At 57.3% G+C, this 268,922-nt stretch overlaps 19 protein-coding genes and 1 long non-coding RNA gene across 55 annotated transcripts; 9 read left to right on the top strand and 11 right to left on the bottom strand.

Annotated features, from left to right (window-relative positions):
• The first annotated feature begins 17,014 nt into the window (after window positions 1-17,014).
• Window positions 17,015-19,769, top strand: LOC127480851 (uncharacterized). Its single transcript, XR_007908028.1, has 5 exons — window positions 17,015-17,221; window positions 17,306-17,401; window positions 17,495-17,591; window positions 18,621-18,697; window positions 19,392-19,769. It is a non-coding gene; the product is annotated as an uncharacterized LOC127480851 (long non-coding RNA).
• A 14,111-nt stretch (window positions 19,770-33,880) lies between these two features.
• On the bottom strand, window positions 33,881-41,917 carry LOC127480770 (steroid 21-hydroxylase-like). 2 transcript variants are annotated; one of them, XM_051809276.1, is made up of 10 exons: window positions 41,717-41,917; window positions 41,088-41,177; window positions 40,441-40,592; window positions 39,894-39,989; window positions 39,518-39,625; window positions 38,708-38,794; window positions 38,195-38,380; window positions 37,382-37,542; window positions 36,173-36,276; window positions 33,881-35,724 (listed from the first exon to the last, which is right to left on the bottom strand). In XM_051809276.1, exons 1-10 carry the CDS (start codon window positions 41,895-41,897, stop codon window positions 35,477-35,479), a joined length of 1,413 nt encoding a protein of 470 aa, XP_051665236.1. In that variant the 5' UTR covers window positions 41,898-41,917; the 3' UTR covers window positions 33,881-35,476. The 2 variants fall into 2 exon arrangements, with proteins under 2 accessions (XP_051665236.1, XP_051665228.1); XM_051809268.1 differs by lacking the exons at window positions 33,881-35,724; window positions 36,173-36,276 and having other exon boundaries at window positions 37,470-38,380.
• An 18,741-nt stretch (window positions 41,918-60,658) lies between these two features.
• Window positions 60,659-64,512, top strand: LOC127480798 (uncharacterized). Of its 4 annotated transcripts, XM_051809331.1 has the most exons (6): window positions 60,659-60,828; window positions 60,935-60,972; window positions 61,728-61,832; window positions 63,149-63,241; window positions 63,760-64,093; window positions 64,396-64,512. In XM_051809331.1, the coding sequence occupies exons 2-6, from the start codon at window positions 60,963-60,965 to the stop codon at window positions 64,478-64,480; spliced, it is 627 nt and encodes a 208-aa protein (XP_051665291.1). In that variant the 5' UTR covers window positions 60,659-60,828; window positions 60,935-60,962; the 3' UTR covers window positions 64,481-64,512. The 4 variants fall into 4 exon arrangements, with proteins under 4 accessions (XP_051665291.1, XP_051665300.1, XP_051665274.1 ...); XM_051809340.1 differs by lacking the exons at window positions 60,659-60,828; window positions 60,935-60,972 and adding an exon at window positions 61,297-61,634 and having other exon boundaries at window positions 63,999-64,093; XM_051809314.1 differs by lacking the exons at window positions 60,659-60,828; window positions 60,935-60,972 and adding an exon at window positions 61,297-61,634.
• Window positions 64,513-73,287: 8,775 nt separating this feature from the next.
• PPIA (peptidylprolyl isomerase A) lies at window positions 73,288-75,412 on the bottom strand. Its single transcript, XM_051809353.1, has 5 exons — window positions 75,258-75,412; window positions 74,257-74,287; window positions 74,062-74,150; window positions 73,703-73,875; window positions 73,288-73,603 (listed from the first exon to the last, which is right to left on the bottom strand). The coding sequence occupies exons 1-5, from the start codon at window positions 75,324-75,326 to the stop codon at window positions 73,468-73,470; spliced, it is 498 nt and encodes a 165-aa protein (XP_051665313.1). The 5' UTR covers window positions 75,327-75,412; the 3' UTR covers window positions 73,288-73,467.
• A 58-nt stretch (window positions 75,413-75,470) lies between these two features.
• On the bottom strand, window positions 75,471-82,656 carry ZMIZ2 (zinc finger MIZ-type containing 2). Of its 5 annotated transcripts, none has more exons than XM_051809219.1 (18): window positions 82,550-82,656; window positions 81,716-81,837; window positions 81,447-81,561; window positions 81,156-81,358; window positions 80,545-81,070; window positions 80,295-80,468; window positions 80,138-80,203; window positions 79,892-80,063; window positions 79,166-79,310; window positions 78,478-78,688; window positions 78,297-78,402; window positions 77,965-78,122; window positions 77,810-77,877; window positions 77,582-77,650; window positions 77,214-77,458; window positions 76,956-77,131; window positions 76,625-76,837; window positions 75,473-76,511 (listed from the first exon to the last, which is right to left on the bottom strand). In XM_051809219.1, the coding sequence occupies exons 2-18, from the start codon at window positions 81,763-81,765 to the stop codon at window positions 76,404-76,406; spliced, it is 2,805 nt and encodes a 934-aa protein (XP_051665179.1). In that variant the 5' UTR covers window positions 81,766-81,837; window positions 82,550-82,656; the 3' UTR covers window positions 75,473-76,403. The 5 variants fall into 5 exon arrangements, with proteins under 5 accessions (XP_051665198.1, XP_051665216.1, XP_051665179.1 ...); XM_051809228.1 differs by lacking the exon at window positions 82,550-82,656 and having other exon boundaries at window positions 75,477-76,511; window positions 80,545-80,796; window positions 80,878-81,070; window positions 81,716-82,477; XM_051809238.1 differs by lacking the exon at window positions 82,550-82,656 and having other exon boundaries at window positions 75,471-76,511; window positions 79,892-79,958; window positions 81,716-82,480.
• A 924-nt stretch (window positions 82,657-83,580) lies between these two features.
• Window positions 83,581-116,194, bottom strand: OGDH (oxoglutarate dehydrogenase). 3 transcript variants are annotated; one of them, XM_051809189.1, is made up of 24 exons: window positions 116,076-116,194; window positions 112,442-112,690; window positions 105,959-106,147; window positions 102,284-102,374; window positions 97,193-97,237; window positions 94,645-94,760; window positions 93,409-93,563; window positions 92,844-92,990; window positions 92,283-92,373; window positions 91,175-91,354; window positions 90,018-90,146; window positions 89,293-89,472; window positions 88,966-89,118; window positions 88,183-88,285; window positions 87,837-87,965; window positions 86,802-86,952; window positions 86,579-86,706; window positions 86,173-86,351; window positions 85,957-86,028; window positions 85,392-85,514; window positions 84,733-84,805; window positions 84,140-84,303; window positions 83,883-84,037; window positions 83,581-83,800 (listed from the first exon to the last, which is right to left on the bottom strand). In XM_051809189.1, exons 2-24 carry the CDS (start codon window positions 112,661-112,663, stop codon window positions 83,680-83,682), a joined length of 3,096 nt encoding a protein of 1,031 aa, XP_051665149.1. In that variant the 5' UTR covers window positions 112,664-112,690; window positions 116,076-116,194; the 3' UTR covers window positions 83,581-83,679. The 3 variants fall into 3 exon arrangements, with proteins under 3 accessions (XP_051665149.1, XP_051665168.1, XP_051665158.1); XM_051809208.1 differs by lacking the exon at window positions 97,193-97,237; XM_051809198.1 differs by lacking the exons at window positions 97,193-97,237; window positions 102,284-102,374 and adding an exon at window positions 102,063-102,165.
• Window positions 116,195-117,013: 819 nt separating this feature from the next.
• Window positions 117,014-119,628, top strand: LOC127480793 (interleukin-1 beta-like). The gene is made up of 6 exons (XM_051809300.1): window positions 117,014-117,485; window positions 117,571-117,619; window positions 117,697-117,886; window positions 117,993-118,163; window positions 118,273-118,418; window positions 118,505-119,628. Exons 1-6 carry the CDS (start codon window positions 117,445-117,447, stop codon window positions 118,715-118,717), a joined length of 810 nt encoding a protein of 269 aa, XP_051665260.1. The 5' UTR covers window positions 117,014-117,444; the 3' UTR covers window positions 118,718-119,628.
• A 108-nt stretch (window positions 119,629-119,736) lies between these two features.
• On the top strand, window positions 119,737-128,595 carry CKAP2L (cytoskeleton associated protein 2 like). Of its 3 annotated transcripts, XM_051809013.1 has the most exons (10): window positions 120,262-120,625; window positions 120,711-120,750; window positions 120,849-120,915; window positions 122,217-122,283; window positions 123,509-124,617; window positions 125,048-125,240; window positions 126,462-126,617; window positions 126,915-126,975; window positions 127,281-127,428; window positions 127,520-128,595. In XM_051809013.1, the coding sequence occupies exons 1-10, from the start codon at window positions 120,383-120,385 to the stop codon at window positions 127,761-127,763; spliced, it is 2,328 nt and encodes a 775-aa protein (XP_051664973.1). In that variant the 5' UTR covers window positions 120,262-120,382; the 3' UTR covers window positions 127,764-128,595. The 3 variants fall into 3 exon arrangements, with proteins under 3 accessions (XP_051664984.1, XP_051664973.1, XP_051664978.1); XM_051809024.1 differs by lacking the exons at window positions 120,262-120,625; window positions 120,711-120,750 and adding an exon at window positions 119,737-119,857; XM_051809018.1 differs by having other exon boundaries at window positions 120,508-120,750.
• On the bottom strand, window positions 124,557-133,264 carry LOC127480679 (cytosolic purine 5'-nucleotidase-like). Of its 7 annotated transcripts, none has more exons than XM_051809037.1 (18): window positions 133,114-133,263; window positions 132,551-132,624; window positions 132,345-132,462; window positions 132,180-132,275; window positions 132,003-132,094; window positions 131,857-131,914; window positions 131,644-131,737; window positions 131,482-131,535; window positions 131,298-131,381; window positions 131,119-131,160; window positions 130,923-131,030; window positions 130,696-130,762; window positions 130,453-130,623; window positions 130,225-130,276; window positions 130,076-130,136; window positions 129,780-129,956; window positions 129,531-129,632; window positions 128,820-129,433 (listed from the first exon to the last, which is right to left on the bottom strand). In XM_051809037.1, exons 1-18 carry the CDS (start codon window positions 133,200-133,202, stop codon window positions 129,386-129,388), a joined length of 1,587 nt encoding a protein of 528 aa, XP_051664997.1. In that variant the 5' UTR covers window positions 133,203-133,263; the 3' UTR covers window positions 128,820-129,385. The 7 variants fall into 7 exon arrangements, with proteins under 7 accessions (XP_051665017.1, XP_051664997.1, XP_051665006.1 ...); XM_051809046.1 differs by having other exon boundaries at window positions 131,677-131,737; XM_051809057.1 differs by lacking the exons at window positions 128,820-129,433; window positions 129,531-129,632 and adding an exon at window positions 124,557-124,754 and having other exon boundaries at window positions 133,114-133,264.
• Window positions 133,265-134,218: 954 nt separating this feature from the next.
• Window positions 134,219-143,040, bottom strand: SLC20A1 (solute carrier family 20 member 1). Of its 2 annotated transcripts, none has more exons than XM_051808905.1 (11): window positions 142,863-143,040; window positions 142,194-142,661; window positions 141,961-142,101; window positions 141,798-141,883; window positions 140,254-140,350; window positions 138,552-138,671; window positions 136,792-137,040; window positions 136,151-136,700; window positions 135,711-135,896; window positions 135,365-135,449; window positions 134,219-134,899 (listed from the first exon to the last, which is right to left on the bottom strand). In XM_051808905.1, exons 2-11 carry the CDS (start codon window positions 142,507-142,509, stop codon window positions 134,732-134,734), a joined length of 1,998 nt encoding a protein of 665 aa, XP_051664865.1. In that variant the 5' UTR covers window positions 142,510-142,661; window positions 142,863-143,040; the 3' UTR covers window positions 134,219-134,731. The 2 variants fall into 2 exon arrangements, with proteins under 2 accessions (XP_051664865.1, XP_051664854.1); XM_051808894.1 differs by having other exon boundaries at window positions 142,873-143,040.
• A 3,933-nt stretch (window positions 143,041-146,973) lies between these two features.
• LOC127480728 (uncharacterized) lies at window positions 146,974-157,074 on the bottom strand. Of its 3 annotated transcripts, none has more exons than XM_051809160.1 (4): window positions 156,908-157,074; window positions 155,960-156,052; window positions 148,297-148,630; window positions 146,974-147,994 (listed from the first exon to the last, which is right to left on the bottom strand). In XM_051809160.1, exons 1-4 carry the CDS (start codon window positions 157,002-157,004, stop codon window positions 147,910-147,912), a joined length of 609 nt encoding a protein of 202 aa, XP_051665120.1. In that variant the 5' UTR covers window positions 157,005-157,074; the 3' UTR covers window positions 146,974-147,909. The 3 variants fall into 3 exon arrangements, 2 of the variants coding, with proteins under 2 accessions (XP_051665120.1, XP_051665130.1); XM_051809170.1 differs by having other exon boundaries at window positions 156,944-157,074; XR_007908012.1 differs by lacking the exon at window positions 148,297-148,630 and having other exon boundaries at window positions 156,944-157,074.
• A 4,556-nt stretch (window positions 157,075-161,630) lies between these two features.
• On the top strand, window positions 161,631-191,937 carry NUDCD3 (NudC domain containing 3). The gene is made up of 6 exons (XM_051808880.1): window positions 161,631-161,881; window positions 163,961-164,253; window positions 179,679-179,811; window positions 184,067-184,210; window positions 190,086-190,274; window positions 190,843-191,937. The coding sequence occupies exons 1-6, from the start codon at window positions 161,690-161,692 to the stop codon at window positions 190,951-190,953; spliced, it is 1,062 nt and encodes a 353-aa protein (XP_051664840.1). The 5' UTR covers window positions 161,631-161,689; the 3' UTR covers window positions 190,954-191,937.
• Window positions 191,938-193,317: 1,380 nt separating this feature from the next.
• CAMK2B (calcium/calmodulin dependent protein kinase II beta) lies at window positions 193,318-214,106 on the top strand. 7 transcript variants are annotated; one of them, XM_051809549.1, is made up of 21 exons: window positions 193,318-193,438; window positions 196,081-196,175; window positions 198,711-198,770; window positions 199,136-199,190; window positions 199,293-199,358; window positions 201,495-201,567; window positions 202,232-202,334; window positions 202,778-202,861; window positions 203,276-203,370; window positions 203,596-203,718; window positions 203,805-203,888; window positions 204,553-204,595; window positions 205,041-205,115; window positions 207,014-207,054; window positions 207,130-207,201; window positions 208,731-208,775; window positions 209,045-209,093; window positions 211,736-211,811; window positions 211,914-212,008; window positions 212,384-212,618; window positions 212,686-214,106. In XM_051809549.1, exons 1-20 carry the CDS (start codon window positions 193,374-193,376, stop codon window positions 212,614-212,616), a joined length of 1,632 nt encoding a protein of 543 aa, XP_051665509.1. In that variant the 5' UTR covers window positions 193,318-193,373; the 3' UTR covers window positions 212,617-212,618; window positions 212,686-214,106. The 7 variants fall into 7 exon arrangements, with proteins under 7 accessions (XP_051665509.1, XP_051665520.1, XP_051665558.1 ...); XM_051809560.1 differs by having other exon boundaries at window positions 193,321-193,438; window positions 207,017-207,054; XM_051809598.1 differs by lacking the exon at window positions 205,041-205,115 and having other exon boundaries at window positions 193,321-193,438; window positions 207,017-207,054.
• A 102-nt stretch (window positions 214,107-214,208) lies between these two features.
• Window positions 214,209-222,191, bottom strand: YKT6 (YKT6 v-SNARE homolog). 2 transcript variants are annotated; one of them, XM_051809753.1, is made up of 8 exons: window positions 222,084-222,191; window positions 221,373-221,493; window positions 218,507-218,589; window positions 217,687-217,787; window positions 216,288-216,392; window positions 216,038-216,103; window positions 215,441-215,542; window positions 214,209-214,966 (listed from the first exon to the last, which is right to left on the bottom strand). In XM_051809753.1, the coding sequence occupies exons 2-8, from the start codon at window positions 221,474-221,476 to the stop codon at window positions 214,931-214,933; spliced, it is 597 nt and encodes a 198-aa protein (XP_051665713.1). In that variant the 5' UTR covers window positions 221,477-221,493; window positions 222,084-222,191; the 3' UTR covers window positions 214,209-214,930. The 2 variants fall into 2 exon arrangements, with proteins under 2 accessions (XP_051665713.1, XP_051665703.1); XM_051809743.1 differs by having other exon boundaries at window positions 222,088-222,150.
• A 372-nt stretch (window positions 222,192-222,563) lies between these two features.
• Window positions 222,564-230,406, top strand: GCK (glucokinase). Of its 2 annotated transcripts, XM_051809655.1 has the most exons (10): window positions 222,564-223,636; window positions 225,908-226,070; window positions 226,189-226,343; window positions 226,564-226,683; window positions 226,774-226,869; window positions 227,139-227,238; window positions 228,906-229,089; window positions 229,306-229,461; window positions 229,829-230,062; window positions 230,148-230,406. In XM_051809655.1, exons 1-10 carry the CDS (start codon window positions 223,592-223,594, stop codon window positions 230,290-230,292), a joined length of 1,398 nt encoding a protein of 465 aa, XP_051665615.1. In that variant the 5' UTR covers window positions 222,564-223,591; the 3' UTR covers window positions 230,293-230,406. The 2 variants fall into 2 exon arrangements, with proteins under 2 accessions (XP_051665615.1, XP_051665625.1); XM_051809665.1 differs by lacking the exons at window positions 222,564-223,636; window positions 225,908-226,070; window positions 226,189-226,343; ... (1 more) ...; window positions 226,774-226,869; window positions 227,139-227,238 and having other exon boundaries at window positions 228,959-229,079.
• Window positions 230,407-232,234: 1,828 nt separating this feature from the next.
• Window positions 232,235-234,318, bottom strand: LOC127480974 (saposin-C-like). The gene is made up of 5 exons (XM_051809767.1): window positions 233,773-234,318; window positions 233,313-233,437; window positions 233,126-233,236; window positions 232,875-233,047; window positions 232,235-232,333 (listed from the first exon to the last, which is right to left on the bottom strand). The coding sequence occupies exons 1-4, from the start codon at window positions 233,819-233,821 to the stop codon at window positions 232,880-232,882; spliced, it is 453 nt and encodes a 150-aa protein (XP_051665727.1). The 5' UTR covers window positions 233,822-234,318; the 3' UTR covers window positions 232,235-232,333; window positions 232,875-232,879.
• Window positions 234,319-234,356: 38 nt separating this feature from the next.
• On the top strand, window positions 234,357-240,947 carry POLD2 (DNA polymerase delta 2, accessory subunit). Its single transcript, XM_051809641.1, has 11 exons — window positions 234,357-234,476; window positions 235,080-235,332; window positions 237,853-237,974; window positions 238,831-238,954; window positions 239,032-239,146; window positions 239,290-239,488; window positions 239,596-239,676; window positions 239,997-240,154; window positions 240,271-240,398; window positions 240,471-240,572; window positions 240,649-240,947. Exons 2-11 carry the CDS (start codon window positions 235,113-235,115, stop codon window positions 240,804-240,806), a joined length of 1,407 nt encoding a protein of 468 aa, XP_051665601.1. The 5' UTR covers window positions 234,357-234,476; window positions 235,080-235,112; the 3' UTR covers window positions 240,807-240,947.
• Window positions 240,916-248,172, bottom strand: AEBP1 (AE binding protein 1). Its single transcript, XM_051809463.1, has 21 exons — window positions 247,900-248,172; window positions 247,320-247,766; window positions 247,021-247,092; window positions 246,556-246,627; window positions 246,350-246,436; window positions 245,588-245,707; window positions 245,395-245,484; window positions 245,076-245,159; window positions 244,929-245,000; window positions 244,734-244,843; window positions 244,519-244,658; window positions 244,347-244,431; window positions 244,123-244,267; window positions 243,943-244,031; window positions 243,527-243,650; window positions 243,251-243,447; window positions 242,711-242,890; window positions 242,282-242,621; window positions 242,050-242,189; window positions 241,878-241,977; window positions 240,916-241,796 (listed from the first exon to the last, which is right to left on the bottom strand). Exons 1-21 carry the CDS (start codon window positions 248,123-248,125, stop codon window positions 241,246-241,248), a joined length of 3,471 nt encoding a protein of 1,156 aa, XP_051665423.1. The 5' UTR covers window positions 248,126-248,172; the 3' UTR covers window positions 240,916-241,245.
• Window positions 248,173-250,907: 2,735 nt separating this feature from the next.
• On the top strand, window positions 250,908-255,642 carry CAPG (capping actin protein, gelsolin like). 5 transcript variants are annotated; one of them, XM_051809729.1, is made up of 10 exons: window positions 250,908-251,001; window positions 251,763-251,817; window positions 251,884-252,056; window positions 252,125-252,270; window positions 252,647-252,814; window positions 253,331-253,480; window positions 253,561-253,653; window positions 254,083-254,215; window positions 254,291-254,379; window positions 254,477-254,675. In XM_051809729.1, the coding sequence occupies exons 2-10, from the start codon at window positions 251,795-251,797 to the stop codon at window positions 254,540-254,542; spliced, it is 1,041 nt and encodes a 346-aa protein (XP_051665689.1). In that variant the 5' UTR covers window positions 250,908-251,001; window positions 251,763-251,794; the 3' UTR covers window positions 254,543-254,675. The 5 variants fall into 5 exon arrangements, with proteins under 5 accessions (XP_051665689.1, XP_051665679.1, XP_051665672.1 ...); XM_051809719.1 differs by having other exon boundaries at window positions 252,644-252,814; XM_051809712.1 differs by having other exon boundaries at window positions 254,291-255,642.
• A 242-nt stretch (window positions 255,643-255,884) lies between these two features.
• On the bottom strand, window positions 255,885-267,877 carry DBNL (drebrin like). 3 transcript variants are annotated; one of them, XM_051809619.1, is made up of 14 exons: window positions 267,767-267,877; window positions 266,981-267,036; window positions 265,022-265,134; window positions 264,711-264,785; window positions 264,282-264,428; window positions 263,590-263,667; window positions 262,959-263,110; window positions 262,267-262,321; window positions 261,655-261,729; window positions 261,451-261,553; window positions 259,922-260,152; window positions 258,499-258,605; window positions 257,381-257,486; window positions 255,885-257,069 (listed from the first exon to the last, which is right to left on the bottom strand). In XM_051809619.1, exons 1-14 carry the CDS (start codon window positions 267,847-267,849, stop codon window positions 256,930-256,932), a joined length of 1,521 nt encoding a protein of 506 aa, XP_051665579.1. In that variant the 5' UTR covers window positions 267,850-267,877; the 3' UTR covers window positions 255,885-256,929. The 3 variants fall into 3 exon arrangements, with proteins under 3 accessions (XP_051665579.1, XP_051665587.1, XP_051665592.1); XM_051809627.1 differs by having other exon boundaries at window positions 255,887-257,069; window positions 259,922-260,032; XM_051809632.1 differs by lacking the exon at window positions 259,922-260,152 and having other exon boundaries at window positions 255,887-257,069.
• Between the last annotated feature and the right edge of the window lie 1,045 nt (window positions 267,878-268,922).

The following is a 268,922-nucleotide window of genomic DNA, read 5'->3' as shown; positions in this document are numbered from 1 at the left end:
AAAGCCCTTATCCCCAGGAAAGAACAACTAGAAGCTATGGCTTTTTGTTGCAATTGGGTTTTTCATCCTGGAGACTCCATGGGCAGCAAGAGCTTTCTGTGCTGGCACCTTTGGTGTGGGAGGAATCTTTGTTTTTATGTAATTTTGGGATTCGGGCTGGGAGTTGGGAGGCAGGGCTGAAAACAGGGAACATCAGCCTTTATCTCCAGGAAAGAAAGCCTGGAAGCTATGGCTTTTTGTTTTAGTTGGGTTGTCAGCCTGGGCATTCCATGGGCAGTAAGAGCTTTCTGTGCCGGCACATTTGAGTGGGAGGAATCTTTGTTTGTATGGAATTTTGGGAGTTGGGCTGGCATTTGGAGGTAGGTCTGAAAATAGGAAACAACAACCCTTCTCCCCAGGAAAGAAAGCCTGGAAGCTTTGGCTTTGTGGTGCACTTGGTTGGCAAGGCTGGGCACTGCATGAGCAGCAAGAGCTTTCTGTGCTGGAAACTTTAGTCTGTGAGATATCTTCATTTGTATTCAATTCTGGAAGTCAGGCTGTCATTTTGAAGGCACAGCAAAAAGAGTAAACAAGGCTCCTTATCTGCAGGAAAGAAAGACTGGAAGCTTTGGCTTTTTGGTACACTTGGTGGGACAGCATGGGGACACTATGGGCAGCAAGAGTTTTCTGTGCTGGCACCTTTAGTGTAGGAGAAATCTTTGTATGCATTTTTGGGAGTTGGGCTGGCAGTTGGGAGGCAGATCTGAAAAATAAAAAACAGTCATTACGTCACAGAAGAAAGACTGGAAGCTTTGGCTTTCTAGTGTACTTGGTGGGTCAGTCTGGGCACTCTATGGGCAGCAAGAGCTTTCTGTGCTGGCACCTTTGTTCTGGGAGGAATCTCCATCTGTATGCAAGTTTGAGAATAGGGCTGGCAGCTAGGAGGTAGGTCTGAAAGCAGGAAACAAGAACCCATATCCCCAGGAAAGAAAGCCTGGAAGCTTTGGCTTGGTGGTTCAGTTGTTTTGTCAGCCTGGAAACTCCATTGGCAGCAAGAGTTTTCTGTCCTGGCACTTTTGGTGTGGGAGGAATCTTTGTTTGTATACAGTTTTCAGAGTCGGGCTGTCAGTTGAGAGGCAGGGCTGAAAACAGAAAACAACAGCCCTTATTGCTAGGAAAGAAAGCCTGGAAGCTTTGGCTTTTTGGGGCAGTATGTGTATGATCCTGGGGACTCCATTGGCAGCAAGAGCTTTCTCTTCTGGCACCTTTGTTCTGGGAGGAATCTTCATTCGAATGCAATTTTGAGAGTCGGGCTGGCATTTGGGACGTAGGTCTGAAAACAGCCTTTGCCCCCAGGAAAGAAAGCCTGGAAGCTTCGGCTTCCTGGTACACTTGGTGAACCTGGCTTGGCACTCCATAGGCAGCAAGAGCTTTCTGTGCTGGCACCTTTGGTCTGGGAGGAATCTTTGTATGCAATTTTGGGAGTCAGGCTGGCAGTTGGGAGGCAGGGCTGAAAACAGGGCAGAACCCTGATTCTAAGTCTTAGGAGAGAAAGAAACCAGGAGACTCTGAAGTTCAACTGATGTTTCTACAGTCTCCCAGCTTTCCTCGCATTAATGAAAATTGGCTCATGAGTATAACGAGGATGCAATTTCTGCTATGGAGAATTCTAAGCATTCTGAGGTCGGTAAGACAACCTGGTAAGTAACACTTGAGTCAGTGTGGGGTTGTCTTGGGGGTTTGTTTCCTTTCTCTTTTCTATCTCTCGGTTTCTCATTTTGTTTGCTACTTTCTTTGGAATAAATGTTGTTTTGTTCAGCTTTCAACTGTGTACTGGTTTCAGTTTTGGCAATCTCCTGCTAGACGCAGACATAACAAACAAATGACAGCATCAGCAGATGCCTTTCCATTCCTCTTTCCCTTCCCATTCCCCGTTCCTCTTCCCTTCCCATTCCCACAGCCAACACACTATTTCATGTCTCACTTTAACAAAGCTCTTTTCTCCTTCAAACCCCTCAAAGGCGCCAAGGCCACATAGGAGGCCACACACAAACAGTACTCCTCTTCCCACTTGACACCACCTTCCCCCTCACTGTTCTACAGGGAACACCAGGAATCTGCTCGCAGAGGCCTCTCGTTTCCCATCAGCAGCTCAGCACAAGGAGCTAAAGGAGCTCAAGCCTTAGGCCACAAGAGCTGACAGCGAGGAAACTTTGGGAGCAAACTAATGCTGCTAACACGGACCCAGCTGAATCCAGCACACGATCACAGAATCCAAGAGTCCTTCAGCTTGGAAAAGACCTCCAAGCTCACTGAGTCTTGTGCAACCCCTCCCTGACCGCCTGCAGGGACTGGATGATGCTTTGCACAAGCACCAAAAGGAATGTTGTGAAAGCCATGGCCTGCAGGAGGACACAGAGAAGGGCTTGGTTGGGGCTGGGAAGGAGGGAGCTGGCGCTGGGGGAGTGGGGATGGAGCCTCGGGGATGTGGCACAGCAAGGACAGGGGCCCAGGCAGCTGGCAGGCGGCAAGGCCTCACCCCCTGCCCCAGCAGCAGCACCGGGCCCTGCCCAAGGCGCTCCTGCCAGGGGTTGGGCCCTGCAGGCAGGGGTAGAACCCACTCCCTGGGGCGGCCTTGCTGCCCCGACCCTCGTCCGGCCCAACCTCTCCCTGTGTGCGTGCTCCCCACAGCACAGGCTGCACTGGGCAGCATCCCCTGATGGGCCCTGCAGAGCTGCCCCACGGGGACACTTCCCTTTTATGTCACAAGTGCCACAGCCTGTCCCAGCCAGCCCTGCCCATTGTCCCCACCCCGGCTCAGTGACTCACAGTGGCCCCTGGCAACCAAAGAACCAAAGCCCCACACCCCCAGAGTGCAGCCCTACCCATCTGCAAGGGGTCCCCGAGGCTTCCCTGCACAAAGCAGCCCCTCCAAACCCTTGTCAGATAGAAAACTGGGGGACATGACCCTTGGATGCTTTTAGTACAGAGATACAAGCTTTTCTTGAATAATGGAGGGGCTCACTTTTTTATTATTCATATTTACAGTTATCCATTTGGGGACAGGATGTCCTACAGACTAATGTGGTGTCACATTTGGAGTAAAAAGTACTTTTCAAAGAAACCCAGGGTGCATGGGTGATGCAGAGCAAGCTGTCAAGTCACCCAGTGTGAAGCTCAACACTGCTTTGCACCAGCACTGCCCTTTCACACACATCTTTGGCAAAGGCAAAGATGTCAGGGTTTAGTTTCTAAATCAGTAACACTTGACAAGACCTCTTTATGGACTGACAGCAAGAGAACTTAGGAGCAGTTTAGGGTTGGCAAGTGTAGGAGCCCAGAAGAGAAGGGGCTGATGGGTATGTCATGAACACTGACAGCTGGATGGTCGTGGAGCCGACCAAGGACTGCTGGTAAAATAGAAAGAACAACATGTGACTGGGGAAGGGGCCATGTTTGGGAGCAGGGCAGCATCGTAGGGCAGCACTTTTCCTGGACAAACATCCTTGTTCCAGTTCTGACAGACACAAAAACAAGTGACAGCATCAGCATCAGCATCAGCTCCTCTTTGCCTTGCCTTGCCAGACATGAAAGACATCACCTGCTGGACTCTGCCCAAACACCAGCCCCCTCCTTACCCTTCTCAACCACAACCTGCACACACCCACACCTGCCAGGGCCAACTGGCTGTTTCTCTTCTCTTTTCTGCCTGGGGGTGAAGGAAGAAGGACAGGGAGGGCATTTGCCTTCAGGCCAGAGGGAAGGGGAAGGAGATCCTCCCAAATCCATCCCTGGCAGGATGGGGGCTGGGGGGGACATTGGGGGGCCCCCAAGAGTATTTTCAAGGGGGGGGAAGGATGGGGGCACCCACAGGGGGTTGGGGGGAGGGACCCAGGAATCTCGTGGTGGGACACTGGGGGGTTCCCAGTAGTTTCTTGGGGAGGTTGACCCTCAGCAGTCTGGGGGGGAAAAATGGACGGAGGAATCCACCGTAAAGGCTTGGGGAGACCCAAAAGATTCTAGGACGGGGTCGGGAGGGACCCAGGAGTCCTGAAGAGGCTTTGGGGGTCCCAGGGAGGGAGTTTGGGGGTCTGAGGTGGTCCTAGGAGATTTTGAAGGGTTAAGGGGATGCACAGGAGATTTGGGGGGTAGGGGGAAAGGTGCAGGGGCCGACCCCCAGGAGGGGGGAAAGGCGGAGGGTCCCCAGGATTCTTGGGGGGATCTGGGCAGTTCCCGAGAGTCTTGGGGGAGATTCGGAGGGGTCACCAGGAGCCCCCGCACCCCCTGAACTCACCCCACACCACCATGGCCTCGTTGGGGCCGCACATGAAAAATATCGCAGCGGGGGGAGACCCTGGGGCCGGGATCGATCGGGACCGATCGGGGTCAACCGCGATCCTCCCCTCCCCCGCCCCCCCCCGCCCCGCTCCCGGCAGCCCCCGCGGAAGTTTCGACGTTCTATTGGGTGACTCACCGGCGCGAGGAGAGGGGCCCAGCAGAATTTGGCAATGACGTCATTCCAGCAGAGCCGTTCTATTGGCTGCGACCCACGAGGGAGCCCCAAAACCTGTTCATGGCTTGGGGGGGAAGGACAGCCGGCACGGCCGGGAACGGGGGTGCAGAGGGTGTTCAAGTGCCCAGGAAAGGGGCAAAAAACTTTCCCCTCTCTCTCCCAGTGCCCCCTCAGTCCATCCCAGTGTCTCTCCCAGTGCCCCCTCAGCCCATCCTGGTCTCTCCCCTGCTCTCCCAGTGCCCCCTCAGCCCATCCTGATCTCTCCCCTGCTCTCCCAGTGCCCCCTCAGCCCATCCTGATCTCTCCCCTGCTCTCCCAGTGCCCCCTCAGCCCATCCCGGTCTCTCCCCTGCTCTCCCAGTGCCCCCTCAGCCCATCCCAGTGTCTCCCCTGCTCTCCCAGTGCCCCCTCAGCCCATCCCGGTCCCTCTCCTGCTCTCCCAGTGCCCCCTCAGCCCATCCCGGTCCCTCTCCTGCTCTCCCAGTGCCCCCGTCCATCGAGGTCCCAGCCCGGCCCTGCCCCCTGCTCTGCTCCGGCCTGGATTTCTCCCCTGCAGGGGCAGCTGAGGTGGCTCCAGGGCGGGCGGGAGCTTTCGGGGCAGGGGTGGCTCCTGACATGCTGCTGGAACCGCCCCTGTCTGGGCGGGCCCGTCAGCCTGGGACACCTCCTCACCCGAACCTGGGGGACGGGCCGGCAACTGGGAGGGGCTTTGGGAAGGAATGGGGAGGCTGAGAAGGGGTTGGAGGTCGTGGGGGTAAGTGGGAAGGGGTTTGGGGGAGCTTGGAGGGTTGGGAGGGAGGTTGGGAGGATTGGGGCGACTGTGAGGGGTTTTGGGGAATCGTCGGGGGTCTGGGAAGGGACTGAGAGAGAGTTTGGGGGCGTCCTTGAGGGGAAAGGGGCCACTAGGAGAGGGTTTGGGTCCTGAGAGGGCTGGAGGTAACTGGGAGGGGTTTGGGACCATCTTGTTGGCTTTTGTGGGTCTGGGAGGCAGTCTGGGGGCCTCGGAGGGTTTGAGGGCAAGTTGGGAGTGTCCTGTGGGACCGGGATGGGATTTGAGGGCTCCTGGAGGGGTTGGGAGGGCTTTATGCCTTTATACTGCAGGCATTGTCTAGTATTGATGGGGGTAATCGGTGAACTGACTGTTTCATAATCATCCAAATTTTAACAAGACTTTTAAGGTGGTCAACCTCAGTTTGAAGCAGCTCATTTTTAGCAACAAGTTTATCTGATTTTTCTCCTGTTTCCCACTCAAAGGCTAATGATGACTTCAACACCACATTTTCTGATTTCAAAACAGTAGACTCAACATCAGAAATCCATTCAGAAGCAGGTGAATTTTTAGCTTCTTATTGTGCACAAGACAAACAGGCTTATAACACTACACGAATTGTACCTTTACCATTTCCTTCCTTACATTTCTGCTTAGCCTGACATTGTTTCATGCATACCACATTTTTCTCCTTAACTTTCTGAAACCTTTGAACCAAGTCTTTCCCAGCCTGGGAAGGCAGAGATTTGTATTTTTGCAGCAGATTATCCTTGACAACCCTACTTTGCTGCAGCAATTTAATGCCACCCGAAAGGAGGGAGTTTAGATTTTTGCCTGTCAGTGCCCCCAGGAAAGTCGAGACTGTTATAAGTAAATGAAACTTATGCTGAAATATAGCAGCAAAAAGTTATTAAAGATTTATATAAAATGCAAATAAACAAAACCCACTGGGCTACCGGGGAGACCCCTGCTCCACACACGGCCAGCAAAGTAGTGGGCAAAACCAGTATTCTTTATACCATTGTCAATTCCCTTCCCATAGTCAATTGTTATCCTTCTATTGGATCCGAGTTTGCAAGTCTGGTTCTGGTTGGGTCTTTTGCAAGCTCGCTTTCACTTGCCAGGTACCTCCCTTTCCATAGTTTTAGGTAATTTTTCGTCCTTGAGGCCTACTGTGTGAGTGTCTCCAGATGTCCATCTTGGATACTTTTTATCGTCTTCGTACTTGACCCTTTGATCCTTGTCCTTCCCTTCGTTACTTTAGGCGTACACATTTAGACAATATACAAAGACTTATTCAGTAAGGCATAATAACTTGTTTTGTCAGCTTAAGAACTGCAGCTGCAGGACTATCAACCTATAGTACTGACAGGTTAATTACCCATTTTGCAACTTACAGTCTTTTGGCCTTAACAGAACATTGATTACAATAATATATATAGAAATATAACACTCAATACGATTGAATGAGTAAATTACTTTACTACTACTAATTTGATGAGTAAATTACGTTACTACTACTAATCTATTACAAGACCCTTGTGTCCAACCAGTCCGTGGCATCTTGTAATGAGATCCTTCATGTAAAGATTCACAAGATCAGAGGGTGATTTGAGTGCCCTTGTCAGGGGGATCTCAGCCAACAACGTGAAGACCCCTCAGCAGACCCTGCTGAAGTGTTTCCCGCCACTGGCAACTGAAAGAACTCACTCCAACAGTTCAGGGAATAAAACTCTTTATTAATACAAGTTGTGACAGGTTAATAAGGTTTGTCATGGATGGTGATAAGGTCTGGCTGCAAAAATATGTTTTAAAGCAATCTTCTGACATCTATGAAGCAAGCACAAGCTCTGGTCCTAAAAGCAATAGTTAACATGCCTTGCCAATGCCCGTGGCCATCTCCAGCACAACTTGTCCTGTGCTGTCCTACAGCTGCTTCTGTTTCCCTGCAGGCTGCAGACACCCATCCGGCTTCCCCCCCGGCTCTCACCCCTGCCGTTTGCAACCCTTCCTTGACCACTTCCCACCCTCACACTCTGTTACTTCAAATACACAAATGGAGTGATCTCCTCCTCCTTCTGGATGCTTCTCCTCCCACAGCAATGCCCTTGCAGGGACATTTCTTTCTCCTCGTCCCCTCTCTCCACCATTCCAACTGCAGTGTGGGGCACTGTCTCTGTCTCGGGCAGTTTCCTTCCTCCTAGGAAAGCTCCAGCAGGTGGGATACAGCCTTTCCAGAAGCATGCCAACCCCTCAGCCTTCCTGGGGCCTTTTCCCTGCCCTGACAGCAGCAGCTTCCGAGTGCTGTCCCCAGGCTGCTCCTTTCAGCTGCTGGCACAGACAGGGCCCAGCTGTGCCAGCTGCTGTCCCATCCTGCACTCAGCACGAGGGATGGGGCAGCCCGAAGAGAAGCCCCATTGCTGGAGTGAGCCCAGGCCCTCAGGCAGAGGGGATCTCCCTGTCCCTGTGACAGCCTGTTGGTCACAGCCTTGTGCTGGGCTGTCAGAGACCCTGCTCTGCCCCTCTCTGAGATGCCCCACGGCCTGAGGGACAGACACAGGGAGCTCTGTTCACAGAAGCACATCCCAGGGCTGCATTCAGGTGGTTTCCAAGGGGATGTGACTCTCAAAATGAAGTGATCTCAAGACACTGTCCTTCCTGGTCTCTCTAGAAGTAGTGGATGGCGTTTGTGCTCACTCTGATTCCTCTCTCCACACACACACACACACACACACAGTGTGAATGCTTAACTCTCTTCTTTACAGTGCAAATATGCTCATTTGATGTTCCTCCATGGGGGACAAACAATCCTTATGAGGTGGAGAGATAGACCAGTGCTGGGAACAGTGATTGCAAGGGACTGGTCTGTGATGAGTGCACCGGGGCCCCTTGAGCAGGGGGCCCAGAAAATAGGGTCACAGACCAGACTATTTTGGTCACTGTTGATCCTTCAAGAGTATTCATGGAGGCCTGGCTGTGGAAGGGACAGGGTTGTGTGCCCCCATCCTGTACAGTCACCAACTTCAGCTCTTCGGTGGTGCTTTATGCAGCAGGAAACTTCCTGGAGGTTGTTCTTGGCAGCAACTTTGAAAGAACACTTGAGCCTTCAGGCACTGCCCTGAGGAGATCCCCTTTCCTTTTGGAGCTCGGTTCTGTCCCAGCAGTGCCCGTGGCCTGTCCCTGCCTGCATTGCAGGAGTGACACTCAGCAGAACTGTGACCAAGCTGGCAGAGCACTCAGGCTTTACATCAGCAATCAGAGGTGGATCAGATCAGAGGGTGGAAGTTAAAGAGACCAGCTCTGGAAGACCAAGTATGGCGCTTCCTGGAAGATCTACCATGCCAGGAGTCTTTTCCTATCCATCCCTGCACACAGAACTGTCCCTGAAATTCAAAGAAAGGTCTGGGGTAAAGGATCTCAGGAAAAGAAAAAAAGACCCAAGGGCCCTTTGTATTTTTAAACACACAGACTGATTCAAAGAAATCCTTAAACAATATGTAAAGCACACTTTTATTATGGCCAGGGGATACAGGGGGTTTCGCCCGCCCGTGCATTCTGCTGAGCAAAGAAACACAACAGAGTTTTATACATTTGGAAGAAGTGAGCTTCTGCCGGATTCTGTCCCTGGGATGGGGGAACCCCGGATGTACGGACAGACTGGGAATGACATGCTGTGTAACAGTGCTGGAAAATGGTCCCTGGGGTCCTGGTGGATGGCCAGTTGGCCAAGAGTCAGTGGTGCCCTGACAGGGGCTCACCGCTCGGTCACACAAGGGTTTTCAGACACACGAGTCCTTCGCTTGCACACAGACACAGACAGTTCATGGCAGCAGGGGCAGTATCCTGGGGGTCCTGCTACCACGCCCGGAGCCTGGATGCACCTCAGCCCTGTGGGGTGCCACCTGCTCTGCCACTATCTGAGATGCCCCATGGCCTGAGAGATGGACATGGGGAGCTCTGGCCACAGAAGCACACCCCAGAGCTGCATCCAGGGCTTTGCCAGCGTTTAGGACTGTAAATGCAAAGTGACACAGAGACACTCCTTGTCCCACGTAACTTCAAGGCTCCCCCAGGAGGCTGATGGCAATTGTTCTTGCTCAGGGTCATCTCCCCACACCAATAGCAGGTGTGTGCTGAAGACTTGTCTGTGCAATGCAAACAGAGACACCCTGTTTAGTCCTTCCGTGTCTCTCCAGGGAAGGCTAAAGAACCTCTGTGGGCTGGGTGAGAAACCAGTGCTGGAAGTAGTGTTTCTACTATGATTGCCAAACAAGAGTGGTTGGCAGGTCTGTGATGAATGCCCTGCGGAGTTGACCTGGGTTTTCCAGTGCACATGGCAATAGATCACACCCTGCCCTGGTGTGATCTATTCCATGTCTCTCCCAGGAGCCTGGAAGTGCACAGAAACTGCTGAATTCTTTCACCTAACACAGTGCCACTCTTGAGAGGTTCACTGGTGTTTTTTCTCCTCAATATATTCTTGAGAGAGGACTTACAAGAAGACCTAAACTTCAGGCACTACCCCGAGGAGATCCCTTGGTAGGATGGAAATACTGTTGCGAAGGGCAGCTGTGCCACAGAAGTGCTAATTGCCTGTCCCTGCCTGCAGGCCAGAGGGCTGACACACTACAACCCTTAGACTTAAACTTCCAGGGCGCTCGGATCTTACACTGACAGCTCTGGAAAAACCAAAGGCTGATGCTCCCTGGCAGTGCTGCTGTGAGTAGCATGACAGAAATGATCCAAAATACAGGCGGAGAACTGCAAGGGTAAGTTAACCAATTGTGAGAAACAGGGAACATAGTCCTAGACATTGGTGGGGAATCCCTTTGGCCAAAAAACCCCTTGATAAGGGGCAGGCTTTTGAGACATGGAAGGGAAGGTTAGAGAAAGGGGTGTCTGGAGCACTCAGCGTGTTAAACGTAGGAAGAAGACCTCAAATAAGACAAAAATGTCCAGATCCTTGATCTGGTGCTTTTCTGAAGACTTGCCTATCACTGTGTGGTGGTTTCACTCTAGGCCTTCCTGGAGACCAACTTGTAACCAGGAAGGAACTAGAAAAGTGATCACGGAAGTATTCCATGCTATTCCTTTACGTAACTTGAGGTATAAATAAAGCCAGCGGGAGGCATCTCGCTCTCTTCCTTTCCGGCGAGGTTCGAGAACGGCGGGTCCCTGTTTTGGTCTGGTTTATCTGGAGCCGAGGCCTACAGTGACTACCGTTATCTGCCACGCGTGAGGGGAGAGCCTTGGGCCGTGTCTAGCCATCCTACCTGTTCGAAGGGAAGTGGTGAGATTTTTTGCTAGTTTGCCTTCGGTCAGCTGGTTGGCTTGTTCGGTCCTTGCCCCTTTTTGTCCTTCTCCCTTTCCCCCCCCCCCCTTCTGTGTGTGGTATTCTCCTTTTGTGTATCTGTCTCATATGTAATATATATATATATATATTTGCTATAGCTTTGGCTGCTTGGTTGTTTTTTTTTTCTTTTCCCTCTCTGGGAGGCGGGTCCTTGTTGTCGAGTTTCGGGGACTTGGCGGGAAGCCAGCTCGAAACTTGCACACACTGTGAGTCCCCCACAAATCTGGGGGGACTCCCAAATCTCCCAATACTCTCCTAATGCTCTTCCAGCACCCAACAGTCCTCTATTTCCCTCCTTCTCTCTCAAAATGAAATTCCACCTCTTTTACTGCAGCATGACTCTGTCTCGACCAGTGTCCCCAGTGATGTCATCAATGTCCCTGTGATGTCACTGATGTCCCCAGGGGTGGCACCCGTGTCCTCAAAGTTGTCACCAATGTCTTTGTGATGTCACTTTTGTCCCCAAGGGTGGAACCCTTGTCCTCAGTGATGTCACCGATGTCCCTGTGCCTTTGCTGGCATCTTTGATCTGAGAGGAATGTTCGTCTATATGGGATTTTGGGACTCAGGCAGGCAGAATAAGTGAAGGGTTGAAAAAAGCAAACAACAGCCCTTGTCCCCAGCGAAGAAAGTCTGGAAGCTTTGGCTTTGTGGGCCAGCCTAGGTGCTCCAGGGGTAGCAAAAGTTTTCTATCCTGGCATATTTGTTATGGGAGGAATCTTCCTCCATATGCAATTTTTGGAGTCAGGCTGACAGTTTCAGCACAGAGCTGAAAAAAGCAAACAACAGCCCATCTCCCCAGGAAAGGAAGACTGGTAGCTTTGGCTTCGTGGTGCAGTTGGTGGGCCAGCCTAGGCACTACATGAGTGGCAAGAGCTTTCTGTACTGGCACTTTCGGTCTGGGAGGAATCTTTGTTTGTATGCAATTTTGGGAGTGCAGCAGGCAGTTGGGAGGCAGGGATCAAAAAAGCAAACAATAGCCCTTCTCCCCAGGAAAGAAAGCCTGGAAGCTTTGGCTTTGTGGTGCAGCTGGTGTGTCAACCCGGAGGCAGCAAGAGCTTTCTGTGTTGGCATCGTTGCCGTGGGAGGAATCTTCATCCGTATGCAATTTTGAGTGTCAGGCTGGCAGTTGTCAGACACAGTTGAAAACAGGAAACAACAACCCTTATCACCAAGAAAGAAAGCCTGGAAGCTTTGGTTTTGTGTTTCAGTTGTTGGGCAAGGCTGGGCACCCCATTAGCAGCAAGAGCTTTCTGTGCTGGCACCTTTGCTGTGGGAGAAATATTCGTCCATATGCAATTTTGGGAGTTGGGCTGGCAGTTGGTAGGCATGTCTGAAAACTCAAAAAACAGCCCTTATCCCAGGAAAGAAAGCCTGGAATCTTTGGCTTTGCAGTCCAATTGGTGGGCCAGCCTTGACACTACATGAGCAGCAAGAGCCTTCTGTGCTGGCACCTTTGGTGTGGGAGGAATCTTTTTTAGTATGCAATTTTGGGAGTCGGGCTGAGAGTTGGGAGGCAGGACTGAAAACAGGAAAAAACAGCCTTTATTCCCAGGAAAGAAAGCCTGGATGCTTTGGCTTTTTGTGGTGCAGTTGGTGTGTCAACCTGGGCATTCCATGGGCAGCAAGAGCTTTCTGTGCTGGGACCTTTGCTCTGGGAGGAATCTTTGTTTGTGTGCAATTATGGGAGTCGGGTTGGCATTTGGGAAGTAGGTCTGAAAACACGAAACAACAGCCCATATCACCAGGAAAGAAAGACTGGAAGCAATTGCTTTTTGTTGCAGCTGGGTTTGTCAACCTAGAGACTCCTTGGGCAGCAAGAGCTTTCTGTGCTGGTACCTTTGGTGTGGGAGGAATCTTTTTTAGTATGCAATTTTGGGAGTTGGGCTGACAGTTGGGAGGCAGGGTTGAAAACAGGAAAAAACAGTCTTTATTCCCAGGAAAGAAAGCCTGGAAGCTTTTGCTTTTTGTGGTGCAATTGGTGTGTCAGCCTGCGGACTCCATGGGCCAGAAGAGCTTTCTGTGCTGGCACCTTTGGTCTGAGTAGAATACTTGTTTCTATGCAATTATGGGAGTCCGGCTTGCAGTTGGGAGGTAGGACTGAAAACAGGAAACAACAGCCATTATCGCTAGGAGAGAAAGCCTGGAAGATTTGGCTGTGTGGTGCAGCTGGTAGGCCACGCTGGACACTCCATGAACAGCAAGAGCTTTCTGTGCTGGAAACTTTGTTTTGGGAGGAATCTTCGTCCGTATGCAATTTTGGGAGTTGGGCTGGCAGTTGGGAGGCAGGGTTTAAAAGAGGAAACAACAACCCTTATCCCAGGAAAGAAAGACTGGAAGCTTTGTCTTTGTGGTTCAGTTGGTTTGTCAGCCTGGGCACTCCATGGGCAGCAAGAGCTTTCTGTGCTGGCACCTTTGGTCTGAGAGGAATCTTTGTTTGTATGCAATTTTGGGAGTCGGGCTAGTAGTTGGGAGGCAGGGCTGAATAAAGGAAACAACAGTCTTTATCCCCAGGAAAGAAAGTCTGGAAGCTTTGGCTTTCTGGTGCAGTTGGTGGGCCAGCCTGGACACTCTATGGGCAGCAAGAACTTTCTGTGCTGGCACCTTTGGAGGTGGCACCTTTGTGGGAGGAATCTTCATCTGTATGAAATTTGGGAGTCGGGCTGGCATTTGGGAGGCAGGGTTGAAAAACAAAACAAAACAACAGCCCATATCGCCAGGAAAGAAAAACTGGAAGCAATGGTTTTTTGTTGCAGCTGGGTTTGTCAACCTGGAGACTCCTTGGGCAGCAAGAGCTTTCTGTGCTGGCACCTTTGGTGTGGGAGGAATCTTTGTTTGTATGCAATTTTGGGAGTCGGGCTGGCAGTTGGGAAGCAGGGCTGAAAACAGGAAAGAACAGCCCATACGACCAGAAAAGAATGTCTGGAAGCTTTTGCTTTTTGTTGCAGTTGGTGGACCAAGCTGGGCACTCCATGAGCAGCAAGAGCTTTCTGTGCTGGAAAATTTAGTCTGTGAGGTATCTTTGTTTGTATGCAATTCTGGGACTTGGGTTGCCATTTTGAAGGCATGGTAAAAAACAGGAAACAACGACCCTTATCCCCAGGAAAGAAAGCCTGGATGCTTTGGCTTTGTGTTGCAGTTGGTGGGTCAGGCTGGGCACTCTATAGGCAGCAAGAGCTTTCTGTGCTGGCACCTTTGTTCTGGGAGGAATCTTTTTTTGTATGCAATTTTGGGAGTAGGGCTGGCAGTTGGGAGGTAGGGCTGAAAACAGGAAACAACAGTCTTTATCCCCAGGAAAGGAAGACTGGAAGCTTTGGCTCTGTGGTGCAGTTTTTGTGTCACCCGAGGGACTCCATGGGCAGCAAGAGCTTTCTGTAATGGCTTCTTTGCTGTGGGAGGAATCTTTGTATGCAATTTTGGGAGTCGGGCTGGTAGTTGGGAGGCAGGGTTGAAAACAGTAAACAAAAGCCCTTATCCCCAGGAAAGAAAAACTAGAAGCTTTTGCTTTGTGTTGCAGTTAGTGGGTCAGGCTGGGCACTCTATGGGCAGTAACAGCGTTCTGTGCTGGCACCTTTGGAGTGGGAATGGGACCAGAAATGGTGGTGGGAGTAGGATGGAAAGAGAATGGGATCAGGAATGGGAATGGGATCAGGAATGGGATCGGGAGTGGGAGTGAGATGTGGAACGGGAATGGGAGCGGGAGTGGGAATTGGATGGGGACCAGAATCAGGATCAGGGACTGGGAATGGGAACGGGGGCAGGAGTGGGATCAGGATTGGGAGTGGGAATGGGATAGGGATTGGGAATGGGGTCAGGGCCATTTATGGCTGGGGGTACCCCATCTATAGGGATCTATAGGAACCCCTGCTCTATAGAGACCCCCCCAATCCATAGAAGCCCCTCTTCAATCCATAGGGGACCTCCAATCTATAGGTGACCCCCACACACACTTATAGGGGTCTATAGTGGCCCCCCACTCTCCAGCCCCCATTTACAGGTCTCTATAGCCCCTCCCAGTCTGTAGGAGCCCCCCCAATCCATAGGAGACCCCCATTTTTGGGGGTCTATAGGGACCCCCCCAGTCTATAGGGGACCCCCACTCTCCAGCCCCCCATTTACAGGTGTCTATAGGGCCCCCAGTCTGAAGGAGCCCCCCTGATCCATAGAAGCCCCCCCTAATCCAGAGGGGACCCCCCCGCCCCTCCCTCTGCTCGCCCTTTAGGACCCGTACACGTGACCGAGCCGAAGCCATGCCTACTCCCCGCCCCCTCAACCCACGTGACAGGCCTTGGCCCCGCCCCCCAAGGCTCCAGCACCTGTTTGGCGCCATTTCCTGTTTGGCGTGAAGCGAGGCCGGTGCTGAGGGGAGGTCACATGACCTCGGATTGGGGGTGTTTTGAGGCGGTTTGGGGGATTTTTGGGGGAGTGTTTGGCCTCCCTAAAGGTGAGGAGGGGATTTCAAAATCCCCCTGAGGGTGAGCTGGGGGCGGTTAAGGAGATTTGGGAGGGTCTGAGAGGCCCCAATAGGCTTCACCCCCCAGAGGGGTTTTGGGAGGTTTTTGGGGGTGTTTTGGGGGGTTTGATCCCCCTAAATGTGAGGAGGGGATTTCAAAATCTCCCTGAGGGTGAGTTGGGGGGGTTTGGGAGGGTCTGAGAGGCCCCAATGGGCTTCACCCCCCGGGGGGGTTTTGGGGAGGTTTTGGGGGTATTTTGAGGAGTTTTTGTGGGGTTTGACCCCTCAAAATTTGAGGGCGGGGCCGGGGGGGGGCTTTAAACACCCTCTGAGGGGGAGTTGAGGGGGGGCTTGAGGGGTCTAAGCCCCCAGTTGTCTCCTGGGGGGTTGGTTGGGGGGTCCCAACCCTCCCAATTATCCCAGGGAGGCAAATTTGGGTGTCCCAGCCCTCAGTTTTTCCAAGGGGGAAAATTTAGGGGGTGTCTCAACCCTTCCCCCCCATTTTCCACAGAGGAACAAATTTAGGGGGTCTCAGGGATCCCCCCAAACTTCACACACACCCCTTCTCATTTTTCCAGCCCCAGTCATGGCCCCCCAACGTTCCCCCCAATCCAAAGCTCCGGAACCTCCAGATCCTCCCGAACCTCCAGATCCTCCTCCGGATCCTCCGTCCCCACTCAGGGATCAAGGACCCAGAGCAGCTCCCCCCCATCCCTCCATACCCCGTGAGTGCTTTTAGGGGCGTCCCAAACCCCCCCAAAACTCCCCCTGGACCCTTTTTTTTTTCCTACCTGTCGTGGTTTGGATTTTGTTTTCCCCCAGAGGCTAGAAAAAGTGGTAGACCCCAAGGGGTGGAAACCCCTGGAAGTTTTGAAATTCTGCCCAATGGGCGCTCCTGCAAAAATGTCAACATTCCACAAGCTCACTGGAAGAGAGGAGTTGTAGTTTGGTTGTTGTGGAGAGGTGGCCATGTTGTAGAGCCACGAGGAAGGGGCTCTGAGCCCCACAGGGGGGCTTTGGCCCCCAGCGGGGGCCTGCGGGGACCTGGAACAGCATAAAGCTGGGCTAGGTACCTGTAGTTATGCCGGGAGATGTTTTCTCCATGGGCGCAGAGCAGCAGCCGGCAAGCACCAGAGAAACGGTGGCAGAGAGCCAGAGCAGATAACACCTGAACTAAGGAGCAGCAGAAGCAACATGCAGCACCAGAGAAAGGACTCCTGGAAGGAGAGCCGGGAAAAAGAGAACCAGCAGCCTGAGAGACAGAGTTCTGGGGGTAAGACTGTACCAGCCCCCAAAACTGCTTTGAGATCCCTCTGAGAAAAGAGGGAGATGGACTCCTATTAAGGAGAAGAGTTTTAGACATGCAGCACCGGAGAGAGAGGAGCTGAGAAGCTCAGAGCGTCCTGGAGTTGGACCGGGACGGCCAGGTGGAATGCGGGGGGAGTTGACCTTGGCTCCCCCCCCCCTTGCACTGCTGCCACGGTGGCAGCCTGAAGGCAGGGCACAGAGACCCTGCAAGGAACTGAGTCTCCTGGAGATACCAGACCGTCACGAAGACCCCCCTGTGTCTTCGTGATATGACGTGGTGATACGACCTTGTCTGGGGTTACGAAGCCCACGGAAGACCCCTCGGTTGTGAGGCGATGGGGCCGAGAGAGGTTTGGATACCTCCCTCGTGAGTGCTGGCAGAAAGCCAGCTATCAGCTGCTGCATGCATGTGAAGAAGACAGACTGCTGCCTCAGAAGATGCTGCTGTTCAGAGACTGGAAGGGATCTGTCCTTCTTTCCCTCCTGGACTTTTATTTGGAGGGGAGAAGAGATCTGACCCATTGTAAATACATATGTCATGGTAGAGATAGTTGTGATCATGTGTATAATGTGATATAGTATTTATTTGTACAGTCATTGTAATATATTCCCTTTCCCCCACTTTGAGTCTGGTGTGTTTTGTCTGGAAAAACCCATCTCACATTAGGTTGAGATGTGGGGGGGGGGATGGAGCTAGGGAATTGGATTTTGGGGCTATCTCAAACCATGACACCACCCTCATTCCCACAGAGAATTCCTGTCGGATCCCGACTCCGGCAGCAACTTCAAGACCACTTTGCCCACCCAGAAAAAACGTGGACGCCCCCGGACGTCCAACCAAGGGCCGGTAATTCCCGTTTTTTCCCCCTTAAATCCTGAGTTTTTCAGGAATTACAACCCCCTTCCCCAATTTATCCCAGTTTTCTGGCAGACCCTGAAGCACTCCTGGCGTTCCAATGGGATTGAGACGAACCCGGAGGAGAATTCCCTTTTCCAGGCTGTTTTGTAGGGAAAAGCAGTGGTGGAGGTGCCCTAAAATTAAGAGGGGGATCCCTAAAATTAGAGGGGCGGGTCCCTAAAATTAAGGAGGGGGGTCTCAACGATTCCGAATTCCTGGCAGACGTTGGTGGATGAGTGGCTGGAATTGTACAAACGGGATCGGGAATCAGGATTGTTGGAGCTGCTCAACTTCATCATCAGGGCTTGCGGGTGCAGAGGTGGGTTTTTGGGGGGGTCCTTCCCAAACTTTGGGTTGGGGAGACCCCTAAAATGGGCGGGATGGGAGGAAAATGGGGAGTTGGGAAAAAGGGAGGGAAATGGGGGAAAAGGGGATTGGGATGGGGGGAAATGGGGTGGGATGGGGGGAAAAAAGAGGATTTGGGGTGTGGGATGAGGGAAAAGAGGGTTGGGATGTGGGAAAATTAAGGATTCTGGGGTGGGATGGGGAAGAAGGGGGGAAATGGGGTGGGATGGAGGGAAAAAAGAGGATTTGGGGTGTGGGATGAGGGAAAAGAGGGTTGGGATGGAGGAAAATTAAGGATTTTGGTGTTGGGATGGGGAAGAAGGGGAGAAAAATGAGGTGGGATGGGGGGAAATGTGGGATTTTGGGGTGTGGGATGAGGGAAAAGAGGGTTGGGATGGAGGAAAGTCAAGGATTCTGGGTTTGAGATGGGAAAGAAGGGGAGAAATGGGGTGGGATGGAGGGAAAAAAGAGGATTTGAGATGTAGGATGAGGGAAAAGAGGGTTGGCATGTGGGAAAATTAAGGATTCTGGGGTTGGGATGGGGGAAAAGGGGGGAAATGGAGTGGGATGGAGGAAAAAAAGGGATTTGGGGTGTGGGATGAGGGAAAAGAGGGTTGGGATTTGGGAAAATTAAGGATTTGGGGGTTGGGATGGGGGAAAAGGGGGGAAATGGAGTGGGATGGAGGAAAAAAGGGATTTGGGGTGTGGGGTGAGGGAAAAGAGGGTTGGGATGTGGGAAAATTAGGGATTTTGGGGTTGGGATGGGGGAAAAGGGGGAAAAAATGGGATGGAATGGAGGGAACAAAGAGGATTTGTGGTGTGGGATGAGGGAAAAGAGGGTTGGGATGTGGGAAAATTAAGGATTTTAGGGTTGGGATGAAGGAAAAGGGGACGGGATGAGGAAAATGGGAGAAAACCAAGGTGGATTTGGAGGAACTGGAGGATTCTGGGTTTGGGATGGAAGGAAAACAGCTGGAAAACAGGGATTGGGAATCCCCCACAGGTGTGGTGACCCCGGAGATGTTCCGGGAGCTGCAGAATTCCCAGATCATCCAACAGCTCACAGAGAAGTTCAAGGAGGTGCCTCCGGGGGGCTTCCAAAGGCCAGGAATGGGATTTTTAAGGGATTTTTGGGGGATTTTTAAGGGATTTTGAGGGGATTTTTTAAGGGATGTTCGGGGCATTTTGGAGGATTTTGAGGGGATTTTTTGGGGATTTGATTCTTCCAGCCCCTCACGATTCCTTGGAATACCTGTTATCCACGAACTCCCAGTTGGGAATGGGATTTTTAAGGGATTTTTAGTGGATTTTTAAGGATTTTTTAGTGGATTCTTAAGGGATTCTTAGTGGGTTTTTAAGGGATTTTTAGTGGATTCTTAAGGGATTTTTAGTGGGTTTTCAAGAGATTTTTAGTGGATTTTTAAGGGATTTTTAGTAGATTTTTAAGGAATTTTTTAGTGGGTTTTTAAGGAGTTTTTAGTGGATTTTTAAGGGATTTTTAGTGGATTTTTAAGGGATTTTTGGGGTATTTTGGAGGATTTTGAAGGGATTTTTTGGGGATTTGACTCCTCCAACCCCCCAGGATTCACTGGAATACCTGTTATCCATCAGCTCCTGACTGGGAATGGGATTTTTAAGGGATTTTTAGTGGATTTTTAAGGGATTTTTAGTGGATTCTTAAGGGATTTTTAGTGGGTTTTTAAGTGATTTTTGGTGCATTTTGGAGGATTTTTAAGGGATTTTTTTTGGGATTTGCCTCCTCCAACCCCCCCAGGATTCCCCGGAATACCCGTTATCCATGAGCTCCCAGCCCTGGTGCCAATTCCAGGCGGGATTCTCGGAGCTGGTGGCCACAGTGGTGCGGAGGTGCCAGTACGTCATTTATGACGGATTCCTCATGGATTCCTGGATTTCCTTCCTCACCAGGCTCTCGGATTCCCAAATCTGGGCGTTCCGCCACACCAGCACCTTGGCAGGTAGGGATGGATCCCTAGGGATGATCCCGGGGATTCCAGAGGGGGGATAGGAACCTCAGGGACCCCTTTTTCCCTCATCCCAGTCCTCTTTTTGCCCATTTTCTGCCAGTTTTCCCTCAGAATCTTCCATTTTTTTCCACCCAGATCCTGTTTTGCCACCATTTTCTTTCATCCTAGTCCACTTTTTACCCATTTTCTGCCAATTTTCCCTAAGAATCATCCATTTTCTCCAACCCAAATCCCATTTTCCCCCATCCCACCCCTTTTTACAGCCATTTTCCCCCAGTTTTCCCTCAGAATCCTCCATTTTGTCCATCCCAATTCTGTTTGCCTGCATTTTCCCTTATCCTGAATCTATATTCCCATATTTTTTCCCGATTGACGCCTAATTTTCTCTCAGAACCCTCCATTTTCTCCCACCCAAATCCCCTTTTCTCCCCATTTTCCATCATCCCAGACCTGGTTTTTCCTATTTCTCCCCAGTTTTCCCTCAGAATCCTCCATTTTCTCCCACCCAAATCCTGTTTTCCTACCATTTTCCCCCACTTTTCCCTCAGAATGTTCCATTCTCTCCTACTCAAATCCCCTTTTCTCTCCATTTGCCCTCATCCAAGACCTGTTTTCCTACCATTTTCCCCCAGTTTTCCCTCAGAACCCTTCATTTTCTCCCGCCCAAATCGCGTTTTCCCCCCATTTTCCCCCACTTTTCCCTCAGAACTCTCCATTTTCTTCCACCCAAATCCTGTTTTCCCACCATTTCCCCCCAGTCTTCCCTCAGAATCCTCTGTTTTCTCCCACCCAAATCCCCTTTGCTCCCCATTTTCCCTTATCCCAGACCTGTTTTTTCCGATTTCCCCACAGTTTTCCTTCGGAATCCTCCATTTTCTCCCACCGAAATCCCTTTTCCCCCATTTTCCCCCACTTTTCCCTCAGAATCCTCCATTTTCTCCCACCCAAATCCCCTTTTCTCTCCCATTTTCTCTCATCCCAGACCTGTTTTCCTGCCATTTTCCCGCCATTTTCCCCCAGAACCCTCCATTTTCTCTCACCCAAATCCTGTTTTTCCCCTGTTTTCCCTCAGTTTTTGTTCAGAATCCTTCATTTTGTCCGACCTAAATCCCCTTTCCCCCAGTTTTCCCTCACTTTTCCCTAAGAATCCTCCATTTTTTCCACCCAAATCCCGTTTTCCCACCATTTTCCCCCACTTTTCCCTCAGAACTCTCCATTTTCTTTCACCCAAATACTGTTTTTCCACCATTTTCCCCCAGTTTCCCCTCAGAACCCTCCATTTTCTCCTGCCTAAATCCCTTTTCCCCCAGTTTTCCTTCAGTTTTGCCTCAGAATCCTCCATTTTCTCCCACCCAAATCCCGTTTCCTCCCCATTTCTCCCCAGTTTTCCCACAGAATCCTCCATTTTCTCTCACCCAAATCCTGTTTACCCGCCATTTTCCCCGTTTTCCCTCAGAATCCTCCATTTTCTCCCACCCAAATCCCCTTTTCTCCCCATTTTCCCTTATCCCAGACCTGTTTTCCCGCCATTTCCCCCCACTTTTCCCTCAGAACTGTCCATTTTCTCCCACCCAAATCCCATTTTCCTGCCATTTCCCCCCACTTTTCCCTCAGAATCCTCCGTTTTCTCCCACCCAAATCCCACTTTCCCGCCATTTCCCCCTCATCCCACCCCATTTCCCCCCCATTTTTCCCTCTTTTCGCCCCTTTCCACATCCAGCAGGAGAACAACCAGACGCACCTGGAGACAGAAAGGGCCAAGGAATTGGGAAGGAGGGACACAGAAAAACTGGAAGCACTGATTTAATGAGTCATTCGTAGTTTCACTGTACCACCCATGTGTACTTAGACATGCATGGCTTAAGCTTTGAGACAAGCATATGCTACTGGCAGGATCAACCAAGTAGCCGCCACCCGAGCGGCACTGCCCGCCACCGCCCAGACAGCGGTGGCCTGCCAGCCCCGCCAACCCTCCTAGCGCCCCGCTGGCCGGCTTCTCGCTCCCTCTCTCTGGACTTCGCGACGGACACCTGCGGGGCGTGGCGTGGCAGGTACGGGTGCCGGCAGCCCCTGCCGAGCCCCGCGGCCCGGTGGACAGGGTGGCGCCTGGGGGGGGAAGGCGCCGCGCACGCACGGGGAGAACCACCTGCGGCCAACCTCGGCGGCTGGCCCTTCCTGTGCCACTGCAGGCAAGGAACTGGGACCGCTGCGCAGCTTCCATCAGGCGGCCTCCCGCGGGCTCGCCTTCGCTTCCCTCGCACAGCCACGCACGCTGCCGGCCGCGGCTCTGCTGGGGCTGACCCGCCCCCAAGGCCGGCCCAGCCGGCCAACCAGTGCTCAGCCACACGGCAGACATGCTAGAGGAGACAGCAACCCAACGAGGCGGGCACGGCCCAGTCACCAAGGCCCCTTGGCCGGGGCGGCTCGCTCGGCAGCGGGCGGCGGCGCGGCGACCCGCTGCACTCTCCGGCGCTGCCTGCAGGTGGGGGGGTTCGCGGTACCCCCGAGCCTTCCCTTTCTTTTCTCTCTCTGGCTTGCCATCGGCTCCAGCCGCACTGCCGCCCAGCGCTGCTCACAACCGGCACCCGGGCGCAACCCGGACCGAGGCCAACACTGGCACCTCGCCTGTTCCCAAGGACACCTGAAAGGCTCGCGGGGCCACGCGGCCGTCACACAGCCTGGTATGGTGAAGAAGCCCTCCCCGGCAAGAGGGGTGACACCTCGCCTGCCATGGGAAGCCCACGGGCAGAGGAGACCGCCCGGCCTGAATGCTGGCCTCTGCCACACCTTGGTCACCCATGGAGGAGCACCGGCCTGCCGGGGACCCTCTCCCACGCCTCCCGAAAAGCCTCATCCATCAAGACTCAGGAACGGCCCCATGACCACTCTCACTCAGCCTGCCACAACACGGAGGAGGACACGCCTGAGGCTGCCAACGCCGGTGACCTGCACACTCCAGCGCGCTCCCGGCCCAACAGGAGGCGGGTGCCGCTGGACGCCCGGCTCTGGACAACCCACGCTTCCAGCCCACAGCCACCTCCGCAGAGCGGCGTCTCCGGCTTGGAGGCGTGGGCCGAAGACGGCCCAACTCGCCCCGGCGGTGCCTCCAGCAGGCGAAAGCGCCACTGACCTTGCCACAGGCCACCAGCTTTCGCCCGCCTTGCAGACATTGGTTTCCCCCAGAAAGGCCGGGGGACGGCGACGGGGAAAAAAAGAAAAAAGCCCCGAAAAGCACGTGCACCTCTCGCTCGCCGTCCTAGCCCCAGCTGCCAGGGGCTCGGGGTGGGGCCCGCGCCCCTCGCTCCCCGATTCCCTTTCACTGCCCACAGGCTTGCGCCTCAGCGGCTGCCAGCCACCACCAGGCCACTCTCGCCCTTTGTCTTCCCCGGCACACTCGGCGTGCTGCGGCTTAAGGCCGCCAAAGGAAAAAAAAAGACAAACCAGCCGGAAGGGCACCCCCACTTCGCCTGCAACCCGGCCTCCAGCCAGTAGACCTTCGCAGAACCCAGTCCTCTGGTAACCACACTGGCGGGGCAGGCCCGACCGCACAGGCCGCCCGGGCACCGCGGCTCTGGCGCCGGCCGAAGAGGAGGGAGGGGGGGCGCCGCTGCCTCGCCCGCCACCAGCCATCGTGTCCCCAGGGCTCCCAGCAACTCTGTTGGGTTCTCGGTCTGTGGGCGTGGCCGCCGGCCACACCCTGGCCAGCTGGCGGCACCGCCGCCTTTGGCCCGCTGGGCGGGTACCCGGCTTAGGGCCAAGGAAGGGGGAACAAACAAAAGAGCCGAGGCGCGCCAAGGGCACCGCTTCACCTGACAACAGGCAGTCCCATCACCGAGCCCCTCTGGAAACCAGCCGGGCCCAGGTAAGGCTGCACGCCCACTGCCAGTCCCCAGCACGCCGCTGGCACTGCTGCCACCGTCAGCGGAGGACAGGGTGCCGCCATCCGGGTCATCTTCGGGGCTCTCAGGAGGCGGCTGGGCAAAGCCCGTGCGGGCTCAGCCACCGGAGCTCCGGCCGCCAACTGCCCACAACAATGCCTGCCATCGGACGACGGGCGACGGCTTAAGGCCGGCCACCAGAAGGACAAGACGATGCCACCTCGCTGCCCTCACAGCCGCCTCGGGGAACCGGCAGCCGCCACCGGTTTGGGCTGGATGCTGCTGGGCCCCCACGTGCCCCTCGGCTGTCCCAGTCCCACACTCCCTTGCTGCCCTTCGGCTTGGCTCTCGTCTTCCTCCCGTCATCGGGCCGCCTGAGGAAGCCAGCCGAGAGCCCCGCAGCTTTCTCGCTGGCCTTCCTGCCGCTCGTGGGGTGCTGGCCCGTGGCACGCGCCAAAGGTCGCGCTTTGCAGCAGACGCGGAAGAAAAGGGGCCCTCAGAACCCGCACTACTCTGCAACCCCTGCCCATAGTACAGACAGACGCGTCCTGGCCCCGCCGCACCTCTAAAGCAGCTCATCTCCTCAGTGGGGAGGCGCGCGAGAGCAGGCCGCCTCTCACCAGGACCTAACCAGAGGCAGCGCCCAACAGCGACCCCTTGCCCAACTTCCAGGGCCAGCTGCGAGAACAGGTCTTTCCACCGGGTTCAGACACCAGGTCTGCCTGCCTGGTTCAGACACCAGGTCTATCCGCCGGGCTCTGACACCAGGTCTACCCGCTGTGATCGGATACCAGGTCTACCCACTGGGCTCGGACACCAGGTCTTTCCGCCGGGCTCGGACACCAGGTCTTTCCGCCGGGCTTGGACAGCAGGTCTACCCACTGTGATCGGACACCAGGTCTACCCAGTGACTACAGACTGCGGCTCTACCTGCTGAGCTCCAAAACCAGGTCTACCCGCCAGGCTCGGAGAGCAGCTCTACCCGCCGGCACCCCCGCAGCCGAGCCCAGTCAGGGCTCCAAGAGAGTCTGAGCTACTCCCCCTCTTTACCCGCACTGCAGACAATGCCATTTCTTTCCCACTCGGAGCCCTGGGCAGAAACGGCAGCGCTTCGGCCCCCACCAAGGGCCTCGGCTAAGCCCTTAGAAGCTGCTCTAGCCACCCGACTCAGAGAGCGGTTCTACGATCCCAGGGAGCAGGTCTATCCGCTGCGCTGGGACACCAGGTCTTCCCGCTGTGCACGGACACCAGGTCTACCCACTGAGAACAGACAGCGGCTCTACCCGCTGAGCTCCAAAACCAGGTCTACCTGCTGGGCTCAAACAGCAGCTCTACACACCGGCACCCCCGCGGCGGAGCCCAGTTGGCCACCGCCGTGCCATTAAACGAACACACACAAAGTGTATGTACCTTTTCCGTGTTAGGGGTGGCCCGTCCACCATCGTCATGTCCAGTGAGCGCTAGAAGTAATCATTACGAGATTCACCACTTTTGGGGGATAGGGTCACAATAAAAGACACAACTTTAATAACAACTAATAAAATACAAGGGAAACTAATACAACTATTACTAAAACTAAGAAAAAGAGTAAAAGACAATAAAAGACAGTAAAAAGACATTAAAAGCAATGCAAGGATAAAACCAGAAAAATTAAAACTTAGTAACAACATAAAGACTTAACTACTTACAAAGCTGTGTGGAACTTTTACTTGCAAATATATGTATGATGTCAACAGAGGTGAGGAGAGCTCTGGATGCTAAAGCTCGGGCTGTCCTTTCCCGCTTTGAGGCTTGATAGACCCAGAGTCTGCAAAAGATCAAAATTTTTATTGTACCACTTACCCCTTGCTCCAAGGGGAAAGCCCATGAAAATGACTTTATCAGTATTAGTTAATTCCTTGATCTCCTTCTCCAAATGTCTGTATTTTCTCACTTTCTCTTTTGCTGCTTTTTCAAGCATGGTGTTGTCCGCTTCATACCTTATTGTCACATCCACGATGAGTGCCTGTTTCTCTTTCACAAAAATGAGGTCGGGTTTAAACAGCTCCCCATCTGTATCTCTTATATTAGTTTCCTGATAGACCATCCAATCTTTCTTTTTCACTTCCTCAGCGAGCATATTGCAGATGTAATTATGACATTTGATCCTAGCGTCTTTGACGATTGGGCATTGTCCGATGATACGGGCACAGGATTCATTCCCGGCTTGACAATGTCTACAGGACCCGATGTAACCATCTTTCTTCCCTGTAGCCAAATACTCTCTAGTGGGATAAACATTCACCCTCAACTGTAGAGCTGTCAGGAGTTTCCGATGGGGTATACCACGATAGTTCTTAATCCAGTTGTTACTAATCGTGTCTCCTTCAAAATTAGTAATCCCAATACCTTGGGACTGTAATTGAGTCCATTTCTGGAATTCCCTTTTCTTCCAATTACAAGGCCATGGGTAACTGTTCTTCAGTATGTTACTCTCCCATTCTGATGTCTCTTCCTCACCCAGAGTTGATGTTTCCACCATTAGTTTGGGTGCCCAGATATCCGGTATTTTATCTTTATCTCCTCCAGCTGTTATCCACAGTTTCTCATATATCTGCGTGATGTTTTCTTCCAGCAAAACTGCCCTTAAGGTGTCATCAGAACATTGTGCCAGCCTAGGTAACCTTCTGGCTTGTACACTTGGGATCAAGGCTTGTAATTTTGTAATACCTAACCCACCATCCTTTATGCTGGAATATAGGATGGCATCACAAGTGCTGACCGGTAGATGTAACCATTTCTTAACCGTCGCCCTAATCTTTAAATCTAGGGTTTCCAAAAATCCAGCTTTTATCTCTGTATGATCTGCTAAATATATTATTCGAGGGATCACATATGTTTTTAACATGTCCACTCTTTGTAATGGTTTGAGTGGTGCTTCACTAATGCGGCTTAACCATGTTTCTATTTTCGATGACAAATCCAGTTTAGCTATTTGTACCCAAGGATCAATCTGAACGCCAAGATATTTCTCAGAGCTACCCGGACAAACCATATTGAGGAGTGTACCACCTATAATCCATGAGGGACAATCATTGATTGTATATGCATCTCTAATAGGCTTTATGAGAAAACCATGGCATTTTTCCCCTTGCGTCTTAAGACCGGTTAGATCACAAAATGTCTCAAGAATCTTGATGTTCTTTTTCATGCCTTCCCAGGATCCACTAAGTAAGACCAAATCATCGGCAAAAGCCATTGCAGTAATCGATTTATTTCTATACTGGAACCCTTCTCCATACTGTTCCAATTCACATAATAAAGGATCCATAGCCAGATTAAATAGCAATGGAGACATAGGGTCCCCTTGTTTAACACCCACTCTAATTTGAATTGGATCTGATTGTTTAGGAGAGTCTGAGCTACTCCCCCTCTTTACCCGCACTGCAGGCAATGCCATTTCTTTCCCACTCGGAGCCCCAGGCATAGAGCACAGTGCCTCGGCGCACGCACGCCGAGGGCCTCGGCTAAGCGCTTGGAACCCACTCTAGCCGCCCAACTCGGAGAGCGGGTCTAGCCAATGAGCCCGGAGAGCAGGTCTACCCGCTGCCCTGGGAAACCAGGTCTACCCGCTGGGTTTGAACAAGAGGTCTACCCGCTGGGCACAGACGACAACTCTACCCGCTGCGCACCTCTGCAGCCGAGCCGAGGCGGCCACAGCCATGCCACCTTAGGCAGAGTTCAAGTTACTCCCCCTGTTTCCCCGCCCCACAGGAAACGTCTCTTCTTTCACCCTCAGGGCAGGGGGAAGCCTTAACACCGGAGAGGAAGTCTGCCACAAAGGGCCATGGGAGATGGAGTCTCCACAGCAAGCCCCTCGAGAAAGTACTCAACGGAGCATGCCTGCTGGAAGGACTCGCTAAGAACTGGGGGAAATCAGGGAGGTCAGGGCAGGTCCGGAAGAGCACGCCGGCGCGCCAATCGACGGATTTAGCGCTTGCACGCCGTCTGCTCGCTCTGTGAATTCGGTGCCACGCTCAGAGCACCGGCCGGAAATGGCAGCGCTTCGGCACCCGCCGAGGGCCCTCGCCGAGCCTTCGGACCAGCTCTAGCTGCCGGACCTGGACAAGAGCTCTACCCACAGGGCTCAGAGACCACGTCTGCTTGCCGCCGGGCCAAGGCGCGGCGCTCACGCTCGAAGGCTCCCCGCCGGCAACAGGTCTACCCGCCGCCGGGCCGAGCCGCGGTGCCCTGGCTCTAAGGCTCCCCGCCGGCAACAGGTCTACCCGCCGCTAAGGCCAGCCCAGGCTCTCCGGCTCTAAGTCCCCTCGCCGGGAACAGGTCTACCCGCCTCACCTAGGAACGGGGAGAACCGACCCCCAGCGCCACACCTGCACGCACGGCGGTGTGGACGGCACCGCCCAGGCGTGCCCGGGGGCGCCGAGGCTCATCCGCTTCCCGTTGCGCCCGGGGGGTCACCAGGTCTACCTCCCGGCGGGGAGAGGACGGCGGCAGGGCCCCTGCGCCCCGCGGCAAGGGACCCCTTTTGCCGCCGCCGCCCCTCGGCACCGGAGCGCCCCCGAGCCCCACCCCCCCCGCGTATCGGTCCCGGGACCCACACGGAGGGAAGACCGGGCGCGTGCCCGGCGCCAAACGGCGCCAGGCGGGAAGGACGGCGGGCTCCGTCGCGCCGTGGCCTCGCCCCCCTGCCCCGCGTACCGGGCCTGGGACCCGCGCGGAGGGAAGGACGGGCCGCTGCCGGCAGCCCGCGCGCGCCCCCCCTTTCTCGCTCTCGCTCTCGGGCCCGGCCCCCGGGACCCCGTGTCTCGGGTCCTGAACCCGCGCGGAGGGAGACCGGGCCCAGCACGGCGCGCACGCGGAGCCGGAGCCCCCTGTCGGCACCCGGCCCGCCGGCCACCGGACGGACGGACGGACGGCGAGGGATGGAGCGCGTGGACGGACAGTTTTCATCCCCTGAGGAAGCACTCGCCACTGGAACCTGCGGTGAGGTTCACAAACATTAATCACTGGGACAGAAAATGCAAACTTAGCCGAATCTCTCGAATTAAGAAAAATGTGAAAGAAACAGTCGATATCAACAACAACCATGGGCCATTCAGCAGGTAGCATAGATGGGGATGGCATACCTTGCTGTAGGGCTCCCCTGAGTTCCAGGACTTCGTTTACCTTGCGCAGGTCCTGGAGAAGCCTCCAGGATCCTGAGGATTTTTGGATGACAAACGCTGGAGTGTTCCAGGGACTGGTGGAAGGCTCCAGGTGTCCTTTTGCCAATTCCCGATCAACCAATTCGTTTAAAATTTGTAGCTTTTGGTTAGGCAAGGGCCACTGATTTACCCAGACCAGAAACTCCGTTTTCCAAGTCAGTTTGGGTAGCTGCAAGCACTCAGTGACCCTCCCTAAAAATTTGTTTGCAGTCCGATATGCCACTGCTCCATGGCATCTCGTCCCCATAACGTTACCGGCACGTTCAGTATGAATGGTCGGAGAATTGCACATCTGCCCTCCGGCCCGTGGATGGTAACTACTTCCAAGCTTTGGACTGGCTGTTGTGAGCCACCCACACCAGTAACTTTGATGTTAGTACTGTGGGCTGGCCAGTTGGGAGGCCAGTCCCAGGAAGCGATTATCGTAATATCAGCCCCTGTGTCCAAAAGGCCTGTAACAGTAGTTTTCTGTGGACTACGAGACCCTGAAAGGTAAACAGAGCATGTTAGAAATGGCCTCTCTGTTTGCACAACTGTTGTCCAATTGACTTGTAGTTCATCGCTGACTCTGAGCTCCTCATCTCGTGACATGAGATTCACCAGAGCAGTTATTGAAATCATCTTTGCCACTGGAAAACAGTCGACTTCTATAGGTGGGAGAGAGGCAAAAATACAAATAAAAATGTTATGTTTGTTAAGTCCAGTTAGTAATGTTGGTAATATTGTAATTCTTTTTCGCATGCTGCCAGGTGTGAGATGACCAAATATGTTTCATTTGGGTCTAATTCAGGGTCAGGGTAACATGGGAAGGGCACCACTGGCATAATCTGCTCATCATATTTAAATCGGACTGTAGGGAATGGTAGGCCTAATATAATCCACTCTAATTGTTGTGGTTCACTGGCACTTGCTGAAAGGACGGGCTGTGAAGGATGGAGCACAGCTGTGGGGGTGTTGGTGTCATAGCGCCACCCCGAGCGCTGGTCTCCCCGTTTCCCGACAGCTCACAGTCGCACTGTCTAAGATCTGGCATTGAATTAAAAGTCACTTTTCTCCTTAAGTCAGGTGACTTTTTCGGGGGCAGCAGTTCTCCATAGATGTTAATAAGAGACCTGCAATCTTTTGTCCAGTGTCTGCCTTTTCCGCACCGTTTGCACGGCGTCTTTGGAAGCTCCATCTTTGTAATTAATTGTGGGCAGTTCTTTTTTATATGTCCTGTCTCACCACAGTGAAAACAGGTTTGTGGCCCGGCTAGGGCATCGGCTATTAACCTTGCTTTGTGAGAATCAGACCCCACATTCTTACACGCTTCTATCATCTCCAGAAGTGTGGGATCTTTCAGCATTTTTACGGCTTGTTGGCAATCCTTGTTAGCTTTTTCAATCACAAGTTTATTAAACAGGATGTCTTGGCTTTACTTTTGCTGGACTTGCCATGCTATAGCTTCCCTTAGCCGGGTTATAAAGTCCACAAAAGGTTCTGTTGAGCCCTGATGAATTAGGGTGAAGGAGGGTGTTTGGACATATGCATCAGCAACCTTTTTAAAGGCCTCCTGTGGGGGGAGATAGCAGGCCCATGGAACCCCTGAGCCCCCTGAAAGCGGAAGAGCTGGAGGCATTGAGGGGAGTAAGACCGTTCCCCTGAGAAAAGTGGAGGTGGCTGCATATTCCCATGGAGGCGGCCCTGAGAGTTGGACGGCACAATGTGGGGGGAAGTCATAGCCCCACAGCTGAAGTCTGAGGACTTTGGAATATTGTGGAGTGTTAGGCCATTTTTCATGGGAGCAGTGAAGCCAACCACATAATCCCCATGGACACAGCCTTGAGCTGTGTGCAGGTGCACATTCCTTAGTATTTTTGTAGAAAGATGTTTGTGTTACGTGTGTGAGAAAGTAGAGGTAGGAAAACCTAATAAAAGGCTGCCTGCTGCTCTGAGCAGGCAGACATCTCTTTGTCTCACCATCCTTGTGTGTGTCGTCTGTCCTTCTTCCCCCTTTGAAGCCAAGACCTTTCGACAGATACCCAGCGACAGCCTCCATTGCCAGTTCTTTTGTAATGTCCAGGTATTTTAAATCCACAAGAGACTGGTCTTGTCGACTCGCATAGTTGCCCTCTCCATACAGCATATCAATAGCGTTGCTCACAGGAATACCACACCTTTCCATCTTTTCATTGACATATTTAACTATAAGCCGTTTCCATTCCACCTCAAAAACGGACGCTTGCACAGTCGATAACAGTCCATTAATTACTGCTTTGATATCATACGGTATTAAACGGCAGGCAAGGAAAAACAATTCAAAAAGCCCAACATTATAAGGTGAACCTAGACCGTACTCTACAATTGCTTTTTTGATGTCTTTCAACATAGGGTATGACACCGGACACCATTCTGGAGCTTGACCCTCCTCTAGATAAATTGGAAAGGCTTTTAAAAACTCGGCGTCGTTAGCCTGTGCGGCTTCTGTCCGGAAAGTCTTCCAAATATCATTGCATGGAAGAGAGGCATTTGCCATCCTGCAACTGCCGAGAGCCTCGGTAACAAAAGCTTCATGGGCGCGGTCATCTTTCCAGATGTTATTTTCAGAAGAGGTCCTGGCCCTCCCCCTTAGTTTCTGTCTACCCCGGGAGGGTGATGACGTGGGGGTAGAGGCGGTGCTGAAGGGAGAGGGTGTTCTGGTGGGAGGGCCCGTAGGCGTGCCAGGGGTGTAGGGGGGTGGGCGCAGAGGCGGGCTGGGGGCTGGTGCCAACGGAGCGCGTGCAAAAAGTTTGCGCGTCGTTCTGCCACTCGGCATGTGCTCCCACGATCTTCCCCCCATCTTCCCCCCCACCGTCGCCATGTTGCCAAAACCGCGTGTTCCCCGCACCGCTTCTCTCCCTCCTGCCATGCTCGTTTTCCCGGGGCCTGTCCTTTGTCGGGGATTTTGAGTTGGATTTTTTATATTTTCATGGTGATTCTTGGAGATTTTCATTGGAACTCATCAACTGATGCTGTAGCATCATCAGAATCAGTCTCCAGGCGATTAATGCCTCAGTAGCAGTTTTGTCTCCTCTCTCTTTTGCTCTCCAGATATTATATCCAATTTTTTCCCAGTCTTTTAGAGACATGCTGTTGGAGACTGTTTCCCCTCCATTTTCAAGCCATTTAGCAAGGGCTTTTGCATATTTTTTGTATAAGGGGTGTCCGTTTTCCAAAATAAAGTCTTTAAGCTTGTGGTATACAAACTTTTGAGGGGTTGATAGTGAGAGGCCCACATTTTTGGATTTACTTAGGCTTCTATTAGTCTGCAGCTGGTTCTTTTTTTTTTTTTGGGGGGGAGGGTGGGAGATGGGATTAGAGGTTTTTCCCGGTGCTCACCTTTCTCGGTGTGGTGGCCGTCTTGTCATGATCTGGGGTTCAGCCAGGAAGGACCAGTGGGACGAAAAGGCTTCTCTCCGCGTTACCTGAGCCCTTGTGGCGTGTGGGAGGTTTTTTAAGATAATGACCTCTACCTTTGCCATATGTTGGGAGCCATATGCCGCGGTCCGAAAAGGGGGGGAGGACCGTGGCATTACACGAGTCCGGGACACGAGGGTGGGATGCAGGTAGAATACTTTATTCAGGTGTGCACCCGGTCTTTTATCAGCTCAGGAGGGGAAAGGGCCAGAACATAGGGCAGAGCATGAGACAGACAAGCGAGGGGACCAACCAAGGTAGGGACACGGGCAAAAAGGGGAGGAGCGCAGGAGGAACCAGGGGAGGAAAGGGCGAATGGGGGCTGTCTCCTGTCTACAGCTTTTCCAGCCAATCGGCAGAGAAACAGAGGAGCAGGGAGGTGAACAGGCCTGGATGTGCCCGGAAGATACAAATTCTGGGAGAACATATGATGTGTGTATACATAATAACTATAAAGCCTGCATCATAAAGTCCGTTCAATCGCTATACATATTTTTCCATTTCTGGAATCGTTCCCATTCTGGTTCTTGGTCCTCAACAAGGTGCCCTGCTGGAAGTGTGCCATTTTGCCTCCCTCTGGGAAGTCGTCAGCATCTGCCCCTGCGGACTCAGCCCCCACTGCCCCACCCATCCCCCTCCCATTTTTCGCCGGAAGGCAACTACAGGACATGGTGCTGAAAGGACAGCGGCGAAATGCAAATCGACATGTGTTGAATGGCAGCTTTTGTGGGGTTTGTTTGTCATCGGTTTTTGTTATTTCAGGCAGAAGGGTGACAAATGCTAATGGCCATCTTGCCATCTTGCCTTTGTTCTCATCGACCACATGGGCAACACCCTGTATGGCCTTTATCTGGGGAAGCCACATGGACACGACCTACAGGGAGCGTCTACCGTCTTGGGTTTTTTTGGGTGGTGAACATCTCTTTTTGGGTAAAACCCCTTCTCTTCTCATATACTTTTGCTATTAATTCTGCTGCTGTTATTGTGTATGTCTTATTTCATTCCTTTGTGCTTTCAGTAAATTATCATCTCAACCTGTAGTCTCAGCTTTTGTCCCTCCCTTACCAGAAGGGGCAGGGGAAGGGGCGTGGCTTATTTGGAGTTTAATTTCCGGCTGGTGTTAAAACAAACACCCTCTCTCACCTTCCCTTGCCTTGCCCCCTCCCTTGCCTTGCTTTGCCTGCCCATCACTTGCCGCTGTGTCCAATCAGGCATGTGGCTCGGCAGGGGAAGGGGCAGGCAGGCGTGGGGGTCTGCCTCCTCACCTCTCTGTCCCTTGGGTGTCTGCATCGGGGTGTAACAGTTTGTTTGGATACATGTCCAGAATAAAGACAAGTGCCAGAAATATTCAAACACACAAAATATCTTTTATTACAGTGAGAATAATAATAATAGTAATAAACTTAGCAAAAGGAATTAAAAACTAAAAAAGGATACAAAATAACTACCTTATCGGGTGGCATTAAAACAAATACTACGAACAGCATTTAATACAGTATTAACTAGTGAAAAGGGATACCAAAAAAGGATCTTAACACAATATTATGGATAACACGATATTGGTTAGTAAAAAGGGAAACTAAAGGAAACTAAACATAAAAGGGGAATTAAAGGAACACTAAAAGGATATTAAAAAGTTTGTTCTCTCAGTTACTTCCTATCAAAAAACTGTGCTTACCCACACAGACAGGCCAGGACTGTCAGGATCTGCAGCAGCTGGTCAGTACCCATGCTTAGCGGGCGTCCCCGTGGAGCAACACAGTCTCGGTGGTAGGATGAGGATCGCTCGACTCAGCAGCTCCGACACCCCATTTTTATCAGCTCTACGTTACACCTACGTAGGGCTAGTACGCAGTATAAGGTGATGCCTGAGTGGCAGCCAAACACCGCCTGATCATTGCCTAATGGCAGCAGTCTGCGTATGCCCTACTTGTAGGGCAAGGGGCGAGTGACCCCTGCCCACATAATCTTCCTCCCATCATCATCTTTCTCACCCCTATGGATGACCTCTACCATTGTGTTTCAAGGGTAGATGTATCTATCTTGCAATATGTAGCAAAACCAAGGAAGAACTCAGCTCTGATAATAGGGGATATCAAGCTGACTTGCTAAAAAGCACAATGGACCTTACAATTAGCTTGTGCCATGAAGTTACATTGTACCATACTCTAGCTGGTTTCACATCCTAATATGATTTCGTTCTCACGCCTCTATGCTCCATTGATCATCTAATTCAAAAGTACCCCCCTTACACGGGGCCAGCGCTCTGCTCTCCTCCCCTCCCCACCACTCCTTCCTCGGGATAGTGGCTCGGGGTGGGGCACTCTCCCCTCCAACTCACCAGCTCCCCTCTCCTCAAGTTCCTCTACCTCGGAATGTTGCTCTGGGGAGGGCGGTCTGCTCTCCTTTCCTCCCACCCTCAACACATTCAAGCCAATCAGAGCGCTCTTTGCTTATGACTCATCAGTTGCCAGGCAGACCAGCAGAACCCAGCCCCCATACTAAACCAATTAAAATGCATTTCGCTCATGACTCCTCAGTTACTAGGCGGAGCAGTGCCCAGTACACCCATGCATCTTGGCCAATCAGAGCGCGCCCTGATGACGTATCCTCAGTTGCCGGCCCGCCCAGCAGCACGGACGAGCGCCTCGCGGGGCTGCGACCCCAGCCTTGAGCCCAGCCGCCCCCCGGAAAGGGCTTTGTGGAGGGGGGAAGTGGAGATCGCCCAGGCCAGGATCCCCCAATGCTGTCCCGAGGGTCGCGGCTGTGGCAAGTGCCGAGTGTTGCCAGTCAGAGTCGGGGCGGGGCTGTAGCTTCCCGGAGTTCCGGAGGTTTTGTGGGCGGGGTCCCAGGAAGAGCCGGGACTTGCGGGGTGGGGTCAAAAGTATGACTTTTATTGGAAGGAGGTAAATGCTGCCAGTGACACCCCCCCCCCCACTGCAGTGACCCTGGCATAGGGTGAGGGGGACCCAAGCGTCTGGGGTGTTGAATAGGGGGGACCCAGGGGTCAGGAGGGGACGGGGGGATCAGGTGGAGTCAGGTGTAATTAGTAACCGTCAAGTGGGTAGGGATGGGGTCACGCAGGGTTCAGACTGGGTCAGAAGGGGTTGGGTAGAGTCACAGCCGGGGTCATGGCTGGTGTCAAGGTGAGGCCAAGGGCTGGCAGGGGTCAGACCAGGCTCACAGCCAGGCCAGGGAGGGATCAGGGTCAGGCCGGGGTCAGGTGGGGTCAGTCAAGGGGCCGAGGTCAGCCAGTTCAGGCGGTGTCACATACGGGTCAGGTATGTTCCGAAAGGGTCAGAAAGGGTTGGGTGAATCACAGAGTGTTCAGGAAGTCACGCAGGGGCCAGGCCAGGGTTATGGTGAGCCCGGGGGCTGGCAAGGCACCATGCGCAGACGAAATGGGGGGCAGCGCAGCACGGTTCCTGGTGATACCCCAAGTCCCGGCAGTCCCTCCGGGCCCGGCTCCAGCCGGAACTCTCGCAGGATCAGCCCCAGGAACACGAAGAGCTCGGCCCGCGCCAGCGCCTCTCCCGGGCACGATCGTGCCCCGCAGCCAAACGGCAGCAGCGACCGCCACGGAGCGCCCGGGGACAGGAACCGCTCTGGGGGGGGGGAGCAGAGGACAGGTTTGGGGGGCCTCCATGGGGTTGAGGGAGACACACAGGTTTGGGGGGGAGTCCGGGAGGATGGGAGGATCCAGGAGTTTGGGGTGGACCCACAGATCTGGAAGGAACCCCAGGGTTCAGGACAAGGGCACAGGGGTTTGGAGGATGACCCAAGGGGGTCAGGGGAAACCCACATGTTTGGGGAGGGGTCAGACACCTGAGGGAAGTCCCGGGGGCTCGGGGGGAACCAGGAGGACCCACAGGTTTTGGAGAGTACCCAGATGTGTGGGGAGAACCCAGGGGGATGGAGGACCCACATGTTTGCAGGAGGCCCTAGGTTTTTGGACTGGACCCAGGGGATAAGGGGACTGGGAGGGGATAGCGGTTCAGGTGGAGAACCCCAGGGTTTTGGAAGGGCCCCGGGGGTGCAGGGGTACCCACGTACCAGGCAGGAAGGCCTCGGGTTGCTGCCAGATGACAGGGTCCTGCTGGGCTGCCAGCAGGTTGGGGACCAGGATGGTGCCAGCCACTATGGGGAGCCCTCCGAGGCTGGGGGGGACAGGGGGTCACTGAGATGGACTGAGATCTGCTGGGGGCTTTGCTGAGGGCTACTGAGAGCTACTGGGGCCATACTGGGACCTGCTGGTGCCATAGTGGAACCTACTGAGGCCACACAGGGACCTGCTGGGGCTATGCTGGGGCTATACTGGGGCTCTCTGGGATCTACTGGATGTCTACAGGGTCCATACTGGAATCTGCTAGGGGCTACTGGGAGCTCTTGAGTGTCTATTGGGGTCTACTGGGGTCATACAGAGACCTGCTGGGGCTATACTGGGGTTCTCTGGGGTCTACTGGTACTCTTTGGGGGTTACTGGATGCTTATTGAGGTCTAATGGGGCCACATTCAGACTTACTGGGGCCTTACTGGGACCTTCTGCTGGAATCTTCTGGGCTCTGATGGGGACTACTGGGATCTACTGGGTGTCTCTTAGGGTCTACTGCAGTCTGCTGGGACCAATTGGGGCCTACTGGGACGTACTGGGGTCATACTGGGGCCTACTGGGGCCGTACTGAGACCTGATGGGTCTTACTAGAATTTATTGGGGTCTACTGGGCGGTACTGGGATCTACTGGGATTTACTAGGTTCTGCTGGGGTCTGCTAGGTTCTACTGGGATTTACTGGGTTCTCCTGGACTCTACTGGTGACGCTGAGTAGTCCCTATTGGTATGTAGTGATTCCTCCCAGTTCCCCCTCATCCATACTGGTCCTGACTGGATTCCCCTGGGCCCTACTGGGACTTACTGGGACCTACTGGGCCCTAAAAGGACTTACTGAGCCATACTGGTCTATTGGCATCTACTGGGGTTTACTGGGGCCCTGCTGGGGTCTACTGGGCCCTTCTGGGCCCTGCTGAGAGTAACAGGGACCTGATGGATCTGTTTGGGTCTACTGGGGCCATACTGGGACCTAATGGGTCTTACTGGGCTCTGCTGTGGTCTAGTGGGTCCTACTGGGACTTACTGGGGTCTACTGGGCCCTACTGGGTTCTCCTGGACCCTATTGATGATGTCAAGTGGTCCCTACTTGTCTGTAGTGGTTCCTCCCAGCCCCCCTCCTTACACTGGCCATTCTCATCCTGTACTGGTCTGTACCTGGTGTGGCGCAGGGCACAGTGAGGCAGCCCCAGGGGTGCAGGAGGCCGCAGCCGCAGGGTCTCACTGACGGTGGCCTGAAGGAGGGGCAGGCGTCCCGTGTCCCCTGGCCCGGGGGGACCCTGTAGCCCCCTGAGCTCCGCCCGCAGCCGCGCCTGCAGCTGCACAGGTGAGACACAGGTGTGCACAGGTGTGTCATGTCTGTCACAGGGTGTTGAGGGAGGGGGCACCCAGGGGGCACACAGTGGCAATGGGGTGACAGAGGGACCCTCCTGAACCCCAGACCCTCTCAAACTTGTCCCTGGGACTCCAAGTCCTCCAAAGCCTCCCCCTGCTTCGGGGACCCCCATGAACCCCCAGACCCCCCAAACCTGCTCCTGTGACCCCAAAATGTTCCCAAACCTGCCCCTCTCTCAGTCTTGGGGACCCCACAAGCCCCCAGGCCCTGCCCAAGCCCCCAAACCTGCCCTGGAACCTCCAGACCCCACCTCCAAACCTGCCTCTCCCTCTGCCTTGGAGATGCCCCCACCAAACATCAGAGACCCCTGAACCCCCAGACCTGCCCCTTGGGACTCTCCCTCCCCAGATCCTAAGCCGCCCCTCCATGGAAACCCCAAACCAAGGAACCACATAGGGACACAGACACAGCTGTGACACGGCTGTGATATGTGTGTGGCATCTCAGGCCTAGAGGACAGTGGTGGCCACAAGGTACACATGGGACACATGTGACCCACCCAGGGACATGCATTGGGGCTTGGACATGGTTGTGACATGTGTCACATGGCTGTGACATGTGTGACATGTGTGTCACCTCAGGGCGGTGCAGCAGGAAGGCCACAGCCCAGCCCAGTGCAGCCGCTGTCGTCTCGGTGCCCCCGATGAACAGGTCGACCAGCGCCATGTGCAGCCGGAGGGGGCTCAGGGGAGCCCCCTGCACTCCGGGATCACGCCCCAGCAGCACCCCCAAAACTGTGTCTGAGGGGGGGGAGGGACACTCCTGGGGAAGGGGGGACACGTGTTGTGGGTGTTCCCCTGACCCCTTGTTGCCCCCAAACATGGGGGTCCCTCCCAAAGCTCTGGCTCCCCCCAAAGCTCTGGCTCCCCCCGAACCCCTGGTGTTCCTCCAAGACCCTCTAGGTCCCCCTAATCCCTTGGGTCACCCCAAAAATGCAGGTCCTCCCAAAACCCTGGGAATCCCCAGACCCACAGGTATCCCCAAAACCCCTGGGATCCCCAAACCCCTGGTTTCTGCTCCACAACCCCTCATTCTCCCCCCAACACCTTATTCCCACGAAACCCCTCCTGATCCCTGGTTGCCCCCCACCTGGTGCCGCCGGATCTGGGCCTCCACAAAGGCGTCACGGCGCTGGACAAGCCGCAGCAGCTCCCGCAGCCCCGGGTTGGGTAGGGCCTGGGCAAAGGGACCCCATAGAGACCCCCTGACCTCCGAGAGACACTCCCTCCCCCAGAGATGCCCCATAACTCCCCTCAGCCCCAGAAAAACCCTATGCATGGTCCCCTGGGCCATACAGACCCTATAGGTGCCCCTCCAACCATATAAACTCACCTGAGTTCCTATAGGCACCCCCAGCTCCACAGAGACCTTTACCCCACACACATCCTCCATATAGACCACCCCAGTCCTATAGAGCCCCCATAACTGCCCCTCCCAGCCTCGCAGTGCTCCCCAACAAACACCATATAGACCCTGTAACACCCTCCCCAGCTCCATATAGACACTATAACACCCCTCCCAGCCCCACGTTCCTTCACACAGATCCACATCCCCCTCAGCCCCACAGAGACCCTATTATACGCCTCCCAGGGCCATACAGCCTCTCCCCAGCGCCATAAAGACCACCCAAGCCCCATATGGATCCTGTATGCCCCCTGCCAGCCCCACATACCCTCCCCCAGCCCCATATAGAACCTGTGACACCTCCCAGCCCCATAGCCCACCCTGGGCCCTATAGACACCCCCCCCTTCCCCAGGACCCTATGGCCCCCCAGGGGCCCCCACAGAGCCCCATAGTCCCCGCACTGCTCCCATAGGGCTCTGTAGCCTCCCCTAGGCCCCAAAGATGCTCATAGTGTCCCCATAGTGCCCCATAGCCCCCTCCCCCCTCCAGCTCACCCGCAGCGGGGGCAGCAGATCAAGAGCCCGCACAGTGCTGCGCCCCCAAACCTGCAGCAGCTCCCCCAGACAGCAGGAGAAGGCCCGGAGTTCCCCTGGGGGGGGCACCTGGGAGAGGACACACCTGGGTACTCCTCACTACCCCTGGCTTCACCCTGGATCCCCCCAGAACACCCCAAACATAGCTCCAGACACTTGGGTCCCCTCAAACTTCTGGTGCCCCCAAACTCCTGCCAGCCCCCCCCCCAAACACCTGGGTGTCCCCTTCACAAACTTCTGGACCTCCCCAAACCCCTTGGCCCCCCTGAACCTCTGGGCCCCTCAAACACCTGGGCCCCCAAACCCTGCCCCCATCCCAGAGACCCACAGTCCCCACCAGGTCCCCGAAGAGGAGGCGTGCGATGGTGCTGCAGGTGTGGAACGTGAACACCTCAAAAGGGTCCAGGGGGGCTCCCCCATGGGAACGCAGCTCCTGAGGGAAAGCGGGGGTCAGGGGAGGTCCTTGGGGGAATTGCGGGTGCTCCAGGAGGGTTACTGGGGAGCTATAACAGGGATTTGAGGTGTCCCAGGAGGGTATTGGTGGGCTCTAAGGGTGGCTTGGGGGGTTCCAGGGGAGGAGTGGGGGGCTCTCGGGGGAATTGGGGCACAGAGCATGGAGGTTGGGTGCAGGCAGCTGAGTTTGGGGTCAGTTTTCAGGTGCAGGAGGCATGGTTACCATGCATGGGTGGGGTTTGGGTGCAGCGAGTGGGGTTTAAGGTATCAGTTTTGGGCGGGGTTTTGCTGGTCAGTTTTGCATGGGGATCTGGTTTTGGATGCATGGGAGTATCACTTTCGGGGAGGCTCAGCTTTTCGGGGGGCTCAGATTCAGGGGGGTTACTTCTGGGGCAGGGTCAGTTTTAGGGGTGTCAGTTTTGGGGTCCCACCTCACACAACTCCTGGCCCTGCAGCCAAAGGAGGGGCCCGAGCTGTGTCCCAGCCCGTGCCAGCGCCCCCCGGGCTGCTCCCCGCTGCTGCCGCCAGCCAGGGCATGGGCCCCCCAACGCCAGGTCCTGGCCTCCATGCGACACCAGCGACCCTGGAGTAGGCAGAGGGGTCAGGGACCCCCACAGACACCCCAGCCCCCCAAGGCACCCCCCTCCATTGAACCAAGGGTACCCTGCAGGGCCACCCTATCCCACAGAACCTCCTTCAAGCCCATAGCCCCACCCATAGGTCCCCCTCATTCCCACCAGCGACCCTAGGAGGAAAGAAGGGGGTGTCTGGGAGGGGCAGGGACCCCCAGAGACCCCTCCAGTCCTCCAATGGAGGCACTCCGCTTGGATCAGGGGTATCCCAGGACCCCCAGAACTGCCAGCACTTACATCCCCAACCTCATAGGGACCCTCCCAAATCCCATAGTGACCCCTCCAATGCCACAGGAACCCCCCCAAACCTTATAGGGCCCCTCCACCCCATAGGAGTCCCCCAAACCCCATAGTGATACTCTTCAGTTCCCATAGAAACTCCCCAACTCCCCTAGGAACCCCTCCAAACCCCCCATAGCACACCCAGCTCTCCCCGCCCCCCATACCCAGGTAACTGGGGGGGCGCCCCAGCCAGTCCCCACAGTGCCGGACCAGTGCCTCCCGTATGATCCCCGCCGAACTCAGCACCAGTACGTCTGGGGGGAAGAGGAGGGGCTGGGGGGAACCTCAAAACTGGAGGGGGATCCCAAACCAGGGAGGGAAGCCCTGGGGTGGGATTTGGGGGGGGGGGGGGCGGTCCCAGGGAAGGGTTGGGGATTGGGGGATCCCCAAGGGCATTAGGAAGGAGCAGGTTTGAGGGGGGACTGGGGTCCCAGGGCAGGTTTTAGAGGTTGGGGGGACCCTCGCGGAGGGGTGGAGGGGCTGGTTTGGGGGTGCATTGGGGTGCCAGAGCCGGTTTGGGGGTTTAGGAGGGAATCTAGGGTGTCGGGGGGTCCCCAAAGAGGGGGGAGAGGCAGGTTTGGGGTGTTGGGGCGTCCCCAAGGGAGGGTGAGGGGGAGATTTGGGGGTTAGGGGGTCCAAGACAGGGTTTGGGGTTCGGAGTGGTCCCCAAGACGGAGGCAGGGGCAGGTTTGGGGAGTCCCTGAGGGCGGGGGAAAGAAGAAGGTAGGATGTGGAAGGTCTGGGAGAGGTCGGGGCGGGGGAGGAGTGTTGGGGTTGTCCCCTCTCCACTCACCGCGCCCCCCCAAGCGCATGCGCAGCAGCGGCCCGCGCCGCCGCGCCAGGCGGCTTAGGTGCAGCGCCCCCTGCGGGTGCAGCAGGTGCAGCGCCCCCCGGCGCCCCGCGCCTCGCCTCAGCAGCGCCGCCAGCGGCGGCAGCAGGAGCAGCAGGAGCAGCAGCAGCGCCGCGGCCGCCATCGCCCTTGCGGGGCGCCCGGGCAGGCTCCTTACCGGGGGGCAACGGAAACCTCGCAGGCGGCCGCCGCCACTATAAAGGTGGGCCCAAAGCCCCGCCCCATAAAGGGGCCCCCTGAATCCCTGCCCCCCCGAGGCTCCGCCCTCCGTAGGGGACCTCTGAAGTCCCCTCGCTCGTTAAGCTCCGCCCCGCACCGGCAGCTCCGCCGTGAGGCCGGGGAACCCTATGCCCTGAACAGCGTCCCCTGGGGGTGCTTGCCCCCAGTTCCCCCCCACTCCGGCAGCAACGCTTGAGGGTCACAGACGTGTATTGGGGTGTGGTAGCGCTGGAGACGGTCCCCCAACAGAGTGAGGGTCCTAGGAGGATCCCCTTGGGGGTGGTGTCCCCATGAAGGGGTACTGGGGTGTCATGGATGGGGGTCTCTATCAAACTGAGGGGTGCCGGGGTCAGGAAGGGAACCCCCACCCTGGATAGAGGTCTCTTTGGGGAAGACCTCGTGGGGGGGTATTGGGGAAGAGGGTGAGGGGATGGGGGGAACGCATCTCAGTGTGGAGGTCCCGTAGGGGTCCCCCATAAGATTAGGAGTGTGAAGGTGTCAGGATGGGGGCCCCAGGGTGGGGTCTTGATGGAATGGTCCTGGGGGCTGGATCCAGGTGTGGGGATCCCGGGGCTGTCCCACTCAGACATCACCCCCCAGATGCCCCACAGGTGCCAGGCCAGCGGCAGGTCCTTGAGGAACAAGGTGATGCAACAGGTGTGCGGCAAGCACAGGTACATGTCCTCCAGCAGCACACTGTCACCCGCACCCCAAAACCCCTCAGCACCCCCAACCACCCCACAGCCTCCTCCAGGGGCAGCAACCCTGCAAAATACACTTCCAGGGGACAGTGTCCCTCCAAACCCAACCACAGTGAACTCAACACCCTACTCCCCTAAAAGTGGAGAGGGGGCTCCAACACCCAGCAACGCTCTTCCCACACCTTGACAGCCCCCCCTGGGAAAAAGTGACCCCTCAGCACCCTCAGGTCTCTCAGAGACTCCCCCAACACCCATGGGACCCCCCTCTCCCAGCACCCATAGTACTGCCCTTAGCCCCCCCTGGAACACCACCCCATCCATATACATCCTCCTAGACTCCCCCCTTCAGGTCCCAGAAGACCCCCAAAATCCTCAGTCCCCATAGCCCCCCCTCAGCCCCAATAGCCCCACCCTTAGCAACCATGGAGACCCTCCTAAATGTCCCCAGCCCCACAGAGACACCCCCAGCACCCATAGGACCCCTCCCCAGCATTTATGAGATCCCCCTCAGCACCCCTGGGACCTTTCCCACCCCCTAAGCCCCCTGGATTCCCCCACAGTACCCATAGAATCCCCCACAGCCCCTCTGGGACACAGCCCCCCCAGCATCCACAGCTCCCTGCCAAACACCCATCCGAGGTGGGGGGACACAAGGACATCAGGAGGGACACAGGGCCATCGAGCGATACACAAGGACATCGGGGGAGGACAAGGCCACCACGTCATAGGGAGGGAGTGAGGGGACAACAAGGACATGTGGTAGCTGGAACAGCATGGAGGGGGAGACCTCTGGGGAGGGGGGTGGTCCCCAGGGTTTCCATGGAGTGTTTGAGGGGTCCCAGGGTGGATTTGGGATGTCCCAGGGGCTTCCCAGCAGCTGTTTGGGGGTCCCAGGCTGGATTTAGGGGATCTGGAGGGCAAGCGTGGAATCCCAGGAGGGTCCTGGAGGGTGTTTGGGGGATCTCAGGGTGGATTTAGAGGAATCTGAAGAGGGATGGAGGGTCCCACAGGGGTTCCCAGGGACTTTGAGGTGTTCTAGGGTGGATTTAGGGGGTCTGGAGGGGGTTGGAGAGCCCCAGCAGGTGTTTGGCGGGGGTGAGAGGGTCCTAGATCAGATTTGAGGGGTGCCAGAGATGTCTGAGGGGGTAGGGGGCATTATGGGGGGTCTTGTGGTGGATTTGGGGGTCAGGTTGTCTTGAGGTGGATTTGGAGGGTCCCAGGTGGTGTTTGGGGGGGGGGGGGGGCTGGAGGGTCCCAGAGTAGATCTGGGGGGTCTGGGGGAGGTTGGGAGGATCCCAGGGGTTGGGATATGAGGGGTGCAGAGTGGATTTGGGTAGTCTGAGGGGCTGCAGTGTCCCAGGGGATGTTTGACAGGTGGTCCTGTGGGGAGGGGGGGTTTCCAGGGTTGATTGGGGCCTGGTTGGATTTGGGAGACCAAGGGGGTACCAGGGGGGTGTGGAGGGTCCTGGGGGGTGTGGGGATCCTGGGGTGGATTTGAGAGAGTCCCACAGGGGCTGTTGGTGTGCATCCCTGGCGGGTCTGGGGAACACTGGGAGTCCTGAGTTGGATTTGGAGGAGTTCCAGGGGGTGTTTGGGAGGGTCCGAGGGGGGTTTGGGGGATCCCAGGGTGGATTTTGGGGGTCCCAAGGGGGGGTTGGGGGATCCCAGAGTGGATTTGGAGGGGTACTGAGAGGATTTGTGGGGTCCCAGGGGAATTTGGGAGTCCTTGGGGGATACTGGGGGGTCCTGGGGAGGCAGGTGTCACAATCCACTAGTCAGGAGCACAATGTTCATTGTAAATTCTTGTCATGCTGAACAAAGACCCCAGACAGGTGACAGGGAACTTCTGTGTACAGTCATTTTCACTCTGGCAAGGAACCACTGTTTAGACTCAAAAGATGTTGGCCAACAAGCCCTTAAATTTTACAAAACACTTCAACAAGTGTGAGCTAACAAGCCCTGAATTTTTGCAGTACACTTCAATAAGCTCTGAATAAGCAACACTACTTCTCAAAGTTGCTGGCCACCAAGCCACTACACACTTCCACAAGCTCCCCACTCCCACAGCAAATTTCTGTATGGAGTATGGGGTAGAATATGATAGTTGCTCTTTACCCAGACAAAGCAAGGGGGGAGACAAATAAAGGCAGAAGAGAGGGAGAGAACAAAGATCCCACGTTTATCCCGCCGCATGGATGGTCCAGAGTTGAGGTGGTGAGACAAAGAAAAAGAGAGGGAAAAGAGAAGAGAGGGGACTGATCCACTTCCTTTCATAGTTAACCTGTTGCGGCCTCTCATGTAAACTAGATTTTTCACGTTGTTTTGGTTCGTGCATGAACAGCCAGCCCTCTGAGCCCTCCAAGACATGACTCAGGGGGGACTGAGCATGACTCTCAAGGTGGAGCAGGAAGCTGGCTCAACAGAGATGGGGAAGTTGCCTCACCTCTGCAGGACCCTCTCTTCCAATCACGAGTTTCCTGTCGCGACAGTCAGAATGTTTGAGACAAAACATGCATATGCCTGGTCCTCCACTCCAATCCATAGCTCAAACATTCCTTACTGTTGATTGGGCATAGGGCTCATCTTCAGCTGCAGTGATCTTTACGTAGCAGAGAGAGGGAGAGAACTGGGAGGAAGCAGAAGACAGTAAGCAGCCAATCATACAGCAAATAAGGGCCATACCCGTCGTTTAAAACAGAAATCCAACCGATGTTGTGCTCCCAATTTGTGATAACCCCTTTCTCCACCCTATGAGCCCCAAAAATTTTAAAAGAGAAGAAATCTGCAGTCCAAGGTACAATTCATTGCATCAGTCCTTTGGTTGCATTGATAAGAATAGTTCAGCTGTCTGGCCTTCATCTTTGCTTGGGCCTCTTTGAAACTGTAGCATTGTGGATGGTGACGCAGCACTCCCTGTTGATGAGGCTGAGTATCCCATGTACCCCTTAATAATCGGGTGTGCTGCAGCACATCAATCTCTCAGAGGTTGTTAAATTGAACACTCTGATATGACACAGGGAAGGAATTCCAATACTGCATTTCAGTCCAGCATGGTATTCCAGTGTTAGATAGGAATAAAATTTTCCACCTGAACACCTCCAAGCCAGCCCCAAATGGACTGTATATTTTACCATTTTACAATTATAGGTGTTAGTAAGACTCAGGATATTTATTTGTAGTTCTGTATACAGGCCAATTTCTTTTATGGGGCACCACACTGAGAAATGGATGAGGTGTTGATGCCATTACAATTACAAGTACGCATATTTCTACTCAAAGTTCCAGTGCTAGATATAAACCATGTTCCAGATGGGGTGTTCCCAGGTCAAGTGTTACAAGTAATAAACATCACAGCAAACAAATTCATAGGCAACAGAATCTTAGTCCTTCCTGTGTAAACCAGGAGATGGCAAGGCAAAGCCCTTGGATGTGAGACCCCCATATTCTTACAAGTTGTTGCATTAGCTTCCAAGCTAAGTTTGGCATCTTATTACAGTAGTTTACATTTAACAGGAACAAGGCACAAAGGACACATTGCCAAAAGATTCTGGTCAATAGCAATAGGTACAAATTATAAAACCACCAGGAAAACAACAATACAAGGTCAAAATTCCTGACATTAACATCAATCTATAGTACAAGGTTAATTGCTCCATTGTAGTTCTTGTAGGAAAGGAGAAAGGGAAAATCCCCAGTCCTAAACTGGTGGTTAAAAAGAAGGCGCTATCCATTTTATGTAGATACAATACTCTTTATCATGGACATAAACATCTACCCACGAATAACTGCCCAATTGTGTTTTAAGTCACTGTTCCAATAGTGGATGAGTCCACTAAAACTGGCTGTCTTGGGTGGTGCTTCAGTTTACCTGGATCTTTACTTTCCCTTTTGTGAAAGATTCAATTATTCCTGTCTCCCTTGGCCCACTCCTGTACCATATCAACAGTGCAGTGGTTGCTGGATTAGAATCCATTGGAACTGGATGGAACTGGACTTGGGTAAATAACTGAACAACCATTTTAAAACTCTTTGTGTGCTTTCATCTGTGGCTTAACTAACATAGTCTGCTTGGGTTAGTCCAGATACAATCTCCACATTTGAGGTGGGAATACTTACAGGGCCTCCCTTCTCATTTAACTGATCCTGCAATAACTTTGATATCTATCGATGGGGAGGCATGAACATAATGCTCACAGGCCATTATGGTCGGCAATATGTCAATTTATTATTTAAATCAGTTAACTTTTATACAGTTTAGTTTGTTTGGGGCACATGCTTAGAACAAGGTGATTGGATAGCTCAGTCTGTGCACGCGTCTCATGTCCCCAGTTCATTGGACCTGATGTTCTGTCCACGTGATCTGAAATCATCCTTGGCATAGAAACCTCTTTCTAATTAATCTTCTCTTAGAGTTTTACTAAATTTGCAGGTGTTTCATTATCTTCAGTTTCTCAAGGTTTTCTTTCTATAAACATATTATGTTCTCAAACCTTACAATTAGACACACAGCTAACAAGTATAAGCATCACATATTTTCACACAGTCTATAAGTATAAACAATACATGCTTGTCACTTCCATGGCAAGCAAGGCCTACAGAGTGCAGGAAAAACTGTTCACAGAAATCTCTATGTCCGGCGACAGATATCTCAGTCACGCTTTAAGTCACTGTTTTGGTAGCAATTTGCTGACCCTGACCATTGTTTCTGGTTTCAGTTTTAATTGGGAGTCCAGATTCTACATCCTGCAATTCCTCTCTCTCTCATACACATCCCAAATCTCCCCCTGAAGCCTCCTAATATGATTGCATTTGGCAGCAAGCAGCCCTTCTGCCTGCAGCCTCTTTTCCTGATTACGCTCAACAACAACCATCACCTTTTCCTGAAGCCTGCTCCCCCTCTCCAGGGGATCTAAACCCCCTGACCAATAGGCAGCCCTTTGGGTTAGGCACCAGAGTTCACAGGAATCATTTACACTTGGGAAAATCCCCGGTTCCCAGTATCCCTGGGCCTCCTCTTTTCATCTTCTTTATGCTCCACAGCAGCTGCTGCCTGCACTTTTTCAGTGTCTCTCTTCTCCATAGTTGGCTCCTTTTCTGTTGCTTCAGCTGCCTGCACTTGTGGTTCTCCCTTCTCTTCCACAGCTACTTCTCCAACCTCTTTTGCTTCCTCATCCAACACTCCTGTCTCTCTCTCTTTCTCCTCATCCTCCTCAACCACTCTTACTTTCAATTCCCCCCGGGTTAGTCACTCTCATTGTTTCTAAGAGTTTTGCAGGCTGATCAAGCCTCTCACCGATTCTTTATCTGAGCAGTTAAGTCTTTGTACTCCCCCCTGCCAGCTTCTCATTCCTGCCAATGTATGCCTCTCTCCAATGCCTCTTTCAATGTATTCTGCCTCTTGACAGCCTTACAAAGTTTGATGTGCATTTGTCTGGTATGGTCCCTTTCCACATGCCACAGAGATTCCAGTTTCCCTCTCTCATTTTGCTCTCTGTCTGAATGTTTTTGTATAAATTTGTCTGTCTTGTTTTGCTCTCTATCCAAATGTTTTAGCGAGGAGTCATGAATCCTTTTATCCTTACCATCAGCACAACACAATATGCCACATATGAAGATGAGGGTGGGGCAAGCATTGTCTCGAGCTGGTTCCTCACCAGGGGATCCCGAATAAAGAAATCCCTGGGCAAGGACACCCCAACAAGCTCCACTTCCCCTCCCTCACCCCAGACCAAGAGCATTATCAGGGCCTGGAGGCTTCTCGCTCTCCGTTGCTTTGCTGTTTGTTCCCAAGGGGCTGCCACGTGCTCAGCTTCACCCCCTCTGAGGGGAGTTTTGGGGGGTCATTGGACTGCAGTCCATGGTGGAACATGGTGGTTACAGCTCATGCCCCGCCATCCATGGGCTGGAAGCTGCAGCTTTGTGTATTCCAAAGACTGGGCATGTTCCAACCAGCAGCTCCAGCTTTCCCTTGGATCCATCTCTGCCTGACACAACACAGAGAAAGTTCATCCCGCGGCCTCACAACTCCAGTTCTTTATGTCAAGCAAGCACTGAGATGCTTTCCAATGGAAAATGTTCCACATAGAAGGCCTGGAAGCTGAGTGGGTTGGTTCCAATCACATGCCTTGCACCCCCCTCCTCAAATGTCTGGCCTGAGTCCACTGACCCTCCCCAGACTGCTGGGCAGCTGGTGCTGGAGGCTTAGAAGATCGTTCACTCCTCAAATGGTGGAGTGAATCCTGAAGAGACCCTTGGAAGCTAAAAGAGGGTTTAGGCCCAAAAATGAGCCTTTGGACTTGCTAAAGAAGACTTTGGACTCTACAAATGAGGCTCAACTGGGCAATTACAGTCAGTTTAGGTCTTTGCCAAACCTGAAAACAAACCTAACCTGCTCTGTTCTTCCTTGCATGGTCTCACTGCTGACAGCAGTCAGAAGCAGCACTTGGGATGAGGTTTGGTTTCAGTCAGGAATCTCACACTGTGTGAGACTTCCTGCTCCAGGAGAGAGTCCTGGGCATTCCCTCCAGCCTCCTCTGGATGGCTTCAGGTCAGGATGCTGAGGGGAGGACAACTGTTTCTCTCTCTCTACTTGCCCCTTCTCTGCAGCCTCTCCGGCAGCAGCACTTTGCTCCCAAGCTTTGACAGAACCACTTAGAGAGCCTTTCCCTTCCCATCAGGGATCTAAAGGACAAAGGAGCTGAGAGGAAACAGCCCTTGTGCTGAGTTAGGCCTTCCTAGCATGTCCAGAGAACATGGCCAGGGTGTGTCCTGAGGCTCCTGAAAAGAGGACACTGCTGGAAAAGGAGTCCCATGGCCCTGGAGATGGATGAGCCCATAGTGGCACTTTGGCCATGACATCCACCAGAACTGAGGGATCTTTGAAGCGCACCTCCTCTAACTGCACTCCTAGGAGGAAGCGGCCCCCAGAATGGCACTGATTCCAATGATGTCCCTGTTTTGCCCTGATCACTCCATCCATAGCCACAGCACCCTGCTACCACATCTCTTTTCAGTGTGGGGCACCACAGAGCTGCAGAGCCCTTTGGTTGCAGGGGAGGGGCACCAAAAGGAAGGGCTCAAACCTGGATCCTACTGAAATGGTCTTCTAGGGCTCTTTCAGCACTGAGCAGAGCACCTCAGGCCTTGTTCTTAGTCCCTGTGCTGCTTTGGGTCTTGGTGGCTGCCAGATGAAGACCTTGGAAGCAGAGTCCTCAGGCACCCTGGCCTGGGCACTCCTTGATGGTGATGTGCTTCGGAAAGGAACATTCTTTTCTCCTTCTCTTCCAAGATGAACTTTATTTTGTCCTTCTCTTCCTCCTCTGCCCCTCTGAGGTGTTGCTGCCTATATGTGGCTCAGCTTTGACACTTGGCCCTTAGGTGCAGGTTTGCCCTTGGCTTGGTCAGTCACAGGCTGCTTTTTCCAATGGTGGTCCCAGGATAGCTGGTGGCTCCCTGGAAAAACACAACAGGAGGGTTCTGCCTGAGGGCAGGAGGGGTCTGGGGCCACATTCTGCCCACCAGAGCCATGTGCTGCTCGGCCCATGGCTGTACTCATCTCAGGAGAGGAAACCCCTTGAGCTGGGACCCTCGGCTGGCACATGGCTGTCCCCACGCACAGCTCAGGTCACCACACTGGGGCTCTTCTGAAGGGCTGGAGAGGAACCAGTCCTGTTACATGGGGGGCTCTCAGAAGCCCCAGGCTCTCTGGATGCTGCCCTCACTGCTCCTGGGCAGTGGTGGATGACATGTTTGGTGCTGGGAATGGCTCTGGCTGGAGCAGGAAAAGGCCTCACACAGACACCAGCTCTGAGCCTCATGGCTCACCCGACCCAAGAAATGCCCCTCATCTCCATCGCCTCCTCATCCCAGGGCTGCTTCCCTGCCTTAGTAGTGGAGCTCAAATGAGCAGGTGCAGGCAGTCCAAGAAGCCTCCCAGGAACCAGGAACAAGAGACCTTGTCAGAACAGCAAGGCTATGATGCTACCAGCCAGCCACAGTGACGCCTAGCAATGCTGAGGCCTCTTCCCAACGTATCCAAGAGGGACTTCCCGCTCCCCTTGCACCACTGTTTCCAGAGGCCTGGCACCCTCCCCAGTGCCAGCGCTTGCTGACCTCCTCTGCAAGCACATCCATAGTACCAGATTTGGGACGGGGAAGCTGGATGATGCCCCTGAGGTGACGGAGTCTCTTTCAAAAGTAGAGGCAATTTCCCAGAGTGAGGATAGGCCCTCGGATCGCCGCCCTTCTGCTGTACCCAGGGTTGGGGGTCTTGGTCACCTCCCACCTCAGGGCTCAGCTCTTGTGGAGCCAGCCTGAGGAGAAATGGCTGTGCTGAGCTGGCACCAAGCTTTGTCACAAGCCAGATCCTTATGACAATCATCACTAGGAATTCTTCCATCAGATCACAGAAACCAGTTGCCGATGCTATGGAAATGAGATGGGAGCTGCTTTACCTTCCATGCCTCACCTGACAGGTGGCAAGTCCTCTTTTTTCTTCTACTTGTCCCCACCAGGGACATGTCTCAAGGCCCTGAGAGAATCCCTGTGTGGTGATGTGGGCAGAAACTCCAAATCGGACATGGAGACAGAGACAGCACAAGCCCGATCCACACCACCAGCCCTTGCCACTTGCCATGGTCATCTGCTCACAGGCAAGTTTTGGCACTGGTTGTAAAGGCTACTGTTTTCCCAAGTCATCTGTGCCCCATCCCCAAGGACTATCCTGGGAGATGACATCACCCAGTAAAGGATTCCTGACCTTGATGGGGAAGCAAGTGTCACCTAAAATCCTTCCTCTGTTCCCTCAGGTCTCCTCACAGGAATGACCACCAGCCAGACACAAATGAGAGTTGCTGCTCTTCCAGTCATGGAAACCATGGGCACCCCACGGGATACTGTAGAAGACACAAAGTCCTTATATAATAAGGAAAGACACCTCTTCGTGTGATGGTGAACAAAGAGACTTTATTTTAAAATCCGTGCTGTTTTATCCTTTAACACCATGTGACTTCTTTAGCCAATAAGGTTACCTATGTCGGTGCATGCTTCTCTGGGCTTCACTGCCCCAGCACATACCCTGTGCCTTGGACACGCCTCCCACATCACCCCTCTCTTAATTATCTAAAGAATTCACGAAAACAGTGCAAAACAACAGTGCAAACAGTCAGAACAGTACATTGTAAAGTAGCAAGGCTCGTAATGACCCAGCACATCGCTTGCTTGGCCTCTTATACTTCTACTGTAAACTTTTTAAAACTTTCTTATATTCCTATAGGGTAGTGCAACTTGGGGAAATTACTTTATTAACTTAGGGGCCTTAGGCCAACCGTGTATAAAGCTATAACTTTTATTAATCTGAGGGTTTCTAAATAACTGGGGATTTCAACTTTATTTAGGAAACAGGCTAAACTTAACAAAACTAAATTCTTTTAAAGTGACCTTGTGGTGGAGGTAGCGTTATTTTGTGAGGTGTTTTGTGTTTTGATTTTGTCCAGTCAAACAACTCTTTTATTCATTCACTCTTCTCATTCACTGATGGCTGTCATTCACTCACACACACACACACGGATACTTTACAGACTGCTTTTTACCACATTGGTCGTTTCTTAATGTAAACCTGAAACATAAACATAACTCTTTTTAAACTTCTGTGTTACTCTGGTTCCTGCTGCTGTGGCTGTGTACCTAAATAGGGTTTCACACACCTGGAAGGAATCCATTTCAGTTCTTTTCCTGTAGCCACGCAGGCATAACCTCTCCCTCAAGTCATAAGATCTAGGGGTCCTGTCCATTGTCCTGAAACCAAATCCTTTACCATGACTAGTGGCTTTGGAGAGACAAAGCCTGAGATTTGTGCTGCTTCTCATACCTACTTCTTTCAGCACTGTCACAATTTAAAAAATTGATAACATATGTGGCTTTCCACAAATGTTCTTGCCGACTATACAGATTCTCCCCCTTTTTTTGTCTAGCTAACATTTCCTTCAGTATGCGGTGTGCCCTTTCTACAATTGCTTGTCCGGTTGGTGACTGTGGGATACCTGTGACATATGAAATTCCCCACTCTGATAGGAAATTTCTTACCTTTTCAGAGATGTATGCTGGTCCATTATTGGTCTTTATTTGTTTTGGGGTACCAAGGGTAGCAAAACAACTGAGCCAGTGTCTCATTACATCCTTGGCTTTCTCACCTGTGTGTGCTGTGGCAGCTATGTATTGTGAATGTGTGTCTGCAGTTACATGTACATATTTTAATGTGCCAAATTCGGAGATGTGTGTGACATCTGTTTGCCAGATCTCATTTGCCATTAACCCTCTGGGGTTAACACCTTCCTGAGATGGCATGGAGGTGATTTTCTGACAGTCTGGACATGTCATGATAATGTTTCAAGCCTGATTAATTGTTATTTTGAATTGTCTCTTTAGAGAGCGTGCATTCTGATGAAAAAATGAATGGGACAATTTTGCTTGCTCAAGGGTCCTGGGTACTGTGTTAAACATTGCTGCTTTGTCAGCCTCCCGGTTCCCTTCAGCTATTGGTCCTGGCATGTCAGTGTGAGATCTGGTGTGCATTATGTAGAAATCAAAACTTCTGTGATTGACAAGGACCCAAATAGAACGCATTTCAAACAACAAATGAGGGTTAGAAACATCCCGAAGAAATGAACATTCCAGACGTGAGACTAACCCTGCAGCATAACAAGAATCAGTAACAATATTAGCAGGTTGTTCAGAAAACTTTCCCAAGGCAATACGAATGGCAGCCAGTTCCAGAGCCTGCACAGAGCACTGGTCTGTACCTCTCATTCCCATTGTCCTGTATCAGGGTTTACCCAAGTCACTGCAGCCTTTTGTGTTCGCCCAGATGCATCTGTAAAGACTGTGAGGCCTTTTACTGGCTCAGTTTTGCATCTGGCCGTGGCTTTTAAAGGTAAATTACTGATTTCTGCCCACAATCTGTGCTTAGGGAGATTGACTGAAATGTCACCATCAAAACCTGCCAAGGCAGCTTGGAATCCTGCATCCTCAGCCAGCATCCAATCTAAATTGTCCTTCGTGACCGGGATGTAGATGATGGCAGGATCCCTTCCATCCAGTTCCTGTAATCGTCCTCTACCTTTAATGACAAGCTTAGCAAACATTTCATTAATTATCCATACAGTTTTTGGTGGTGTGGGGGGCAGAAACATCCACTCCAGAACTAACAGCGGGTCTTTCTCAGTTTGATCCCACTGAAACAAGACTGCAAATGGCTGGTACCTGCTGGGAACTAAGGCCAGGCAGATTTGCAGTTCAGGATTTCTCCTCCTGCCCTACCTATTTCCTATCGCCTTGGCACAAATGTCTAATGCCTGCTTTGCCTCTGCTGTCAGAGACCTGTTAGATGTTAGGTCAGAGTCCCCCTTTAGCAGCAGAAATAGAGGGTATAGCTCTTCTGTGGTTAAGCCTAGGATAGGCCTTAACCAATTAATAGCTCCCAGGAGTTTTTGCAACTCATGTAAGGTTAAAGTGTCTTTTACCTCGAGCTGCAGTGGCTGTGGGGAAATTTCTTGCTGTGTAATCCTCCATCCAAAACAGGTCCAGGGCTGCAATCGCTGGATTTGCTCTGGCACAACCTGCAACCCTGCTTCTTGGACAGCATCAGTCAGAGCAGTAACAACAATTTGCATTTCATGTTCTGTGGTCATACTAATTAAAATATCATCCATGTATTGGTAGATTATTGCAGAGGGAAAACGCTTTCTGATGGGGTGAATAGCGTTTGCCACTACTGTTTGACATATTGTAGGGCTATTTTTCATCCCCTGAGGAAGGACAACCCAGTGATACCTTTGCATGGGCTGTGCATTGTTCAATGCCGGGATGGAAAATGCAAACCTTGGTGCATCCTCGGGGTGCAGAAAGATGGTAAAAAAACAGTCCTTTAAATCAATTATTATTAGCGGCCGGTGAAGGCAGTCCTGGCTGCAATGCTCCCATTGACTCTATGACTGCGTTTACTTCCCTGAGGTCTTGTAGCATCCTCATTTTGCCACTCTTTTGGGGGATGCAAAACACAGGAGTATTCCAGGGACTGTTTGTTGGCACAATATGTCCTACTTCTAATTGTTCTCTTACAAGCTTTTTTAAATGCTCAAGCCGTTCCCTTTTCATAGGCCATTGATCTACCCAGACCGGCTGGTAAGTCACTTTTCCAGACTGGCTGGTAGTCACTTTTCCAGACTAGCTTAATGGCCCCTATTGAAAAACCTGGCTGCTTGCAGGAGGAATTTGCATGACTGTGCCAAACTGAGTACCCCACAGTGAACAAGGAATTGGAGCAACAAAAGGAGTTACCTTGGCTATTTGTCCCTCTGGTCCCAAGACAGTGAGTACTTGGGCACTCTGTCTGGGTCTTTGTGTGCCTCCCACCCCCTGAATGGTTGCAGCTGGGCAAACAGTGGGTCAGTCAAGTGGCCATTTGGAGTCCTTTATGATGGAAACATCGGCTCCATCAGTCCACAAGGCCTGTAAATCTGTGCTCCCCCCCCCCCAGCCCCCCCACAGGCGACACACTGTAGAAGGGGATTAGTTGAGCGATTTTCTGTCCCTTTGGAATGAAAGGGGGGTGAAGGAGTCCAGGCCATTATTTGAATCTGAGTCTATCACTCCAGGCAGCACAAATAAACCCATTCTGGTGGTGGAGGACCTTCCAATCAGTAGTGCGTATACCGCTGGGCTAAGGGGACCCCAACGCCCAGTCAGGATTAGCACTACCTCTGTGGAAGTTATGAAGACTGTGTCACGGTTGGATAAGTCCAGCCCAGTGCTGGTTGAGGTGAAGGGGCACAAAGCGCTGGCTGAGGTGGGGGGGCACAAATTGCCAGCCTTAAGCTGCTTCCTCTCTTGCTCGGGAAAACGGGTGGCAGAGAGGAGCATTACAAGCAGCACGGCAGCAAGCAGTACAATGCTTATGGCATAGCTTTTACCTTGGTATAATTCAGTCCCTTGGTATAATTCAGTCCATCCCCTGCTGCTTAGATGAGGATGTTGCTACCAAGGGTCTCCAAGGACAATCTCTCTGAGAGTGGTTACTGTTACCACATGTAACACTGCTGGCTCTGTGTCTGGCTTCATCCTTTACTTCTAACTGGGCTTTTAGGGTTATAGCAAAGGGGTTAGATTGGTGTCTCACAGAGATAACTCTTTGGTAGGGTTGAATTAGCTCAGCAATTCTGTAGCTCTCCCATTTAGGAAGGGTCTGCAAAGCTCTTTCACAGCTTGTGTTCGCCTTTTCAAAAGCCAATTGCTTATACAGCATCTCTCTGGCTTCATTGTATTCAACTTGCTTGTTTAAAGCAGACTGCAGCCAATTTAAATATTGTGGATTTGGTTCAGCACAACTTTGTAACACTTTTGTGCTGGGCAGATTGCTGTATTGGTCTGTAGTGTGAAGGTTTTTCATAGCTTTTAGGGCTTGTTTAGCTATTACACTGCATATCTCTCTATGGTATTTATATTGTGTATCTGTTGAACTATAATTTGCATCCCTGGTCAAATCGTTGTCCTCCAATCGTGTGGCATACCTATTAACCGATACTTCCCCGTTTGCTACTTCACTCCCTCCCGGTGAAACTATCCCGGTTCCCTCCTCCCCACCCCCCCATTCCTCCCTTCCTGTGGCTCCAGTGAATTCGGTTCCCTGTGGGGGGATGCCGGTGGGTGGTGGGGGCGGCGCAGGGGCGGGGTTACGTCCCTCATTGTGCCTGTGGGTGGGATGGGGTAGCGCTGGAGAGGGAAGGGACAGATCGGTCCCCGGTCCGTGTGGTGGGCGAGATGGCGGCGCCCATTCCTGGGCGCGTGGTCGGCGGTCATCCGCGGTATGGGGTGGCAAATATGCTGGGTTAGCCCCCCCATCGCCATTACGGGGCCCCCTGCGGTGGTCCCACGGGCTGGGATCTCGCATCACAGGCCCCGTCCCTTCCCACCGACCTGCGTCCCTTTGGCTCCCGGTTCCCGACCCAGTACTTAAATCACGAACGGCTCCGCTCCCTCCCCCCTGCATGTCCCGTGAGTTTCTGTTCCTATGTTGCAAGTTTGGTAATTGCTTGTGTGTGCGCCTTGGTTCAGAATATGGTAAGATTTTAGCAGTAAAGTTAATGTTTCAATGTTTCATGAGGTCTCTATGGAAACAAAGTGTTTTATGTTACCTTAGCTCCAGGCAGCTGCTGGCGCACATGGCTGGGAGTTCCTTTGTGTAGCAGTTTCTGTTTCTCCGGCAGTCGCTTCTCTGAGGCTTTTCTTCTCGGCGTCTCTGGGGGGTCCACTCGGGTCCCTGGGGCTCCGGTGTGGCTGCGAGTCGTCCCTCAGTGCAGCACAGGGTGCAGGGGTCGCTCCGGTGGCGGCGTAGGGCTGCTCTCGGCATGGTCCCGGCGGCAGCGACAGGCATGCTCGGCGGCGCGGCAGCGGGTTCCCTCTGGGTTTGTGGCGGCTTTCGGTGGTTTTTCCTCAACGTGGAGGCTTCACGCAGTGGCTACAGGCATGCGCGGGTCCGGCAGGGGCAGCAGGCGAACGCGGGCAATGTTAAAGCGGCGCTAGGCTCCGTTAGACGGGCACTCCTGGAGCGGGTCCCTGCGGCGGGGCTTTTAAGCCTGGCACGGAGCCGGCAGGGGCAGCAGGCGGGCGGGGAGCCGTTTTTGCTATGTAGAAACCGTGCAGGCTTCACGGGGTCTCGTGGTTACTGAGGATGTTAGAGGCGGCAGCGGCGAAGCCATGTTTTAGGCGCACGGCCGAGCCGCGGCAAGCAGCGGGGCTTCCCCTGGCGGTTTCAAGGTGCTTCGCCACCCGGGTCTCCGAGCTGCGGCGCACCGCACCGGTTAGGGAGAAGTCCTTGTGCGTGCGGTGTGCCACTGCCTTTCAGCTTGACTCACCACTCTGGCATAAGTCGGAGTCCGATCCGCCCTCTCCGGCCGCTTCGATCTGTTGGCTTTTTCTTATCTTCGTTCTTCTTCTCGTATCGTGCACTTTTTCTAATATTTTGGAGCTCCTAAACTAACTTTCTGTTTCTCAGACGCCACTGAGACAACGATTACAGACGTCTTGGTTTTTTTCGGTGAAAATTCCCGCCTCCACAAAATTGAGTAGATAACGGAATTACCGAGTGTTTTGCCTGATTCAGGATAATCTAAACTGACTTAATATACGTTTAAAAAGTCCCAAGTTCGGGTGTGCCATATGTAGGAGACGCAAAATCCTTATATAATAAGGAAAGACACCTCTTCATGTGATGGTGAGCAAAGAGACTTTATTTTAAAATCTGCGCTGTTTTATCCTTTAACACCATGTGACTTCTTTAGCCAATAAGGTTACCTATGTCGGTGCAAGCTCCCCTGGGCTCCTCTGCCCCGGCAAGTACCCTGTGCCTTGGACACGCCTCCCCCAGGATACCATCACGTCTAGCTGCTGGAGAACCTGCAGCAGAAAAATGTGAAGATGCCAGGACATCCTCAATGTGGCCAAGGTGCCCAAGAGTGGAGGAGTTCAGAGCAGCAAGAACTGGTGGAACTGTGCTCCCACCTGACTGGAGCTGCTGACCATGTCCTGGTGGACCACTTGCCAGCAGTGGTGGGGAACTGCTGTGGGTCTGCCCAAGCACAGGAAAAAACAAAAGGCTCACCCTTTCCTGGAGCCTCTCCCCAGTCATCCTCTCCAGGACACCAGAGTAGAATCTCATTTGCCGTCTCCCACCTTCGCTGAGGAGCCCCTCTACATCCCTCAGGACAAAGGCCATCCTCTCCCCCTTCCCCAGGCAGTGGGACAGGAGGGATGTAGTGCTGAGGATGCAGCCTTCCACTTTTCTCTGGAACACAAAGGCCTCCACAGCCACTTTGGCATAATTCAGAGGCTCCAGCTGCTTATTTCCTGGAAAACCACGCGAGAGGGACAGAGGCACTCCCCTAGGGCCTGGCCACGGGCATTTCCCAGGAACTGCATATTACAACCATCACCCAGCACGTGGGGCCTTCCTGGGTTCGGACCTGTGCTGCAGGGGGGAGCTGTTTGCTTTTAGAAAAGGGATGCAATATCCTCCTTCACCACAGCCCTGCAGCCAGCCAGGGTTTAACCTGCTGTCTGACCGGCCAAGTTGTCCTTATTATCCAGGAGACTGTGGGCTAATGGAAGACAGAGCACGGGCTTCTGGAGGATCACAATCTTGTTCTCCATTTGGGTCTCTGTGTGGACCACACTGAAAAAGCTGAGAGTGTGAATTTGGATTCCCTGGAGCAGAAGGGAAGAGCCTAAGGAGGTGAGCCAAGCTTGCCCAAAAAGGTCTGGTAGTGAAGCCCCCAGCAGCCGGACTGTTGGAGCTGACGTGTGACAGAGGGGACACATGCACCAGCATAGAGAGAGCAGGACAAGCACTCTCACCAGAGTAGCTTAGGACCTACCCTACTTATAAGGACATGAGGAAATAGGTCTTTGGATAAAAGAAAGCTTTGAGCCCTCCAAATCGCAGCCCAAATCCCAAAAAGGGACCTTTAATCCCCAACAGGGCAGCTGTGGAAGTTAAAAAGAAAGGAATGGGGCCCAAAAGGAGCATTTGAATTCTCAAAAGAAGGATTTTGACTCTACAAATGAGGCTTTGGACCTTCCAGATCAGACCTTGGGCCTTAAAAATTATGGTCTTGGCCCTCTCAATGAGGCTTTGAACTTTAAAGCATAAATCTGGGAACTTTTAGGTCTGGTTTTATAGTCCAAAATTGTGAGTTTGGACCTTTAATTGACCCTGGTCTCCCAAATGTGGGTTTTGGGTATTTAAAAGGGATGCTGCTCTCCCTACTTTGAGGCTTCATCATATAAATAGGGGTTTGTGCTTGGAAAACTTGAGGTTTGATCTGCAAAATAATAAAAAATAATTCTTTGGGATTGAAATTGAACTTTGGGCTTGAACTTTTTTATTTTGAGTTTTCACTTTTTTTTTTTTTTAATAATACTGCAATAGATGGTTGATATTCCAGGGAACATGCTGGGGTGGGTATTGCAATACAGGGAATGCTTGGAGGAAGGGGTTATCACAGTGGTGGGAGGGAATTGCAGTAGATGTTGTGACATGGAAGAAGGAGATGCCAATGTGTGGGGCTGGAGTGAAAGTTTACCTTGATGAACACACACAAGGTGTGTGGTGATGTCATCATTCCTGGGGGGCTGGGAGGGGACCCAGGTGGGGGTTCTCTGATGGCAGATACAGAGATGAGCAATGTAGGGGGCCTGACAGGCCTGGTGGAGGTGGGGGGAGGGCAGGGTGCAAGGCAAAGCGTGTACAGTAGAGCAATGGATGTGGGTGCAGGTGTGATATGGAGGGGTGCAGGTGTGATGTGGATGTGGGTACAGGTGTGATGTGGGTGGGTACAGGTGTGATATGGAGGGGCTGCAGGTGTGATGTGGATATGGGTATAGGTGTGATATGGATGTGGGTGCAGGTGTGATGTGGGTGGGTACAGGTGTGATGTGGCTGGATACAGGTGTGATGTGGATGTGGGTACAGGTGTGATGTGGATGTGGGTACAGGTGTGATGTGGCTGGGTACAGGTGTGATGTGGATGTGGGTACAGGTGTGATGTGGATGTGGGTGCAGGTGTGATGTGGATATGGGTACAGGTGTGATATGGATGTGGGTGCAGGTGTGCATGGAGTGGGGTGCAGGTGTGCAAGGCACAGGGGATGTGTGTGCAAGGCACGGGACATGCAATAGAGCGGTGCCTGGGCAGCCCCGTTCCCGACAGCCCCGACCTCCCACCCCAGCCCCCAGTTGCTCACATCCTCATACCTCAGCAGTGCCAGTGCCAGGATCACCAGGCATGACACGTGCTGGCTGCCCCTCGTGCAAAAGCATCAGCTCAGCCACAGGCCAGAATTGTGATTTCACAGCTTTGATGACAGTGTCAGCAGAGAGGATTCTGTGCATCACGTCAGGGAAAGAGCCCCAGAGCTTGGGATAGGGAGGGAGCAGCTGGGGGGAAGGGAATGGGACCGGCTTTATTCTGGAACACGTTTGCATTGCTGCTGTGGTTTCTGTGCTCAGCACCAGGAACTGGATGTGTTTTGTCCATCCTTGAACAGCCAGCACCACTGTGAGCAGCCCCAGACCCCTCCAAGGTTGCAAGCCAAAGTGTTTTGCCCATGTTGGAGGCAGGTCCTTTCCTGGAGGCTCCCTGGGACTCTGTCCAGGCATCTCCAAGAGTGTTGTGGTTTCGTCTGGCAGCAACTGAAGCCGTGAGCAGTACCCGCAGATGCCCCCAGGTAGGTCATGTACCTGTTGTGTCCGTGTTAGAGGCCAGTCCATGTCTGGCAACCTCCCAGGATTCCTCCTGGGCACCACCAAGAGTGTACTCACTTCCTCTGGAGGTGGCTGAAGGCTTGGGCAGGAGACCAAGACTCCTCCTGGGTGTTTTGTTGAAGAGTTTGATTCCTGCTGAAGGCAGGTGTGTGTCAGGCAGGTCTCTGTGACTTGGGAGTCCTCCCCAGCAGCTTGAAATGTTGTGCTTCTCATGGAGATGGTGGAATGTTGACGGTAGGAGCCTCCCATGCAGTAGCAAAGCCCCACCGTGAGATGACAAAGCCAGACCATGAAGTCACAAGGCCAGGCATTCATGTGCAGTGTGGGGCAGGTGCCACAGGCATCACTCCAGCAGCTGCAGGAGCAGCAGCAGTGTCAGCAGAGCCTGCACTGACAGTGCCAGCAGTGCCAGTGCCTGCAGTACCTGTAGTGCCTGCAGTGACAGTGATGGTGACAACAGTGAGCAGTGACAGTGCCAGCAGTGGCAGTTCCAGCAGTACCAGCTGTGCCAGCAGCAGCAGTGACAGCATGGTGCAGGCGCGGTGGGCCCTGGCCCTCATCCTCCTCCTGGTGGCCCTGCCAGCCAGGGGTGTCGGGGCTGCTCCGTGGCGACCATGGGCAGTGGGTAGGTGGGCAGGCCAGGGCCAGGCCCCAGCTCTGGCAGATCCCCATGGGGAATGGGGACTTGCAATTCAGCTGACACACTTTCTCTCTAAAGCTCTGGAGCGTGAGCCTGTGGATAAGAAGGCACCTCAGGAAGACCATCAGGCAGTGCCAGTCCCCGGGGAAAACACCGGGGCCGTTCAGCCAACAGGAGTGTCAGGTAATCGCTGTCCTTCGGCCACCCGGCAGCATCCGCCGAGATCCCGAGTGTCTGCAGGCCCTGCCCCGCTGCTGCTGCTGCTGCTGCTGCTCCTCGTGTCAGCAGCTCCTCTCTGTCAGCAGAGAGCCAGAGCTCTGCCAGCAGCCAGGAGCGACTGGGGTCCCTGTCACCTCGGGACAGGGGAGGTTGTGGCCGTCACTGTGCCAGGAACACGCACTCAGACCCTCTGTGGATGTGGGGAGAGGCTCACTGCCCCCCACATCCTGTTCTCAGGGATTTCACAACTTTGCCCTTTTGGGAACTAGGTCACCTGGACCCCACTCAGCAGATCACAGGAAATGCGACTGGATTGAATGTCCTTCCTGCGGCATCTGCATCCCAGAGCTTGCCAGGAGGCCCTGGAGGCCCTGGCTCAACAGAGGGGATCCCTCCTGGGAACTGGGGTCCAAAGGGCTGCACTGTTGAGTCCAGCATGGCTTGGGGGGACCCTGCACCGTCCTCCTGCAGCCTCTGTGCCTGACCCATGCTGAGGCTTTACCTTTCCCTGATCCTTGGCAGTGCTGGCCAGTCCTGGGGAAGGCCCCCACTCTGGGCTAAAGGAATGTTTTCCACATTATCCAGGCACTGGGCAGTCCTGCCAGGGGCCATACATGGGAGACAAGACCTGAAAACTGGGAGCAGGCAAGCGCTGCCCATGCTGGAGAAAGGGCAGCGAGAGAGAGCGAGGTTCAGGTGTCTCCTGAGGGCCCGAGTGTGTCCCCTCAGAGTGTGGGTGCTGGGCTGTGGAGGGAGAGCTGGGGGTGGCCCTCCCTGACACAAGGAGGGGTTTTGTCCACCTCATTCCAAGGGGATGGGTTTTGTCCATCTCACTCCAAGGGACAATTGGTCCCTCCTTGCTCTCCATCTGGCCCCCTGAGTCCTGTCTGGGGGACAATGTGTCCCCCACGGTCAGAGAGAGTGTCCATCAAGGCAGCACCCACCAAGCCTGGAAAGGGAAGGTGAGCGCCTGCAAGAGAAATTGTGGACAGATGTGAAGGATCCACAGGAATGGGGAGCAAAGCCCGGGTGTACCATGTTGTTCCATGATCCCCTCTCCTGTTCTGCTATTCAGTCAGGACAGAGGGTGCCCCAAGGTGTGACAGGAGCTCCTCATGGGGGGTCTGGTTGCAGCTGTGGGCACAGGAAGGGCTTTTCCTGCTTCTTGGCTGGACCCTGCGCTGGAGAGGGTCACGAGTCAGTCCTAACTGACTGCACAGCCTGAGTGCTGCTTCCAGGGTCTGCTGGGGCAGAAATGTAACTTTATTCTTTCCATTAAGGTCCAGAGTATCAAGATGGAAGGGGACAATCTTCCCAGGACACATCCAAAGTGCTACATGAAATCCTTGGACAGCTGAAGACAATAGCACGAGGTGGGTACAGGTCACTCCTAACCGGCACAGTGGGGCAGCAGAGGTTTTGGATAAATGTAGGGACATGCCATAGCCTCCCCAGCCCACACCTCAGAGCCTCACTGCAGGGACCCTGCAGGTGTTGGCGAGCTGCAAGGATGGTCCAGAATCTCTGCTGCCAGTTGTGGCTCCAGCTGAGTCCCAGGGACTATGGCTGCCCCAGTCAGACCATCCCTGGCCAGAGTGCAAAAAAATTGTGGGCAAATGTGAAGGATCCTCAGGAATGGGGAGCAAAGCCAGACACTGGGAGAACTGGACTGCAGCCACTCCAGACTGCAAGCGAAGCTGAGAGGAGAGAGAGAGAGAGAGGCTCTGGAGAGCATGGACTTGCAAGGCCTTTGGGAGTTTCCTTGGCTTCTACTGAAGCCACAGAAATGTTGCCACCCAGGATATTCCCTCATTCAGACATGCCAACAAAGTGGGAAAGAACATTTTCTGGCAATGTCAGGGCACATTGATGTGCACAATTGTTCCTCCAGGTGTGAACAGCCTCAGCCTCAACAGCGCCGTGGATGGCAGAAGATTCACCAGCGCTGTGGTGGGCAGGGCAGACCCAAACCTTGTGGATGGCAGGACAGACCCAATTGCTGTGGTGGGCAGGGCAGATCCAAATGCTGTTGATGGCAGGACAGACCCAAACACTGTGGATGGCAGGACAGACCCAAACGCTGTGGTGGGCAGGGCAGACCCAAACTCTGTGGGTGCTGATACCTTCCAGACGTACTGCATAGAAGGCATCGTGGCTGTCCTGGGCTCAATGCTGCTGGGGATGGTGCTGTGTTGTGTATTCCACTTGTGGAGGAAGAGGAGAAAGTGAGTTGGTGGGCCTGGGGGGAGTTGCCAAACTGGTATTGGATGGCTGCTATCAGCCAGAGCAGCCATGGGGTTTTCTGAGCTAAGGTGCTCTGGGTGCCCAGTTTGCCACTGCCCAAACTCAGCAGAGATTTGTGCTGTGAGCTGGTGCCCCGTTTTCTGCCCAGAGCTCTCTGTGCCCACAGCTCCCCTGTGCAGCCGGGTGCCCACACCCCTCGGGGCACCCAGTGCTGTTCCACACCCTCACACCCACCCTGCACCCCCGGCCGTGGCGGGGCCTCAGCAGCTTCCTCTCTCCGCAGGCGCCTCGCAGCTTCGAGAGCCGGCTCTGAGCGCCCCAACAGCCGGGCAGAAGCCAGCAGAATATTTGCAGGAGCGTTTAAATAAAGATCAGCAGCACAATCGACTGGATTGTACTGGCAGCAAACCCAGGATGGGGCCCACCCCCAGCACCCCTCAGTCCCCACGCTTGGCCCCCCCAGGGACACAAACCCAGGCCCACTGTGGAGTCATAAAGCCATCCCCAAACCTGGCATCCCCAGGGACATCCCCTCCAGACCTAGCATGGTCTGAGAACATGAGTTCCACCCCCAGTCCCACCATGGGATCCCATTCCAGGTACCATGGGGGTCCCCATAGCCTCCAGGGCCATCAGCCTCATCCCTGTCCCAAACACCTCTGAGAACATCAATCCCAGCCCCATCCCAGGTCCCAAACACCCCCAGGGCTGTCAGCCCCCCCTCAGCTCCCCATTCCGAGTTCCTGATTCCCTTTGGGGACATCAGTCCCAGACCCAGTGACATCAGAGGGGCCCATTCCCACCCCTGGTCCCACTGTCCCCAGACACAGCAGCCCCCCATTCCTGGGCACCAGCTGCAGCCCCCTCTGGAGACACCAATCCCAGCCCTGTTACGGGGTCCTGTTCCCACCCCAGGTCCCCAACCCCCCTAGGGACATGAACCCTCCTGTCTCTCATCTCCAGTCTCATCCCAGGTCCACCATCATTCCTGTGGAGAGACCCATCACTGGCCAAGGCTGAGCCCAGCAGTGATGGCAGCAACACCTCAGGGATGTAGAGTTAAGAGGGAGTTAAAAGTGTTGCTGCTCTCCCTACTTTGAGACTGCATTGTATTGTGCTGGTTTAAAAGTTAACCAGCAGGGGAAATGAACTCAACTCAAAAGAGAGATTATAAGTCAGAATAACAATTTAATAAAATAATACAATAAGTACAATTATACAAACAAACAATTGGTCTTAACCCACAAAACCCAAATGTATAACCCAGCATCCTGGGGCATGAACAAAGTGGTGTTCCTTGGGTCCCCCCTGAGTCCAAAGTAAAGGGAGAGGGGAAAAACCTGCTGGTGGGAGAGCTGCTGCAGTCTGGTCAAAAGTGGTGATTGCAGTCCAGTTGAGTGTGGTGGTCTCAGGCTGGTTGAGAGCGGTGAGCTGCAGTCCAGTTGAGAGCAATGAGCTGCAGTCTTCCTCTGGATCCCACAAGTGGTAAAAAGGTTCCAAAACTCCAAGTTTATATATTCTCCAGTTCAGGCAGGAATGCTCAGTCCTTCCCTCAGAGCGGGGAATTCCATAAAAGGGTGTGAGGACAGGAACATCTTCCTATCTCACAGGCCTCTTAACGCCTAGTTTATAGCCTGAGGAGTCAGGCTGCTCTGGGCAGAGGGTGTAAATGCTCTGTTGATAACAGTTTCTGGGAAATGGCATGGAAGGCTATAGAATACACAGTTTTGGGTTACACCCATCCAGTGATGAATTGGTCCCAGCTGTTCTAACTAGGACATGTATAAACAAGAGTTTGCGATGCAGCTCGGGGTTGGATCTGAAAAATAATCAAAAATAATGTTTTGGCCTTTGAAATTAAGCTTTGGGCTCAAAATTTTACTGTTGGTGGCTTTTTAATAGTGTTGCAGCAGAGGGTTGATATTCCAGGGAACAGGCTACAGGGATATTGTGATACGGGGAGTGTCCAGAGGAAGTGGCTGTCACAGAGGTGGGAGGGGAAAGGAATTGCAGTAGATGGCATGACATGGAAGAAGGAGATGCTGATGCAGTGGAGAGGTAGGTCAGGGGAGCCGTGGTTGTGTGCTCTTGGGAGCAAAGGGTTTATCCTAAAGAGCACACACATACAAGCCATATATCATGACAGAGCCAAACAATAACCTGGGAGGGGACTGGGGACCAGCCTCAGCACCTCTGGTGTGTGCCCACCAAATCCACCACACAATGCAAAGTCAGAACTAAGCACATAGCTGCTGCTAACCATGACAGAGACCCTTTGTTCTGGTTTAGTCAGGGAGGGACTGAATTTTCCTCCTAGTGGCCCATATGGTGCTGAGTTTTAGATGGGAAGGGATTCTCCCTCTCTATTCCATTCTCTGGAGATCCCACCTGGAGCCCACATCCAGCTCTGGGGGCCCCAGTGCAAATAAGACCTGGACCTGTCAGAGCAGGTCCAGAGGAGGCCTTGAAAATGATCCCAGGGCTGGAGCCTCTCTCCTATGCAGGAACCCAAAGAAATCTAAGGGTGTCCAGTTCGGAGTAGAGAAGGCTCTGAGAGACCTTGTTGTGACCTTTCAGTGTACAAAGGGGCTTATGGGAAAGGCACAGAGAGACTTTTTACCAGGGTCGGCAGTGCCAAGACTATGGGTGAGGGCTGTACACTGCCAGAGAGCAGGGTAAGATCGGACATAAGGAAGAAATGTTTTATGGTGAGGGTGGTGAGGCCCTGGCACAGGTTGCCCAAAGAAGCTGTGGCTGCCACATTCCTGAAAGTGTTCAAGGCCAGGTTGGACAGGGCTTGGAGCAACCTGGGATAGTGGAAGGTGTACTACCTGGTGGCAGGTGGAAGGGTAGACCAGACAATCTTCGAAAGTCCCTTCAAACCCAAACCTTTCTCTGTTTATTTCTCTCTTTCAGCCTTTTTGGTTCCTTCTGAGAAAGGACAAAAGACTTCCTCCAGAGATGGCTAGGAGTCTCAGGGAGATATCAGGCACTGACCTGTCTCCAGGAGATGCAAAGCTGCTCAGAGAGCTGACTGGAGGAGTTTGGGGCTGCAAAGTCTTTTTCCCCTCTTGCAACAGTTTTCTTGCCCAAGTTCCTCTGGGAGGGGAAGGCAGGGCAGGTGAGTAGGGGGAGGTGGTGTATGGATTAGAGGGGTTGGGATGTCCTGGGTAAGGATTAAGGGACAAACAAATAATGCAGGTGTCACTGTGGGAGTCTACTATAGACCACCCAGTGATGAGACCATTGAATGACACCTCCAAATCAACTGCCTTTGTCCTTATGGGAGACTTCACCTTTCCAGATGTTAAACTGGGAACACCACACAGCTGGCACAAATAGGTCCAGAGGATTCCTAAACTCCCTGGACAATGACCTTGTTGTACAGGTACTCATGGAGCTGACTTGCAGAGTCAGGATTTGTTCCTGACTTGCCCTCCAGGATTTGTTCCTTGTTACCAGAGAGGGTCTCATGGGTGAAGTGGCACTTAGAAGCCATTGTGGCCACAGCAATCATGAAGCCACCAAGTTTAAAATCTCTGGTGACACCAGGAAAAGTGCCACAAAATTTCAACCCTGGATATGAGGAGAGCAGACTTCAGGCTGCTCAGGGAACTGGGAAAACGTTTCTGAGGGTGCTGGGGTCCATCAGTGCTGGCCACTTTTTTTTTAGTCACCACCTTCTAAGGACACAGGAGCAGCAATTCCCAAATGTCAGAAGTCAAGCAGGTGCAGCAGAAATCTTGGCTGAGCAGGACCTCCTGAGCAGGGATCTTCTTCTGGAAGAAGGCAAACCTATCACGACTTCTGGAGCAAAGGCAAAGAAAGGAAGCTGTATGCCCAAGGGGAGCGAGGTCAGGTGATGTGGGATGACAACAGAGAAACTGCTCACCGCTGTGGGGAGAAAATTCGTGTGGCCAAAGCTCAGCTGGAGCTGAAGTTGCCAATACTGTGCAGGATGACAAAAAGGGCTTTTTTAAATACATCAGTAGCAAAAGCCAGCACAGAAATTACATATTCCTGTTCCAGGATGAGTCTGGTCACCCCATAAACAGGGACAGAGGCAAGGCAGGGATGTTTAATTTTTTCTTTGCCTCTGTCTTCAACACGGATGGCAGACTAAGAGGGTCCCAGTGCCCTGAGCTGTGAGAATGATCAGCTTCCAGTCGACCCTGAACTTGTGCGGAATCTGCTCCAGATGGATCCCTGTCAGTCCACGAAGCCTGATGGGTCCTGATGGCTCCCCCCGAGCCCCGAAACAGCTACAGCGGCGGCGGAGCTCCGGCGCCACCCGGAGGTTCGGAGTGGGAACTGCAGCCCCCCCCCTCCCCCGGGGGGCAGAATCGGGAACGGGGGCAGGACGGAGCCGGGACACGGGGATGGGGAGGATGGGGGAAGACAGGGTACATGGGGAGAGTGGGAGGAAGGGGGAAGGGGTGGCTGGGGACAAAGGGGACATGGGGGTGATGGGGCACATGGGGAGGGGGAGGCCAGGGATGTGGGGGACATAGGGGAAGGGGATGAGGATGGAGCGGAAGTAGAGAGCGGGGCCGTGGAACATTAGTGACAGTGCCGGGGTGGGGAGCCCAAGCCAGGGGAGCTGCCCAGCAGCGAGGGCCTGAAGCACTCCATCACCCCCCCAGGTCTGGGAGAGGAGGGAAATTGGATGCCTGTCACCCCCCCGAGGCACCCTCCCACTCTTAGGGGGCAGGACCTGCGCACCACAGAGGTCATGGAGGCCTGTCCCACCAGGCTGCGTGTGGAGCTGGGGGTCCCTCCCCAGGGTGATGGTAGGGTGGCCATGGACCCAAACCTGCTGCTGCAGCTCGCCCAGCAGATGGGCTGGGGGGGTGCTGTGCCTCACAGGGACAAGGTGCTGAGACAACCCAGGGCCAGGTCCAGAAGTGTCCCCACCACTGCCTGCAGTGGCGCTGCAGGTGCCAGGGAAATGCCTCAGTGGGGTAAGGGTCCCACTGCCACTCTTGGGGGGCTGGGGGTCCCTAGGGTACTGCAGCACAGCCAGGGGGGCCACTGATGCCGCTGGGGTCTGGGGATCCCGTGGGAATTGAAGCAGGGGGGACACACTGATGCCATTGGAGGGTTGGGGATCCCACTGCTACTTTGGGGACCTAGGGATCCCCTAGGTACTGGAGGGGAATAGGGGGCTGTTAAGTTAAAGGATCTGAGTTGGTTTGTCCCTTTGGCAATGACACCTAGAGAGCACAAGTCCCTGCTGGTGCTGGACGTGCCCAGAGAGAGGCCATCCCGCAGCTCCTCGGCTCTCCTACAACTCCTGAAGATGGTGCTGGCTCAGCTGATCTGCGATGGAGAAAAACTCTGCTACCTCTGGAGCAGTTCGAGTCACTAGAACAGTGACTCTTGTCCTGCTCTCACTGTGGGCGAACACACTGTCTTCGTTTGCCCTCCCCAAGGGACACAGGCAGGTGGTCTAGAAAAATGTAGCTCCTTTCCAGCAGGCACAGCATCTCCCTGATAATGAGACACACACAGACACAGAGCCAAAACCTCCCTTTCATCTGTGAACTCTGGAAGCATGAGAATTTTCCTTATCCAAGTGAATTTGCAGGCAGCAAGTCCTGGGCAGGGCTGCCCAAGAGCTTCATCTTCCAGGCAGATGCTGGTGGGTCTCCACTCCTGATACAGCAGGATTTGGTGTCAGGGGAATGAGCGAGCTCCCACAATGGCCCAGACGTCACTGCTGTCCCTGGGGCAGAGAAGCAGCTGCGCAAAGTGCTGGGATGAGACTGTCCCAGGATGCTGAGACACCTTCCACTGGAACAGGTTGCTCCAAGCCCCATCCAACCTGGCCTTGAATACTTCTAAGGATGGGGGCAGCCACAGCTTCTCTGGGCAACCTGTATGTTTCTCCACCCTCAGTGTAAAAAATTTCTTCCTTGTATCTAGTCTGAATCTCCCTTCTTTCAGTTTAAAACCATCACCTTTTGTCCTATCATGACAGGACCTGCTAAAAAGTTTGTCCCCATCTTCCTTATAAGCCCCTTTAAGTACTGAAAAGCTGCAGTAAGGTCTCCCCAGAGCAGAGGGTCAGAATCCCCTCCCTGCCCTGCTGCCTATGCTGGGGATGAGCCTGGACAAGCCCTGTGGCTGCTCCAGCCCACGCAACAGACCCTGCAGCTGAACCAGAGCCCCAGCCAATGCTGGGACAAGTCACCCCCAGACACAAGAAGAAATGGGCATGCATGTCAGCTCATTTAGGAAAGGAGGACAAGGAGTCCAAAGCAGGGTTACCACAGGAACAGGAGGAAGAGGCAGACCAAGAGATAACCACTCAATCCCTGTTCCTGTATGAGCTGTGGGATATGTGAAAATATTTCAGCTGTCATCCAGGTGGGTTCATTATCACCTGGCTGCTCCAATGCTGGAATAACTGGGTTAGTATCATGGAATTAGAAACTAGGGAAGCCAGGCAGCTGGAATTGCTTTCTAGGGAAGGGGGTATTAACAAGGCAATTGGAAGAGGGACACAGGCCCTCATCCTCTGAAGGCGACTCCTGCCAAGAGTGAAGAAAAGGTATTCCTACAGGGGAGATGTTGTTATGTTGCCCAGGCAAGTGGACCACGATGGAGAGAGGTATCCAGTACCTGAAGGAACTGGCCATGCTCAACACGGTTTCTGATGACACGAACAACACACAGTTACCCACAGAGCCAGACAAAGCTCAGTGCACGTGACCCACGTGGAAGAACTTCGTACGGAGCCACCACTCTCATTTCCCAGCTCATTGGCAGTGATGGCCTGGAGAGACAAAGTGGCAACCATGGTGGATGAAGTGGCTCATCAGCTCCAGGAGCATGAAGACAATCTCTCTTCCTCCTTCATCTTCCCTGCGGAGAAAATGCCCTGGGAGTTCCAGCATTTCAGGGAGGAATGTCCTACTCCCACCCATATGGACCAGCCTCTCAGCTACAAACAGCAGGCACCCTTTCGCTCAAGGGAGGATAGGGGATTTGGGGCAGGCAGCCCAGCTGTTCTGGTGGTTTGCACCTTCTCTAAGAGGGGGACCACAAATCAGTAGTTGTTACTTGTGCCTGGAAAACCAGTCCATCCCCCCCGAGCACTTGGGAACTGACCCTACCCAGCTTAGGCAGGCACCCCTCTCATTCGCCTCTACCCCCTGGGTTCTGCAGGACCAGTCCAGCACCCTGCAGACCCTGTAGGAACAGAACCCACTCATGGACAGCTCCAGGGGTCAATCAGTGGTTTCAGACTAATGGCAGAATGACAAACACAGAGCAGCAGCACAATTATCTGGGTTGAAATGGCAGCAAACCCAGGAACTCACCAGTTCTTGTGTGAGGTGTGGGATGCAGATACTGGACAGTGCATGGAGTGGTGCAATGCTGTTGCTGGGGACACTAGTACAAGGTTGAGATTGAGGACTGGGGCAGGCAGAAGGAAGGTGAGCTGCAGGCTGAGGAGGAAACAGTGCTCTGTGTTCACCTCCATTTATGCTGAAGGCCATACTACGGTCTCGGCCAAACAACTTCAATTTCTGGGCATATTTGGCACACTGCAGTGCTTTGTCCTGGTCTCAGGTCATTGGTCAGGGCTGGAAACCCTCAGCTGATGGCCTGAGCAGTGTTCTGGTTTAGCTTGGTGTAACTTGTCTTTCTACCTGTGTCGGCATTTGCTAGTCACCTGTGTCTTCCTCTTTGGAGGAATGATCTTTAGGAAGTTCTGCAGCACAAATCTTCTCCCTTCATCAACCCATCACAGCATGCTTGCATTTAATGCTGCTGCTCAACATTCTTTCCTCTCAGAGCTGTGAGTAGACTCTCCACCTGGAGGAGAGCTGTTCACCTCGTGAAGAAAATGCCAGGAGCAGACGAACTGCGGCTAAATGTGGACCCAATGGCCATGACTAGTTGCCACAGGCCAGAGGTCACTTTTGGTCTTGTTGCTGGGGAGGTTGAGCTCCATGAAGTTCACATTCCTCTTCCCAGGGAGCACCAGTGTGGTCATGCCAGGAGCCTGTCCTAGGTGTGGGGAAGCATAGTGGGGGCAAGAGACGGGTGTCCTCCCCTGTGGGACTTGACACTGGTGTGGAGCAGGAGCTGCAGGGAGCCTTCAACCGGGCTGGAGTGTCCCCAAGGGGGTGCCGGGGACCATGGGGGAGACCAAGGGCCCAGAGCCTCACAGGGCTGGGGCTGGAGGGAAGCACAGGGCGCTAGCCATGGAGTCATGGCAGAGCCCATGTCCCGTCATGTCCCCCCCCCCCGGCCTGCTACAGCACCCCCGGAGCTCCCACCCCCTTCGTGCTGCATGCGCCCGCTGCGCCCTGGCCTGTCTGCAACCCCAGGCCCCTCTGAAGCCGCCCAACCCCAGTGGCTGCCAACCAGAGGGTAAGGGGGCAGAAGCTGCTGCCAGCTTCACCTTCCCCTTGCACTGTGCGCTGCATTGCCAGCACTGGGGTCATCTCATACACATCAAGGCCTCACTCCAAGGCAGACCCCACGGGGGTTGCTGTGGTGTAGTTCCATGTGCAGGAAGGGGTGGGGGGAGCAGCAGTGCCCTTCAGGTACTGTGGGTGAAAGTGGGACAAAGGGGAAGACCTCCCCTTGTTGGGCCCACAGGATACTAGTCTACTCCCATCCATGCATCCTTTAAACTGGAAGCTCCAGGATCACTCAGGAGCTGGGCACCCACGCATGAATCAGGAGCACTTATCACCCCACTGCAAACTGAGACTATGCCAAACATGGGATCTTATCAGAGCTGGGCACCCCCAAACTGGGATCACTACGACCCCAACAGGGACCACTGGGGATCTCAGAGAGCCACCCCCTAACTGGATTGCTGTAGTAGGGAGCACTGGGATCCTCCCGGCCTGAAACTCTTCTTACTGGAGCCATTGGGAGTCCCATCTTCACAGCATAGCAAACACCAGCTGTGCCCAAGGTCACCGGCTGACAGAGACCCACAAGGAACCCAAAGGTGGGGGTCACCACCTGTCCCCATACTTATTGCAGTCCCACAGCAGTGGGTAGAGGAGGGAAGGGGGGCCCTTTCCTAGATGCAGCACTGAGGACCCCCACAGATCAGCTCAGTGCCAGGACCAGCTGGTACCCCCTCCTTCCTTTCCCACCAGCCCCACCCCCTGCCTGCTCCAGCTGGAGGACGGAAGGGAGTTACTGTGGGTTAACTCGTTTTATTTAGACTCAAAGGTAACTGCGGCCCAGTGGGACCGTGTATGTGGGGCCAAGACCCAGTAGAAACGCAGCAGTACGTCGGGAACGGGGCAGGAGCGGGTGAGCTGCAGCGGGGCACAGCGCCCAGGCTGCCCGAGGAATGGTCAGTTGGTGAGAAGAGGGTCTACGACAGCTGCCCACAGTCGGTGATGGTGATCTTCTTGCTCGTTTTGCCATCCTTGGAGCCACAGCGCTCCATGGCCTCCACCACATTCATCCCCTCCTTGACACGGCCGAAGACAACGTGCTTTCCATCCAACCTGCGGAGAAACACCAGTCACAGCTGGTCCCCGATGTCCCCACAGGACACTTCCCAGCTGGGGACTCCCAAGCCTGTCCTCCCACAGTCCCCGACTCACCACTCAGTCTTGGCAGTGCAGATGAAAAACTGGGAACCGTTTGTGTTGGGGCCAGCGTTGGCCATTGACAGGATGCCAGGGCCTGTGTGCTTCAGGATGAAGTTCTCATCAGGGAACTTCTCCCCGTAGATGGATTTGCCTCCAGTGCCATTGTGGCGTGTGAAGTCGCCACCCTGCGAAGAGACTAGCATTTCAGGTCACAGGTGCAGGAGAGCACCCTGGAATCGGGAGCAGTGTCCCCTCCGCACGCTGCAGGCAGGAGGCAGAGCTGCCCTCCCACCCCAAATCTTCCAGAATCCAACTCTAAAACCCACATGAGTGACATACCACCTCCCCACTGCGGTGGGAATGCCACGCACCTGGCACATGAACCCAGGAATGATCCTGTGGAAGCAGGACCCCTTGTAGCCAAATCCCTTCTCACCAGTACTCAGGGCACGGAAGTTTTCTGCAAAGGAAGAAAAAAATCACCATGAATAGCCTGTTTTGTTCAGAATTCAGAACACCACTTGGTTTTGGTGCAGCTGCAGTGTGGTCAGAGCTGCTTTACCTACCTGCTGTCTTGGGGACCTTGTCTGCGAACAGCTGCAAAGAAAGGAAAGACATCTATCAGGCTAGGGTGGTGACTGACCACTGTGCCCCGCTCCCCAGGGCCACCCCCAGACTGCGGGGACCCGCTGCCGGGAGGTGGATCCTAGCCGTGCCCGCAGCTGCAGAGCCCTCCCTGCCTGACGCTGATGTGTGGGAGCTCCAACTCAAAACCATCGCACTTCACATGTCACCAACGAACTGGTGGATTAAATTAATATGCCTGGAGCCTTCCCGGGCGGGGCGCGCGTCGCCTCCCAGGGCTCCGGGGGGATTTTGGGCAGGATGCGCCACCCGTGCGGGCACACAGCCCCGGCTCTGCAGCAGCCACGGCGCCCGAAGCCGGCCCGGCCGTGCCACGGATGCTCCGCGCCCCGGGCGGGGCGACAAATGCTTCGCCCTCCAGCGACAGTCCCGTGGCGATCGGGTTGCCGCCGCTCTCCGCCAGCATCCTCAGACCCGAGAAGCATCGCCCAGGGGTTCGACGCGGCTCATCCCGGTGCTCCGGGAGCCCCGTGATAAAATGGCGGCGCGGCAGCCACGGCCCCGACCCGCAGTGGGGGGAGCGGCCGCGCCCCCCCGGCCCCGGGGCGGGGCGGAGCGGAGCCGCGGCGGCGCGGCGGGAAGGCGGCCGGCGGCGAGGCCAGCGGGGCCCGGCGGGAAGGGGGAAACGGCGGTACCGAGCGCGGCGGTGACGAAGGGGGCAGAGGGGTTCCCCCAGGCGACGGTGCGCCCTGCGCTGGCACCGCAGCACCGCCGTTCCCCGGGCGAGTCGGGCCGCGTCTCGCGGCGCTGTGAGCCCGCGGTGGGCCCGGTGGGGCCCTTTGTTCGCCTCTCCGGGCCGGGGCCGCGCAGCCCCGCGGCCAGAGGGACGCGCCCCCGCCGCGCACGCGCACCCACCGCCCGCCGGCACCACGCGTCCCGGCGAGGAAATGGCGGCGGTACCCCCCGCCCCCCCCGCGCCTACCTCGAAGGTGACGCGGCCCAGGGGCTCGCCGTTGGCGGCGATGTCGAAGAAGACGACGGGGTTGGCCATAGCGAGGCAGGAGCGAGGCAGGAGCGAGGCACGAGAGACTAGTCCGTGCGGCGAGCGCGGCGCAGCAGAAGGAGCTTGGCGCCCCGCCGCCCCTTATATAGGGCCGAGGAGGGCCCGCCTCTCCCGCGGCGCCGGCCAACGGGCGCTGGCGGAGTGGCGGAGTGGCAGCGCAGCTGGCCAATCAGCGGCACCGCGTTTGAAAAGGGGGGGAAAGGAGGGAAAAAGCGCGGGTGGGGCGGGGGCCGCGGGCCGGCGCTGGGCAGGGCGCGGCGCGCATGCGCGGTGCGGAGAACTGGGGGGCGAGGTGCGGGGTCGGGCCGCCGTACGCGGCAGGACCGGGGGCGGCGGGGATGCGGCAGCACCAGCCCTGCAGTACGGGCAGCCCCTCGCCCGCCCTGAGAAAACCCCCGATTTTCCCCCTCCGCCGCGGGACTGCAGCATCGCCCGCCCGGCCCCGGTTAATGATTGACGCCACAGGCCCGGTTCACGGCCCGCCTGGGCTGCCGCTGCCCGAGGAGGGGGCGGAATTCCCCTGCCACCGAGGGACCCCCCCCACCTCCCTGCCCGGGGAGGGGGCATGATCCCACCACCACCCGGGACACCCCTCACCCTCTCTGCCCGGAAAGGGGTAGGGATCCCCCTTCCCTGCTCGAGGAGGGGTCCTGGGGCCAGACCCACAGCGAGATGACAAAGGACGGGGCACATATGACCCTGCAGGATTCTTTAATAGCCATCGGGGATGTACAGGGCAACTGGGCTTGGGGGCAGCAGGGGCTGAGCCCCTCAACCCACACCAGGCCCATGCAGTACAAGGGGCAGCAGCATTTGCACATTGATATGGGGGCACGGGCAGCCCCGCAGTGACGCACTTGCCTTTAAATACGGGGAGGTATCGAGGGCAGGGGGGGGAGCAGTAGTGTTTCTACACTATGTACAGCCTTGTGCTTCTGGGGGGGGGCTCAGCCCATCTGTTCCATCGCAGGCCTTTGAGAAAGCCCCCATAGTGGGGCGTCCCAGCTCTGCGGTGGGCAGGGGCACGCAGTGCTGCCCCCCAGCCCCGGCGGGGGCAAGGATGGCTCAGTTATTCTCGAAGAGGGAGAGGAGGTCATCATTGCTGCTGCTGGGGAGGTCGGGGGGCCCCAGGTAGGAGAGCAGCTCATCGGGATTCGTCAGCTCAGGCAGAAGCTGGGGGCAGCAGTGTGTGATGATTGGCCCCCCACAGCTTCTGCCCACCTCCCCACAGCAGCTGGGGTCCCAAGCCAGCAGTGGGACCCCTGGCCGCTCCCCCCGGTACTCACGTCGAGGGCAGGCTCCGAGCCATCACCTGCCGTGGCCATGCTGGGCGCAGGGGGGAAGGCGAGATCAGCAGCATGGGCTGGGGGACCCAGAGGAGGCCGTGCCACTGCGCTCCGAGGGTGCAGCATGGGGGCTGGCTGGATGCCTGAAGGGGTGCTGTGCAGCCCTGGCTGCACCGGGGGGTGGGATGGCTCCATCCGTCCCGATGGGGGAAGCTGCGGAGGGGGGGGAAGAGAGCACGGCCATAAGACCCTCCCTTCACTGGGACCCCCAGTGCTCCCAGTGAGATGTAGGGGCCTTGGGCATAGCTGCCCCGCTCGCAGCCCAGCTGACCTGTGTGGGCAGAGGGGGCACAGAGGGTTTCTCAGGGGCCAGGAGGCCGCCAGGGATGTTGGGCTGGTAGGAGATGGAGGGGGGGCCTGGTGTGAAGTCACTCAGCGTTGGGGTGCCAGGGGCGCCAGGGGGAGGGAAAGGCTCTGGGAAGCCCCCAGGTCCTGGAAAGCTGGAACCTATGAGAGGAAATGGGGCAATTGGGACACACACACACACAGGGGCAGGGTCCAGTCCTGTCCCCCATGGGTCTCCCCATACCCGGGGTGCTGTAGTCAGCAGCAGCCCCTGCCGGAGGCTGTGACAGTGCCGGGAAGGGCACAGAGCTGGGCCCCAAGGCTGCAATCATCTCCATGATGTTGGGTAGCACCATGTGAGTAGGACTGAGTGTCCGGCACCGCTTCAGCACCGGTCCCTCCGGTTCCTCCTTGACGTGGATGTCAGGTTTGATTGGGACGGGTTTCCAGCTGCAGGTCGGGTCAATGGTGATCTCTTCATGTTCCGAACTGAGGGCAGCAGGAGGGCAGGGGAGGTGAGGTTGGGACATCTGCTGCACAGCCCCCCCAGTGATGGTATAGGGCCAGGCATGGATGGATGGATGGATGGACAGTCAGAGCAAGGGCACTTACTTCTGGATGTATATCAGGATGCCCAGCATGTACTGGTCCACCTCCAGGCCCTCCAGCAGGGCCGTCTTACTGCAGGCAGGATGCAGGCAGAGTGAGGGCAGAGAACCCTGGCAGGAACTTCCCCCTGCAAGGCAGGAACCACCCTCCCCCCACCAGGACAGGAAACATACCCCCTCTCCCCTGCAGGCAGGGACACCAGGGCATGGCCCCACTGCAGCCCCCACTCACTTGCAGACAGGACACCGCCATGTCCCTCTCTCACAGTTGAGCTGCAGATACGACTCAAGGTCGAAGCACTGTGGGGGAGACCAGCAGCTGAGCCAGACGAGGGCAGGATATTGGGTGAGGAACACCTCCCAGCACCCTGCCACCACCAGCCCTACCTGTATGTGCCGGCAATCATGACCCCTGGCTGGGAGCTGGATCCTCCGGAAGGTGATGGGGCACTTGAGGGACACCTTGATGGCCGTCTGCTCCACACCGTCCTCACCGTTGGGCCCTGGGGTCCCTGGGATGGTCCCACTGCTGAAGTTGCGTTTGACTGGGGAGGTGGGGACAAGGGGCACCAAGGGTCAGAACCGGGACAATGGGATGGGGTGGCACTTTGGTGGCACCTGGGCAATAGTGCCCCATCACCCTCATCCTGCTGTGGCCCGTGACCAGGGTGTTCCCCTGCCATGCTGCAGCCCCCGGCCCCCAGGACCTGGGTGCTCACTTTTGGTGATGCAGTGCTCAGCGGGAAGTAGGCGCTTCTTGATGAGCCCCTGCAGCACCGAGCGTACGGAGGGCCGGTGCACCAGCTGCAGGACGAACAGGTGGGACTGCGGAGAGATGGGGAGGCTGAGTTGCAGCCCCAGCTGTCACCCTCCCAGTCCCAGGACCCGGCCGTGACTCACACAGCAGCAGGCGGTGACAGTGATCTGGATGGTGTTCCGGCCGGGCTGGCAGACGTGCTTCAGGTAGAGCGGCTTGTGGGAGGTCTTGTTGTCACCGCGCTCGATGGTGAGCGGTGTGGCATTGACACTCACCTGCACAGAGGCCGGCCAGTTGGTGTTCATCTGCCGATCCTCGTGGTGGTAGCACTTGAACTGCAGTTCCAGGTCAGGCCTGGGAGCAGGCAGAGTGTGTGAGGGCAGAGGGCGTGCTCGCACGCGAGCCACCACACTGGGTGTCACCCGCACTGGGTGCTGCATTGCACCATGCAGAACCTTGCTGTGCCAAGCCACACCATGCGCCACCATATCATACAGCACTGTGACAAACCCCACAGCACCATAGCACTGGACTGTGCCAAGCCACACAATGTCCCACCATGCCATGCCAAGCCACACCCCAAGCCACTATGCGCTGCAGCGACACGCTGAGCCACCATGGCACTACCTTAAACCATGGCAAATACCACTGAACCAAACCACACATCACACCATGATGCAGCACAACGCTGTGCCAAGCCACACCAGGCCACACACTGTCATGCCACATGGCACCATGCAGCGCCCAGCCGTGCTGCCCAGCGCTGCCTCACATGGTGCCGCACAGCACCACCTGAGCAGCGCTGTGTGACACCACACCTGCAGCCCGCACCTCATCATGAGGGTCTTGTAGACAGAGTCACGCAGCTGGAAGACATGGTTGCTGACGGCCAGATTGTGCTGCAGGCGGAAGGGCTCCAGCACCACGCCGTCCCGTACCGGGAAGGTCAGCCGCAGCTCCTCACCAGGGGCTGGCCCTGCGGGGTGCCGTCAGCAGGAACCCCTGTGCCCCAGCCACACCCCAGCCACTCCCCGCACCCTGCACGGGGATCCAGTTCGCAAGAAGCCCCCACACCTCAGCAGCCTCATCCACCCAGGACAGACAGCCCTACGCAGGAAGCTCCTCCTACCCAAAGTGGCTCCACCCCCACAGCAGAGGCCCCTCCCACCCCATGCAGGAGCCCATCCCATTGAAGGCCCCTCCCACTCCAGGACACCCCACCCTATTCAAGCCCCTCCCATTCCAGGAGGTCCCACCCACAGAACAGGAACCCCTCCCACCAAAGCCACCACTCCCGATAAAGCCAACCCTCCCCCCCCCCACCCCGGGGCCACACCCTTTTAATAAGTCCCTCACCCCACTCAGTCCCACCCTCACAGCAAGCCTCTACCACCCGCCTCCACTGGCCCCAAACCCTGGCAATGGCCACACCCCCTGTGCTGACACCCCTCCCCTCCCACCCTGACTTTAAAGGGCGGGCATACTGCCAGAAATGGGCCCCACACTGTGAAGTCCCCCCTTCCCACCCTGGTAGTCCCCCTGACCAGGGACACCTACCCGAAGGGGATGGGTGCAGGGGGGTGATGTTGGGCTTCATGTCTGGCAGGAAGGGTGACTTGACATCCTGACCAGGGGATGTGTAGGTGGGGATGCCGCTGCCCGGCGTCATGGGTGGTGTGGGGTTCCCGGCCAGCGGCGAGCTGGGGTACCCCGGCAGCAACCGGCCCGGCTGCGGAGGCACCGCGCACCCTCAGCTCCCGGCCGGGCCGGCACAGCCCCCACCCCACCTGCTGCCGGACTCACCCCGTTGACGGCTGCTTGGCTGTAGGTGCTGAAGCTGGTGCTCTGCCCGTTGAACTGGTCAGCAGACTGTGGGAGGAGGAGGGTCCCCAGAGGCTGGCACCGGGGGACCACAGACACCTGGACCCCCACCTCGTGCCCACCGTGCCCTCTGCAGTACCTTGTAATAGGGTCCAGCACTGCCTGAAGCGGAGAGGTACTGGCCCATGCCCTGCTGCAGCCTGTGGCCGGGGTAGGAGGGGGACGGAGCGGAGGACTGGGGGGCGCTGGGGGCATACTGGGCACCAGCCACAGCATACTGCCCGCCCTGGAGGTACTGCTGCGCTGGGTACCCCTGCAGGGCCAGGGGGTCAGCACCAGTGGGAAATGGGGTCCCGGTACGCCACAGCCTTCATCGATGCAGTGCTCACCTCGTTGGAGTATGCCCGCTTGAGGCTCTGGCGGGGTAGCTGCTGGCTTGAGGGGGGACCAGGGTAGGCGTGCTGGGGCACTCGTTGCCCACCATACAGGGAGCTGGTGCCAGGTGCCCGCACTGGACTCATGCTCACAGGGGAAATGCCAGAGGGGGCCATGACACCTGCCATGCCAGCTGGGCTCATGCTGGTGCCACGGGGCCCAGCATGGGGCAGGAACTGGTTGCTAAAGGACTGCCCTGTGCCCATCTGCAGTGGGGAAGAGAAGGAGGTCAGGGCAGGGCCAGGGCAGCTGTCAGCTCCCCGTTTCTGCCACAGCCAGGCTCTTACTGTGCTGTACTGGCTCAGCTCCTGGCTCTGCTTCTCTTGCAGCGCTGCCACTGTCGCTGTGGCCGTGGCCGTGGCTGTGGCAGCAGCAGCGGCCACGGCAGCAGCAGCCGCTGCCTGGGTGAAGTCAGCGGGGGCCCGGCCAGCATGTGAGGAGAGCCCAATCCCACCAGGGCCGCTGGGGCCGCTGGTGTAGCTGGAGAGCAGAAAGGCAGGAAGGGGCATGCGGTGGCCCTGCGACGGGGCACGTGCCAGGCCAGGGGGCACAGGGCTGGCCTTACCTGGCAGCAAAGCCTGGCCCGCTGGGGTAGGCGTTGCGGCCGTAGACACCCGGCTGCATGTACCCCTTCCCTGGTGCCCCCTCAGCGAAGGGCTGCTGCGGCAGGAATGGTGGCGAGCTCATGCCCGAGCCGGTGCCTGCCATGCCAGGCAGCAGCGGGGTATTGGAGCTGCTCCCCCCAGGGCCCATGGGGCTGCCAAAAACCTGGGGGATGGGGTGGGAGGCAGTGGGTCAAGCACGGGCAGTGGCGCCCAAGTGCTGGGGGTCCCTGGGGTGGGAGTGCTGCAGGTACCTGACTCTGGGAGGGGTTGCTGACACCCCAGACGGTGGTTACCACGGAGAGGGATCCCGGCGGCTGATTGGTGCTTGGTTGCCAAGGAACAGCCTCGTATGCAAATGAACCATCACTAGAAAGAAAAACAAATTAATGAAGATGAAGGACAGAGGGATGGAGGGACAGAGGGAACCGGGGGATGGAGGGAACAGAGGGATGAAGAACAGAGAGGATGGAGGAACGGATGGATGCATGGGGGGACGGAGGGACGCTGCCCCGGCGCCCACCCGTGGGGCGCAGGCGGCAGCGAGGGTTTCATGGGGTTCATGGAGCTCATCGGTGGGTGCGGGCTGGGTCTTCCGAGGCCGCGGCAGGCGCTGCGGAACGGCGGCACCGTCTGTCACTGGGGCTGCGGGAGGCAGTGGAGCGGCGGGTGAGGGGCGGCCGCCTCCAGAGGGGCCGGGGCCGGGGGGGTGCAGCCCGGAGCCTGCGCGACCCCCCCAGCCTCCGCGGCCGGGACTTGGCGTCCGGCCCAGTCTGGCCCGGGGCGCCGGCCGGCACGCGCCGCCCCCGCTCCAGGCCGCCCCCCCGCGCCGGCCACCACGGCGCCAGACCCCCCCCGGGGCGGCGGGCACCGGGCTTCCCCTGCGCCTGCGGGCGGGAGGAACCGCGGGGACTTCCCGGGGCAGGGACGCAGTCCCCCCGCGGCACTGCCCCCCGCCGCCCGGGGTATTTCCATCCGGGCCCGGCAGCGAGGCGGGGGGGCTGCGGGGTCACCAGCGCTTTCGGTTCCTCCCGGCCCCGCGGGAGGGCGGCTGAGATGGGATGGCCGCGAGGGAAGGGACGACGCGGAAACAGGGGACACCCGCGCCGGGCCTGCCCCAGCTCCCGGCAGCCGCCACCGCGGAGCCACCGGCCCCGGGTGCCCCTCGCCGGCAGTGACAGTCCCCCACCCCCCGCTCCTTCCCCGGCAGCACCGCAGCGCAGGCCCCGAGGCCGGGCCCCCTCCCATTGCCATGGCAACCGCCCCCGCCACCCCCGGCACGGCGGGGCGGCCCGCGGGGGCCTGGCCAGTCCCGCCCGTCCCCCCCCGTCCTCCCGCCCGGCGCTCCCGCTCTCACCGCGGCGGCGGCCCAAGATGGCCCTGGCGGCGCGGGGCGCGCGCGGAGGCTGCGCGGGATCTTCGGCCGCGCGCGGACGCGGCTCCGCGGCGGGGGCGGGGCCCGGGGACGGAGCCGGGCCGCGCACAATGGGGCCGCGCGCTCATCAGCATGCGGGCCCCGCCCCCGCCCCGCCAGGCGCGGGCAGCCGAGCGCCGAGGGCGGGGCTGGGGTGGGGGGGCCCGGGCTGCGCAGGGGTCGCGCGTGGCCGCGTGTGATGCGGTGCGCGGCCCCGCGTGCGGGGCGCCGGGGGCGACACGCGTGTGGCAGCGGGACGGGCGCCGTGATCGCGGCGGCGAGACCGCGGGGAGCGCGTGCTTGCGGCGCCGTGCGCGTGCGTGAGCGGGAGTGCGCGCGGAGACGCGGAGCCGCGCGTGCCGGGGAACAGTGCGGTGACACGATGTGCGACCCGGTGTGTGACAGCACAGTCACCCCACGTGGCCACGCAGCCCACGTGAGGTCGCATTCGCGTCTGCCGGAACCCTCGAGTGTGCGGGGGTTTGAGGCGCGCATAACCCTCGGCCGCCGCCCTGCAGCTGAGGGACCCGCCAGGCACCGAGGGGCCGGTTCTAGGGCCGCCGACAGCGACTCCTAGCTGAGGTCAGCCCCCCTTGCCCCCACCCCCCAGGGCCTCCCACGGGAGGACACAGCACCCAACACCAGCCCTGTGGGTGCAGGGGCTCAGAGCCAGGGGTTGGTGCTCAACCAACACCCCCACACCTGCGTGGGCCCTTAGGTCAGGCAGCCACCCCAAATCGCTCCTCCAAGAGGCAGCAGCTGCAGGGGCAAGTGTGACACCAGACTGGGAGGAACTGGACTCATTGCACTGGACCCACCCAGAGAAGAGCCTCAGGGATTAGTTCTTCCTAAGGTCCCAGGGGGGTGTGGGCCTCACCCACTGTGGCGGGACAGCCCCAAGCCCCTTTCACTCCCAGGGTGACTGCACCGGTGTCACCCTGGCACGAGGCAGACAAGGAGTCCAGGCACCAGCATGGGGTTGACAAGGTCTGTAGTTCCAGGGGTGGGGGAGGCGAGCAAGGGACAGACAAACAGATAGAGAGATGGAGGAGCATGCTGTGCCACGCCAGGGCTCAGGCCAGGTCTTTGAAGGCATCGAGGTTGAAGGCCGTGTCAAGGAGCCGCTGCAGCTCCGTCAGGTGGGTTTTTTTATTGCCGGTGGCAGGGGCTGCCGCTGGCTCCCGCCCTGCATACCTGCCAGGGAGAAGGTGAGGGTGAGAGGGATCTGCACCCCCCGAACTCCTCCCAGCCTCACAACCACCCACTGCATGCCTACCAGACGGGCTTGGCACGGTTGATGGTGGTGCGGAGCCGGGGTTTGACATAGTCGTAGTAGCCCTGGTTCTTGTGCTCCTCCTGGCACCACACCAGTTCAGCAGATGGGTATTTCTGGGCTTCCTTCTGGAGGAGGTCAAAGGGGAACGGGGAGAGCTGCAGGGGACACAGAGTGGCATCATGAGGGACATGGAGCAGCATCACAGGGGCTGCAGCAGCCCCAGCCTACGGGCACAGAGATGGCAGGACCCTGCTTACCTGCTCCACCCTGGTGATGGCCACGTCGGCCTCCATCTGCCGGGCCTTGCGCTCCCGGGTCAGGTCATAGTACACCTTGCCAGTGCAGAAGAGCACCCGCTTCACCTGCTCAGGATTCTGGGCCGCGGGGCCACTATCAGGGATGACACGGAGGAAGTGGGTGCCTGCCAAGGAAGAGAAGGGCGCTGTAAGCCACAGTGGCCAATGGCACAGTGGCAGCAGCTGCTGCACCTGAATCCCATGCCAGCCTCTCCTGGGACCCCAAGAGGCAGAGTCCAGCAGCTGGTACTCGGCCAGCTCCCAGCACAAACCATTATGGTTCTGTGCCACTTGGAGCTGCCAAATTCCAGAGGGCAGTGGCTACCAATGGAGGAAGTGTCACTGAGCCATGTCTCCCCAGGTGCCAGGGTACCAGTCTTGGCCCTGATGAGGAGTGGGTCCCGTGTGCAAGGGAGATGGCCATGGCCTTGCTTGGCCCCTCTTCAGCATGAAGAGGCTGCTGCCAGGTGGACTTTACCCGAGGCCACTGGCTCCTGCCCTTCACCCCATGGAGCAGCGTAGGGGGAACACAGGCAGCTCTGTGCTGCTCGTACCTGGCAGCATGTCGTCAAAGCTTGAGCGGGCTTCAGGGTGGCGCAGCAGTGACTTTGGAGTGAAGATTATCAGCTGGAGTAGGAGACAAGAGGCAGAGCAAGTTGGTCAGCCCTGCCAGAAACACCTTCCCTGCGAGCCAAGGCCAGAGCAGCAACCTGCCTGTCCTGCCTGCCCTCCCTTACCTCCCCTGCCCACCCTGCCTGCCCTCCCCTGCCTGTCCTGCCTGAGCACAGGAGCAGCTGCCAGAGATTTGCTTCTCGCTCAGCTGCTGTGCTCTCCCATATTGGGCACTGTTTCCTGACAGCACTGGCTGTTCCAGTCAGGGTGTCCAATGGGGAGGATGCCGAGGTGCTGCTGGGGGCCTGCCTGCCCCACAGCTGAAGCTGATGGGAAGCAGCTGGATTGGGTTATGTACTGGTGCCTGCCAGCCCTGACAGCTCTGACATCCCTGTGGAGTCCAGGAAGGGGTCACAGCCCCTGCAGCTCACATGAGCCGGCAGCAGCACGTGGTACCATGAGGTCCTGGGCCAGACAGAGGCCAACCGCCCATGTTTGTGAGGTCCAGAAACAATTTGCCCCCAGCCCTTTCTCAGCCTGGCAGGGACACAGCACTGCCCTGCCTGGGCACCGAGCCGGGCACAGAGCTGCTGGCACTGACCGGTTTGCGGAAGGGCAGGAGGATCTGGCGCCGGAGGACGTGGAAGAAGTTGGCTGGAGTGGAGCAGTTCACAACGATCCAGTTGCACTCATAGAGCTGGCGCACATCAAAGTCATCCAGCTTCTGCCTCGGCCAGCGCAGGTGAGGGGATTTCAGGAAACACAAGGTGCCTCTTGATCTCATGGCTCCAGCAGTGGTCCCCAGTCCTCCCTCCCTCCCTCTCTCCTTCCCTCTTTCCCTTTCCAAAGCACACACAGACCTATAGAGACCTGGGAGAGGCTGCAGGGCTGTGCCCCCCACCTTGGTCTGGCCATGGGGCAGCCAGCAACCCTCGCCCATGCTACTTTCAGGGCCACCTCTGCCTTGCACTGTGCTACAGCCCCAGGTTCAATGAACACCTGGGAACCAGGTTCAGCCCCTTTCCCTAAACCCTCCTGGCAGCATGAGCCCAGGGCGTCCCACGCCTCCTGCCATCGGCAACCACTGTGCTAAGACCACGTGGGTATTGCTGCCCTGATCCAGGGCGCAGGAGGGCCAGGCTGAGCTCTGCGCGGCCGCCACTCACAGGGAAGACATCGGGATCATCATTGCACATCTGCAGGAATCGCTCCGGGCGAGCAGAGGAGTGCTCGGGACCCTATAGGGACCAAGCAGGGGGACAGTGAGTGCAGGACAAGGCAGGCACAAGAAGCCAATGCCAGGCGCTGCCATGACATGAGCAGTGTTCTGTGCCACCACTGCCCATGGCTCAGCCTCCAGTGTGAGCTGGGGGAGTCCTTACCATGCCCTCCATGCCATGGGGAAGCAGCAAGACGATGCCGTTCTGCCTGACCCACTTGGCCTGCCCAGGACAGATGAACTGGTCGATGATGCACTGAGCAGTGTTGTGGAAATCCCCGAACTGGGCTTCCCAAAGCACCAGGGCGTTGGGACTGGCCATGGCAAAGCCCAGTTCGAATCCTGAGGGATGGGAGAGTCACAGAGTATTCTGAGTTGGAAGGGACCCACATGGATCATTGAGTCCAACTCTTAAGTGAATGGCCTCTACAGGGATCAAATCTGTGACCTTGGCATTAGCACCATGCTCTAACCAACTGAGCTAATCTCAGTTTAGAGGAGCAAGGGGGTTGAATTACCCTCTCAGAGCAGCCTCACCCTGGGCAGCAAGTGCAGACCCCCTCACTCACCCAGGACACCATACTCTGACAGGGAGCTGTTGCAGACAGTGTACGGAGCCTGGTTGGGCCAGAGGTGGTTCATGGGGATACAGGTCCTCTTGTCCACGTTCTGATCGTGCAGGACATGGTGGCGATGGCTAGAAATTGGGAAAGTGTTACTCCATCATCAGCCTTTGGATCCCTTCCAGAAGGGCTGGAATTGCCTTTAAAGCCTCCAAAAGCAGGGCTTTACCTAAATGTCCCCCTCTCAACGTCCTGGCCGCTCAGGCGGATGTGGATGCCCTCTTTAAGCAGGGAGCCAAATGCCATGTACTCTGCCAGAGCCCAGTCGACTGTCCGGTTCTTCACCATCTCCCCACGGGTTTTCAGAATACGGCTCAAACCTGCCGGAACAGGAGCTGGTTGGTAGCCAGCATGGGAGGGAGCTGCAGTGACACCAGGTTTGTCCCACAACTGGCCGAGGACTGACAGACTGCAAGTGACCAGGGCAGATGGAGGGATGACCTCCAGATGAGGAATCAGGACTGCAGGGAAGGATCAGCTCCAAAGAAGAGTTACTCCTTGGTTCACTTCCCTTACCCACAGCTCCCTCATGAACAAGTTCTCATAGCCTCACAGAGTCTGGGTGGGAAGGGACCTTAAAGATCATGCAGTCTAACCCTTGCAATGGGCAGGGACACCTTCCACTAGAACAGGTTGCTCCAAGCCCTGTCCAGCTTGGCCTTGAACACTTCCAGAGATGGGCCAGCCCCAGCTTCTCTGGGCAACCTGTGCCAGGGCCTCACCACTCTCACATGGGAGAATTTCTTCCCAATATCCCACCTAACCCTGCCTGTCAGTGTGAAGCCATTCCCCCTCGTCCCGTCGCTCGAGGCCCTTGTCCAAAGTCCCTCTCAGCTCTCTTGGAGCCCCTTTAGGCACTGGATCCTAAAGGATCTCCCTGGAGTCTTCACTCCTCCAGGCTGGACACCCCTAACTCTCTTGGAGTTCCTGCACAGGAGAAGGGCTCCAGCCTTGGAATCATTTTCAAGGCCTCCTCTGGAGCTGCTCTAACAGGTCCAGATCTTGCTTGTGAGGGGGGCCCCAGAGCTGGATGTGTGCTCCAGGTGGGGTCTCAGGAGTGCAGAGTAGAGGGGAATGATCCCCTCCCCAGACCTGCTGCCCACACATACTGAAGCAGTGCAATAGGTCCCTTACGTCCAGGCCACATCCCAGCCCTATCCCACATCTCTCTGGAACAAATGGCACAGCTTCCACAGGCTCCTACCTCCATGGATAGTGAAATCCTCCACTGGCACTGAGCTGGCCACTTGACCAATGTGCGTTAGGTCCTCTTCATTGAGGCCAGTGGATGGACAGGTCATGCTCCGGGGCTGCCCATCCAAAGTGAAGAAACCTGGGGGAGAAGAAAAGTCACCATGCTGAAGGAGCTGTGCCAGCTCCATGGGAAGAGCTCAGGTCACGGACACCCTCAAGCAAAGGTCGGGATGCCAGGAGTGGAGACAGCACCACCCCACTTCCCCTCCAGTGTGATATACTACAAAATCGCTGCCACGGCTCCAGAGAGGCTGGGTGCTTTGCTAGGGACCTCCAAAATGCTGCCAGCAGCTTACCTGGCCAGGGCGAGTCCAGCCAGTGCTTGATGTGCAAGATCTTCTCATCCTTGGACCTAGCATGGGCCTCCTCGCAGATCTTATCATACTTGGCAATTTCCTCCTGAAAGGCAGAACCAGGAGGAGGAAAAACATTAGTGGAGGGTCTCCAAACAACGGTGCTGAGCCTGGGGGCTTCGGTGCATGCTTGCAAGGGTGATGGGGGAAGAGGTGGTCCCCACAGCAGGGGAGCCCCAGGGCCATGCTGCTCAGCCTCAGAGAGCAGAGCTGCCCCTTGGACCCCTGTCCCCTGAGGGACAGCCCAGCTGCTCTCTGAGCTGACAACTTGTGTTCAACCCTAGTGATGCTGCAAAGCAGTCCTGGGGCAAGCAGGACCGACAGAACTGCTGCCATGCATGCTGCTGCCCAAGCAGCAGAACTGGGGCATGAACTTGCCTCAGATACCCCTGGCCACAGCAATCCTGAGCACTGGGACCTGGCTGTGCTGCAGTGGCCCAGCACTGCGTGGCCTGTGCCACAGTGATCACGGGGCGATCCTTGAATTAGATGTTCCTGTGCTGTTCAGAGCCGGCACAGTCCAAGGATGAGCCTCGGCTTTGACCTCTGTTGCTGCAAGGTCTGCAGCACTCACCCAACTCCAGCACAACTCTGCCACCTTTAGGTGACAAGCACAAGCAGAAAAGGGCTCACATCACTTCATTCACATCCAGGTCTGAATCACACAAGTAATTCTCCCTGGAGATGCCACCTTCAGTTTTCCTGTCAGGCCACATGGCACAGTACCTCATACTCTGGCTGATTTACCACCCCCTGGGAAATCAGCAGCTCTGCGTATTTCTGCAGCACTGGCTTCTGTTTCCGGATCTGTTTGTACATCAGGGGCTGCGTGAACATGGGTTCGTCCATCTCATTGTGCCCGTTGCGCCTGTAACAAACCTGCCAGGAAGGGAAAGAGCCTTTGAACGCAGCTGCCTGCAACCTACCACTCCAAAAGCACTCGGAGCTACCTGCATCTGTGTTAGGGAGGGTCCAGAACAGCCCAGGAGGGACCCAAGTGCATTCCCACCACAGTCCCAGCTTCGGGGTAAAGTCTTGTGCCACGTTCCTTACCAAATCCACCACCACGTCCTTGTGGAAGGTGCTTCGCCACTCTGCTGCCACATTGCACACGTAGACAACGGCCTCGGGGTCATCTGCGTTGACGTGGAAGATGGGCGCGTTGACCACGCGGGCAACGTCGGTCGGGTACGGGGAGGACCGGGCCATCCGGGGGTCTGTCGTGAAGCCAATCTGTAAGAGGGTGAGAGGGAACAGGATGAGCACAGTGTTACCAACTGGATTTGGAACACAGCTCTGCTGTGCAGCTCCTTCTTTAGACACCGACGTCACAGTTGGCTTGGCACAAGGCAGCTGCACTTCGCCAGCTCAGGAAAGTGCCCACGTAGCTCCAAGGGCAGCTCAGCTGCTGTGGCTGAGCTGGGGACGCACAACCTGCCCATCTCCTGCACCCAGGCACATCCCAGTACCTACTGCACATGCAGGGACAGGCTGGTCCCAGTGAAATGCCTCTGGTTTCCATGGGGGCAGAAGGGATCACGCCTGTGTGATGTCGCACACTGAGCATCAGGTTTTATCACGTCTGCACCAGACTGGGCTCAAAAGCTGCTGCTGTGGAGCAGCTGGGTGGGAGGCACCCCCTGCTGACGCCAGGTTAGGGCTCCTGCCAGGAACACTGGCAGGGAAACAGGTGCTACCGGTTCCAGCTACCACCCAGCCCAGAGCCTGTGGAGGCGGCTCTGCCAGGGACCCATGGGCACAGAGGATTTGCTCCTCACCTGGTTGTTGACCACGACATGGACAGTGCCGTGGGTGGTATAGGAGGGCAGGTCACTCAGGTGAAATGTCTCGTACACGATGCCCTGTCCAGCAAATGCAGCATCTCCATGCAGGAGAATGGACATCACCTGGGAGAGGGGAAGCCATGGTGGTCAGCAGGGACAGCAGGCAGGGCACCACCAGGAAAGGGTCCAGCTCTCATCCCCACGAACCTTCAGCATCCCAGAAAGGACACATCCAATGCTTTCCCAGGAGCTGCGAGCGGAGCCAGCCATGGCTGGCACACCATTGGGGAAAGGCTGTGGCCACCAGCCCCCTCCCAGCAAGGATAGCACCCTTGGGGCACCCTGAGCAGGCAGTAGGACAACACCCAGTACACCCCAGCTGGGCAGTGAGTCCCATTTCCAAACACACCCCCCTCAAAGCAAAGCCTTTTTCTCACTGCAGCAAGAAGAGAATAACACCCTTTTACCCCACGCTTTCAGCCCAGAAGCCCCGTGGGCAGAAGTGGGGACAGGAGCTGGCTGCAGCGCCAGCGATGTTATTTTACCGCCGTCCCAGGGGCTGGCTGAGGACACCACTTGCCAGGCAAGGACAGGGTCTGTCTATTTATATCCAGCCCTTGGGGTGTAGGATGGAGGGAAGCACTTTGGATCTCACCCTTCCACTTCTTGGTGTTGAGAAACAGGTTTGTGATGAATCAGATGGCAAACAGCCCCCCACAGCCCTTTCCCCACCAGGGTGTGGAGAGCTGCCTCCTGCCAGCTCCAGCTTTCCCAGACCCAGGAATGGTTCTCCCTGCTTACACTGAGATCCTACTGCCGTGTCCCCCAAGCTGTGGTGCTCAGATTGCCTTTTGGGAGTGCCCCTCATTTCTCTGCTTTCCAGGCAGGGGTTTGTGCATCTGCTGCACCCACAGCCCAGCTTAGTCAGTTCAGAGATGGAGGAAGCAGCAATGGGAGCCTAGGGTGGATAAGCCCCTCCCAAAGTTATCTCCACAGTCAGTGGGGAAGGATGGGGGAGCAAAGTCAGGGTGACAGCAGGGGCACAGCAAACAAAAAACAGCCAGGTTTCTTCACTTTCCCAACAGCCTATCCACATCAAACCCCATCCAGCCCAGGACATTTCACTGCATATGTGTCTTAGCACCACTCACCTTCTTCCCCTCTGTGTCCCCACAGTAAAACTGCTCTGCCTTAGTCTTGCCTTGAACAACAGGATCAGCTGCCTCCAAATGAGAAGGATTTGCCACCAAAGAAAGGGTGATGTTCCTGTCAGTGACACGGTTAATCCGCCGGTGGTACATTCCCAAGTGGTACTTCACGTCACCAGAGCCCTGATGGAGGGGAGAGGAGAGTTACCCCCGGGAGCATGAGCAGCTTTTGGGACGTGGAAGGAGACCTGAGATAGGGCAGTGTTGATTCCAAGGCTGGAAGAGAGGGGCATTTTTCGGAGGCGCTGGCAGAACACAGCAGACACTCACTGCTGGAGCTGACCTGGCACCCAGAAAAGTCTCTCCCAGATGCCAAACCACCACCAATTTCAGACATGCATCCAGCCCATCTAGGTACAGCTGAAGGTATAGGGGATGAAGCAAGTGTGGTAGGTTGGGGGAAGATGCTGGAGAACAGGTAACACTCACCTAAGCTCTGCAAACACTGTTCCCAATGCACTGCCAGGTTCCCTATCAGGGCATCTCAAGGCTGCAGGCTGCTGCTTTCTCACCTTGAAACCTCAACGAAGGTCATGGCAGGATCAAGCCTGCCCAGCCCAGCCCAGCTTCCCAAAAGCCAAACCATCCCAGGTTATCATGCTGAACCTTTGGATCACGAGTGCATCGCAGAGACAGAGCCTGCGGCACAAGCAATTTGGAACTCAGCGCTTTTGGAGCTGCTTTAGAGCCCCAGACAGGGACCAGAGACTGCTGCAAGAGAACAAACCAACTTCTGCTCCCAGCCCCCTTCCCCTCACCTCAGCATCCACCCCAAGGCTTCTTCATGCCCTGGAGAGCCACCAACAGCATGTCTTTGCTGGAGACACTGGCAGTGGCCAGGGCATCAACCAACCCCAGGACAGGCAAGGACAGACCAGCACTGGCACCTACACAAAGGCTCCAATTGTCTGTATGTGCTTGCAACGTGGAAATACTTACAACACCAATGCCACCGAGTGACACCAGAAGCAGTGGCATAATACAGCCACAGCCCCTGGGGACTGTGCAGGGACAGGCAGCAGTAGCTGCTGCAGGCAGGGGAGGAGCTCACCTCATCAGCAGCCTCCAGCTTGGAGTCAAACTGGCAGAAGATCTGCTCCAGCTCTTTCCTGATCACGTTGGCAAGAACATTCAGGCGTCCCCTGCAAAAGCAAGACCGTTGCTGGCAGCCATCAAATACTGATGGTTACCTGCTACCCTCCTGGCACACCTCCTGTGACAGCTGTAGGGTCACCTAGGAATGAGGGCTCCCTAAAAGGATCCTGCAGGGATGGTTTGGCTGTCCTCAGCACAGGGATGGTTTGGCTGCCCCCACATCCCACATTCCTGTTGAGCTGCCCCAGAGCAGGCAGGTGCTGGGATTCCAGTAGGATTCCAGCTCTGCCCTCAAGCCACCACCCCTCTCCAGATGAATTTACAAACAAGTTGGAAAGATCATGACAAACAGAGAACAGCTAAAGCCTGAGCTCTTCAGCCGAGGTTCATCACCAACCAAGACCAGCTGGGTGACGGCAGAAACCAGTGTGCCCTCCAGCACCAAACCCCGGCAACATGCAGCATCCCCCTGTGTCCCACCCACGCCAAGCAGCACCATGGTTTGAGGCAAGGTTACCTGTGGGGCATCCCCATGATCACATAATCCACTCCCTTCTCACTCGACTTATCAATAATGGTCTTTAAAGCTGGGATCAGCACTTCGCATCCCTCCAGACCAAAACGCTTCTCTGAAGACCATTTCCGATGGAGGAACTCCTCAAACCTGGAAGGCAAAGGGAAAGAGGGATCAGTGCCAGGGCTACAGCTGAGGGCAGAAACCAGAGGAAGGATATGGATGGAACTGAGGGAGGCAGAGCATCAAATGATACTCAAACTGGCACCATGCAGCACATAACAGCCTTCCCAATCACTCCAGTATCCTCCCACAGAGCTGGCTGGCCACTCCCCCCGTCCCTATACCCTGCTGCACTTTATGTTTAAACCATTTCTGTCAGGACCATCCACATTTTCAGGCGGTTTGCCAGCACCTGAGCCTGCCAGGCCAGCAGCTTACTGGCGACACCCTGCTCATTAAGCTGATGACGACAGATGATGTCAAGATGTGACTCAGCTGGTGACTGTGTCACTAGAGCTGGGAGCAAACCTCCCCAGGCAGATAAAGGGAAGCCCCCCCGGGGTACCTGGTAGAGCGGACCAGCCTGGCCAGCAGCGTGCGCTTCTCTTCATTGGTGAACTGCATGATGCCTGGGGTCTCAAACTTCTGCCGGATCCACTGGCACTGCTCCAGGTCATTGATGAACATGAACTCCACGCCGATGTGCTGGCAGTATGCCATCTGCTCCGACAAGAAAAGAGTGGCCGTGGGAGAACAACCAGGGCTTCAGCACCTCAAGCCCCCATTGGATCACAGGACCAGGAGCTACTCATTTCCCCCTTTATCCTTTCAGCCAAAGAGCCCTCCTATGTCAGCAGAGACATGGTTCCTCATGCCCAGCAGGTGGAGGGGAGCCCTAGGGGGACCCCAGCTGCCAGCCCCACAACAGCCCTGCTTTAAGAGCCTTGTTTGAATTGTTTTCCCAGGAAAGGGGATGTTCCAGGATACTGTAAGGCAGCTTGGACCCTGCACATGACCCAGCATCAAGATGTTTAATTTTCCTTCTCCGAGGGGCCCACAATCAGCCCCTCAATTCCTTTTTATCCACCTCAAAGAGGAGATTTTCCCTCTTGGTGGCATCACCTGTGAGCAGTCCAAAATCCCACCTTAGAGGACAGGGGAGAATCAGCAGAAAAACCTCCCCTGACACATGAAGAGCCCATTCCTGCAGCTGAACTAAAGTGTTGGCACAGTTTTGCTTCTTCCAAGGTCAACCTGTCTTGGCAGAGACCATCTGAGCAGACTTCAGCATGCCTGAGAGCCACCTGCGCTCAGTCCAGGCATAGGAGGGGATGAAATCTGGCACGAAAATGGAACCAGCTGCACAAGCTGGAAGCCCAGCCCCAGGGGTCTCAAACCTGCACCCTCTGAAGGATCCCCACACAGGACAGCAGCACTGCTGCAGCACCTGAAGAGGGGATCACTGGCCTCCAGCCTGCTTCTGTGCTCTTCCAGCACCGGCTACTGCTTCAAACTGGAAAGTACAGCTAGAGAGGTTTCCAAAAACGCAATACCCAGTTGCCTGAGGTTTGCTCTACCTTGGGCAGACCAAGCATGTTGCTGCAATGCAGCAGGAAGCTGGAGGTGATCAGAGCTGAGCAGGTAACTCAGGGTGGCTCCCATGAGTGGGGCAAGAGCTGAGAAGCAATTCCCAAACTGAAAATCTTAAAATCTGAAGGCTGGCCCAGGACCTTCCAAAGGCAACTGCTCTGCCCCACCCCAGGCTGCACACAGGTCTAGCACAGACTTCCACTCTCCTCACCTCCAGCCGACGGATGATTTCCCGGAGTGGAAGAGCCGATTCATTTCCACCGATGAATGTGGTTGTGGGCAAGTGGAAAACCTTGTCAAGGTCAGATTCATCCAGCCCGTAAAAGCCTGCAGGATTTGTCACGAGTGGGACAAGCAAGAGAGAGAAGGAAAAGGGACCAGGACACCGTCACATGGGGACCGGGTGCATTAGGAAGAGGTGGGGAAGGGACAAAAGAAAGCAGCATAAAAAAAATAATAAGCATGAAGGAGGTTTATATGGATAAAAACCAAGCCGTAATTAAACAAAAAGAGATTAAGCATAGAACAATGAATTATTATAGAGGCACCGCAGGAAACGAACCACAAAGCAATGTATATGCATGGAAATGGGCAATTAAAATCCAGGGTGAGTCAGGGAGCCCCAGGAACACAAAAAATACACCACAAATTTTAACAGAGGGGAGAGAAAAGAAACAGAGGAATTGAGGAGTCACCGAGCGCACCGGAGGTGCCAGCACATGGTGGGAATTAAAAATGGAGAGTCAACACAGAGAAGGAAACAGTTAAAACAGAGAAAACCCCACAGAAGGAGAAACAGAGGACCAAGAAAGAAAAAAGGCATCAGGGCTCTGATGATGGACTCTCCTGAATAGCTCAGCCGAGCAAGGCGGCCAGCAGCCCCTCAGGGGTTTGGCTGCCCAGGCATCCCCTCAGCCCAAATAACAACCTTAGAATTAGAGCTTTTGCCTAGCTCTGCTCAGCAAACCCCTTCCCTCTGGTGCTGATGGCAGCAGCTGATGGCAGCTGATGGTTCAGGGGCAGCTCCTACTTGCAGCATGGCAGCTGTCGGGAGCTGGGTTGGGCCTGGAGAGGGGCCGAGCAGGGCTCAGAGCTGGAGGTCGGGATTTAGAGCTGCAGGTGAGCCCTGCCATGCCCCAAAGCCATCGGAGGTGCCTCATCACCACTCACGGTTGTCTTTGGGGAAACTGAGGCACAGAGGAGAAGGGACAGTGACCTCGCTGAACCAGTGCAGCAAGGCAGAAGCAGAGCCAGGAACTGGGGAGTCCCAGGACCCTTCTGAAGCAGGAGCTCGGATGAAAGAGTGGACAAGCAGAGCTGCCCATGGCCTGTTCAGAGCCCCAGCACGTCCCTTGGGCTCCTGCTCATCCCTCCCAAACTCCCAACAAAGCCAAGTCCCAAGCTGTCTCCTAACCCAGGGCAGGAGCTGCAGAAAAGGTAGTTACCACCACTCCTCCCAGCACCTTCCAAACCAGCCCAGGACCTCAGCTGGAGGCTCTTTTAGGGAGGGGACGGGGAACACCACTGCCTAAACACTGTAGGACAGTGTAACCCACCTTCCTCTGGGCAATGGGAGGCAAAAATTGGCCCCTCCTGAGCTGTCCCTCTTTGAACTTCAAAAGAGTCTATCCCTGACTGTCTGGTCAGGAATGGAGAATGAGCTGTAGACAGCCCGATCCCTGGAAGTGTTCAAGGCCAGGTTGGACAGGGTTTGGAGTGGAAGGTGTCCCTACCTATGGCAGAGCATGAAACTGGGTGGTCTTTAAGGTCCCTTACAACCTAAAGCAGTCTGCGATTCCACGATGACAGGGCTGGCCATGGCTTGTCCCTGTGCGGCCTTGAGGGGTGATTCCAGAGGCAAGGAACACCCCAGCCAGCCTGGAGTGGATGTGTTCCTGGCTGTCACTGCTGTCCATCCCTGCCCTCATCACCCCTCTGGATGCTGGAGTCCCAAGAGAGGGAATGAAGCCAGCCCCCAGGAGCTCTGCTCCGGAGCCATACCTGGGAGCACTGAATCAGCAGGAGCTAAGGGTTTGTCCCCATGTCTCTGGGGCTTCTCTGTGGTTCCCATTCAAACAGAAATCCTGGAAAGAGGCAGCATTAGCAGGTAGCATCCCAGACAAACTGCCTGTTGGAGGTTTCAGGGAAGCCTCAGTAATTTGCTGAGGCTTCCAATCCCGTGGCACAGGGCTTTGGCTTGCTCCGCCATGCTGCTTTGAAGACTCTTGACACACTTCGGGGAGTATCAGATTTTACAAGGAGTTTGCGAGGCTGTAAGCATCTTTGCTTCTGCTTTGCTGCAGCCTGCCAGCTCTTTGACAATGCCCAGTATTTACAGGCAGCAACACCACTGGATGGGGTAAAGGCAAGGGATAAGCTGACAAAATTTCCCTGCAACAAAACCAGGAGAAGACAGCTTGGATTTTTATGAGCCTTGAACCAATCAGGGAGATTGAGGCCTCATAAAATTAATGTTCACAACAAAATGTGTACTCTAGCAAGCCAGGCATGCAAACACACAGCACAGAAAAGGCCAGCAAGGCTCTAAATTGAGCATTTCTACGGGCCAAGTGTCACTAACCACACACCTACCTCAAGACTTTGAGAATGAATTCAAAATAAAAAAACATGTCACAAAACTCAAGAGTGGTGGGAGATGGAGGAGGCGGATTCACTTTACCGGCTCGGTTCATCCCCAGAATAACCTATTCAAAGAGAGTCCTGCACTCCAGAGGGTTAAAGGCTCATTAATTGCATACCTCCTACTGTTAACACTCTCAGCCGCTCCTTGAACACTGCGAGGTCTGGGGGAGCAGGGAGGGGAGTGCAGAAAGGGAGAAGATAGAGAAACGCAGTCAAAAGTTAGTAAAAAAACCCTGGAACTGTGAAAACTAGTCATGGAAAGCACAAGTCAAAAAAATACAGTATTTAAAATACAGTCAAAACCCATCAGAGGCAAAAGGGCTGGAATGGAGGATGACTACACACTAGGTGGAAAAGAAATCCTAGTGGGAAGTCTGACAAGAGGAGGGGGGAGCAGGAGGGGAAGGGGGGCATCAGACACTGGGGAGCAGTTGAGCTGCATGGTTTGAGATCTCTCACATGCACATCTTGACAGGAGAGGGGGATGGCCCATCACAGTGTCTTCACCTGCCACAACCAAGAGGCATCATCCTGACAAGCTGCATCACGGGGAGCAGGATCCTCTGCAGAGCAGGGAGCTGTCTCCCACCAACACCTGCTCCAGAGGGTTTGAGGGGTTTGCTCTGCTTTTGCTACTGGGAGGATTTCGAGGTCACTCGAAGGAGGCAGTGGCGCTGCCTTTGCAGAGAGGAGGAGGATCGGGGTGTTAAAACGCAGGTGGTTAATGAGGACGGTGGTGAGGCAGGCATGCACAGCTGTCTCTTCTGGAGCACACTTGGCGTGGGCAGGAGCACCAGCACGCCAAAGCAGCGGGCAAGCGTGCGGCACCAGAGCTGCCCATCCAGCTAGGTTAGGAGACCCAAGAGCCTCAATCTCCCCTGGGTTACAAGAAAGGCCTTGGAAACACTTCTTTGAGTCAGTGGGAAAAAATCAGACATTTCCCCAAAGTGGGGAAAGGGGAGGTGAGCACTCCCAGTCCAGCTCCCTGGTGGGGCTTGCCTGGCTCTTCCTGAACTGGAGGAGGATTTCCATCAATTCCCCTTGGCATGAGGCAGAGGCAGCTGCCCTCCATGGGGAGAGAAGCAGACAGACAGACAGACACACACAGCTGTCCACATACCAACCAGATTTCAGCGTGCTAAGGTAGTAATTCTTTCAATGAGTCACACTGAGTTCTGGTAGTCATCCTGTCCTTGTTTTACACACTTACCATGCCAGACCAGCTGCACTAGAAGACCAGGAGGAGATTACTTTGTTTTTTTAATAGAAAAGACATGAGAAAGGGGAATTTGGTGGCTCCAGGCCGACCACTCCTCAGACTGAGTAGCCCTGGGAGGGTTTCTCCCCCTGACATTTTCCCCAAAGTTCACACTGCTTAATCCAAAGAGAGCTTCCAAACTAGAACCAAACCAGTTGCTAAACAAAAGGCAATTGAGAAGAGAGATCGATTTCCAAGATTAACCATCCAACTCCTTTGAATCACAGCACTGCCAGTTTAAACTGCTGGCAGCAGAGCTCTCACCACAAAAGCTGACCTTTAAAGGACTTCTGCTCAGAAAGAGGAAACAAGATTGTTTCCAAGTTTCAAAAAACCACTTCTGTTATTAACTGCTCTGTCAAGTGTTACGAAGTATTCTTTCAAAGCAAAAAAAGCCAGCAGGATCCGCTTAGAAATTGGCTTTCTCTGCCACACGCAGATGACATCCAACCTTAGGCTCAGCTGGAGCTCCACACTGTGTGCACTGTCACAACTTCCTTCCCCTCTTTCTGAGCACCTTTTGCAAAGTATGTTTGCCAGCTGTAGTTAAGATTGACCAGATGAGATTTTCCAGGATAAGAATAGCAGGGGAAAATCTACTCAGTATAAATAATACTTATAGCAAGTTTAAAAAAAAGTCCTTTTGATGAGATCTAGCCACCTGAGTCTGGGATTCTACCATGGGACACAACCCCGGTGTGAGCTGGCAGCTGCCACCAGTACATCTTGTTCCCAGGGCTCGTTATTTCCTACGAATTCACGTATTCCTGGGAATTTAATCAAGACCAGAAACCACAATAACAGGTATCCTACTACAAAAGCCACGAAGCAACAGAGATTAAGCTCAAGGGCTGGCTCAGACACAGAGATCCCATGCTGAGGTTCCCTTCCAGCTGATGCCTAAGACCAGCCATACCTGAACATTTCCCACCACAGCAAGCCACGCTGGGACACACTGCTTGGCTCGTGGCCACTCACCCTGGGGAGGCAGGAAAAACTGAGCCTGTTCTGCTTCCCCAGATGTTGTTACAGTTGTGACACTGCTGCCAGCCCAGTGCCATGGCTGGGGCTGCCAGGGAGGACCTGCTCTTGGATCACATTGGGTTCGGCTTCCTCTGAAGCCAGGACACTGTTTGAGCACACCTGGCTCTTGAGGAATCAGTGGTCACAGCAGAAGTAAAGCTCTCTGAGCAGATTTCCCTCTGAAATTACCTTCCCCATGGAATTAGACCTGTGAGTTTGATGTCCAAGTGGAGAGCAGTAAGGAGCAGCGTCTCTCAAGTGTCTGTACTGGGACCAGTGAGGTTTAATTACCTCCACCAATGGCATTAACAGTGGGATGGTGGGCACCCTCAGCCAGGCTGCAGGTGACACTACAGAGTGTTGTGGGTGATGCACTGGAGGGACAGGATACCATCCAGAGGGACGTGGATAAGCTGGAGAAGAGGGACCATGTGAACTTCCTGAAGTTCAACAAGGCTGAGTGCAAGGGTTGGGGCAAGCTCTAGTCCCAGCACTGACTGGGGGAGGGATGGATGGACGGATGGATGGATGGAAAGCAGCTCTGTAGAGAAGGACTTGGGAGGTGCTGGTGGATGAGAGGCTGAAGATAAGCCGTCCATGTGTGCTGGCAGCCCAGAAGTCCATCTGTGTCCTGGGCTGCATTGGAAGTGTGACTGGTGGGGAGAGGGGTTTCTGCCCCTCTGCTCCACTCAGGTGAGACCCCACTTGCAGTGCTGCCTCCAGCACTGGGATCCTCAGTGCAAGACAGATGTGAACCTGCTGGAGCAAGTCCAGAGGGGGCCGCAGAGATGCTTCAAGGGCTGGAGCCCCTCTGCCATGGAGACAGGCTGGGAGAGCTGGGGGTGTCACCTGGAGGAGAGAAGGCACCGGGAGATCTTACTATGACCTTTCAGTGTATAAAGGTACTTACGGGAACAGCACTGAGAGACTTTTCACCAGGGTCTGCAGTGCCAGGACCAGGGGCGAGGGTAAGATTGGACATAAGGAACGAATCCCTCCCTGTGAAGGTGGTGAGGCCCTGGCACAGGTTGCCCAAGAAGCTGTGGCTGCCCCATCTCTGGAAGTGTTCAAGGCCAAGCTGGACAAGGCTTTGAGCAACCTGGTCAAGTGGAAGGTGTCCCTGTCTATGGCAGGGGGGTTGGACTAGGTGACCTCTGAAGATCCCTTCCAACCCAGACCACTTCGTGAGTCTACAACTTCCTGAGAAGCACAGTAACTCTGCTCCCCATACCCAGCTCCCTTTCCTGCCGAGGAACAGCTGTCACTGCCACCACTTGCAGCTGACTGGCTCTGGGTTTCATGTAGACCCTGCTCTACTCTCAAAAGGGAACACATCCGCCAGGCACAGAGCTTCAGGGTTTTCCTCTCCTGCTCTGCTTCAGAAGGACTATAGTGCCTGCAGCAGAGGCCAAAAACCCTGAGATGGAAAAGCCTTTCCTCACCCTCTCCTCTTTCCAGCTGAGTGGCTTCAAGATCACCTAAAGTCTCCCTGTTTCCCCCTCAGTGCTGACTACAAGCACTTGTGTCTTCCCCCACACCTGGGTTCACAGCCATCCTCTTCCCACCTCTTGCCATCAAAATATCTCAGGCACAGGACTTGCTCCAAGCTGGATCTGGACAGTTCCTCAAGTACAGCCAGGGCTTGGTCCTCTGGACAAGCATGTCAGAGTCCAGACTGTGGGATGAAGCAGCTTCTTCATCGTCCAGTGAACTGGTCCAACCAAAACCTACTCCTTCCCTACCACTCCCAGTACACGTAATCCTGTTGGAAGGTCCAGCAGGTCCAGGGCTGGTGTCCCTGTGTTGGCAGCTGAATAAGGAATCAAGGTGGTTTACATGCACCGTGCTCTATGATCAGCCGTTTTGGTTGGCGAGGTTAGTAATCATCACTGCTGCTCTACTCTATGTTAGGAGCATGAGCATGCCTCTGAAGCACTCGGAGTGCCAGGGAACCACCCTGGGAAGCACCAGTAAGGGGACAGAGTTCAGCAGCTTCATCCTGTCTAGGGGAAAGGCAGCAAACTACAGAGATCAGCTCTAAAGCACGTGGAGCAGTGCTGGGTTTAAACACTTTCAGATTAGGATTTCAAGTCCTGAGCACCACACACGCTTCTGCACAACACTCAGGCTTCACTCGCTCGAAGGCATTGGGATTTCCACCTCTCAACTTAGATGGAAATGTATCCCAAAGCTTCCTTGTTATGATCACCAGCAAGGACTCATAGCTCAGTCTTGGAAAAAGGGCAATTAAGGGATTTACAGAGGCTGGGGCAAGCTGGGAGCACAGGGAGGGCAGGGACAGCCACTCAGCCCTGCAGAGATGAACCCAGCCTGTTCACCCCAAGCTCTAAGGGTCCCCAAGAGCAGCAAGAGGAGCCAAGAGAAGAGAACTCCAGCTCTCACCAACACAAAACCTCTCTGTGCTTAGCATTTCCAGAAGATGCAATTGCTTCCAGCCCTGGGATAGCAAGTTCAGTGACATCACTGAACGGCACCAGTCGGAGAAGAAACATGAGCCGAGCACTGGGGTGATGGACAGAGGGTGGCAGGACTGCTCCGCTGCCACTAGCAGCTACAATTTTAGTGATCATTACTAAGGAAACTTCAGACCCTTCCCCCCTGATCGGTGAAGCAATCTACCTACGAAGCTGTGAAGGAGAGAGGAGCTCAAGCAATGCAGCACTAACTGCTCTCAAAGCCCTCACCCAGTTTGTCTGTGGATGTGATAATATCAGCTGGAAGGGAGGAGTCCAGATCTGCATCCAAGATGCCCAGTGGGTCGAGTTGTGCTACATGATGCCCTCGAATCTATGAAATGCGCCAGGAATGGAAAGGAGAACAGGAACCAAAAGGGAGAGAAAAACAAAAGAGGGAAGGGGTAAAAAAGTTAAATTACATTAGAATTAATTTGCAGAGTAATTCTCACCGACGTTTGGAGAAACAGTTACTGGTGCATCATCAAAATTTACACAACTAATGCCGAGAGGATCAAGCTTTGCAATGTGGTGACCCCTGACCTGGAAGCAACAACACAGATTAGTCATTAAAACATGTTAATTGAAGAGACATTCCATTAAAAAAAAAAGTTAAAAAAACATCATGCACAAGTTTCCCTCTTTACATTTTCTGCAGAGCCACCCCAATTCTAGCTCCAGCTGAAGCCTGGAGAAGTTGGGTTTAGTCACCTACAGCAAGTAGCTGAGTGCCAGCAGCTGCCAGGACTCTTCTGCTCTGCCTGACGCCAGGTTTGGGGGGTAGGCGGGGGGATGGCAAACTCCTTCACAGCAGAGACCTTCCAGAATTAGGGTCCAAGGGTCTTCTGACACTTTCCCAGTATCCAACCTGAGCAGCTCCTCTCTACAGATACAGTAACTCCACATCAGTGGTCTCCTTCTAAGTGTCAAAGGCACATGAAGAGGCAGCTTGCCCCGAGAAGCTGTGGCTGCCCCATCCCTGGAAGTGTTCAAGACCAAGTTGGACGGGCCTTGGAGCAACCTGGAACGCTGCCTGTGGCAGAGGGGCAGCAGGGTAGAATGAGATGAGCTTTAAGAGCCCTTCCAACCCAAACCATTCTAGGATTCTATGAATTTTCCAGATTTTGACAGATTTAGGTGTTCTCTTGTCAATATAGTAGAGAAAACAGGCGCTGCCACCAGCAGCAGTTGTTCCTGAAAGGCCAAGGAATGTGCCTGAAGAACATCTGCCCAGCTATGCAGCAACTCACAGCATTCCTCTGGAGAGAGGAGCCACAGCAGAACTCTCATGTGAAGGGGCAGGTGCAGAAATATCAAAGAGCTCGCAGCCAGTGGAGCCCTGACAGCTCCTGGTGGCAGCACTCAGGCCAGAAGTCTCCATGCTGTGTCTGAATCCACATCAGGAGCCATGGAGAACAATGGGAGGCGATGAGGAGTTTCAGATTTTTGCTTCCACTGGAGTAGGTAGCCATGGAGGGATCCCAGCATGTCTGACTGAGCTAACTCAGGTCACCTTGGTGGCCAGCACTGACTGGTGAGCCACAGCTTCAGGCTCAGCAATGCTGGGACTGGGGCAGGAAACACAACTGCTGTGGTACAGGGCGTGGAGCCTTTCTTACACTGGGAAAGTGTACTACAGCCATCAAATCCGCTGCCAGTTAGGAAAAGCACTCGGATACAAGGGAATTGCTAAACCTCTTGTACAAACCAGACACGCTGATCCGACATTATTTACCAGAAGGCATTCCTTTCCAGAGCATCCCATGGGGATTTTAGCACGTGATTTTTGTGGTTTTACCAGCCAAGGAGTCTTAAATCAGCCATCAGTACTAAGGCAAACTGTAAAGAAAGCATCGTTCCCTCCCTGTTCTCTGCAGGGCCAGGTGACACTGTGCCCCTGAGCACTGGTGGCCACAGGAAAGCTCCTCTGGGCCAGCCGTGTCTGAAAATGATTTGCTTGTCCATCTTGCAGCAAAGCCCAGGGGAGAGACCATCACGTAGCAGTCAGCAGGACGCAAGGTCGCCATGCTGCTCTCCATGGCCAGGATGCTCTCACCGGGACCAGGAGGCCACTTAGTCCAGCAAACAGCTTTGAGCTGGGGACCCCTATTGGCTTTGAGGTCACCTCAGCAGTTTGCAGGTACACAAAAAGTCCTCAAATTGGTAGAGCAGCAAAGAGAACACCTCTTTCCCCACAGGAGCCAGGCTGCTTGTTAGTGTCCACACGCAATGCAAACCAAAAAAAGGAACAAAAAAGATGCTCTGTGGGCTGGAGCCCCTCTGCTCTGGAGCCAGGCTGGGAGAGCTGGGGGTGTTCACCTGGAGAAGAGAAGGCTCCGGGGACACCTTAGAGCCCCTTCTAGTGCCTAAAGGGGCTCCAGGAGAGCTGCAGAGAGACTTTGGACAAGGGCCTGGAGTGACAGGACAAGGGGGAATGGCTTCCCACTGCCAGAGGGCAGGGTTAGATGGGATATTGGGAAGAAATTCTTCCCTGTGAGGGTGGTGAGGCACTGGCACAGGTTGTCCAAGAAGCTGTGGCTGCCCCATCCCTGGAAGTCTTCAAGGCCAGGTTCAACAGGGCTTGGAGCAACCTGGAAGGTCTAGTGGAAGGTGTCCCTGCCCATGGCACATGGGTTTGGAACTAGATGGTCTGTAAGGCTCCTTCCAACCCAAAGCACTCTACTACTCAAAATTAATAATGACTTGGGCATGGAAACACAAATACAATTAAGGAGCCATCACTGATGCCAAAGCAGAGTAGTCATTGCTCACCCATAATTATAGGGACAGACCAGCTCAATCCAATTAAGAAATTAATTTTGTGGTCTTTTAAGTAGGTTACGTATCACAGGTAGGGTTTCCTTCACCTTCCTACACTTTCATACCTCCATATCCTGTCCCGAACCTCCCCACCTGAATAAGTCACCACAGCTACAGCCCTACTGTGACACCAGGGCAGAAAGGGAGGCAGACTTCTCACTGCAGACAGCTCAGAAAAATACATCCAAGAGCCATCACCTCCCAGCGCTGCCACTCAGAGCCTGAAGAAGAGATGGGAATACTGAAGAGGTTATGGATTTTGTGTTCAAATTGCTGACATGAAGCTTCTGCTTCCAACTACATCAATCACCATGTGTTCAAACTTGGTGTCTGCCCGCTTGCTCTACTGGCAGGAGCTGCCTCAGAGCTGACAGGGTGGTCATCTCCCATGGAACCAGCCGTACAGGTCCTTACAAACAGGTCCCAGTGCTGACGTTGGCACTGCAGCTGCAGAGGCAGGCAGGGTAGTGGCAGTATCTTGGAGCCAGAGAGCAGGGGCCAAGGCTGGGCAGACCTTTGGACTTGTCCAGCACTGCAGTTCCTGCCTTAACTCACGGCCTTTTATGTTGGATTTTCCCCATACCTGAGCAGGAACACAATGTACAGCGAGTCCTTTGTCACACGAACAGGTGAGAAACTCACTTGCACAGCAGCTGGGTTCTTTAACATCTCACCACAGAGCCAATTAGAGCCCCCAGACTTGACAAACCAGAGCATAAACAAAGGTGAAAGGATGACACAAATGTAGAAACACGCTTAAATGTTCTCCCAAGTAAAAATACTTGCTGGCCTTCCACCAGCCAGAGGATGTTTCCTTCCTGCTTCAAACTCATTTCTCCCAGAGGATGGACTTGGGCAGCATTTGGTCTGAGCTGCAGCCCACCAGCACCACCGGCCTCTTCCAGGTTGCAAATCACATGGAAATGTTTCCTGAGCTTCTATATTAGGACCTCAGAAGTTCTCTCAGCAACATGAGGGAAGAAGGATGGGTGTCCCATGTCACTGCTGAGCATGGCAGCCCATGGCACAGGAGCAACATTCCAAAGGCCAGCAAACCACCTTTTGTGAAGAAGACCTCCCCCTCCCTGCCACCCCGTTTGGATAACAATAGCTTAAACCTTCCTATTGTCCAGCAAAGCATCAGCTAAGCTTCTGCCTAAACAGATCAGCAGCTCCTATGCCAAAACAGGCAGCTCAGCCCACATCCTGCATGCTCTCCATGCAAAACACATGCATCAACCCTAACCTCAGCCATGAAAGGCCCCTCTACTGAGGACAGGACCCTCCTCAGCACAACATCCCCTTACCTGATATGCCCTGATGAGAGACTGCACTGCAAGATGGTCCTCCACCAGTTTATCCACGCTGGGCTGTGCCTGAACCAGGAACTGGGCTTGGGACAGGGTGGAAAGGCTGGTACTCAGTGGAGGGGGGCTTTGGTAAGCGGTGCCTGGAGCAGCTCCGGCATTGGCGTTGCGAAAGAAGATGTCCCATGACTACAAAAACGGAAAGAAGAGAGGCAACAGGGTCATCACCTGCAGCCCAAGCACTCGAGGCTACAGAGGTCTCAGCTCTGTTGCCAAAGCAGGGAGCAGAGTTCCCTCCTCCCCTGCACCTCAGCTCCATGCAGCCACTGCTGAAGGCACCCACCTGCTTTGGACGGAAGAGCACTAAAGCTCTCCCACTACTCCAGGTACACCATTATCCCACTTCCCATCCATCTGGATTGTTTCTTTTGCCATGAGGCCGCCCCCAAAGCCCCTCCTCTCTCAACAGCAGCACACAAGACAGGACACAGCGATACACCCTCCCCTGCCTCAGCTCTCAGAACTGCTGCTCTGAGACACAAGTCCCAGCCTGGACTTCCAGCTCGTTTCCTTCTCCCCAGGGGAAGCCATTGCCTTCTAAATAACCCCAGTATTTTCTGAAAAACATTTCTGCCCTATAATCAAATACACCTCTTCCTATTTTCCGTGGTCTGAATGGCCTGAGACCTAAATCCGAGCACGAGCTGTGTTGTCCAGCACTCAACCAGCAATGTGTTCCTTTTTCTGTCCTCTCTTCAATTTTTCCCCATCCTTTTGGCAACGCCCAGGCCAGCACTATGCAGGTACTCCCACGCAGCTCTCCTGTGCCCAGACCAAGGCAGCTGTCACCTCTGCTCCTGCTTTCTCTGCAGATGGGCATGTCTAGGTGCTAAGAAAACAAATCAAAACCCCCCAAAATAGCCCTTGACAGATTTGGTGTAACTGTCATACTTTTCCAGCACTGCTTGAAAAACCCAGAAGTGACCCATGCCAAACACAAGTTAATTTGTCTCCTTGGAGAGGCAGCAATGGACCTGAGAAAGGGGAGAGCTTAGTCAAACAAAGTCCAAGCTACATCCTCCCGTCACATACCCCGGTCTCATGTGCCACCGAGTGATGGCAAAGGACAAGGGCACAGTGGAGCAGTGGCTGTGTGCTAGCACAGACCCAGGTTGCCAGCTAAAGCAAACAAATCCCCTGGGATTTGCATGCTGGTTTTAGCCCAAGAGTCTCTCCACCGGCTGTGGGCACCTTGGAGTGCACCTCATCCTGCACCTTGGAGAGTGCCAAATCCAGCCTTGGTGATCGGAGACGGGGAAGCGCTGCCCAGCCATCCCCAGAGTGTGTAAACTAAGTGGAAAAGTGCCCTGAAAGAACCTCCAGCTGTTGTTTGGGGCAGAAAAGACAGATTTTGTCCCCCTGGAAGCAGGGTGAAAAGGACTGAAAATGTCCCCTTTGCCAGAGGAGCCCCAGCTCAGCCATCCCTGGAGCTACTCCAGTTGCAGAGTCCATCACATGCCCCAGGAAGGTGTTTCCAGCCCCGATTTACCCAAACACTCCATCACATGACTGCACAAGGTGAATAAATTTAGAAACAGGTCATGCTGAAAGAACATAAATAAAATCTGGAACATTTTGGCACTCTAACTGATAAACAATCACTCCCCCAAAGGCAAAAAAAAAAAAAAAAAGGAAAGGCAGAAAACACCTAACCCCATTTCAACTGCTAAAGGAAATTTCAAGGAGAAAAGAGGGAGAGTGGCTTTCTGTTTCATCCCTGCTCTTCTCTTTCTCAGGCTCAGAGAGCTCCTGGGTGCTCTAGAAGACATCAGCTCCTGTGAGCAGAGGGACAAGCACCAGGCATAGGCTCCACGCACTTGGGATGGGGAGGAACCTGGCAGGCTGCTTTACTCGGTGGTTTAAGGTTCTTTAATGTAATGGAAAATAAAGACAGGTAAGAGAAAGGGAGCATCTGCCAGCCCAAGAGGGGGCTGAGGACAGGGAAGGAGCCAGGGGTGTTTCCTTCATGAACCTCTTCCCGTCTGCCATTCATTAATATCAACCTCTCAGAGCTGCAATTTGATTCTGTTTTGAAACAAGAAGTCCACTTTAAGCTCTGCAAACAAGGTGTGGCACTGGCTGAGTCAGCTCGGGTACTTTCACTGAATCCTTTATGGCCCTACAGAATGATGGTTGAATGGCAAAGGGAGGGCTGGAGCCTTGATAAGTGCTATAAAAATGTCAGCTTTCAACCTGCTGATGTGATTTCGAATTCAATAGTATCCAAGGGCCACCCTGTAGGTTTGTGGGGAGCACATGTGAGGTGCCTCTGGAGCTCATGTCTCCCATGGGAGAGGCTAAACAGCCCCATCAGTTACCCTGCTTTATCATGGGAAGGAGAACTTTGCCTTAATCTGGCACTTGCCAAAGTTAACAGCAATAATAAACTCACGGGGTTATTTCCCTCTGAATTCTCTGTGCCCACAGCAGCCCTGTGAGAGCTCCTCTGGCTCTTATACCCTGTATAGATACATACACATACAGGGCATGAGATATATATATATTTTGGGTACAAGAGAGCTCAGATTCATTGCATTTTTGCAGTCCCACAGCTGCAGTACAAGGCATTAGCCTGGACAGGTTTCCTGGTGCTCCTCCATGCACTGGCAAAGTGGGATAGGTGAGCCAGCTGTCTGCCACACACCATGATAGTTCAGGCTTTAGAAGGATCTTGAGCTCCACTCCGGGAGCAGATCTCAGTGCGGGCTCCTCTGCTGGGAACAGCCTCAAACCAGCTCACCAAGGCAAACCAGCACCTTCCGCTAGACTCAGCTCCTAGAGAAGGGTGCAGGCTCAGACCACCACATCCCAGTCTCTGCCAGCTTGGAGGTCAGGCATACATGGCAAGGGGAGAGAGCTGCCACCAGCTGCAAGCACCACGGACAGGGCTGCAGGTGCTCCGGGTTGGGAGGCGCGAGGGACACACAGCCTCCACCTCCCGCTCAGGCTGCTCCCCGCCCGTTCCCCTGCCACAGCCTCCAGAAGCACCAACCCTGCTCAGCACAGTCTGCAAGCCCAGCAGAAAGAAGAGGAGAAACATCAGAACTTAAAGCTGGAGGAGGAGGAGCCTGAACCAAATTTAAGGCTGGTAACCTTTGCTAAGAGCAGGCGGTCAAGCAGCAACAGATGGGTCTGTGCTCTGCACATCGCCATGTCCCTTATCAACGTAAACAAGGACCTTCAGTGTTCCACAGTGCAATCAGGTCATCAAACTCCTTTCAATTTAAAACCCCAAACACTGACATGTTAAGGAGTCCATGTTAAGGCCCATTTGATGTACAGACCTATGGGGAGAGCTGTGTTCCTTTCCCATGGTTCAACCCAAACTTTGGGGCTGCTGCTTAGGGAGGCTGAACCTGCCCCAGGTATATGCAGGTACCACCCACCTGCAGTCACAGCTCTCTGGTTGTCTCTCCTGAAGCACCCATGACGTTGCTCAGGGTACCAGGGAGACGGTGCAGGCTAGGCTGTGCCAAGAACCCAAGCTGGCCAAATGGGGGGCAGAAGAAGGGTATCCCCACTCCCTGGGGACACAGTCCAGGAGCAGGCAGCACTGACCCTGTGGCAGCCCACCAGCACCCATCTCCCGTGTCCTCATATCCTCTTTCTCCAGCCCTGCTCATATTTTTATTATTCTACTGTTACTATAATCCAACTCTGCTCATCAGACTTGGAAACTGGAGTTGAAGGACTGCACACAGAAAATCTCCTAAAATAATCTTTTTTTTTTACCTTCCCTGTTTTAAACAAGCACTGAGGCTTGTTCTGCAGTTTAAACCCCTGGTGTCTGCACAGAGGAAGTGGATTCACCATGCTCTGCTGGGACCATCACGTCAGCTGAAAGCCTCAGAAGTTTTTGCTGACAACAGCAAAGACACCCCAGCTCTTCCCAGATGAAGGTGTCCCTCCCCAGCAGGATGCAGCATGGCAAGCAGAAGCCGGTCTCTGCTCTGTGCAGGGACAGATAAGCCTCAGTCGGGTCCCTGTGACAGCCTGGCTCCTTCCAAGAGCTCCACCCCGGGATCTGCCCCTCCATCTGGCAGGATGGAGGCCAACACTTATCAGGGAAAGGGGTGGCACATGCCTCCCCAGAGGGGACACCAGTTGATAGGGACTGTGAGCGAGCAAAACCAGAGACAAGCCCAGCCCATGCCCAGCAGCTTAGCAACCCAGCAAGGATGGAGGAGCCATGAAAAAGTGCAGAAGGACAAAGGAGTACAGAGAGCAGCTGGGAAGGGACCTTGGTAAAGGGGTCACTGGAATGAGGTGGGGTCCACCCAAGAGACAAGTCCAGAAGGAGGCCAAGTGTACCAGGAAGCAACAGCAAAGTCCACACCGACTCAGGTACCAACCCCACCAGAAGTTTTGGGACTGGAGCTGGATTTCATAGGACCACAGAATGGTTTAGGTAGGAAGGGACACTCAAAAGATCATCTAGTCTCATCTCCCTGCTCCAATCCCTTTCTGCCAAGCAGGACTCCAGTTTGGTTTCCTTTGATGGAAAAAAAGTCCCTAAGACTTGCTTTTTCCATCACAGGTCTCAAGTTTGCTTCCTGGCATTTTATTTCACATGTTGATTTTCCTGATGCCAAACCAGTTCCAGACATGCTGGAATAAAAAATCCTATATCAATTCCTGCACTGTTCTGGAAGTATAGTACTACGCTGGAAGTAATTCTAGGGACATTGATTTTCCAGGGATCAGTCACTCGGAAATCAAACAATTGCAAATTCTTCACCATAAACACTGGACTGGGGGCCTGGAGAGGTGGTGAGAGCACCACCCTTGTAGGGACTCAAAACCTGACTGCACGAGGCCCGGAGTGACCTGGCCTAGACATGAAGCTGGACGTAATCTGCAATATAGAGGCCACTTCCAAGCTGGATGCTGGGGCAGAGGCTCCTTCCAAATTAAATTCTCCTCCAACTTCTTCAACCGCGTGTGCATGCCCTGCCTACCTACTGATGGGCTGACAAGGATAATCAGCCACATTTACAAGACCAGAAGTAAACCAGAGGTCTGGCCTTGGGACCCAAACTCCCTTCCCAGCCAGCTGCCCCAGTCAGTCCTGATGTTTACTCAAACATCTGCTCAGAGTGACTTTTGAGCGTGGGTCTGGAATCAGTGTTAGTATCACACCATGATGACTCTTTGACAAAGACACGATCGTGCCTGTCACTGGGACAAGGTGGTGTTACCCTCACTCGTTTTTAAATCAGGCTATGGCATTTAAGTTCGTGGCTTTTAACTCAATATCCCACCTCTGAAGGAGGGGTTATACCATGTGCTTGGGCAGCTTTCAAGTCACTATTTGGCAAAGGGCACAACCCAAATGAAGATGTTTTGTGATTTCTGAGTCTTTACTGTTTGGCTCAGACACCCATTTGCCTCCAAAGAAGCCTAAAGTCAACATTTTTTGTGAAAATCCAGCTTTGATCCTACCTTAAGACCTTTTCAGCACCTGCATTCTGAAGGTGAGATCAGTGCCATTGAAAACAAATCAATGCTGCCGCAAGCGCTGGAGCATGGGATTCCTTATACCCTACTGCTCATTTACCCATTGTATCCTGGTCTGCACATGGCTCATGTGCTACTGAAGAAAGAAAATCCTTGTTCCACACCAGGACATGTTCAAAACAACCCAGAAAATCCCCTGGGTAATGCTGAGACTTAGTCACTGGAGGAACATCTTCCTTGTGACACACTGGGGATGGGGAACAATGCTGTCAGGTTTCAGAACCCCTCTTCCCAGCTGAGCCCTCACCTGATGAGCTCAGTCTTGCTGGAGAAGCTTTACGGATTCAGATCAGGACAGGCCTCTGCACATAATGCCCACGGCTGGGGTTTTTTTCCCAGTTTTAAGTTCAGGAGCAGCTGTGGGAATCCCTCTGGCCACCAGACCCTGTCCTCCTCCCCAGGCTGTAGATCACAGGTCTGGCTTTACGCACCAGCTCAAAGTCAAGCTTAGCTACAGTACATCTGCCCCAATACTGAACACCACCCGTGCCTGACGCAAAAAGGAAACCAGTCAGGATGTGGAGAACACCCTCCCTGCCCCGCTTCCGTATTCTTCACTCTGGAATAAACCCTCTCGTGAGCCATCAGAGATGGAAAAAATACAGCTTCAGGAGCTTATTACGGGTGGATTCCCAGGAGAAGCCATTCCTTGTATCCGCTTGTGATCCAGGATGCTGCCCGTGTCCCAAGCCCACGGTGTTCCCTCTCGAAAAGAAAAGCTCCTCTTGGCTCTTGCTCAAGGAATCACTGCCGTTTCTTTGGGGCAAAGCGAGGCAGAAGGACTGTCCACAATCATCTGGCCCCTATGGCTGAATTCGATCCTCCTCGGGAGGCAGGCACTTACCTGCACCACTGCTCAGACACACAGAGAAGCAAAAGTGACATCCTGGCAAGGTTGCTCCTTACCTTATGTACACTTTTGGGATTTTCCAGCCAAGCATAATACATTTCCTCCACATAGTTTGAACTAGTCCCACTCAGAAACGGCTCGGCAGCCACCGGTGCACTGTAGCACCTGAGCTGTTGGAACGTCCTGGGTGCTGCCGGTTTGTGTTGGGAAATTGTCTTTACAGTCTGTGAGGCCGTCAAGGGCCTCAGCTTTGCCGCACAAGTCCTTAGGTTAAGCATAGTTGTCCCGTTGCCTCACACAAGTTCCTGTTGGGCAGAGAGAGAACAGAAAAGTGAGTTAGGAATTACTCCAAGCACAGACAACTGAGCTTAGGATGTTTTTAGTTTGGATTAATCCATCCACCCATCCCACGGCTGAGTCCCTGATGGCTCAGAAACACAGCTTTTGATCGGGATGCTCAGCATGGCTGGGTCTGCCTCCCCCACCCCTGGCAGCATGGCACTGTCACCTCCCCTGTTGTGACAGTGAGAAGCAGATTTGCTTGGCGGGTACCCAACTCCAGCCTCGAGCGAGCCACTGCATATCAAAGCCATCCACATTTCTTGATTTCGGCATCTTCGTACAAAACAAGGGATGTCTGGGGTGAAACAGCCCATATTAACAACGTAAGGTATCGGTTCCCCCAGCACTTCCCTCTTCAGCTCCATCCAGCATCATCTACCCCTTTTCCAAAAATAAATCCGTAAAATATCCTTGGATTTCTTTTGGTTTTTTAATTCTTCCTCTGAGAATCCTCTTTACATTTGTTTTAAACAGGAAAATCCTCTGTAACTCCAATTCCAGTAGGAGTGGGACACTTTGGCCATTCAACCTCCCAGGCAGATGGAAGTTGTAGGATTTTAAAGAAAAGCACCTTTAAGTACTGAAGGGTGCTGCAAAAGTATGTGTTATCAGCTGGATTTTAACACTGAACATTTTCCTTCATATCTGCTGGAGCCTCATGGGGTGTGTGTCTCCAGGGCAGCACATTTCACAGGGGGACAACCTCATCATCCAGCAGGGGAGCTTCTTCCATCACTCTCCCTCCCAGGTACAAGGTCTGGGCTTCAATTTCTGTGACCACTCTGCTGGCTGAGGTTTTCTTGATGGTTTGTTGTGAAATGCATCAGGATAAAGTTGGAAAGAAACCGTTTACAGGGAAGACCTCTTGCAAAACAGGGGTACAGTGGTGCAAAGCACTTGGGAAGTGGGCTCCAGGACAGACTGCTTCTTCTCAAAAGCCCAGACCCAAGAATGCCAATGAAGCTGAAAGACCCGGACAATCCAAAAAAGTGATGTGGAGCAGGTGTGGAACTTCTCAAAGGTCCCACTTTGCAGCTCTTGGTGGGGCATGGACGGGGAAGCTTGGGGTTAGCCAGGGGGTTGGCCACAGGGTCAGCCATGGGGTTACACACATCTGACCGACCACTGCAGCCCAAAAGAAAGCGTTGGAGCAGGATCATCTTGAGAGAAGTGCTGGCATTTGGAGCAGCTCTTCTTGGAGCTGCCCTTTTCACTCAGCTCCTCCCTCAAGAGGCAGGACCCGGGGCTGGAGGTGACCCAGCTGGCTGGTTTCCATATTCCTGACCAGTTTAACAAGCAGCAGCCCAATGTCAAAGCAGTTATCATGCATTCACCAGATTAAAATGAAGTTTCACAAGGGACTGAAGAAAACAACACACCTTCACAGCCAGCATTTTGTCAGCCAGCCTTCCAGGTTTGCTTGGCTGAATCTAGTCCTGGCTGCTTGGCATGGCAGTGGCTACACTTCCCATCACAAACCACAAGGTTTTTATTCAAAGAGCAAGAGGAAGACAAGTTCAAAGAGCGTAAGAAAGACACAGAATCACTCGAATTCAGCCAGCATTTGACAGATTTACGCAAGGGAAAAAGGGAACCACTCATCCTTTCCACCCTGCCAAGAAAGGCTGGTAGGTGTGGGACAGCAAGTGCAGCACCACTGGGAGTTCTTTCAGATCACCCTCCCTCAGATTTATACAGCAAAACACACATGGGTATTTGAAAGACTCAGAAAGTTGATGGTGTCCAACCAGGAGAAGAGAAAAGAAGACTCTAGGGAGACCTTAGAGCCCCTTCTAGTGCCTAAAGAGGCTCCAAGAGAGACTTTGGACAAGAGCCTGGAGTGACAGGATAAGGGAGAATGGCTTCCCACTGCCAGAGGGCAGGGTTAGGTGGGATACTGGGAAGGAATTCTTTCCTGTGAGGGTGGGGAGGCCCTGGCACAGGTTGCGCAGAGAAGCTGTGGCTGCCCCATCCCTGGAAGTGTCCAGGGCCAGGTTCGACAGGGCTTGGAGCAACCTGTTCTATAGGAAGGTGTCCCTGCCCATGGTAGAGGGGTGGAACTGGATGGTCTTTAAGGTCCCTTCCCACTCAAAGCGTTCCATGATTCCGTGATATTTCAGAGAGCCAACTGAATCAGGTGCCAGAGGACTGGCACGCACACAGCACAGAAAAAGCTTGGAAGCAGCAGCAGAGACTCCAGTTTAGCATCCAGTTTCGGTGCTGCCACAGCAGCATTCTGTGACCTCTCTGGAAAACAGGGAAGTTAATGCCAGGGCATTTGACCCCAAATGAGCGGAACCAGCTGGTATTTGAGGGCCTCTTGCAGGAAATGCTGGCTGGGAGCCCAGCGGGAGACAGGGCAAGCTCAGAGCAGAGATGATTCTGAGGTGGATCAAAATAGAGCACGACAACCAGAAGGAAGGGGCAAAAAAATAAAAATCTGAGATATGGGATATCAGGGTCACCCAGGAATACAAAGGTCACCCACGGAGTGACGGCTGAGGAAGGTGCAGGAGGGCAGCCAGTCTCAGCCCAAACCTCACCAAAAGGTCAAATCCCAGGAATACCCATAACAGATGACGGCCCAGAGCGCGCCAATAAGCAGATTAAGGTGCTAAATCTGACCCCGGCAGCAGGGATGGGGACGCCACCACAGACGAGGGATAGTTGGGAAAGGCTTGGGATTAGGGAATACTTTTTGGGTTAAAAACAGCACAAATTCCGCTTTCCAGGAGGCCAGAGGTCCAGGGCTAAAGGCTGCAGCCACAGCTGCTCCAGCAGTGGGCACCTTCGGGACCGCGGTAGCCAAGGGCCCTGGGGCGGGCGGGGGCCGGCGCGTATCCTATGCGGAGGCTGCACGGCCGACCCCGGCCCACCAGAGTCCCCAGGCGGCCCCAGGAGGCCCCGCGGGCTCGGACGGGCGGAACGGTGGGGGTCGGGCGGGTGAGACGAGGCGGCCCCGCAGGGGCCCCGCGTGCGGCGGGCGCGGGAAGGGGCCGCGCGACCCCCGCCCCGCCCCGCGAGGGCGGTAACCCCGCCCCCTCCCCGCGCCCGCCAATCACCGTCCGCCGCCACCGTCTGGGCCCGCCTCCACCCCACGCCCGCCAATCATCGCCCGCTCCTCGCCGCCTATAGGAGCGGCGGGAGCCGCCGAGCCGCCTTCCCATTGGCCGCCAGGCTGTCCGTCTCGGGGCAGTGCCCCCCCCAACAGGCGCCCGGGCGGCACCGCCAAGGACACAGGGGCGCGGGCCGTCCGCCCCGCGCGCCCCCCGCCCTGCTCCAGCCCTGGCCCCCACCGCCTGGCCCCCACCGCCCAGCCCCGCCGCCCGGCCCCGCCGCAGGACCCACCGGCGCGTTCGTCCGCCCCGCTCGCAGCCCCAGCTGTGACAGCGGCCCCGACCACCGGTCCCACCCCGCCCCGCCCGTGCGTCACAGCGTCGCCCCACCCCTCGCCCTGGCCACGCCCCTCCGCCTCGTCCCAATGCGCCTGCGCCGCCCGGCGCGCGAGGTGACCCCTGGGATGGGGGCGGGGTACTGGCGTCGGCCGTGGACAGTCGCCATGGCCGAGGGCTCCCCAGCACAGCCTGGGACACCTACCGTGACCCGCAACCCTCACCGCGCCTTGAGGGTCTCAACCATGGCCTGGGTGCCCCTGTCATGGCCTGAGGACCTCCACCGTGGCGTGGAGTTCCCCTTGCCCTGGGAGACCTCAGGCCTTTGGGGATATCCCAGCGTGGGTGACAACCAGTGGGGGCTCAGAGGGTCAAAGGAAGTGCCGGGGGAGCTCTGGGGTTCTGGCAGTTTCCTGCCGGTGAGTCATGGTGTCACTGGTCCTGAGCCCAGGGGCAGGGGCAGGGTGGCACTTCGGGGAAGTGAAACAGGTGCCAGGAAAACACCCTGGCAGCCCACAGTCGTGCAAGCCTGGCCACGCACATCCCCGGCCCTGCCAGTGTGGCGCAACCTCCGGCATGCCGGATGGACGTGGGGATGAGGAGTGTCCCCAAAGACCACGTCCCTGATGGCCATGTCCCAGAGGTGGCATGGGTGGACACAAGGGACCAGGGGACAGCAGGGCCCTGTGCCGTCTGGTATTAGGGTAGTGGGGACAGACAGGAGAGGGGACAGAGGGAGCACAACTGGCTGCAGTGCTTGGGTCTGCGCAGCGAAGGAGGAAGCCGTGGGGAAATGGTGGAGTGGCAGCATTTGCGCCACAGCCCTTTCTGGGGCGGCTGCAGGTCACGACCTTGACAAGGGTGGGTGTCATCACAGCCCTGCTGGGCGGGGCTGGGGCTGGCACACGGTCACTGGTCCCACACATCGATCCCAAACATCCTCTCTGCCCTCTGCCCCACACACTGGCCTTGGAGCATCCTCATGCTCTGCCCCACACCCCAGCTCCAAAGTATCCCCTCACTCTGCCCCACACTCCAATTCTGGAGCATCCCCTGCTCTGCCCCACACTCAGCCTCCCCAGTGCACTGCTGGGGGCAGCCAACCCCCACAGCTCTACCAGTCTAGAAGGAGGAACTGGGCAAAACCGGGCATTGCGACAGCTGGAAATCCCGTTCTGACGGCGCTTCCTTCCAGAGGCTCTTGAAAACCGGCCACGCTAGAGCCAGGCTCAGAGAGTGGGGCAGGCAGGAGCCCGAAGCCAAGTGCCATACACTTCCCAGGTACTGTCAAGTCTCTGCCCAGGACTCTGCAGTCAGTGGCGGCGATGGCATTCGTCCCTGATTTGGACACACTGGAGAATAGCAGGTAAGCATGGCCATGCCAGAGAGGACTTTGGGGACATGATCCTGCACTGGTGGCCCTGACTTCACCATCTCCCTTTGCCTTTCAGCCTAAATGAGGAGATGTTTTATGGCCCCGACTGCCTCTGCCTGCAGAAGGTAACACTGGGGCAGTGGGAGTAGTGAGATCCGTGTGGTGGGGAAGCCTGGCACTCACCCTTCCCTTTTCTCCCCAGAAACCCCGACTGGACTTGGAGGTGACATCACCCAGGGTAGGCATCCAAGTGACAGTGACCAAGGGACACCCTGCCAGGACCTTTCGCCAGGCTGCTGTCCTGGTGGTTGCTGTGACCAAGTTCCTAAAGCAACCAGCGCACAAGGACTTTGCTGACAGTGACCTTGGCAACTTCTTGGATGATCTTTTCGGTATGGGGGTAATGTCAGGGGTGTTGCCCCAGCCGGGGGATGCTCTTGGGGAATGCTCTCGAACCTGGAAGCATCAGCATCCCCCTGACTGTCTCCCTCCCCACAGAGCCCATCTCCTTCCAGCACATAACGGGCAGTTATGCTGGGGCACCCGTCTTCCGCTACACCCGCTCCCAGTCCTTTGACATCCTGGACATTGACCACAAGTGTTTTGTGCTGGAGTCGCCAACCCAGCTGGTGGCCCTGCACCTGCAGGGACCCTCTGCCGGACGGAAAGGTGAGGGGACACAATCCCATCCCAATGTCCCTGTCCCCCACCCCAGGACCACGTGGGAGCCACTCGACAGCACTGGAACCACCCATTAACCCGTCCCTTCTCTCTGCAGTGAAGCTCAACATCGCTCTGTACCGTCCCCGGTCATCGCAGGGCAGCCCAGGGGCTGGGCGGGTGCCTGTGGCCTTGGGTATCAAGGGCTACCAGCTCTATATGTCGTGTGTGATGAGTGGCGCCAAGCCCGTGCTGCAGCTGGAGGTGAGCGTGGGGTCCTGCCAGTCCATCCTTCATGGGGCTGGAGGCTCCATTCCACTCTGACCCCTGTTTCACCCCACCGGCTGTAGGAAGCTGATGTCAGGAGGGATATTGAGACCGTGGAGCTGACCCGCTTCATCTTCTACCGTCTGGACAGCCCGGCCGAGGGGACTACCCGCTTTGAGTCCGCTGCCTTCCCTGGCTGGTTCATCTGCACATCCCTGCAGCCCCGCCAGCCTGTGGGTATCACCAACGCTCCTGACCAAGTGAACATTGCTACCTACGAGCTGAGCGGGCGCTGAAGACCCCACACCAACCCAACCGGCAGTCACCGGTTTTCAGGCTGTATGTACTGAGTACAACCCCCTGGGATGGGACCCCTCTCACCATCTACTTCAGATGAAATAGTAGCTCTGGGCCCCATGGGCTCAAGACACCCCAATCCTTATTTATTTACTTATTGTGTCTGGCCAGTGCTTTTATATTTATTTTTTGTGCTCCCTTATTTATTGCTGCATTTAACTTGTATGTGTTTTATTGTTATCTGGAACGCTGGTGTTTGTAGAGATGGAAGTGGAAATAAAAGGTTTTCCAGGGCTGAATTGCTCAGCTCATTGCTCTCACGGGGGTTACAGACGGGAAAATCCTACTGCTTTGGCTGCTTTTGGGCACTCTCCAAGCCTGAGTGAAAGCCCAGGGGGTAGGGGGCAACCCCACAGCCCAGGGACCACCCTGATTTGGCCAGACCCATGCAGGATCCTCCACCTCCTTGTCCCCATGCCCACCACACAGCTGGGGAGTAACTGGGGTGGGCATCCCACAGGTGGAAGTCACACGCAAATCCTGGCAGCCACCCAGGGCTGTCACTTCTGCTCCAGCTGCTGCCACTACCCTGGCTCACTGCTAAGGCATGGCACAGTGGGCCACAGTGCAGCAGGACAGCAAGAGGCATGGCGTGGCATTACATGGCATGGTATGCCATCACATAGTATGGTATGGTGTGCCGTGTCACACAATTTCACACCACACCATGCCATATCATGTGATGCCATCACGCAGCATGGCATGGCACGGCACGACATTGCGTGGCATTGCATGGCGTTGCATAGCGTAGCGTGGCCAGACGTGGCCACGGCTTCACATACCGTGGCGTGGCATGCTGTGGCCTGGCACAGTGTGTCACGACATGTCGCAGTGCGTACCCCTGTGTCATCGCAGGGCCCCGCCCGCGGGGGCTCGGCCGCCAAAGAGGGCCGTTGTCCTCGCCCCCTGCCCGCCTCCAGCCAATCACAGCTCCTCTGTCTGCCGGCCCCGCCGCCAGCCGCCGGCTCCCTCTCTCTATTGGTCGGTTTGAAGAAAGCGGTGGCCAATGGGCGCGGCGCGGCGGTTGGTGGAAGTGTCGGTGGTCGCAGCGCCCGGGATGGAGCGCGCGGGGGCGGCCGGTGAGGGGCCGGGGGGTCTCGGGGCCGGGTTCGAGGGGTGCCGAGGCTGGGGGCTGCGGGCGCTCCCTGTGCGGGGCCCTGTGGGGGTGACGGGGAGCGGAGCTCTGGGCTCCTGCGACCTGGGGACCCTCTGGGACGGGGACACTCCGCGGGGACCCTGCGGGGTGGCCACGAGTGCCGTGGGATGGGAGTGCGGGAGGTGCTGGGCTGGGGGCGGCCAGAGACAGGCCAGTGGGGGCCTCTTGGTAGAGAGACAGGGGCGGCCTGAGGGGCTGCTGGGGCCTTGGGAAGGAGGTTGGGGTGGTTAGGGGGGGTGAGGGTGCGGCAACCCGTGGGGGGTACCCCACGAAACGGGCCCAGGGACGCGGTCTGGGAGGAGGGCAGTATGGGAGGGCTGGGGGTTTGTCGGGGGGCCGCGATGCTTTTGGGGCTTTGTGGAAGCCTTTCAGGGCAAAGGGCTGGGGGTGCTGGAGATGCCCTCGGAGCCCAGGACACATAGGGGGTGAGGGTGGGACAGTGTTAGGAATGTGGGGGGCCCTGGGGACAGGGCGATGCTGGACTCTTGCCCCAATGCCGCAGCCATACTGGGGATGTCAGAGGTATCCTCTGTCCCCCTGCTGCGATACTCTTCATTTTTCCCTGTTGCCTGTCTTAGAAGAGGTCTTGGCCACCACTGGGTGTAGGCCCGCAGGATACACAGCTGCAAGGGGGTCATGGGCAGCATCTCCCCTTTCCCTCTGCAAACTGACTGAGCCTGGCACAGCTGAGGTGTTGAGCAGCACCACGCTGTGAGGGTCAGGGAGCTTAAGTGCCAATGAGCCTCTGGGCAATATCGTGGGCATTGGAATTTCAGGGCACAGCACTGCCAGGCTCCCCAGGCAGAGGAGTGCAAGGTAGTGTGTGAGGGTAACAGAAATCGTTTGTCGTGGGTACTCCTTCTCCACGGACTGAGGTAGTTGCTGCATGCACATCTCCTGTCATCTCTCTGCAGAGCAGCGGAGGAGCCAGCTGCCAAACTGCCGAGCAGCCAAGGAAAGGCTGAAATGCCTGAGTGCAAAGTAAGTCAAGAGGATGATGGGCTTGGACTAGATGATCTGTAAAAGTCCCTTCTGGCCCAAATCGCTCAGTGATTTTCTGAGTTATAAGTGACTTTTCCCCACTGGCCGATGTCTGCTTTCTCTCACCTGCATACAGAGAACCAGCTCCTGCCAGGGCCCCGCTGTCTGGGTTCTGCCCCCACAGCACCCCACCACTGCTCTGTAGTTACTGGCAGTGGGATCAAAAGAACAACTTGAGTGCTGGCATTTCCCAATGGTTGATGAAATCTCTTCTGGGTATTTTATGAGTCTCTGTGAAACCTTCTCATCTCAGCTCCTGGCTCTGGCAGAACAGACCTTGCTGCCAACAACTCAGCTTCAGAATTGGGTCTCAAGGAAGGGGTGGTTGGAATCTGACACTGGTTTTTAATGGCAGCTTCTAGTGGCCTGTGGGATAGGTTAATATCAGGAAGGGGCATTTTCAGTGCGCATGACAGGAAAATATGGGGAGAAGCAGGATCAGAGAGCAGAAAGAGCAAACAGATCCCTGGTGCCAGGCTCTGGGAAACACCACTGATGTAATAGAAATGAGGAGAGAAGATTCAGGACCTTTCTTTATGACATAGAATAGCACTTGTGTAGAACTGGGATGATCACCTCACTATCCAGGCTCTTTTCTTACAGAAAAATACCTGCACAGGCATTAACCTTCCCTGAGGGCTGAGCTGCTTGCCCCGGAGCTGAGGAGTGGGAGAACTTCATAGCTGGCTGCTGTCAGAGGGCTCCAATTCCAGGAGGAGGATGGGACTGTGGTAGCTGACAGTAGGCTGCTGTCCCACCTTCCTGCTTTGCTGCCAGTATCCGGGCAGTTGTGGGGCTCGTGGGTTGGCCATGCTACAGTGAGCCCTGGCTGGGACGCTCCAAGGCACCACTGTGACCTGCAGCGTGGCAGCAGCATGACCTCGGCTGTCTGTGGCACACAGGACAAGTCAGGAGCCTCCAAACCCCTTGCCTGCCAGACTCTAGCCTGCATGAACCGTTTTGGTTACTTTTGTTGTCTGTGGAAGTTCTGTGACAACCTTGGATGTTAATGGTCTGTTTTGCTTTCCTATTGCTTCACAAAAGAAAAAGAATTACAGAATGTGGTACTTCCTTGACAGGTTTTTGATTTCTGAAAGCTTCTCCTAAGCTCCTGTGTCTGAAACAACCAGCAGTGGGTTAGATATTTGAGCCTTTCTGCAATGGCTGATAAATAACCTGATCAGTTGTTAAATAACCCAATAACTTGTTAAATAACCTGATAACTTTTTTTACTCTTACAGACCCTTTTTAAAGGATCGGACAAATGACCTGAATCCACACTTAGAACCAGTTTCTAAACTCAAGCATGTAAGTAGAAAGCTTTTGAGTCTTTCATGCTTGAAGTGAGTCTGGGCAGAACAGGGTCGTCTGTTGCAAATGAGTGTTTTAGGGTTGCTTAAAGAAACACCATCAAAGGTATTGGCAAAAGCAAGTTTAATATAAAAGTGAAAGCACAAAAAAGTTCACTGGCAAGGTTCGTCTACTACTTACTGGATGGTTAAACCTAAAATCAATCAATCTAAAACAAAACCAACCTAAAAATTATCTATGTTGAGCTTGGGGGTTGGGCCGGAGGAGGGAAGGGTAAGGATGGGAAAGGGTAAGGATAAAAAGGAATAAGGAAGACCCATCTGTTGAGTCACAAGTTTCAGAGCAGACCCCCTTGCTAATCTGAGGCCAGGACCTGACCTACAGTTAAGGCCTACATGTTCTAACAGCACTTAATCAATAGGTTAAGTTAAACAATTTAGCAAAGGATTCATATAGAATTTACTGTAGCACAACAGTAAGTCACAGGCCTGATTGACTTACAAATCTAAAGTACTTAAGAACCAAGGAGACCCACCTTCATGGTACATTTGCTGTAGCATATTCACAGTCACATGCACACAGGCCTAAAGAGTCTGTACAAGGTACCTGTGAAAAATTCCCCTCAAATTCAGTGAAGGACTCACGTCACCGCCTTTGCATCTTCTCAGTGGGTGGGGGGTTGAGCCTCGAGGAGAGGCTCCATCATCCTCGTTTGCTGATCCTCCAAGTATAGTAAATGTGAGAGTTTGCTGGCTCTGAGAGGCCCCATTCAGAGGGAGATAGTGGTCATAGCCCACTGCAGTCCAGGAGGGCTCAAAGGGTCTCACTCAGGACCTCTATTTATAGGGTCACAAGAGAGTGGGCTTTAGTCATAATAATTTTTCATCCTTGCTGCAATTTGGGTCAGTAACTTTCTTTGCAAACCACATCCTCAAGTCAGGGTCATGAGTTCCTGACTCCAGATGAGGACACTCAACAGATTGCTAAATAGCTGGCAACGAGTCAACTACTTATTTTTTCAGAGGAGCTTAGTTTAGTTTAGTTAGGAGTTTCAATTTAGAAGACCGATCCTTTGCCCGTGTCCTGGTGGGTGCTGTGTTACTGTTCTGTTGACAACTGCTTTGTCACCACAGGCCATCGCATGGCTGTTTCCCTGGGCCAGCTCTCAGGGTCTGACCAAGCTGAGCTCTCCTTGGAGCTGAGGGCTGCTTTGTCTTTCCAGGTTGACAGGAACAAGAAGGATGTTCTCAGAAATGTGATGAAGAGTGCTCAGGAAGATGGCAAGCTTAGTGCCAAATCCACACAGCACACTGGCCACGCTAGTCAGCAGAAGCCTTCAAACACATCCCAGAGAGCAGTGGGGGTGCATCCAGTGCAGCCAGGGAAGAGCACAAAGCTTCCTGCTTCTGCACAGACCAGAGGCAGGCTCCCACCTCCAGGCTCTGGTCACCTAAATCCAGAAAGGAAGAAGAAGTCTGCACAGGACACTGTCACTGCTGCAGCACTTTGTGTGGGAAGTGACCACTCCCCTCCTGGAGCGCCTTGGTCCCTGAATGAGGAGCTGCAGGATGGGCTGGTCTGTCACAAGGAAAACCTCAGCCCACGAGCCTCCACACTCCCAGAGCTAAACAGAGATTTCCAATTTGATGGAAGCAGTCTTGGGAAGAAGAGAGTCTTGGCTTACGAGCAAAGCTCAGCTGTAATGTCAAGGCCCGTTGTGGGCCCAGAGGACAAAATTAATAACCGCCAGGCTAAGAAAGACCCAGTTCTAGATAAATTCAGGAAAATCCTGCCAGGCTCAAAGAGCGTGTCTCAAAAAACAAGTGTCAGAGCTCAGCCATTGCAGCCCCCTAGGTACCTTCCTGCTTCTGCTAATTTGCTACATAAAAAAACAGGGACAAACCAGGAAAAAACTACTACAGTGAGGCAACCTGTGGGAAAGCCACCTGGCACAGCTCCAGTGGGAGTTTTTAAGCACCAATTTCAACCTCCCCCAATGAGAAGTTCTTCCACTAAGCCTCTGGCCTCAGGCAGGCCTCAGGGGACAACAAACCTGAAATCCAGCCTGAACCGAAGTGGCACCATGCCACGGCCAAGGCCCATGATAAAAGGGGGGACAGACAGGAGGGACATGAATGTGGTGCGTCCCAGACACACAGCAACATCCCAAGGAATAGACCACGCAAACCAGCCTCCCAGCACACACTGCTCCAAAACTCATGCACTTGAGGGTAATTTGAGGAGTAGAAAAGATCAGCTTAAACCGGAGCTGCCGAAGGCAATCGTGCAGTATGGGCGTGTTCCCAGGGTCCCATCAGCTGCGGATCGTAAGTAAGTGGCAACGTTGGTCACCTGGGTCTTCCAGGGAACAGCAGAGTATAAGGGTTTGACTGGGTGAGCCAGCACCATCCTGCTGAAAATGGGGTCTGAAGTCTCTATCAGTGAAGGCTTGTTGGGAGGTTGCTGCCCTGGAAAAGAGAGAGTTGGGAAAGATGTTGGGTGGGGCCCTGAGTTCCTCTCCCACCAATTCAGTGAGTGGGAGGAGAGTGTGTGGCCATTCTGTTTTAGCCTCAAGGCTTACACTTGTGAGGGTTTTCCTTTCCCAGCCTAGAGCTCAGATGTGTTTTTGGGATAAATGTACCAGTTCTTCCTGAGCAGCTGAAGTCAGCTAACAGGGGATTCTATAGAAAAAACAGTATCTTGGCAAGAGCTGGCTGCCTGCTGGGATGGTAACCAAGGTGATACTTTGGTCCTTGGACAGGAAACAGCTGGAGGAGTGGTTGGCATCGAAAGGCAAGAAATACAAGCGGCCACCAATGACGCTGCTTCAGAAACAGGCAGTGAAGCCGCCCTGCAGAAAGGTCAAGGCGAAAGAGAAGCAAGAGAATCCAGAGCAGCGTTGCCTGGTGAAGATCGACAACATATTAACTGAGTGCCTGAACTTTGTTGAGGAGGTGGGAATGGGAAAGAGACTGCTTGAACAGGCTCCTCCTCCCCTGGAGCATCCCAGGGGCTGTGGACCATGTACCTTCACAGCACAGAGGGGTTGGGAGCAAGCATTCAGTTGCTAGAAGGGAAACATGGGTAGGGAAGATAAAAGTCCTCATGGAGTTATGGGTAGGTCAAAGGCACATGGTGAGCTACACTGACAGGGAAAATGGAGAGGTACCCCATCAAAAGGGACTGTTGTGGTTTAACCCCAGCCAGCAGCCAAGCGCCTCGCAGCCACTCACTCATTCCCCCACCAGTGGGATCAGAAAGAGAATCGGAAGGGTAAAAGTTACAGAACTTGTGGATTGAGATAAAGACAGTTTAACAGGGAAAGTGAAAGCTGTGCACACAAGCAAAGCGAAACAAGGAATTTACTCCCTTCTTCCCATGGGCAGATTCAGCCACCTCCAGGAGAGCAAGGCCCCGTCACACATAATGGGGACTTGGGAAGACAGACAACATCACTCCAAATGTCCCTCCACTTTATATACTGAGCATATCGTCTGGAATATCCCTTTGGTTAGTTTGGGTCACCTGTCCCAGCTGTGTCTCTTCCCAATCTCCCACGCACCCCGAGCTCCACAGCGAGGCAGTATGATTAACAGAAAAGGCCTTGGTTCTGTGTAAGTCTTGCTCAGCAATAACAAAAACATCTTTATCATCACTGTGTTCAGCACAAATCCCAAACACAGCCTCATACCAGCCACTGGGAAGGAAATTAACTCTACCCCAACCAAAAGCAGTGTGGGACTCACATGTGTAACTGTCGGTGTTCTGGAAACTGGCAGTGCAGTCTGCAAAAGCAATGTCTGCAACAGAAACCCAGGCTGATTGAACCAACTTGAAGTAGATCCCTGTTGGTGTCACAGTCTGAGGTATGGTTCTGGTGGGGGACTGTTGCTGGGAACACTGACTGCTAGCTCTGCTCCAGGATTTAGTGGCTCCAATAATGCCAGCACTGGAGTCTATCCCTTAACAGCTCTTTGGAGTACTAGACTCATTTATCCAAGGGGAAGATAGAGGGAGGACAGCCCGTTGTTACGTAGGAGACTTGTAAACCCAGACTCCTGAGACCTTTTTCCTGAAGAGTGCTGGAAGCACGGTCAGGTACTGACAGCTCCCAGTGCATACCCTTGTCCTCGCAGTGGACACCTTTTACCAGGTCCTTGCCCTTCTCCTTGCAGGGTGTCCATGCAGAGGAGCTATCAAAAGTGCTGTCTGTTGTGCCCCAGGCAGAGAAATTTGCCAAATTCTGGATCTGCCAAGCAAAGCTGCTGGCCCGGAGCGGCCCCTTTGATGTGATGGGGCTGTACAGAGCAGCAGTCTGCGCAGGCGCTCAGGTGCGTGGGGCTCACCAGCTCCCTATGGTCCCTGCCTCAGAATGGGTGGGCTTCCTTGAGATCCCGGGGGCTGGATTTTGGGATGAGCTTAGCAGCACTAATAAGTGGTGAAAAAGCCCTTTAGAGATGCTGGTCCCTGTTCCATGGGCAGGGTGGGCACTTGCCCAGCTGTGCTGGGTGCTGACATATCACACTGCTGTTGTGATGCAGCAGAAGCCTTTCCCCCTATTCAGCTATAACTCTGGTCTCTATTGCCATACCAGACCTGCCCTGACCCATGTTCTGCTTTTCCTGCAGCCACTCCAGGAGCTCAGGGATGTTCTTGATATTTTGAAGGCTGCAGGCCATACATCAGAAGGTAACCTGAACATGGGGAGCCGTCTGGAGTGTGGGCAAGCCAAGGCTCCCTGCTGCTGCCATCTGGGAAACAGCACGTTCTGCAGTCTGTCCCAGCACCCCATGTCCCTCTTGACTTTGATGGAGATTGTTTTGAAAGTCTGGAATCCTGATCCCAATAATGGGGCAATGTTCCTCTGCCAGGGCTGGGGAGGGTCCTGGCCCCGGCACACCTCCACAGCCAGGCCTGTGTCTGAAACACCACAGTGTTATTCCTCCCCAGCTGGCACTCTCTGCAACTGCATTGCCCTTTTCCTCTCTTGCCAGGGGAAAAGGCTGAGCAACCCATTCCTTGGGAGCCTACAACACCTTGTCCAGGTGAGAGGGAGCCCGTAGCATCGACTCCAGGCCCAGTGGGGAGGCCCCTGACCTCCCTACCTCTCTCAGTCAAGTTACGGGTCACATCTGCATCCAGGTAAGGCTGAACCCCCTGGTCCTGGCAACATGCACCCTCCATGCCAGTGCTCCTCCACAGGGTTTACCCAAGGCTCTTGTCCTCTCCACAGACGAAGGGAGTTCCCGAAAGGCCCGGAATTGAAATTCCTGACGCCCGTGCGGCGCTCGCTGCGGGTTGAGCGGGCTGGGAGCCACTACCCAGAGATGCTGAAGGACCATGACCCTGTGGTGTCATCCCTCAGTGAAATCCTGGATGCTGAAGAGGAGACTCAGTTCATCTTCCAGAAAAACAAGGCTTTGCCAGAGGTGACGGGGCTGGAGGGTTTGAGTTCATACACCCCTGAGAGCTGCTAAGGGGTTCCTGGTGGAGCCAGTCTACCTGCCCCCTGTGCTGCCTTGCACACACTCCACTGGCTTCTCTTGCTGCCCCTCGGGTGTAAGCATGGGGAGGTGGCACAGAATAAGCTTGTTTGAAATATCTAAGTGCTGTTTTAAATATATTAAAGACTTGCAGTAGAGATGTGTGTGGCCTAGTGAGCAGTGTAGAAGACTGCGTCCCCCAGGACTGTCCTCAGCTCCTCTGCCTAATTTTCCTGCTGTAGGATGGTATCAGCCAGACTGCAACATTCCAAGCACCTCTCAGTGTTTTGGAAGTGACGTCCCAAAGGATTTGCTCTGGAGCTGCCTTGTGCCATACCTGGACAGCATCTGGATGTCCCTGCTGAGAGGCACATGCAGACCAAGGTCCAGAGGCATGGGCAGAAGTACTAGCTCTGCCTGAGGGGCTGGAAGACCTGCAACACTCCAGCAGCTTCTGTGCAGGCTGACAGCAGCACCCAAAGTGGTGCAGAGGACCTTGGGGTGCAGCAGGCTAGGCCCCCAAACTCCTGGGCATGGTTGGGGTGCAGGATGGGCCAGTGAGTGCAGATGAGCCCTGTACATGCACTCGGGGCCCCTCTGGTGCTGTCCTTGCGGCTGGAGCAGGCAGTAGCACAAGGTACCAGGCAAGGGGTTGGCTCTAGGGTGGGCAAGGGGTCCCTGCTGCAAGCAGTGACTGTACAGCTGCTGTAGAGGATTTGGGGAGCCCCACTGTCACCTGCCCAACCCCAGTAAGCAGTGGTCCTGACCCCATCCCACGCTTTTGCCTCCTCTTTCCCTCCCGACACACCCACCCCCGGTCTTGGCTCAGTGTCTCTACTGAGTCCTGGATGCCAGAAGAAGTCTTGGAGCAGTGTCCTGGAGTTCTGGCATGGGGCTTGGCTCCACTCTGGGGAGCACTGCTTGCTTAGCTCCCTCCTCTGCAGAGGAGAGGTGACCCGGGGCTGCCACCTTCTGCCCAGGGGCTCGTGCTTGTCCCAGCTGCTGGGAATTGCCCTTTGCCCCCACCTCCCAGGTGCAGGGACAAAGCAGTTTTCCTTTAAAACAGCCAATTTTATGTCTCTGTGGTGCCAGGAGTTTGAGTATCTTTTATAAATAGAAAAGGGTAGCAAACAGAAGAGGGGAACAGCAGGTGAAAGGAGTTCCCACAGAGCAGCTGTCACCTCCGGAGCCTCCCCCTGCACCCAGGGCCACAGTGGAGAGGCTGGAGGGACAGGAGCTGCAGGGGCCCTGACTGGTGCAGCGGGCCTCCAGTGATACCGGAGCAGCAACACTACCCGCTCACCCTGGCATTGGGTGGCCCCAGACTGCCATTGAGCTGGCAGGAAGGATGTTAGTTAAAGTGGGGGCACAGGGCAGCCAGCAGAATTGGGGGGGCCCTCTCCTGGCTCCAGGCACAGTCGAGAGAAGGGCCCCACAGCCTAAGGACAGGTGTGATGGGGGCCATGGGCAGGGCCACCAATCATCCTGTGGCCATCAAAGGTGGCAGCTGACCATGGGTGGCTTTGGTCTGGCAGTGCAAGTGGTCCAGGGCCATCAAATGCCCTCCTGTAGGGCTGGCACCTGCCAGAGCAGCAGCCATTAGTGCTGGGGTGGGCTCAGGCTTCTCCATCATCCTCCTCCTCCCCGCTGGAGTCTTGGGGGACCTGAGACAATGAGAGGGCTCAGTGGGCACAGGACCTCACGGGCATCAGCGTGGCAGGACACCCATGTCCTTCTGCCTCTCTGTTCCCTGCCACCCACCTGCTGGCCAGGGTGGCTATGCCGGGCCAGCCAGGGGGGCAGGGCTGTGCCAACCTCCCCCGAGTCCAGCCGAGTGTGCTCCACTGTTGACTCATGTGCCATCTGCGGGGGGGACAAGGCTCCCAGAGAGAGTCTAGCACAGGCTGGGTTGGGTGCCCACCCAATGCTTCCATCAGCCCCATGACCCCCTCAGGTAGAGAGGGAAACTGAGGCATAGTAGGTGAGCAGGGGGGGTTGGGGGCTGCGTACCAGGACAGGGGGTGCCCGGAAGAGGTAGCTGAAGGGGTAGTAGAGGAAGTTGATGAAGGAGGCGGCATAGAGGTCTGCGTAGCGCATCAACTGGTTGGCGAAGAGCGTCTGGCGTGAGCCGCAGCGGAAGAGGCTGCCCATCTTCCCGTAGCACATGTCCATCTCATGTGTGACTTTCTAGGGGTGCAGCAAGACAGTCAGGGCACCCAATGCCCCCCGGGGTGCCCAAGGGGGAAGTCGTTGGAGGGGAGTGGGACTGAGTTGTGTGCCAGCTGGGATGGTGTCCTGAGTGTCACCTGGATCCGACGCTTGATGGAGCTAATGTCTGGGCGCTCGCTGCTGCCACTGTCCAAGTGCCTGGAACAGGACAGATCCGGCTGGAGGCTCACCTGGGAGATCCCCCACAGGTGTTCCCACCCCTCCCTACTCCCCTCACCCAACTCACTGGTACAGCTCGGCCAGGAAGAGATCGAGGCTCCGCAGCTCCTCAAACAGCTCTGCAAGGTCAACGTGGCTGGCTCAGTGCAGGAACATCCCCCACTGCCCAGCATGACTGACCCAGAGGGTCAGGGCACAGCCCGCTGGGGCGGTTTTGCCATCGAGAGGTATAGGAGGCTCCAGGCCACATCCACCAGCAGGGCAGGGTCCGTGTCCCCAGCCAGGCATTGCTCACCGCTCTTCTCTGTCCAGACCTGCAGCTCACGGGCCAGCTCAGGCACCACCAGGAAGGTGCGCCAACCCTGCCGCTTCTTGGACTTGAGGATGTCCCCGAAGATGTGGTCCCCCATGTAAAGGATGTCTTTGCCTTTCACGCCCAGGAGGTCACACACCACATCTGAGGAGCCTGTGACAGCCAAGGGTCAGGGCAGGGGCATGGGCATGTCCCCCCCTGACTGGAGCCTGGCCTGGCACTTACCGCCAGAGTAGACGGTGCAGTGCTGGAGGGGGCCGGTGTACGTCCCAATGCGCAGCTTCCCTGTGTCCTACGGGACAAGAGGACTCTGGGATAGGAACACCGTTATCTGCGTCCACTTGGTGCCCACCCAATGGTGAATCTACCCTGCTCTGCCCACAGGAGCCCCCATAGTGCTCAAATAGTGCCCACTGCCCCAACTGGCCCCACAACGGGGGAGGGGTCCCCACCGTGTCGACTTGGCGCAGGACGGTGCCCTCAGCGAAGAAGAGGGGCTTGCGGGTGTCCACCACAATCAGGTCAAAATAAGACCTCCAGGGGCGCTGCGGGGTGTCCGCCTGTGGATGCCAGGGAGGGGAGGGTCAGCAAGAGGTTGCTGATGGCACCCTGAGCCCCCCACTCTGCCCACACTGGGGGGAGACTCACCTTGTCCCCATCTCTGAAGTCAAACAGGTAGGACATGATGGCCTGCAAGGACATCCAGCACTGTCACCCATCCCCAGGGAAGGCAGACACTGACTGCGCTTTGACACCCTCCCCTCTGCCACCCCCATCAAGGGCAAGCTGGACCTGGCAGGGGGAGCACATGGACACCCCTTACTCACATCTGTGTATGTATAGTCACTGTTGGTGGCCAGGAAGACCTTCCCCACCTCCTTCATGCGGCTCAGCAGCAGTGGCACACGGGGCTGGTGAGGGACAAATCATCATGGAGTGGGCTTGGGGGGACCAAGGGGAACTGGCAAAGGGGAGCAGGGTAGTGAGGGGTCCATGAGGGTCTGCACATACGTCTTTCACCACGTATTTCTCCAGGTTCTCCAGCGTCTTCTCCTTCAGACAGCCCTACAGAGTGAAGGGAGGGGGCTGGCCAAAACCTCCCAGGGTGTTTGTGGGGAATCTCCAGCACTCCCATAACCCCCCTCCCACCAGCCCCCTGCCCACTGCACCCACAGAGAGGTGGACGTGGTCCATGGCCTCACGCACATCCTGGAACATGCTGCGGAAGGACATGAAGAGGTTCCCGTGTTTGTAGCCGGTATCACAGCTGCAACAATCAGGAATGGAGGGGGTGAAGGGGCTGCCCTGCCAAGCAAAGCTCCTCTGCAAGATTACCCCCCGCCATCTGATCCACCAGCAAGCCCCCACCCATCACCTCCCTCTTACTTTACGTATCTGGAGCAGTTGGTGAAGAAGTCCACAAGACAGGCATAGAGGTGGGCCTCTGTGTGGGAGGGATATGTGAGAGGGGGTGCAGGACAGGACAGCACCCCAAGGTGGTGGGGGCGTGAGGGAGACGGGTTGTCTCTCACCCGTGAGGTTGAAGAGCGTGTTGAGGATGTGGAAGCGCTTCATGTCATCCCGCTGGATAAACTTATTGGGGTAATAGTGGAGGATTTCGGCTCTGGGGAGGGAGCACGGAGCTGCACCCCACTCCAAGGGTCCCTCTGCTCCCCCCTGCCCCTGAGGCGGGGGATTTCCAAACTCACCCCTTGAGGAAGCGGAAGCCATGGGCACAGACTAGCAGGTTCCCATGGGAATCCACCTTCAACAGATTCCCATACAGGGCATCGAACACCAGCCCCCTGCAACACACAGCTGTCAATGGGTGGGGATCTCACCCCTCTTCCCCCGGACCCCCTCCCCAAACTCACCGAGTGGGGAACGTGGGGTCATACTTGTAGGCAAGGATCTCGGGGGGGTACCCAATGGCGACAAGGTGCTCCAGCAACAGGGCAAAAGCCAGCTCCTCGTAGTCAGGGGACTTGTACACTGTAGGGAGTCAGAAGGGATGTGGACAGGGCCTTGGGGGGGGGTCCCACCACTGCCCCACCCTGTCTTAGGTTCCCCAAAAACGCACTGGCCAAGGTGTAGTCCATGTCAAAGCCAAAGCACTTGATCTTCTCCAGCGCCAGGCTCCGGTTGACAAAGATCCTGGGGGTAATCGGGTGGGGGGAGGAGTTATGGGGAAGAGGGGGTGTTTAGGGCTGGGGATGGCACAAAGGAGGGGATGGGGATGTGTTCCCCCATCCTGGTCCCTGGTCAGTGCTCTGTGAGGGTCGTGTGCCTGCCCCAGCTCAAGGGCCCCATAGCGAGTTATTGGAGCAGAAAAATGGGCTTTTGAGATGGAAATGAAGCTGGGGGGGGCAGGAAGGGGGATGCGTGGGAGGGGGACTGTGGGCCCCTGTTTTGGCCTGCCCCCACACCTGATATGTCTACGTGGGGTGACCCCCAGGGGCTCCGCTCCCTTCCTGACTCCCCCCAAGATTCCTCTCCCGTACCTGAACCCCAGTGCCCTTCCCTTGGGTCTTGCCTCCCCCCCTCCATGTGCCCTCCCAACTTGTCCCCTCCCAACTCTCTCCAAGGAGCCTCAAGTGCTGCTGCACCCCCAGCCCCCCGCTCCCCCAGCCCCCTCCCGCCCACCGGTGCTGGCAGTCCCTCCGCAGCGCCCGCGGGTCGCCCTGCCCCGGGCTCGGGGCCGCCGCCGGGCCTCGCTCCCCCTCGCTGCCCATCGCCACCGCCTCCGGCCACCGCCCGCGGCCGCCGCCGCTTTAAGGGGGCCCCGCGGGACCGCCCCGCCCCGGCCCCCGGCCCGGCCCCCCCGGGCAGCACAGCCGGGACGAACCCGGGGCACCCCGGAGTGGTGACCCCAAATGGGGCGGTGACTCTGCCATGCCCCCTCCCTGGGGCAGTGACACCTCCCCACGCGCGCCCCCGCACACAGGGCAGTGCCCCCCGCACCCCTTAAACGGGGCTCCCCCTCCCCAGCAGTGTCCCCCAGCGCTGCTCCCGCCGCCCCCCCGGCCCGCAGCTCTCGGAGCCCAGGGCCAGTGTTTGCTCAGAGACGCCACTGGCAGAGGGGAGCGACCGGCGGCGAATCATTAACCGGGGTCAGGGACCGGCCCCGCTGCCGCCCCGAGGCCGCCCCGATGGACGCCGCGGCCCCGTCAGAGGGCGGGAGCGGGGCCGGCGCGAGGGGCGCCCCGGCCTCACACCGGGGGGTCGGGACAGCAGGGAACACCCACGTCCCCTGGGACAAAACGACCCCCGGTCCGTGGGGCTTCGTGGCTCGCGTCCCCACGCAGCACATAAGGCACCTCCCGAACCCCACGTGCGTCCCCCACGGACCCATCCCCATCCCTCAGCACCACCCGCCTTTTCACCCCACTTCTTGCGACACGCCGGGGCTGCTGACGCGGATCCCCGGGACCGGCCTTGACCCAGGCAGGAGGGAGCATCCCCGGGCACATGTAGGAGGGCGTTGGAGCAGTCGTTGCCCCGGGCTGAGGAGGGGGCACATGCACACCACGGGGCTGGTGACAGGGACAGGAACTGCCCCAGGTGTTGGGCCCCGATAACCCCCTCCCCCCCGAGGCTGTTTACAGCCCATCTCATGACACAGAGGGCACGTGGGGCTCTTATCATCGTTCCCAGTTCGCTCCGGGGGCACGAGGCCAAGGCAGGCAGGGCCATGAGGCAGCAGCCACCCCAGCACCCTCACTCCCCAGAACCACAGGCACTGCTGGCATACGAAGGAAATCTTTATTGAGTCCGAGGTAGCAGCAGTGATGGGGCCAAAGGGCAGCCCCCAGGACCCCCGCGCAGGATGGCGTCCCCGAGCACGATGGTGTCTGCACCACTACAGCAATGGAGGCAAAGCTGAACACAGCACAGCCTGTGAGGGGGGTGCCCCACCACCCCCCAGCCCTCCCCTCACACGGAGGGCAAGGACCAACCTACATCCTTCCCCCAAGGAATCACTGCCGGAGGATCTTCATTAAAGTCATTAGAAGTGAAAAAGTGGCCCGCGGTAACTGCTAATCTACAGCTACAGCGGAGCAGAGGGGCCACCTGGGGGCATGTACAGCCACGGTGGTGCACCCCCCACAATGTTAGCGCCAAGACATTTTATATTAAAAAAGATACTTCAGTGACAGCACTAGGCAGACATGGGGGAGCCCCACCCCACAGCAGGCAGCTTCGGTGGCTCCTGGAGGCAGGGCAGCAGTGGGAAGCAGGAGCAGTGGGAGCCCTGGTGCCCTCACAGGGGTACCTTCAGGACAGCAAACCTGAAGACGGCCATGATGGCAGCGCTAATGAGGCCGGAGATGGGGACGGTGACAAACCAGGCCATGAAGATGTTGCGGAAGAGGCGCCAGTCCACTGCCTTCCTGGAGCGCAGCCAGCCCACTGAGACCACTGAGCCCACCTGCCAAAGGAGCCAAAGCATGGCTCAGCACCGCAGTGAGGGTCTGCACCCACCTGACGTGCACACCTTCACCTGACATGCACCCCACAGCCCTGGGTCCTGCTCCAGCCTGTAGGGACCTCACAGAGTGCAGGCAGGGAGTGCAGGGCAAGGAGCTACCACCCCAGAGGGGTGTTAGGGACAGGGCCCTGCAGCACTTGGGTTCCCACGGCCTCTTGGCAGAGCCCAGGGGACCATGAAAGGCGTTTTGTTTTCCCATCACCTTCCAAGTGCACCAGGGATGCCCCCCCCAGCCCAGGCAGCCGCTGCTGCCTCACATTGAGATGCAAGTGGCATAGCCAGGAGCTGACAGTGGCTGGAGGCCCAGAGCGGGACCCCACACACAGCTTGGCCCTACGAGCACTAAGTTTCGGGGACGCTGAGCTCGCACTGAGCCAGCACCATCTCCCCTGCCAACCCCCCTACCTTGCAGTGAGTCGTGCTGATGGGGAGGCCAACATTGGAGGCAATCACCACTGTCAGCGCCGATGCCAGTTCGATGCTGAAGCCACTGCAGGGACAGAAAGCAGATGAGAACAGAACCAGACACCCCAAAACACCCAGTGGGCTCAGCTCAAGGCAGCACAGCAGTGTCAGCCCCTGGCTTGGCTCTCCAGACACTCAGACCAACCCCCTTCCAGGATGCAGGGAGGTGTCGGAGCCACACATGCCCCTGCTTCACCATTGAAACCCCTCAGAGAAGGGATGCAGAGAACAGGATGCAGCTCTCAGGCTGCCTGGAGCCTCCCCTCTGCTTCATGGCACCCCTTACCTGGATGGTGTGATGGGAGTCAGGTCCTTCCCCATTGTCTGGATGACTCTCCTTCCCCAGACCCATAAGCCGATGCAAATCCCCGCACCCCCATAGAGCAGCAGCCAGATGGGAGTTGCCACCTTGGTAGCCACATCGCCCGTCTGATAGACCAGGTAGAGTGCGACCAGGGGCCCTATGGCATTGCTGGAAGAGAAAGAGGATCTGGTCTAGAGGGACAGAGGCTGTCTGCAAGACAGAATATCCCTGGAAGTGTTCAAGGTCAGGCTGGACAGGGCTTGGATCAACCTGGTCTAGTGGAAGGTGTCCCTGCCCATGGCAGGGGGGTTGAAACAAGATCATCTTTAAGCTCCCTTCCAACCCAAACCATTCCGATTCCATGATTCTGTGGGCACTAGCCCCAGCCAGCAGCCCCCTCAGCTCCCGCTGACCCCACTGACCTGACATCATTGCCACCATGAGCAAAGGAGCCAAAGCAGGCCGTGAGGATCTGCAGGAACTGGAAGAGCAGGGACACCTCAGGCTTGTCCTGGTCGTGCCACTCTTCCAGAGAGCTGCTGCTGCCTTTGCGGTCACTGACACCCAGCTCTGCCTGGGCCGTGTTCAGGTCCACATCTACAGCTGGGTGGGTGTCTGCCACTGCATTGCAGTAGCTGGTGTAGCTGTCCATGCGGACTCTCTTCTTAGTGTCCACCACAGACCAGCTCAGCCTCTCCCCCTCCTCGCCATCCCTGGCACGCAGCGAGTCCAGGGGCATGCCGCAGATGGCCATGGTGTAGGAGGTGTAGCTGTTATTGCGCCGCAGGGGCTTGTCCCCCGAGTCTCCCATGCAGTCCCCCATCTTGGCCAGGTGTAGTTTGTGCAGCAGCTCCTTGTAGAGGCCAGAGTCCTTGTGCACGGTGTGGTACTGGTACTGCCCACCTGAGCCCAGCTGGTGGCCCACTGCCTGGCTCAGGTGGACCAGGTTGCCATTGGGCAGCCGCACAGCTCCTGCCGGGGGGGACAACAGGTGGGGGGTTAACACCCAGGGGTGCCTAGGGTGGGGGGAGTCCCGCCACTCATATCACCCCCCACTACTCACCACTGTCAATGCTTGTCTCCTTCAGGTCGAGGCTGGGAAGCCTCTCCTGCTCTGGGGCCTCCTCCAGCTCCCCCAGGTTGAAGGAGACCATCCTCTCCTCCACCGCTGCCCGGGTGGGCATGGCCGACCCCACATCAGCAACAGGGCCCTTGGCATCGCCCAGGGGCACCTTGGCCTCCTCTTGCTCCTCCTTTGGGCCAACGTTCTTCTCCATCAAGGGGCTTTCAGACGGACTCGATTTGATCTCTCCTGTGAAGAGGGGCAGCTGCCATGAAACTCCTTCCCATCACTGAGCCCAGCACCAGCAGCAAGCCCACACCCCTCACCACTCAGATTTATGGCAGCCAAATAAAATTAACAACTCCCCCTCCCATCCTGAACTTTGGAAGCTGCTGGGCAGTCACACCTTGTCCCAGGCACAACAGCCAAACCATCTAAGCCAGCTCATCCCCTATTTTTAGACCCCCCCCACCCACACGGGGTGTGGTAAACACCATTATGGGGCATTTATGCCGGTAATGTCTAGGGCAGAGGTTCCTCTTTGGGCCATGTTTGTCCCATCCCCATGAGCCGCAGTGGGATGCTCTGGACCCACTTCTGGAGCGGCTGTGACCCCTGAAGCTGACAGAAGCTGCCCAGAAGAGCCCAGCTCCTCTGCCAGCCTGGCAGCTCCAGCCTGGGCTCCTCTCCAGCTCCCACTGGTGGGTGACAAACCCAAACAGGAGCCGGTCTCCACCTCTCAAAGGCAGCCTGTTTTCCTGCCCCCTCCTCCCCCCCCCCGGAGGCAAACCAGCAGTGCTCAGCCCTGAAGCTGAGGCTGTTCCTCCCACTCTACCGGGAAAAGCATGTTTTCTCCAGGTGAAAACATGAGGTCAGCTCCTTCAGACAACAACTAAAACCACCTCCTTGTCACAAACATGACCATTTCCCAGTCACTTTGTTTGCCTCAAGGGCTGGGCTGTGGCATCAAACCCCTCATCCTGGAATTCAGTCCCTGCAGAGCTGTCTCCCTCTGCATGCCCACTTCCTCTCAGGGATGCTGTGGGCAGGCAGGGAGCCTGTCTGGCAGGCAGCAGAGACTGCCTTGCCTTGCAGGCAGGAGTTAAGCTGAACAGCTGGAAGATTGTCAAGAGCAGCCATAAAGCTGTTAGTCACACCCTAATTACACCAGCATGACAAGGACACCGGTTAGGTTATCCCCTCATCGCCAGCTCCGGAGGCCCCAGCCTGCACATACTATTGATATTCAGGACCACACGCCGCTGCTCAGGAGGCAGAGCTCGAGGCTGCTCCTTTGGATGCCTTTCAATAGAGTGGCTTGGGTTTTTTTGCTACAGGGAATTTCATCAGCTTTAAACTTGTGATCTGCATCGGCCGGGCCAAGGATTGCTCTGCATGTATGAGAGGATTAAAGGTTACGGACACGTTGTCTCCTGCCTTCTCTGTCCTCTATTAAAGTGGCACCAGCTTTATGACACTTCCCACAGCTCAAGGACAGATCACCCCGCAGATAAATTGGTCCCAGACACAGATCAGCAGCACAATGGCTACTCTGAGGGTGTTTTGGGGTGCCTGGGTTGGGAGCAGGCAGGGTCCAGCATGGCAAGTGCCCCAGTGACTCAGAGCAGGTTAATCCCTGAGCAAAGATGAGGATCCTGCTAATAACAGCCCCACAGCTAATGGGATCTGCTGCTGGAAAGAGAAGTCAGCTAGCCAGAGCATGCCCTTCCCCAAGGATTGCAGAGGGATGCAGTACTTACGGTCGATTTTCTTCTTCATTCTCGGACATACAAAGAACCAGACGACGAGAGCACAGACAACAGCACTGCCCGCCGAAATTAGGAGGATACCCCACAGAGGAAGTTTGTCAAAGCCCAGCACTAGGAAATAAAACAACGGATCTTTGAAAACCTCTGGGCAAAATGCTCCTCAACATACGACTTTGCTTTTCCCAGGCACAGGGACTCCATCACCTGCAACAGCCCTGCCAGCTAATCCACCTGCCAGGGAGAAACGCTGCTGGGAAGGCACTGCTGACTGCACTGACCCAGCAGTCCCCCAGGTCACATCCCCATCAGCTGCTGACCCACACACAACTCCTTTCCCCAGCCAAACCCCGTGGGGAGCAGTGCATGCCCTGGGCTCCACACAGCCCTGGTCTCCTCACTTGCTGCAATGTCAAAGAAAAAAACACGCCTCCCAGTGCAGCTGCTGCAGCACCGGTGCCACTTCCCCACTCCGCAGAGGACACAGAGGCCTAGGCTACTCCCACTGGAGCCCACTGACCCCTCTGGATGCCAGGGAAGGCAGCTCTCCTGCTCCAGGAGTCACCGGGGATTTAAGTTTCATGGCATCTGAGGTGATACGTGACCCAGTTAGGAGCATTCTCACAGGCAGCCTGACTTTGAGCAGAGGGTTGGCATCGTGTGGCCCTGGTCAGGGCATCAGGTGCTTGTGACCACCCAAACCGTAAAGTTTTTTTCTGCAGGCAGTGACTTACTGCTCCTAAGGAACCCTAGCACTCCCAGCCACCTCACCCACGCACAGGGCTTCCTGCAAACCCTGTGCTTAAGAGACCCAGAGCTTGCCCAGCATTTAAGGGCTCAGGATAAACATGAATCCACCTTGAGGATGCCAAATGATTAAGTGATTCTGGAGCAGCTACAGTGCCCCCAGCACCATTGCAGCCCTGCCCTCTCCCCCATGCTGGAGAGCCTGGAGAAGGGGAAGCTGACATCCCTCCAAAAATTTTTCCAGTCACTGTTTACAGACCAAACCCTACCAGAGCCAGCACCAACTGCCCACATCCCACCTCCAGCAGCTCCTCCACAACAGGAAACCCACACTCACACCAAAAACAGCTCATGTCGAGTCACCCCCACAGACAACAGAGGTAATGGAGTCCCCAGCTCCATGGCAAATCTGCCTGTCCCTGCTGAGCCCTCTCCTAGTCCTGCTTGTGACCTGTCCCCTACACAACAGCCAAACAGCATCTTAGTTTGGCTTTTCCAACTGAAGCCAAGACTCCTCAGCACAGGAGCCACCTCTTCTTGCCAGGAATAATTAGCTTGTTTTTAGGGACCAGGTGAATGAGGAGATGCAGCCCCCATCCCTGCTCCTAGCCCCACCAGCAGCAGCCCGAAGAGTCTCTTCAGCAGCCGCCAGGTACCTGAGCTTTAGCACAGGTAAGAGAAGGGAAGGGGAAGTCATATTATAAGCCAGTCCTGGGAAGTCTAAGGAGAAATGTCTGGAGGAGTTTAGTTTGAGCAGGTCTCTTTGGTTGGGCAACTACCTAGCCCAGACAGCGCAGGCCAGCCTGCCGCCTTCTGTAATTGGCACAGGCCAGCCGCCTTCTAGGAGATCTCAGCCCTGTAAAGCAAAAAAGGGGTAAATCGTGCATTTAATGGAGGCTTTAGAAAGAATTTCAAAAATTCAGGTTCAAGTATTCTGCTGTGTACTTACAGGGCGCCCCAGTGTACATGATGGAGAAGAGGTTGATCCCCACAGTGCAGGCATAGAAGACGGGCAAAGCTCGCAGGCCATTGGGAACAGGATCTGCCTGGAAAACACAGATCAGTGCTGTGGAGAGGCAGACCAGGGGGCTGTGCAGCAGCCAAGGAGCAGCCCAGCATCAGACCCTTTCCAGAAGGGGTTTGTGCCCTCTGTCACCTGCCGATGGCAGCTCCTGCATGTTCTGCCAGGAGCCAGAGCTCCCAACAGTCTTTAGGGAACAACACACAGCCAGACCCTCCACCAGCTGGGAGGGCAGGAGGTGGCAGAATACTGTGAGTCCCACAAGGCTCCCCAGGGAGCCAGGGCAGGCCCTGCTGAGGGTCCCAGTACTTCCAAACCTAGAGCATCTCATCTCTTCCTGGCTCCCGAACCCTTCCCCTGGCTCCCCAGCTTGCCACCTCCACCTATGTTTTCCTTTTAATTCCCCAGGCACTTTCAAAGCTTTTACCTCTTTCCAGCTGACTTGGACAAAATAAAAAGTCCATTACTCACAAAGCAGCTTATTTGACCACATACCTGCGCTGTGAGCCTCTTGCACCAGCAGCAGGAGCATTTAATCCATGCTGCTGCCCAGCAGTCAGGGTCTGGTATCAGAAAAAACACACTGAACCTTCCTGAATGCCAAGCAGCGCAGAGCAACCGGACTGTTCAGCACCAGAATGGAGCGTGACAAGGCCAGCCCTGCTTTGGGAGGCTGGTTACACAAGATTACTGTGACAGTAGTGACGCTGAGCAGTTTGAAAGGGCTGCCAGTGATAAGATCTTAACATCTCTTGAACGAGAAATCATTAGAACTAAAACTTGAAGGAATTTAACCTCAGATATACAAAAGAAAATGCTGGAGTTCTCTGCATAGCTAGTAGGACACCTCTGCTCTGGGCTGACAGCATCCTGTACTCAAAAAGATGATGTCTAAGGCTGTCACCTTCTTTTCAAATACTTTGCATGTCCAATCCCTCTTCCTGGGTTTTCGACACTCCCCACAGTGGAAATGTGTCCCTGGAGCCAGCCTGAGCGCCCCTCACCTTCCTCAGCTGGAAGAAATGTGCTTTCCTCAGCCCCAGGGACAATTCTGTCCCTCCCAGCTGAGGAAAGCCAAGGCTGTGGGTCACTGCATTCACCTGCAGCCTGTCCCAAGGGCAGGTCCAGCCTTGTACCAAGATTTTGGAAAAGCCCAGCTAGTAGTTCTGACCTTATCCGTTCTGGGCTACTTCACTACTGCGAAATGGGACTGTTCCTGCTTAGGCCAAGCAAGACAATTCCCTTATTTCAGAGGAGGGAAGGTGATGCCACTGCACCCTCCAGTTCTGCTGTGTGGAGTGGCCACAGGTCCCCTTTTCCCACCACTTCAGCTCCCAAAGGGCTCCCCTGGTGCCAACACACAGACTCCAGGACGTGCCTAGAGAAACTCCGGTGACCATAAGCCAATCAATGAGTCCATCAGGAACAGCCAAAAGCCCCAAAGTGTCAGAATATGGGGCAGACAACCTTACCTTACAGAGGATGAACCTCTGGACGAGGAAGAACAGAATAGCAGACATGATGCCCGAAAGAAGGGGTGAGATGAACCAGGACAACACTAGGAAAGGAGAGGCACGATTAGCATCATGCTGCTGGACAGGGAAGCCCAGGGAGGCCATGCTAGGGTGGACTTACCAATCTTCAGCAGCTCAGACCACTTGACACCTTCTTGCCCTTGGGCCACCAGTGAGAAGCCAATGGTCGCTCCAACGATGCAGTGGGTACCAGAAATGGGAAGCTTCAAGAATGAAGCTATCAGCTGCCACACAGCAGATCCTGGAGAAGGAGGAGAAGCCTAGTAAGAAAGCCAACACCGAGGCACCCTGGGGCACACTGCCCCCCCCCATTGTGACACCCCTGTTCCTTACCAAACATGGCGCTGATCGAACCTGCCATCAGCAGCTCCTGGGTGGAATTGTACATCTCCACATCAATCAGCCCCTTCCTGATGGTCTCACTGACCTTGGCTCCCAGCAGGACAGAGCCCACTGTCTCGAAGATGCTGGCCAGAATGCAGGCCTGCCGCAGGGTCACCACCCCCGAGCCCACGGCGGTCCCAAAGGAGTTGGCCACGTCGTTGGCACCGACAGAGAAGGCCAGGACGAAGGCGATGATGAAGCCCAGGATCAGCATCCAGAGGAAGCCGGCCATGGGGGGGGTCGGCACCGCAGGGGTCGGTTCCATGGTGGGTGCAGGGCGATAGGTTAATAACTTAGATATAAAATTAAATAGGGGGGGTTGCTATAGGGCACGGGGGGGCTTCGACGTCCTACGGGCCCGCCGGCTGTGGGTGCTGGGGGCTAGGTGCCACGCCATGGTCTGCGCCGCTCTTCATCCTGCGGGAAGGACGGGGATCGGGGGTGGGGGGCGGGTGGGTGGTACCGGATACCGGACCTTCCCGCCGCCGGTAAGGGCCGCTCCCGCGCGCGCCACCGCCCCCTCCCGCCGCCGTGTGTGTGTGTGTGGGGGGGGGGTGCGTGTGCGTGTGCGCGCGTGTGCGCGCGTGTGCCCGCGCCCGCCCAGCCACCGCCCGTCACCTCCGCTCACCGGCTGGGCGAGGCCGGGCCGCGCTGTCGGTGTCGATCCAGTGCCGCCGCCGCCCCGCCGCTCGAGTCCGGTCCCGTTCGGATCGGCTGGTTTGGGTCGGGTCAGGTCAGATCCCGTCCCGTCCCGTCCCGTCCCGTCCCGTCCCGTCCTGCCCCGTCCGCCCCCGCTGCCCCGACTGGCGCGGCCCCACTGCCCGGCGCGCTTTAACACCGCCCCCCACGTGACCGCCGCCCCGCCCCCTCGCCAGAGCGCGGCACCGCCCTCGTCGCCCATTGGCCCGATGTTGGCGGGAGAGGGCGGAGCCGTGCCGCCATTGGGCAGCGGCGAGCATAGAGCGCGGGCCTGGCCTTGCCCCCCGCGCGGGCAGCGCGCCCGGGAACCACGTGCGCGCTCAGTGGCGCCCCCGGGGCGGGGGCCCCGGCCCGGACCCCGCACAGCCCGGCCCGGCAGCGGTACAGCCCAGCGCCACACAGCCCGGCCCCGCAGAGCCTAGCCCCGGCACAGCCCGGCCCTGCACAGCCCGGCACCGGTACAGCCCAGCACCGGCAGCAGTACAGTCCGGCCCCGCACAGTCCGGCCCCGCACAGTCTGACCTCCGCGCAGCTCGGCACCGGCAGAGCCCGGCTCTGGCACAGCCCAGCCCGGCGGTGTACTGGCTCGGCTCTGGCAGAGCCCAGCATTGGTGTGGCACATTCTGGCATTCTGGCGCGGGTGTGGGCTCTGCCCAGTAGAGCATGGGCTCTCCTAGGCTCGAACACGGCCTGGCGCGGCTGTGGGCTTGACTCTGGTGTGGCACAGGCACAGCCCAGCACGTTTGGAAGCCCAGGCTGGGCTCTAGCATAGGCCAACACAGTTGCACTCCCATTTGGGTCTGTGTGGGTTTGGCCCACATCTGGCATGGCTCTGCTCAGCCCCAGCGTGACCAGCATATGCCAGGCACAGTACTGGTGCTGCACTGGCCTGGAGGGGCACCAAGCTGCTGACTACCAGGCTGGCACTACAGTGTGGCTCAATCCCACTCCAGCTCTGAACTGGCATCACAACTGTGCCAGCACTCTCTGGGACCAGCACCCAGCAGCAGCACCAGCCTAGGGCCACCCACTGGCCCAAGAGGCTCCCACCTTCCCCAGACCAGGTTTGTCCCTGGCAAAGATCACATGCAGGGACTGAAACCAGTACCCACCAGGACTGACCAAGACACCAGCACTCACAGCTGAGTGGAGGCAGCTTAGGGGGCCCTATGGTGTCCCAGCAAGTTCCCAGGAGGTCCTGTTGGGTCCCCTCAGCACCCCAAGCCTGGGTGGCACAACCAAGGGTGCACCCCTGTACCCAGCTGGTGCGCACCCCTCTGTGAACGTGTGCTCACATAGCCCCCACGTGCATATGCACGTGCTGGGGGCAGATGTGTGCCCCAATGGGGGGGGGGGGGGGAGGTGCCAGTGCCCATTCCCATCTTGTGGTGACCGTTGCCCAGCAGGAACCACGGCTCAGCAGGCAGAGCCCACAGGCAGCCCCAGGGCAGCAGGTCAGCCAGCACGGGAAGCCAGGCTGTGCAGCTGGGGGTTGTGCCCCTGCCACAGGTCGGTGGCTGGGGGCTGTTGCAGGCCATCGAGTTGCAGGGATGCTGGTGATGAGGGGTTGCAGATGGCATCAGGTGTGGGAGGAAGTGACCAGGGTGCCCCAGCCCTGCTGCCTTGCTGCCCCTGCGTCACCCGGCCAGAGTCCGTCCCATGTCCCCAGAGGCCCTGTGCCCTAGGCCACGTGAAGCACCAGGCGCATAGAGCCACAGCACAGCCTAGGCTGGGCCTGGGGGGCGAGGAGAGGCATGCACTTGGAGCCTGGGGACCCCCTGCCCCTCTCAGCCTGACAAAGCAGTAGCAGGGGCTAACCCCACACCCTTACCCTGTCCCCACCCTGCATTCCTGTCACCCCTGGGTGGCTTCATCTGCTCTAAATGTATGAATTGGTGGGGAAACTGAGGCAGGAGTCCCTGGATGAAGCTGGGAGGGTCCACAACCTGGGCCTCCAGGGATCCAGGTGTGTCTGCACTCCTGCTTAGGCAGAGGCAGCCCTGGGGGGCAGTACCAGGCACAAGGGCTGCAGCACTGCACATGGGGCACAGCACTTGAGCATGTGGGGTGCAGCACTGAACAAACGGGGCACAGCACAAAGGATGCGGGTTTGTGGCTGGGTGTGGAGGGGTGCAGCACTGAGCACAGAGAGTGCAGCACTGAGCAGAAGGGGATGCAAAGCCTGGCACATGGGGAGCAGTGTTGATCACATGGGGTGCAGCACTGAGCAGATGGGGTGCAGAGTCAAGTATGTGCTGGGAAGGAGCAGGCTGGGGGGCTCTTGGAGTTGCTCCCATGCCAATACGCTGCAGGTCTCCAGCACTGGAGGGGACCCTTGGACCTCTGTCAGCTTCACTTTAACAGCTCCCTCCAAGCAGTGGGACTGCGACATTGGAGGCATTTAAGGCAGTGGGGCAGCACTCCGGGAGCTGGGTGGGAAACACCCCAGGTGCTGCTCCAGCCCATGGCCATCTCACCTACAGACCTGCAGGCTCCATCCCCCCTCCCAGTAACAGCAGTAGTCTGTAACTCCTGCATGGGATACATTGGCAGTGCAGGTGTCTGAGACTGTGGAGCCTTTGATGGGAGCTGAGCCTTCTCTGAAATCTGCCTGCTTGGCACTCCCAGTCCCTGCAGGTGCCCTGATGTTCAGTGGCATCACCGGGCACCCCAACACTCGCTGGCACACTGTGGACCCCTAAGTGTCACCAGCACGCTCCAGAAACCCTCAGCATCCCAGTGTTCAGCTGCCCTCCCACCCTGGCTCTGCTCCTGACTGATCCTCTTATTTCTCATTGTCCTACTGAATTGTTAATTAGTAATAAATTAAAATTATTTTCTCTGAGTCAAGTGTTTTGCCCATGACTTAACTGCTGAATGATTTCCCTGTCCTTACCTTGCCCCAAAAGCAGTTTCACTGCTCACACCTCTGTCACACATGCTCTTGTTGTCCTCTCCTGCACATCCAGAGCACACCACTTCCTCTCTGAGGTTGCTCTGGCTCCTTGGCCAGCTCACAGCTCCCCTCCTTCCCCAGTGCCTATTCACACCTCTTCCCTCCATGTCCACTCTGACCCTCCATTTCTCCCTTGTTCATGCTCAGATCCCTTTTATTCACCAATCGGGATCTCTTACTTCTCCTCCCTCTCCTCTTCGGATGCTCAGCATCCCTTCCTTTCCTCCGTCCATGCTGGCATCTCCTCCATGGACCCCTGCCCTTGCCACAGACCAAGGGGTCTCTGCTCGACCCTCTGCCAATCCTTTCCCCTCCCAGGACAATGGCTCTGGTCACCTCCTCACACTCCTGTTCCTCTTGCCCTGTGGCACAAGAGGGGTGAGATGAATAGAATCACAGAATCGTTTGGGTTGGAAAAGCCCTCTGAGACCTTTGAGTCCAACTGTTCCCCCAGCACTGCCAAGGCCATCCCTGACTTATGGCCCCAAGTGCCACATCTACATGTCTGTTAAATCCCCTCAGGGCTGGAGACTCCACCAACCAATGTTATCAGAGTGGAGCCTTCTCCACAAGCCCAATAGATACCCAGAGGTGTCCATGTGCACACAGGGGAGGGCGAGATGTCCTGCCCACTTCCCACAGGTCCTGTTCCTGGTGGAGGAACCACAGCCTGAAGGGATGGGCTCTCTAGACCCCACGTTCCTCCTCCTCCACTTTTCCTGGCTGCTCTGTGTGTCTCCAGCCTTGGCAGAATCTTTCATGTTTGTGGGGACAAGAGAAAACAATGGCAGAAAATGATCCCCTCTGGGCCCTGGCTGAGCCCCAGCCTCTGTCCAGGGACCTCTGCAGCCCTGCATGACATCACCCGGGTGTCCCTTTAGCACTGCCAAAGTGGGGATGGCTGGGTGCACAGGAATAAGAAGGGCAGGTCAGGGATGCCATCACAGGCAATGCCAACCAAAAGGCCCCAGAGCCCTCAAGTGCCACTGCCACAGTCCTCTGGCAAGAGTTTAGAATTTTGGCAGAAAACAAACCCCTTTGTGTTCCAGCTGGTCCTGAGAGGTCAGAGGGGCTGGGGGCAGCTGGGCTAAATTTCAGAATCAGGCATTGTAAGTCTGTTCATATTCAATGAGAACTTCCATGATTCAGATTGACAAATAGTTGGGTTTATCAAAGCAACAGGAAAGCAGGTTCAGAATAAATGCACAAACAACAGAATGTTAATATGTTGTGACAGAAGGTATGAACAGAAATATCTCTCTCTCTCTATATATATATATATGTATATATACACATGAGTAAATATTCCTGGGTCTGTGAATTGCCAGAGGCTGGGAAACACTCGATGCCTGTTCTGGACAGAGCCAGACATGGGGTCCCTGTGATTGAGCTCCATGGGGGATGCCTCTGCAGGCAGCTGCCCTTTCCTGGTGTTCCAGTAAGCTGGGATGAAAAAAGCCCTGCCAGTTCCCTCACCTGACTCCTTTCTTTGCCATATGTGCCCCCCTGCATGGGAGACCCCCACCGCGTGCTGTGTGCTGGTGAATCACTGGCAAAGGTATTAGTGAAAACAAACTTGAATCACAGAATTACATTATGGGTAAGGTTGGAAGGGACCACAGTGGGGTCATCTCGTCCCACCTCCCTGCTCAAGCAGAGTCATCCCAGAGCACATGGTACAGGATTGTGTCCAGATGGTTCTGGAATATCTCCAGTAAGGGAGACTCCGCAACCTCTGCAATCTATTCCAGTGCATGGTCACCAGCACAGAAAAGTTCTTCCTCACGTTTAGGTGGAATTAATATGAATTTCCAAAAACACAACAAAGTGTGCTGGCCAGGGTCACTATTGCTTATGGAATGGATAATACGTATAGTGAAAATCAAATCAGAAACAGTTAGAATCAGTGGTAAGTTAGATTCCATCAGTACCCAGGGGACCCCCAGGCCTCGCAGTGGCACCCATAGGAATTTGCTGCCAGTACAATCCAGTCGATTGTGCTGCTGATCTTTATTTAAACGCTCCTGCAAATATTCTGCTGGCTTCTGCCCGGCTGTTGGGGCGCTCAGAGCCGGCTCTCGAAGCTGCGAGGCGCCTGCGGAGAGAGGAAGCTGCTGAGGCCCCACCACGGCCGGGGGTGCAGGGTGGGTGTGAGGGTGTGGAGCAGCACTGGGTGCCCCGAGGGGTGTGGGCACCCGGCTGCACAGGGGAGCTGTGGGCACAGAGAGCTCTGGGCAGAAAACGGGGCACCAGCTCACAGCACAAATCTCTGCTGAGTTTGGGCAGTGGCAAACTGGGCACCCAGAGCACCTTAGCTCAGAAAACCCCATGGCTGCTCTGGCTGATAGCAGCCATCCAATACCAGTTTGGCAACTCCCCCCAGGCCCACCAACTCACTTTCTCCTCTTCCTCCACAAGTGGAATACACAATACAATGCCATCCCCAGCAGAATTGAGCCCAGGACAGCCACGATGCCTTCTATGCAGTACGTCTGGAAGGTATCAGCACCCACAGAGTTTGGGTCTGCCCTGCCCACCACAGCGTTTGGGTCTGTCCTGCCATCCACAGTGTTTGGGTCTGTCCTGCCATCAACAGCATTTGGATCTGCCCTGCCCACCACAGCAATTGGGTCTGTCCTGCCATCCACAAGGTTTGGGTCTGCCCTGCCCACCACAGCGCTGGTGAATCTTCTGCCATCCACGGCGCTGTTGAGGCTGAGGCTGTTCACACCTGGAGGAACAATTGTGCACATCAATGTGCCCTGACATTGCCAGAAAATGTTCTTTCCCACTTTGTTGGCATGTCTGAATGAGGGAATATCCTGGGTGGCAACATTTCTGTGGCTTCAGTAGAAGCCAAGGAAATTCCCAAAGGCCTGTGGTGGTTTGGGCTAGGCCTTCCTTGGTGACCAGTTTGTAACCAAGGAAGGGCCCAGATTTACCCAGTATTCCCTACGATTTTTACATAAGCCAGACTATAAGAAGAAAGGAGGAAAGGCCTTTGCTCTCTTTCCTTCCGGCGGCTTGGAGGTGCAGGTTCCCTGCTGTTGATCTGCCCTGTCGGGGAGCAAGGCCTGGTTAGGCCTTGTCGACCTTGGGAGACAGAGGTTGCCGGCGATCGTTCCAGAGCGACTCTCGGTTGTCCCAAGGAGAGTAGTGAGCTATTTCTTTGCTAACTCTTTTAGTGGATAGATATTGGGCCACTAATCGGGATATATATATTTTTTATTTTTGGTTTTGTTCCTTTTCCCTTCCCCCTTCCCTTTCCCTTGTGAAATTGTATATATATTTCAATTGTATATACCTGTAACATAAGTGTAAATATATTTATATATATTTATATATATCACTTTAGCTGTCTCTCTCTCATTTCGGGTTTTCTTAGTTGTTTTTCTCCCTCTTCTCCCTGAGGTTTGGGGGGGGGGGACGACTTCTTGTGGTAAGGTTTGGAGACTTGGCAGGGAGCCAGCTTCAAACCATATCACTCTTATCTGGTGTTTCTGCCCGGTTATCTTTGGTTTGTTTTGGTTTTGCCGTGATTGTTTAGGAACAAGTCTGGGAAGGGAGTCAAGTTGGTGCAAACACTGCCCATTGTTTGGGAACACTACTGGGAGAGCTGCCAAGAACCTTTGTTTATATAAACATAGCTTTGTTTGGGAACAAAGGAAGAAAAATATATAAACATGGCCTTTTTATTCATTTTCTTGGTTATTTTGGCCATTTTTATATATGTTTCTGGGTATCCAGTGAGAACTAACCCAAAAGGCATCTACCAATATCTGCCTTTCCTTAATTATGACATCAAAGGCCCAGTGACTGAGGTCCCTAGGATGAAAATTGGCCCCAATCCTTACCTAAATTGTTTGACAACAGTTCTACTATTCCTAAAAGCTATGGAAGTGGTGTTTAACATTGGAAAGGTGGTGTGGTACTGCTTTCCTTGTTGCAGGAAAGGCCGAAACTCAAAGGGATTTGTTGGAACTTTGGGAAGGGCCTTGAGAAAACCAGTCCCTGGATGTCAAGGAATCTGGGCCAACTTTGGTAAATTGGTAGGGCACGTGACACCTCCCATTAGTTGGGATTTCACACCAGAGCAGGTGTTTGATCCTGACGAGATGGCACATCGTTTGGCAGAAGGGTGTTTTTCTTACAAGGACCCAAATACACAGTTTTTTGCTGTGTACTGTGGCCTGGCGAGTGCCTATCGAGCTGCTGTGGACTACGCTTGGAAGGCTAAGGCTGAGGCAGAAACTCAAACCCTGCCACCCGAGACTAGCGCCACCTCTACTACATGCACTGAAAGCGGAACCCAGACTACACCACCTGAGATACCTCTCGCCCCTGTAGTGAAAAGGAAGTCGTGGGTATTGGCACCCGAAACTTTAAGCCTACGACCAGATGGAGAGCAAAACAAGTCAGACGATAACGGAGAGGGGACTGATACTGATGCCAGTGCCAGAACTCCACCTCCACGAGCAGTACCACCCCCGAAAGTGGAAACTACAATTTTGCGGTCAATGACCCCAGCAGAACTCCGGGACTTACAAAGAGACTACACACGTCGACCTGGTGAGCGAATTCTAGCATGGTTGCTCTGATGCCGAGACCGTGGGGTTAGAGGTCACATACTGTCAACTGCTGAAGCAGAACAACTAGCTTCCATCTCCGGAGACCGTGAACTTGATCACTTGATTGCAGAGGAGAGACCAGACCTCAGTCTTTGGGCACGACTTGTCTTAAGTGTGAGACAAAGGTTTCCATTTAAAGACTATTTACCGTGCCCCATGAGGAAGTGGACCAAGATAGAAGACGCCATCCAGTACCTAAGAGAACTGGCATTGTTGGAAGGTATGTATGATGACCCTCAATACAATCCCGTCACTGATGATCCAGAGAATGTCGCTTGTACAATGCCCATGTGGAAGAAGATAATCCAGGGTGCTCCTGCATCATATGTTCATACCTTGGCAGGAATAATGCTTCCAAACATGCCAGAAACGCTTGTGGGCACGCTGTGCACGGTTCTGCGACATCTAAAAGAAGCAGTAGAATCTAGGAATGAGTTTTCTAGAGACTATTTTGATTCTAGTTACAGACGAACACCTGAGAGAGAGGAGCATTACGGGCACTCTGAATATGAAGATGACTACGGAGACCACAGGGACAGACGCTACAGAGACTGATCAGCAGACCGGTCTCAACCACGATCTCGATCTTGGTCCCGGTCCGGCTCGTGATCTCCTTCCGTCACACGCAGAAGGAGCGAAAACCCTAAGCGTAGACCTAAGCGCAGTGAACTATGGTCCTATCTGCGTGCCCATGGAGAAAACATGAGGAAGTGGGATGGTGAATCTACTTCCAGACTTGAGGTCAGAGTGAGAGAACTAAAACGCAAGGAAGCTGATAAGAAAGTTGTCTACGTAGTAGATGCAGACTTCTTTGAAAAGGAATTGAGATCTCCCAGACGCAGGAGGTCTGGAGTCCGTTTCCAGGATGACAGGAAAGCCTCTGACAAGCCGAAGCACAGATCCAACGGTGAATGCTCTGACCAGAACCAATAGAGGGGCCCTGCCTTCTGCCAGGAGAAGGAGAGGGACAAGAAAGATAACAGGGTTTACTGGACTGTGTGGGTTCGATGGCCTGGCACATCGAATCCTCAGAGATACCAAGCATTAATAGATACCGGCGCACAGTGTACGTTAATGCCCTCAGGACATGTGAGCACAGAGACTGTTTCAATTTCTGGGGTGACAGGAGGGTCTCAAGAGCTGTCAGTGGTAGAGGCCAAAATAAGCCTGACAGGACACCAATGGGAAAAACATTCCATTGTGACAGGGCCAGAAGCCCCTTGCATTCTTGGCATGGATTACCTCAGGAGAGGATACTTCAAGGACCCGAAGGGGTACCGATGGGCTTTTGGTATAGCCGCGGTGATTGAAGAGGAATCCAAACAATTATCTGCCCTGCCTGGCCTCTCAGAAGGTCCTTCTGTTGTAGGATTACTGCGAGTTGAGGACCAGCGAGTGCCGACAGCCACTAAGACAGTGCATAGGCGACAGTACCGGCCGAATCAAGATGCTGTGATCCCCATCCATAAGATGATCCGCAAGTTGGAAAGCCAAGGGGTGGTTAGTAGAACACATTCACCCTTCAATAGCCCCATTTGGCCTGTACGTAAGTCCGATGGCGAATGGAGACTGACCGTGGACTATCGTGGCTTGAATGAAGTCACACCACCATTGAGTGCTGCTGTACCAGACATGTTGGAGTTCCAGTACGAGCTGGAGTCCAAGACAGCAAAGTGGTATGCCACCATCGACATCGCCAATGCATTCTTCTCCATTCCCTTAGCAGCAGAGTGCAGGCCGCAGTTTGCTTTCACGTGGAGAGGTGTGCAGTACACGTGGAACCGACTGCCCCAGGGGTGGAAGCACAGTCCAACAATCTGCCATGGACTGATTCAGGCCACACTGGAGAAGGGCAAGGCCCCAGAACATATCCAGTACATTGATGGGGGGACACAGCAGAAGAAGTTTTCAAGAAAGGAGATGAAATCATCCAGATTCTCCTCGATGCCGGTTTCCCCATCAAAAAGAATAAAGTCAAGGGACCTGCCAGAGAGATCCAGTTGCTAGGGGTGAAATGGCAAGATGGACGACGCCAGATACCAACAGATGTCATCAATAAGACTGTAGCCATGGCTCCACCAACCAACAAGAAGGAGACGCAAGCTTTCCTGGGGGCCATAGGCTTCTGGAGAATGCACATCCCTGGGTATAGCCAGATTGTGAGCCCTCTTCACTTTGTGACCCATAAAAAGAATACCTTTCAATGGGGTCCTGAACAGCAACAGGCATTCAAACAGATCAAACAAGAGATTGCACATGCCGTGGTTCTTGGACCAGTTTGGACAGGACCAGACGTGAAGAACATACTCTACAGTCCAGCTGGAGATAAAGGTCCCTCCTGGAGCCTCTGGCAAAAGGTGCCTGGTGAGACGCGAGGGCGACCACTTGGCTTCTGGAGCCAAAGCTACAGGGGTTCTGAAGCCAACTATACTCCTGTGGAAAAGGAAATTCTGGCAGCCTACGAAGGCATACAAGCAGCCTCAGAAGTGGTTGGTACTGAAACACAGCTTCTCCTAGCACCCTAACTACCAGTCCTGAGTTGGATGTTCAAAGGGAAGGTGCCCCCTATGCATCATGCCACCGATGCTACGTGGAGCAAGTGGATAGCCTCGATTACCCAGCGTGTACGATTGGGAAGCTCAAATCGCCCTGGAATTCTGGAGGTTATCGCAAATTGGCCTGAAGGTGGGAACTTCAGTCTGGCAGAAGAAGAACAAGAGCCAGTGAGCCGAGCTGAAGAAGCTCCACCATTTGATCCGCTGCCAGATGAAGAAAGGTGTTATGCCCTTTTCACTGATGGTTCTTGACGTATTGTAGGAAGGAACCGGAAGTGGAAAGCAGCCGTTTGGAGTCCCACCCGACGAGTGGTAGAAGCTGCTGAGGGTCAAGGTGAGTCGAGTCAATTTGCAGAACTCAAAGCCATCCAATTGGTCCTGGACATTGCCGAACAAGAAGGATGGCCAAGACTCTACCTCTACACCGACTCGTGGATGATAGCCAATGCTCTATGGGGATGGTTAGACCGATGGAAGAAGATGAACTGGAGGCGTGGAGGAAAACCCATCTGGGCTGCTGACTTGTGGCAGGACATCGCTGCCAGAGCGAAGAGTCTGAATGTGAGAGTCCACCATGTAGACGCCCTTGTGTCCAAGAAGCGAGATAATGAAGAACACGATAACAACAGAGAAGCGGACCGAGCTGCACAGATCAAAGTGTCACAAGTAGACCTAGACTGGCAGCAGAAAGGAGAGTTGTTTCTAGCTCGATGGGCCCATGATGCTTCTGGTCATCAGGGCCGAGATGCCACCCACAGATGGGCACGAGACCGAGGGGTGGATTTAACCATGGATATCATTTCTGAAGTTATCCATGATTGTGAGACTTGTGCCGCTATTAAGCAGGCGAAAAGACTGAAGCCCCTGTGGTATGGTGGACGATGGGATAAGTATAAGTATGGAGAGGCCTGGCAGGTTGATTATATCAAACTGCCACAGACCCGCCAAGGTAAGTGCTATGTGCTTACCATGGTGGAAGCAACTACTGGATGGTTAGAGACTTTTTCAGTGCCCCACGCAACGGCCCGGAATACCATTCTGGGCCTTGAAAAGCAAGTCCTGTGGAGACATGGGACCCCAGAACGTATTGAGTCAGACAACGGGACTCATTTCAAAAATGAATTAGTCACCACTTGGGCGAGGGAACATGGTATCGAATGGGTGTACCACATTCCTTATCATGGACCAGCTGCTGGGAAGGTTGAAAGATGTAATGGACTGTTGAAGACAACTCTAAAGTCACTAGGTGAGGGAACTTACAAAAATTGGGATAAGAACTTAGCCAAGGCTACCTGGCTAGTTAACACCAGGGGTTCTGTCAATCAAGCTGGCCCTGCACAAGCAGAATCCCTTCACATTGTTGATGGAGATAAAGTTCCAGCAATCCATTTGAGGGGAATGCTAGGGAAAGCTGTTTGGGTTACCCCTGCCTCAGGTCAAGACAAACCCATTCGTGGGATTGTCTTTGCTCAAGGGCCAGGACATACGTGGTGGGTAATGAGGAAGGATGGAGTGATCCAATGTGGGCCTCACGGAAATTTAGCCTTGGGGAAAAACTAATTGTATGTCCTGAGTTGTGTTTTACAGGAAGCCAGTCACCAGATGAGAGAGAGAGAGAGAGCTGAACTAAGCTGATGCCGGTATCCAATGATGAGACAGCCCAGAAGGATGAAACAGCCATAAATCAGAACTGTAATTGTGACTGAGGAGACCAAAGATCTGGACTGAACTGAACTGACATTGGTATTGATTTTCCAACGACGAGACAACTGCGCCGAAAGACCAACAAGAACTATATATATGTATATGTGTATATATATACGCGCGGGATGTAGGCAAACATGAGATATAGGTGTTACGTAAAAATAGTATGGAATAAGGGGTGGAGAATGGGGTAGTTTGGGCTAGGCCTTCCTTGGTGACCAGTTTGTAACCAAGGAAGGGTCCAGATTTACCCAGTATTCCCTACAATTTTTACGTAAGACAGATTATAAGAAGAAAGGAGGAGAGGCCTTCGCTCTCTTTCCTTCCGGCGGCTTGGAGGTGCAGGTTCCCTGCTGTTGATCTGCCCTGTCGGGGAGCAAGGCCTGGTCAGGCCTTGCTGACCTTGGGAGACAGAGGTTGCCGGCGATCGTTCCAGAGCGACTCTCGGTTGTCCCAAGGAGAGTAGTGAGCTATTTCTTTGCTAACTCTTTTAGTGGATAGATATTGGGCCACTAATCGGGATATATATATTTTTTATTTTTGGTTTTGTTCCTTTTCCCTTCCCCCTTCCCTTTCCCTTGTGAAATTGTATATATATATTTCAATTGTATATACCTGTAACATAAGTGTAAATATATTTATATATATTTATATATATCACTTTAGCTGTCTCTCTCTCATTTCGGGTTTTCTTAGTTGTTTTTCTCCCTCTTCTCCCTGAGGTTTGGGGGGGGGGGGGACGACTTCTTGTGGTAAGGTTTGGAGACTTGGCAGGGAGCCAGCTTCAAACCATATCAGACCTTGCAAGTCCATGCTCTCCAGAGCCTCTCTCTCTCTCTCTCCTCTCAGCTTCGCTTGCAGTCTGGAGTGGTCGCAGTCCAGTTCTCCCAGTGTCTGGCTTTGCTCCCCATTCCTGAGGATCCTTCACATTTGCCCACAATTTTTTTGCACTCTGGCCAGGGATGGTCTGACTGGGGTAGCCATAGTCCCTGGGACTCAGCTGGAGCCACAACTGGCAGCAGAGATTCTGGACCATCCTTGCAGCTCGCCAACACCTGCAGGGTCCCTGCAGTGAGGCTCTGAGGTGTGGGCTGGGGAGGCTATGGCATGTCCCTACATTTATCCAAAACCTCTGCTGCCCCACTGTGCCGGTTAGGAGTGACCTGTACCCACCTCGTGCTATTGTCTTCAGCTGTCCAAGAATTTCATGTAGCACTTTGGATGTGTCCTGGGAAGATTGTCCCCTTCCATCTTGATACTCTGGACCTTAATGGAAAGAATAAAGTTACATTTCTGCCCCAGCAAACCCTGGAAGCAGCACTCAGGCTGTGCAGTCAGTTAGGACTGACTCGTGACCCTCTCCAGCGCAGGGTCCAGCCAAGAAGTAGGAAAAGCCCTTCCTGTGCCCACAGCTGCAACCAGACCCCCCATGAGGAGCTCCTGTCACACCTTGGGGCACCCTCTGTCCTGACTGAATAGCAGAACAGGAGAGGGGATCATGGAACAACATGGTACACCCGGGCTTTGCTCCCCATTCCTGTGGATCCTTCACATCTGTCCACAATTTCTCTTGCAGGCGCTCACCTTCCCTTTCCAGGCTTGGTGGGTGCTGCCTTGATGGACACTCTCTCTGACCGTGGGGGGGTCACCCAGGGTCACCACCCCAGCTCTCCCTCCACAGCCCAGCACCCACACTCTGAGGGGACACACTCGGGCCCTCAGGAGACACCTGAACCTCGCTCTCTCTCGCTGCCCTTTCTCCAGCATGGGCAGCGCTTGCCTGCTCCCAGTTTTCAGGTCTTGTCTCCCATGTATGGCCCCTGGCAGGACTGTCCAGTGCCTGGATAATGTGGAAAACATTCCTCTAGCCCAGAGTGGGGGCCTTCCCTAGGACTGGTCAGAACTGCCAAGGATCAGGGAAAGGTAAAGCCTCAGCATGGGTCAGGCACAGAGGCTGCAGGAGGACGGTGCAGGGTCCCTCCAAGCCATGCTGGACTCAACAGTGCAGCCCTTTGGACCCCAGTTCACAGGAGGGATCCCCTCTGTTGTGCCAGGGCCTCCAGGGCCATTCCTCGTGGGCATCTGCCAGAGTTGGGGCCTGGCCCTGGATTGCCCACCTACCCACTGCCCACGGTCGCCATGGAGCAGCCCCGGTACCTCCGACTGGCAGGGCCACCAGGAGGAGGATGAGGGCCAGGGCCCACCGTGCCTGCACCATGCTGTCACCGCTGTCACTGCTGCTGCTGGAGCGGTGCCTGCAGCACACGCCCTGCACTGCACACCATGGCTTGGCCTTATGACTTCATGGGGGGCTTTGTGACCTCGCAGGGTCTTCTACCGGCAACATTCCCCTTCCCAAGGGAAGCTCTAGCAGGGAGATTGCCAAAACTGAAACCAGTACACCGTTGAATGCTCAACAAAACAATATTTATTACAAAGAAGTAGCCAGCAAAACAAGAAGCCGAGAGACAGGAAAGAGAAGGGAAACAAGCCCCCAAGACAACCCCCCACTCACTCAGGCGTTACCAATGAGGTTGTTTTACCAATCCCAGAACGTTTAGAATTCCCCGTAGCAGAAGTTGCATCCTCGGAGTGTTGGCAGGCTCACGAGATAGTGGACGTCCCCACAAAAGACAACGTTGCCCATGTAAAGCTTGAATCTGCTCCCAGCAAGAGCTATCTGCTCTTTATACAATTAACCTGTGACATCTATCTGGACAGGTGTGGCCAGCACCGCCCAGCCAGAGGTCCTTGGTCCCTCCCCCCGTGATGTAAGTGGTGCCCCTTCTGCACATGCGTGTGTACACATCGAGGCTCTTTTCTAAATGAGTCGGAGGGCTTCCTTCATCATCCTCCTTGTCACTTTCTCCTTCAAATAGCCAGTCACCAATTAATTTCAGTTTATACAGGATGCTTCCTTCAAGGACGAAGTTCTCGTTTATCAGTGCTTGTTTTCACATAAATTGGCAGGAAAAGAACAGACTCTCGCAGGTGGTTGGGCCAAACACAGACCAAAAGCATCTAATTAAGCATAAATGCAGAGGCCCAAACATTCCGCAGCTGCCAGTGACAGATCAAGCAGGCACAGCCCTTCCCCAGTGCCAAAAGGCTCTCTGGGGAGCTGCTTTAGAAAGTTCTGCAGACTACCTGGGTGTTCACCTGTCTCCAAAGCAAACCTCAACGCTCCTGGAGCTGCCTAGGAGTGTCAGGCAGCTGCCAGCACAGACCCACCCCAAACATGGACCAAATGCCTCATGAAGCTCCCTTGGAGGAGTTGGGAGCTGACACCCTTTGTGCCCCACACTGGGCACCAAAAGGACTGTCCTGGTTTAACTCCAGCTGGCAACCAAGCACCACAAAGCTGCTCATTCACTTTGCCCTTGATGGGGTGGGGAGGGAACTCAGGAAAGCAAATAAAATAGACCCGGTGGGCTAAGAGCAGTTTAATAATTGAAACAAAGTACACTCTAATAATAATAATAATAATAAAGAGGAGAGCGAGAGAGGGAAAGAACACTCAAGAAAAAAAGTGATGTACATTACAATTGCTCACCACCTGCTGACCAATGCCAAGCCAGTCCCCAAACCCTGACTGGCCTCCCATTCCAGATAACTTCTCCACTTTGTATACTGAGTGTGACATTCTGTGATGTGGAGTATCCCCTTGGCCAGTTCGGGGGGGCTGTCCCAGCCATGCTCCCTCCCAGATTTTAGGGCACATCTTCCCTGGCAGAGCATGAGACACGGAAAAGTCCTTGGCTCAGAGCAAGCAGCTCTTTGGGGCCACCTCTCCCTTCTCCTCCCTGATTTGCTGCCCTGTCCCAATGGCCCAGCAGCTCCCACTGTGGGAACCCCCTGGCCACCAGCTCCCCATGCGCCTGGCACAAAGCTGGGGGACATCACCAACGGGGGCTGGCTCAGCAGGTGTCCCAAAGGTTCCCCCGGCCCAGCACAGCTCCCACTCATCCAGGTCTGGGGGACTCCATGTAACTGCTTCTTCAACCCTCAGAGCTTCTGCCTCCACTGGACCAGCACCAACCCAACCTCCGCTGGTCACCTCCATACTGAGCCATGGTGCCACTGCCCTGGGGGGCCCCAGGAGCTGCCCAGACCAGAGAGGTCCATCGTGACACCTCACTACCTACCAAAGGAGTGCGAAAGAGTGCAGTGGCCACCATGCCTGCAGACCCTGCTAGCAGCAGCACAGAGGGGACAGCAGTGCCCCCAGCCCCCACAGTGCTGTTGATATTCCTCATGGCCACCATCACAGAGGCCTCCCCAGGCAGCCACATCTCCCAGGGCAGCCACATCCTCCTCCTCAGGGATGAACACTGTCCAAGGACATGCTTTGGGATTGCCCCCTGGTTGGACAGGATGACTTCAGCAGCATCCCCAAGGCTTGGGACCCTGAAGCCATCCTCCACAGAGACACTGGCTTGCTCTTGCTGCTGGCAGAGTTGCTCAGTCCCACTGTGAGACTCCACAGTGCACCACAGTCTGAGAGCACCACAAGAGCACCACAGTCCTGAGCCTGGAGCAAATCACCACTGGCAGGATGGGGTCCTGGGAGCTGTGGTGGAGTGCAGGGATGGACCCACCACCATCCCAGCCTGCCATGTCCCAGCCTGGCAGGGGCCACATGAAAAGCAGGGGGAGAAGCAGAAGAGCACCAGGCCAAACCTCCCCCCCAGAAAGTGCCAGGTTCTGGCAGCCAGCACTGAGGGGGATGGTGGTGGGTGGGAGGTATGGGTATATTTGAGAGTGGAATGGTGATAGATTATAACTTTATGAAACATTTACTCCTGGGTGTGTTCCACTAAAGGCCATTTTTCCAAGTTGCTTTGTGCAGGAGGGGGAGGGAGCCCTGGGGGCACTGTAAAACAGCACCCAGTAAGTACAAAAGCCACATTGACTCCCAGATTAGAACCAGCTCCGAGCACTGAGCTGCCCCCAGGGCTGAGGCATGGCCAGCAGGGACTGCAGTGGTGGGAGGTGACTGCCCTGTCCCCTTCCTTGGGGGAAGCAGCCAGGCCTGACAGGTCTGTGCAGGACTCCTGGACATGGCCCCATGCAGAAAGGAGCATGGAGCCCTTGGGACAAGGGCAGACGGGGGGGAACAGGGCTGGGGATGGACACACGCAACAAGGGATACAGTGCCTTCATCTTGAGCGTGAGCAGCATTCCCTGAAGTGGGGATGGGCTTGGTGCAAAGCCCTTCAAAGCCTCGGGGCAACCATGCCCTGCCTTGGGTGTCCCTACGCTTGGCTCTGCAGCTCGGCTGTGCCACGCAGCCAGAGCCAAATCACCCCAAGAGTGGCAAGGGATCGGCCAAAGGCCAGGAAGGAACCTTCCTCCCCTGGTCTGGCTGAATTGGTGAGAAGTGCCTTGAGTCTTCATCTCTCTTGGTTGCCCATTTCCCATCCAAAGTCTGGACCCCATCCCAGCTCTGGACCCTGGGAAGGTGCAATGCCATTGGCATCAATCTCCCCTCACACACTGATCCACCCAGAGCATCATCCTTGCCCCAAGGCTCCTGTCCCTGTAGCAGCTGCACTGCCATCGCCCACCACCCTCGGGGCCATGCAGTTCCTCTGCCTGAGAGACCGAGAGACAGGGGAAAGAGGAAAAGCCCAGAACTTCAGCGTTGGTTGAACAAAAGTTAAAGCACATGCTGCCAAGGTGCATCCCAGAGCTCTGAGGGAACTGGCTGATGGAGTTTCCAGGCCACTCTCTGTGCTGTGGGAAAAGTCACAGCAGTCAGCTGAAGACCCAAATGATTGGTAAAGGGAAACTCCACCGGCCCAAGATAAATTTAAAATATTGTGCTTTATCCCCATGTGTGGATGAACAGTGTGTCCAGCCCCAAACTGAGTATTCCAATTTAACAGATGCCAGTGCATTAATGCCAGAGAGATGGGTTTTGGATAGAATTCCTTATTACTTTCAGTTAGTTCCTTAAACAACTTAAAAATAATCTGAGAAGTATCTAGAGTTGTAAATAAAAACTCAGAGCAAAGTATGTTTTTCCAGGGTTACATTAAAATGTTCATAAGTGAGACCTATGTCTGCTTAAAAAGAAATACCTGGATCCTGGGAACTACCAAATCTTCAGCCTCAGCTCTGTGCCTGGGAAGATCATGGAAAAGATTCTCCTGGGAGCTCTGCTGAGGCCCATGGAGGGCAGGAGGCGATTCGAGACAGCCAGCAGAGGTTCTCCAAGGGCAAGTCCTGCCTCACCAACTTTCTGTGATGGAGTGACTCCGACCTCGTATGGGGGAAGGGCTATGGATGGCATCTCTCTGGGCTGTTGTAAGGCCTTGGACACGGCCCCCCAGAACACCCTTCTCTCCCACGGAGAGGTGGATTTGCGGGGGGTGTTGGGTGAGTGTCTGTCTGGCCAGTGAGGTGTTAGTTGGGTGGTTGCTGCCTAGAACAAGCTGATCAAAGGGAGCAGCTGATGAAGTAATTTTGGATTTCGGTACAGTTTTGATACCGTCTGTCCCAGGGCCCTCCTGGAGCAGGGAGCCGCACTCCCCCCGCCATGACGGGCCCGTGGCCCCCCCCGAGCGGCGGAGCCCCGGCGCCACCCGGAGGTTCGGAGCGGGAACTGCAGCCCCGCCACCGCCCCCCGTGGGGGGGGTCACACGTGGGGTAATGGGGAGGATGGGCGATGGCTGGGGACGTGGCGGCGCAGGATCTGGGCGTTCCCTGGTGCTGGCAGGCGACAGGGGGTCCCGGCGGCGCCATTGAAGGGGCCGCGGGTGCCCTGGGAACCCCAGTGGGGCTGGAGGGACAGCTGGGGAGCCGGAACGCGTGCGCGCAGGGCGGGTTCCGGGCGGACCGCGCGGGGAGGACCGGAAGCGCGGCCGAGCTTGTTGCCGTGACAGCGGGCCCGGGGCCGCCATGGAGGCCGCGCTCACCGACATGTATGACCAGGCGTTGCTGGGCATCCTGCAGCACGTCGGTAACGTGGAGGAGTTTCTACGCGTCCTCTTCGGCTTCCTCTACCGCAAGACCGACTTCTATCGGCTCCTGCTGCGGCCCGGGGACCGCCTGGGCTTCCCGCCTGGCGCGGCACAGGCCATGGCCCTGCAGGTACCGGCGGGGCCCGGGGTTGACACGGCCTGGCCGTGCTGGTGGCCGGCGCTGACCCCGCCGCGGGGCCGAGCTGAGCAGGCCGTGTTCCTCCGTCCGGGCAGGGCGGGGGATCTGGGGCGGCAGTCGGGCAGCACAGCAGCCCCAGGGGCACTGGCGCTGCTCAGAGGGGTGCAGGAGGAGGGAGAAGGTGGAGGTTGCACCACCGTGGGCGATGGCGGCAGCGTCACCCTCGTAAGAGGACGAAGAACCTCGGGGGCAGGCGGAGGCTGCGAGACCCCGGTGGGAAGAGCTGGGGCACTGGGCCGCAGTGGGCTTACGGTGGGGCTTACGGGAAGCCGCCATCAGGAGCCCTGGGAGCAGGGAGCCCAGAGAGCGGCCGGGGGCAGATGAGGACGCGGGAGTCGTGGGGGGAGCGCGTCTGGGCTTCGCTCAGCGAGAGCTTGTGGTCGGCACGGGGCTGGCCCCGCTCCTGGACGGGAGGGGCAAAAGCCCCGACCTGCCGGGCTCGCGGTTGGGGCGGCTCTAACTATGGGCTCTTCTGGTCTGTTATTAATCTTCATTGGCAGAGAGCAAAACAGCTTGTGAGCAAAACAGGGTGAGGCTGGGTTTGGGGTATTTGGTGTTTGTCTGCTCGGACTGGATGAGTTTTCCTTCCCAAGTGTGTCAGGCCTAGGGTGCCGTGGGCAGGGGGATGGGGGCATCCCTGCCCCTTCCTGCGGTGCTCCGTAGCACACGGGGGTCCTTGTCACCCCCCAGGGCAGCTTCTGCTGTGCGCTGCGGGCAAGGGGGGATCCCAGAGAGGGTTCAGGCTGCACAGGGAGGGCACGGAGCACAAACCACTGGGCAGAGGGGCAGCGCTGGTGGGGGCCCCGTGTAGTGTCCCCCTGGGGCCGTTTGGGGCTGGGCACAAGGAGGGAAGTGCAGTTCTGGCCACAGCGTTCCTGCCACAGGGAGCTGTTGGTCAGGGCAGCCTGCTGGCTGCAGCCAGAGGGACCTAGAGCCTAGGACAGTGCAGAAGGGGCCCCTGCCTCATCCTGGCTTGGCTGCAGCCCAGGGCATGGTCATGGGTCTGAGGTGTTGCTCTGCATGATCCACGTGGGGCTGGCACTCACCTCTCTGCTCCATGCCTGGGGAGGAAGGCCAGAGTGAGGGGCACAAGTTTCTGTCCTGCTGTGGCTGCGCTGGCAGGAGCCCTCCCTGAGCCATGTCCTTTGTCCTGCACCTCATGGGCCCAGAAGAAGACTCGAATGGAGCAGCACCATGGACCAGGCATGCCAGTCTGCTACTGGAAGCACTAAATCTGACTCTAAAACATTGATGGGAAGTGAAGGAGGACTGTGTTTGACACTTGCACACTTTCCAGAATACGTTTACAGTGCCAATGCCCTGGCACTCGAGGGGAGACACTGCAGCCCCTTCAGGGAGCAGGCCCAGGGCCCAGGTCATCGTCACCCCTCACTGACCTCCTGAGTTCACTTCTGACCTCCAGCCTGCACTGGACAGGCATGGCCAGGAGGCAGGTGTGGGGTGGGATTGCATCTCCTGGGGTTACATATCCTCCAGCCCCATCTTAGGGGCTCTGAGTCTGTTTGGGCACAGCTTCTCCTGGGACAGTTCATTCTGTTTGCTCCTTGGAGGCTTGGTCTGAGTTCCAGGCTTCAAATAGCCCCTAGGTGAGCCCTGGAACATGGAGTGAGGAGAGATTCCCTGAGAGCCCCTTCCCAGCTAGGAGCCAGAGCTCACCACTCTGCTTTTCCCTGGAGTAACCAGCCCTCTTTGCAGGCTGGGGTGAGGTTGGCTGCCAGAACATGACTGAAGAAACAATTCCAAAATGCTCCCAGGAGCCAGGCTGTCTCTGAGGTGTGTTTGACACGGCTGTGGGACTTTTCAAAGAGTCATCAGTAGGTTTTGTTGGTGACTGAAGCAGCTTGGGGTAGGGAGGAATGTGTGATGCCCAGAGAGGCAGGGACAGGAAAGAATAAGTGCTCCAAGTGTGTGCTGCTATCCTCTCCTTCTCCCTGGTGTCACAGGTAGAGCTGGTGGCTCTGACTGCTCAGTTTGCTCTTTCTCTTCCAGGCATTCCGAGTGTTTGAGCGGATGGCCAGGCAGGATGATGAGAAGAGGCGCCGGGAGCTGGAGGCAAAGCTGAGGAAGAAGGAGGAGGAGGAGGAGGCAGCTGCAGCTGCCGAGAGGGTGAAGCTGTGCCCTGCAGCTCAGGAGGTTGAGGTGGAGACAACGGAGCACATCCCAGCACCAGATGTCGGGGGAGCTGTGGGCACAGAGGAATCAGCTGCAGCCCAGGGTGCCACAGCCCCCAGCTCTGTGTCGGTGGAGCCTCTGGGGGCTGCTGCCCCAGCAGAGTTGCTGACGTAAGGATCTTTTACTTTCTTCATGCTCCTGGTAGGGGGGAGACAAAACCACAGACAGGGTGTTCACCGTTTCCTGCACAACCCTTTTCTGGGGTTTGACCTTCCTCTGCAAGCACTCGGCCCTTCGGGAGACTGTGAAGATTTCCCTTACGGGCTCCCATGGCCGGAGACATCACGTAACTCCCTGCAAGAGGGCAGGGGTTGTTGTTCTGTGGGTGGTTCAGTGTCTCCTGCTCTGCTCTGAGCAGGGGAAGTGGCACAACCCTGTATGCAGCCCTGCAGAGCTGGGCTGGGCCATGTGGCTCCTCCAAGTGCTGGCTTCAGTGAGCAGTGTCCGTTTTCTGGTGCTCGCTGATGGAAGTCCTGGCACCTGCCTGCAACCCTTTTGTCAGTGTTGGACTCCTCTGCCAGGCCTGGGACAGGCGGCTGCAGCAGCAAATGGGTTCGGAGCCCTCCAGAGGTCTCTGGCCCAGCCCTTGGCTCAGAGCAGGGCCAGCTTTGAAGATCAAGCAGGCACTGCAGAGTTTTCTCTTTATCCAGTCTTGATGGCTTTCCAGCAGGGCCAAGCAGCCTCCGTTTGTACAGAAATGTCTTTGTGTCAAAGTCCTTCCAGGGCTTCTGAGACACTTCCAACCTGACTGTCTGCTGAGCAGCAGGAGGTGAGCTCAAGCAGGCTGGCGAGGCCTCTGTGAACCACGTACCTGAGTGCACATCCTGTGCAGGTCTCTCTTGTCCTTCCCTGGGCATCACCTTGACCCCAAGCCGGGGCAGAGCTGCCCAACCCTCGATCAGGGCCTCACACCCCTCAAGGTACAAGCTCCTGTGTCTCCTCACTGCCCAAGCCGAGGGAGCAATGCCATGAGCAGGCCGTGCAGACCCTGTCTCCTCCTCCTTTCCCTGTTGTGTCCTGTGGTCAGACCTCACACAATGGCTGCACTGCCCTTCTCTTGCTCGCTGCAGCTGTCCTGGCCATATGTGGGGCTTCACTGCAGCCTGTCCCTGCTGTCCCACTAGTACTTGGTGAGGAGGGCAGCTTGGGCTGGTGATCTCTGTCCTTCCAGCCAGTTTTGGACATATCACTGGGGAGAGCAAGGCACCAGAGGGAATCAGGGTCTAATGGAAGAGCCCCAAATCCTGGAAGGACTGGGATGCCCAATGCCTCTGAGGAACAGAGAGGATTTGGAGCCCTGACTTAGGGACTGTCAACCCTTGGCATATGGAAGGGACAGTCTGAGGACCAAAATTTTGGGGGCTATGGGACAATAAGTGGTAGGAGTGTGGAGGTTTAGGTTGGATACTAGAAAAAGGTTCTTCCCGCAGAGGGTAGTCGGGCACTGAACAGGCTCCCCCAGGCAGTGGTCACGGCCCCAAGGCTGCCAGAGCTCAAAGAGTGTTTGGACAATGCTTTCAGGCACATAGTGGGAATACTGGGGTTAAGCCCCCTGAGCAGGGCCAGGAGCTGGACCTGATTATCCTTACGAGTCCCTTCTAGCTCAGGATATTTCATGGTTCCACTATTCTAGGACAGTGGTCGAGTCAGGTCCTGCAGCCTTGACTGGACACAGTGGTGGGGCAGGGCCCGAGCGTGGCAGCTGTCTGGGCAAGGGAAAGGGTACAGGCCGTGCCTGGGCAAGGTGCCTGCCCAGTCACCTGATCTGATGGGAGGAGGAGAAAGGACTTGTGTGTAACTGGCATGCATTCTGCAGGATAAAAATAAGCCAGAAGCCAAAAATGAAATTACCTGCAAAGCCTGTGCCAGAGCTGTCCTGTGAAAGGGGGCTGCCAGTCTGACACCTCTCCCTGTGCAAAATTAGCAAGCCAAAAGCCCTGTGGGAGCTGGCCTGAGGGTGTCTAGCCCAGCTTTATCCCAATGGAGAGGAGAGGGAGAGACTGGAGGAGCTGGCAAAACCATGAGCAGAGGGAGCTGGGGTGGCCTGAGTGCCAACTGCTTGTGCCCCTGTGCAGGCCACGTTTGTTGTGTTTTGCCCCATGAAATTTCCTCTCGGGCCTTTTGTTGTGAGGCAGCAGCTGGTGCGAGGGAAGTTAAGCTGCCTGAAAACTGATGTCAGGGCTGCAGGAAGGAAACTGGAGGGGTTAGGAAGGAAGGTGAGGGGCAGTGTGCTGCCAGAATGTGTCTGACAGCGAGTGTGCTGAAGCCATCAGGGGTGGTTTCTGCTGCGGGTGGTGAGAGCCTGGTGAAAACTCAGCCCTCACATGTGCCACCCTCTGAGTGTGTCCTGGCACCAGTGGAAAGTGGCCCCTGTCAGACGTCAGGCACTCAGGTGCTGTTTTGCAGCCTGCGGCTGTGGCATCAAATGCCAAGCCCTGCTTGGCACATCTCCCCTTGAAAAGAAGGTACCTTCAGCCAAGTACGGGTGCCCCTGTGGCTTCTGCCCTCCCAAATGGTCTCTTCCCCCTTTGCTCTTCCTGCTCCCTCCACCCCAAACTCTCTGGTTGGGTGGAACACCTGCACCTGCTTGGTGGCTGCCCAGTTTGGGCACGTGGTGGGTGAGACCAGGCACAGGAGGCTGTGTCCCAGGAAGCTCCGGTGGTTTCCAGGCCAGGAGAACAGGGTATCTGTGGGCTCGAAGTAGGGTAGAGCAGCCCACGGGTTTGTCATTGGGCTGTAGTTGGTTTCGGTGCCTCTGGGGGGCACTGGAGCCCCCCGAAAGGCTGCGGGGGCCGGGCGGGCGGCCTGGCCAGCCCCCGGCAGACTATTAATAATTTAACCAACTGCTTAATTCTCCACAGCCCTTTCTGAGCAAAACCCAGAGCTACCAGCCTAGGTATGAGGGGCGCATGAGTAATGTGCAACTCTGGCAGCAGGAATACAGAAAAGAGCTTAAACAAAAATATTTTCCATCTCCCTTCCTTCCCCCCACCCCTCCAGCCACTGGTGAAGAAAACCGCTGCCACCAAAATCTATATAAAAACTCGCTCATTCTGTCAACCTGACGGCTCTGGGAATGTAGGGCAGGTATGATCCCAGATCTGCCAGCTCCCATCAGAGCCTTGTGCTGCGCCTGGGTGCTGGGGCACTGGTCGGGAGCCTCTTGCAAAGCACAGCAAGCTTTTTCAGGGCCGATCCAGATGAATCAAGCCGGCTTTGTGGGTATGGAGGTTTGCAGGGCTTGGTTTGGGGCTCAGCCAGGTCTCCCCGAGTCCCTTGCCTTCCCATCCTGCAAAAGGCAGGTGAATTGGTTCCTCTTTGCTGCCCTGTAAACACACCGAGGACTGAGGTGTCTTTGGGGTGACGCTCATGCCAGGAGCAGTGCTGAGGGGGACCAGAGGTCTCCGTGCCACAGAAGAAGCCGGGTTCCTCTTGCAGCTGCCCTGAGTGTCCTGGCCGTCCTTCCCTGGCTGTCACGGTTCTCTTGCTGTCCCCACCTCGCTGGGAGGGCAGTGGGGTGCAGACCTTCCTCACACCCCACCATGGGGCTGTTCATCCCAGGGCTGGCATTGCAGCTGCACAGTCCCAGGTCTGGCTCTTCCCCCATCTGCTCCCAGAAGCCATCCTTGCCTGAGCTCAGCTCCTAATTTTGAACACCTCCGCTGCCCAGCACCCTCCCCTTCCCCCAGCTTGGATTCCATCCTGCATATATTTGCCACACAGCATTTAAAATAGAGCCTGGCAGCCCACGTGTGGCACTGCACAGCCCGGCCTGTGCTTGTGCTTTCTGACTCCGGTTCCTGGCTTCCCTCTGCTCCCCAGTATGAACTGGGGGGAAGCTCTCAGCCCGCTATACTGTGAGTCCTGTCCCAGGGCTTACTCCATGTATGGGCAAGAGGTAGGAAGGGGCAATCCTGGGAGCCTGTGGATGATGGTGAATGTCTCACCTTCTTGCGTTTCTCCATCCAGCTTTTGTGTCTCTTCCAGGTGCTTCAGCCAGGTGTGCTCAGGTGTGCTTCAGCCCGGCCTGTGCTTGTGCTTTCTGACTCCGGTTCCTGGCTTCCCTCTGTTCCCCAGTATGAACTGGGGGGAAGCTCTCAGCCCGCTATACTGTGAGTCCTGTCCCAGGGCTTACTCCATGTATGAGCAAGAGGTAGGAAGGGGCAACCCTGGGAGCCTGTGGATGATGGTGAATGTCTCACCTTCATGCGTTTCTCCATCCAGCTTTTGTGTCTCTTCCAGGTGCTTCAGCCAGGTGTGCTCAGGGTGGGGCAGCTCTGGTCTGTACCTTAGAGACCAGCTGGGCAGGTGAGGTCTCTCAGAGGAGGATCTGTGGGTGTCACTACCCCCAGGGCTGGAAATGCGGCCAGTGGGACACAGAGCACTGGTGGGTGCTGGGTGGGTGCAGGAGGGCATGCAGTGTCTCGTCCCCGAGGAAGGTTTTGGCTGCTGCTGGGGGATCTGCCACAGTAACAAGCAGAGTGGAACAAAACCCTGAGTTTCTGTGGCCTCAGCCATTTACCTTCTGCTGCGTGGAAAAGGAAGAGGCAGCTGAGGTGAGGAGGGGCCTCTTCATGGCTCCACCACTGCCTTGTGGGGCCTTGAAGGAGACCCTCCCGGTCTTACAGGGTGTGCGACCTGGGGAAGGGACTCCACTCACCCTATGCACACAGTGCCATTGTGCCAAGGAAGGGAGCAAACAGGATGCTGTTGAGCCCCGGTCACATGGTCCAGGTGAGCCATGCTGCAGGGCCAGTCCCCCTGACGCTGCTCTACCATCCCTGGGAATGGGTTTTGGGGCTTGGCAATGACCTACAAAAATCCTCAGTGTGTGCCCTGGCTTGCTGTCCCTGGTGAGCAGAATTGACTCAAATGCATTAATTGGTGAGCTGACTCCTGACGCTCCAGTTCTCTCCTGAGACCCACAGCTCCCATTCCCAGAGCCTCTAGACTTGGGGTTAACCCTTTGCGAGGTTAACACGCTGGGAGCATCCCCGGGATGACACAGCAGCACTCTGGGAAATTTCCATGAGGCTCCTGTGCGAATCTGATTCGACTTAGCAACGGTTTGGCTTTGCTGGAAGCCCAGATGGCGTTTTGTCATTGCAAGGTGCCTGCAGGATGGGCTTCCTGGCAAGGCTGCATCCTCCTTGGGGTGCTGGGAATGGGAATTTTACTGCTGGTCACCCTCAGCAGGGGAGCAGGGCTGTGCAGAACAGCTGTTGCTGCACGCTGCTGACTTTGAGGCCAAATTTGTTTGACTCTGAGGTGGCATTCACCCAAGCTTTCTCCTCTCAAGTGTTGTCCAGGGGACAGGAGGAGACCCCTTAGACTCTCAGCAGGTTCTGTCTGGCACTGTCCAGACCAGAATCTGGTTAAACTGGTTTCCTTCCCCACTTGTCCCTTGGGACCTTCCTGCTGAGCTCACCTCAGAGTCTGTGCTGTTCTTCCAGCCTGACCCAGAAAGGTGGAGCTGATCCTGATCCATATTTAAGGAGAGTCTGTCCTGGTTCTGATTCCTCTTGCGCACGTGGGGCCGTGCGCGGGGAATTCCCCCGGCGCGGCCAAGGCCTGTCACAATCAGGAGCCAGACGGAGCTCAGAAAATGGCTTGACCTGATACAGCCAAGCTCCATCTGGCCCCATATCCTGTCTCCTTTCAGCAGCAGATGCTGGGGGAAGAGGAGAAGAACAGAATGAGCGTGCAGTGATACTTCCTCTGTGTTTTCACCCTGCCCTGACACATAGCACTTTTCGAGCACTTGGTTCTTCAGTCTTTGGGAGGATTATTTTCCCTTTTCTCTCTGAATTTCAGCCCTCCCATGCCTGAGGGCTCCTCAGCAGTAGTTCAGGTGAAGAGGCAGCTAGTGGGTCCCCATTTCCCTTCTCCACAGTCTTGGAGGTTCTCCTGTCATGTTGACTTTCTCCTTTCAGCCTGTTTTTAGGCTGAAGAGTCCTCATTTCCATGGTTGTTTCTCACTTGAGCATCCTTGTGCTCCTTGTCCTTCATGATCCTCTCGTGTTCTGAGGGCCATCCACATACTCTGCCTGTATGTGAAGCCATGGGGTTTTTCTGTTTCCTACCCCATTTCCTTGCTCCTGGGTTGTCCCACTGTTGCGATGAGGCCAGGAAATCCTCTTCCAGCCACATGGCACATGCTGCAGTCAAGTGATGACATCAGTCAAACTCTTTTTGTCCCTTCCCAGCACTCCCCAATGCTGTCAACCTTTCCAGGTCCGAACATGAGCTTCACAAAAGCTTTGTGTTGATGAGACCTCCTTCCACCAGCACACCCCAGCATGTTCTTGGCTCCTCATGTTGCGCTGAGGCTTTTGGCCCATGTGGGCTGCAGCACTGCATGCGCAGTGCTGTCATGTTTGGTTTCTGGGAGGGATGTACTGGGTAGTACTGGGGGAAGCGGGGAAATGTGACTTAAGTCATCCCTGCCAAGTGGAATCTTTCTTGCGGTGGAGAGAGGCCATTCTGCCTGCTGGGAGAATTGTTTTAATCCACATGCCTTCTCCCATGGTGGTGGGAACTCAACTGCTTGGGAAGCATCTTTTCAAAGGGCTGAAACGCTTGAGCTCAGGGTGAGATCCCCCAGCCCTGTCTGGTGCAGCCCTCAACTGTCCCGAGCCTTTTGCAGATGGTGAGGAACCAGTTGGTCCAATTTTCCAGTGTTTTCACAGAGAACCAGGCTCCTCTAGTTGGGTTGCTGAGATCAGCAGTGGAGTGCCAGTTCCCCTGTCACTTACTGAATCGCTTAGGGCTTTGGTTGCCCTACCAAGGTACTAAGCTCCAAAATTAGGTCCTGGGACCAAAAATAACTAAATTAAAACCTATAAATTCTTCTCTTAACAAGCAGAAAATCCCAGTGCTGGAGACCGAGGGACAGCATTTTTAGGTAAAAAAGCAGTTACTGTTTGCTTGGTATCGCAGTGTTTACCAAAAGGGGCCTTATGTGGAAAACTACCTTGATTGGGCCTGTTTGTATTGGTGGTGGAGGGGTCTGAGAGTCCACCTTGTCCTCTGCTCCCACAGCTCAGTCCCATTGGATTCCTTTGGCCTTATCCCCTTTTTCCAGAGGAGCTATAATTGACTCCAGCCTGGTTGGCTGCACGTAGGTCTCTCTCACAGGAGACCTCTGAAGTCTAAGGTTGTATAAGCTCTCTGCAAACAATAAAGATCCCAGGGGACTTTTCTGGATGATAGTGTGTCCTGCTGTCCTTGACCTGAATATCCCAGCAGTAGTGAAATTTAGCCCTCTGGTGCCAGCGCTCCAACGCTCTCCTGCGAGCTGGCGGTGGCATTTCAACTTGCCTAATGTCAGTAAGTTGGCGCTGTCAAACAGCTCTGTAAATAACTCGGGAAGTGAAGGGGAAGGCTAAAAGCTCTCCTGAAGAGTGTGAGCTTGGAAAAGAGCAGGGCTCTCCCCTGGCAGGCAGAGAGGCAGAGCAGCTCAGTGGGGCTCCAGCTGTGGAGGAAGGGGATGGATTTGTTGGTTGGCTACTGGGTTGAGCAGCAAAGGCATCATCTGTGCAGGTGGTGCCTTGGGCACCTGGTACAGGGGAGCCTTGGCCCCTTCTCACCACATCGTCAGGGCTTGGTGACACAATGGATTATAGGGGAATGTGTCTTGATGGGCTTGATTTTTTGGTTGTTGGTCGCATCCTGTTGATAAGTCAGAGCTCTGAGGCTTCCTGAAGGTGAGGAGACCTTTGGAGTACAAGCCTGATTAGGAGTGGCTGAGGGAGCTGGGGGCACTCATCCTGGAGAAAAGGAGGTTCGGGGGGACCTTCTCACTCTGCAACTCTGACAGGAGGGTGCAGCCAGGTGGGGGTCAGGTTCTGCTCCCAGGGAACAAAGGAAGTTGAGATTGCATCAAGTTGTGGCAGGGGAGGTTTAGGTTGGATATTGGGAAAATTCCCTCATGGAGAGGGTTGTCCATCCCTGGACAGCCCTGGACAAGTGATGGAGTCCCCGTCCCTGGAGGGATTTAACAGCCATGTGGGTGTGGCACTTGGGGACATGGCTTAATGGTGGCAAGTGCTGGGGAAACAGTTGGACCTGATGGTCTCAGAGGGTTTTTCTAACCCAAACAATTGCATGATTCCATGATCTCTGTAATGATGATGATGGGCACTGCAGGCTGGAGCCCGGACTGCACTGCCTGGCTGGGTTGTGCCTCAGGTTTTGGGGTGAGGAGGAAGGCACTGGCTTCCATTTTTCACACTTTTTTTTTTTTGTGACAGCAGGACCACCAAGCTGTGCAGTGCAGCTCTGGAGGTGTGTGCTCAGGATCCCCAGGGTAATGGGCTGTGGGGAACCACTGATGAACTTCTCTCCACTTTGGGGGTGAAGGGGACTTTTTCCAAAACTGGACTTGGGGAGTTCTTCTGCAGCAAACCGAACACACCTGGTCTGTAAGAAACCCTGAGGATTGGGACGACCCTGGACCACCACTGTGCTCGGGGCTGGAGCTTGCTGCCAGCCAAGGAGTGGTGGAGAGGGTTGGGGTGGATCAGAGAGGATCAGAGTGGATCCTAAGGCTTACTGACTGCAGTGTGACTTGAGCTGTAGAGGAAGGGATTTGGCATTCAGCTTGCTTAGTGCTTTGCCAGAGGCCTCATTAGCTGAAGTGCTGGTACAAAGGAGCCTTTGTGGAGCCCTGGTTGCCTCCCGAACCCCAGCAAAGGTCTGGGAGCTGTAGTCAGCATCCTCCAGCCATGGCATTTCCCAGGCAGAACCCCAAGAGGCAAATTGCAACCGTCCTGATGTTTTGATGCCAAAAGATGTTAAATCTGGAGGTGAGGGGGAGGTTCCTTCACAGCATGCCTGCAGAAGGAGCACAAACCTGGGATTTTCCACTCATGCAATCCCTGCAGCTTTGGGAATGCAGTTTTCCAAAGACGTTAAACCTCTGCCTTCCGTACCTGTTGCTGCAGTTGCAATCCTGAGGAGCAGACAGTATGCTTGATCCTCTTCAAATTCATCTTAAAAGCTGGAGTTTTTTAGCTCTGGCTGTTGTTCAGCTCAAGCTGAGGCTTGACAGCAGCTGTTTGGGGTGCACAGACCTTCCTGTGGCTCAATGCACTTTGAGTTCTCATTGGGAAGGCTAGGAGCCAGGAGTTCTGGAAATCTGTATTCCAGTAAGTCTGTATTCTGGTGCGCATGCTGGTGCCATCGGGTGAGCGTGGCCTTTCCGCAGCGATGCAGAGCAGGCTCTGCCATCCCCCCGTCTGCTGCCTGTGCACTCAGCTGGCACGTGCCCCCTTCTCCCACCGTGGTGTCTGGCCCAGTGGGCTGCATGCAGCTCCCTTAGTGCTGGGAGGGTGAGGTACAGGTGTAGTGCAAGGTGGGAGGGAGGGAGCATTTGTGACAGTGTGAAGGCCTGGAGGCTGCCAAGGGCCTGACCAGCCACCCTGTGTGGGTGACCCAACTGTTGCCACAGCAGGAGGATGGTGGCTGCTGACATGGTGCTGGTTCCCAGCAGCCCTGTGCAACCTGCAGCAGCAGTTTCAAGGGGACAGACGGTGATCGCTCCTCATCCTCCTCTACATCACCCTCCCCGTTCGTGGGGGAGCCCACTGAGAGACTTTGAGCCAAGCAAAGCCAGCTGTGAGCTACGGGAAGATCTGAATGGGGCCACGATGCAGCCACAGCATGCTGGAGGCAGGACCCATCTCCCACCGTGCCTTGGGCCCTGGCGGTGCTGGTACTGGGAGCTGCAGCAAGGTGTCTGCCTTGGAGCTCCGCACCCCAGGGCAGTATTCCCAGCCAAGCAGGTGGGACCAGCCCTTGTTGCAGCCAGGCCAATATCCTGCAGCGGGGCTGGGTGCCACAGGCAACTGTGTGTTTCAGCAGCAGCTTCTCTTCCTGACCTGAATGTGCGGGTGCCTCTGTGAGTCCTCGCAGTGCCAGGGCTGTGGGATTAATGATGCTGATGGATGAGACTTGCTCTTGGCTGCTGTCATGGAGCAGCAGCCTGGATCTAAATGTCTGCTCGTTGCAGTAAATGCCGTCTGGATTGACGGTGTGCGGAGCATGTCCTAGCAGGCCCCACTCGCTACATGCAGATTTGGGTTAGGCACGCAGATGCAGTGTGCCTGATTTTCTCTTTTCCTGCTTGCTCGGAACTTCATTATTAATGAGATCTTTCCATTCTTGGCAACCTCCCGAGCTTGAAGACAGTTTCATGTATCGCACAGGGCCTCTGACAGTGGTTAAACACGGAGCTGGGGTGTTCATTTTGGGCTGTCTGCTGCCAGGGTGATTCTGTACACCATTCCCTCTGCTTCCCCACTCAAACGGAGGAAGGTGTGATGCAGGGGAGAGGCTGTCTCTGGCGGTTTGGATGTGCTTGTGGGACCTGATAGGATGTGTTGTGATGGCAGAGTGCAGGTAGAGGGGGACTATTGGAAATAACTCCCTCAGGAGCAGTGTTGCAGAAAGGGAGTGGATCTGAGTTTCCATTTCTGCCTATGCTGGATTGTTTGCTGTGAAAGATTGGTTGCCAGCCTAGCTTTCTCCCCACATCATCCCCTTTGGCCTTGGCCAGTTCCACTGCCCAGTTTTAGCTGTGGCGGTTGTTTCTCTTATCCACCCACCTTCACATCTGGCTTGACATGTTTTCCTTAAAGCTGCCTAAATAATTTACCTTGACTAAGAGCAAACAGCAGTGCCAGCCCCAGACGAAGCTTTCTGAGAATGACAGTAACTAGAGGGTACTTGCTGTACTGGACATCGAGCCGTGGCATGCCTGACTCTGCTGGATCCAGGTGTTCCAGATTTCTGTCAGCCTCCTTCCTGAGAGGACAGGGGTTCTGCCTCACAAAGCGGAGCTGCTCTAGGCTGAGAGGATTAGTTTCCTTAAGTTCTGAAAATCCTTGGGATGTTTTCCTTCTTTTTTATGGGAAAAAATAGTTTGTTGGGATTATGCCCATATTAGCTCCTTCCCATGATGCTTTCCCACCGCTGCTCCTCCTGAGCCTCAGGCTGAAGAACAGCTGCTCCCATGCTGCTGTGCCTATTCCTCAACTTTTACATTCTTGCACCCAGACTCCTCAAAGAAGAGGAAATCAGTGAGCTGTGCTGCTTCTCCTTGAATCAAACATTAACCAGATCCTTTGGTGTGTATGGTTCCTTCTCTTGGTTTATGTCCAACGCTGCTTTCACAGAGCTGGTGCCACAGCTGTTGGGCTCTGAGGACAAAAACGTGTTCAGCCAAATGTCCACAGAGTGAGGATCACTGTCACCATTTCCACATCACTTGGCTCATTGAGCATCACCAACGGAGCTGGGAATCCCGGAGTAAGAAATGCCCAGAAATCTGTGTATGGGGCTCGACATGTGGCCCCACCCTTGGCCATCCAGCCTGCCTGCCAGGGCCAGAACTGCCACATCTCAGGGGGTCCTGTCCCCTTATGCTGCTGCCAAGGGTCTCACCCTGCACGTAGGGAGTGGCTCTGGTCCCAGGGACAGTGCACCCGTGCTGTGCTGTGCAGCTCTGAGGAGTGGGGAACAGACCGGCTACTTCTCGACAGTGCATTGTTAAAGGTTTCGCCTCCCCCAAAATGACACATTGCAAGCAAAAATAGAACAAGACAGAACACATAGACCCACCCCCACCATCCCCACCACCCGGCAGCCAAGTGCATGTGGTGCCAAAGTCTCAGGTTTAAAAGCTGGTGCTTTGTCACCCTCCCTCCCCTCAGCCTTGCCACCACCTGCCTTGGCCTGGCAGGCGTTCTGGCAGCCCGGTGGGTGACCATTGCACCGAGAGCAGCCATGCTGCTGGGATGATCGCCACCCAACCTGCCCTGTGCACTGGATCTGGCCTCCCTCTTCACCTGGTGGGTCTGGGGACGGGGACAGCTCCCAGCTGTGGTGTTTGTGCCAGAGGTTCTCTCACCTGCTGCAGAGTGGTGCTGTTGAAGTGGCATGAGGGATGCCTTTGGCCAGGAGAGCCACCTCTGGCATGGCGTCATTGCTCAGCCCAGCATACCGTGAGCCAGGGCTGTCTCCTGTGGATGATGAGGGAAGCTGCCTCCCAGCCAAGGAGCAGGGTCCAATTCTGGACTGCCGCCGGCATGTGCTAAGCACAGTTGGACCAGGCAGAGATCTGGTTGGAAAAACTCCAGGAAAGGAAGAGCTGCTCCCGAGGTAGTAGAGCTGTCAGCTGTTTGTCAGTAGCACCTAACGAGGCTGCGGCCTGCCTTCACTACCCTGGATCCTCCATGGCTTCAGAGCCAGTGTTTACACTTGCAGGAGAATTATCCAGACTTCATGAGTCCAACTGTGATCCTATTCTGGGACACAAAGCCCATTTACTCTCACATCCATGGATTTTTAACATTGGAAATGGCTGGAGCAGAGGTTGCTGGTGTCTTGGGGGAAGGGCTGGAGCGGTTTGGGCTGGGTGTTGGGTCAGAGAGGAGCAAAGAAGCCATGGCACCAGAACCCACACCCTCAGGACAGGCAGCCACGTCTGGAGAGTGGTTTAGGCATGAGGGTGAACTTCTCCCTCTGAAGCCAGATGAGCAGGGCTGGGGTGCATGTTGCCAGCCAGGCTGTCAGGGCTGCAAGGCCGAGGCAGCAGGGCTGAGCTTATCCAGTGAGCTGCACGTGGAGGCAGAGGTGTCTGTGACACATTCCTCTGTCACCCAGCCCTGCCCCAGTAATGTCAGGGGGAGCTGGGACAGAGCTGTCCTGCAGGGTTGGTTGGACTGGGAGGAAGACTGCTGTCACCTGTACAGTAGCTACACTGTGCAAACAGACATTGGACGTAGTCCTTGCAGAATGAGTTCTGCCTCAGTTTCCCTGTGGGAGTCACACAGGGTGGCTGCTTCTGGGGCTGCTGTGAGTTCATGCTGAGTAAGCTCTGAGAGGGGCTATAACATCCAGAACCGCCTGGCTGGGATCTGCTCAGCCCCAGTGCTGTTCTGCTGAGGAAGAGGAGGCATATCCAGGACAGACCTGGTGGTTTTGTGGCAGCGAGTGGCTGCTGTATTTATCTGTGCTGAGGCCATGAGGCATTTGCAGCTGGTGTCTCACCATGTGTGCATTTGCACCGGTGGGTTTCTCCCATCTCTGATGCTCTGCATCTGCTCTCACAAGCTTTGGCTTGACCCGGGCCCTCTGCCTTCTCCTGCACCCTTTGAGTTCTTCCCGGGAAAGGCCCAAAGGGGAACAGCCTGGGGGAAACAGCCATTTGTTGATTCTTGTCTGGTTCTTTACTGATTGTGGGGAGCCACCAGCACTTGTGATGGCAACTCCCAGTTGACCCACCTTCCCCCACGTGTCTTGCTGGCAGGTTTGGGAAGAGCAGGGTGGGCTGTGCTTTGGCTGGTGTGACCGCTGTGCTGGAAAGCTGGGCTTCTCGTGAAGGAAGGCTGCAGAGAACTGAAGGGTGCTGTGGGTATGACTGTGGGGTGTTGAAAAGCCCCCCACACTGCTGCCCCTGAAGGTCACAGAGGAGGAGAAAGGGGCCCACACCACTTAGCAGGAAACACCCTTTTAGGAGGGAAAAACCCAACTGGGTTTAACATCGGGACAGGTTTATCCTCTGGTTCATCATGTGAGGGTGGAGGGGTGGTTTACCAAGCTGGGATGGAGGGCAGGAGCCCCGTGAAGCTCTGCCATGCCTGGGCAGACCCCACAGCGTGGGGACAAGTCCTGTGAGGGCACTTAACCAGCCAAGCTGTCCCAGGCTGCACACAGACCCTCGTCCCTGCCAGGGGCTGTTGTGGGGTGGTCTCTGGGACAGTTGTGCCCTGAGAACGAAGCTGGGTGCCACCGCTAGGCTGGTTCTGGGTGGGGATCAGGGGACGCGTGAAATGGTGCTTGGGGACGTGCTGCTGCGTTTCAGTGTGTTTGCTTCCCGTAGAGTGCGCGTGGGGCCCCGCAGACCCTGTCACCACAGCCCCTGGTCGCCTGCACCATTCCCCCTCTCGCCCTCCAGCCTGTTCAACTCCTACAATCTGGGGGCGGTTGGGAAGCGACAGCTGGAGCCAACGCGCCAGCCCGGTGCGCGCTGCCATGCCAACCCCGTTTCCATGGCAATGGGCACCCAATGGGTGACTGCCAGGCAAGGCCAAGATGCCTGAAAAATGATGTGGTACCCCCCGAAATGGCCAGCTGAGGGTGGGAGCCCACAGATACTGCTGGTTTCAGTGCTGCCTGCAATGCCTCGGAGCGGATCAGAACCATCCTGGGCCACAGGTGTGTGTAACAGGGTGGATGAAACCCTCAGTGCACTCCGTGAAACCACTGAGAGAAAAAAAGGGAGAGGTGTGTACAGCGCCTTTGACAGCCCCCTCCGACCGTCTTACAGCCTAATTTAATTAAAATCGTTGGGTCTTACATAATCCTCAGGGTGCCGTGCTGCTGGAGCCACCCCCGCCCAGTGCTGGAGAGGGTCCCGCAGTGTGGGGGTGTCAGGAAGGCAGTGGGACACGGGGAGATATGCTCCCCAGGACCGACTGTTCCCTGGGGCTGCTCTTCACTGGCCCCCCTTACATTAGTCCCTGAGCCCCATGTTTATCCAGCTCCACGTTGAAGTCTAGGTGTGTATCAAAACATTTTAAAATAACTCTGCCTTTTGTTAGCATTGCAGCTATCTTTAGAGGAGATTTGATTTTATTTGAAAGCCCTCCCTGGGAGGGTTCAGTGGAATAGATTGCCAGCCCAGCAGCTGAAAGGGACACGGGTGTGGCAATTTCCTTTCTTGGCTGGAAACACTGTATTAATTATTGCTTATGGATCTCATAAACCCCATTTTACCCCTGCAGCTGTCTCCTCGGCTTTCTTGAGGTTTCCACAGCTGGAAGAGGCAGTGTTCTGCTCAGTGTTGCTCATGATCCACTTTTCAGGCACCCTGGGCTGGTTCTTCAGGCATCCTGCTCTGCAGCTCCATCACCTCTGTGTCACCAACTGCCCTGGTCATGGCAGCTGGTGGCTTTCTCAAACACTATAATCAGGATGGGGAAAAACAGTGCTGTGTTTTCACAGTGAACTCAGGTCACAGCCATGGGCCACCACCTCTGCAGCCATGGCAGTGGCTTGGGGGACAGCCCACACCCCCCCATCACATGCCAGTGTCCCTGCTCCAACTGTGATGGAAGGTGGACCAGATGAGGAGCTCTTTGCTGAGTGGAGGTGGCCAGAAAGGCGCCCTGAGCCCACCAGGGGCCAGCTCTGCACCTTTTGGGCAGCCAAATAATTTTGTGTCTCACCAGTTGTCCTGTCAGCAGCCTGACTGCCACTGTGGCACACTGGGGCGAGGGAACTGCAAGTCACCCACGACGGGCAGGGTGGCCAAGGTCCCTCTGAGTCCTGGGGCTACTGACCTGGACCTGCTCCTTATGTAGAGCCAGCAGTGAAGGAGAGGCTGGGCAGCAGCCCAGTGTTGGGGATGCTGCAGGATGACCGAGCAGAGTCTATACCCTTCCTTTGGGCTTCTTGCATCCTGCTTTCAGGCTTCCTGCTCTCTCCAGGCTCTGATCTTTAACACGTCACCCCTTTCTCCCCCCACCAGGAGACAGGAACAGTTCCAGACAAACCCTGACAGCTACAATGGAGCTGTGCGAGAGAATTACACCTGGTCCCAAGACTACAGTGACCTGGAAATTAAAGTGCCTGTGCCCAAGCACATCGTCAAAGGCAAACAGGTAAAGTGGTGTTGCTGGTGTGTCTTTAGCATTTCCCTTTCCATCAGGGTGCCCAGCTTTCCCGGGAAGCTGTGTTTGGAATGGGAAGGCTCCTTATCCTTTGTTCTTCAAGAGAAGGATGTGGTTGTGCTTTTTTCTGATGGTCCCAGCCTGCTCATGTTCCTGTTGAGCTGCAGTGTCCTCTACTCTGTCCCAGCCAGGCTCTCTGGCACTGCCTGGCCCTTTCTGCACTTTTTCTCTCTGTTTCCATCACCTGCACATTCAAACATGGGTTTCGGAGCCTGGCTGTTGATGGATGCCCCTTCCTCAGTTGTGCCTCTGGTGCCTTCCATTTGGAAGTGGGAGCTGCTGGAGCAGCTCTTCTGGCACTGCAGAACTGCATCAGGCACAGCCTGTGTGTGGCTTGACCTGGTCTGGGTGGAAGGGAGCTGGTCTGGGGTACAGGCTGAGGGCCAGCCCCTCTCCTTGGCTGGCTGTGTGGGCAAGAGGCAGAGAGGTTCCTGCTTGGCTCAGGCAGGAACCTCTCTGCTCTGCTTGTGGTCACGTTGTTTTTCCTTCACTGCTTCTGTTCCCTCCCATGGCTGGTCTTGGTTGGACCCAGAAGTTCAAACTCTTTCGAGTGTTGCCCTCCCCATGGCTGATTCTGTACTTTTCCATTTGGGAAGCCTGTACTCCCCCACCTCCTGCTCTCCTCTGCTTCCAGGGCAGCTGAAAGGAGCACACTGGGGTTTGTCACCCGCTTCAGCCTACACAGCTCCTCGGCATGCCAAGGAGTGTCACTGGCAACAGCAGCAGCAGCAGCAGCCTGGGCCGGAGGGGTGAGGGAGCACATGGCTGCCACAGGCACAGCAGGGCCCTGGGAGATGCATCTCTCCCAGCAGGTCTCTAAAACAAACCCAGGCTGTTTCTTGGAAGGATTCCGGCCCGTCCAGACGGATGTTCCATTCCTCCGCATCATACTGCGATCACGATGCCTCTCCCTGCCCATGGAAAAGTGCCCTCCTTGCCGGGGGAGTTGTGTCCTTGCCAAAATCCACACTGGGCTCTGTCTGCCCTGTCCTTGGCCATGGAATGATGCAGGGGCCTGCAGGAGCTCATGGGAGTGGAGACAGGATATGCTTTCCCGACCTTTCCTTGGCTCAAGACTTTGCCGTCACTGTGGAAAAGTCCCTGCACCTCAGAGTGGAGGGGGTTTCAGGACAGCCCCTTCCCACACCAGTGCCCATGGGCACACAACTCTGCCTGCCCTTGCCCTGATGTCTGCCCATGCTGCCCTCAGAGCAATCGGCTGTTCAGGCGCTGGACTTCCCTTCTCCTTGTGCTCTCTGTCTCCTGGTGTTTGTTCATGCCTCTTGGGGCTCCCCTTGGCATCTGAGTTTCCATTTCCAAGTGATTCTTTAATTCTTCTTCAGCCTCAGGGGAATGGGAGCAGACAGGCTGAGTCTTGGGCCAGAGCAGGAGGGTGCAGAGCCATTATAAAGCTCCATGGACTTTGGTTGTGTTGTTGATGGGTTCCTGTATAAGAGCAGCATTCCCCTGCATTCATACACCTTCGTATTTTTAAAAAATTATCAGGTTTTTGGCTTTTACCTGCCCAGGTGAGATTAAAAATCTCCCTATTTGGTCCCTGGGCTCAGAGTCTGCCCAGCTCTAATGCTGCTCTCAGTCTTCCTTATGACACTTTTTGGGATTTGGGCTGTTGCTATGGCACATTTTTGCTCTGGTGAGCTTAAGGTTTCCTTGTATGGAGCTCAAAAAAAGTGTCCTTGGAGCAGGAATGGGTGATGGAGTAGCTGGTCCCCACCTATCTGATTTACTTATGGGTGCAACAGAGGCCCACCTATCCGAGCACTTAAATAGAGATAATGACTCTAGGCCTCTCTCTCTGCTGGGCTTGGAGGAGACAAGCTTGATTCCTCTCTCAGTCTGTGTTTGCTTGTTTGATCTGTGTGGGCGGGTGTGGGCGTTCCGTGTGCACAGAAATCACCGTGGTGTAAAAGCCGTGGCACAGAGCTGAGAGCTGGCTTCCCTTGGAAGCACTGAGTCAACCAGGAGTTTTGGGGGTCAGAGGTGCTCATAGGGAGTGCATGGCAAGGGACAGGCAGCCTTGAAGCCTCTGGGGTGCTTTCAGGGGGATGTGTTCCTTGCAGAATTGCTCTTGGCCTTCCCCCAGGTGTGGACTGTCCACAGGCACCACCCTGTGCATATGTGAGTCCTCTCAGAGATGTCCCTCCATGCACAGAGGGGCAGGGCTCTCCAGTGGGGTGTACTCTGCCCCTGTACCCTGTCCCTGCTCCTGGGGGGTTGGTGTGCCGAGCGAGACCTTCTTGCGGGGCAGTTATAGAAACAGGTGTTGCAATTGCTTCTCACTCTGGCTGGTTGCACAGTGAAGGGACTGGGTGAAGGCTGCCCAGTTTGGATCCCTTCTTCCATTTGGGTTTCTCTGCTCCCTCTCCCAACACCTGGCTGGTCCCAGAGCCACCTCGAAGCTGCCCCTTAGCTCCAACAGCTGCCTTGTGCTGGGAATAAAACCCCTCTCACATTTGGTTACTCCTGTCCCTGTGGACCCCAAAGCCACAATGCTGCATCTGTGCCTTCCATGTGTCCAGCCTCCCCGACCCTCCACACCACAAAGAAGCCCCCTCAGAAGGTGACTCAGGAGTCACCTTCCATTTTTTCCCTGGACCCCTTCTGGACAGGCCCTGTGCCGTGCTGAGAGCCTGGCATCAGCAACCCTGCCCTGCACCCGGGGCCTGGGCGGGTAGTGGTGGCGGAAGGCAGAGCCTCATCCTCATACCTCATCCCTGAAGTGAGACCTCAGCCCTGGGCTGGAGGGAGCTGCTCCATGCTCAGCCCCTCTGGAGGTGTTTCCCATCCAGGAGCAGCTACTCTCGTAGAGGCTGTCCACAGCCACATGCCGGGTGACAGCCAGTTGTTCTCTCTCATCCTCATGTTCCTTCCCTGATCCCCAGTGACCGTGGTCTTGCTCCCCACCATTGTGTCAGAGCTTAGTCCTGTGTCACCCTGTGCTGTGTGCGCTGAGCCTCCTCTGCTCCTGCCAGAGCCCTGGCAGCTCCCTGTCACACACAGCAGGTTCAGGGGCTGTACCCAGGTGACATCAGTCAGACCCGACCATGGTGCCCTCCCTTGCTGGAGCAGCTCTGCCTGTCTCCTGCCTGCATGGAGCTAGTGAGCCGCTGGAAATCTCCTAGGTAATGGATAATGTAATAACATTTCAAATGAGATCTGCAGAGCGGGAGGAAGATCTGGGGGAACTCTGGGAGAGAATGCAGGCAAATCTCACCGCAGTCTCCTCCTCTCGGCCCAGTGCCGGGGGGCCACAATCCTGCCCCTTCCCAGCCAGGTCTTCCCTGCAACCCCTGGCCTGGTGCGGGCTCTGCTGGCAGCAGCTCAGCGCTGAAGGGGACAGGAGAGAGCATATGGTCTCTCCGGAGACCAAGGATACTGCGTGCCTGTCACAGGCTGCCTCTGTCTCCCCAGGGGACAGCCATGTCACCTGCGTGGCAGGTCGGAGCAGGGTTCCCCATATGGCTGCTGTGGGCGGGAGCTGGCCCCATTCCTGGGGACAGAGCTGTCCCCATCGCAGGGAGCGGGGGAGCCGTGCCGGGGAGCTGTGCCGCAGCATTCCTCCTGCACGCGGCCCCTCCTCGCACGCCTGATGGGAGGCCTGGGCTAAGCCCAGAGCTGGCTCCAGCAGCGGAAGCAGAGCCAAGGAGTTTGCTTTCGGCACAGTGCAGCAAAGGGGGGACGAGCTGCTGCAGCCCTAGTGTAGGAACCCCCCAAATTGGCCCCGCTCAGCCACCAGGATGACACACACCCATACCCAGCTCATCATGGTGACAGAGGGGCACACAGCCTGCTCCTAAAGAGCTTCAGTCACAGCAAGTAGGTGCCAACCTTTGAGTGCTGTGTGGAGGCCTGTAGCATTACAGGTACACATTTTCTCTGTGGGGAAACTGAGGCACTGGGTAGAACCAGCTGCCTCGAATCCTTCAAGGACCCCAATTGCTGAACTGTGCTGCCTTTCCTCCTTGGAGAGGTTCCCTCACTCCTCCAAGCTGTCACTGTTTGCTATGAGATGACAGCGGGATTCCCACCCTCCCGCTGCAGGCAGTGCTGGAAGCTCTTCTCTCTCTCATCCCTGGCGAGTGCACTTGACCCCACACCCCAGCTCACACAGTGAGAGGGCAAGCAGGAACACTCCGGATTATTGTCTCTCTCTCTGTGTTTCCAGGTGTCTGTGGATATCAGCAGTGGCGCAATTCGCGTAGCGGTGCTGGAGGGGAGCAACCAGCATGTCCTCATGGAAGGGAAACTCACCCACAAGATCAATACGGAGAGTTCCCTGTGGAGCCTGGAGCCCGGGAAGTGCATTTTGGTAAGGGCAGTCTGCACCAGCCATGTCTCCTTGGCTTGCAGCTGCACTAGGCTTGACCTGGGAAACTGCAGCAGCTGGAAGTTTGAGCCAGGTGGAAAAGGCTCAAGAAAAGGCTTCTTTTCTGGGAAAAGATATATGTCTGGCTTTGCCTGTCCAACATCTGGCTCATGCTGTCCTTTCCTGTGTGCCATGCCTTGCCTCCCTTGCTCCTGAGGTGCCCCTCGGGGTGCTGGCTGAGCAGCACATCTGTCAGGCTGGGCGAGGGGGTCCCCAGCTCCAGCTGCAGGTGGGGGAGCACAGCTGTTACCTGGGGGTCATCACTGTCCCCGATCCCAGCACATGCCCCTGCACTGCAGCGCCGGTCCTGCACACCTGGCCTTGCTGACTCTGCCCTCCGACTCTCCTGGCCCTGCTCTGGCCCTGGCATCTTGGCAGGTGCCTGTTTCCTGCCATTCCTTTCTGTCCTGCCATGGGATTCCTACTTAACCTGTTTGAAGTGGACACTGTGGCTCGTTCTCTGTCTGCCTTCAGCAGGCCTGTGGTTTGCTGTGTGACTGCTGCCCCAAATCATCCCCGTCCAAGTGGTCCAGGGGCTGCTGGCACCCAACTGTGTTAATGGTGGATTCCCAGCCCCAAGCCTTGTTTCTGGTGTGTTCCAGATGTGCAGGCTGAGGGTGTGAGTTCACCTGTGTCCACAGCTGGAGCTATTGTGGGGGCTCTACCCATCGCCCTGAGATCTCAAGTGTCAAACAGTTCCCAGACTCCTGTGCCAGTTTGGGGGCCAGGATTGTGCTGGGAGTGGAATTTTGCTTCCTGTGGCCATCTTTGCCCTATCCTTTTCCAAGCAGAGTTTCCAGAAGAGTTTCAGGAGTCCTAAGGCTGTCGTTAGACCCAGGAGGGGATACATGCCATCCCTGTGGGGGAGGGAACAGACTCCAAGCCTTTCACCCCATGACACAAGAGTGTCAGCAGATGGGCACCCAAATCCAAGCCCCCTGAATGGGAAATGGAGTGGGAATGTGCTGCCAGACTCGGGAATGCTGCAGATGGTGTGTAGGGAGGCTGCTCAGTGTCACCCAGCCACTGCCAATCCGTTGGGATGTACCCCAAGTGACAGGCTGGGACCAAAAGGATGAGTGAGGTCACTGCAAGGGAGAGGAGATTCTTCGATGCTGTCAGGCTAGTGGAGGGATGTGGAAAGGAGGTTGTGGCTTCTTTTACATGCATTTTGTAAATGTTCATAAGCATCTTGAATATTAGCTAATCTGGAAAAAGAAACAATCCTGGAAAAGTGTAAACTTGTTGAAGAGGAGATGGCCCAACGGGTGGCTGCTCTCCAGCATGGAAGGGAGTCCCGGGTGGGTGTTCTCAGGATCAGCAAGGGAGGTGATGGGTCTTCAATACCTGTCAGAGGCTGGGAATGGTGTAGGCGGAGTGAGACTTGGGGCCTTCTGAAGTGACCACGGGCAGCATGGGGAGCAGAGTGGGCCCATCACCCCCAGTTCCAGAGCTGGGTCTTGCCTCAAATTAGCATGAACCCAGGGTTGTGAGGATCTCCAGCTGGCTGCCAACATATTGATGGTGGGATGAGATCTCGCTTGAAGAACTGTAAGGTAACTGGAGCAGCGTGAGGAATTCTTGCCCAGGAGCATCTCCTTTTCCCATGCTCAGAGTAGCCAGAAGTGGTTTGCGACTCCTTCTGATTCATTCATCAGGAGACACCCACTCTGTGGGAATGAATTGCTTTGTTCAGCGCCTGGATGGGGCTGTTGGGGTTTGGTTGGGGCTGACGGGGCATACAGACCCTTTCTGTACCCCAGTTTGTGTATAGCTCTGTGTGAGCTTCAAATACAACTGTTGGGGATGTCTTCCTCCTGCAAGGTGCTACCTGGCTTGCCTCCATTGGACCCAGGGATGGCGTTCCCTGGCAGAATGATGATGCAGCCAAAACCAAACTCACCCAGTGCCAGTGCTGGGGTTGTCTGAGGAGATCCTGCCCACCTCGGGGACTGCTTGGGACTCCTCGGTGCTGCATGTTTGTGTTTTGTGAGTTGAGGTGATCCTTGCAGCAGAGCTCAGTCTGTGCGCCAAGGGGGTAAAATCTCTCCTGCTTGGTCCTGTCCATCTGGGAAGGTCCCAGCTCTGTGCAGAGAGGCTGTTGAGTTCCCTGTGCTCTTGCAGGACATGTCAGGGATTGTCAACCCCTTGTTCTCCAGTCTGCTGTTACAGCTCTTTCATCATCCTTGGCCTCCCTGTCCTCCTCCCTTCTGGGATGCCGTTCACAGATGCTCCAAAGCCAGCCTCCCTGCTCCCCCAGCTCTTATCCTGGGAAGATTATCTTGCCTTACAACCCCTCTAAGCTCTGCTTCCCCCATCCTGCCTGGCGGTCTTATCCATGTATCCTCTTCATTACGTGTCACTCTCTCTCCACCAACCACAACACTCCCCTCACCAGCATTCAGAGGCCACTCTGCCTTCCCCTTTCTGCTCCATGGGGTTCTCTTGGCTGTAGGCCAGCCCAACACCAACATATTTCTCATTTCATCCTTTGGCACAGCCACGTGTGCGGCAGCAAAACTCAGCTGGTGTCATTCTGCAGTGGAGTGCTCTGCCGACATGGGGCAGGGGTCTATCCACACCTCCTCCTGCTCAGGATTGTGTCCCAGGATGGTCCCGCTGCCCATAGTGCTGCACCGTACCCTGGCCCTGGGTGTGTGGTGTCATCCCTGTGCTCTCCCTTCTCTGTCACACCCGCTCGCTTGTCGAGAGCGAGATTAAAATAACCTCGCATGAGCTGTTTTTAGCAGTCCCCGTTGGGTGTTGTGCACAACACCATTTGGGATTATTTTCGTTTTGGAGGATTTTTCCCCATTTCCCTCTCTTTTTCTCCTCCTCTCAGCCTTTGTTATCCACACTTGGGCTTTTGTCACCAAGTCCTACCTTGAACACATACTACAGTCTTGGCTTGTCATCCCTTGAGCCACGAGGCCAAGGGGACATGACTCCGTGATGCCTCTCTCAGCCCTGCCCTCCACACAGTGCTAGGAATGCCACTGCTGCCTCTCCTGTCCCCCTAAACACCTCCCAGTGACTTTTGAGGTGACTTTGGGCTGCTGTGATTCCAGTAGGAAAGCAGGCAGAGAGAGGTTGTTTCCCCAAGACCTACTTAGACCCCTTGCCAGCATCTCTCCAGCTCTGAGAAGGTATTTGGGATTGGAGAAGAAACCTCGTGCTATGGCAAAGCCCGGCACTGACAATGAGGGGTCATAACCTTCCCAGCAGGGTGTGGAAATGGGACATGATGCCATGTCCATGCCAGTGATGCCTTTCACCTGCTGGAGGGTCCCTCCTGCCGACTTGTCTCGTCATTCCTCACAATCCATCCTTACCCCTGTGCTTTTCCATGGAACAGCCCTTCCCTACGTGGCTGAGACATGTTTTGGACACTGGCTGTGGGAAGTGAGCACTTCAGTTTGAGGACGCTGCTCTCTTAGGATACAGCATTGGAGTGTGCCCCCCGCGATCTCCCTCCCCTTAGGCCGCCATTGCAGAGGCTGTTCCTGCCTCCCTATGCACCCCAAAAGACTCAGCAGGGCTTTTATGCCTTTGGGACCCACCAGGCAGATCCAAAGCCTGGCCAAAGGTGTGGACACGCTGCAGGGACCTCATCCTTCCTCTGGCAAGTGACTGCATCTCTGGGGTGCTGGGGGGTCAGCCCAAGCTGTTGACTGGGAAACTCAGCAGTAGTGTCAAGTGCAGCAAAGCTTTGCCTTGTCTGGAAGCGACAAACATAATCAGGTCAGGATTTGTCCTTGTGGAAAAAGCCCTGCTTCCTCCTGGAGCCCCCATTTCTGTAGCTCTCCCTGAGGGTGCCTGCAGCCTCATGGGGGACTGTCAGCCAAATGCCAGAGCCTCCTCGGTGGGTGGGTGGATGAGGGCTGGTGTGTGAGACCTGCCCAGAGACCTGCCACAGCCTCTCATCTCTCCCTTACCCCCACCTTTGGGCACCCAAAGCGCTTGGAAAGGGCACCAGCTGCACTCCATCACCACAAACTCTTGTAACCCAGATGTCAGCCAAGCATGGGCTGCTTCCACAGAGAACATCAGCAGTCACAGTCCAGGAAATCAACCTGTGTCCATGTCCCCCATCCTGGAGGTGAGACCTGTCCACGGTGAGTGTTCCAGCACTGCCTCTAACCACAAAACCCCAAACTCACAGGGATAGAGCAACCTTTGCCCTGGACCATGAGCATTTCACATCAGAAAGTGGGGCTCCCACCTTGGAGTGAGTCCCACTTTGACAGCTGTCCCCCTGGAATAAAGAGGGTTGAGCAAATCCCCTCAGGCAGGCTGCAGTACACTGGTATGGAGATGGGGTGATGCCTGAACTTCTGCAGCACCTGTCTGTTCCTCTGCCATCAGACTGCCTCTGGTAGGGATGTACCAAGCCATGCATGCTCCCCAGTGATGCTGTGAGAGCATGGCTTGTGGTGGAGCCATCACCAGGGAAACTCACACCCCACCAGCACTGTGGGGACATTCCTCATGGTCCAAACCCTGAGGAGCCTGAAGGATGCTCCTGCTGCAGGCACGGACAGGCCAGGGCTGCTGCCCCTCCACTTGGCTTGCTGGCTGAGGGGTGATGTTCTGGGGGCTCCTGCCATTCCCTTGCCTGCCCACCCAGGGTTGGGAAGCCCAGGAGCAAACCCTTGGCAGCTCTCCCTCCCCTCCGAAGTGGAACTGTGCAATTAAAAGGAGAACAAGCATGCCTGTCTAGCTGGAAAAACTAACGCCTTCCCCAAGTTGGAATATTTTACCGGCTCTGCTCTCCCAGAAGGATTAAGCCCCAGCCACCCCCTCCTGTATTAATTGGTTCCTTTTCTTCACACTGCGGAGATGCCTGGCTTTGTAACGGGAATGGCTGCCTGTGTTCTCCCCTCCGGAGCCGTTGAGCTTCCAGGGAGTTTTGAGCAAATTGTATTGTCTGCCTTTATTGATGATTTTGCAGAGCCTAATGAATGTCATAAATCTGCCCTGCTGCTGGGATTAGTGCTAAAATAACATAGAAGAAAGCAGCTCCCTCTTCCTGGAAAAACAAAAAGCAGGTCGGAGTTCCTGGTGTGAGATGCCCCACGTTGGCCCTGGCACAACCCCTCCAGCCAGCCAGCTCCATGCAAGGCACTGCATCAGGGATGCCCACGGCTACGGCCAACGGCTTTTCCCAGCAAGGATATTGTCTGGAGCATCCTCATCCATCCCTCAGGTTGCTGCCGAGCCACGGTGCCACAGGAAGCAGGTGCTGGCAGTGAGCTGAGGTAGCACATTCTCACCTCCTTTGTCACCCACGCTGCCACCCACAGAACCAGTGCCAGGAGAACTGAGACCAGGGCTCCTTCTGGGTTAGAGAAAGGTGAGAAAGGCCATGCCAGCAGCCCCAGCCCCACACTCCACCGGACACAGTCTCCTTGTCTGACAGTCCTAGGTTCTGTTGCTGCTGCTCAGTCAGCCGTGCGGCCCTGGGCTGGTGTCACCCGTGGGCGGTACACCACTGAGGGACACTGGTCCTGGCCTTGAGCCATGGTGTGGACAGAATTTCAGCCCTGGGGTCTGAGCTGGGGCTGCAGAGGGCTGTGGTGGGGTTGTGCAAAACCCTTGGACCGCTGAGGGAGGGAGGCACAAACATCCCTCCACCTCTGCCAACCATGGGGCTGGATCCTTGTGAGCTGGACCTCTGCTCCTGGGCAAGCCCCATGCTGCTGTCAGCATGGCCAAGCTCTGCATCGCTGCCTTAGAGCTGTGGAATGGGCCGGGGTACCATGTCCTGGGCAGGATGGGGGCTCCTCTCCCTACTCCCTGACCCACACCTTGTCCATAGATCAACCTGAACAAGGGGGACGAGTACTGGTGGAATGCTATCCTGGAGGGCGAGGAGCAGATCGACATTGACAAGATCAACAAAGAGCGCTCCATGGCCACAGTGGATGAGGAGGAGCATGCTGTGCTCGACCGCCTCACCTTTGACTACCACCAGAAGCTGCAGGGCAAGCCCCAGAGCCACGAGCTGGTAGGTGCCGGCCACCCTGCGCCACCAGCCCAGCCTGGCCCTCCCACTGGCTCTCTAAGGGTCCCATTCCCAGGAAAAGGTTGCAGCATGTGGCAGTCCCCCAGCTCTGCTCCATCTCAGAGTTCCTCCTCACTCACTGTCCCCCCACATCAACATTGTGGGGGCATGAGGTTCAGCTGGTCCATCTTTTGCCACTCACTCCTGTCTTCCCCTTCCTGGCATCTTGGCAAATGCCCATAAACCTGCACTGTTGCCGGGCCCCACATTTGTGTGCCTCTCCCCAGAGATGGCCCTGCTCTGGGATGAACCCGCATGGGTCTGGGCTCAGCCAGACCCAGGAGCTGCCTGGTGCTGCCCTGGCTGCCATCTGCCCTGTCCTGGGCAGTGAGGAGAAGTAGGGGTGGTGTATGCCCTTGGCATGGACTTGGGTGGACTGCTGGTGTCTCCTATGTCCCCTTCCGTTGGTTGGGTGGCCACGCAGCCCTGACACCTGTGGGACAAGGGGCAGGGGAGGGCAAGGGGCACGGGGGGCAGCGTGGGCTGAAGAGAGCCTGTGGCCTCTTTGCAGAAGGTGCACGAGATGCTAAAGAAGGGCTGGGACACCGAGGGCTCCCCGTTCCGTGGCCAGAAGTTCGACCCCTCCATGTTCAACATCTCCCCTGGCGCCGTCCAGTTTTGACGGTGGCAAAAACAACTGAAAAACGAAGCAGGGAGAGGAGAAACCTCCCGGATGCCCACTGGGACTCTCACACTCCGTGCGGGTGCCCATGACCCGCTGCTCCACGCTGCCAGCACCCATCGGTGCAGTGCGGGGAAGCCAGGCGCGGGCAGATTTACATCCTGTCACCACGGCAACCCGGGCGCCGAGACCCCTCTCCTCCCCTGCCTCCCCTTGCCTCGCGCTGCCGACGCTCTGTGTTTTTCCGGAATAGACAGATCATGTTGGGTGACATAATTATTATTTTTGGTGGATGAGTATGCTGCTTTTGGGTTTTCTGGGGGTGTGGAGCCCTCCCCACCCTGACTCTGGGCAGCTTTGCCCCTCGTGGCCAGGGCTGGGTGCTGGGTACGGGCAGCAGGGATGAAGGGACACATGCGGGAGCCTTCCCCTGCCCTGCACCCTGCCTGCACTCTGCCTGCACCCTGCCCACCTGGCACCCCCAAATCCCCTTGCCAACCCTGCTCTGGGGTCTCCCATGGTGGCTGTGCTGCCCTTGCCCCCTGCCCAGCCCCGCGGGAGTCTTCCTTCTGGTTTCCCCCCAACCCCATCACTGGAGGGTGGTCAAGGCACCCTGGGGTGGGCAGAGACCCCAGCCAGACTGAAGGGTTTGCTTCCGCTTCCCCAGGGGTCAGCAGGGAGCAGTGGGGGTGTCCCTCACAGCACTGGGGTTCGGGGGTGGCTACAGACCCACCCCTTGTAGCCAGCAGCCCACCCCTCCAGCTAGTGGGCAGGAGCCCCAGGAACATGGGCTTCCCTGGCATGGTACTTTGGGGTCTGAGAGGGGGGATGTGGCAGCCCTGGCTCCCCCCAGGCCCGGCCTGGCTCTTGCAACTTCCCACTGCCCCTCCTACCCTGGGATAGGTAGGCTGGGAGTCCCCGGCCGTCGCCCTGTCCCTCCATTCACCCCACACCCAGTTTGCAATAAACAGATTTCTCACGGGGGGGCCTGCGAGTGATTCGGTACCATCCCTGGGGGACAAGTGTGCCTGACCGCCGCCCCAGCGCCTCGCTTGTGGGGGAGGCACGGAGACACGCGAGGAGGACGCCTGGGGTGTCTGTCTGCCAGCATCGGCCCTGGGCATGTGGAGGATGTTGGGGTCCTGGGGAGGCTGGATATGGGATTCCTGTGGGGCAAGGAGTGGATTTTGTGATCCCCGGGAGGGGGTGGATAGAGGATACCCCGAGGGGGGCTGGATTTTGGGGTTCGTTGGGCGTGGGGGTGTTGGAAGATGGGATCCAGGGGCGGGGCTGGATTTTGAGGTCCTTGGTGTGGGGGCGTGGATATGGGATCCCCGCAGGCTGGCTAGTTTTGATGTGGTGGGCATCCAGCACTGGGGGTGCTGCCCCCGGATCCCCCCCGCCGGTGCCGGCATCTCCCGGTGGTGATGTGCACACCGGGCCCGCGGCCCCCCGGCCGCCCACGGTCCCCATGGCAACGGCAGCGCCAGCCGCCCGCCGCCCACCCGCGACGGGGGGGCCGCGCCCACCCACCGGGCGAGGCGGGATACCCCGGGCTCTGGGACTGCTGGTGGCCTCCAGGCCTTTTGTGCGTGATCCCCGTACCAAAATGCACCCCGTATCCTGCCACTGGCACTGGGGGGCTTCAAGGTGCCCTTGGGGAAGGCGGGGGTGTGTGTGTGTGTTTTTGCCCCCCCCAGGCCCCTCCCGGATGTTTTGCTTAGGGAGGGGAAGGGTTGGAGCCTGGAGGGGTTACTTGGGGTAACACTGATGCAGGAGGGGTGGCCTCGGTATTGGGGAGAATGAAGGGGTTGTCCCCGGGGAGGTGGAAAGCAGGGCGTGGATATAGGGTACTCGAGGGGCTTGTCTGGATATTGGGGTCTTTTAGGGGGAGAATGTGGGATCCGGAGGGGGGTGCAGATTTGGGGTCCTTTCGGTGGGGGGTGTGTGTGAGATTCTTGGGAGGGGTCTGGGTGTGGGGCCTTTTGGGGGAGGGTGGATGTGGGTCTGGATTTGGGGTCCTGGAGGGGAATCCGTGGGACGGGGTTTGGATGCAGAGCTATTTAGGGGGGAATCCCGGGGATGGGCGACTGGATATGGGGCCTTTAGGGGGAGAGCTGGGTCCTCCACTCCTAGGGGTGATTTGGAATAAAGGGGTCCCGGCGGGGGGAATGTTCTGGTTATGGGGCCCCTGTGGAGACAAGGGGGATCCCCCCGGCGTGCGGGGGTAGGTCCAAGGCGGGGGGTGCCCCGGGGAGGGGGTTGGGGGGATCCCAAGCGAGGGGGGGGGCGGCGGGGGCTGTCCCGGGCTGGAGCCTCCCCCGGCCCGGCGCCTCCCCCCGCCCCCCCGCGCCGGGCGGAGCCGGAGCCGAGCGGAGCCGGTGCCGGGGCGGCTCATTGCGGCGCGGCGCGGCGGCAGCATGGCCACCACCGTGCCCTGCACCCGCTTCACCGACGAATACCAGCTCTACGAGGAGATCGGCAAGTAAGGGCGGCGGCCCCGGCCCCGGTCCCGGCCCCGGGAAGCGGCGGGGGCGGGGGGCGCTGCCCGGGGCTCGGGACGCCGCTCGGTGCAGACGTGACGCATCCCCCTCCTCTTCCCCAGCCGGGATGGGACACCCGGGACTGGCCCCCCCGCCCCCTCCCCCACGGGACCAGCCCCCCCCCCCCGCCCCCCCCGGGACCGGCCCTGCCCAGCCAACCCCCCCCCCGCCCGTACTGCCCTCCCCCCGGTATTGGCCCTGCCTCCCCCCCCCCGGCCCCCCCCTTATACCGCCCCCCTCCGAGGGCCTTAACAGCCCTCCGGCGGCCAGGACCCCTCAGCTTCTCTGGGTCCCCGCATCCCTACAGTCCCCCCTCAGTCCCTGCATCCCCCTTGTTTCCCCAAGGATGCCCCCATCCTTATGGACCCCCATCCTTCCAAGACTCCCCTGATCTGTCCTCATTCGCCCAGCCCCGCTCACTCCAGACCCCCTCCAATCCCTCCAGATCCCCTCCAGTCCCCAGTCACCTGTCCCTACACACCCCCCCCGAACCTCCCCAGTCCTTATAGCTGTCCTTGACCCTACAGACCCTCCATCCTTACAGACCCCCCCCGCATCACACTTTAACCCCCTCAGTCCTCACAGATCCCCCAGCACTCCCAGTTCTGCCCCTGGCTCCTACAGACCCCCCAGTCCTTAGAGCCCCACCTTGCTCCTCTAGACCCGCAATCCTCGCAAACCCCGGCGCATCCCCACATATTTCCCTCCCCCCCAGTCTTTACGGACCCCCCCATGACTCCATATCCCCTGTCACTCCAGACTCCCTCAAAGCCCCTACCAACCCCCATTCCCCCCCAGCCCTTATAGCCCCCGTGGTCCTTGCAGCCCTCCCAAACCCTCCAGACTCCTCCAGTAGACACCCTCCTCCCTGATTTTCACAGCCCCCCCTGTTCCTGATAGACACCCCTCCTTCCCCAGACCGTCCTTGAGTCTTTATAGGCAGCCCCTCCTTTAGGACCCCCTTGCCCCCCACACCCGTGGATCTCCCCATCGCTCCACCCCCCCATCTCCATAGACCCCCCATCCCTCTCCCCTCTGCTCCTTACGGACCGTCCTCCTCTCCCAGCCCCCATTAGACCAGACCCCTTTGGGCCTTATATAACTCCCCAAATCTGCTCCCCTCTCTGGGTCCTTAAAGACTCCAGCCCTCCTGGCCCCTCTGGGCCTTAAAGACTTCTGGGCCCCCTCTGCCCCCTTGGATCCTTCCAACCCCCACCGCCCCCCTAGCATCATGACCCCCCCGGTGGTGGGTGTTGTGGGGAGCTGAAGAGGAGCTGATTTTGGGGGGGGGGGGGGTTCATTTGCCCCCAGGGCCATGGGGGGTTCAGATCCCCCCACCCCGATCCATGGGTAGGGGTCAGGGGGGAGTAAAACAGAGTGGGGGAGGGTCAAATCTCTATGTGAGGAGGGGTGCATCCCCCTGTCCCCATATAGGGCGAACATTTTGCAGAGGTTCCTGTGGTCCCTTTGGGGGTGCCAGGGCGGGAACGTGGTGCCATCGGGGGCTGTTCCCTCGCTCTGCCCAAAATCCAGCCCGTCCTGGTTGCCATGGCAATACGGTCCTGTTCCCCCCCTCCCATCTCTCAGTGTCACCCGCCAGCCACCGCGCATGTGTGTGTCCCCCCCCCCACCAGGACTGGGGGGACATTGCTCTGGCTGGGGGGAAACTGAGGGGGAAAAGCAGGGGTTGGCACCCACCGTTGTCCCCTGTCCTGGGGGCCACATGGAGAGGGGACAGGGGGACAGGAATGCCAGGCCCTGGTGATCCCCCCTTTTCCTCCGGTGGTGAGAGGCTGTCCATGCCAGCACAGGACCCTCGGTGTACCAGGACATTGGTACATGGGGTGGTGGCAGGGGACAGCCAGGCCCTCCCCTCCTTCCCGGGGCACACATGTCCCCCACAGGACCCTTTCCATGGCAGGGCCAGGGTGCTGCTGCGCTCAGCTGTGTCCCCAGCCTGGTGTAGGGATCCCTCTGTGGGCCCAGATGCTGTGCTGAGCCCCCTGGGGGAGAGGACCCTGTCAGGCGGGGGACAGGCAGTGACATGGGAGGGGTAGAGGTGCTGTTGGCACTTGGAGGGGCTGTGGATGCTGCTGCCTGGCGTGGGCATGGCCACGCTGTCCCCCTTCCAGTCTGTGTCCCCATTCCCATCCCTGTCCCCGGGGTATCGGTGTCTGCCAGCTCCCCTTACCCATAGCTGGGTCCTGTGCCCAGTGCCACCACCACCACCATCACCATTGCCGCCACCACCACAGCCACTGCTGCCATCCGGGCCATCCACTGTCCCCATGGCAACGAGCTGCCAGTGCTGGATCCTTCCCTCGACCCCCTGCATGATGCCACCCCCCCGACCCTCACTGAGCCCCCTTCAGCCTCTCCTCCCCAGCCACTCCCAGCACTCCCTCAGCGCGCCCATGGCAGGGGCCCAGCGGTGTCAGGGCCCCCCCCGTGTCGGGGTTCACCCCCCAGGTGCTGAGTCATGTCAGGTGCAGCCCCTGGCCTCGGGTGCTGAGTCACGGGTGGGAGCCAACCCCTGCCCACCCCCCACGGTGCTTTGGGGGGCACTGAGCCTGTCCCTCCCCAGGGGGGCTTTTTCGGTGGTCCGGCGCTGCGTCAAGCTCTGCACCGGCCATGAGTACGCCGCCAAGATCATCAACACCAAAAAGCTCTCAGCCAGAGGTAGGTCCCCCAGAAACCCTGGGACACCCCAAGACCCTCCCAGCACCTGGGGGTGCCCCTGGGGCCACCCCAGCCCAGGCACATGCAATACCTATGGAGACACTCCTGGTACCCAAGATACCCTGATGCCCATGACACCTGTGACAGCCGTGACCCCTGTGGTGCTGGTGGCACCAGGTTCCAGTGAGGAGGGGGTGCTCCAGGGAGTGGGGTCTGATCCTGTCCTTCCCTATTATCCCCCTATGCCTCCCCTGGGGCCCCTCAGAGCCTGGGCTGTCCCTGAGGGGTATTCTGGGGGTATGCAGATGTGAGCAGACAGCGTGTGTGTGTGTGTACAGGTATGTGTGTACAGGTGTGTGTGTACGGGGGGAGATGTGCACAGGTGAGCTCTGTGTGTGTGCACAGGTGTGAACTCTGTGAGTGTGCAAAGGTGACCTCTGTGTGTGTGTGCACACAGGTGTGAACACTCTGTGTGTACACACAGGTGTAAACACTCTGTGTGTACACAGGTGTGAGCTGTGTGTGTATGTGCACAGGTGTGAACTCTGTGTGTGTGTGCACAGGTGTGAGCTCTATGTGTACACAGGTGTGAGCTCTGTGTGTGCACAGGTGCGAGCTCTTTGTGTACAGGTGTGAGCTCTGTGTGTGTGTGTGCGTGCACAGGTGTGAGTTGTGTGTGTGCAGAGGTGATCTCTGTGTGTGCACAGCTGTGAACTCTGTTTATGTGTGCACAGGTGTGGGCTCTGTGTGTGTGCATGCCCAGGTGCGATCTGTGTGTGCGCACAGGTGAGCTCTGTGTGCGTGCACAGATGTGAGCTGTGTGTGTACACAGGTGTGAGCTCTGTTTGTGTACAGGTGTGAGCTCTGTGTGTGTGTGCGTGTGCACAAGTGTGAGCTCTGTGTACAGGTGTGAGCTCTGTGTGTGTGTGTGCACAGATGTGATCCGTGTGTGTGCACAGGTGTGAGCTGTGTGTGTGTGCAGGTGTGAGCTGTGTGTGCATGCAGTGGTGTGAGCTCTGTGCACTAAGGTCTGAGCTCTGTGTGCACAGGTGTGAGCTCTGTGCACACAGGTGTGTGATGTGTATGTATGTGTGCACAGGTGTGTGTGTGATGGTGGGTCTGTGCACACGTGTGAGCAGTGGAGGGTATCTGAGTGTATGTGCACAGATCTGTGTTCACAGCGTGTGTCCATGTACAGATTTGTGTGTTCATGGAGTGTGTGTACACACGTGTGAGTGCGCACCTGTGAGCAGGGGACCTACGTGTGTGTGTGCAGATGTGCGTGTCCTTGGTGTGCACCCAGGTGTGATCAGGTAGGGTGTGCATCAGTGTGTGTGTGTGTGTGTGTGTACGCACAGGGGTGGGCACTGCTGTGTGTTGTACACCTGTGAAGAGGGCAGGTGCCTGTTGGGTGTGATGGGGTGTGCACACAGCTCAGCAGGGGGTTGTGCAGATGTGGGATGTGTGACAGTGTGCAGGAGTGTAGGTGTTTGGGGGGGTGCACCTGGGTGAGAGGCAGTGTCCAGTGACACAGTGTGGGTGTGGGTGTGCTCTGTGTGTGTCTGTGGCCATGGCTGCGTGCACAGGCTGAGCAGTGAGTGCAGGGGGGTGCCCACAATGTGTGTGTATGAACTGTGTGTGTTCACACACACATGCATGTGCAAGGGGGGATGTGAGCAGGTGCACACACCTGTCCACATATCTGTTCCCTCGTGTACAGACACACCCATGGGTGCAGCTGCACACACAGGTACAGGTGTGTGCTCCTACAGTGGGCAGTGCAGTCACACATGGGAACAGTCACACAGAGGCACAGCTGCATGGATGTACAGCTGCACACACAGGTACCTCCACAGCTGCACACCCCAGTACACACCCACAGACCAAGGTACAGAGATGCACATGGATGCAGCCACACACACACACATGTACACCTGTGCACACAGGTACAACCACACAGCTGTACAACTGCACACACGGGTACAGACACACACAGGCACATCCGCACATGTGCACAACTGCAGGTGCTACCCCCACCTGGACACGGACACCCCCATACACATGCACACCCACACACCTGCACACCTGTCACACATATACAACCACACGCCTGCACACCTGCACACGTGTACAGCCACAGGTGCTTGCCCACATGTGCACTCCCATCCATAGGTGTGTACCTGCGTTCACACATACACACCCACACAGACGGGAACAGCTGCATAAACATACACACGTGCACACCTGTGCATGCCAGTGCACACCTGCACACATGTGTACACGCCCACATACACATGCACACACGTGCAAACCTGCACATACTTGCACACGTGCACACCCAGACACACATGCACACGCCCACAGGTGCACACACACCCCTGGCCCCTGTGCCCACCTGCACATGCGCGCAGAGCCACGCGCCCTCCCACGGGGACGCCTGTGGCTCCTCTCCCTGAGGCTGGGCCGGGGACAGATGCCTGGGGTGGGGCGTGTTGGGGGCAGGGCAGGTGCCCCCCTGACCCCTGCCCCCCCCAGACCACCAGAAGCTGGAGCGCGAGGCGCGCATCTGCCGGCTGCTCAAGCACTCCAACATCGGTGAGTGACCCGGGGACACCTGGGGACACCTGGGGGGTCTCACTGCTGGGGTCCTGCCGGGGGCCACCCAGGGACATGCTGGGTGCCACCACGGGGTTGTACCACCCTGGGAACGTGTGGGTTGCCACCCAGGGACACCCTGGATGACACCCTGGGGACACACGCTGGGTGTCCCTCCGGGGTTGTGTGGGGTCTCACCCCTGAGGTCCTGCTGGGTGCCACAGTTGGAACACTCTGGGTGTGGGTGTGTGGGCTGCATGTGACACAGACACGTGTGTGTGCCACTCGTAGCGTTTGGGGGGGGGCTGGGGAGGGCTTTGGGAACTGAGACTGAGCCTGTCCCTGTCCCTGTCTGGTCCCCACAGTGCGGCTCCATGACAGTATCTCTGAGGAGGGTTTCCATTACCTCGTCTTTGACCTGTGAGTGTGGCTAGGGGGTCCCGGGAGTTCGGGGGGTGCTCAGGGAGTCTTGGGGGGGGTCCCTGGGGTCCTGGGGTGACACGGTGCCTGGCTGTGTTTCAGGGTGACAGGTGGTGAGCTCTTTGAGGACATTGTGGCGCGGGAGTACTACAGCGAGGCCGATGCCAGGTGAGCCCCTGTGCCCCTCCAAACCCCTGGACACCCCTACACCCCTCCAGTGCCCCCCACCCCGGGAGGCTGCAGGGATGGGGCAGCTCCAGCAAGGCAGGCAGGGGGCACCCAGTGGGTGGGGGCATGCCCCCCCCACCTTCCCATTATTGTAATCCCTCCACCAGCTCTGTCCTGCTGCTGGGTGGGGCTCCCCTATGTCCCACTCGCCACCCCATGCTCTCCCCTCTGCCTCTGAGGCCTGGCACTGTCATGACCTGTGCTGGGGGGGCTGGTGGCAGGTGGGGGGCCCCCAGGGCCCCCTGGTGCCGTCCCCAGCCCCCAGTGCCCTGTGTGCCGCCGTGTGCCTCTCCCCGTGGTCTCCGGGCTTTCACAACATTGTTTCTCCCCCTCTCTCGTTCCCCCCATCTCCGACCCCCACCCCCGTCCCACCTTGTACCCCCACCTCCTCCATCCATCCCCTCATCCCTCTGTCCCTCCTGTCTCCCATCGTATGTCTCTCGGGCTCTGTGCGTGTCCGTGTGTCCGTCCGTGTGTCCATTCGTCCTTCCCACCGCTGCCCTCTGCTCACTGCTCCCCCACGGCACCCCTCACCCTCTGTTTTGCCTCCTACAACTCCCCTGCCCCCCAAACTGCCTCTGTTTCCTCCCATCCCCCTCTCCTGCCCCCCTCTCCCACCCTTTTACCCCCAACTTGCTCCCACCCCCTGACTTTCCTTCTTGACTCCCACCCCCTTTACCTCATCCTGATCCCCCATATTGCCCCTTCTCCCAACCCTTACCCCTCCATCCTGCACCCCCTAATCCCTTCACCCCATCCTGCCCTCTCTTTATCCTTATCCTGCCACCCCTCTTCCACACCTGCCTCCCACCCCCTGCCTCTCCCTCCTGCCCCCCCCCATCCCAACCCCCATCCTGTCCTCCCCACCCTCTACCTCTCCATCCTGCCGCCCCATCCCGATCCCCCATGGCCCCATCCTGCCCACCTCCCACCCCCCTTGCCCCATCCTGACCCCCATCCTGACCCCTCTCCCAACCCTAACCCTCCATCCTGCCCCCCCCGCCCCTGCCCCCGCCCCCCCGTTCTGTTTTGCAGTCACTGTGTCCATGAGCTCTTTGCCCGCGTTCCTCCCACCCATCACTTTGCCCCTGAGCAGAGGGAGCCGCAGGTCAGTATCTGGGGGGGGGGGCCGGGGGAGCCGTGCCCCCTGCGCTGCCCCTGCCCGCCGCAGCCCCCGCTTCCCAGCCCCCTGCTCCGCTCGCAAGGACCCAGCTGTGGGGCTCTCTCCTCACTCTTTTTTCTCCCCAACCACCCTCTTTTTGCCCCCCCCTTACAGGGAGATTGCCCCCCCAATGCCCCTCCTCCCCCAGCTGGGTGGGAACCCTCCCCTTCACCCCCATTTCAGGCTCTCATTCCCCGCTCCTTCCCTCTTTCTTTCTTGTCTCGTCTCCATCTGCCCCTCCCCGCCCCGTACCCCCTGTCCCCCCACCCCGTGAGTCCTGTCTGGGGGACCCCGGCGTCTGGGTGGCAGCAGGGATGGGGAGGCCCCCGTGGGGGGCAAGGGTGGGACACAAAAGCACCACTGGGGTGATCCCCAGTGGCTCCATGCCAAGATAGGAGCTCACCTGGTGGGCACTGAGAGGTGACCCCTGGGCAGTGACTTCCCCTCAGGAATGAACCCCTAGCCACTGATGACCCCCAGGCAGTGACCCCCCCAGACAGTGATGCCCCCAGGAGTGATCCTTCAGGGGTGACAACTCTGGAGCGACCCCCCAAGCAGTAACCCCCTCCAGGGGTGACCCCCAAGGAATGACCCCTAAGCAGTGACCCACCCCAGGTGGGATCCCTGCTCAACGACCCCCTGAAGTGAAACCTCCTGGTGACTCCTCCAGGCAGTGATCCCCAAGGACTGGCCCTCCCCCCAGGAGTGAGCCCCTGGCAGGGGTACAGAGGGTGCATTCCGCACCCCCCCAATTTAAGGTTACCACTTGTTTCTGTCAGCTCCCCCTGGGGTGCAGGGGGGCCCCAGCAGTGGAGCAGGGGGCCAGTTTGGGGCTGCAGGTCCCAGACAGAGGGTGTGGGAGATGAGGGAGCAGCATACTCCTGACCCCCCCCCCCCCCCCCGTTTGCATGCAGCCACTGCATCCAGCAGATCCTGGAGGCCGTCCTGCACTGTCACCAGATGGGGGTGGTCCACAGGGACCTCAAGGTGAGTGTGTCCCCCCAGATCCCCATCTGTCCCTCTGCCCCTCTCCCCCAGCCCAGCTCTCAGGGTCCCCACAGCATGGGGTGGGCCCTGGCTCAGTGGGTCCTGGGGGTCACTGAGATCCCGCTGGGTTGGAGCAGTGCTCTGCTCTGAGCACTCCCAGCTGTCATCTTCCTTTTCTGGGGGTGCATGTGACCCCCTCAGTCATGGCACGGTCCTGTGCTGCTGGGGGGGCTCACTGTGAGCCCCCTGCTTGCTATGTCCTTGTTGGGGGGTGTGAGCTGGCTCGGGGTGGGGGTGAGGTCAAGACAGGACACGGGATGGTGGGTGGAATGGTGGGTGAGATACTGGGGGAGGGATAGCAGAGGATGGTGGGATATGGGGGGATGGAGGGATATGGGGGGATGGTGGGTGGGATACAGAGGGATAATGAGATGAGGCGAGTAGGACATGGGGTGACCCCGAGCTGGCCATGGGGCTGTGCTCCCCGGCACCCTGGGCCGGTGGTAGAGGGTGCCCATGGCTGCAGGCACATGGCACACAGCCGGCCAACAGGCAGGACATGTTCAATGGCAGCTGCAAAGCCCTTCTGCTTCCCCCATCCCTCCTCTCCCTCCCCGCCCCCCGTGCCTGTGCCCTGTACTGCCCATGCCTGGTGCCCACACAGCCGGAGAACCTGCTCCTGGCCAGCAAGTGCAAAGGGGCAGCGGTGAAGCTGGCGGACTTTGGCCTTGCCATTGAGGTGCAGGGGGATCAGCAGGCCTGGTTTGGTGAGTGCCGCTGCCTCCTGTCCCCCCCACAGCCCTGGCCCATATCCAACGTGTCCTGCTCACCGTGTCCCTGCTCTGTGCCCGCTGTGTCCCTTCTGTGGCCACCATGTCTCTGCCCACGCCTGCCCTGTCCCTTATCCACTGAGTCCCTGCCCTGTTCCCACTGCATTCTCTCGTGCCCACAAAACACAGCACTGTAACAGCTACTGAGAAGAAATTAACTCTACCATAGCTGAAACCAGGACATCACCACAGCCCCGTCCCATACCCGCCATGTCCGTGTCTTGTGCCCACAACATCCTGCCCTGTGCCCACCACATCCTCCCATGCCCAGCACATCCCTACCCCGTGCCCATGTCCCAGTCCTGTGCCCCCGTGTCCTGCCCTGTGCCCCCTCCCTGTCCCCGCCTGCCATGGCTCACTCGTCTCTGTCCCCATCCCAGGATTCGCGGGCACGCCCGGTTACCTGTCCCCTGAGGTCCTGCGCAAAGAGGCCTATGGCAAACCTGTGGACATCTGGGCATGCGGTAAGAACCCATCCCTGCCCCAATCCCTTCCCAGTCCCTGCCTAATCCCTGCCCCATCCCTGCCTAATCTCTGATTGATCTCACTGTGATTCCACCCCACTCCCATTCTGGCCCCTTCCTGGCTCCATCCTAGTCTCATCCCATTCCCATCCCAGTCTCACCCTGGTCCCATCCCAGTTCCTGTCTCATCTGTGTCCCAGTCCCATCCTGGTCCCATCCCTGTCCCCATCCCATGGCCATCCTGTGCCATGTGCCCCGGCCGTGCCGCACTCTCCTGGCGGGTGCCATCCTGGCAGCACGGGGACAGACCACGCTGGGATCACTGCTGTGTCATGGGGACACCACAGGGACGGAGGGAGCCAGGGGGTGGCTGGGGGTCCCTGCACCCCCCTGACCCTGCTCTCCCTGGCCCAGGGGTCATCCTGTACATCCTCCTGGTGGGCTACCCGCCGTTCTGGGATGAGGACCAGCACAAACTCTACCAACAGATCAAGGCCGGGGCCTATGACGTAAGTTCCCAGTACCAGGACCCCCCGTGCTGTGATGGCCAACCCGTTAACTCCAGAACCTACTGAGGGATGCTACAGCTAATCCCAGTGGGCAGAAGCTGGGGGGGATGGCTTTGGGCCACACCTTCAGTGGCTGGTTGGGGACGTGTGGACACGGAGGGACACGGCTGCCATGGGGCTGCCCCTCCAGAGCTGTCAGCCTTCTGTGTCCCTGTTTCCCCCCAGTTCCCTTCGCCCGAGTGGGACACGGTCACCCCTGAAGCAAAAAACCTCATCAACCAGATGCTGACCATCAACCCCGCCAAGCGTATCACAGCTCACGAGGCCCTCAAGCACCCGTGGGTCTGCGTAAGTGCCACGTGTCCCCCACTGGTGCGTGTCCCTCTGGCCCAGTGGCCAGTAGCACCTGGCGCTGACCCTGCTGTCCCCCATAGCAACGCTCCACCGTGGCCTCCATGATGCACAGACAGGAAACAGTGGAGTGCCTGAAAAAGTTCAACGCCCGGAGGAAGCTCAAGGTGAGGGGGTAAAGCATGGGCTGGAGATGGTGCTTGTCCCCCTGGCACCACCCTGTGTCTCCATGGGGCTCTCCTGCGGGACCCTGCCCAGCCTGCTGTGGGACCCTGCCCTGTCCACTGTGGGACCCTGCCCTGTCCACTGTGGGACCCTCCCCAGCCTGCTGTGGGACTGGCCCTATGTCCTGACCGTGCCCAGTGCACGCTTCCATCCTGGCATGCACCAGGGCCATCTGGTGTGTTCCCATGAGGTACGGTCCCATTCCAGTGGTTCCCACCCTGGCCATGCCCACTGCTCTGCCGTGGGCTGCGGTCCCATCCCAGTGACACCCAGTGTGGCACAGTCCCATCCTGCCCCTGCACAGTACGTGTCCCCATGCCACGGTTCTAGCCTACCCCCCCTCGTGCTGCCCCCCTATCCTGCACCCTCCATCCCACTGCCCAGTCCCATGGCTCCATCCTGCCCCCTCATCCTGCAGCCCCCTCTCGCACTTCTCAGTCCCGTGGGCCCCACCCTGCACCACTCATCCCTTCATCCTGGACCCCATATCCCATCATCCCACTTCCCTCCCCATTCCACTCCACCTGTCCCATCCCCTGCTCCCAGGACCCCTCCTGTCCTTTTTCACCCCCATGCCCCCTCCCCTCACTGTGCCCTTCCCCACAGGGTGCCATCCTCACCACTATGTTGGCCACCAGGAACTTCTCAGGTAAGGGGGGGGCGCCTGCTGGCCGGGGGGGCCAGGGGCCACAGCACCCCTGACCACAGCTCCCCCCTGGGCTGGTGCCCCCCTCTCTCTGTCGCTGTCTTTCTCTCTTTCTCCCCTCCCCCTCCCTTAACCCCCCCATTTTTTCCCCATCGGCGAGGACGGGGCGTGTGGTAGCCAAGGTGGGGGCAGGACCCGGTCCCCCCTGCCCCACACACACAGCAGCAGGTAGTGCCCGGTCCCCGTGTGTCCCCCCCACTCCGGTGGCTGGGGGGGGGCGACACGGGGAGGGGGACGGAGCATCCCCAGCCACCCCAGGCCTGAGCCCAGGGTGATGGGCACCCTAAGAGTTCTCGTTGGGGGGGTGGAAGTTGGGGGTCCCAGCTGCAGCCCCACCAGCCCCCTAACAGGAGCTCTGCTCCCTCTCTCTCTCTCTCGTGGCCCGCAGTGGGCAGACAGACCACCGCTCCTCCGACCATGTCGGCGGCCGCCGCCGGGGCCCCCCTGGGGCTGGTGGAACAAGGTAGACGCGTCCGCAAAGGGCCCCCCCGGCCCCGCTTGGTCTCTGTGTGTCCCCGGATCCTTCATCCCCACGTCCCCCTCTTCTCCCAACCATCCTCTTCCCCGCCTCCCCCTCCCCAACAGGTTTCGGGTGCCCTCCTCGGAAATCGGAGCGCATGCATGGCCGCCCTGCACTGCCCCCTCCTCACCCTGCAGCCTCTCCCCCTCTCCACCGAGAAATGCCACTGTCCCCGCTGCTGACGCCCTGGGGGGGTCTCTGCCCCACCCCCCATCCCATGGAGGGGTCTGCTGGGTGCTTGTGCCCTGGCCAGTGTGTCCCCTGAAGGGGCACATACAGTGGTGGCATCCCCAGGGTCCCCACCTGGGCCAGCAATGGGGAGTTGGGGGCAGAGGGATAATTCTAGGGTGTCCCCTCCCCCATTGCTCCCACCCCGTGGCACTGCTCCCTCTATGCACACAGTGGGGGCACACCAGTGAATGGAGGGGGGCAAACTGGCTGCACGTCCCATGTCCCCCTGTGTCCCCACCCTGCATGTCCCTCCCTTGCATGTGCCAACCCCCCCACACGTGACATCCCCCGCATGTGACTCCCCCTGCACGTGGCCACCCCCCACCCCAGCTTCCGAGAGCTGCAGCCAGTGTTTGTGACACCGTGAAACACTCGGCGGGTCTTAAACCACACCCCCCTAAAGGGCTACCACTGCCCCCCTGCCAGGGGTCCCCCCGCCCCCCCCCAGTTTGGCTCTGGTTTAAAACCCCACCTCTCAGTGCCCGCCTGCTTTCAGAGGAGGGACCAGGACCCTTGGGGACACCCTGCCAGGGACCCCTGGGGGGACATAGGTCCATGGGGGGAGGGGTGGGGTGTCCCCTCCTCCCCGCATATGCCCCCCCCCCCTTTGGGTTCTGATTGGTGCCACCCCGCCGTCACTGAACTTGTCACCACACAGCCCCCTCTAACCTGTGAGGCAACTGGGGGGTTCCCCAAGCTTGGAGGAGCTACGAGGATGCTTAAGGTGACACAGCTCACCCCCTCATAGCCACTTTTGGCCCCCATGTCCCCACCCCCCCCACACCCGACCAGTGGCCAGAGATTGTGATAGCAGTGACAGATGCTCATCCCTGCACCCATCCTTGTCCCCCTCCAGGGAGACACGGGGGGGCACAGGTGGCTGTGTCCCCCCCCACACCCCATACTCAACTCATCTTTTTTTTATGTTCTTTTTTTATGTTTTTCCCCTTTTCCTCCTTTTCCCCCATTTCTCTCTTACCCCCCTCCCCCTCCTCTCTCTCGCTTTCCTCTCTGCATTTCTCCAAGGTAAGCCAGTCCTGCGCCCCCCACATGGGGGCCACCAGGATGGGGACCCTCCCCAAGTTGGGGACACCCCCTTCCTCCAGTCTAAGGACCCACTAAATTTGGGGACCCCCCCAGCAGGGGGACATCACACCTGGATGGGGATCCCCAGAGGTTGAGGACACCCCTCCCATGATGGGGACAACCCCTCCCAGTTGGGGACCCCCCTCAAGTTTGGGATCCTTCTCTTACAATGGGAACACCCACCAGGATAGGGGAAACCCCTGAAGGTAGGGGACACCCCTCTCCGAATGGGGACACTCCCTTCACCCAGGATGGGGACCTCCCTGAGGTTGGGGACCCCTTCAGGTCCAAGGGACCCTAATGGGGACACCTCTCCCAGCGTGGGGACTCCCCCCAGTATGGGAACACCCCCAGGACGGGGACACACCCTTCCTAGCGTGTCCCCCCTCCCCAACATGGGGATGGCGAGTGCTGCCAGCACCCAGGGTGGGATTAGGTTGGATGGCCGGAAGGGTCTGGGTTTGGGGGGACATACAGTGTCCCTTGTCCCGGGGGGGCAGCACTAACACTCTCTCCCTCCGCAGCAGCTAAGAGCTTACTGAACAAGAAGGCGGATGGCGTGAAGGTGAGGGGCCAGCAGGGGGGCCAGGGTGGGCTGCTCCTCCCATGCCACTGAGCCCCCCCTATTTCTCCCCTCTAGCCCCAGACCAACAGCACCAAAGGCAGCGCCGGTGTCACCAGCCCCAAGGGGACCCTCCCACCTGCTGCCTTGGTAGGTGCCCCCCACCCTGCACCCCCCCAGACTCCCCATCCCACTGGATCCATCCCACCAGCCCATCCCATCCATTGCCATGCGCGCCCCCTGATCAGCTGTTCCCAGGGGTGCTGGGGAGGGGGTGTCCCGAGGACGGAGAGGGGTGTGCAGGACATGGGCATGGGGTGACCCTGCTGCACAGACGAGGTGGGTGAAGGGTGCAGGCACATGGACAGCCCCGTGTCCTCCCCAGCAGACAGTGACATGGGTGCAGGACACGGTCACACGGGTGCTCCAGCACGGGCACAAGGTAGGTGCTGGAAACAGGTGCAGAGACACTCCTGCCATGGGGACAGTAAGGTGGATTGAGGGCACAGGCATGTGGATGCTCCACCGTGGGGACAAGGTGAGTGCAGGGTACAGGCACAGAATGCCCCGTAATGGGGACAACTCCATGAAGGACATGGGCACGAGGATCCCAGTGACACAATGACGAGGTGGGCAAAGGGTATGACCGTGGCTGCTCCACTGTGCAGGTGGCAAGGTGGGTGCAGGGTGCACAGGGATGGGGGTGCTGACCACGAGCCTACAGGTGAGGTAAGTGCAGGATGTGGGCACAGGGCTGCCCAGCTTTCACAGGGAGTGCAGGACAGAGGGAAAGGGGGGCACATCTGGAGCAGCAGGTGCAAGATGCAGGCGTGCTCTGGTGATGCCAACAGCAAGGTGGGTGCAGGATGTGGGCACAGGGGTGCCCATCATGACCTGGGTGGCACAGGGGGTGCAGCATAAGGGCGGAGGGATGGTACCATGAAGGCAGGATACATGCAGGGCAATGCCCAGCTGGCACAGAGTGCTGGACACCAGTGAAGGGATGCCCAGCTGGTCAGTGAGTGTGAGATATGGAGAAAGGGATGCGCACCTCCCACAGTGAGAGTGGGTTGCAGGCAGGGGGATGCTAGGGATGATGGATGTTTGGGATGCTGGCTGCAGGATGGTCAGGATGAAAGCTGAGGAATGCTTGGGATGCATGTGGTGGTATGGTTGGGATGCAGGCACAGGGATGGTCTGGATGCAAGCTGAGATACTCAGGGATGCAGGCAGCAGGATAGTTGGGACACAGGCACAGGGATGGTCTGGATGCAGGCTGAGGGATGCTCATGGATGCAGGCAGGATGGTTGGGATGCAGACACGAGGGTGTTCAGGATGTGGGCAGTGATGTTCTCAGATGCATGGTGAGTGCAACCCCTGGGCACTGGGATGCAGGACATGGGCGCTGCCCCCCAGCCCAGCCTCTCACTCCGTCTTTCCCCACTGCTCTGTCCCCCCTTCTCCCCTTTTCTCCCCCCTCCACGTCTGTGAATTAAACCATTTGGCTTTGCTGGACTAATGACTCTCTGCTTCTCTTCCCCCTTCTGCCCTTCCCAAATCCGGTCTGGGTCTCTCCTTGCCCCTGTCCACGTGCTGCTCGCTTCGTTGTCCCCCCTCGTTGTTCCTCCTCTGGGCTCTCGCTTCCCCCCCGCCTCTGTCTCTCCCCCTTCTCCTGTAGGAGCCTCAAACTACTGTAATTCATAACCCTGCAGACGGCATCAAGGTATTGCTGCCCCCCGCCATCCCCGGGACTGGGGGTCCCCGCTTTCCGCCTCCATCCTCCCCCCAGCATCAGCCATGGCGCGGGGCGGGGGGTGACGTGGATGAGGAATGCGCGCAGGGCGCGGTGACAGCGGGGTCCCCCCACGGTGTCTGGCATCATTGGGGTCCTGCCAAGCCCCAGCTGGGCTCATCCCCCCTCCCCATCCCCCCAAGGCCAGGTCTGACCCCCCTGTTTGTGTCTCCCCCCCACCGCCGCCGTCCCGCGGGCAGGAGTCATCCGACAGCACCAACACCACCATCGAGGATGAGGACACCAAAGGTGACGGGCGCTGGGGGCGGTGGGGATGCACTGGGACGCACTGGGAGGGAGCCGGGATGCACTGGGGTGCTAGGATGCATTGGGTTGCACTGGAATGGCACTGGGATGCACTGGGAGTGTCTTGGAATGCCCTGGGGTGGTGATAGGATGGCACCAGTATGCATTGGGGTGCACTGGAATGGTACCAGGAGGAACTGGGATGGCACAATGATGCCCTGGGATGGCACTGGGATGCACTCAAACAGTTCTGGAATGCACTGGCTTAGCACTAGGATGCATTGGAGTGCACTGGAAGTGTGCTGGAATGCACTGGGATGGAGCTGGGATGCACTTGGATGGCACTAGGATGCATTGGGGTGTACTGGAATGGAACTGGGCTAGCACCAGGGTGCATTTGGTTCACTGGGATGCATTGGGATGGAGCTGGGTTGGCAAAGGATGCATTGGGGTGCACTGGAATGATGCTGAGACACTGCGACTGTGCTTGGATGCACTGGGATAGCACTGGAATGCACGGGGATGGCACCAGGATGCATTGGGGTGGCACTAGGATGCACTGGGAGTGTACTGGATGGAATGCATTGGAATAGAGCTGGGATGCACTGGATTGGCACTAAGTTGCACTGGGATGAACTGGGATGGAACTGGCATGGCACCAAGATGCTGTTGGTGCACTGAGGTTGCACTGTGATGCACTGGGGCAACACTGGAATGCACTGGGAGGGATCTGGGATGGCACCAGGATGCATTGGGATGGCACTAGGTTGCACTGGAATGGCACAGGGATGGCAAAAGAACTCATTGGGTTGCACTGGGACATCACTGGGATGCACTGGGAGACAGTTGGAATGCACTGGGATGGATTTGGTGTGCACTAGGATGGAGCTGGGATGACACCCAGGATGCACTGAGATGCACTGAGATGGCACCAGGATGCACTGGGATGGGCCTGAGATGCCTCCAGGGTGCATTGGGACATCACTTGGATGCACTGGGAGCATGCTGGGATGCACTGGGATGGTACTAGGTTGCATTGGGGTGCAATGAGATGGCACTGGGATGGATTGGGATGCACTACAAGCACGTGGGGCCAGACTGGGACAGCATTGGGATGCTCTGGAATGGGGCTGGGATGGCACCGAGGTGCATTAAGTTGCACTGAGATGGACTGGTGTGGTATTGGGATGCACTAGAGTATACTGGAAAGGCACTGGGATTCATTGAGAAGGCATGGGGATGGACAGACATGCACTGGGGTGGCATTGGGGTGCATTGGCATACACTGGTGTGGCACTGACATGCACTGAGGTGGCAGTGGGATGCACTGGGATGATGCTGGGACATGCTAGGATGGTACCAAGAGGTTTTCTGGATAGAACTGAGATGTACTGGGATGGATTGGGATGCACTAGAATAGCACTTAGATACATACTGTGACACTGAGATGTAGTGGGATGTCACTGGGATAAACTGGAGTGTACTGAGTGTACTGATATGCTCTGGAGTAGTACTGGGACATACTGGGATGGAAATGGGCTGTGTGGGAATGCACTGGAGTGGCACTGGGATGCACTAGGATGAAACTGGGGTGACTGGTGGCATCAGGATGAAATGAGGCATTGGGATGTAGTGGAGCAGGCTACACTGGAATGATACTGGAACATACTGGGATTGCACTGGGACACACTGGAATTCAATAGCATGATGCTAGGATGCACTGGGATGGAACTGGGCTGAACTGGAATATGCTGGAAGGGCACTGGGACACAGTAGGTTGGCACTGGTTTGCATTGAAATGTGCTGGGATGGCCCTGAGATGGTACTGGTATAAAGTGGGGTGTATTGGGATCCCTGGAATAGTACTGAGATGTAGTGGAATGGCACTGGAATGCGGTAGGATTGCACCGTGATGGAACTGGGATGTGTTGGGAGGCACTGGGAGGCAATAGGATGGCACTGGGATGCAATAGGATGTATCAGAGGGCACTGGAGTCGCTCTGGGATTCACTGGCATACTCTGGGATGCAATAGGATTAGGGTGCAATAGGACTAGGATGTGTTGGGATGCACTTGCATGGAACTGAGATAGTACTGGGATGCACTGGAATGGCACTGAGATAGTGGGATAGCACTGGGAGATGCTGGTATGGAACTGGCTGTATTGGGTTGTGCTAGAATGACACTGGGATGTATTGGGACTTGCAGGGATAACAGTGGGGTGCACTAGGAACTACTGCAAAGTGTTGAGTGGGCACTGGGATGCTTGAGCATGCTGGGAGGGTACTGGGACATGCTGGGGTGGCACTGGTGTAGCGCTGAGACATGCTGAGAGGATCATGCAGATACTCGTGGCAGAGCTGTGGGGGCCTTGGGAGCACAGTGGTCCCTGTCTGTCCCCAAGGTCCTTCTGTCCCCAAGGGCTGTCTGTCTGTCCTCATGGTCCCTGTGTCTGTCCCCATGGTCCGTCCCCATGGTCTGTCTGTCTGTCTCCAAGGTTTGTCTGCCCCCAAGGTCTGTCTGTCCCTGTGTCTGTCCCCATGCCTCCCCTCTATGTCCCACGTCCATCCCAACATCCCGTCCACCGCCCCCCACGGTGTCCCCGCGGGGCGGGGGCAGTGGCAGTGACAGTGACATGCCCCCAGCCCGCAAGCAGGAGATCATCAAGATCACGGAGCAGCTCATCGAGGCCGTCAACAACGGGGACTTCGAGGCCTACGCGTGAGTGGGGCAGGTCTGGTGGGGACGGGTCGGGGGGGCCGGGGCCTGGTGGGGTGGGGCCTGGTGGGGCGGTGCTGGGCCGCTCTCATCTGCTCCCTGCAGGAAGATCTGCGACCCGGGGCTCACCTCCTTTGAGCCCGAGGCGCTGGGCAACCTGGTGGAAGGGATGGACTTCCACCGCTTCTACTTTGAAAACTGTGAGTGGTTGACCTGCCAGTGGCACCTGCCCTGCCTGTGCTGCCTGCACCACCTGCCCTGCCTGTGTCCTGCCCATGCCCTGCCCATCCTGCCGGCCCTGCCCACCCTCTCCATATCTAGCCCATCCCTATTCATGCTGTGTCCCTGCCTGTCTACTTCACTGGCCCTTGCCTGTTTCCTGTCTCTTGCCCACTGCCTGCCCACCCTGGTCACCTCTCTTGCCTGTCCCTAGCCATACCCTGCTGGGCCATCCATCCGCCGGCACTGCCACCATCCCCGCCCATTCCCCCGCCAGTTCCTCACCCGTTCGCTGCCCCCATCTGCGCACACCCCCCTGCCCGTGCCCTGCCCTGCTGACCTTGGCCCCCCTGCAGTGCTCTCCAAGAACAACAAGCCGATCCACACGACCATCCTGAACCCGCACGTGCACGTCATCGGGGAGGACGCGGCCTGCATCGCCTACATCCGCCTCACCCAGTACATCGACGCGCAGGGCCGGCCCCGCACCAGCCAGTCCGAGGAGACCCGCGTCTGGCACCGCCGCGATGGCAAGTGGCAGAACGTCCACTTCCACGGCTCGGGGGCCCCTGTCGCCCCGCTGCAGTGAAGGTGAGGGCAGGATCGGGGTTTGGGGCGGTGGGGAGCCCCGGTTGTGGCTCACCAGGTGTCCCCACAGAGCTCGCCATGGCTGTCCTGGTTCCAGCCCGACGGAGACGGCGATGGGAGCCGAGGCGGCAGCCGGAGCTGCGGCCCCCCGAAGCACGCGTCCGCATGCCTGTCCCCCCCTGCCCTGGCCCCTGCTCCTCCCCCTCCAGTGCCTGTGTTTGCAGAAAACAAAAAGACAAAAAAAAAAAGCCGAAAATGAGGAAGACAACGAAAAAAAAGGGGGAAAACCCACCCCAATCCCACCCCCACCCACACCCCCAAACCCAACCCAGCCGCTCGGCCACAGGCGGGGCGCTGGGGGGCTCAGCCCCCCCTCTCTGCCCGTCTCTCCTAGGGGGGCAGGGGGGGTCCCGGCCCCCCTCCCGGCTGTGCTCGTGGCGTGTCGCTGTCGCTGGTGGTGGATGTTGTTCTTTGGGCTCCGCTTTGCTCTGTCCTGCCCCGGCCCCTGTACATAGAGAGAGCTCTTTATTTTTGAATTCCCGTGGGGGTCCCCAGCCATGGGGGCTGCCAGGGGGTGAGTGAGGTGAGGGGGACACACACAGACTCTCCCTGCCCCCCCAGTCCAGCCCTGCCCCTGGGGGCCCGAGGCTGATCCCAGGCACTGCTGCGCAGGGAACACGTGGGTGGCTGTGGGAGGGTCCCTTGGTCACACCCCCATCCCCAGTCCCCATCCTGCTGGTTGTCCTCGCCCAGCACCCCGTATCCCGGGTGCCAGCTCCAGGTGCTGGCAGGTTTTGGCAGGGGGATGTGGGTGCTATGTCAGGGGGCTGGGGGCAGCCAGGGGGTGTTGGGGTTCAGGGCGGGGGGCTCGGGACGATCCAGCCAGCACTGACGCGGCATCGGAAGCACTTTAGACTAAGAGAACGGGTCTCTTAAGGGGGCACAGGCTGCTCCACCGGGGCCCCCCCAGCACACGCCCAGCCAGCACTCTGGGGGCACCCTGTCACCCCAACCCCCATCCCTGGGGATGCATCACCTCGCTCCTGGTGATCCCCACGCGATTCCCCCAGGGTGTCCCCTCCGTGCTGGGGGCTGGTTTTGGCTGGGGCGGGAGAGGGGGTGGGAGGGGCGGGGGATATTAATTATTTTTTAATTATTCTGATGATTTCTCTGCATGCCCTTTGCGCGGGAGCAACCCTCGGGCGCTAACGCTGTATGTCGAGGAGCTGAGCTGAGCTGTTCCTGTCCCATGAATGCTGGTGGATCGTTGCCAAATTTTTCTCTTTCCTCCCCTTTTCTCTCATTCTTTTTCTGTCTCCCCCCACCCCCCTCCCCAGCATATCCCCCCGAACCTCCTAAAAAAACCCCTTTGTCTTTTCTTTCTGAGCCTTGTAAGTGTAAAAGATGACTCTGATTTCGTTTTTGTCTCGGGAAAACTGCAAATAAATTATGAGGAAAAACCAACCATCATTAAAGAAAGAGGTGGAGGGAGGAGGCCAAGTGCATCTGTCCCTGCCGGGGTGCCCAGGGAGTGTTGCCCAGGTGTTTGTCCCAGTTCCCCCCAGGACGCCGCACAGAGAGGGGGAATAGAGCTACAACTGGCAAAGACAACTTTATCCCCCCGGCCGGTGCAGCTGGGGCATGGAAATGACCCGATCACCGCGCGGGTACAGCCTGAGCCCAAGCTTTTCCCTTCCCAAGGAGGAGGAAGGGGAGGCAGGGAGGGCTGCTGGGTGCCCAGCAGGTGCTGAGACCCCCCCCAGCTGATGGGAGCAGGAGAGGGGACTCTGAGGTGCAGGGAAGGCTGGTGAGCTCCCCTGCAGGCACAGGGACGTGGCTCTGGAAGAAACTGCCCAGGAATGCAGCAAACACTCCCCCACCCAAGGAGCCTCTTCATTTTCCCTCCCCGCCCCCCCTTCTCCCACCCCTCAGCTCACCCTTTGGACACAGAATACATAAAAGCCCTCCAGCCTTGGGGTGGGGGGGGGGCTGCTCCTGTCCCCCCCAGCCCCTTGGGACAGCAGTGGGGGGCCCCTCCCAGCTCCCCGTGGAGGGGTTGTGAAGGCAGGGGGTTGCGTGGCCTGGCACCCCACGGTCCGAGCCTCCCCCAGGAACAGCGAGAGCAGGGGGTCTCTGGTGCAGACCCCCCTGCAGTCTCGGCCCAGTGCCAGCTTCGGTGTCCCCTCAAGGTGGACAACAGTCACATCAGCCCAAGGGGCTGAGGAGCCCCGGCCCAGCCCCAGGAACCCCCTGGGGGGGGCTGCAGAGGGGGACGGAGGGCTGGTGGTCCGGAGCTGGAGAGCCCGGGCTCTGCGTCACATGATTTCACAGCATGAATTCTGCTTTCGGGCCTGCAAAGAGAAGGAAAACCTTCTGTAAAGCTTGCCACAGCTCCCTGAAGGTTTTGGGTGTCCCAGGACCACCCAACTGAGGTCCCACACAGCTCTCCTCCTGGCCACAAGGCCGAAGGCTCATGGCAAGCAATGGACCCATCATCCCTCCCTTTGGCCAGAGCTGGCACTAGGAAGCGGGGCATCCCCCCGCTCCCTCCCCAGGGTGTGGGATGGCCCCAGTGAGGGGTTGGGGGGCTTTGCAGCCAGAATTGGGGCACCCGGGCTCCCTCCAGGCTCAAAGCCTGCAGGAACAGGGGTAATCCCTGCTTGGCACCCATTGCCATGCCCCAGGGTTCATCCATGGGGGTGACCCCTGGGATGATACTCCATCCACCCCCAGCTCCTTAGGCAGGGGGTGACTCCCTCAGGGTTCATCTGTGAGCTCCCAGCCCTCCCCAGCTCCTCAGGGAGGGGGTGAACCTCCACACCCACCGTTTTGTAGAAGGCTTTGGACTGTGCTCCGAGCACCTCCGATTTGGAGACCAGGTCATCCAGCTTCTCCCCCCGCTCCAGCAGTGACTCCATAGTGTTGTGCTGCCAGAGAAATGGGTGCTGAGCCCCAGTACTAGCCCTCCCCAGGTCCCCAGCAGGAGATGGAGGTGCCACCATGTCCCCATCCCACCTTCCCACAGCCCCCCCCAGCTCTCTGAGGGAGACAGGAATATGGCTGGGGGCAGGAGCAGCAAAGCCCCCACAGGGCCACCAGGCAGGGAGGGGACAGGCATTTGGAGAGAGGGGGCAGAGCCCCTGTGCTTGTGTCAGGCCAGCTGGGAAAAGCCCAAGAGGAGCAAGGAAAGGGGTAAGGGGAAAAAGGTGGGGAGCAAGGGTAAAAGGGGAGAGGGAAGGGAAAAAGGTGGGGGAAACGAAAAGGTGGGGAAGGAAAAAAGAGGAAGAGGTAAGGAAGCTCCCACATCAAGAAGGTCTCCAGGAAACAGCCTAGGGTCACCCTACCCCTGCCCCAGAATGTGTGTCTCCAGGACCTGCTGGCTATGCTGGCAGGACCATCCAGCCACGGCCCCATGTCCTCACCAGGATGATTTTGGTCTCGTCCAGCTCCGCCTGCACTCGGGTCATCGGGTCGGCATCACGGGGGTTCTGGGGAGGAACAGCATGGCACTGGCACCACCATGGGGACACTGGGGTTCCCTGGGCACAGCACCACAGCACTGGGGTCCCAACACGTGTCAGGTGTCCCCCACCTCCCACCGCCATCCCCAGGGCTGCAGGGAACACGGGAACCCTCTCTCCCACTGCCCAGTGGGCTCCCAGTGGTCTGCACCTGGTATTTGCTGAGGTATCCATCCAAGGCAGAGTAGCTGATGGTGGCGGGGGACCCCGAGGGCCAGTCCATCTTGCTGACCTGCCTGGAGAACTCATCCAGCACCTACCAGGTGAGGAAACAGCAGTTACTGCTCAGTAGCTGCACCTGTGGGGCCACACTGGCCAGAGGGGTTTGCTCATCAAAATAGGAAATTTTAGGAAAGGGACCTGAAAGCTCATCTAGTCCCACCCTCTGCCATGAGCAGAGACACCTTCCATCAGAGCAGGTTGCTCCAAGCCCCGTCCAACCTGGCCTGGAACACTTCCAGGGATGGGGCAGCCACAGCTTCTTGGGCAACCTGTGCCAGGGCTTCACCACCCTCACAGGGAAGAATTCCTTCCCCTCTAACCCTGATTTGTGTCAGCGTGAAGCCATTCCCCCCTGGCCTGTCCCTCCAGGCCCTTGTCTCAAGTCCCTCTCCAGCCCTCTTGGAGCCCCTTTAAGCACTGGAAGGGGCTTTAAGGTCTGCCTGGAAACTTCTCTTCTCCAAGCTGAACACCCTCAGCCCTCTCAGCCTGTCTTCCTGGCAGAGTGGTTGGAAAGCTGGAAAGGATCTGAGGGTGCTGGTGACAGTGGCTGAACGTGACCCCAGGGGTGCCCAGGGCAGTGCCCATCCCTGTGCTGGCACTGCTGGGGCACCCTCCAGGGCTGTGTCCAGGGCTGGGCCCTCAACAAGAGAGACACTGAGGGGCTGGAGCGTGTCCAGGGAAGGGAACGGAGCTGGGAAGGGGCTGGAGCAGCAGGAGCAGCTGAGGGAGCTGGGAGGGCTCAGCCTGGAGCAAAGGAGGCTCAGGGGGGACCTTCTGGCTCTGCAACTCCCTGACAGGAGGGGGGAGCCGGGGGGGGGTCGGGCTCTGCTCCCAGGGAACAGGGGAAAGGACAAGAGGAAGTGGCTTCAAGCTGTGCCAGGGGAGGGTGACGTTGGATGCTAGGAAAATTCCTTTCTGGAAAGGGTTGTCCAGCCCTGGCACAGCTGCCCAGGGCAGTGGTGAAGTCCACACATCGCTGGAAGTGTTAAAAAAAAAACATGTAGATGTGGCACTTGGGGACATGGGCTAGTGGTGGCCTCAGCAATGCTGGGGTAATGGTTGAACTGGATGCTCTCAGAGGGCTTTTCCAACCAAAACAATTTCATGATTCCTTGAGAGGTGCTTCAACCCTCTGATCGCCTTGGTGACCCTCCTCCTTGATCCCTTTTGAATGAGCTGAGGGCAGAGACAGGAACCAACAGCCTCGGCACACGAGGACCAGAGCAATGCCCACACTAGGCCAGTGTGGCCATCCCCCATCCCCTGCACGTGCCACGGTGGGAGGACTGGTGGAGTGCCCCGGAGCAGCTCCTGGCCTGCGTCCTCACCTTGTCCAGCAAGGTGAAACAAACCCGCTGTGGATACTCGTTGTCTGCAATCACCACTCCAGCCAGCCCATCGTTCCGGACGTACACATGGCACAGGTACTCTGGGAAGGAAATCCCTGTCACAGAGGCAGCAAAGGTCCCGAGCCCTCCCCAGCACCCACCACCGTCCACCCAACCCCACAGCTTCCCCCTTCCCCCCAGAACACCCTGGAAGGTGTCATTAGCACCTACATTTCTCATGATTTCATTAGGAAAGCAGGAAGGGCTCAACATTTGGGGCTCAGCCTTAAATTGTGCTGTGGTAGGTGACCACACCCGGGCCATGTGGTGTGGGACAGGACACCGATGTCCCAGGGCAGCCACAAGTAAACAAAAACTAGTGAGGCACTGAGTCTGACTTTTAATTTAATTAATAACAAGGCTGAAGTGCCATTAAAGAGGCTTCAGCAGCCAAATCTAGGCCGCACCCCACGCGTCCTGGGGTTCCAGAGGCATGTGGAGTGGGGCAGGGAGACTGGGATGTGGTGAGAATTTGGAACAGGGAGTGCAGACTTGCACAGTAAAGCTGACACAGCCATCCCCCAGGGGGGTCTAGGAAGCTGCCAGCAGGGGGGCTGCAGTCCAACAGCTCCAGGGGTCCCAAGGGAGGTAGGGAGAGCACAGACAGTGGTAGCAGGTCCCTGCACCCCCTGGAACCTCTCCTGTGCTGGGCTGGGCTCGCATTCGTCTCAGCACCTCATGCCCTCAGTGCTGCTCACCCAGACAGTGGTGGTGGTGTGAATATTCCCAGACACGGGGCGGGCACAGGGGCTGCTCTCACCTTGCTCCTTGACAGAGGCCCTGCTGCCCAGCGCCGAGCGCTCCGCAATCAGCTGGCTCGTGAAGGTCATGAACTCCTGCACACTATGGGGACAGAGCACCAGGATGGGTCAGTGATGGCAGATCATCTGTCCCACAGCTCCCTGGTGCCTGCGGGAACTGAAACCCTTCCCCACGAGCCCCCCAGTGTCTGGATAGTGGGGCTGTGGCTGAGCAGAGGATTTTACTTTGAGAAAAGGCTGGACCCTGTACCTATGCAGAGTGGCAGCCCCCAGGCAAAGATCCCCAGCCACCACCCAGACCCCTCCAGATCCTCCCCAGACCCAGGGGAGCACCCAGATCCCTCCAGCTGCAGTGACAGACTTGTGTCCTTGGGCTGAACTTGCTTTATGGGGATTTAGCAGAAAGTAAAAATGCTATTGAAACTGGATCTGTCCAGCCAACACCTGGTGAGCAACTGCATCACGGCAATCATGGAATGTTTTGGGTTGGACTGGACCTTAAAGACCATCCAGTCCCACTCCCTTGCCATTCCACTAGAATCAAAGAATATGTTGAGTTGGAAGGGATCCATCAGGATCATCACATCCAACTCCTGGCCCTGCACAGACACCCCAACAATCCCACCATGTGCCTGAGAGTATTGTCCAAATGCTTCTTGAGCTCTGGCAGCCTTGGGGCCGTGACCACTGCCCTGGGGAGCCTGTTCAGTGCCCAACCACCCTGTGGGGGAAGAACCTTGTCCTGAGATCCAACCTAAGCCTCCTCTGACTCAGCTCCAGCCATTCCCTCGGGTCCTGTCACTGGTCACAAGAGTGAAGAGACCAGTACCTGCCCCTCTGCTGCCCCTCAGGAGGATGCTGAAGACCCCAATGAGGTCTGACCTCAGTCTCCTCTTCTCCAGGCTGAAGAAGGCCCTCATAAGGTCCATCCAGACCTTCCTCATTCTTGTGGCCTCCTTTGGACACTCTCTAATGGCTTCATATCTTCCTTATATTGCAGTACCCCAAACTGCCCCAATATGGCAGAGGGTCAGAGCAGAGCAGGACAATCCCCTCCCTGATGCCCCCAGGACACGTTGGCCCTCCTGGTTGCCAGGGCACTGCTGGCTCAGGAACAACTGGCCATGGACCAGGACCCCCAGGGCCCTTCCTGCAGCTGCTCTCCAGCCTCTCATCCCCAGCCCACACACACAGCCAGGGCTGCCCCAGCCCAGGGGCACAATCTGGCCCAGCCCAGACACTGACTGGACACCGGCTCCGTGGAGACTCCAGACCATCGAGGTCTTAGGTGCTGCAGAGAAAAGTCAAGCCCAAAGATTACTGAACATCCAGCTTCGGCAGAGAGGGAAGATGGACACCTTCCTCCTGGTCTGGGGATCTGCTGGCAGCCACAGCTCCCACCATTGTAATCCCAGAGTTTCATATTTAGGTTGGGAAAGACATGTAAGACCACTGAGTCCAACTGTCTGACAGTTCTATGTGTATCTTCCAATGCATATCTTCCTCAAGAAAGACATCTCTTCCATTGGGAATACTGGTTTTATTTCCCAGTATTCCTGGAGGAACTGCCCACCGAAGACTTCATTCCACCCTTCTGACCCTGCTAAACTTGGCAGATGTTCAGCAGATGTGAAGCACCAGCACAGCCTGGGCCTGTGCTCCTGCCCAGCAGGTTCCACAGCTCCCAGGAGCCACAGCCCTGCTTATCCCAGATCCAACCCCTCAACCCAACTCCACAGCCTCAAAAAAGTATGGATATGTGGTATTTTAGCCCAAACTTCAGTTAAACACACCTTTAACATCAAACCTGGCCAAGCTCTCACAGCCCCTCTGAGTATCATCTGGGAATCAGCCCAGGACAAGCATCAAACCCCAGGAACAGCTGCTAGACCATCCCCCTCCTCAAACCCCTTCACTCTTCCCAAATTCCAGGACTTTTCTTTGAGCAAGGGAGCAGCCTGCTGCTGGGGCAGCTGACAGCAAAACCACACTGGGAGCTTTCTCAGGATTTGGGAAAACAAGAGCTGCAGCTACATTTGGGATCAGAGCTGACATCAGGTGCTGGCACTGCTCCACATCCCACTCACACATTTGACCAAGAAAGAGCTTTTTAAGACAATCTTAGTTCAGTCTTTCCCCTTTATCCTTGGAATTGCAGAACCAAATGTGCCTGAGGTTCCATTAAACCCTGGCATGGAAAATCTGGGTCCCAGAAGAATTTCCTAACTCCTTCATCATCTGGAGTGTGCACTGGGAAGGACCTGTTCGTTCCTGCTTTGTTTTACAGTTCCAGGAGGTCCTGGCTGCCAAGAGGACCCTCTGTGTACCCAGAGGGAACAGTGGGACACCAGGAGCCTGGATCAGTGTTGGGGGCTAAAGCAGCTCACCTGAAGCTATTGGAAGAACCTGAGCAGAGGTCTGTGGGCTGGGAAAAGCTTCAAATGAGGCCAAACCCCTCCCCAAAGGTACAAGGGTGCAGGTGAGCCCGCCCAGCCTGGCACAGTCCAGCCATCCCACCCCTGGGGTGATGCCTGCTCCCGGATTTCCTCACTGGTCTGCAGCGGAGGGTTTGTGGGGTCAGACTTGCCCTATGTCCCTGGCCAGGGTGGCTCTGGGGGCTTCACTGCACCCCCAAGGTCGACCCCTCACCCCAAGTGCTGACAGCAGGTCCCAGCTCCCCAGGGAGCGACTCCAGGGGGCTTATCCCTCAGGAAAAGCCTGTCACCGCTGCCCCTGCAGCCCCAGCTGGGCAGAAAACCTCCCAAAGGCTTCTGCTCCCCCAGCAGGGTCCTGCCCAAGCCACATGCCAGGGGCAATCCTCTCTCCTCAAACCCCTTGCAGAGGCTCCAGCCCCCTAGGACCCACCTGGACCTCTGGAAGAAGTTGAAGGTGGACACGTCATAGGCAGCTTTGAGCAAATGCACTTTGGGGTCACCCTTGTAAAGGACACTTAGGCTGTAGAGCCTCATGGCGGCAGCTCCCGGGCCTGGGGGAGAGGGAAGGGTCGGGGCTGGGACCAGGGGGGCACTGGGACCCCTCAGACCTTCCTGGGACCCCCCGCCCAAATCCCCCACCCTCCATCCTTTAAATGTCTCCAGGCAACCTGAACCCCCAACCCCTCACGAGCCTCCTCTGACCCCCCACCCCGACCCCCAGCCCCAGCAGGGCCCCCGCCCAGGCCTAACCACACCCTGCCCCCCCAGTACAAGCCAGCCCAGCCTTCCCAGCTGGCCCAGTATAACCCAGCCCCCAGTATAACCCAGTACAGCCCAGTCCCCCACTCTGCTATAACCCAATAAAATGCCAGCCACTCCACCCAGTATAACCCAGTACAACCCAGCCCCTGGCCCCCAGTATAACCCAGCCAGCCCAGTTCCCCTCCGTACAGTCCAGTCACCCCCAGTATGGCCCAGTACGGCCCAGTCCCCGCCAGTACAGTCCAGTCACTCCTAGTACGGTCCAGTACAGTTCAGTCACCCCCAGTACGGCAAATCACCCCCAGTATGGCCCAGTACAGCCCAGTCCCCCCCAGTACAGCCCCACACGGCCCCCCGGGCCGCCCACCCGGCCCAGTACCGACGCTCCGGTCGCGGCTCAGCTCAGGCGGCGGCCGAACGGGGGCGATGGGCGCGACCCGGAAGTGGAACTGCGGCGACCGGAAGTACACCGGCCCCGGGCGCTGCCACGGGGGCTCCTCCCGCCCTGCGCACGCGCCGATCTTGCCCCGGCCCCTCAGCTTCCCGGCCAATCAGCGCCTGCCTCCTCCCTCCCGGCCTCGGCCGGGCGGCAAATCCGAGCCGCTCCGCGGGCGGCCGGCAGGGGGCGCTGTGCGGAGGGTGGAGGGGGCCCGGGGGACCCTCCGGGGGCGGCCCCGGCCCGGCCCGGCCCCGGGACCCTGCAAGGGTGGGGACCTCTCGTGCTCCTCCTCGGCCCCGAGTGGGACCCGCCGTGCGCTGGGGACCCCGCCGCGGTGGCGGGACCCCTCTCTGGGCAGGCCCCAGAGCTGGGGTGGGGCTACCTGAGCCCTCCCGTGCCCCCAGGTATCCTCTGCGCAGGGGCAGGGGAGGTGCTGTGGGGTGGCCCTGTGTGTCCCCCCGGGCCCTGCCGTGATGCCTCTAAACCCTCTGCCTTCCCCAGAGCCCCCTCGTTCCCCCACGGAACTGGCACGCCTGGCACACCCCCCCCGGGCTCCCCGGGGACCCTCCCCAGCTCTTTCTCCGAGGGGATGCTGCCACGGACCGATGCCAGGAGTTTTTTGGGGTGCACCCGTGACTGGGGGTGTTCCTGATCCCATTGGGACCCCATAGGCCCCCGTTGCCCCAACACTGGGTTGACGACACGGCTCTGGGGGTGACGGGGTGTTGCCACATCCCCGTCCCCAAATCCAGGGCCCGTTCCCAATCCGTTGTGACGCTCGGTTTCAATCCCAGCGCCCCTGGAGCCTTTCCCATCCTGGGGGCACAGAGCACTTCCCAGTCACCCTCGCCCCTGTGCTGTGTGCCCGGTCTCCATGGGAGCGTGCCCGTTGCCAAGCGGGCCGGTGGAGTGCTTGCCACCGCCATCGAGCCGTTGGTATGACAACGGGGACATGGGTGACCCGGGGCGTGGTGCTTCGCGTGACGGGGGACGGTCCCGGTCTCGCCTCGCCAACGCACCGGGGCGTCCCCGTGGGCTGCGGGAACCCACCGCGCCGGGCTGGGCCCCTGCGCCCTCACCGGCCCAGGGATTTATCGAGGGAGCGAGAGAGCGAGCGGGACAGCGTGGGCGGAACCCCCGGAGCAGAGGATGTGGGGTGACAGGGCTGAGCCCGCCGGGGCGCCGGGCCCCGCTCCTCGCCCCTCCGCTTGAGGCCTGAGGGGACCGGGACCCCCTCGGCGTGCGCTGCACTGGGGCGTCAGATGAGATAACGCAGCGAAAGTGGAGCATCCGCGTACAGAGCGAGGGACGGAGCTGCCCAGCGCCCGCCGGCCACCCTCAGGGACGGGGCAGGGGGCTCCCCCAGGCCAGGCACCGCGGTGGGGGGCACAGGGGCTGAGGGGGGCACGGCTTGGCCCGCAGCCCACCCCACCCCGCCGGCTGCCCCCATGCTGGATCACCGAGCCAGGATGGAGAGCAGCAGGAAGGAGAAGGTGAGGCTGTTGCAGGGGTGATGCCAGGAGGTCGAGAAGGACAGGCTGGGGGGCACCCAGGGGGTGTGGGGAGCAGCGTGGATCCTCACAGGGGGTTCTTGCCTTCCCTGGAGCGAGTGGCCAGGTGCTCCTGGCATCTCCCGAGTTTCCAACAGAGGTAGCTGGGAGGATGGCTGGCGGGGAGGACACCAGCTCCTGGGCAGCCTGGGGGCAGCCTGACATGTCCAGGGAGGGTCCTGTCCCTGAGGTCACCCCCCCAGCATAGCACAGGCCCCACAGCACTGAGGGCTTGTGATGGAGCTGAGAGCATTCGTGGGATGCTCTGCTGGGCTGGGATGCTCCCACCATCTTGGCATTGCCCTGGGCATCTTTTGGCCACAAGGCTGCATCTCTGGGATGAGATGGGGCCCATCACCTCCTTTGGCTGGTTGTCACTGTTGTCACTGAGACTCTCAGCAGGATGGCACATGGCTCATCCCCAGTCAAACACTGGTTGTTTGTGGGAAGCTGCTCCCATCTCTTCTCCAGATGGATTGAGCTCACAGGGCCATGCATGAGGACAGTGGAGACTTTCCCTGCTGCCAGCTGGGACATGGAGGGGACACAATATATGCTGGGTGTAGCCGGCCACCACAGCCAGCAGCCATGTGGTTCCCAGCTCCATCCCCTTTGTGGGTTGCACTGGACCACACTGTTTCCATGGGAAGCTGAGAGCCGGATTCCGTCACATGAGAAGAGCCAAATCCAGCCAGGGAAGAGCCAAACCTGTTCTTTTGGAGGCGAGAGAAGGAATGAGTAGGGACACACGGTGGTGAGATGGAGAAATAAAATTTGGACCCTTGGGTGCCAGCCCTGGGACAGGGACCCTCCGCCTGTGGCAGATCCAGCATTCCCACAGGTGATTAGCGCCGAATACCTTCAGCCAATGATCCAGGCAAGATGGTTGAATGCAGCTCCGTGTTTTCCTGGCAGGATTTTTTCAATCATCCCAGGCTGAACATCTTCCAGATCATGCCGGACCTCACCGTAGTGCTACCTTGGGTGACTGGCCCCACTCCGGGGTGTCCGGCGGTGTCCCCCAGCCCAGAGGGGTCCATGCTGCAGCCACATCTCTTGGGCTCCTGTCTCCTGGCACCTGGGGGTCCAAGACTAATTAAGCCCCCAGAGTTCAGCACCAGGATAGAGGGGGAGGTGAAGGGATCCCACTCAGCTGTGGATGGTGGCTGAGGCCACAGGAGCCCTGCGGGGCCTTGGAGATATTTGGGCTGAGCCCTCACTTGGGGGTCTGGAGGCTGAGGGATAGCATTGAGAGTCATGTTACGAGGAGTGGTCCCGATGTTAGGATGCTCCAAACCACACCCCAAACCCTTTACTGAGCCCCCCACCCAAAAACCTGTTGGGAAACAGCAGCAGCCTCAAGGCAAACATCTGTCTGCTGGCCAGAACAGGAGTGGGAGCATTGGAGCCTGCCCAGAGCCCGGTGACTAATGAGCCCTAATGCTGTGGCTGCAGCTGGTGGAGCGAGCACCGACTCCGGCTCCATCTGACAGCCGGGGGCCTGGCCCCAGCCCTGCTGCCTAATGGAGGCTGCGCCGAGCCCGGGGTTGCTACGGAAAGGATAAACACAGGTCCTGCCTGCCAGGTGCTTCCCTGGAGTGGGCCCTGCAGCTCTACCTGGCAGCGAGGCAAGGATTCCTGAGAATCTTCCTGCCCACCTGCCCTCTGCCCCAAATTTGGTGGGTGGAAAATTGTGCCTGTGATTCCTGGTAGGATACAGGGAGAGGGATGTTCCCAGGGGAACAAGGAAGACACCAGCATCTTCATCATGGAAGAGTCCTACATCCTTGGTGGGAGATGCTGTGCTTCTCAGTGGCATGGCTAGAGGCACTCCTTGGTGGGAATGGCCCTGGGATTCATCAGGATGGAATGTCCTAGGGCAGTGGTTGAAGTCCTGCTGGAGTGATGCTGGCTTCTACACAACCATCCAAACAAATCAACTTGCTGATGGGGACGGCGCAGGGACCCCAATGCCAACCACGATGTCCTACAGGCAGCACCGGGAGTGGATGTGGGGCCTCATGCCAGTCCTATGGATTCCCTGGTGCATATGTTCACCTGAAGGAAGTAGAGCAGTGGGATAAGGCATTTTGGGGTGTCCATGAGCCAGTGGGGAAAACCAGGGTCGAGGGAAGGGAAACGTGGTTATTTCTTGCAGTTCAGGCCCCTGCACCCTGTGTCCTCCAGCCCTGGCTGATGCTATATCCCACGCAGGTGGAGCAGATCTTGTCAGAGTTCCGGCTGAAGGAGGAGGACCTGAAGAAGGTGATGTACCGGATGCAGAAGGAGATGGACCGAGGTCTTAAGCTGGAGACACATGAGGAAGCCTCTGTCAAAATGCTGCCCACCTATGTCCGCTCCACCCCTGAGGGCTCAGGTATGGCATCACTCCTGGTCCCTTGTGTTACTCCCTCTCCAGACCCTGTTGAGCTCCATGCAGAAGGCTGAGCCCACCCCGAGCCCATCACCTTGTCCCCCCCTCCCCGGCTTTGCAGAGGTGGGAGATTTCCTGTCGCTGGACCTGGGTGGCACCAATTTCCGTGTGATGCTGGTGAAGGTGGGTGAGGGGGAAGAGGGGCAGTGGAAGGTGAAGACAAAGCACCAAATGTATTCCATCCCAGAGGACGCCATGACTGGGACGGCCGAGATGGTGAGTGGGGCACACAGGGCATCCCGTCCCTTCCCAGTCCCTGTCAACGTGCGTGTTCCAGTGAGGACACTGGAGGGGACACTCTTCATCCCTCCCATCAGCAGAAAGCAGGGGGTGGCCAGGCCTGGGGAACCCACGGTGGGGACGGGACAGTGTCGGTCTGTGTGTGGTGGGAGCGTGGTAACAGCCCCTGGCAAAGGCTGGGTCTCCTGTCTTCCAGCTCTTCGACTACATCTCCGAGTGCATCTCTGATTTCCTGGACAAGCACCAGATGAAGCACAAAAAGCTGCCCCTGGGTTTCACCTTCTCCTTCCCTGTGCGGCACGAGGACATTGACAAGGTGAGGGGGTGGCTGGGCAGCACAAGGGCTCGGGGGTCCCTGAGCACCAGCTACATCCACAGCCCCATTTTGGTCTGACTCCCATTCCAGGGCATCCTCCTGAACTGGACCAAGGGCTTCAAAGCTTCCGGCGCAGAAGGGAACAATGTGGTGGGGCTGCTGAGGGACGCCATCAAACGGCGAGGGGTGAGAGGGTCGGCTGTGCTGGTACCACCGCGGTGGGGGGACCCCGGCGCTCCTGGCTGTCCCTGCGATGGGCTCACTGAAGCCCAGCTTTGCCTGCAACAGGGCTGCTGGAGCCTGGTGTGTCCCCAGGAAGGGCCATTCCATGCGTGTGCGCACATGTGCAACACATGCCCACATCCTCACCCTTGGGGACCCTCTACCCCAGACCTACCTGCTGCAGGACAGCCCAGCCCCCTGTGAGCCTCCAATGGTCCCTGTCCTGTCCCCAGGACTTCGAGATGGACGTGGTGGCGATGGTGAATGACACGGTGGCCACAATGATCTCCTGCTACTACGAAGATCACCGGTGCGAGGTTGGGATGATTGTGGGTAAGACGCCCCTTCTGCAGGGACACACGGCCAAGGAGGGGGGACCATCCCCCGGCCCTGCTCCCCTGCTGCTTCCCCGTCCCTTTGGAGGGGCACACCAAGGACAAGGGGGTGGCAATGGCACCCTGCTGAGGCCTCCGGAGGTTGGGACACTCGATGGCATTGTCTGTCCCCAGCACGGTGGTGGGAGTGCCTCAGGAGTAGAAAGGGGGTAGTCACCATAACAGGGCTGGTCCCCATAGCACAGCCCTCCCCCCAGGCAGGTGGCTGTGGCACCTCATCGTGGGAGACCCATGGCAGGTGGCTGGTGTCAGGGAGCTGGGTGGTGGGGATGGGTTTGAACCCTGCAGGGAGCAGCCCCCCGCCTCTCCCAGCCCCCTGCTATCTTTAGTGCCATCAGCCACGTGCCATCTGGGCTCCGCGTCCCCTCGCCTGGGTAAACACGCACTGGGATGTTTATCAGCTCCTTGGGGCCGGGCTGGCCTCAGCACAGCACCCGGAGCCCCTGGGACCCTGCTGTGGGGACAAGGGGCCAGCCAGGGCTGTGGGGGCGCACGGGGGGCAGGATGACCATCCCTGTCACCGCAGGATGGGGACATGCAGCTCCGAGCACGAGCCCCCAGCCACGATCTCGGTCACCGAGTCCCGGTGCTCATGGAGCAGCAGGGGCCAGCTGTGCCATTTCTTTACTCTGAAATGAGGTCTAGAATGGAAACATGAAATTGTTTGGGTTGGAAAAGCCTCTGAGGTCATCAAGTCCAACTGTTCCCCCAGCACTGCCAAGGCCACCACTAACTCATGTCCCCAAGTGCCACATCCACAAGTCAGTTAAATCCCCCCAGGAATGGGGATTCTACCACTGCCCTGGGCAGCTGTGCCAGGGCCAGAGAGCCCTTTCCATGAAGAAATTGTCCAAACGTAAACCTCCCCATGTGCAACTTGAGGCCGTTTCCTTTCTATCCTTGGAGCAACTTGGTCTAGTGGAAGGTGTCCCTGCCCATGGCAGGGAGTGGAACAAGATGAGCTTTAAGGACTCTCTGAACCTATACCATCCCATGGTTCTATGATTTGATGAGTCTATTGCATCCCAATGCTGGGTGGAATAGGGATAGAGATTTGGGACCTATGTAGTAAGTTCCCAACCATCCTTGGTTCCAGCTTTCATGAAATCACAGAATGGTTTGGGTTGGAAGGTACCTTAAGGATCATCAAGTTCCCTGCCATGGGCAGGGACACTTTCCACTAGACCAGGTTGCTCCAAGCCCCTTCCCACCTGGCCTTGAACACTTCCAGAAATGGGGCAGCCACAGCTTTTCTGAGAAACATCACCTGCCACCCTCACAGAGAAGAATTTCTCTGCAATATCCCATATAAATCTTCCCTCTTTTAGTATAAAACCTTTCTCCCATGTTCTGTCACCTCTGGAGCCAGCCCTGAAGTAGTTGTAGACCATGGTGCCACATCACCAGGCTGAGGAATGTCCCTCACAGGTTCAGGAATGACTCCACGCAGGTCCCAACCCCCATCCTGGCACATCTCTGGACCTTCTCCAGTTCCCCCCCATTGCTCCAGAAGACTATCCCAGCTTTATCTCAGTTGGGATGGGAGGGCCGTGGTGGGGGGGTCACTGTTCCCCCGCCACTGGCCCTGTCCCCGGTTCCTGGCAGGGACGGGCTGTAACGCCTGCTACATGGAGGAGATGCACAACGTGGAGCTGGTCGAGGGCGATGAGGGGCGAATGTGTGTGAACACAGAGTGGGGGGCCTTCGGCGCCTCGGGGGAGCTGGATGAGTTCCTCCTGGAGTACGACCGCGTGGTGGACGAGACCTCCCTTAACCCCGGTCAGCAACTGTAAGGAATAGGAGAGATCCAGTTCCTCTGGGTGTCCCCCCTGACCCCCTGCCACGCTGGGCTCAGCCCCCCGGCACGGAGGTCCTTCGCCCCAGGCTGTGCCCGCGTGCAGGGACACAGCCGGCAAGGAGGGGGGAAGGAAAGAGGGGGTGCCGCACAATGTGGCCCCCCAAATCCCAGCCCTGACACCGCCCCTTTGCCTGTGTCCCCCCCCAGGTACGAGAAGATCATTGGGGGAAAGTACATGGGGGAGATAGTGCGGCTGGTGCTGTTGAAGCTGGTGGATGAGAACCTGCTCTTCAATGGGGAGGCCTCTGAGAAGCTCAAGACCCGTGGGACCTTCGAGACCCGCTTCATGTCCCAGATCGAGAGGTGCGAGGCTGGGGAGCGGCACCCCCAAACCAGCCTGCCAGGCTGCACCGTGCTGGGGGTCTGTGCTGCCAGTCCACACGGCTCCAGGTGCTGTCAGTCTGTACCAGGCTGTCCCACGTGGGGATCCCTCTGTTCCACCACACCATACCAGTCTGCTCTGCCTGCCTCATATTGGGGTCCCTTATCCCATCACCCCACAGCAGCCTGCTCTGACTGTGCATGTTGGGGTCCCTCTGTCCCATCACCCCACACCAACCTGTTCCGACTGACCCAATTGGGGTTCCTCATCCTGACACCCCATACAACTGCCCCATAATGGGTTTTCCCCCAACATTCCCCGCTGACCCCCACTCTCCCCTCACCCCAGCGACTCCGACGACCGCAAGCAAATCTACAACATCCTGTCAGGCTTCGAGCTGCTGCCATCGCGGACAGACTGCGAGATCGTGCGCCGGGTGTGCGAGAGCGTGTCCACGCGCGCCGCCCAGATGTGCTCGGCTGGGCTGGCCGGCGTCATCAACCGCATGCGCGAGAGCCGCAGCCAGGACACCCTCAAGATCACCGTCGGCGTTGACGGCTCCGTCTACAAGCTTCATCCCAGGTGGGGATCCCCAGGGCCTTCCTGCCATCCTCCTCCTTCAGCCCCCATTTGTGACCCTGTTTCTGACCCTGTTTTCCCACTCCAGCTTCAAGGACCACTTCCACGCCACAGTGCGGCAGCTGACACCCGGCTGCGACATCACTTTCATCCAGTCAGAGGAGGGCAGCGGGCGCGGGGCCGCCCTCATCTCGGCCGTGGCCTGCAAGATGGCCTGTATGATGGGGCAGTGAGCCGGACTCGGGGGGCGGCGGGGGGCCAGTGGTCCCACTCGGAGCGCTGTGGGAGCAGACACAGGTGCAGAAAAGAGGTGGCTCCAGCCCCCCAATAAACGGGGTACGTGTGGACTTCTCTGGGGCCACTTGGGCCAGCACTCCTTGTGTCCCCCTGTGCTGGCAGGGAGACCCACATGGGGCTGCCCCACATGTATGGGGCAGTCGAGGCGCTTCCCATCCCCTCGCCCCCCTACATCCTTACCCAGCTGCAGCGAGGGGGCTCTGACACACCCAGCTCCTTTGCTGGGGGAGAGCCCCCCAGGGAGATTGGCTTAGAGATTAGGGGCTCTTTATGGGTACTTGGGGGTTGGGGTGGAGGAGCCCCCCACCAGTGAGCCCTGGGGTGCAGAGACTGACCAGAGCGCACCAGAGCTGGGCCAGTTGCAAGGGTGAGGGGTGCATTTTGGGGGGATCCCCTCCAGCCATGTCCCCACAACAGGGTGGGGAGTGGGGCATTCAGACCCCCCAAACTGGGCATAACAAGGCTAAATCTCGCTTCCACCAGCAGCAGCACCCCAAAACCCTGTGGGTCCCAGCCCACCCTGAACAGAGGGGCACACAAGTGCCCTCCGGGGCTTTTCCATGCTCCAGAGTGCCACTGCTCAGTCCCTTCCCGATTTAGCTTGGGGCAATAAGGGGGAGGATAAAAATCAGGGTCCAAGGTAGGGTGGTAGGGTTCCCTGAAAGGTCTGGGGCACCCCAGAGGTGCAAGTTCACCAAGGGTTTGGAGCAGTGTTAGGTCCCCTCTGGGGGTCGAGGGCACCCCAGGGTGTTGGGGTCCCTCTAAGGATCTGGCAGTACCCCAACATGTTGTGGTTCCCTAAAGGCTCTGGGGGCAACCCAGTTTTGGGTCCCCCTGAGGGTCTGGAGCACCCCAGGGTGTTGGGGTCCTCCTGGGATACCCTAGGGTGTTGGGATCCCTTTGGGGGTTTGGGGCACCTCATGGTCTGTGACTCAGGGTATTGGGGCCAGCCCTGGGTGTGGGGCCATCCCATGTTATAGACCATCTTGGGGGCCCGGGGACACCATGGAATATTTGGAGCCACCTCAGGGGTCTCTCCCATGTCACCTTGGGCAATAGGGGCACCCCAGGATGTAGGGACATTTCAGCGTGTTGGGGTCACCCTTGGGCATCTGGGGCCACCCGGGGGGGCTGGGACACCACAGGGTGTGGGGCCAAACCAGAGGTCTGGGGCTACTGCGGGGTCTTGGTGTTCCCCCAAAGCAGAGGATCACCCCAGGGCTGCGGGGGCACCCTGGAGGGCTGGGGACATTGGGGACACTGGGGGAGTCTGCATCACCCCAAGGGACAAGGCCACCCCAGCTGTGCCACCCCTGAAGCCTCCAGACCCACAGGTGGCACTGGGATCCCCACAACCCATTGGAGGAGATCCCTCTGCTCTGATTGGCTGCAGCCCTCAGCCAGCAGGATTCCCCGTGATTTGATTGGCTGCAGCCAGCAGCAGCTCAGGCTTCCTGTGTTCATTGGCCATGGCCAAAAGTGGATTCCCTGTGCTCTGATTGGCTGGGGCTGATGAAGGGATTCCCTGTGCTCGGTGGGGACAGTGCCAGTGCCACATGTTGGGGACAGTGAGGATGATCCCAAGCTAGTGGCAGTGCCAGTGGCGAGCTGGTGCCAGTGCCAGTGCCAAGTGTGTGAACAGATGCAGTGCCAGGCATGGGGCTGTGCTGGTGCCCAGGGAGGGGACAGTGACAGCTGGGGCCACTCGAGTGTGCAGAGGGAACTGCTTGCTACACCCCCCAAGGGACACCCATGCGACTGCTGGCACCTCCAGTGTCCCCTCTGCCCTGCTGGTGCCAGGCCAGGGCCAGTACCAGGTGCGTGCCATGTGCCCTTGTCACCAAGTCCCCCTGGGGCAGAAAAATGTGAGACACACAGCCAGAGGAGGGACTTTATTGTGGGGGAGGGGGGGTCGGGGCTGGGGGGCATCAGGGGCTGGGGGGACATTGGGGTTCGTGGGTCACTTGGGGCTGCACCCTGTGGAGACAGGAAAGAGCAGGGAGTGAGTTGGAGGCCAGTGGAAGCAGCTCCTCCAGCCCTCCCCCTGCTCCAGGACACATTCTGGGGTGCTCTAGCTCACTCCCATCCTACAGGAGGGCAGCAGAGAAGGCACAGGACCTCCAACCACTCCCCAGGCAGGTGTGGGGTGCAGGGTGTGGGATCAGGCTGTGGGGTGCAGGATGTGGGGTACAAAGTGTGGGATTCAGGGTGGGGGATGTGGGATCAGGATCAGGATATGGGGTGCAGGACACAGAGTGCAGGATCAGGGTGTGGGGTGCAGGATACAGGGTACAAGACACAGGGTGGGGGAACGGGATATGGGGTGCAGGATTGGGATGTGGGGTGCAGGATCGGGATGTGGAGTGCAGGACATGGGGTGCAGAATCAGGATACAGGGTGTAGGATCAGGGGGGTGTAGGATCAGGATGTGAGGTGCAGGATCAGGGTGTGGGGTGCAGGATCAGGACATGGGGTGAAGGACATGGGCTGTAGGATCAGGGTACAGGTGGGCACTGACCATGCTCAGGCCTTGCAGATGCCCATGGTGGTACAGATGTCCCGGGGTGTGTCCCCGTTCTGCAGCCCCTGGCTGATCTGGTCCTGGTACTGGCTCACCAGCTTCTGGCACTGCCTGCCCAGGAACCGGCCCAGCAACCGGCAGCCCTTCTTCAGTGCCGCTGTCACTGCAGCCTGCCATGGCCACGTGGGTCAGGGGGCCGTGGGCAGATGGCCCCTGCCCCAGCCTTCCAGGCCCCTGTCACCCCTCACCTCGTCAGGGTCATCACCCGCCAGCGTCTGTATCTTCTTCAGTGCCTTGGTGCACAGGCTGCACTTAATCCTCCGGTCCCGCCCCACGTCGTCCCTGTCGGCCTCATCCCCCTGTGGGGACACGCAGACTGTCAGGGCTGCCCGGACCCCGGGGTGGCCCTGGCAGGAGTGGGGGGTGGGTGCTCACCAGGGCCAGGCTGTCCCAGAGGTCCTGGCGCTGCCGCTCCTGGCTGCAGCGTGTGGCCATGGCCGTGTCCTGGCACCGGGATGTGGGGTCACCCTGGCAGGGCAGGGGGGCCACAGCCTGTGCCGCTGCACGGGGACAGAACAGTGAGTGTGGCCATGGGCTGGGGGCCTGTCACTGAGCTCCCCGAGGCCCCCGAGGGTGCCCAGAACCCTGAACCACCAGCCCCAGGTGCTTAGCACCATCCTCACCACCCCTCCTGCCTGTCCCCTCTTCCTCTCTCCCCCATCCCTGGATGCCTGTCCCCATGCCGACCCCATCCCTGCCACCCCCAGGTCCCCACACAGACCCTATTCCCCCAGGCACAGCCATCCAGGCTGTCATTCCCGCTGTCCTCAGGTGTCCCCTGTCCCTCCACCCGGGGGTGACCATCCCCCGTGGAAGGCAGAAGGGTCCCCATTACCTCCGACCACCACCAGCACCAAAAGAAGGGTCGAGCTTTTGGCAGCCATGTCGAACTGCTGAGGGGGTGGCAGTGGGTGACAGCGGTTGACAGCCTGTGTCCTGGACACCTTTTATAGCGGGGCCATGGGCTGCAGGGGCGGGGGGGCCAAAACCCCAAACCCCCTTAAAACAGAGCATCTCTGTTCCCCAGAGCCCTTCCTGCCTCACACCTCCGCCCCTGCAGGAAGGGGACGCGGGGGGGCCCAGGGGGGATTCGGGGTAACACGGGGGGGCTGGGGGGAACACGGGGGGCTCAGGGGTCCCCACCCCGCCAGCTGCAGGAGCAGGGGAGCTGCGGGGCTGTGCGGGGACACACGAGGGTATCCCGTGAGCCCCCAAAGTGTGGGGCAGAGGGGTGTGGCCCGACTCCCGTGGGCTCCATCCCAGGGTCCCCTTCGTCTCGTCCGGGCTCTGACTGGGGAGTAGCGAGGCTTGGGCTCAGTGTCCCCCCGGGCTCAGTCTGGCGTCCCCTGTGGGGGTCGGTCCTGGTGCCCCCGCGGGTCCGCCCCCCGGTTGCCATGGCGATCGCAGACGTCACTTCCTCCATGTGGTCACGCTGCTTCCGGGTTTGGGGCGTTCGCGCCTTTTCCCGGCCCCGCCCCTCCATGGCGGGTCCCGGTGCCGGCGGCGACCCCCGACCCTTGACTTCTGACCTCTGACCCCGTACGTGCACGGCGGGACCCCCCGTTTGGGGGCCGGGGGGACCCTGGTTAGGGAGGTTGGTTCGGGTGGCTGGGGGGGGCTGTGGCGTCCTCGGGGGGTCCCTGGTGCCAGGGACGTGTGCGGGGGGGTCGCAGTTCCGCGGCCGGGGGTCGTGCCAGGAGGAGTATGTTTGGAGTTGTCTTGGGGGAGCACTGGTACCGGAGGGGCCCTGAAGCCACGGAGGGCCCTGGGGGGCTCTTTGTGCGCGGGGGAGCGTGTAGGGGCTGTCCTGGGGGGCGCTGGTGCCAGGGGGTGTCCCGGGAGCTGTGCAGCGCTCGGGATCCATTTGGGGGGGGGGAGGCGGGGCGGCTCCAGGGGCCAGGGTGCATTTGGAGGGGGCTTCAGGTGTCTTGCTGCGGGGGTGTGGATTTTAGGAGGAGGTGGGATGGTCCTGGCACCGGGATGAGGTTGGGGATGCCCTGGGGAGGGAAGGAAGGGAGGCTGAAGGGGTGCAATGTGTGGAGGGAGGGTCAGACGAGGACATGGTTTGTGTTTTGGGGGGTGGGAGAGCCTGTGGTGTCTTGGGGTGACAGTGATCCCAAATTCACCCCGTTTGTTTTCTAGAGGTGCCGTTAGACCCCCTGTGGACTCCAGGCCATGTTCTCCGAGCAGGTGGCGCCCACGGCGCAGGGGCTGCTGGGCCCCCCCTCAGCCGAGCCCCCCACGTTCCCCAGGGTGCCAGTGCTGGGCTACTCGGACTGCTCAGGGCCGTTCCGGCCGGGCGAGCGCAGCTTCGGCCGCCAGTACGCGCACGTGTACGCCGTGCGCCTCGCCGGCATGCGCCCAACGCTGGAGCGCCGCGCGCGGGGCCGCTGGGGTGAGCTGGGGCACCCTGCTGGTCGGCACCCTGCCCAGGAAACACACCGGGGGGCTGCAGCATGTCCAGGGAAGGGAACAGAGCTGGGAAGGGGCTGGAGCAGCAGGAGCAGCTGAGGGAGCTGGGGGGGCTCAGCCTGGAGCAAAGGAGGCTCAGGGGGGACCTTCTGGCTCTGCAACCCCCTGACAGGAGGGGGGAGCCGGGGGGGGTCGGGCTCTGCTCCCAGGGAACAAGGGACAGGAGGAGAGGGAACGGCCTCAAGCTGTGCCAGGGGAGGGTCAGGTTGGATACTGGGGAAATTCCTTCATGGAAAGGGCTGTCCAGGGCAGGGGTGGAGTCTCCATCCCTGGGGGGATTTAACTGACTTGGGGATGTGGCACTTGGGGACATGGGTGGCCTTGGCAAAAAAGCACCTGTATTAGGATTTTACCTCCAGTTTACCAGATTTAAATCTGAGTCCAAAAGTGCATGAGTGTTCTCATCCTCTGGCTGGATGTACCCTGCAGGCATCCCAGACTGGGTGGGGAATCCATCCCTGATGGGGGGGAGGGAGATCAATCCCTCTGAGGGAATCCATCCCTGCCAGGGAAAATCCATCCTTGTGGGGGTGAAGCAGCCATCCCTGCAGTGGGGGAGATCCATCCCTGCCAGGTTGGGATCCACCTGCAACCTTCCTGCAATGTGAGAAGCCCCAATTTGCTCAGTTGTCCCAGTCTCCAGCAGCGTTTTACACTCTTGGCAGGGAATGTGTTGGCAGAGCCCACTCCAAACAGCTCAGCCCCCCAGCTCTGAGATGCACTGCAATGATGGGATCATCCAGGGACTTCCTGCTGCAGCTCCCACCTGGAGTTCTGACCTTGGGACGAACTGCCTTCCCCATCAGAGATAGAAGGGAATGTGTGCAGGGGGGCCCTGACTCTTTTTCGGGCACTTTCAGGAGCAGGAGTTGAGTGTGAGGTTTGTCTGGGTGGGGGTGGGGGACCCTGGCCAGGAAGTGGGGTAAGGGGGGTGCAGCTGGGTGGGAAGGGCTGGTTTTGCCAGGGGGGCCATTTCCTGGCCCAGGGGGGCTTGTGGTCCGTGGGTGGGACCCTTGCACTCAGAGTTTCCGTCCGCGGGATGAAGCAATACCGCGGCTCTGCCCCCCCTCACCCCCCTGGCCTGGGCACGTCTGAGATCGAATTTCCCTCAGCTTTGCCCTTCTATGGGCAAAAACCCTTTTGGTGGAGGCTTTTGGGCCGGACTCCTGTTCTCCTGCTCTCTCCATCCCCGTGGAGCCAAGGGGAGGCAAAGCCAGCACTGGTCCGACAGCAGATGTCATTCCTTGGCCTTTGCCAAGTGTGACAGGACCCAGGAGTTTGTAAAGTTCCCCCTCCCACAGTCCTAGGATGGGACCAGATTTCGGGTGTTTGTCTCCAAGCAGGAAGCGCCTGCAGGCAAAAATCAGGAGAGCACAGCCTCCCTCCCCCTGAACACACATTTTGAGGGGTCCAAGCCAAGAATAAGAAAGTTCCAATGGGATTGATTTTGTTCTAACTCAGAGTGTTTGCATTCCTGGGCTCGGGAATCCATGTTTCCAACCTGGGGTGCCAGGGTTGGTAGCAGGGTGCTCTCCCCAGGACAGGAGTCATGTTCAGCAGCATGAGATGGGCAAAGGGAGATTTCTGGGAGGGGAAATGTCACCCAGAAAGGATGGGGAGCCACCATGGGCAGTGTTGTTGTGGGAGAGGAGCCCAGGAGCTGGTCCCCCCTGTCCAGGGCCCAAGGCTTGAGATGGGCTTCACAGGCTGGTTTAAACTGGAAATGACAGTCCCACAGCTACATACCAGATGGGGCTGGGACACCTCTGGGTCCCTGGGAGTGGGGTGAGAAATTTTGGGCTCAGTTTGTGGTGAGGGAGATTTTTGCTCCTCAGCCACAGAGCTCCTTGCAGCTCCCAAGGCTTGTGCTGGTTCCCCCAGCCCAGATCCCCTGAGGATCCTTGCCTAAAGCCCAAGGTCCTGTCAGCATGCCAGGATCTTCCCTGGCTGTGATGGGGATCCTGAATTCCAGCAGGTATCTGATGTGGAGGATCTGACCCTGGCAGAGGTCAGGTTTGGAAGTGATGAGTGATCTGCCTGTCAGCTCCAAGTAGGATGTTTGGATCATGTCCTGGGTGGGGAGCAGGAACACCAGCCCCTCCATGCCCAAGGGCAGGAGCAACGCATCCTGGACCCTTCCTGGGCAGAGCTGTTCCTGGGACCTAAACACACTGTCCCAAGGAGCTGTGGGTCTCCCAGCCCCTGTCACTACCCAGCTTTCCCCTCCAGTGCAGAGGAAATGCCTGCAGGCTCTGGAATGCTCCTTGGCCCCATCTGGCCCACACATGTCCTCTCGGCACTGTGCCTCGAGGAAAATCAGGAGGCTTCCCAACATTCCCGCTGCTTCTCGCTGGCCTCGGCGCTGGGGCCGTTCCAGCTGCTTCCCCCAACCCTGCGCCGTGCCCCCACCACCCCGAGGCCACTGACCCCCATTGCTCCGCAGGGAACGATGCCGTGCTGCGGAAACTGTCGGAGCTGCAGGTGGGCGAGAAGTGCTGCGTGGTGGGGACGCTCTTCAAGGCCATGCAGCTCCAGCCCTCCATCCTGCAGGAGATCAGCGAGGAGGTAATGGAGGGACACTCCCCTGATGCACCCCCTCCACCTCCTCCCTACAGCTCAGGGGATGTGCCAGCACATGTTGGAGCTCGCGGCTTCCCGGTGCTCACTGTGGCCAGGGAACTGGCAGGGATTACAGCTGGGTAGGTGGGCTGTGCCTGCTGTGTCTCTGGAGGCCAGCTTGGTGGCATTTCTTGGTGCCAGCATGTTTCTGTGTGTGGTGCTTATGGAATCATGGAATGGTTTGGGTTGGGAGAGACCTTAAAGCTCATCCACGGGCAGGAACACCTTTCACTAGACCAGGTTGCTCTGAACCCCATCCAGCCTGGCCTGGAACACTTCCAGGGATGGGGCATCCACAGCTTTTCTCGGCAGCCTGTGCCAATGTCTCACCATCCTCACAAGGAAGAATTCCTTGCCCATATCTGATCCAAATCCACCCTTTGTCCATCTGAAGCTGTTTCCCCCTGTTTGCCACCACCCTCACTCAGTGATTTTCCAACCCTCAAAGAGTTTGGATCCAAGGGGTTGGTGACACAACCCCCTTTCCCTGCCAACAGGGGAGGGGGATGAGGGGGGTGTCAGGGAAGCTCTGGCATCCCTATGCAGTGCCAGGGGCCCGTCTCCTCCCAGCTAGCTCATGTTGGGAAGTTTAAAGCTCCCACCACCCATCTGAGCTGCTTCCTCCTTGGATGGGGCTCACGTTCAGGACGCTGCAGGGAAGCGCTGAGTGAAACCTGCCCATCCGGGGGGACTCCAGCTGGGGTGTTGGCCATGCTGGTGGGGGGACCTGGGGCAGGAAAAGGTCCCTGGGGGCCACTGGTCCTCACTGAGGCTGTCAGAGCTGTCCCTGCCCACCCTGCAGCACAACCTGGTGCCTCAGCCGCCCCTGCCCAAGTACATCCAGCCCTCAGATGAGCTGATCCTGGAGGATGAGCTGCAGCGGATTAAGCTGGAAGGAGCCATTGATGTGCAGAGGCTGGTGACAGGTAAGGGCCAGCGGTGGCTCCACAGTGGGACCCACCCCACGGGTGCTGACCAGGGCTGACTGCCCACTCTGTCCCAGGGACCATCGTGGCTGTGTACGGCTCCGAGCAGGACGATGGCAGGTTCCTGGTAGAGGATCACTGCTTCGCTGACCTGCCACCACCCCTGCCCTGGAACGGGCCCACCTCTGACCGGTGAGTCAGCAGGAGCAGGGCTGGCACTGTGTCCCTGCCCTGCCAAGAGGGCTGGTGGAGGCGGTTGTGCCCCCTGCCCTGGCTCTGTGATGCCCCTTGGTTTGGGAGCATGGCACGCTGCCCAAGCCTCTCCATCCATCCAGGTTTGTGCTGCTGGCCTCAGGGCTGGGGCTGGGCAGTGGGAGCGGGGAGGCCCTGCTGAGCACCCAGCTGCTGGTGGATGTAGTGACAGGGCAGCTGGGCGCCGAGGGCGAGCAAAGCTGTGCCGCCCACATCTCCCGAGTCATCCTGGCAGGGAACCTGCTGAGCCAGAACACGCAGAGCCGGGACACCATCAACAAGGTACAGCGGCGAGGGGGGGCTCACAGAGCTTCTGAGGCGCCGGGATGATGTGGGGAGGGGGCAGAGGGCACACGGGGTTGTTCTTCACTGTCTCCCTGCTCACCCAGGCCAAGTATCTGACCAAGAAGACTCAGGCAGCAAGCGTGGAGGCCGTGAAGATGCTGGATGAGATCCTGCTGCAGCTCTGCGTGAGTGCTCGGGGTTGGCCAGGGAATCGGGTTCCTTTTGGGTGAGGGAGCCTAGTTCCTGAGGCAGGGGAGCAGCACTGCTATCAGCCCAGGGTGTGGGGTGGCAAACCCCCTTCCCCAGCACCCACCTTCCCTTTGAGCACCTCCTAGAGAGAGGCAGCACAAAACCCAGCTCCAGATCCTTCTCTCAGGATCTAGCCTCCATGGTGAAACCAAGTGGAGTGTCCTGTGGGAAAGGGGCAGGAGTGACACCAGGGCTTTGCTCTGAGCCCCCTCAGAGGGCATTTTGGCTGCCCTGTTGATCCCTGCTCTGCCCGCAGACCTCGGTGCCTGTGGATGTGATGCCCGGGGAGTTCGACCCCACCAACTACACGCTGCCACAGCAGCCACTGCACCGCTGCATGCTGCCCCTGGCCAGCCCCTATGCCACGCTCCACCTTGTCACCAACCCCTACCAGGCCAACCTGGATGGTGTCAGGTAAACAAAGCTAGTGTGCCACCAGATCTGGTGACAGCTGTCAGCAGCACAGCACTGCAGAGCATGTCCTTGCATGTCCAGCATCCAAATCTCCCCTTCTTACCCCAAAAATATAGGTTTTTGGGGACATCAGGACAAAATGTCAGTGACATCTTCAAATACAGCAGCATGGATGACTACCTGGAGATCCTGGAGTGGACACTGCTGGCAGGACACATCAGCCCCACAGCCCCGGACACCCTAGGTACAGCAAGGACTTGGGGGGGGTCACCCTCCCCAGGGTTGCAGGTCCCCCCCTAATTCTCATCCCCCCCAGGCTGTTACCCGTTTTACAAATCGGACCCGTTCATCCTCACCGAGTGCCCTCACGTCTACTTCTGTGGGAACGCACCCCGCTTCCAGTCCAAACTGCTCCAAGGTGCTCCTGCAGATCCTTGTGGGGGGCTGGGAGGTGCCGTGGGGCTCCTCCACCTGACACCCGCCTGTGTTCACAGGGGCAGAGGGGCAACGGGTGCTACTGGTGACAGTGCCCGACTTCAGCACCACGCAGACCGCCTGCCTCGTCAACCTGCGCAACCTCACCTGCCAGCCCATCACCTTCTCCGGCTTTGGGGACGAGGACGAGGACGGGGACATGGAAGTTGGGCACTGACCACAGGGAGGGCATGGTCTCCATTGCCCCCACCCCTCAGGGGGTCCTGGCACCGACCACCCTTATCTGTCCTCTGGGAGGGGGGCACTGGAGGGACAAAATGCTCATACCAATATAACTTGATTTATTTGTGTAACGAAACTGTGTGGATGGGAGAGGGGCTGTGCCCGCCTCTGTGGGCCCTGCCCCGGCGAGCGGGACCACCCCTGCCATGCCACTGGGACAGGGACAGTGAGCTGGCACTGCCCAGCCCCGAGGGACGGGGTAGCATGTCCCTGACAGCGCCCAGCTGTGAAGGCCAATGCCCTCAGTCCAGGGAAGCAGCAAGGTGAAGGGCTGGAGCCCACTGGGAGCAGCTGCCCAGGCTCAGGGAAGATGTTGGAAGTGAATGCTGGGGCATCTGACCGTGGCTTGAAGCAGAGCAAAGGCCTGAGCATCCCTAGTCCCCAAAGTTCACTGTGTAGGTCTCAGCTGTGGTGAGAGGCTGCATTGTCCCCGTGCCCAGCTCCCAGCCCTCCATCTCTGTCACCAGCTCGGTGACCACCTCTGTCTCGGTGTCCATCTCCCAGGTGCCGGCCGTGGGCGGCTCCTGGCTCCAGGGCGTGTAGGCTGTGCTGCTGAAGGGGAAGGGCAGGGCCGTGGTGGCCAGCGGGGCTGTGGGGCCACTGGTGGTTGTGGTGGCATTGAGGCGCCGCAGCCGCAGCTGCTCCCGCAGCCGCATGCGGTGCCGGAGGCGCATCCGCAGGCGCAGGCGCTCGCGGGGTGTCATGGGCCGGCCGGGCACCACGAGGCGGATCGGCCGGTTCCCATTCATGGCCATGATCTCCCGGATGCGCTTCCAGTTGGAGCGGGACAGGACAAAATTGCACTGGGTGGCCCCAATGTCGTAGAGGACGTGGCAGGTCTTGACGCTGGGATTGTAGCCCTCGGCCCGTGCCGACACACGGTACTCGCCCGGGTTCAGGATGCGCCAGTAGTCCCCACCGCTGGCTGTGATTACAGAGGGCAGCCGGGTGGGACAGAGGCGGTGCAGGGCTGCCAGCAGCCTGCCCACATTTCACAGCCCCCTACCTGTTTTGATGTTGTGGTTGATGCCCCCCACCACGATGGTGGCGTTGGCAATGGGCTCTCCCTGCTGGTCTGTCACTATGCCCTTGATTCCACGATGGACCTGGGTGAGGAAAGGGATGAGCAAAACCGTGTGGGGCAGGTGGGGTGGCCTTGACCGTGTCCCAACACATACCTGCTCCATGAAGGTGAGCAGAGACTCCTTGTTGTTCTCCCACTCCTGCTGCAGCTCACTCTCGTGGGGGAACTTGTCGCAGCCCAGGTAGACAGACAGCTCCAGGCAGTTGGTGTGAAGGTAGCTGAAGTCATTCATGCCTGCAAGACACACGGACATGTGCCCAGCCAGCCGCTCACTCACATTCCTGCAGTGGGGTCACAGGGCAGCTGTGCCACGGGCCCCAACTTACTGCCAGCCCGGGGGTGCCACTTGGCGCCCTGCACGATGCCCATGGCGTCAGTCACGTCCTGCGCGTGGCAGCCCCCACGGAAGGTCTCAGTCATGGTGAGGTGTGCTGAGGCATAGGAGATGGCGAGCCAGCGGAACACGGCGTGGTCGGGCGTCTCCTGCAGCTCGGGATGCTCGTCCTCATAGTCCAGTGGGCGAGGGGCAGCTGCCGGCGTCGGGGGGCTGGGCCGGGCCATGTCAAAGGGGAAGGACACCAGCTTCTCCCCGCCCTGCAGGTTGGCTCCCAGCACGAAGGGGTTCTTGTCCATCCATGCCATGACAGCCCGTGTCTCCACCGCCACCTGTGAGGTGGGCACAGGGTGGGAAGTGTTACCCCCCTGTCACCTCCTCCCCTTCCCTGCCCCACCTCCACACCCCCCTCCGTGCTCACTGCCGCATCCTCAGCCAGGTAGTGCTCCGGGATGGGGATGTGGTGATTGGGGAACTGGTGGGGCACCAGCCGCCTCTCCTCCGCTGCCCACAGCGCTGAGGCCAGGTCGGGAAAGTTCTCAAAGAGGTCGAAGCCCTCCTCTGTCCAATGGCCCAGCGCCCAGTTGCCCAGTTCAGAGCCCTGTGGATGGCCCAGGACAGCGGTGAGCCCAAGGAGAGCTGCATGCTACCACCCACATCCCATCCCCTGCTCTTCCATCCTGTCCCATTCCACCACTCTGCCATCCCATCCCAGCTCCCCACCATCCCATCCCACCGTTCCAGGTCTCATCCCCTGCCCTGACATCCCAGTTGCCCGGCTTGGAGCCCTGCCACCAGCCCAGGGCAGCAGTGAGCTGCAAGGGGAGGGCAGCATCCTACCACTCTGCCATCTCATCCCACTGCACCACATCCCATCCCCACTACCCCGCTGCTCCACTGACCCATCCCATTGCCCCATGGCCGATCCCACCACCCACATCCCACCCCGCTGTCCCCTCACCGCCTCGCGGGCCAGCTCGTAGCCGTCAGGGTTGAGGGAGGGGACGAGGTGGATGCGGGTGTCAGTGACCAGGCCCCGCACACGGGGGTTCCCATCTTGGTACTCCTTGCACAGGAACTGCATCAGCAGCAGCAGCAGCTCCCGGCCCAGGGCCTCATTCCCGTGCAGCCCCGCCGTGTACCGGAACTCGGGCTCACCTGGGGCAGGGGGTGAGCAGGGTCAGCCAATGCCAGGGACCATAGCTGGCGCCCCCTGCACCCCCCACGCTCCCTCCACCTGTCTCATGCTCGCCCGGGCTGTCAGAGATCTCCATGGCGTAGATCTTCAGCCCCCGTGAGCTCTTGCCGATGTTGTAGATGCGGGTGATGGTGGGACACTCCTCGTTCACCACCTTCATCAGCTGCAGGGCGGGTGGAAATGGGGGCAGCACTTGGGGGGATAAGTCCACCCCCCACAGACGATTCCAGCACCATGGAGGATCCCATCCCCCACCAAGCTGCACACCCCCAAGGAGGTGCCCACCCCCATGGAGGATCCAACCCCCACAGAGGATTCCACCACCGTGATGGATCCCATGACCATGGCCGTGTCTACCCCATGGAGGATCCCAGCCCATGGATGTGTTCATGGAGTGTCCCACCCCCCACAGAGGATCCCACCCCCCAGCGGATCTGCCCCCCAGCAGTGCCCACCTGTCTCATGTCCTTGTAGGAGTGGTGTCGGAAGTCCAGGTTGTCCGTGGAAGTCACCTCGTTCTGCTGGGTGTAGTAGCTGCTGATGGCTGTGGAGGGGTCAGGGACACAGTGGTGGGGGACAGCTGGAGAGCTGCCACCCCACCATAGCCCCCCAGGCTGCTTCGGAGTGACTGTTACCGGAAAGGGGGCACCCCAGGACCTCGAGGCGCAGGCAGAGGCTCCCATTCCAGCGCTGGGGGTAGATGCGGATGTACCGGGCCACCATCGGCTCAGGGAACTCGCTCAGCACTGGAGTGTCCTTGTCCACATTGCCATAAAACATCTGCCAAGGGGGGGAGATGTACTCGAGAGGGTCCCCATTGTCCCCATGTCCCCCCCCAAGCCTGGTCTGGGGTCCCCACCATCTCCTCGTAGCCATTGCTGTACATCACCCAGTGCTGGCTGTCGTTGCTGAAGCCCACGTAGAAGCTGGTGACAAAGTCATCACTGCAAGGGGACAGGGACAGGTTGGGACTCCCACTCCCCCCACTCCCCCCTGCCTGTGTCCCCACCTCCACCCCCATGTCCCCGTACTGGATCTGGGAGTCGCGCCCCTGGGTGATGACGCCGGTGAACATGGTGATGCGGCGAGTGTCCACCTCGAGCCAGTGCGCCCGGCTGTCGTCCTCGGCACACCACGCCCCGTCAAAGAAATCGTCCTCGTTGGTGCCCGCCTGGGGGGACAGTGAGCGGGACGTGCGTGAGGGTGTCACTGTCAGCCCCGGATGGGTGGGAGGGGTGACCCTCACCTGCATGTTGAGGCGGCCACGCTGGGCGCCCAGCCCGTGGCGCAGCATGGAGGAGGCCAGGATCTGGTCATCCTCGATGCGGTGGGACTCCAGCCCGATTGGGGGACATCCTGGGGACAGCGGGGGGAGAGGGAGTGATGAGCATTCCCCCCACAGCAGGGTGTCCCCATCAGTTCTGGAAATGGGGACACTCACTTGTCTTCTCTGCTGGAGGGGTCCACTCCTCATCTGGATCCCACTTCTTCCCTCCTGGTTTTTTGGTTTTTCCTGGGAAAGGGGCACAGTGAGGGGGGTAGGGATGGAGATGGGAGTGGGGGGACAGGGATGGGGACTGGCACCCACCTTTGCGGTCCTGGCCCTTCTCCTCTGCCCAGGGCTCCTCCTCCTCCTCCTCCTCCTTGCTGCTGCTGCCTTTCTTGGGCTTTGCTGTTGGGGAGGCGACACCCACCCCAGGGACGTGACATTCATCCCAGGGATGTGCCACCAGTTCCAGGAACATGCCACCCCCCCGGGGATGTGACACCCACCATGCAGACATGTCACCCACTGCAGGGACATGCCACCCTCCCTGTGGCTCTGCCACCAACTCTGGGGACATGCCACCCACCATGGGCCCACCCAGCCCCTGCCCATCCCTCCAACCACCCTCGCCCCCTCTCACAGGGTCTGATTTTCTCCTCGTCTGTCTCCATCCCGTCATCCTTGTCCGGATGTTTGCGGAGCTTTGGCGGGGGGGGCAGCCCGTAGGTCACTGGGGGGCACAGGGTGGGGGCTGGGACACCCCTCTGGGACTGGTGGGGGCAGGGGTGATGGGGGGTCCTGGGGTGCCCCCTCCCTCCCAGGTTGTCACTCACAGTCATCGTAGTCAGGTGGCTCAAAGCCCTCACCGTAGTCCCCTTCGGTCACTGGGCCAGGCAGGGGGGGCTGGGGGGGGGGCTGCAGGGGGGGCTGTGGGGGGGGCTCCTCTGGCTCTCCTGGTGGGGGGAAGGGGCTGTGCTGGGGATGAGGAGGCAATAGGGTCCCTGTGTTCCTGCAGGGTCCACTATGCCCCCATGGGGTTCTCCATGCCCCTATGGGGTCCCCACGGGATCAGCATGCCCCTCTGTGGGGTCCCCATGTACCTGTGGGGTCCCTGTGTCTCCAGTGGATCCCCCTATATTCCACCCATGCCCCCAAGAGATCTCCATACCCCTGTGGGGTCCCCACACCTCTACCATCTCCCTGAGGGTCCCCCATGCTCCAATGGGAATACTGTGTCCTGTGGGGTCCTCCATGCCCATACAGGGTCCCCATGTCCCTGCAGGGTTCCTTCTGTTCCTATGGGGTCCCCCACGTTTCTGTGGGATCCCTCTGTCCCTATGGAGTCTCCATGTCCCTTTGGAGTCCCTACGTCCCTCTACATCCCCTGGCACCCCCAAACCACCAAGAGATGTCCAGACTCCTACAGTGTCCTCACACCCCTATGGGGTCCCCACACCCTTTATGCTGACCCCATGCCCACCCCAGCTCTAGGCTGCCCCAAAATGCTGTTCCCCTGTGTCCCCAAGGCTAGGGACTGTCCCCCAACCTCACCCCGAGTGGTGCCAGCCCCTGTGTCCCCTTGTCCCCCCACATACGGGGCTCCTCAGGCTGGGGCCAGACACGCTCGGGTCTCCTCCTGCTCGGGGGCTTGGGGGGCTTCTGCTGCCGCCGGATGTACTCGACTGAGGACACAGAGGGTGGCCCTGGCTTTGGGGTGCAAGGTGGGGGGGACATCCCCTCCATCCCTCCCTGCAGGCCAGGGGACCCTGGTGGTCCTCCCACCTGCACCCCAGCACCGTACAGTCCTCGTAGTCCTCCCGCTCCAGCTGCTCATTGTAGTCCAGAGTCGGGGGCTCCGGCTCCTCGGGAAGCTCTGCAGAGAGGGGACACGGGGGGAAGGGGCACAGGTGGAACTGGGGTGCAGGAAGGGGACACCAGAGAGCAGGGAGGTGGCCCTGGGGTGCAAGGTGGTGGCACTGGGACTCAGGGAGGTGGCACCAGGATGCAGGGAGGCAGCACTGGGACACAGGGAAGTGACACTAAGGATTAGGGAGGTGACATAGGGGTGCAGGAAGGTGGCAAGTGGGAATAGGGAGGTGGCCGTAGGTTGCAAGGGAGTGGCCCTGGGGAGCTGGGAGATGGCATTGGGGTGCAAGGAGATGACATTTGGGGAGAGGGAGGTCGCACCGAGGCGCAGTGGGGTGGCCCCAGGCTGCAGTGGGGTGGCCCCAAGACAGGGTGGTGGCCCTGAGGGCTGGGCACTCACCTGGCTGGGGCTTGGGGTCCCAGTCCTCCCGGCCCAGCCCCCAGCGCTCACTCTGTGGCTCCTCCAGCTCCCCTGGGGACAGGGACAGAGTGAGGGGCTGGAAGGGCCCCTCAGGGTCCCAGCATGCCCCTCATCTACCCTGTCCTACAGCAGGAAGAGGAAGGTTAGGGGGACAGAGAGGGGGACTCCAGGGGGACAAAGCCACTAGGGCAGCTGAGCAGGACATGGGGTGATGCTCTGCTCTGCTGAGACCCACCACCCCAACACAGCCCACAGTGAGGGATGTCCCCAAAACTCACCTTGGCCACCTCCATCCTCTTCCTCCTCTTTGTAGTGTGAAGGCTCCAGGAACTCAGGTGCCCCCTCATCATCCTCGCCCCACAGGGGCTGTGGGGTGGTGGGGGGCTCTGGGGAGAAGCTTGGTGGCACCAGTGGCTTCTTGCCAGAGGGTTTGGTGGCCTTGGGTGACTTCTCCTTGAGTGGCTTCTCCTTGGGCTTTTTGGAGCCTTTTGGGGTTTTTTCAGAGCCTTTGGGGTTTTTTTCTGAGCCTTTTAGGGGGTTTTCAGAGCCTTTCGGTGGCTTTTCCTTGGGTTTCTTGGGGGGTTTGCCCTTGCTCCGGTCCCTGTCTTTGTTTTTGTCCTTCTTGGGGCTCCGGGGTCTCTCCTTGGGCTTCTTGGGAGGCTTGGGGGGTTTTTCCTTCTTCCCCTTCCTGGGTTTCTCAGGCTCCGTCAGCGGCCCTGGGGAGTCTGGGGGAGGGAGGGGGTGAAAAGGAGGGGCAGCCGCCCCGAGGTGGGGTGAGGGACGGTGGGGCCGGGCTGAGGGGTCCCCCCCGTCCCGCCTCCCCCCGTTCCCCGTGGGATGGCGGTGCCGGTCGCTCACCGGTGCCGGTGCCGATGCTGAGGTCGGTGCCGAAGCTCAGCTCGGTGCCGTGCCCGTCCCGGTCCCCGCCGTCCCCGGGCCCGAGGAAGCCCCGCAAAAACTCCTCGATCTCGGCGTCGGTGAGCGCGGGGGGCCCCGGGGCAGCCCCCGGTGCCGGTACCGGCAGCAGCGGCAGCAGCGCGGCCGTCAACAGGAGGCAGGAGCGGGGCGGCCCCGCCGGGACCATCGCGCTCCGCACCGGCCCCGCGCCCCGAGAGCCCCGAGAGCCCCGGGCGGGCGGGCTGGGGGCGGCGCTGCGGCCGGGGGCGGCTCCGAGAGGCGGCGGCGCCCCCGGGACCCGCTCGGCACCGGGACGGCACCGGGATGATACCGGCACCGGGATGGCGCTGGCACTGAACGGCACCCGGATGGCACTGAACGGGATGGGCACCGGCACTGCCACTGTCGCTGGTCACATGCTGTACTGGCACCGCACCGGGTCCGAGACTGCCGGGGACCTGCACTGGCACCGTGCGGAACTGGCGCTGCCTGGTACCGGCACTGGCACCGGCACCGGCACTGCCGGGGACCCGCGCTGCACTGGCACCGGGACTGGCACTGCAGTGACACTGGCACTGAGGGGACCCGCGCTGCACTGGCACCGGGACTGGCACTGCAGTGACACCGGCACTGAGGGGACCCGCGCTGCACTGCGCTGGCACTGCCTGGGACTGGTCTCGAGCCCACACCGGCACTGACTGGGGCACAGCACTGTACTGGCGCTGTGGGCACCCTGGACTGCAGGGGCTGGCATTGCATCAGCACTGGCACGGCGTGGGGACCAGCACGACACGGCACCGGCACCGTGGCCCCACGTGCGGCGTCTGGTTCAGGCCTGGCACCGGGCTGGGCACCGGTGCTGCACCCGCAGCAGTGACACCGACACCGTGCTCACAGCACAGGCAGGCACAGGGCACACCCTGCACCCCTGTAACCCCTGCACCCCTGTAACCTCTGCGCCCCTATAAGCCCTGCACCCCTGTACCACCCACCCCTCTGTGCTGCTGTAAACCCTGAACCCCCACTACCCACTGCACTCCTGTACCCCCTGCAACCCCTGAACCCCCTGCATTCCCTTGTCCCCCCTGTCCCCCTGCACCATTTGTACCCACTGCACCTCTGTGGGTGCTGCACATGCAGGCTCGGAGCCTCAGGTGCCAGTGCTGCGTCTGCCCTGGGACCGGGCACAGCCCCTGCACCCGTGACACTGCAGGCACAGCACACAGGAACCCCGTTGTCTGGAGCAGCACATGGACACACTACACACGTGAAGACACCGCACATGAGACATGCACAGCACACGGCACACGCACTGCACACCCCTGCCTGGCAGTGCCCCGGGCTCCCTGCACACGCTGCACACGGAGCACACAGGACGAGCTGCGTGTGGGGCAGGACCACGCGCAGAGACCGTGCACTGCACACTGCACACGTCCTGCACACGTGCTGCACACACATTACACACGTGTGACCCCCCCCCGACACTCCCCCTGCCCAGGACGGGGGTTCAGGCTGGGGTGTGCCCCCCCTAGAGTGCCCCCTGGGGTGCTGGAGGGCGCAGAGGGTGATGTTGGGGGGTGCACTGGGTGCCCCCCACCCGCTCGGGTCCCGCAGGCTCCCTGGGCCGTGGTGGTGGTGGGGCCACGTGGCAGCTCAGGCCTCCCGTGCTCGTCACATGCGTGGCCCCCCCTCGTCACACATGTGCCCCCCCCCGGCCATGACTCACTGTCCAGCAATGCTGGGGCCTGCCGGGAGCTGGGGGGCCCCACCTGCACCTCCGAGTGCCTCCCAGTGCAGCCCAGTGAGCCTCTGCTGCAGCCTCCACCCCACCCCATGCAGCCCCCCGTGACACCTCCCATTCCAGCTCCACTCCCAGGACAGCCTCCCTAACTTGTCATGGCTCCCCCACTACAGAATCCCCCAATCCCCCGCAGTACAGCCTTCCCCCAGTACAGCCCCCCTATTCCCAGTACAAATATTCCCCCCCAGTGCAGCCCTACCAGTACAGCTCCCAGTAGACCCCCCCACCCAGTACAGTCCTCCCCATTCCTAGTACAGTCCCCCAGTTCAACCCCCTCCCAATCCAGCCTCACCAGCACAGATCAGCACAACCTTGCAGTGCAACCCCACCAGTACAGCTCCCAGTATACCCTCTCCAATCCCAGCCCCTGTGTGGACCACCCAGTACAGTGCCCCAGCCTATATAGCCCACTTCCAGTTCAGCACCCCCCCCAGAGCACACCCAGTACAACTCCCAGTATAGTCATCACACCCAGTAGAGTCCCCCCTTCCCAGTACAAGCCCCATAGGGTCCCAAAGCTGCCCCAGCCCCTGGCAGGGGGGAAGAAGCCTGGGAGCCCCCAGGGGGGTGGCCCATGGGTGGCACTCTGTGCTCTGGGTGACACTGGGTTCTAGCGGGTGGGGGTCCTGGGGAGAGGTGTGTCCTGGACAGGGGTGGTCCCAGTAGGATGGGGTACAGTGTCTTCACAGTGGAGGTGTCCCATGAGGGTCCCAGTAGGGTGGGGCTCCTGGGGGGGCACGACCAGGAGGGTGGGGGTCCCAGCAGTGTGGGGGGGGGTCCCATGAGAGTGTGGTGGATCCAGCAGTGTTGGGGGTCGCTCAGGAGGAGGGGGGGATCCCCAGGACAGTCCCCAGGATGGTGGGAGTCCCAGTAGGGTGAGGGGGGATCCCAGTGGAATGGGGCTCCCAGTAGAGTGGGGAAGGGTCCAGGAGGGAGGGGGTCCCGGCAGAGTGTAGGTGGCCCCTGCACGGGGGCGGCGCTCAGGAGGGTGAGGGTCCCAGCAGTAGGGTGGGGTCCCAGAGGGGAGGGGAAGCCCATAGGGGCGGGGGCTCCCAGCAGAGTGGGGGTCCTAGGGCTCAGTGCCCCCTCCATTCGTGCCCCCCCGGGGGGCCCAGCTCCGTCCCCCCCTGCTCGCCCTCCCCGTCCCCACCCTTTCCTGCTCCTGACTCACCGCCGGCGCCTTCCGGGTGTCGGGGCGTCCGTCGGTGCCGCTCGGCCGCAGCCTTGGACGGAGCCGGGGCTTCTCGGGGCGTCCCTCGGGGGTCTGTCTGTCCGTCGGGGGGGTCCGTCCGTTCGTGCGGAGGAGGGGCTGGCGCGGTGTCCATATGTCCGTCATGGAATGTGTGCCTCGGGGATCTCTGTCTGTCTGTCTGGGGGCATCCCACCCCCGTGGGGTCTGTCTGTCTGCTAGGGTGTTCCCTCTGCCCTTCCAGGTGTCTGGCTGTTCATCAGGACACCTCTGTCTATTGGGTGTCTGTCCGTCTTCCTGGGTGTCCATTTATCGGAGTGTCTGTCCATTGGGGTGTTCCCTTACCCATAGAGGTCTCCACCTGTACGTGGGGGTGTCTGTCCATCCTCTGGGTGACTGCCTGTCCATTGTGGCATCTGTCTCCCTGGTGAGGTGCCCCTCTGTCCATCTGGGTGTCCATCGGGGTGTCCATTTGTCCATCTGTGTGTGTTCAGTTGCCCTTCTGGATGTCTGTTGGCAAGTCTATCTGTCCTTCTGTGTGTCTGTTGGGGCATCTGTCTGTCCTTCTGAGTGTCCATCTGTCCATCACGGTGTCCCTCTGTCCAATGGGTTGTCCCTCTGTCCTTCTGGGTACCTGTCCAGATATCGGTCTGTCCTTCTGAGTGTCTCATTGTTTATCGAGGTGTCCATCGGGGTGTCCACTTGTCCTTCTGGGTATCTGTTAGGGCATCCATTTGTCCTTCAGGGTAATAATCTGTCCACTGGGGTGTCCTTGACCTGGCTCTCCATCCTTTGCGTCCATCTCATGGTGTCCCCCCATCCGTCCATCCACAGGTCCATCCACCCATCTCTGCCACCCCAACGCCATGTACACCGCGCTCCCCAAAAGGTATGTCCCCTCCCCACTGCCCCCCCTTCCCTGATTGCCCCCCTCTCACCCCTGCCTGCCCCGCAGTGGTTCCCCTTTCGGCCCTGCAGCCGCTCTCCCGGGGCTGCACATCTGGCGGGTGGAGCAGCTGCGGCCCGTGGAGGTCCCCGAGGCTGCCCGGGGGATTTTCTTCTCCGGGGATTCTTACCTGGTGCTGCACAACGGGCCGGAGGAGCGTGCCCACCTCCACCTGTGGATGGGTGAGCACCAGGGGGGCTGTGGGGCTCCAGGGGCAGGTGGGGTTGGGTGCTCACCTGGCTGCCCACAGGCCGGGACTCCTCGCAGGACGCCTGTGCCCTCCTCTCCACCCAGCTGAGCTCGCTGCTGGGCGAGCGCCCCGTCACTCACCGTGAGGTGCAGGGCAACGAGTCTGACCTCTTCATGGAGTACTTCCCCCACGGCCTCACCTACCAGGTACTGGAGTGCCCAGCGGCACTTGGGGTCCTCCCAGTACGCAGCACCCCAGCCAGGCTCCCAGCATCCCAGACGGGTGCTCAGCATCACCGATGGGCTCTCCACACCCTCACTACTCTGCTTCATCTGTGCTGAGCAAGAGGGACCCCCACTGGGTGCTGGGCACCCTCAGAAGGTGCTCAGCATCCCTTCTGGGTGTTCACATTCATGCTGGATGCTTGTCATCCCCACTGGGTGCTGGGCACCCCACCAAGTGCTCAGCACACCCATGTGGTGCTCAGCATCCCCTCCAGGTGCTAACTATCCATGCTGGGTGTTTGCCACCCCCATTTGGTGCTGGACACCCCATGGAGTGCTGAGCCCCCTGTGCCAGCAGGAAGGTGGTGTGGCCTCAGCATTCAAGCCCACCCGGCCCAGCCCCAGCCCCGGCCCTGCACCCAAACTGTACCAGGTGAAGGGCAAGAGGAAGATCCGGGCGAGTGAGCGAGACCCAGCCTGGGCCAGCTTCAACACCGGGGACTGCTTCCTCCTCGACCTGGGACAGGTGAGCGGGGTGCACCTGCCCCCTCCCTGGGCCTGCTGTCCCCATCTCTGGCCCCCAGGTCCTTCTCATGTGGTAGGGGGGAGGGGGGAAGGTCAACGTGTCCTGTGTGTCCCTCTGTCCTCTGGGGCATCCATCAGCTCATTGGGGTGTCCCTCTGGGTTGGGGCACCTGTACCTCCATAGGACTGGCTGTTTGTCCTTCTGTTGGGGTGTATGTCCATCTCTCCAAGCGCCCAGCCATCTTCAGGGGTGTCTGCCTCATTTTTGGGGTGTCCGTCTGTTGGGGTGTCTGTCTGTCTCTTGGGGTGCCCACTGACCTCTTGGTGTGTCCCCCTATCCGGAGCGGGGTTTGATGGTTAGGGTGTCTGTCCATCCATTGGAGTGTCCCTCTGCCCATTGCAGCATCTTCCTGGACCAGCTTCAACCCCTGCGGCTGCTCCATCCCCAGCCTGGCTGAGGCAGGTTGGGGACCACTGTGGGGTGGCTCCATCACCACTGTTCCCCTCCCTGTCCCCAGACCCTTTTCGTGTGGTGTGGGGCCCGGAGCAACGTCCTGGAGCGCAGCAGGGCGCAGGAGCTGGCTGTGGCCATCCGGGACAGCGAGCGGGGTGGCAAGGCACGCCTGGAGATCGTGGTGGACGGCGAGGAGCCACCCGAGATGGTCCAGGTACGTCCTCACTGGGAGGAGAGGGGGACGTGGGTGTCCCTGGGGTGGCTCTGTGACACCCCCATCTCGTCCCCTGGCAGGTGCTGGGCCCCAAGCCCCCCTTGCAGGAGGGCAGCCCCGAGGAGGACGTGGCAGCCGACCGGAGCAACGCGGGGGCAGCCGTGCTCTACAAGGCAAGGACATGGCAGGACACCCCCATGGCACCAGCGCTGGGCATGGCTGAGCGTCACCATGGAGGGCACAGGGATGGAGATGGCCAGGGGACACCATGGTGATTCTAGGGTCAGGCATGGCCAGGGACAGTGCAGTGGTCCCATGGGAGACGTGGGACTGGGCAACACCAGGGGACGCTGTGGTGGCCCCCGGGTGTATGTGAAGCTGTGGACAGCCAGGGGACACTCTGGTGGTTCTAGGAAAGCCACAGGGAGCTGTGCATGGCCAGCAGACACACCTTGGTGGCCCCAGAGAGCATATGAGGCTGGGCATGGCCTGGGGACACAGCGGGTGCCCTGAGGCAGGCATGGATGGGGAATGCTGGGTGGGAGGACACCGGGCTGGGGCGGCTCTGGGTGACCTTGCAGTGACATCCCGTCCACGGGCAGGTGTCGGACGCGACGGGGCGCATGGACCTGACCCAGGTGGCCGCTGGCAGCCCCTTCAGCCAGAGCCTGCTCTGCCCTGATGACTGCTTCGTGCTGGACAACGGTGCTGGCGGGAAGGTCTACGTCTGGAAAGGTGCCTGGGGTGGGGACACAGGGTGACATGGAGACGGGGGCCGTGCCCAGAGCGGCTCTGACATCCCCACCGCAGGGCGCAAGGCCAATGAGCAGGAGCGCCGGGCAGCCCTCAGGGTGGCCGAGGAGGTGATCGCCCGCATGGGCCACCCGCCCCAGACACAGGTGGGTGCAGTGGTGAGGGGTACCCGGGGGCTGGCATGGGAATCATCACCCCCTCCCGATCCCCGTCCCGTCCCTGTCCCCATTGCTGTCCTGGCAGGTGGAAATCCTGCCCCAGGGCTGCGAGACGCCCCTCTTCAAGCAGTTCTTCACCAGCTGGAAGTGAGCAGCAGGTGCCCATGGGGCCAGTGCCCAGCCCAGGGTGTCACCAGGCTTATGCTGGCTGTGCCAGCTCCCCGCAATGCTTGTGCCCTGCTCAGCCATCCCTGTCACTGTGCCATCCCTATGCCTGTGTCTTTGCCCATCCCATCCCCATGCCATTGTCACTCACATCCTTGTGCATCACATCCTTGACAACCCATGCCAAGCCCATGCCATCTCCATTGCTGTGCTATCCCTGTGCCTTTGCCCACCCCGTGTCCTTGCCACAACCATCTCTTGCCATCCCCAAGCCCATGTCATCCCCATTCCTGTGCCATTCCCTGTCATCCCCATCCCTTTGCCCCTCCCATGCCCACATCATCCCTGTCCATCCCTGTGCCATCCCCATGTCCACATCACTTCCTTCCCCATCCCTACCTCATCCCCAAGTCCAAGCCATCTCCTTCTTATGCCAACCCCATTCCATGCCATCCCTCCTCCACACCATCCCCAAACCCATGTCATCCCTGCCCCTGTGCCATCCTGTCATCCCCACTCCTTTCCCCCCCCTGTGCCCACCTCCATCCCCATCCCTACACCACCCCAAGCCATGCCATGCCCACAATACACCTTCCCCCCGCCACTGCTGCCATAACTGGGCCACCTGCACCCCTTGACCACCTTCCTGAGTGTGCCTGTGCCACGCTGTGCCCACCCCGTGCCCATGCATCTCACCCCTTGCCCAGGCCCTGGAGAATAAAGGGACAGTGCTGCATCCTGTGTCTGGCTGCTCTGGGTGTGGTACCAGCCCTGGGGATGGGGGGACACTAGGGGTCTCAGGACAGGGCAATGGCCCTGCAGGGGACGAAGGTGTCCCCACCACCCATGTGTGATGACACCCCACACGACACCCTACAGGGCCACCTGTGTCACCAGGGCACCAGCCCTCTGCCCCATGAGGTGATACCCACAGCTACAGGATGTCCCCAGGGGCTGGCAGCACCCAGAATGACCAGGAGCCTTCTGTGACCACCTGACCCCGAAGTGGTTGGGAAAGGTGGGAGATGGCTCCCAGCTGGCTGCCACCCTGCATCCCCCACATCCCCAAATCACTCGTGTGCTCAAGTCCCTGATACCTCCAAATGCCCAGTGTACCTCCATGTCCACATCCTCGACTGTCCCACCCTCTGCTCTCTCCACAGTCCCTGCATCCCTAATGTCCCCAGTGTCCCCAAACCTCCAGTGTCACCAACAACACCCCCAAATCCCCTCACCACCCTGGGGCCAGCCAGACCCTGCAACCCCCATCACTGCTGGCTGCTCCCTCCCTCATTAGACCCAGATAGTGTTGGAACTAATTATGTTCCCAGTTACCCCTCCCTTGGCCCCTGCTCATGACAACCTGATGTGACAACACATCTGACATTAGGGGCACCAAACCCCTGGCATTCCACCCCAATTCCCACCCACATCCTGTCACATCCATCACCAAGGAAAAGCCCTTTTATTGTAGCTGGGGAGGGCCTGAGGTGGGGGGAGAGGGAGGGGGAAGGAGCCCAGGGGAGGGACTCAGAGGAGCCACCATGTTCCCCAGTAAGAGGGGTGGGTGAACCAGGACCCCCCGACACCCCAAACCCCATCCTCTCCTTCTACTCCTAAAGTGACACTGAGGTGGGAAACTCAGTGTGGGGGAGGGGTTGGGCTTTTCCTTGTTCACAGTGAATTTGGGGTAATGGGGGAGGTCCCACCTGCTTGGCCTGGCTGGATCTGCACTGTAGGGGAGCTTATTCACTCCCAATTTAAATCCCTGGAGCATGATTTGGGGAGAGGGAAGGGAAACCCTCTGGTGGGGAGAGCAGGGAGGAAAACAGGTTCACGTGTGGCGAGCTTGGGGTGGTCAGGGTTGGGGGGGAACAGAGCCAGGATTCAGCTCTCCTGGTGATGCCAAAACCATTCTGATGAGCTTTGCTGGTGAAATAAAATTGGGAAAGTGGCTTCTCTGGTGTGGCTGCAGCAGGTCCAAGGTCACAGGGTGAGAGAGAGTGCAGGGGGGAGGTAATTTGTTCCCTGAAAATGCCCTGTGAGGGATTTGCCACCTCCCTCCATCCCACTCCAAAGCCAAGGGAGGAAGGGGAGACCAGCACTGTGGGGCTCAGGGTAGGATGGACCCTTCACCCACCCAAGGGCAGCTATGGGGGACAGGGGGGCAGCACCTGGGGGGACCCCGCTGCCCAGGGAGTGGGGAATGGCACTTCACTTAGAGAGAGAAAGAAATAGAGAAGAAGAAAAAGCCACACATCATTTGGAAGAATCAGGCAGGAGCTGAGTGGTCCCAGGAGGCTGGAATGGTCCCAGGGGTCTGGAGCAGTCCCAGGGGTCTGGAGCCCCCCACCAGCCCCCCGCCAGCCCCCCCTACTCTATCAGTTCCACGTAGTTGGCAGGGAACATGCCAAAGTGACCATCAGGGCCGTAGCCACGCCACCAACCCTCGTCAATCATCTCGATGTTGGTGATGATGTTCTCGGGATCAAAGGAGATCTCGGTGTCATCAGCTGGAATGGAATAGAGAGAAGGAGGGGGGGTCAGACCACCTGTACCCTCCCCGCTCTGGGGTTTCCAACATAAGAGGAGTGTGGAGCTGCTGGAGCAAGTCTAAAGGAGGTCTCAGAGATGCCCCGAGGGCTGGAGCCCCTCTGCTCTCTGGACAGGCTGGGAGAGCTGGGTGTGTTCACCTGGAGGAGAGAAGGCTCTGGGGAGACGTGAGAGCCCCTTCCAGTGCCTAAAGGGGCTCCAAGAGAGCTGGAAAGGGACTTTGGACAAGGGCCTGGAGTGGCAGGACACAGGGAATGGCTGTGGGTCTCACCAGCCTGGTAGTCGTAGAGCGCTCGGGCACAGAGCCCCTTCCCCGCCAGGTCCGGCGGCTCCTGGTACTCCAGCCCATAGTTGTATTTGGCATCATCAGCTCGTTCCTTCAGGAAGGAAGGAGAGAGGGAGAACAGGAATTACCAGAAGAAAAGGGAGGGAGGGAGGAAAACAGCAATGTGAAGCACCCAGAGAGGTAGATCACCCCTGGGGCTCAGAGGCTGGAGGTCCCGGGTGCCCCCCGGAATAAAACCTGGGCTCTGGGAAAGTCTTGCCACATGTCTCTGCCACAGGACCCAGGAGACCAAACCAGCCCTGAGCCAAAGAGTCAAGGTGGCCACCTCTCCAGTCAACACTGATCCCTGTCCCTTGAGATCTCATCCCAACAAAACCACTGGAGACCAGTGGCAGACAACCCGTCTGGAATCTGATCCTTATCCCTTAGGGTCCCCCCTGCAGAGAGAGGTTCAACTCCCATGGATAAGCTCCAGCTTCCCATGGAGCTTTCTGCTGGAGCCTGAGCCAGCTGTCATTTGCTTTCCTCTGGAAAGGCTGAGGGGATTGCTCAGCCCATCTACTCTGGAATCCTTTGGAATCTGCTGGACACTTCCAGACAAATTCCAGAATGATAAAATGATGTTTGGAATGCTGATGGTTTGGTGAGCAGAGGAGAGGAAACCAAAGGGCCCCACATCTCCAAGGGAAGCACAGCACAACCCCACTATTAGCCACTGGAGAATATTGGAGCACGCCAAGAATAGCTGGGAGTTCCAGCTCTGCTGGGGTTGGATGTGCAGGAGAAGGAGGAGAAAGGGCTTTGGAAGAGGCTTGTGGATCCTCTCCCCTCACTGGCTCTGGAGCACTGACAACAGCTGGACGGCCCTGGAGTACAGGCTGGGTGCCAGGGGCTCAGCACCAGCGTCTCCCACTGGGAGCACTGGGGAGGGATGCAGCAGCACCCCCTCACCAAGCAGATGCACTGGAGTGCAGGTGAGCTCCAGGGTTTCTCCTACTGATTTTAGCCCAGAAAAGGGTTCCAGACCCATCCTAAAGGATAAAGCCACGCTTTCCCACATGAATCCTGGCCCCTCCTCAGGGGTCCCTGCCCCCCAAACGCACCTGGGGAGGCTCCTCATAGATGGCTGAGGGCTCCGGAGGCTCCTCGTACAGATTCGTCTCTTCCACACGGGACATCGGGACGCCAGAATTGTACCCAGAGTCTCGTCCTGAGGAGAAACATGGCATCTGTCACCAAAATCATGCCCTGTTCCCTTGTCCATCTGCCTCCTGCTCCAGGCTGGAGTGACAGCACATTCCTGGTGGAAGCTGGGTGTCCCCCAGATCTCCTGTCCAGCCAGGGAATGGAGCGTGCTTGGACCATGGGATGGGGCAGGCAGGAAGTACAGAAGAGAGCAAGCAGGGGTTTAGGGAGCAGTGAAAAGGACAAGGGAGAGATCCAGGATCTCCAACAGGGAAGGGATAAACTCGAAGGGATAAACTCACTCCAGATGAACCATGTTCCCGTGGAGGGGAAGGGCTGGAGTGGAGGCCATGGCCAAGAGCAGCATCTAGTGGTGATGGTGGCCTGGCTACACTGGAGCATGGCCCTGGCCCTCAGCACATCCCAGTCTGTCCCTGGTCTCTGCCTCACCCCTGGCCCTCTCCTTGTCTCTGGCCCTCAGCCTGTCCCTGCCCCCCACCTCATCTCTGGACCCACAGCTTGTCCCTGGTCCTCAGTTCATCCCTGGCCCCCACTTTGTTGTCCCTAAACCCCACCTCACACCTCATCATCCCTGGCCCCCACCTTGTTTCTGCCCTCATCTCCTCCCTGCACATGGCAGGGGGGTGGAACTAGATGGTCCTTCAGATCCCTTCCAACCCAAACCAACCTGTGATTCCATGATTCAGGGACAAGGCCAACCCTCGGTGCCACCCACAGCACATGGGGAGACCTCTGGGCACAGCCAGCCCTCTTCTGGAATCGCTCCCTGTCCCAAACCACTGGGAAGTGGTTAAGCAGGGGCACCTTCCACTAGCCCAGGTTGCTCCAAGTCCCATCCAACCTGCCTTGAACACTTTCAGGGCTGGGGCAGCCGCAGCTTCTCTGGGCAGCCTGTGCCAGGGCCTCCCCACCCTCACAGGGAAGAATTTCTTCCCAATATCCCATCTAACTCTGGAGTTGGGAAACCCCTGCAGAGGGGGTGTCTCAGCTGTGTCTCAGGGCACTTTGAGCAAGTCCAAGTGTGACTGTCAAAGCCCCTGTGGTCTGGAGGGGGCTGGGGGTGCTCAGAGCTGAATTCCAGCCTTTCAGCAGGAGATATCCTCATCCCCTGGACACTGAGCCTTCAGCTGAGGACTAGGAGGAACCGTCCTCACCTCAGCATCACACTCAGCCCTGGCTGGAGACAAACATGGGGGTTCCTGGTCCAAGGAATGGGAAAAACACATGGAGTCTCTGAGCCAGGCCTCAACATGCCCAATTTTGTGGAATCTATTTGGAAAGATGCAGAGAAAAGCTCTGGGGAGGGAGCCAAGCACGAACCTGCTGCAGGCACTGGGGAGGCTGGAGGTGACCCCCAAACATCCCCACTGGGGGAGGCAGGACTGGGCACAGAGTTCACCTCCTTCTGCAGGAACGGGCTGCGGAGCTTCCCTGGAAAAGGAGACTGAGGGGCTGCAGGAGCTGGGCAGGCAGCAGGACTCCCAGCCCACGACTGTGCACCCAGGGGTGCTGCTGAGTCACCCTCCCAAGCAGGATTTTCCAGCTCTAATCCTAGTTGTGGAAAACAAGTTTGGCAACTGGTTACAGCAGCAGCAAAGGGAAGATTAAAAAAAAAAAAAAAAGATTTTGGGGGAGCAAGAGGAGCTGGGAGACCCTGCCACTGGCTCTCCAGGGTGATTTCTGGAGCAGTCTGAATGCCACAGACATCAAACTGGGAGGGGATGATGCAAACTGGTTTCTGCCAGTCCATTTCCTGTGGCAAGAGTGAACTGTGCACTGCTATCTCTCCATCTCCACCTCCAAACCAAACAAAAGCTGAGGAGAAGAATTGCCAGACAAACCCTACCAGCACCAAGACTCCAGTCTACCCTCACCTCTGAGTCTGATCAGTTCCAGGGTATTTATCTCCTTTTCTTCCATGAAAACCATCAAATCCTAATGAAATACCTCAAAATCAGCCTCTCCCCCTGATGTTTAACCAGCAAAAAGGACATTTTCCCAGTGTGGAGTTTCTTCCTCTCCCACTCATGCCTTGCCTGCCCAAGGAAGAAGGGATTTGTGCTCCTGTCACCAAGTAAAAGTGATTATTCAATGAATCAATTTAAGGTGCTTTGGAGGGGGTTGCACTGAGGAGGAGGAGGCAGTCACCCAGGGGTGTCATGCGCTCACAGGGACTTCCTCAGCTGCTCTCAGCTCTGCTTTGCAAACTTCCTGGTTTCTATCAGAGAGATCAAATCAGGCTCTTCCAACATCCTGCTTGGCTCGGGCAATGCAAAAACTTGGGCAGAACTTTGGGCCGTCGGGATAGATTGCAATGGTGGTGTCTTTCTGGTGTCAATGTGTTGAACTTCCATTGAAAAAAATGAAATTTGAGGTTCAGAAGGGAAGGCAGAGTATGGAAAACTTCTGTCTTGGTGGTTAAAACTTGGCACAGCTGGAACCTCACTTTGGAAAATGGCAAGAGCTGGGGGTGGGACACCACAGCAAAGAACATCGACGTGATGAGAGCTGCCTGTTCTCAGCCCGAACAGCGGCCTCACAGTATCACAGCCCCACTGGGACCCCACTGGGACCCTGCTCCACTGGGACACGGTGGGGGACTGAGGGTGGCCCCCATTGCCCTCCCTGTGTCCCCTCACACCCCTCACACCTGGTTGTGCCACCCTCCCTGTGTCCCCTCACACCGTACCTGGTTGGGCCAGTGTCCCTGTGTCCCCTCACACCATACCTGGCTGTGCCACCCTCTCCCTGTCCCCTCACACTGTACTTGGCTGGGTTGGTGTCCCTGTGTCCCCTCACACCCCTCACACCTGGCTGTGCCACCCTCCCTGCGTCCCCTCACACCGTACCTGGCTGGGTTGATGTCCCCGTGTCCCCCGGCCCCGCTCTCTCCCTCTGCTTGAAGATGTCACGGGGGTTCACGGCTCTCTGTGCAATCAGAGTCGCAGCCTCCTGCCCAGGGAAGGGCCCAGATGCCACGTCAAGGTCACAGAGCAGCAGCAGGGGGGGCAGAGCCGAGGCAGACACCCCCCAGAGCGCTCCCAGCTCCATACCTGGGCTTTCTCCACCGACTCGCTTCTCTTGAAGCCCTTCCTCTGTCGGGTCTCGTACTCCTCAGCCTGCTCCTTCTGCAGCACCAAGAGAGGGTCTGGGTGCTGAGCTAGCCCACTCTGGACACATCCAGCTGCTCCAGCCCCATCCAGTTCCTTCCAGCATCATCCTATCCCCATCCTGCCTCTTCTGCCCACTCCAGTCCCTCCAGCCCCATCCTGCCTCCTCTGGACCCAAGGAACTCACATGGCGATGGAGGGGGAATGGAGAGGAAACCCTGGATCTGGGAGGGAGGCTGAGAAAAGGCACTTGGTTTCATGGAATCATGGAATGATTCAGATTGGAAAAGCCCTCTGAGATCACCAAGCCCAACTGTTTCCCCAGCACTGCCAAGGCCACCCATGTCCCCATGTGCCACATCCACATGTCTTTTAAATCCTCCCAGGGTTGGGGACTTCACCACTGCCCTGGGCAGCCCTTTACCATGAAGGAATTCTCCCAATATCCAACCTAAACCTCCCCTGTGCAACCTGGCCATTTCCACTTGTCCTATCCCGGGTCTCTATCCCCTCCATCACGGATAAACCTCGCCCGGGGCCAACGCCAGAGCTCACCCATTGCTGCTGCTCCCTGTCCCTGTTCTCAGCCTCCTGTTGCTGCTGGAGTCTCCTGTGGGGACAAACTGGGGTTAAAACCAAGGATTTGGGACCTCAGCCCATTGCAGCTCCCTGGGAAGAGCACAGGAAGGATGTCCCCCTCACTCTGGGGACACTCCCCCTCACTTTGGGGCCAGATGAGGAGTCGCAGGTCACCCTTGGAGAGAAGAACATTGTGAGAGGGGCAGGAGCAGCTCCAAATATTGGGATTAATCCAGAGAAATCTCTTCCTCAGGGATATGGACATGAGCATCCAGATGTGGGGGTCAAGCAGACTTCCCTGCAGTCCCTCAGGGCTCAGATTCCCCCAAAGCCAGCCTAGACCTCCAGTACCCCAAAAACAGGGGCCATGGGTGTTAGGGAGGAGTTTGGGAAGCAAGAGGGGGATGAGTGGGCAGGGAGAGCTAGGGAGATGCTCCCTCCAACCCAGAGCAAAATCCTCTCCACATATGCTCCCTTAAAGGAGATTGTCTGGGATTGCAGGAATTCCAGCAGTGAGGAATGCATGGACATGATCCACCATTCCCTGAGGAACAACCTCTGCAGGAGTCGGGACAGCTCACATACATGGTGACAAGGATACCCAGCACCACCGAGAGACCCCAGAGGGCAGGAAGGCCTCTTGGAATCATTCCCAACATCCCACTCACTTCTGGGCTTCGATTTCACTGGATCTGGCTTTGAACCTCTGCTCCCTCCCTGCCGCCTCCTGCAGCTCCCGCTCCCGCCGTTCCTGCTCCAGCCGCTGCCGCTCCTCCTCCACCCTCCTCTTCTCCTCCAGCCGCCGGTTCTCCTCATCCTTCTGAGGGCACACAGGCACGGAGGGGTGGGGGTCACAGGCACTGCCCCCAGCCCTCTGCATCCCAGGGCACGCAGCAGGTCCCAGGGCTGGTGGCCCCCAGCCAGAAGGTTCACACATCATTAAACCCCAGTAAAACCCAACATGAAAAGGGAAGGAAACACAGGGCAGCCTTCAGAGGGGACAAAAATCAGTTTCCTCACCCAAACAGGGTTTGTTTGGAGCTGGGGTGCACCCCAGCCCCCCTCCCCCGTGCCCACCCCAGCAGCCCTGAGCCAAACTCAGATGAGAAAAAGGAGTACCTTCCTCTTTAGGACTCAGCCCCTCCTCCCTGAGCACCCGAAGGCAGCAGCTCTGCACTTCCCTGAGCTCTGGATCTCTGATTCCAGGCAGCATTACCCGATTCCCAGACAGGAACACAGCACGCGGAGAGTAATCTCCAGCTAAATCCAAAGGCTTCGTGCTCCGAGGCATGTGCTCACCTCTGCTTTGGCCCAGAAATTATCCTTATTGACCCGCTTGATTTCGGACATCGCGTTTGTCTTCTGGTAGACGGAGCCCTGGGGAGGGAAGGCACAGACAAATCACCAGTTTTGCATTTTTTGTCAAAAATCAGCCCAAATCAGCACAGTCTGGGACTTCTTCTAAGAAGTTCCTATAACCTGATGCTTTGCCCCAAAATTCAAAGAAGGGCTGGGTGAGGCCAGCAACGTGTATGTTGCCAAAAATGGGCAACTGCAGGCCCTGGCACAGTTTGCCCAGAGAAGCTGTGGCTGCCCCATCACTGGAAGTGTCCAAGGCCAGGATGGACAGGGCTTGGAGCAACCTGGTCTTGTGGAGGGGGGCAGGGGGGTGGAACTGGATGAGCTTTAAGGTCCCTTCCAACCCATCCATTCCGTGATTCCACACTTTGAACCTGCCCTGTCAGTGTAAGCCCACTGCCTCTTGTCCCGTCACTCCAGGTCCTTCTCCAAAGTCCCTCTCCAGCTCTCTTGGAATCCCTTTAGGCACTGGAAGGGGCTCTAAGGTCTCCCTGGAGCCTTCCCTTCTCCAGGCTGAACATTCCATGGATGTGTCAATGCCCAGGGAGCCACTTCCATCACTGGATGAGAGTGGTCCCAGACCTTCCCTCATCCAGAGGGACCACCCCAAAACCCTCCTGGATTCAACTCACCACAGGAGCCTGAGGCCCTGAATCCTGGAACTTGCTGCTCTCCTTGTGGAAGCTGTAGTTGGCTCCAGAGGCCTTGGCCACTTTCTCCATGATGAGTTCAGGCTCCACGTCCTCCTCTGCCCGGGCGTTGATGGTGACATGAGCCCCCTGAGCAGAAAGAACCAGCACAGGGGTGAAGGGGTCACTCTGGGAGCCCCCAAACCCACCACCTTGCCCTGGTGGGTCCTGTCTGAACTCCCGGAGCCCCCAAGGGAAGGAAAAGGGTTCTGGTGAGATGGAGAAAATCTCCAGACAGATTTTCTGGACAACCTGGTCTAAGTAGAAAGTGTCACTGCCCATGGCAGGGGGGTGGAACTGAATGGTCTATAATGTCTCTTCAACTCAAAGAATTCCATGATGCCCTAAGGGAGGACATGGGGAGGATCAGACCTTTAGGAAGTTGGCCACGGTGCTGACGTGGTTGGCGCAGGCTCCTTTCCGCACGTCATTGACACCTTCACCTGTCTGTAAAGAGAAACCATCGGCTCACCTGAGCCCATCCCAGCTGGATCCATGGCAGCAGCACCTGGATCGAGCCTGACTCTCTCTCCAGATCTCTTGGAGGCTCTTCAGGCACTGGAAGGGGCACTAAGGTGTCCCCAGAACCTTCTCTTCTCCAGGCTGGACACCCTCAGCTCTCCCAGCCTGGGCACAGGGGCTCCAGTTCCCTCCCTGATAAACTGAGGCCCATCCCCACTCACCCAGTTGACGAGGACGTATTTGGGCAGCCCGGAGTTGGGATCCTTCACCCGGCAGAAGCCGTACATCACCTTCCCACTGTTGAGCTCCTCCACCATCTCCTCCAGCCCCCCGTCTGCACCGGGAGGAAGGAGAGGGAGTGAGTCCAGCCCATTCCACACACATGCTGGGAACAGCCAAACCCATGGAGGCTGCAGCTCCCAGCCCCTTATTCCCTGGAGATTATCCCCGTGAGATTTGGGGATGTCCTACCACAGGATCATCTCAGACCCCCCAGCGTTTACCCTGGTCCTTCCATTACCTGATCATTTGTCATCCACATAATTATTTGGGAGCCAAGCCCCAGCCTTCTCTCACCCACCCCCATTCTCAGCAGCCTTCATCACCCAGTTCCTCTTCCTCAGGCTTTCACAAACCCCATACAGAAAGATCCTGGATCTGTAACCAAGTGAAGGGATGGCAGAGAAGGGGAAGGAGCTGCTCATACCCCCAGATTAATTAGAGGCTTTAATGAGAGCAGGCAGCTGCCAGCTCTGCCCACAGGTTCCTGTACAAAACCACGCTCCGGCGAGCACCGGCACAGCCGGAAAACACCTCATGAGGGCAGGAATGGTGCTGGGAAGTGGTGGAGGAACTGGCTGAGCTTTGTTCCTGCTTTGTCAGACAGGAAGTAGAGAAGGAACCAAGAGGGCGACATGGGGCAGGGCCCTGCTTGTCCACCTTCTGCCCCGACGCTTCCCTTGCTGTTAAACACATCCAGGGTGGTCTCAGCGTCAGACTTGGGGGCTCAGAAGTGAATCCCAGGGGGAAAATCCCACACAGGGCTCAGGCAGGGGCTGGGTGAGCAATGGGAAGGGCACAGCATCGCTCCCACTATGTCAAAAAGCTACCAGGAACGGAGGAAAACTACCAAAAACTCACACTCTCATCTCGAAAAAATTACTCCAGACCACAATTCCCCCTACACTGGATTGTCTGAGCCCTGAATGGGGGGAAAAGAGCCACTGACCCTGATCAGCCCTGGCAGGATGGGCACAGCCCAGCCTGGCTTGCTCTGCACTGCAGGAGCACCCAGATCGTTTCCCTCTCCTTATTAAATATTTATGCTTTGTCTCTAAATTTGGCTCCAAACCCAGCAGGGAAGTTGAAGGCTGGAAGTCTGAGGCCGGTTGGGTGAGTGCTGGCATGGAAGGACACGATGGGAATGCTAGAGGGAGAAGGGATCTGTGAGGAGCTCGGGGCACACCCTCTGCAGCTCCCCAAAACCCTCATCTGTGGCTCAACAAGAGCTTTTCCTGAACAAAATTCCCCAGCACCATGGCCCTGGCTCCATGGGCTCCGCCAGGCCCTGCAGAGCATCCCAGAAACTTCCATAGAGCTCTGTGGGTTGGGAGAAACACCTGGAAAATAGGGAAGAAGCCAGGGAGGGATAAGAGGATACAAATACCTAGAGTGGGGAAACCCTCTATTGCGCTGCTTCCCAATAGTTTTGGCTTCCCAGCCAGGAGCGTTTCAGTGGGAACCAGCAGTCAGATAAAAAATAAAAAAAACCCAATTGTGAGAAGGAGAGAATTGGAGAAGGAGAGGTTTCAGGAGCATTTAGTGGGAGCCCCAGCCAGGTGAACGGCTGGAGAGCCACATGGTCCTGCCTAAATCCGGGATCTAAAATACTTCAGAAATGCACAGAGCAACCAGGGTCCAAACTCTGGACCCTTGGGAAAGGAGGAAAATGAAAAGGAAGGAGAAGCAGAGCTGCCAGCAAGTCTCTGCTCCATACTCCTCACTCCAAAATCACACTGGACACCCCGACACAGCTGCCACCCTTGTCCAACCACCAAGGGCACTCCCCAAAACACCCTCAGGGGTTAAAAACCCCCTGACATCCCAGGCAGGCAGAGTGACAGGAGCCCTGGAAGCCCCCAGACCCACAGGAATGGGGGGACAGACCCCAACACGCTCACCTCCAGAGCCAGCCACCCGCAGGTCATTGCTGTTGCCTTCATAGGTGAACAGAGCCCTAAAATTAAGGCAGAAAGGGGATTTTTAGACAGTTTTGTCCAGCACGGTGCCCATATGGGGTGTCCACACAACCCCGACACCTCCTGAAGCTCAGAGACCCACAGAGACCCCCACCCCACATGCTGCCCACTCCACAGCCCAGGGACTTACTGATCCCCCAAGACACCCCCACAGCCCTGATCCCCTCTATACACCTCACAGCTCCTCACACACACCCACAGCCCCCCTACACACCCCTGATCCCCTCATACTACCCACACCCCTGATCCCTTCTATACATCCCACATGCCCCCCAAGCACCCCCACACTCCCTGACACTCCACATCCCCCCACAAGTACCCCCACACTCCCTGACACTCCACATCCCCCCACAAGTCACTGGCCCGGCCCTAAATCTTCCCCCAGATCACCCATCCCCAGCCATCCGTTTCACTTCCACCCCTCCACCCCCTTCCCCCCCCCCACCCCCTCCCACTCCCCCTTCATCCCCCATCCCCCACCCGAGCCATCCTCGGCCCTCCTAAGCACACACGGCCCCCAAACACCCCACAGACCCTCGCACACCCCCCGTCCCCCCACCTGCCCCCGTCACGCCCAAACATCCCCCCCAAACACCCCACAGCCCCCTCGCAAACCCCTCATCCCCCCTGGCCTGCCCCCCGTCCCCCAGCCCCTCATCGCCCCCGATGTCCCGTCACGGCCCCCCGGTGTCCCCGCCGCCCCCTCACCAGTCCGTGGCGCTGCCCGGCGCCACCACGCTCCCGTAGGCCTCCTGCAGCGCCCGCCCGTTCTTGGCCAGGTTCAGCGCCATGGCCGCGCCCGCTCCGCCCGCCGGCAGCGCGGGACCGCCCCGCCGGTGATACCGGCACCGCCCCGGGACCGCCCCGGCACCGCCCCGGGACCGCCCCGGGACCGCCCCGCCGGTGATACCGGCACCGCCCCGGCACCGCCCCGGCACCGCCCCTGGGACCGCCCCCGGCACCGCCCCGCCGGTGATACCGGCACCGCCCCGGGACCGCCCCGGCACCGCCCCGGGACCGCCCCGCCGGTGATACCGGCACCGCCCCGGCACCGCCCCGGCACCGCCCCAGGCACCGCCCCGCCGGTGATACCGGCACCGCCCCGGGACCGCCCCGGGACCGCCCCTGGGACCGCCCCCGAGATCATCCGCGGCACCGCCCCCGGCACCGCCCCCCGAGACTGGCACCGCCCCCGGCATCACCCTCGGCACGGCCCGGCCGGTGCTACCGGCATCTCCCCTGGGACCACCCCCGGGACCGCCCCCCGGCATCGGCACCGCCCCGCCGGTGCTACCGGCACCGCCCCCCGGGACGACCCTCGCCACCGCCCCCTCTCCTCCGGTGTCACCGGCACCTCCTGCCGCGCCTCACCGGCGGCCCCGCCCACAGACGGCCCTGCCCCGCCCCAGAGCCGTCAGACCGCGCCCCCGAGTCACCAGACCGCGCCCCTAGGTGCGACGCCACGCCCCCAAGAGCAGACCCCGCCCCTGAACTGACGGGCCCCGCCCCCAGACCCTCCAGGGCGGCGCGGCCCCGCCCCGCCCCGCGGAGTGTCCCCCCCTCGCCCCCCATCACCCCGCCCCCGCCGAGCCTCGGGGGTTGGTTTGGGACCCCTGTCCCAGCGCGGGTCACCCCCCCACCTCACGGGGGCTCTTGGGGTCCCCTGTCACAGAGCAACTCTCGGGACCCCCCTCAGAGCTGTTCAGGGGGGTCCCGTCCCCTCATCCCGGGTGTTCCTTGGGGTCCTCTGTCCCAGAGCAGCTCTAGGGGACCCCCACCCGAGTGACTCTTGGGGATCCCGTTCCCGGGCGGTTCCGGGGGATCCTATCCCAGATCAATTTTCGGAGACTCTCATCCCATGGGG

The sequence above is a fragment of the Manacus candei genome, unplaced genomic scaffold (genome assembly GCF_025592945.1).
Source record: "Manacus candei isolate 608988 ecotype Guabito, Panama unplaced genomic scaffold, ASM2559294v1 h1tg000006l, whole genome shotgun sequence".
NCBI lineage: Eukaryota > Metazoa > Chordata > Aves > Passeriformes > Pipridae > Manacus > Manacus candei.
The sequence above is the reverse complement of the archived record's forward strand: the minus strand, read 5'-3'. Positions and strand labels throughout refer to the sequence as shown.

Bases quoted from the DNA above. Each gene is read 5' to 3' on its own strand.
- LOC127480770 (XM_051809268.1), bottom strand. From the start codon at position 41,897: ATGGCGGCCGCGGCGCTGCTGCTGCTCCTGCTGCTCCTGCTGCCGCCG. The intron at 40,593-41,087 runs GTATGGGGGGCG...TGCCTACTCCAG, and splicing joins GCGCCCCCCCAGTTACCTGG to GGTCGCTGGTGTCGCATGGA. The intron at 39,626-39,893 runs GTGGGGACTGTG...GTCCTCTCCCAG, and splicing joins GCCTCCTCTTCGGGGACCTG to GTGCCCCCCCCAGGGGAACT.
- LOC127480798 (XM_051809314.1), top strand. From the start codon at position 61,457: ATGGTGACAACAGTGAGCAGTGACAGTGCCAGCAGTGGCAGTTCCAGC. The intron at 61,833-63,148 runs GTAATCGCTGTC...CTTTCCATTAAG, and splicing joins TCAGCCAACAGGAGTGTCAG to GTCCAGAGTATCAAGATGGA. The intron at 64,094-64,395 runs GTGAGTTGGTGG...CTCTCTCCGCAG, and splicing joins TTGTGGAGGAAGAGGAGAAA to GCGCCTCGCAGCTTCGAGAG.
- PPIA (XM_051809353.1), bottom strand. From the start codon at position 75,326: ATGGCCAACCCCGTCGTCTTCTTCGACATCGCCGCCAACGGCGAGCCC. The intron at 74,151-74,256 runs GTAGGTAAAGCA...CTTCCTTTGCAG, and splicing joins CAAGGTCCCCAAGACAGCAG to AAAACTTCCGTGCCCTGAGT. The intron at 73,604-73,702 runs GTGAGTCGGGGA...GTTTCTCCGCAG, and splicing joins TGCACTGCCAAGACTGAGTG to GTTGGATGGAAAGCACGTTG.
- ZMIZ2 (XM_051809219.1), bottom strand. From the start codon at position 81,765: ATGAGCTCCATGAACCCCATGAAACCCTCGCTGCCGCCTGCGCCCCAC. The intron at 80,469-80,544 runs GTGAGCACTGCA...CTGGCCCTGCAG, and splicing joins AGCGGGCATACTCCAACGAG to GGGTACCCAGCGCAGCAGTA. The intron at 78,689-79,165 runs GTGCGGGCTGCA...GCCTGCTCCCAG, and splicing joins TACAAGACCCTCATGATGAG to GCCTGACCTGGAACTGCAGT.
- OGDH (XM_051809189.1), bottom strand. From the start codon at position 112,663: ATGCTTAACCTAAGGACTTGTGCGGCAAAGCTGAGGCCCTTGACGGCC. The intron at 89,119-89,292 runs GTAAGGAACGTG...CCTTCCTGGCAG, and splicing joins AGGACGTGGTGGTGGATTTG to GTTTGTTACAGGCGCAACGG. The intron at 88,286-88,965 runs GTACTGTGCCAT...TCTGCCTTTCAG, and splicing joins TAAATCAGCCAGAGTATGAG to GAGGAAATTGCCAAGTATGA.
- LOC127480793 (XM_051809300.1), top strand. From the start codon at position 117,445: ATGGCATTCGTCCCTGATTTGGACACACTGGAGAATAGCAG. The intron at 117,620-117,696 runs GTAACACTGGGG...TTTTCTCCCCAG, and splicing joins ACTGCCTCTGCCTGCAGAAG to AAACCCCGACTGGACTTGGA. The intron at 118,419-118,504 runs GTGAGCGTGGGG...CACCGGCTGTAG, and splicing joins AGCCCGTGCTGCAGCTGGAG to GAAGCTGATGTCAGGAGGGA.
- CKAP2L (XM_051809013.1), top strand. From the start codon at position 120,383: ATGTGGGGGGCCCTGGGGACAGGGCGATGCTGGACTCTTGCCCCAATG. The intron at 120,916-122,216 runs GTAAGTCAAGAG...TTACTCTTACAG, and splicing joins CTGAAATGCCTGAGTGCAAA to ACCCTTTTTAAAGGATCGGA. The intron at 126,976-127,280 runs GTAACCTGAACA...CTCTCTTGCCAG, and splicing joins TGCAGGCCATACATCAGAAG to GGGAAAAGGCTGAGCAACCC.
- LOC127480679 (XM_051809037.1), bottom strand. From the start codon at position 133,202: ATGGGCAGCGAGGGGGAGCGAGGCCCGGCGGCGGCCCCGAGCCCGGGG. The intron at 132,095-132,179 runs GTGAGTTTGGAA...CTCCCTCCCCAG, and splicing joins GGCTTCCGCTTCCTCAAGGG to AGCCGAAATCCTCCACTATT. The intron at 130,624-130,695 runs GTAAGTGCCAGG...TGGCTGTCACAG, and splicing joins CTGCACCGTCTACTCTGGCG to GCTCCTCAGATGTGGTGTGT.
- SLC20A1 (XM_051808905.1), bottom strand. From the start codon at position 142,509: ATGGAACCGACCCCTGCGGTGCCGACCCCCCCCATGGCCGGCTTCCTC. The intron at 136,701-136,791 runs GTGAGTAGTGGG...CCCCCCCGGCAG, and splicing joins GGAGACAAGCATTGACAGTG to GAGCTGTGCGGCTGCCCAAT. The intron at 134,900-135,364 runs GTAGGGGGGTTG...CTCCTTTGGCAG, and splicing joins TCAGCACGACTCACTGCAAG to GTGGGCTCAGTGGTCTCAGT.
- LOC127480728 (XM_051809160.1), bottom strand. From the start codon at position 157,004: ATGGTGCAGGCACGGTGGGCCCTGGCCCTCATCCTCCTCCTGGTGGCC. The intron at 156,053-156,907 runs GTAGGTGGGCAA...CTTTCCATTAAG, and splicing joins ATGGCGACCGTGGGCAGTGG to GTCCAGAGTATCAAGATGGA. The intron at 147,995-148,296 runs GTGAGTTGGTGG...CTCTCTCCGCAG, and splicing joins TTGTGGAGGAAGAGGAGAAA to GCGCCTCGCAGCTTCGAGAG.
- NUDCD3 (XM_051808880.1), top strand. From the start codon at position 161,690: ATGGAGGCCGCGCTCACCGACATGTATGACCAGGCGTTGCTGGGCATC. The intron at 164,254-179,678 runs GTAAGGATCTTT...TCCCCCCACCAG, and splicing joins GCCCCAGCAGAGTTGCTGAC to GAGACAGGAACAGTTCCAGA. The intron at 179,812-184,066 runs GTAAAGTGGTGT...CTGTGTTTCCAG, and splicing joins ACATCGTCAAAGGCAAACAG to GTGTCTGTGGATATCAGCAG.
- CAMK2B (XM_051809549.1), top strand. From the start codon at position 193,374: ATGGCCACCACCGTGCCCTGCACCCGCTTCACCGACGAATACCAGCTC. The intron at 193,439-196,080 runs GTAAGGGCGGCG...GTCCCTCCCCAG, and splicing joins CTCTACGAGGAGATCGGCAA to GGGGGCTTTTTCGGTGGTCC. The intron at 204,596-205,040 runs GTAAGGGGGGGG...CGTGGCCCGCAG, and splicing joins GGCCACCAGGAACTTCTCAG to TGGGCAGACAGACCACCGCT.
- YKT6 (XM_051809753.1), bottom strand. From the start codon at position 221,476: ATGAGGCTCTACAGCCTAAGTGTCCTTTACAAGGGTGACCCCAAAGTG. The intron at 216,393-217,686 runs GTGAGGACGCAG...CTCACCTGGTAG, and splicing joins GTTTCACCTTGCTGGACAAG to GTGCTGGATGAGTTCTCCAG. The intron at 214,967-215,440 runs GTGGGTGTGGAG...TTCTCTTTGCAG, and splicing joins CCAAAGCCTTCTACAAAACG to GCCCGAAAGCAGAATTCATG.
- GCK (XM_051809655.1), top strand. From the start codon at position 223,592: ATGCTGGATCACCGAGCCAGGATGGAGAGCAGCAGGAAGGAGAAG. The intron at 229,462-229,828 runs GTGCGAGGCTGG...CCCTCACCCCAG, and splicing joins TTCATGTCCCAGATCGAGAG to CGACTCCGACGACCGCAAGC. The intron at 230,063-230,147 runs GTGGGGATCCCC...TTCCCACTCCAG, and splicing joins GTCTACAAGCTTCATCCCAG to CTTCAAGGACCACTTCCACG.
- LOC127480974 (XM_051809767.1), bottom strand. From the start codon at position 233,821: ATGGCTGCCAAAAGCTCGACCCTTCTTTTGGTGCTGGTGGTGGTCGGA. The intron at 233,237-233,312 runs GTGAGCACCCAC...GTGTCCCCACAG, and splicing joins TCTGGGACAGCCTGGCCCTG to GGGGATGAGGCCGACAGGGA. The intron at 233,048-233,125 runs GTGAGGGGTGAC...TGGCCATGGCAG, and splicing joins CGGGTGATGACCCTGACGAG to GCTGCAGTGACAGCGGCACT.
- POLD2 (XM_051809641.1), top strand. From the start codon at position 235,113: ATGTTCTCCGAGCAGGTGGCGCCCACGGCGCAGGGGCTGCTGGGCCCC. The intron at 239,677-239,996 runs GTGAGTGCTCGG...CTCTGCCCGCAG, and splicing joins AGATCCTGCTGCAGCTCTGC to ACCTCGGTGCCTGTGGATGT. The intron at 240,155-240,270 runs GTAAACAAAGCT...CCAAAAATATAG, and splicing joins GCCAACCTGGATGGTGTCAG to GTTTTTGGGGACATCAGGAC.
- AEBP1 (XM_051809463.1), bottom strand. From the start codon at position 248,125: ATGGTCCCGGCGGGGCCGCCCCGCTCCTGCCTCCTGTTGACGGCCGCG. The intron at 245,001-245,075 runs GTGGGTGCCAGT...CCCCTTTCCCAG, and splicing joins GAAGGGCCAGGACCGCAAAG to GAAAAACCAAAAAACCAGGA. The intron at 244,844-244,928 runs GTGAGTGTCCCC...CGCTGTCCCCAG, and splicing joins CCCTCCAGCAGAGAAGACAA to GATGTCCCCCAATCGGGCTG.
- CAPG (XM_051809696.1), top strand. From the start codon at position 251,795: ATGTACACCGCGCTCCCCAAAAG. The intron at 251,818-251,883 runs GTATGTCCCCTC...CCTGCCCCGCAG, and splicing joins TACACCGCGCTCCCCAAAAG to TGGTTCCCCTTTCGGCCCTG. The intron at 252,271-252,643 runs GTACTGGAGTGC...CCCCTGTGCCAG, and splicing joins CCCACGGCCTCACCTACCAG to CAGGAAGGTGGTGTGGCCTC.
- DBNL (XM_051809619.1), bottom strand. From the start codon at position 267,849: ATGGCGCTGAACCTGGCCAAGAACGGGCGGGCGCTGCAGGAGGCCTAC. The intron at 263,111-263,589 runs GTGAGCACATGC...GTGTGCCCTCAG, and splicing joins ATTTCTGGGCCAAAGCAGAG to AAGGATGAGGAGAACCGGCG. The intron at 257,487-258,498 runs GTGCGTTTGGGG...TCCTTCCTGAAG, and splicing joins TCTATGAGGAGCCTCCCCAG to GAACGAGCTGATGATGCCAA.